The sequence below is a fragment of the Homo sapiens genome, chromosome 2 (genome assembly GCF_000001405.40).
Source record: "Homo sapiens chromosome 2, GRCh38.p14 Primary Assembly".
Classification (NCBI taxonomy): Eukaryota; Metazoa; Chordata; class Mammalia; order Primates; family Hominidae; genus Homo; species Homo sapiens.
The window spans coordinates 154929831-155218188 of NC_000002.12; the positions used below are offsets into that span (position 1 = coordinate 154929831).

Genomic DNA, 288358 nt, shown 5'->3' on the forward strand with positions numbered 1-288358 from the left:
TACAGGCACCCACCACCACGCCCAGTTAATTTTTGTATTTTTAGTAGGGACGGGGTTTCACCACGTTAGCCAGGATGGTCTTGATCTCCTGACCTCGTGATCCGCCCGCCTCGGCCTCCCAAAGTGCTGGGATCACAGGTGTGAGCCACCGCGCCCAGCCTGTTTTCCCTTTATGGTTGATACTACCCGTGTTTTTTTGTTGCTGTTGTTTGTTTTTTGTTTTAAATGTTGCTATCTCAAGGTCATGAGTGTGTTTTGTTGCACTAGGCTTTCTTCTAGCTCCTAATCGTTTTACCTTTACATTTAGTTCAAAATTCATCTCAAATTAATTTTTAGGTATGATTTGAGGTAATGGACACAGGATTTTTTAATGGATATTTAATTGACTGAGCACCACACACCATTCTTTTGTAAAGAACATTCTTTCCTTGTTGATTTGCAGAGATTTTGTTTTTTGTCATAAATCAAGATACTTGATATGTGTGGACTTATTTACAGTCTCTCTTCTGTTCTTACACCAAAATCATCCTACTTTAAATAAATAATATTGAAAAAATTTAGATATCCAGTATGGAAACTCTTTCCCATTGTTATCCCTCTAAAATAATTTAGGTTTCTTGTTTTCTTAATCAGTTTTACCATAAATGTTTCTCTCTCATGAGTGTTTTTAAGGAGGATTGTTCCTGATTTACCCATCATTATCACGATTTTCAAATTTTTCTATTTTTTTCCCCAACTTTTAGGTTCGGGGGTACATGTGCAGGTTTGCTACATGGTAAATTTCATGTCACGGGGGTTTTGTATACAGATTTTTTTTGTCACCTAGGTAATGAGTATAGTACTCAATTTGTAGTTTTTAGATCCTTACCCTCCTACCATCCTCCACCTTCAAGTAGGCCCTGATGTCTATTGTTCCCTTCCTCATGTCCATGTGTACTCAGTGTTTAGCTCCCACTTATAAGTAAGAACATGCAGTATTTGGTTTTTGGTTCTTGCATTAATTTGCTTAGGTTAATGGCCTCCAGTTCCATCCATGATGCTGCAAAGGAGATGATTTTGTTCTTTTTTATTGTTGGTTAGTATTCCATGGTGTATATGTACCACATTTTTTTAATCCACTTCACAATTGATGGGCGTCTAAGTTGATTCTATGTCTTTGCTATTGTGAGTAGTGCTATGATGAACATACACATGCATGTGTCTTAGGAGGCCATTATCCTAAGCAAATTAATGGTAAAATAATTTATGTCTTGGGAGGTATATACCCAATAATAGGATTGCTTAGTTGGATGGTAGTTCTGCTTTAAGTTCTTTGAGAAACTGCCACAATGCTTTCCACAGGGGCTGAACTAATTTACATTTCGACTAGCAGCATAGACATGTCCCCTTTTTTCTGCAACCTTGCCACCTTCTGTTATTTTTATTTTTAGTAATAGCCATTCTGACTGGTGTGGTGTGGTTTTTATTTGCATTCCTTTAATGATGAATGATGTTGAGCATTTTTTCATATGATTGTTGGCCACATGCATGTCTTCCTTTGAAGTAACACTTCATGTCTTCGCCCATTTTTTAAATGGGATTTTTTGGTTTTTGCTTGCTATGTTGTTTAAATTCCTTATAAATTCTGAATATTAGAACTTTGTCTGATGCATAGTTTGCAAATATATTCTCTCATTCTGTAGGTTGGTGGTCCTCAACTTATTTGGCACCAGGGGCTGCTTTCATGGAAGACAATTTTTCCATGGTTTATAGGGGGTAGGGTTGGTTTCAGGATAAAACTGTTCCACCTCAGATCATTAGGAATTAGAGTCTCATAAGGAGCACACAATTTAGATACCATGCATGTACAGTTCACAATAGGGTCCGAGCTCCAATGAGAATCTAATGCTGCCACTGATCTTACATGAGGTGGAGCTCAGGCAGTAATGCTCACTCGCCATTGAAGATCAGATGGATGTAGGTGGGCAGCTTTTTTTCTGGGCTCTCTAACCTGTTACATTGGTCTGTGTGTCTGTTTTGCACCAGTACCATGCTGTCTTTGTTACGGTAGCCTTGTGTAGTTTGAATTTGGGTACTGTGATGCCTCCAGCTTTGTTCTTTTTACTTAGGAATTCTTTGGCTATTTGGGCTTTTTTGGTTTCAAATGAATTTTAAGATAGTTTTTTTCTAGTTTTGTGAAAAATGTATTTGGTAGTTTGATAGGATCTCTTTGGGGATTATTGCCATTTTAACAATATTGATTATTCTCATCCACGAGCATGGAATGTTTTCTATTTGATGGTGTTGTCTCTGCCTGCTTTCAGCACTGTTTTGTAATTATTCTTGTAGAGATTTTTTACCTCTCTGGTTAGCTGTATTTCTAGTTATTTTGTTATTTTTGTGGCTCTTATGAATGGGATTGCATTCTTGATATGGCTCTCAGCTTGGATGTTATTGGTGTGTAGAAATGCTACTGATTTTTGAAAACTGATTTTGTACCTTGAAACTTCACTGCAGTTATTTATCATATCTATGAGGCTTTGGGCCGAGAGTATGGGGTTTTCTAGGTATGAAATCATATCATCTTGAAAGAGAGAGAGTTTGACTTCCTCTCTTCCTATTTGGATGCCTTTTATTTCTTTTATCTTGTCTGATTTCTCTGGTTGGGATTTCCAATACTGTGTTAAATAGGAGTGGGGAAAGTGGGCTACCTTGTGTTGTTCTGTTTCTCAAGGGGAATGCTGCCAGCTTTTGCCTGTTCCATATGATGTTTGCTATGAATTTGTTATAGATGGCTCCTATTATTTTGAGGTATATTCCTTCAATGCCTAGTTTGTTGAGGGCTTTTTTTTTTTTTAACAAGAAGGGGTATGGACTTTTATCAAAGCCTTTTCTGCTTCTATTGAGATATCATGTGGTTTTTGCTTTTAGTTTTATTTATGTAATGAATCACGTTTATTAATTTGCATATGTTGAACACAAAGGATGCTTCCATCCCAGGAGTAAAGCCTATTTGATCATGGTGGATTAGCTTTTTGGTGTGGAACTGGATTCAATTTGCTAGTATTTTGTTGACAACGTTTGCATGCATCAGGAATATTTGCTTGAAATTTTCTTTTTTAGTTGTGTCTCTGCCAGGTTTTGGTATTACGATGATGCTGGCCTCATAAAATGAGGAAGAATCCCTCCTCCTCAATTTTTTGTAATATTTTCAATAGGATTGGTCTCATCTCTCCTCTACATATCTGGTAGAACTTGAACCTGCTATGAATCTATCTGGTCTAGTGTTTTCTTGTTGGTAAGTTTTTTTTTTTTTTTAATTGCTGATGCAATTTGGGAACTCATTATTTGTCTTTTTAGGATTTCAATTGTTTTCCGGGTCAAACTTGGGAGGTTGTATGTTTCTAGGGGTTTGTCCATTTCTTTTAGGATTATTGTTTGTGTGCATGGGAATATTTGTAATAGTGTCTAAGGGATTTTTGTATTTCTGTGGGGGTAGTGATCATGTCTCGTTCGTCACTTCTGATTGTATTCATTTGGATCTTCTCTCTCTTTTTTTTTAATTAATCTAGCTAGTGGTCTGTCGATCTTAAAAAACTAACTTTTGATTTTGTTGATCTTTTGTATGATTTTTTGTATCTGAATTTTGTTCAGTTCAGCTCTGATTTTGGTTATTTCTTTTCTTCTGCCAGCTGTAGGACTGATTTGCTCTTGGTTTTCTGGCTCCTCTAGGTATGGTGCTAGGTTGTTGAGAGCTTTCTAACTTTTTGATACAGGCAATTAGCACCAAAAAACTTCACTTTTAGCACCACTTTAGTTGTGTACGAGAGATTCTGGTAGGTTCTATCTTTCTTCTTATTAGTTTCAAATAATGTTTTGATTTCAGCCTTAATTTTATTGTTTACTCAAAAGTAATGCAGAAACAGGTTGCTTACTTTCCATGTAATTTTATGTTTTTGAGAGATCTTCTAGTACAGATTTTTATTTTTACTGCACTGTGGTCCAAGCATGTATTTGGTATGATTTGTTTTTTTTTTTTAATTTTGTTAACAATTGCTTTATGTCTGAGTATGTGTTTGATTTATAATATTTGCCATCTGCAGGTCAGAAGAATGTATATTTTATCTTTCTTGTAGCTGTCTGTTAGGTTCTATAGCTGTAGCTGTCTGTTAGGTCCATTTGGTCAACTGTTAACTTTACATCCTGAATGTCTTTGTTATTATTCTTCCTTTTTGATTTGTCTAATACTGTCAGTGGGGTGTTGAAGTGTCCAACTATTATTGTGTAATTAGCTAAGCTTCTTCTTAAGTCTCTAAAATGCTTTTAATGAATCTTGGTGCTTCAATGTTGACTGCAAATATATTTAGGATAGTTAAGTCTTCTTGTTGAATTTAACCTTTATCATTATATAATGTTCTTTTTTGTATTTTTGGATCATTGTTGGTTTAAAGTCTGTTTTGTCTTTAATAACAATGGCATTCCCTTCTTTTTTTGTTTGTTTTTGTTTTCTGTGTGTTTGGTAGATTTTTCTCCATCCCTTTACTTTGAGCCTGTAGACATCATTGCATGTGAAATAGGTCTCTTGAAGACAGCACACAGTTGGATTTGCTTCTTTATCCAGCTTGCTACCTTGTGTCTTTTAATTAGGGGCAGTTAGCACCTTTATTTTCAAGGTTAATATTGATATGTGAAAATTTGATCCTGTCATTGTGTTGTTAGCTGATTATTATGTAGACCTGATTGTGTAGTTGCTTTGTAGTGTCAATGGTCTGTGTACTTAAGTGTGTTTTTGTGATGGCCGATAATGGCCTTTCATTTCCATGTTTAGCACTTCCTGAATCACCTTTTGTAAGGTAGGTCTATTGGTAACAAATTCCCCTAGCATTTCCTGCACTGAAAAGAATTTTATTTATATTTTGCTTCTGAAGCTTAGCTTAGCTGGAAATGAAATTCATAGTTGGAATTTATTTTCTTTAAGAATGCTGAATGTAGATCCTCAATCTCTTCTGACTTGCAGGGTTTATGCTAAAAGGTCTTCTGTTAGCCTAATAAGGTTTGTAGATAACCTGCCCCTTCTCTCTAGCATCCTTTAATAGTTTTTCTTTTGTGTTGACCTTGGAGAATCTGATGACTATGTCTTGGGTCAAGTTCATGCTAGGGGGGCATGAACCTTTCCAGCAGTTAGTTGGGGATCAGTCAGTGAATGAGCTATGGTAGTAGCAGCTGGAAAGCACCCTAACTGGGCATCTGAGGCTGAGCTGCAAGTGAGCACACCCAGCTAGGAACTAGGGAGAGGCATACAGACTGGGGTCACTCAGAACAGACTGGCACAATCTCACAGGCAAGAAAGCTCTGCTCTGTCCAAATTCACACAGCCTGAGTTCTGTCTCTGCCACCTCTCTAAGCATCTTTCCCTGCCAGCTCAAATGTCCATGAGGATTGAGGGGTCTCTTGCAGCTAGAATTCTGGAGCTCTGTGGTAACAGTGGGCCATTCCTTGACTATTTAACTCAACCCTTCCCTAGGAGCCACTGGGGGCCGGGAATGAGTCCTGGTGCTTGGCAACCCTATGCAGGGTTCCCAGCTTTTCTCCCCCTTCAGCCTAGGGTCTGCATCCTCCCTCTGTCTGCTCTCAATGCCTTCCCTCCAAAGATCTGCACAGAGTGTGCTGGTTTATTGAAGGTATTTTCTCACAGTGGTAGATGCTCTTCCTGGCTGTGTCTAGTTGGCCATCTTGGTCAATTTTTATATTTTAATTATTTATACAGATATCATTATTTCCCTTCTTTGTGTTTATATGTTACACTAGTTTTCTGTCACTGCTGTAACAAAATACTATAAATGTAGTGGCTTAAAGCCATTCACATTAAGTTCTGTAGGACAGAAATCAGAGTAAATTTCACTGGTTCCTCTTCTGTAGGTTTTACATGGCCAAAATTAATGTATTGGCTCACCTGGGTTATTATCTGGGGAGAAATTTCATCTAAGCTGTTCCATGTTGTTTGCAGAAATCAGTTTCTTGTGGCAGTGGGACTGTGGTCTTTATTTCCTTGCTGTCTGTCAGCAGGGAGCCTCTCTCAGCACTTAATGCCAGAGCTGCATTGCTGTTATATTGCCCTCTTCATCTTCAAACCAGCAATAGCATGTCAAGTCCTTCTGGTGCTCAAATCTCTCTGACTTCTTCTTCTGCCCCATTTCTTCTTCTTCCGGAAAGTTCTTTACATTTTGGGGCTCAGAAGAAAAAGACCACATGTTGTACAATTTCATCTGCATAAAACATTAGAAAAATAAAATGCATAGTTATAGAAAGCAGATAGGGAGTTGCCTGGGCCACAGGTGGGTATTAAGATTGATTGAACAGGGATATAAGAGAACATTCCAAGGTGATAGGAATCTTCTCTATCTTGTTTATGTTAGAGATTAAATTATGTGTGCATTTGACAAAATTATTGAACTGTACACAAAAATGGATTTAATTTATAAAATGCATCTTGTATTTCAATAAAGTTTGTGTCAAAAATATAGTTCTCCATTGTTTAGATAAGCGATGTCAAGTTCAGTCATTTGTTTAAGGAGGTTTGTAAGAATATATTAGAGAAGAAAGGTAGCTGATTACTATGCTTTAACTTTGTCTCATCTCTCTGCTGAGTCCCAGGAGAGAGAAAAGACACAAGAAAATCATTCTGAAAATTTGGAGTTCTGAGAGAAACAAATACCTGTACTAGGTTATGCATTTCCTATGCCTTTCTGTCTGAAATTTGTCTTTTGAATGATGCACTTAGAAGAGCTTTTGCTCAGTTGTAGTGGCTTTTATGGCAAGAAATGCATAGCATTTTAAGATAAGAATAGCCTCTGAGAGGGTGAATTTCAACTCTTCATATGTGTTCTGCAAAACGTTTTACTTTTGTTATAACTATAATATTCATGGGTTTCATGGTCAATGACAAATTTTGCCCCAATAGTTACCATGTTATATTTTCTGAATTAATTCTTTCAGAAGATTTCCTTTGATCTGATGCTTACACTCTGTAGACACTAAATAGTTTTAAAACTTCTAAAATGGTAGTAAAACATATATAACATAAAATTTAACATTTTAACAATTTTCAAGTGTCAGTTTCAGTGACATTAAGTAAATTCACACTGTAGTGCAACCATCACCACTACCCATCTCCAGAACGTTTTTATCTTCCCAAACTGAAGTTTCATACACATTAAACAATAACTTGCCAAGCCAGCTTCCCCCAGCTTCTGGCCATCATCGTTCTACTTTATGTCTTCATGAATCTGTCTATTCTAGGCAGCTCAAATAAATGGAATCCTGCAACATTTTTTTCCTTTGTTACTCGTTTATTTTACTTCATGTGATATCTTCAAACTTCATCCATATTGAGGCATGTGTTAGAACTGTCTTCCTTTTTCAGGCTGAATAATATTTCATTGTCTGTACATACCACATTTCATTTATTTATTCATCCACTGATGGACTCTAGGATTGCTTCTCCGTTTTGGTTACTGTGAATAATGCTTCTATGATCATTGGTATACAAATCTCTGGCCCACCCCTGCTTTCAATTCTTTTGGGTTTATGTTCAGATATGGTATTGCTAGATCACATGGTAATTTTATGTTTAATTTTTTGGTGAACAACCATTCCATTTTCCACAGTGGCTGCCCCATTTTAGATTCCCACCAGCAATGCACAAGGGTTCCAACTTACTTACATCTTTGCCAACACTTGTTATTTTATCTTGTTTTTGTGTGTATGTGTGTGTTTTTAAAAATCTATCTTAGCCATTCTCATGGACTTGATTTGCATATCCCTAAGGCAAATCCCTACTGATGGTAAGCACATTTTCATGTACTGGTTGCTCATTTGTCTATCTTCTTCTTTGGAGAAATGTCTATCCATCCTTTAGGCCAGTTTTAAATCAGTTTTTTTTTTTGTTACTACTGAGTTGTAAGAGTTTTAAAATATATTGTGGATATTAATCCCTTATCACATATATCATTTGCAAATATTTTATTATACTATGTGGGTTGCTTTTTTATTCTGTTGCTTATGAGCTAATGCACAAATGTTTTAAATTTTGAGACATTAGATTTTGATGGTCTAATTTTTTCAATTTTAACATTTTTTACATATGATTTTAGTGTTATATCCAAGAAATTTTAAACAATTTTAATTGAACTGAATATATGTATTCATATGTTCATATAAAAACTAAAATTTTTATATGTATATTCAGTTCAATTAAAAATTATATATTTATTATATATACATATATTGTAAAAATTATAATATATAAATATGTATTCATATTATATATTTATATATAAATAATATACATTCATATTATATATTTATATATAAATAATATATATTCATATTATATATTTATATATAAATATATAATATATTTATGTATAAATAATATATATATTCATATTATATATTTCTATATAAATAATATATATATTCATATTATATATTTATATATAAATATATAATATATTTATATATAAATATATAATATATTTATATATAATATATATATTCATATTATATATTTATATATAAATATATAATATATTTATATATAAATAATATATATATTCATATTATATATTTATATATAAATAATATATATTCATATTATATATTTATATATAAATAATATATATTCATATTATATACTTATATATAAATAATATATATTCATATTATATACTTATATATAAATAATATATATTCATATTATATATTTATATAAAAATAATATATATTCATATTATATATTTATATATAATATATATATTCATATTATATATTTATATATTCTATATATTCATATTATATATTTATATATAAATAATGTATATTCATATTATATATTTATATATAAATAATGTATATTCATATTATATATTTATATATAAATATATATTCATATTATATATTTATATATAAATATATATTCATATTATATATTTATATATAAATATATATTCATATTATATATTTATATAAAATATATATATTCATATTATATTTATATATAAATATATATATTCATATATATATTTATATATAATATATATATTCATATTATATATTTATATATAATATATATATTCATATTATATATTTATATATAAATAATATATATATTCATATTATATATTTATATATAAATAATGTATATTCATATTATATATTTATATATAAATAATGTATATTCATATTATATATTTATATATAAATATATATATTCATATTATATATTTGTATATAAATATATATTCATATTATATATTTGTATATATATTCATATATATTTATATATAAATATATAATATTCATATTATATATAAATATATATATTCATATTATATATTTATATATATAAATAATATATATTCATATTATTTATATATATAAATAATATATATTCATATTATTTATATATATAAATAATATATATTCATATTATTTATATATATGAATAATATATATTCATATTATATATTTATATACATAAAGGAATGTGAAGCTATTTATTGACTACTGTACACCAGTATTTAAAATAAAGAATATACAGCTGGATAACATCCTGATTATTACAAAAGTATTGTTTTCCTTGATTTTCTTGGCTTCTGCTAAACCAGTAACCCAAATACTGAAAAAAATGAGCCTACATGTAAGGAATGAGTTGGGTAAAGGAAAACACATGCAGGTCAATTGTTTACATTATACACGTCTCTTTACCCATTTATGCCAGCAGGTCCTAACTGCCTTTTCTAAACTTATCTGATTAGTTTTCCATGAGCCAAGACTGAGACATTCCACAAATCATGATGTTTTAATCAATACAGCACAAGGATTACAGCTTTTTCTAAAGGAAAGGCTTATTAGAGGAATCTTTAAATATGTCTATTTGACTAACACTTGCTTAGCCAATTAAAACAGCAAGATTTGTCTAGTTTCCTTGTCTAAGTGAGGAGGTTGTTGGTAGTAATAAAAAATCTTCCGTTTAGAAATTTGGAAAACAAAGAATCACATTTATATGAATATAGGTAGAAATGTGTGTTCTGATGTGGATGCTTTTAAATTATCCAGTTAATTATAGAATCATCTATGTAATTTGAAATATTACGACTTCAGGAAAAATTTCAATTTAACTTGAAGTGATTTATTTCTTAGGTTGCACAGAATTATGGCATCCCAGGACCATGGGCATACCCATGGTTTTTGTTTTGATGAAAGTTTAAAAATAAACCAAGAAAGAAAACCATTTACATTTGTATTTTAAGCATAAACACACAAAACATAAAACTCAGAATGGTTCTTAGGCATACGAATTAAACACAAGTACTGATTGTATAATGACTAAGGAAGTTTCCCTCAACATTAACAACGCTGTTCTCTAGTGCAGAGGACAAAATATGCCATGGTATCAAATGTTCTTTTCTGATAAAGAAAGCAACTACAGAAAGTTTCGTTTATTTGTTGAAATTAACCAATGTGATTGATGCAAAAAAAAAAAAATCTCCTGGCAAATCTCCCAATACTACTTTGAAAACAAACATATCAAACTTGGTTTTCATTAGAATGTAGAGATTTCTTCACATTAGTAAATTAAAAAAACCAAGATCCAGATTATATATATATATATATATATATATATATATATATATATCATACATATGTAAAATGCAATGCAAACAATTGTTGAGCTTCATCTTCTCGTCAAGAATGTCAAGGCAATCGCTCTTCATAAGAAGCAATTACAATTTGATGACTCCTCATGTTTGTCTCTTTTGCCTGCAGCAAGTCTGCCTTATCTGAATATTCCCATTCCAGGAGAAATATCCATTCACCACTTCTCTCTGTGGCAATTTTTCTTTCTGGATCATGACCTCTGGCGAAGCCTCTTGGTTTGTCAGCAGCATCTCTTTTCTTTGACTTGCTATCATCAGATTCACTGTCAGATAAACATTTCCTTTTTGTATCATCTTTTTCTTTGCCAGCTTTTTGAGAGTTAAGAAATGTTTCAATTAACTCTTGACATTCTAAGTAGTCTTCTGGTTCCCAAGTACTGTCAGCATTTGTAAATCCCTTCCACTCTGGGAAATACTCCAGCTTCCTATTTGCTACTTCCACCACAAATTCTTCAGTCTCTGCCTCTTTGACTTTTCTACATTTCCCATTCTGTTACTTTCCCATTTTTTTTGCAATGTAGTTTTATTGGAGGTCATTTTTTATTGCAGGCTTGAAGAGCTATTCACTGCCTCTGAGCTGCTCCAGTTTCTGGCCCTGCACGCCTCACATACATATGTTCTTATACAGCACTGTGGAAAACATTTGAATTTCACTTGGCATGAATGTAAAACTTAGGAGTTAAGTCTCTCCGAATTATTTTCTAGACAGTCCAGGCAAAATAAACTGTTTTGTCTGATTTTAAATCAATCCTGAACTGAAACACTGGCATTAAAATTAGTAATGCCTGGCTAGGACATAATTATCAAGATATGTAGTCCAGAATTCATGATTAAGGTGTGTGTGTCTAAGTCATTATGAAAATATTGAGACAAAATTAAGTATATTCATAAATAATTGAAAACCCTTAGGCATATGTTCACTCATGTCATTCATGTTTAAATATCTTATTCCAGTTGACTAATGATAAGTAAAGGAATCCCTTATAGCAAAATATGTTGATATACCTGAACACTGATGGAGTCATCAATGTCTGTTTAATGAAAGGCTTTGAATGTACTCACTATAGTCCCTTCCAGAGGAGACTCTTCTGTGTTTAGAGAATGAAAGCTGTGCCATCAACATGTCCCTTACCTTTCAAACATGCTGGGAAACAGCAATGGTGGCTTAACATATTGAAAAGTATGAATCTATCAATGTATATGTAGAGTCACTTATTCCACTAAATCACTCTTTATCTTTATCCTCATAATGTCTTTAATTTCCTTTAAAACCTATTAAATATTATTGCATCAGAATTTACAACAATTACATATTTTAGGCATATAGTTTATTATGTGATACGCTACATATTTATACAACATTTAAAGAAATGCATGCAACCACTTCAGGTTTTACAGAAACATGATTTTATGGTGCTGAATTTAAATGTAAATACAGAACTTAATGCAGGATGCTTTAAAAATAGAATTGTAGCCTTTACTTTTAGTCCATTTATAAGCAATGTTCTTTTATAGGTATATTATTTTGGCATCACCAAAATTATGTGTTTTGGTATAAGCATAACTCATATTTATGATACACATGTTCTACCCAATATAATAGGTAATATAATTCTAAATATGATAATTTAAAATATTGGATACATAGCCTACAAATGACCAGTGAACAGTGATTGTCATTCTCTTCTAAGTTTGTATTTTTCTCTCAGTTGATGATTCAAGTATCTCATTATCACCCATCTGTTAAATTAACTTTACTTATAATTAATGTCATCTCCAATGAAAACCTCCTACACTTAAATAGAACAATGTATTAAAAACCACAAGTTTTTTTTAATAAATGAAAACTACTTCAAGTTAAAATTTGAAGCAATATGCAGAACATCATTTCCTGTTAGTAGGTTGCATACAAATTAAAAAAAAAATGAATCAGAATGGCTTGAATCCTCACCATGCTAAACAGAAGACATGAATGAGGGTGCGATAACTCTATAACCTCTGTGTTAATGCTGACTTTCAGCTCAAATTTCTGTCTGGAGAAACCCAAAATTCTGTGATGATGTTAATGTTAGGGATAGAAATCCCAAAACAAGCTGCTTAGATTATTTCAAAGTTTTACACAAGACAATGGGAATGTGACTTTCCAGATCTTGGGTTTCTTGTTTGTTGGATTTACTTTCTAGAAATGAGTTCCAGTTTAGCAGTCAAGAAAATGTGGTTATGTAACCACATGCTTTATAACTGAATATTGACTTTCCTTCCCTACCAACTACCCTGCCACCCAAGGAAAGTGATGTTAATAAGCAGAATAACAATAATAATGATTTATTTCATCAAGCACTTGTTGTGTAACAGGCATGATCCTATCTCATTTCAACCTGAGAAAACTGTGTTCGAATAAAGAAAGAACAACTGTTAGAACCACATTTACATTTAGAATTTAAATAAACTTTCTTTTGTTAGCCTGTCATAAAACATAATATCAGCCAATAGTATAGAAGAGTTTATGGTTAAAAATTTGCCTTTACCACCCTTTCCAACTCTAATATTTCTATCCCGAGGGAACATTCTAACATTCTTTCTGTTTCCGTTTTTCCTGGTGATTTCCTCCATCATTATAGATAATATTTTACCACATTTTCTTTATTTATCAACTTCAGGCAGTACTTACTGGCTGTATCTTAAAAAACTAAAAGTTTAGCTCATTTTATATCTCCTACTTTCTTGTCCACTAATTTTCTCAATGCTTGATTATTATGGTTTTATTGATATTGATTCTTAAGTAACTTTAAATATTATAATCCAATTTTTTATTGTTTTAGCCACTTTAAAAAATATTTGTTGACTCTTTGTTTGTAAATATAAGAATAATAGTGCCTCTAAAATTATTTCTCTTTTCTTCCCCCTTTCCATATGCTATTCCTATTTATTTTAATTTTACATTGTCAAGGTAATTAATATTATATTACATCCTCAATCATAACTAAGTCTTTCTTACTTTGTATCTTGACTCTGAAATTTTAGAATAGTTTTATTATCATTTTGTTAGATAAACATTGTTTATCACTGGCATGCTAGGGTTCAATTTCATTCTGTCTAACCTCACTGTCCCTCAGTAGACACAGTTCAATTTACTGTATCCCTCATCCCTCATTTCAAACTCCATACACCTGATGATTACAACCTAGATTCTGTCCTTAGTTCTCATAAACAGTTACACTCCCTTATTTCTTTAGTATCCATGCAGCAGTCTCCTGTGTATGACTTCTATAAGTTAAAAAAATCTTGTCCTGTAATAACCACTCCTTTCAATTTTCTTTCCTGTTACAGTTTTATTCCTTTTGTGTAACTTCACTTTCATTTCAGGAGCATTTCTGATCCAAATGAAAGCAATATTTTTGCACAGGCTGTCATCTTCAAATGGAATTCATGAAAATCGGTAACTCTGCTTAGCTGTCTCCATGGTTCAGGGTTCCTCTCTCTAAATAAATATGGCAGTGATGGATTTGATATCTTAATTCTTTTTCAACCATGTCTACTTGACACGGGATCTTTTCCAAGGTCGCTCTTCCAGGAAAGATCAGTGGGATCAGGCCTCAAGGAATCATGGAAATAGGTCAGGTATTACTATGAAAAGTTCCCCTGTGATGGTGAATCAATAATCCTTCCACCTACTACTTTTTACCTGCTTACCACTGGTGCATTTATCCCAAAGTAAGGGGCTGATTCTCAGTATAATCTTCACACTTAAGAACAGTGTAAACACTGTTGGGTTTTCTATTACGGTCAGTTAGCATAATACTTAACTAGTTTAGGGAGACTAAGATTAAAAAATCCATACTATTTTGATATTCAGGCATAACAGACCCATAAAGAATCTTAACTGTTACATTTTTATTGATAAAAAGACATAAAATAAGATCATTTAGTAAGTTCCCAGAAGAAAAATCCTAACTAGTATCTATGATTGCTGCTTCTCCCATAGGCAGGCATGGTGTCACCCATACAGAGTACTGGAATCTGTGGAACAGTGGTGTGTTGGGGGAAAGGAGGCAAAAGGAAGAGTAGAAACATCAGAGCAGGACAGGTGACCTCTTTTGTTTTGGGAGGTCATAAAAGGAAAAGGAAACTAAAAATAAAACAAAACAAAATTCTAAGCAGGCCGCCTTCAGGAATTTCAAGGATCCACTTTGAAAGGTGAGAATTCTGGGCTGGGCAAAGGGGAAAAGATCATGTGTCAGTATCTGGGTAGCATTACTTTGAACCAAATTCCAGTATTTCTTGATTATGGGGGTGTCCTAATAAAGATTAGAAAAATCAGAAAATGGTCTAGCACTAATAAATAAGTTTAATCACTATAGGAAAATAAATGTGGAAGAGCTCTTGCTCTTTGACCAGCATACAGGTTAAGATATTTGAACCATGAAAGTTGGGAAAGTGAAAAAAAATGTAGTAACCTGAGTCCATGTTTCTTCTGGCATTTAGATTCTGTTAAAGTGTGGGTCCTCAGCTTCAGTGCATAAGACAGCAGACTGCTTTCAAATCCTACTTGTTCATGGCAATGTATTTCCTAATATTCTGTAGTCTCATCTTCTTTCTGTTTATGGGGTGAGGCTGGGAGAGATGTAGATCTGTAATTTGCTTTGCAGCTCTTATAAAGTCTTGAAATTTAAATGAGATGATAAAATTCTTTTAATTTTATCAAAATGCCTCATACTATTATTTTATTCCAATTTTTCATTTTAAATTCACTATTACAAATTCAAAAATCAATCATTGACCATGACATGCTTTTCAGTAGGATTATGCAGATCAAATCAGATCCTCTGTTCTCATGCTCCCTGGACACTGAACAAAGGTAGATATGATTTTGCCACAAATGGTCCTCTGTCTCTGGTTGTCTATTTTCTTATTTTTTTCCCACATGCCACATTAAGTAACATCCAAAAGCATCACCAGTAAATTTACAACACTAAGGAACAGCTTGCTTGCTTAATGCTGTGAGAATCGACAAGATCTAAAAAGCTAAAGCCAGAAATCTGTGATAAACTTCAATCTGATGAACACATGAGTCAACCAAACAGCCTTCAAGAACCAGATCAATCTAAAAGTTAATAGAGAATCACTTGGGTCCAAGCCATGATTTTGTAAGATACATTATCTGGTGCTATAATCCCACTTTTTAAGCATCTCCTAAAAGCAGACTTTATGTCAGAGCAAGGTTATCTAATGTAAGGTAGCAGATGTAAGATACAATTTAAAAAAATTGTTGAATAGGAAACATACTACAGGAGAAGAGTGCAGAATGTAATAACACATTTCTTAAAAATTATAATTTAACTGTTTTCATTTAAGTGTAGCAGCATGGTTATGAAAAAAATGGGAAAATGTAGACAGAAAGAATATGACAATGTTTAAAGCCAATAAGAGGTTTTACTTATTTATTTTTTAACCCATTGACATGCCCAGAGCAAAAAACTTGCATTGTGAAATTTTGCAAAAATTTCCACTTCCAGAGGGCAACCTACATAAGGACTACTGTTTAAGAACAGCTTGAATTTTATAGGCAAGGAGTGGCAAAAACACTTTAATAAAGTTCACCCCTGCTGATCTTGCTGATAGTACCTCCTGCAATGCCTTACAACTTCTCTGTATGCCAAATGGCTGTAGTTTTAATCCACAATCATTACAATACTGAGCTTTTGAAATCCTGGAGACGCAGACTTTATAACTAAGGAATACAACATAAGAATAACAATGTTCCAGTTGGGAATCCATTTATCTCTCAGATCTCCATAGAATTATGTGTAATTGGTCAGCTTGTGAAAAGAGTCCTTGTTTCTATCAGAGTATTTTTAAACAGATTTTTTTTCTGAATTGAGCATTAACTTTTGTTTCTATAAACATTTATGGTATGTATTTAAGTTACCATGAAATTCTCAAATTTCTCCTGTTAGCAAACTGAGAAATTAAACCAGTAGAAATTCTAATTTTCCCAGTTAGGGGAAAAGTCAAAACTAGGAATAATGTGATTTGACCAAAGCAGATAGAGGGTGTACACTTCATAGTCGCGTTAATATTTCAAATTTTATCATTCATACCAGCACAGGATTTTTTCCATATATTTCACCTAATATGAATTTATTATCCATCTCAAGTGACATGTTTCCTATTTGCACAGTCTAATTATGGATCAATTAACACTATGGAGTTTAAACACATATTGTGTATTTTAATGCCCTATTAGAATTAGACAGATGTTACATTTCAATATGAGAAAAATATCATTAATTATCTAACACTTAAAATGGTTTTAAATGATGATGAATGACATGTAATTCTGTGCTCTTTGATGCCTACAAATATACATAGGGAAAGCATCTTTACTTGCTTCAATATTTACAATTATTTAGCATGTAAGACTCTTGAGTACAAAATATAATTGGTAATTTTAACTAACAAATCATAGATTCACAATTTATTGGCATTTTGGAATTGTTTCTAGCTCTTATGTTGTGTTTTCTGAGGCAATAGACAGGTTGCAGTGTTGTGGTATACTGCATGTTTTTATTTACCTAGAATTTCTCTTAGTCTAATGCTAATTTATTTTCATTCCTCATCCTGGGATCTTATACTAATCAGAGAACAAAAAACAGCCTGAACCATTCTTCCACCAGCTGCTTGAGGTGCTCTGAGCTCTCACTATAACTCTGTTTTAAGGGGTTGCAGAAGCAAATATGGACAAATTAAGAAAAAAAATACAAAAAATAATTAGATATAAAATAAACATATAAACTCAGAAATTTGCTATAAATCATGAGTGATTACATTCTGACATATGTGAGAAAGTACTACATTTCCATAGCCAATTTTCACTGTTCAAATTATCTAATCATACACATCATAAGGGGCACGTATTTCAGAAGTAGAAGAGACAATATTTAAATAACTCGTCTTGCTGAAATATCTGTAACCATAATTTTGTGTTCCTTTTTTTGTTTGTTTGTTTGTTTAAACGGAGTCTCACTCTGTCTGCCAGGCTGGAGTGCAGTGGCACGAGCTGGGCTCACTGCAGGCTCCGCCTCCCAGGCTCGCACCATTCTCCTGCCTCAGCCTCCCGCAGCGTAGCTGGCACTGCAGGGGCCCGCCACCACGTCCGGCTAATTTTTTTTTTTGTATTTTTAGTAGAGACGGAGTTTCACCGTGTTAGCCAGGATGGCCTCGATCTCCTGACCTCGTGATCCTCCCACCTTGGCCTCCCAAAGTGCTGGGATTACAGGCGTGAGCTACCGCGCCCAGCCAATCTTGTGGTTTTTTAACTTTCCCTAACGTTGTAATTTAAACTTAAGCTATTATTTGCCTATAATGGCTTTTATAAAATTAAAGGTAATTTGATATTTAACAAGAAGATATATGACAATACAAAAACATATTTTATTAACTGGAAATGGATCTATCTCGTGAACAGACGTAGCCATCTATATTCTAGAGGATTTCATTTGTGATACGAAGTTGTACTATGGAACATGGGTCTCAGCTATAAAATTTTGCTCTGTTACTGAGACTCTGAAAAAAATTCAGCAAGTCTCTGACATAGGTAAAATTATGTTTAAATTAAACAATTTTTAAAAATCAACTGTCATTAATTATTTAAAGGAAAATGTGTTTCAAGTTAGAATTAATAATCATAGGTCAGTGTAAACACTGGGATCCTTAATTAAACTGCAGGGATTCTAATTCTAGCTATAGCACTTAATAGTTACGTAACCTTGGAACAACTATTTATGTTCTGTGTGATTCATCCACAAAATGAGCATAGAAAAGTATCTACCATGTGGGGTTATTATATAATTAAACTAATTGATGTATATAAAATATTTTAAAATAGTGCTTAGTGTGTTAGTATTTACATCCTTCTTGCTGTTATTTACTTAAATTAACTATTTTCTCACATTGCTATATAAGATGAATACCCAATTCATATTCAGTGGGCTGGCTATGAATCTAACTGCAGACAACAAATGGGAAGAGTCATTATTCAGGGTGTTACATTACCTATGATTTAATACTTAGCCAGATTCAAATATTTTTGACATCACTGTGGCCCTTGTACTCATTTAGGTTTATGATGTGATGCTAGAAGAGAACATCTACCAAAATGCTTTACAGAAATAAAAAGTTTCAAATCATATTCCTCTTTTCCTGCATGCCGTCTAATTTACCTATGCCTCTCCTTGTCAGTAAACAATGACACTTTATTATATCTGATGGTAGACTTTATACTATACCTTTCTATTCTTTAATTGAGCCTTACGTGTTTTCTGTACCATAGTAACCTAAAAAATGCATGAGCTAATGAATTGTTAGCTCATTTTTGTGTCCCAGACTCAACTCACACAAGGTCCTTTTTATTTATTTATTTATTTTTGAGACAGAGTCTCACTCTGTTGCCCAGGCTGGAGTGCAGTGGCACGATCTTAGCTCACTGCAAACTCCGCCTCCCGGGTTCAGTCATTCTCCTGCTTCAGCCTCCCAAGTAGCTGGGACTAAGGTGCCCGCCACCACCCCCGGCTAATTTTTTTGTATTTTTAGTAGAGACGGGGTTTTACCGTGTTAGCCAGGATGGTCTCCATCTCCTGACCTCGTGATCCACCTGCCTCGGCCTCCCAAAGTGCTGGGATTACAGGCGTGAGCCACTGCGCCCGGCCCACAAGGTCCCTTCTACTACAGATCCTACATTATAGTATATTTACTATAATCTATTTTATTTATGTATTTTATATTTAAAACATAACATATTTTACTTTATATTTAAACATATACAATTTATTTCAAGAAATATTTCATTGTGTAAGAATTAATATTAATAATATTTATGTTATTTTTGAGGGACTATCAAAACTATTAAAAAGATTACCTTATATAAAACACTCAGGGTTGTCCAAGCACATTATCCCAGAGGAAAGTCTAAAAGAACAATTATTTTTTGATTTTTTGATTTTAGCTATCTTGCAGGAGTAAACTTTATGCCTGCAAGATAGCTATAAAAAAAAGATAAAAAAAAATAGATGTTGGCATGGATGTGGTGAAAAATGAACACTTCTACACTGCTGGTAGGAATGTAAACTAGCAAAACCACTGTGGAAAATAGTGTGGAGATCCCTTAAAGAACTAAAAGTAGAACTACCATTTGATGCAGCAATCCTACTACTGAGTAACTACCCAGAGGAAAAGACGCTATTATACAAAAGAGATACTTGTACACACGTTGATAGGAGCACAATTCGCGATTGCAAAAATACGGAACCAGCCCAAATGCCCATCAATCAATGAGTGCATAAAGAAATTGCGATATATATATAGATATATGTTTAAATATACATATGAAGGAATAGTACTCAGCCATAAAAAGGTAGGAACTAATGGTATTTGCAGCAACCTGGTTGGAACTGGAGACTACTATTCTACGTGAAGTAACTCTGAAACGGCAAAGTAAACATCACATGTTCTCATTCATAAGTAGGAGCTAAGCTATTAGGATGCAAAGGCATAAGAATGATAAAATGAACTTTGGGGTTTAGGGAGAAAGGGTGGGAGTGGGGTAGAGGATGAAAGAATACAAATTAGGTTCAGTGTATACTGTTTGGGCATTAGGTGAACCAAAATCTCACAAATCACAACTAAAGAACTTACTCATGTGACCAGATACCACCTGTTCCCCAAAAACCTATGGAAATAAAAAAGTAAAAATAAATAAATAAATTTTCTTGCAACTTTAGCAATAATCATCATAATTTTAATAAATAATTTAATTGTAGGTATATTATTGATAAAGAAAAGGGTCTGTATTCTAAAAATTATAATTTAGTAAATGGATTGAAATGAGCTTTGTTTGGCTCAAAACAACATTACATATAATCACATGAAAATTACAAGCTTTAAAGAAGTTTAGTATGCTCTCTTTGTGGCCAGCATTTCTTGGTTTGCTTTGCCTTGCTTCTCTGTTTCTGTTTAATGAGGAAGCAAGTGGCCACGTGTACTCTTGAGATCTGTTCTCCATTGGTCTGGGACCCAAAGTTGGAGAACTATTGACTTAGAGATGAGAATTTCATTAGAAGACAAGCACGTAAGGAATAAAGCAAATTAGGCCTCTCTTGAAACACAGCCTTATTTGTTCTATGAACGACAAACTCCAGTGGCATCAGAATCTCTCTCGTCTTCCTCTTTTGTTGCCTGTTTCTGGAATGCCTTTATATAGGGTAAAATGCAAACTTCTCTGAAATTCGAGGTTAATGTAGACATAAAGGTCACAAAATCTCTATGACACTAGACTTATTATTGCTTCAAAAATTAGTCAAAACTATTTTTTATGTAATAATAGAAGAAAAAAATAAGAATTTTAATTGTGGGGACATTAAAGAAAACATCTGAGACCTTGGTTTAGATTAGCAGAAGCCCACATTTCATAAGCAAAAATACTGATAATCAAACTTCATATGGAGTCTCTTGTGTGTTTGGTCCTTAATTCTTGGTATTTATCTAATACCTTCCTATATAATAGAGGGACTAAAAGCCTGAAGACTTTCATAAGTATGCAAGCAAGCCAGTCTACAGCAACAATATAAGTATACCTCAGGTCTTCTAGCATCTCAAAACTCTATAGGCAACAGTGGGAGAGGCATGAAAATTAACGAAATGAATAGAACACATTTTACCTAGGGTTTATTATAACCAGAATGCAGCAGTCCAAACTTTTTATAACCTACAGTGCTCAAGATTGAGAATAAAAATAGATGGAGACAGAAAATATTGAGTTAGCTGGTTATTTTATGAAAACTCAAATCAAGGAGGGTACTCAGTGTGAAAGCAGTCATTAACAAAATCATGTTGAGGCAGTGGGTTGGGAGGAATAACAAAACAATTCATAGATTAGTAACTGAGCATGTCCTGCTGAGTATGTGAGTTTTAATCCTGGTTTTGCCACCTGCTAGTTGGATGCCCCAGGGAAACATATTTCACACCGCTGTGCTTCATTTTTTTCATCTATATAATGGGGATGATAATAATAGTGCCTTCTTTAGGGTCATTTGAAGATCAAATTAAGATCTGTGAAGTACTAGTATATTGGGACCTTGTGGGCACCCGAGAGGTTCACTGTTATTAACAGGCAAGGAAACAAATAAGACTAGCTAATGAAAAAAAGAATTGACATGGAAAACCCAGGCAAAACTTAAGTAACAATCAACATGATCAAAGCATAGCCATTGTTTTTCTTCCATTAATAATCATCTTTAAAATAATAGATTGAGGATAATTTTTAAAAAAGTTACCTGTGGTAGAAAATAGTGAGGTTTTTGTCAATGAAGAAGTTTAGTTCAATTTTATGGTATGTACACATCAGAGTTTCTGGAATCTTTATCACATATTTCAAGGTTTCTCAAAATTTAGAATTTATAAATATACCTTTTATCTCCTGCATCCCTTGTCCTCCTGTATTTCCTTTTCATTTCTAAGTTTACTTTTTGATTTTTAACACATGTTAATCTCCAAATTATCTCAACATCTAACACTAAAAAAATTGTTTTCTGAAAATTGCCTTCCAGTTGTTTTTGGTATTTTTTAATTATTGCCTAGGTGCTAGTTTTATTTTGGACAGACATAGTTAATATACAAGGTTAACTCTAGGTTATGAGATAGCCCACTCAAAAAGTCTCAAGTAGGTGGGACCTGTTGGATTATGATTTTGGATTTTTTTTTTTTTTTTGCAGAAGTTCTATTTGCATCAACATTCATTAGTTTTCACACAGTATTCCAAATTCCCTGGAACAATTTTCGATATAATTTTTTCCTATTTTCTTTTATAATTTCACATTATGATCTGCATCATTAAAACCAAGTATAAATAAAGCAACTGTTCTGAACAAAGCAGACAAAGGAAGTGGTTGCCTAGCAACAGAAATCACAGAACAGATCCTGAACTCCTACTCAGATGGAGCCTTCATACCCCAGCTTGATGGTGAAAGCATTTCTGAGTATCTATTCTCTTACTGTGCATGTCCCTTACACTGGAAAAATAAGCTTTTGATCCTGCTATTAAATGGAATTGGAAATTAATAGGCTTCAGTAGAGTTTGTAGTATTTCTTTAACGTTCATGAATTATTATGTTGAAGATGATGAATGTTACACGCCTGATATGCTCACGCTTTTGTTTCAGAGCTGAGTGACTATGTACCTGAGAATTATTCTGAATGCTCATGGGGTGACCATATGGGCTGAGCTGGAGATTAAAATGCATCTGAATCTGTGTGTGAACAAATCCAAAGCAAGCACTGGGACATCCTAGAAACCAAGTCAGCTTGATTCTCTCATATTGGGAATGCTGTTGTATACAGCTCTGGAATTGCATATCAGGGTTTGTGAACCCATGCAAATTACAACTAATTTATATTTTAATTCATATCATAATTCCCTGTGTTTGAGCATAGGAATCTTCAAAAATTAAAAAAAATACAAATAGATTTCGTTCTCTTGCCTTGTGTGTGTTTTTAAAAATTATCTCTGAAATTAGTAGAAAGACCAGTATATTTCACAATTATTTGTTATTATTTTGAGGCTATAAGTTAAGCTTTTTATTTCTTTGTGGATGTCAGATGCACAGAATTGGGTCATTCTTCATTTATTTTCTTGTTTAATATTATCCTTCATCCTTGCAAGGCCTCCTGGATTTTAGATATTTACTTAGCAGTATATTTTTAGTATCTCCTTTCTATCTGGTTATCTTTCACAGATAAGTTAAGCCTTGTCATTGATGCCAAATCTATGAGCCAACTCATACATAGATTCTGAGAAGTCAGGTTGAAAGCCCTCCTGAGAGGAAAAACTAAACTTGATTCCAACAATAAGTACCAATGTGAGTGGAATATAATGGAAAGATGTTGTAAAAGCAGCATAAAGTGTCATTTGCAAGAGAAGAGCATGTAACACCACAGGCAAAAGAGAGAGACAATAGAACAGGAACCAGCTTTCCTGTGGGATATGAAGAAAGTACAAAGTGAAATGAGGTAAGTGGTTGAGGGTCTAGACCATGAACCCTAAACCAATCATCTCAGGAGACAGTGGATAATTGTTAGTGGGGACTGTCTATGTGGGTATAGGGGGCAAGTTGGTGGCTGAGAATAATATGTTCTGAACCTTCTAAGGCAATGTTTTGAATACATAGTAGAGAAGTAAATAATAAAAGTTCTTGCTCTCCAGAGTTCACACTAAAATAGAGGAAGATGAGCACATAAATAAATGATTCTAAATTATGGCAAGTACAAGAACAGAGATTCACATGGCATGTTTCAAAGTGAAAGGGAGTGGGGACAAACAACTATACAGAGGGGAGGTATGGTCAGACTAGGCTTTCCTTTGCGAGCTAGCATGTCCTATCTGTTCTCAAAGAGTTACACTCATCATGTAGTAAGAGATTTTCAGGCACATCTCCATGGAGATTCAATCTCCACTACACTGTGGAGTCTACAGTCATAACTTGGAGATATTGCAGGTTTGGTTGCAGATCGCTGCAATAAAGAAAATACTGCAATGAAGTGAGTTGCACATATTTTTTGGTTTCCCAGTAGTTACATAAATTATGTTTATACTACACTATAGGTAACTGTGTAATAACAGTATGTCTAAAAAACACAACATCCATACCTTCATTAAAAATACTTTACTGCTAAAGATAATGTTATCATCTGTGCCTTTAGCACATTTTTATCTTTTTCCTTGTGGAGTCTTGCCTTAACTTTGATGGCTTTTGACCAATTAGACTGGGGGTTGCTGAAGGTTGGGGTGGCTGTAGAAATGTGGCTGTGGACATTTTTAAAATAAGACCACAATGAAGCTTGCTGCATAGATGAACTCTTCCTTTCATGAAAGATTTCTCTGTAGTCTGTGATGCTGTTTCATAGCATTTTACCCACAGTAGAATTTCTTTTGAAAGTGGATTAAATCCTCTCAAACCTGGATGCTGCTTTATCAACTAAGTTTATGTAATATTTTAAATAAATATTTTCTTCTCATCTCAACAACGTTCACAGCATCTTCACCAGGACTACTTTCTTTTTTTTTTTCCTTTTATTATTATACTTTAAGTTTTAGGGTACACGTGCACATTGTGCAGGTTAGTTACCTATGTATACATGTGCCATGCTGGTGCGCTGCACCCACTAACTCGTCATCTAGCATTAGGTATATCTCCCAATGCTATCCCTCCCCCCTCCCCACACCCCACAACAGTCCCCAGAGTGTGATGTTCCCCTTCCTGTGTCCATGTGATCTCATTGTTCAATTCCCACCTATGAGTGAGAATATGCAGTATTTGGTTTTTTGTTCTTGCGATAGTTTACTGAGAATGATGATTTCCAATTTCATCCATGTCCCTACAAAGGACATGAACTCATCATTTTTTATGGCTGCATAGTATTCCATGGTGTATATGTGCCACATTTTCTTAATCCAGTCTATCATTGTTGGACATTTGAGTTGGTTCCAAGTCTTTGCTATTGTGAATAATGCCGCAATAAACACACGTGTGCATGTGTCTTTATAGCAGCATGATTTATAGTCCTTTGGGTATATACCCAGTAATGGGATGGCTGGGTCAAATGGTATTTCTAGTTCTAGATCCCTGAGGAATGGCCACACTGACTTCCACAATGGTTGAACTAGTTTACAGTCCCACCAACAGTGTAAAAGTGTTCCTATTTCTCCACATCCTCTCCAGCACCTGTTGTTTCCTGACTTTTTAATGATCGCCATTCTAACTGGTGTGAGATGGTATCTCATAGTGGTTTTGATTTGCATTTCTCTGATGGCCAGTGATGATGAGCATTTTTTCATGTGTTTTTTGGCTGCATAAATGTCTTCTTTTGAGAAGTGTCTGTTCATGTCCTTCGCCCACTTTTTGATGGGGTTGTTTTTTTCTTGTAAATTTGTTTGGGTTCATTGTAGATTCTGGATATTAGCCCTTTGTCAGATGAGTAGGTTGTGAAAATTTTCTCCCATTTTGTAGGTTGCCTGTTCACTCTGATGGTAGTTTCTTTTGCTGTGCAGAAGCTCTTTAGTTTAATTAGATCCCATTTGTCAATTTTGTCTTTTGTTGCCATTGCTTTTGGTGTTTTAGACATGAAGTCCTTGCCCATGCCTATGTCCTGAATGGTAATGCCTAGGTTTTCTTCTAGGGTTTTTATGGTTTTAGGTCTAATGTTTAAGTCTTTAATCCATCTTGAATTGATTTTTGTATAAGGTGTAAGGAAGGGATCCAATTTCAGCTTTCTATATATGGCTAGTCAGTTTTCCCAGCACCATTTATTAAATAGGGAATCCTTTCCCCATTGCTTGTTTTTCTCAGGTTTGTTAAAGATCAGATAGTTGTAGATATGTGGCGTTATTTCTGAGGGCTCTGTTCTATTCCATTGATCTATATCTCTGTTTTGGTACCAGTACCATGCTGTTTTGGTTACTGTAGCCTTGTAGTATAGTTTGAAGTCAGGTACCGTGATGTCTCCAGCTTTGTTCTTTTGGCTTAGGATTGACTTGGTGATGTGGGCTCTTTTTTGGTTCCATATGAACTTTAAAGCAGTTTTTTCCAATTCTGTGCAGAAAGGCATTGGTAGCTTGATGGGGATGGCATTGAATCTGTAAATTACCTTGGGCAGTATGGCCATCTTCACGATATTGATTCTTCCTACCCATGAGCATGGAATGTTCTTCCATTTGTTTGTGTCCTCTTTTGTTTCCTTGAGCAGTGGTTTGTAGTTCTCCTTGAAGAGGTCCTTCACATCCCTTGTAAGTTGGATTCCTAGGTATTTTATTCTCTTTGAAGCAATTGTGAATGGGAGTTCACTCATGATTTGGCTCTCTGTTTGTCTGTTGTTGGTGTATAAGAATGCTTGTGATTTTTGTACATTGATTTTGTATCCTGAGACTTTGCTGAAGTTGCTTATCAGCTTAAGGAGATTTTGGGCTGAGACAATGGGGTTTTCTAGATATACAATCATGTCATCTGCAAACAGGGACAATTTGACTTATTCTTTTCCTAATTGAATACGCTGTGTTTCTTTCTCCTGCCTGATTGCCCTGGCCAGAACTTCCAACACTATGTTGAATAGGAGTGGTGAGAGAGGGCATCCCTGTCTTGTGCCAGTTTTCAAAGGGAATGCTTCCAGTTTTTGCCCATTCAGAATGATATTGGCTGTGGGTTTGTCATAGATAGTTCTTATTATTTTGAAATACGTCCCATCAATACCTAATTTATTGAGAGTTTTTAGCATGAAGGGTTGTTGAATTTTGTCAAAGGCCTTTTCTGCATCTATTGAGATAATCATGTGGTTTTTGTCTTTGGCTCTGTTTATATGCTGGATTACATTTATTGATTTGTGTATATTGAACCAGCCTTGCATCCCAGGGATGAAGCCCACTTGATCATGTTGGATAAGCTTTTGATGTGCTGCTGGATTCGTTTTGCCAGTATTTTATTGAGGATTTTTGCATCAATGTTCATCAAGGATATTGGTCTAAAATTCTCTTTTTTGGTTGTGTCTCTGCCCGGATTTGGTATCAGAATGATGCTGGCCTCATAAAATGAGTTAGGGAGGATTCCCTCTTTTTCTATTGATTGGAATAGTCTCAGAAGGAATGGTACCAGTTCCTCCTTGTACCTCTAGTAGAATTCGGCTGTGAATCCATCTGGTCCTGGACTCTTTTTGGTTGGTAAGCTATTGATTATTGCCACAATTTCAGAGCCTGTTATTGGTCTATTCAGAGATTCAACTTCTTCCTGGTTTAGTCTTGGGAGAGTGTATGTGTCGAGGAATTTATCCATTTCTTCTAGATTTTCTAGTTTATTTGTGTAGAGGTGTTTGTAGTATTCTCTGATGGTAGTTTGTATTTCTGTGGGATCGGTGGTGATATCTGCTTTATCATTTTTTATTGCGTCTATTTGATTCTTCTCTCTTTTTTTCTTCATTAGTCTTGCTAGCGGTCTATCTATTTGTTGATCCTTTCAGAAAACCGGCTCCTGGATTCATTAAGTTTTTGAAGGGTTTTTTGTGTCTCTATTTCCTTCAGTTCTGCTCTGATTTTAGTTATTTCTTGCCTTCTGCTAGCTTTTGAATGTGTTTGCTCTTGCTTTTCTAGTTCTTTTAATTGTGATGTTAGGGTGTCAATTTTGGATCTTTCCTGCTTTCTCTTGTGGGCATTTAGTGCTATAAATTTCCCTCTACACACTGCTTCGAATGCGTCCCAGAGATTCTGGTATGTTGCGTCTTTGTTCTCGTTGGTTTCAAAGAACATCTTTATTTCTGCCTTCATTTCGTTATGTACCCAGTAGTCATTCAGGAGCAGGTTGTTCAGTTTCCATGTAGTTGAGCGGTTTTCAGCGAGTTTCTTAATCCTGAGTTCTAGTTTGATTGCACTGTGGTCTGAGAGATAGTTTGTTATAATTTTTGTTCTTTTGCATTTGCTGAGGAGAGCTTTACTTCCAAGTATGTAGTCAATTTTGGAATAGGCGTGGTGTGGTGCTGAAAAAAATGTATATTCTGTTGATTTGGGGTGGAGAGTTCTGTAGATGTTTATTAGGTCCACTCGGTGCAGAGCTGACTTCAATTCCTGGGTATCCTTGTTGACTTTCTGTCACGTTGATCTGTCTAATGTTGACAGTGGGGTGTTAAAGTCTCCCATTATTAATGTGTGGGAGTCTAATTCTCTTTGTAGGTCACTCAGGACTTGCTTTATGAATCTGGGTGCTCCTGTGTTGGGTACATATATATTTAGGATAGTTAGCTCTTCTTGTTGAATTGATCCCTTTACCATTATGTAAAGGCCTTCTTTGTCTCTTTTGATCTTTGTTGGTTTAAAGTCTGTTTTATCAGAGACTAGGATTGCAACCCCTGCCTTTTTTTGTTTTCCATTTGCTTGGTAGATCTTCCTCCATCCTTTTATTTTGAGCCTATATGTGACAGCAGGACTACTTTCAAGAAACCACTTTATTTGTTCATCCATAAGAAGCAATTCCTCATCTGTACAAATTTTATCATGAGATTGCAGCAATTCAGTCACATCTTCAGGCTCCACTTCTATTTCTCTTGCAGTTTCTATCATATCTGCAGTTACTTCGTCTACTGAAGTCTCAAACCCCTCAAAGTTATTCATGAGTGTTGGAATCAGCTTCTTCCAGTCTCCTGTATATGTTGATATTTGGACCTCCCATGAATTACATTTGTAATGACATCTATAATGGTGAATATTTTCCAGGAAGTTTTCAATTTATTTGCCCAGATCCATTGGAGAAATCACAATATATGGCAGCTATAGCCTTATAAAATGAATTTCTTTCCTTTTTTTTTTTTTCTTTAGATGGAGTTTTGCTCTTGTTGCCCAGGCTGGAGTGCAATGACACCGTCTCAGCTCCCCTCTGCCTCCCAGGTTCAAGTGATTCTCCTGTCTCAGCCTCCCAAGTAGTTGGGATTACAGGTGTCTGCCACCACATCCTGCTGGTTTTTATATTTTTAGTAGAGATAGAGTTTCACCATGTTGGCCAGGCTGGTCTTGAACTCCTGGCCTCAGGTGATCTGCTAGCCTTGGCCTCCCAAAGTGCTGGGATTATAGGCCTGAGCCACCGCACCTGGCTAAAATGTATTTCTTAAATAACAATACTCAAAAGTTGAAATTGTTCATTGATCCATGGGCTGCAGAATGGTTACGTTTGTAGGCATAAAATAAACATTAATTTCTTTGTACATTTCCATCAGAGCTCTTGAGTAATCAGATGCATTGGCAATGAGCTGTAATATTTTGAGAGGAATTTTTTTTCCTTAGCAGTAGGTCTTAATATTGGGCTTAAAATATTTATTAAATAGTGCTGTAAACAGATTTACTGTTATGCTGTAAACAGATGTGCTGTGATCCATGCTTCGTTGTTCCATTTATAGAGCACAAGGAGAGTAGATTCAGCACAATTCTTAAGGACCCTATGATTTTCAGAATGCTGAATGAGCTCCACATGGTAAATGAATTTAAAGTCCAAAAGGTGAATGAGATCCAAATAGTAAAGGAGATTAAAGTCACCAGTGGCCCCTAACAAAAGCCAGTGTCCTTTGAAACTGCAAAGCCAGGCATAGATTTCTCTTTCTAGCTATGAAAGTTTTAGATGGCATCTTTCTCCAATATAACATTGCTTTGCCTATATTGAAAATATGCTGTTTAGTGTAGCAACCTTCAATTATTTTAGCTTGATCTTCTAGATAACTTGTGGCTTCACCTTGAATTTTCATGTTATGGTGAAAGCTTCTTTCCTTAAACCTAATGAAACTAATGAATCAACATCCGTTGGCTTCAATATTTTCTTCTGCAGCCTCCTCACCCCTCTCGGCCTTCACAGAACTGAAGAGAGTTAGGTCCTTGTTTTAAATAGGTTTTGACTTAAGAGAATGTTATAGCCGATTTGATCTATCCAGACTCCTAACACAAGCCTGTTTTGCTTTTTTATAATTTTTTGTGTTCCCTGGAGTAGCAATTTTAATTTCCTTCAATAACGTTTCTTCTGCATTCACAACTTGGCTAACTGTATACTGCAATAGGCCTAACTTTCAGCCTATCTTGGCTTTTGACACGCCTTCCTCACTAAGCCTAATCTTTTCTATCTTTTGGTTTAAAGTGAGAGATGAGAGACTCTTCCTTTCATTTGAACACTTGGAGGCCATTGTAGGTTTATTAATTGGCTTAATTTCAAAATTACTATGTCTCAGAAAATAGGGAAGCTGGAGGACAGGGAGACAGATGAGGGAATAGCCAGACGGTGGAGCAATCAGAACACATACAACATTTATCAATCAAGTTAGCTGTCCTACGTGGGTGGGGTTCTTGATGCCCCAAAACAATTACTACAGGAACATTAAAGATTACTAATCACAGATGACCATAACAGGTATACTAATATCAACAAAGTCCAGGCACGTTGGCTCACACCTGTAATCCCAATACTTTGGGAGGCTGAGGCATATGGATCACTTGAGGTCAACAGTTCAAGATCAGCCTGGCCAACATGGTGAAACCCCATCACTACTAAAAATAAAAAAGTTAACTGGGTGTGGTGGCATGCACCTGTAGCCCCAGCTACTCGGTAGGCTGAAGTGGGAGAATTGCTTGAACCCAGGAAGAGAGGTTGCAGTGAGCCGAGATAGCACCACTGGACTCCAGCCTGGGAGGGAGAGTGAGACTCTGTCCCAATAATAATAATCATAATGAAAAAGTTTGAAATATTGTGAGAGTTACCAAAATGTAACACAGAGACACAAAATGAGCACATGCTATTGGAAAAATGGTGTGAATAGATTTGCTTGAAGCAGGGCTGCCACAAAATGTCAATCTGTAGAAAACACCGTATCAGTGAAAATCAACAAAGCAAAGCTCAATGAAACAAAGTCTACCTGTACTTCCCAAAGATATGACTTCCCAGATTTCCTGGAATTCTGTCAGCAACTATCAGTTTTGTACCTTTTCTCACCTGCTCAAATCAGAACTAGCTTAGAGCTTCCCCTTTCAGAGCCGTTGCTCTGAAACATAAATGTTTCATATCTCTTCTTAACATAAAACATATCTCTCTTTAACATAAATGCATATATTCTTTTCCAAAGCTGTCTTTCATTTTAGTAAAGTTGGTTCCTTGTCTAAAGATCAGGAGTAACTGCATAAAAGTAACACAGCATGTGAACAGTTTAGAGGCACTCAAATAAGTGTTCTCTTTAGTTCTGTGATTGTTTTCAGTTTCAAAATTGCTGTGAAATGAAAACATACATTTAACTAGACAGAAAACCCTACTGGAATTGGCCACAGTGCTAATTATTTATATCCCTCTCAGTTCTTTAATTTGTTGTGGTGAAATGAATGTGATCAGCATAGGGATTCGTGGTAGGTAGGTGGCTCTGCAGATAGACTGAAGCTATGTCTGTATAAGTCAAAGCCTTTACAGATTTCACTCATCCTGCTTCTACTGCCACCTTCTATGTTGCTTAGGAATTCAGAGTTTCTTTGGATTGAACATTAGGACATTTTCATATTCATAATTGTCTCTTCTTTCTGTATGGTATATAACATTAGAAGGGTTATAGGCTACCTGGGTAGGATGGAAGTTAATACTCAGTTCACTCATCCCAGAAATTATTCAGACGGCCGTGAAGCAATATTCTTCCTTGAAGGGTAGCAGAGTGAGAAGAAAGAGCCCAGGAAATTGAAGACTTAGAATTGACATTTTGGCTCCACCATTTACTTACCATATGGCTTTGTTTCATAGTTGAAAGGAAAGGAACTTAATTTTCTTTGGTGCAAAATTAGAATAATGCCTAGCTGTCAGTGTTGGTGTCAGAATTAATTAAGATAAACAGAAGGGCCCAGTATATAGATAGTCCTTAACAAATGCTGGACTCTCCCCTTTGCTTAGCTTTCCTATTTGTTATGCCCTGATATTATCAGCCTTATGTCTAGATGGGACTGGGACTTTGATGGTTTGGGCATATCTATTAATTAACGCTAATTTGTGAATTTAAGCACTGAGTGTTGTCACACCTCTGATCTAGTGAAAAACTACCTGCCGAAAGACTTGAATTCCATCATTTTACATTTTGTGTGGTCCACAGCTCTTTCCTACTGTGGTCTTAAAACTTTAAGGGCATTCTCCTAATTTCTTAGCCTTACTCACCTAGTTAGCAAGTGGAGTTACTTTGGGAATTTATAAAAATCTTCAGTTTGTTCTATGACATTTACATGTAGCTGTACTTATGATATTAAACCTCGTATTCAGAATTGTTATTTTTGTTCCACTTTTTCATATATTTGTTTATATTTATGGGGAACATTGACATTTTGATATGTGCACACAAGGTGTAGTGACCAGAATTCTTCCCCCTGCAATGCAGAGAGAGGCTATTGACACCTGAGAAGGAATATTTCACATATATTGACAAGAGTGCATAGCTAAAGGATGTGTCTACTTCTGAATTTTGACAGAGGCATTTGCTACATTGCATTTGTTCATTTGCTTATTTATTAACTTATTTATTACTGATTCAACAATTGTTTAATATATGCTGATTCTATCCATGGCCTTGTATTTGACAGGCTTTATGCTGCAAGGCATACACCATGATTTTTGCTTTCTCATAATAATGTACTTAGTAAGATGTGTTACACATTATGGTCACTCAATTCTATTGAAATGAATTCTTGGGAAAGAATTGTGTAGTACGTTTACTTTAGTATTCTCTGGTGTTCTATGATAGGATAGATAAAATGGGGAAGGTAGAAAAATTGGTAGATTTTATTAACATACAGGCAATAAATTTTTTTCTATTATATGTGCTGATCTTTTATTATCAAAAATCAGCCACATGCATCATATCATACTTATACCACATCTTTGCCAATGTAGTAATTTTTTTGCATTCCTTAACAAATAACTAAGTTCAATAATTTACCCTAAAATGCAAAAGTTAGTTTCAGAACTCAGGCTGTATTTTATTTTCAAGCTACAGTGAAGGCTAAATACTGCGTCTTACCAGATATTCATCTAGTTGAAGTATTGTTGGTAGATAAAGTTTAAATAATTAATAACAATATTTATAGCACTTTAAAATATATCATGTGACATTGTAGTGAAGATACGATTCTACTTCATTTTATAAATGATGAAATTGAAATTTTAGAAATTGAGAAAGACTTGCCCTTTTTAAACTCAGTGCTTTAAAATATATGTATCTATCTATAATAATTCCATCTCTGATTAGTTTCAATTTTTTGACATAATGTTAATTCATGTTGAGGCTATACAAAATACAGATAATATAAACAAATTCATAAAAATAAGATGGATTCTGATGACTGACATCGACATGATTTGCTCAGACATTTATTTCCTCTGCTTCGAAATGCACACACAGCCCTTCCTCTAAGGAAATATTTCTCAAAGGTTCGTCTATAGGCTACATACCTCAGAATCACTCAGGAAGTCTAACAAAATGAACATTCCTGGCTACTTCCCAAACTTCCTGAATCAAATTCCATGAAAGTGGAATTCTGGAAATTTATAGTTTTAAAAGCTCTCCTCCTCAATCTTAAGTAGATGAAAGTGTGAGAACAGCTGCTAAATGACTGTGCCCTTCCTGCAGTATAAGAATGTAATTCCATAACTGCTGATTATCCTGAGAGCTGGCCAGTCATGCAGAGCATCCAGGTGTTGAGAGTTTTGCAGCACAAATAATCCTCACAAGAACAGATGATACTTGATAGCATAGCACAGTGGAGTCATTTTAGAGAAAAAAGAAATATACAAAGCACAGAATGTGATGTTTCTCCACATTGACACTAGGAAGCTCATGCTTAAGAGAAATAATTCTCCTAGTGTGATCAGCATTATTGACACATGTAAATAAGCTGTGTGTCTGTAAGTTTGAGGTGGAAAATTCATGTTTAAAAAGCATTTTTCCTGCTTCTTCAAAGCCAGGAGGTCATCAACTGAAATTTTCCTGTGAAGATTTAGACAGTATGGTATAATACGATGCTGTCCAATACAAATATAATAAGAGACAAAAATGCAAGCCACATATAAAATTTCAAATTTTCCAGTGGCCACATTATAAAAAATAAAAAGAAGCAGGAGACAAAAATTTTAATAATTATTTTCTTTTACCTAGTACATCCAAAATATTATCATTTCAATATGCAAACAATATACAAATTATTGAGATAGTTTACATCCTTTAATTCATCTCAAGTTTTCAAAATCTCATCTCTATTTTTCACTTAAAACACTTCTTGTTTCAAACTAGTCATATATCAAGTGTGTGCAGCCACTTGTGGTTAGTGGCTGTCATATTGGGCTGTGCAGGTCTAATAGGTTTAATAGAGAAGAGTTGTGTTCACATCTTGTGCTTACCACTTAAATGTCTGGTGATGTCTAACAAGTAACATAACTTTTGAGCCACAGTTTTCTCATCTGAAAAAAATGTAAATTGGGAATAATATATAACATATAACTTACAATACTATTTGATCAGTTATACTGTAATCTGCAAGGTACTGATTATATGTGTATGTATATATGATGGTATGCTATGCTGGCTGTTACAAATGACTAAGAAAGAAAATTTCTAACATATTTAACAAAAGGTTATGTTAAGATAGTCCAAGTAGTTATGGGCACAGAAATACTCTATGCTGGGTGCAGAGCCAATGGTTTTACGGCCAATAATAGAGTTACAGTTTTATTTTTTGGTTGATAAAATCTTTTATTCTCTGAGAATGGAGTGTAAATGGCAGAAAAAAGGTGTCTGGTGCACACATACTTACACGTCCTGTGTAAAGCAACTACCTGTGCTTTTGTTCACGAGGGAAGATAAGGATAGCTAAAACCAATTTAATTTTGAGTGATCTATTGGGAAGCTTAGTTATCCACCAATATCCCAGATCTATAAATTGTAATAGTTATATCCTAACTGATCCCTTCACCAGAGAAAGCTTTATCTAAAGCGTCTTGCATTTTGGGTACATAATGCTGAAGAAACTCACCAATTTACTTACGATTTGGCATTCTGGAAAACATATCTGAGAAAACTTCTCTGCTTTAAAAGATGAGGTTGTTCTGAAAACAAAGGAATTAGCTATGCATTAATATGTTCTGTGATTGTACCATGCACAGCACAGTTGCATTCCAAAATGAAATGACAAAAGGATACTTATCCTTTCTTTAGATATCTCATGTCAGGAGAGAAGAATGGAGTCTAACAGCTTTTTGTTTATTTACAGGAAATATGTGCAGTAAAGCAAAAACTATACAAAATGAAATATTAAAGCAGGTTTAATAACCATTTATTGATTTAATTATTTGTGAACTCTAAAGGGAGGGAGAAATGGGGAGATACTGACAGGCTTGTGTTTTCTTACCTTCAACCAACTCAAATTCATAGTATTCTGGCTGCAAAAATTTTCTCCTATTATTTTATGAATTAATCCAGGTTAAATATTCCTTTTTAGAGCATGTCGCGTTTCTGTTTTTTTCTTTTTTCTTTTTTTTGAGACAGTCCAGGGGTTCTCATTCTCTGAACTTTTCTTTCTAGGATCTAAAAACACATAATGGCTAATTGCAATAATTTTTTTTAATTTTTGCTTATTCAGTGTGCAGTGTTTATTTTGGAGCCGTATCCAAAATAGTAAAACAAATTAATGTATTTTTTTTTGTTTTTCACAGAACCATCTCCGGAGATAATTGCCATTAAATTAATGATGTAGGTTACTCCTCCCATTGATGCCCTGTGCCATGGCTTAGCATGATTTCATTTCCACTTTTCAGATTATGAGACTCAGACAGAATGTACAAAATTCACAGCAAGGTTTAGAGACACCTTGTTGAAAGCAAAACAAAGAGCCGAAAATAGCAAAGCCCACATCCCACTTTTACTTCACTTGTTTTTTTCCTCATTAGCACAGATTATTTTCCAGAAATGGCTTACCAGATGATTCTCTGGAAAACATCTTTTTAAAGTTCACTTTCTCTCTTTTGAGTTGGTTCTAATTTAGGATGATTGGAAATGTTAATTATTACCACTGCTCCATTAGGTACCTCAACAAGCACCTTCCGAGAGCCAAAAGGAATCTGTTTCTAAAGTGGGGTTTGTGTAAAAAACAGTTCACCTTAAGATACTACCATCCCTATTAATCTTGCAACAATAAGTAATTAAAATTTAGAAATTCATATAGGATATCTAAAATGCAATTGAAATAACACGTGTAATTAAGAGAATGTGAACCTAGCTTAAAAAGCCACAGCAGCTAAAAAAACCACTGTATGTTTGTATAGAGCTCATATATTACTTTCAGCAAATAGTTATATCATCCTCACTATGCATGAAGCACTGTATTAAAGCCCAAGAATTTCAAGAAGAGTAATATGTGGTCCTTAAGTTTAGGTAGCCAGAGTCTGATGGAGAGATATTTACAAGTGAATAATTTAAGTAACACATAAGAACTATGTAATAGAATCATGTCCATGATTCTTGGGAGATGAAGAGGTGGACTTCCTTTTCCCTGATTGGGAAAAGGGTTCAGGAGACAACTTGGATGAAGAAGTGATACTTGGAATGAATCTTAAAGATTGATTAAGCGCTTGCTAAATGGGCAAGAGGAAGAAAAGTATTCCAGGCAGAAGGACCAGCAAGAAAGAACATGACTCATTCAGTGGATAGTGGGACATTAAGATGTCAATGGTAGTAGGTAAGGATGTTTACAGGAGACAGGTACAGGTCAGATCCTGAAGGGACTAGGTTGTCTTTTGTTGTTGTTGTTTGGTTTTGTTTTTTCCTATATTGTAGAATTTTGTCTTTGTGGCTCATTTAAAATAGAAGATTATAAAAATTAACTTTTGTCGTGGTCCAAATGTTTATGTTTCCCCCAAGTTCATAAGTTGAAATTCTCACTCCTGGTGTCATTGCATTAGGAGGTGGAGGCTTGAGCAAGTAATTAGGTCATGAGAGCAAAGCCCTCCAGTGGAATTCAAACCCTTATAAAAGAAGACAAAAAGAAACTCTTTACCTCTTCTGCCCTATAAGGACTCAGTGGGAAAACTGTCTGTGAGGAAGCCAGCCCTCACCAGATACCTAATCTATCAGCACCTTGATCTTGAACTTCCCAGCCTCTAGAATTGTGAGAAATAAACTTTGTTGTTTATAGGCTATCTGCTTATGGTATTTTATTATAACAGCCCACATGGACTAAGACAACTTCTTTTTCAGAATGAATACTCTAGTGAGCACTGTGGAGGTTATACAAGGATAGAATGAAACTTTGAGGAGGTCCAATCAGAAAGCTATTATAATAATCCAGGTAAGAGATGAAGTGGGCACGAACTAAAGAAGCAACAATGAAAATACGAAAGCAGCTGAATTCTAGAGATATGCAGCAGTCAGAATTGACAATACTTGATGTCTGAATGGATATGAGAATTAAAGAAAAAGGAATTAAAAAGGCTTTTTATATTTGAAGGTTGGGCAACTGGATGAATGTTGGTTCCCAACACCAAAATAGTGTATAGGAAGAAAATATGATTAAGATGTGAGGTGGTTGCCAGAGTTTATATTTTATTTTGTGTATAATTCTTATTGTAGGAGGAAACTGAGGCTCACACTTGAGAATTCAGAACGGATCCTAGGACTTTAAACTTACGGTTTATTTTCCAGTCTGTTTCCTTTATCCTAGATTCTCCTGTACTATTCACTGGTATTGCTGAACATATTTCTAAATCCGTCTTTGTTCAAGGCTGCAGGTCCTTTCTTCCCTGGTAACCTCCAGTGATTTACTGCATGTTCAAATGTTTTTTGTTGAAATTACAAAAATGTTGGATTATAGTCATGTAACTCATTGAAAAAAAATAGAAAATTGGAATCCAGAAGGTGATTTGACAGAATTATTAGAAAATTGGTGGGACAGTGAATGTAGCAGTAATTCATTATAGAGACCCTCTACAGACTGCTAGTATGTATTATAGCATATTGGACAAAGTACTAACTAGATTTTAAACTGCAGACTAGAAGATTCAGTCAGCAATTGATGAAACTATTGAAACAATAGATAGCCTAATCACTGTGTTCTATTGATTTGGATGATATTTTTCATAGTCCTTCCTTTCCTCTGGAATGGGAAATGAATTAACACAGTTGCCTTATGTCCCCCTGAGTAGGTGCAGTAAATTTTATAAATTTACAATTGTGTTGTCATCTCCAAATCTCACAGCCAGGGTCAGATTATTTTTGTGATGCAGTTGTGATCCTGCAAGCACACCATGCAATACACAATTAATAACAGGGCCTAGATAGAGATGGCTGAATTAAGTATCCCATGGTTTCCTAGGCTAGAGAGACTAAGCAACTGTAGAATGATATAAATGCTTTTCCAACTTTGCTTACTGCATAAATTCCATCTGTATTTCTCAGGCAATTTCTCATCTCAATGTGATCAGATGTTACATGTGCTTGGGGACATAGTTATATTATGTCACTTTAGGCAAAATTAGAAATAAGCCAAGCTTATCTTGGCATCCAATTTGCACCTTTCCCTGCCTTTTTCCCAAGCTACTCTGCCTGGTCTCCTACTCCAACCTCTCCAGACACTCATTATTGTACTTTGCTCTTATTTTCTCCATCCTCAGTCTATTAAAAGCATTTTTTTTTTTTTTTTTTTTTTTTTGGTCAGGCGCAGTGGCTCACATCGGTAATTCCAGCACTTTGGGAGGCCAAAGTGGGCAGATCACAAGGTCAGGAGTTAGAGACCAGCCTGGCCAATATGGTGAAACCCTGTCTCTACTAAAAATACAAAAATTCGCCAGGCGTGGTGGCGGGTGCCTGTAGTCCCAGCTACTTAGGAGGCTGAGGCAAGAGAGTCGCTTGAACTGGGGAGGTGGAGGGTGCAGTTAGCTGAGATAGCGCCACTGTACTCCAGCCTGGGTGACAGAGAGAGACTCTGTCTCAAAAAAAAAAAAAAACTTTTTTTCAAGAAGGCACTAGAAACACTCCTTCACGCTAGGGCTTATATTTCTGATAAGACTTAAAGCATTACTCCTCTTTGTTAGATCAGTTTTTCCTTCAGCCATAGGAACTAGAAGTTCACAAGTGTAGGACTACAAGGTGCCAACAAACAAGTGGGTGATGGGGACACCACTCTAATTCTCTCCCCTGGTCAGACTACCATCACCAGGCTCCTATTAACCATCAACATTGTAAGACTGATAGTCTCCTTGCCTCTCTGCTTTTGCACCTAGGAAAAGTAAAGTATGCTAAAAGTGATTCGGATGTCCAAAGTGGCTCCCTCACTCTCTCCTCCCTACCAGACACCAGCAGCCTGTGGGGATATTCCAGGAGACTTTCTACTGCTCTATCAGCTCTCTCCACTGTATTTTGCTTGCTTGTTTTTTGTTGTTTATTTTTCCAGTAGGCCTCATGATTCAAAATGATGTCCTTCTTTCGTCTTTAAATGTTCTGATACATTCTGTCACTTGGAATGCTTCTTCCATTCAAATGGATTTCTTCTTTCCTCCATGTACTTCAGGCTTTCTGTGTTAGAAACAAATAAACAAACCTGCTAAAAAGTTTTTAATGTGGCTTAATGTTCACTCCTACAGGGCAGCATGCAACTGACAAGAAGAACAACAAAGAAGGGTAAGTTCTAAGGAATAGCCCCTTTGAAGCCTCAGAAAGAGTGGTTTCAATGTTCCACTTATAAAATCACAGAGCTGTCTTTTTTCCTGGTTCAGAAAAAAACAAAACTCAAGTTGAAAGCTGTATGTGGAAAAGGCAAAATTTTTATTGTTATTTCATTAAAACTAAGGTTAGAAAACTGAAAAAAATAGAAACATGGTAAATAGCATTTTTAAAGGAAGTAATAAAAACCTTCATAAATAAAATTATATATTTTCCTTTTTCCTACATTTAAGAAATACATTAATCTAGTTTTACTGATTGATTAAATTTAGGACATATGCCCAAAATAATCTAAAATTTTTATGAAGGCATCATTAGAGGAACTTGAATATTCTTAAATATATAGTACTTAACCAAATATAATATAAGCAATCATTAAACAGATGAACACTTTTATTCATTTCTTTGTTCCTAAAGATGTTTTTCTACAAAATCATGTAACATTGATGTCATAAAATACATAAATATGTATTTACTTAGAATATATTCACTGTTGAGCTGAGATTGCATCACTGTACTCCAGCCTGGGTGACAGAACGAGATTTTGTCTCAGAAAAAAAAAAAAAAAAAAAAAAAAAATATATATATATATATATATATATATGTATATATATGTATGTATCTATATATATATTCACTGTCACAGACAAAGGTTTTATTCTTCTCTAGGTATTCCTCCTTAGAGCCACTTTTTTCCTCAAAAATTCAAATATTCAGGAAAGACAATGCCTATGGTGACTAGGAGGAACAGGACTAGTTTAAACCAACATAAAATGTCCTCATCTGTCCTCTTAGCTGAAGTTAGTTAGGTTTTAGTGGTTATTTTCATCTTAGAAATGTATACCCAGAAGACCTAACATAATTTGTCTAGATAGAAAATTTTCAAACATGTTTATGCCAAATTATTTTTCCCCTATGATTTTCAATCCCAAATTGTCATGTAAATTCTAAAAATATGACTCCTGAGAATTTAGCAAAACCTAATTTCTCTTCAGGAATCTTTAGCAGAACATTGTGTGGACTTGATCAAGGAAAGACTTCATTTGTCAAATGGCTCAAAGCCTTCCCCAACTTCCACCCCTCTTACAATATCTTAGTATAAAAATCTTCAGGAGCTGAAAGAGGAAGAAATCCAAAACTAGTAGATGCCCATAGATGACAAACAGAAACAGAATCACCTTCTTCCATAAAGAGTTATTACCTTTGTGCCATGAAGGCTGATGGTGAATAAAGCATAACTTTTGCATTTGTCACATGCTACAGCCATCTTATGAAACATAATTTTCTGACTGTTGGTCAAGAAATCGACGGAGTATTTAAAAGACTTTGGAAATAACTTACTTAATGAAGGGATTATTTACAGAATTGGTGGCAGATTTACAAACACCAACCAGGGATGATGAGACGCCTAGGGATTAGCAATAGCAGGGAGCCATTTACCTTCCCTGTGCCTAAAGGAGCAAGGGAAGTAAAATTTGGATCTATAGGAGAGTGGCAGTCCTACAGTAGCTGTGGCCATAGAGGGATGTAGCCACTGGCACTGTTGGTACTGGGCACAGAGCTCGGGGAGATAGAGGCCAACTAGTAAAACACCATGCTTTCTGTTCTCCTTTTCTCTGATCCCCTATCAGTGTCTCTTATTGGTTGACTCCAAAGGGAAGCTTGGAAGTGAAAAAGCAAAGGAGATGCAGTCCACAGGGGTCAGCCTCCCTAATTACAAGCAGGGCACAGAAGGACAAACCTTGGATTATGGGGTTTTGGGGTTAAAAGAGAGTAACAGAATAACTGGTATGTTTGCATTGCTGTCTTTCTCATTGGGAGTAACTTGACATGAACTTCAAGGTTGAAGATAATATGTTTGATGCAGAGAGAACTGAGAAGTGGGAAAAATAATTGTAAGCCTTGTGCCTTTTTTCCTATTAGAAAAAAATACAGATTTTTAAATTTCTATTAGTGTTAAAATTTGTTTTCTAAGCATTAAAATGGTTAAAAAGAAAAACATGTTGGTTGTAAAAAAATTAAGCAAGGCAACCTATAAAGTCCCCTTTCACCTATGCTTTTCATTCCTTTATTTCTTCATAAATTCATTCATGGTGCTATTCGTTCAAAACATTTTAGCTAATAATAATAGCTCACATCTATAAATATGTGCCAAACAGACCTCAAAGTGTTTTATTTGTATTTAATCATCAGAACATTAAAAAAGTGCTACTATTATCCCAGTATGGCTAAAATAAAGTTAAGTAAATTGCTGAAGGCATAGAGTTGTTAATAGAAGTGGAATTGAAACACAGGCAGGTTGATTCTAAAGTTTTTGTTCTTAACCACTCTGCTGTGTTGTGATGAACAGATATTTACTGAGCACCCACTATGTGGCAGGGACTTTTCTAGGCATTGAACATACAGGGATAAAAACAATAAACTATGTTCCTGCTTCATGGAATATATCTTTCGGTGGTAGGTATAAGCAATAACCAAAGGCATTAATGTGCTTATAATTTCAGGTTGAAATAAATGCTATAAATAAAAATAAAGTAAGGTAAAGCATTAGAGGGGATAGGGGCTATGTTTTAGGATGAATAGGGCAGTCTCTGTAGCGATGATATTTGAATGATCTCACATCATTCATCAGAAACAAATGGTTTAAGAAAGGTACTTATGAAAAATGTGAATAAAAAATTTTCCAGACAAAAAGAAGAGTAAATGCCACAAGCCATAAGCTGTTGAAAGATAAGTAAAGCCAGTAAAGGTGTGAAGGGACACTAAATTGTTAATAAAAACTGATATGGTATTTATATCAGGTTCTGTTCTGGGGATTTTACTAATATTAACATTCAGCTTATTACAATAATATGAAGAATATCCTGTCGTATTCCCTAATTTATACACAACATAACTGACACTCACTGCCACATAACTAGTAAGGTAAGGATCTAGATTTCAAACCAAGGCAATATGGCTGGTTGATAGTGTCTCAACTATTCTGACACTGTTCTTCCCAGATTGATTCTCTAATTCACTACTGTTTTCCCTTCAATCATCTGTATCTTTATCTAATTTAAAATTTTTATAAATGATTCCTCAGAGTTGTTTTATTATTCTTCATTTTTAAAATTATCTATATTTTACATTTCTTTTTGTTCTTTGTTTTTTTAATAGCATCCTTTGTTTTAGTTTGTGGATAGATATACTGTAGATTTTGAAGATTTGTTTTGTTTTTGCTGTCCACATTGTCTTTGCTTATTTTTATTTTGTTTTTTTAGTAATCCTTGGAATTTCTTACATGGATTATTTTCCCAAAAGTCAAGTGAACCTTGGCTGTTTATTTGAAGAGGAAGACACCAAAAATTTGATTGGAGGCTCTGGATGAGTACCAGATTCACACCAGATTTTGAGGTGGTGAGCCAGTTTCTTCCTTGTGAGACAAGCAAATAACAATATATTTTTACTCTGGGTACATTTAATTTTTGTAGAGATGAATAGTTCAATCTCCTTCATGGTAGTGGTAAGGATAGGTTTTATATTTAGCTATTGGCATTCCTGAAACAGAATAAGATGCCATGGTCTTATAGTTCAGTGTGTAAACTTTCACAGCTTTTGCAAGTTTTCAGCCCAGTGTTAGCCCCCAATCACTGTGAATGTCCCCAAGTACAGAGCTTCTTTGGTTTTACTTTTCTGGTTTTATAGTGAGACAAAGGCATTCTGGGAAGTATAGCCAATTGAAATTGAGGCTTTAACAAATATTTACTGAGCACCTATTCTGTCATACACTTTTCTAGATGCTGGAAATACAGCAAGGAAAAATAAGTACACCATTACCTGAAGTCTTCTATTGCTTGTATAGTTCACTTTTTTAAACAGCTTGATGGACATTCTATTAACCATCCTGGCAATTGTGTGTGGTGTGAGGTAGTGATCTAACATCTTTTATAAAAACTAAATATTTAAATTTTATGTGTTGAAGGTATTTGTTTTGTTTTGCTCTTTTTGATTTTGATGCATGCATTTAATTTCAGAATATGGTTTATTTTTCTTGAATCACCAGAGAAACATCCATTTTACTCATTTTAACACCATCTCTTTCTTAAGTTAATTCTGTTTCTTTGGAGTTTTTCAGTTTGTTGATATTGATTTGTCTCTTTTATTGATGTGGCAACATTTTCTCAAAATATAGAAGATTGCTTTTATTTTTACATCGTGTGAAGAAGGAGGCATATTACTTTTTGAAAGATGGAGTGTATTTCTTAAGCAGTAACAAGTCATGCTCTTTATGTGACATCATTTTTTTATTATAGTAAAGTTTTCAGGTGATATTTGAGAGAGAGAGTCTGGATATGAGGTTGCATATAGTGAATGAATTATCACAAACACTGCTTTGATTATCAGGCCCTAGCAACCATGGTCACTCTAAGAGTGTCCTGTCAGAACTATGACTTTAGAGAGCAGTGTTGAGTGATTTAGCTTTGGTTCCTGTTCTTAAGTTGGCTGCTCTGAGTGTAGGGACCTACATTTAATTAATTTTATTTTGACAACGTCTCATGTTTTTCATCCTTCATTTCTTCTGTTCCTGGTTCTCTTCAGAGTTCTTTTAGGAGATAAATGTGTTTTGTTGTTTTCTTGCCGTTAATGTTTCCTTTCTTTCTTTTGTCTTTTTCTGTATTTAAATGCTCTCTGCCTTCTGGTTTCTATTTGGAGTAGTATGTTCTTCTGTTTTTTTAAGTAGATTTTGCTCCCAGTCTACAGTCATCTGCTTTATGCCATCTAGAATAGCCTCACTCTCTTAGTTTGCTCGTGATTATTGTGTGTTTCTCATGACTTTGCATTAAAAATATATTTATTGTGTAATTTCCTCTGGATTTAAAGAGGGGAAGATAGATTTCTGGAACTTTTCTTTCTTTCTGATATATCCTTTCTCCCTCTTTCTTTACCATCAATGACTTACTCTACCTGCCATTTATCTTCGCCTATGATTTAGAAGGTATGTAAGATGTTTTAATTTTAGTATTGTTTGTCTTTTTACCTGTGTTTGTTAATATACTTTGAGATTTGATACTCAGATTCTTGTCATCAAATCATAACTATAATTTATTTCTCCTCTTAAAATATAATTTTTTAGTTTTGCTTTTCATTTTTAACCATATTTGCAAGTTTACTTTAAAAAGAAATCTGAGAAATCGTGCTCTGATAATGTGAGAGTTGTAATTCATAGCATAAAAGGATAGCTCTCCATCTCTATATAGAGTGATTTGTTTTTCTTAACTGGGTCTATCTTTGCAGTTAGTAGAAATACCTTATGTTAATCAGTTCTAAATTTCAATGGATATCCTTTATTTCTTCTAACTTCTGGGATTTTTAGGGAAAGTTAGGAGAGGTTTCATCATGGATGCTCACCAAACAGTACTTCCTTATTCATCCCAATACCGAGTGCCTTTATAATGTAGACTTTTAATAGCTAAGCATTAGATTAATATTATTCCTCACCTTATACTCTTTTATTGTCTCAATACCTTGTTAAAGTCTCCTCTAGTATAGCTTGAGAAGTAAAGCTGAAAGACTTTATGCTCGTATTATTTCTTCAATGTTATTGATCTCATCTGTTGTTTTAAAAATATGTTTAAGGGAAATATTTATTTCCCTGGAAGGAAAAAGTGGCTCTTACAGTGCAACTAGATGATCTTAAATGCCTCCAATACATGTAGTGGCCAGTTGCTGGCAGAAGCAGAAGCACAATGTTTAAAAAATGGTGCATTGTATTCTTATAGATACATCTTCAAATTCTATTCATACTGAGTCAGCTTGATGAAAACAATAAAATCTTTAAGGAATAGTTTGTTTACCTCTTGCCCAGAACATTATAGCTATAACATTATAGTTCTGCTATTGTATTATGTTAGATACATAGATTAAATGATCTAAATGATAAAACTCAAGCATTTAAAGTGAAAGTACAAGAAGATAAGTTGTAGATGAAATATAATCAAGTTGAAAATAAGTATATTTTATATGAGCTTTTATATTAATTAAAGGTTCTTGTAAGAATTTGTTTAAAAAGAACAAATGTTAATATAGTAATATTAATATATATTTCCTTGCTATTATTACTTATGTAAGTATGGAAATTTAATTTTCTCAAAAACATGTAGTTTGATACACGTTCCTTTCTTCAATTCGTAGTCTTTCTCTGAGCCTTCCCTGGAAAGAAATCATGTCTAATAGTGACCATACAATAACACCATCAAGACACAACTCATTATTTATGAAAACTTCACTTCTCAGTAAATTATCTGAAATGTTTGATAGCTAATTTCTGCCAAACATTGTACATTTTCCCCTCATCAAATAAAACTATTTCCAAAGTACACAATAATCTTTTTATAGGATAGCAATTTGAATGGAAGTTAGTTTTTTTATACTTTTATTTTTACAACATGGTTAAGAGTAATTTTCTCTAAGTGGCATAAAGGCAGATTTCCTCAAGCAAAATCAAGCTAGTTAGCTACTGTTGCATGGCTACTACAAAGGCGGAAGAGTTCTGGGTGGTATAAAGGGAACTTCTGGACAAATACATTCTTTTAAGCCTCTTTAGTATCCAGTAACATTATCTCTAAATACAAAAAAGTCAATCTGATCCACAAAAAGACTGTGGCATGCAGATGTATGCAACTGATTTAAGAAAATTATGAAGTTTCTTAATGCTGTAGAATGAAATATAGAAAAGCTTGAATGGGCTTTACAAATTATACCATTGAAATGAAATGTGATAATAATGTCTGCCAACCAAATTCAGTGTTCTCTTTGTGTCACTAAAATCAAATGTGCAAAATAAAGCCTCAACCAAACAGTAATGTTTGGGATTCCTTAGAATGGTTTGTACAACATTTATAAATGTTCTAAGGAAGTCAGTTTAGTTAGTAGCTGGAATGCAATATTATTTCAAAGCCCACACTGATCTTTATCTTAAAACCAAATGTCACTCAGAATCTAACATAGAGAAGAGTTTTTTTCAAATTAAATCGTGTTTTAAGATGTAGTGTAATGTTTAACAACTCAAGGCAGGACTTGAGTCAATGTTTATATACTCAAATTTATATTCTTCACTGATTCTATTTGGAAATATGTTCTTAAAAATGGACATTGCCACAGTAAATGCATTTCCAATGAACTGGTTTTATTACATTTAACATATAAATTCTTCATCACTAGGCATGCTACTGACTTTTCATGTTGCTTACATACAGAAAGAGGACAAACATATTAGAGTAAAATGACTGTTTGATCTTCATGACAATTATATTTCTCCTTGTAAGTTCATAAATGATTATTTTGACATGTCATTATCAATGTATCTAACAGAGCCTGGCATACATATAGTAGGTGAAATATATATATATATATATTTCATGTTTGTGTGTATATATTATAAAAATATACAACTGTGTATATATGTGTGTATATGCATAGTGTATGAAATATATATTTCACATACATATATGTGAAAAATATACACACACATATATACATGCACACACATATATACATAAATATATGTGAAATATATAAAATATATGTACATACATTTGAAATATATATTTTATATTTACCATAAAATATGCTATATATACTATATATACACACATATATTATACACACATATATATTTCATTTGTTTTTGCTTTCATTTGTTTATTTCTGCATAGAATCCTATAATTCTATATACAGCATCAACTAAAAATCCCAATTACCCTATGTTTAGGCACATTGACATGACTTATTTTCTGAGTTATTAAAGTAAAGAGACTGACTTTAGGCACTACTGAGTTCACCAAGTTAAAGGCCATCTTGGAAAGATCTCTCTTGGTGGCCAGTTATCTTCTCCTAGGTGACACTACTGATTTTTTATGATGATAATTATACCTTGACATAACACATAGAGTGGGTATGGTTTAAAGGTTTTATATGGATATTCCTTAATAAGTAGTTTGTTACTTGGAGATAAATGGTAATTCATAGCAATATATTTAACTGCATAACTGAGACTTTTTTAGAAAGTAGAATATCCTTCCTACTTCCTAAAAATCTTGAGATTGAGAGACCCTTAAGCTAAAAAATCAAATAAAGCTTTTGTCCAACATAGATAAAACATAGACATAATTTACCATCACCCTCACCTGCTTCTATTCTGAAATGACACAAAATGGACAAACACAATGGTTTCCAGAAAGTGACCATCAGACAATGAAGAATGATAATTTCTAAGTGATGGGAAACACATGAGATGAGCCCAGTTATATAGCTTATTCTCTTGAGCTACCAGAGTAGGGCACAGGGAGAGGATGCACAGGCAAATCCCAGTAAACTCTGCCTCGAGCACATGAAGAGTTCATAAAGAGCATACAGGAGAGTAGAGAGCTGTGGTTAGAAAGAATTTCAGGGAACTACAGAAAGTCTCTTCAAGCATTCAGCTAATCATCGAGTGAGTGCATATGAAGAAACTATGCAAGCCTGGGGGATGAACTTCCCAAAAGGATGTGAGGGAACAACGACACAGCAATACACGAGGTTTAGAAGATTGCCTGTACGCACCAGCCAGATTGGAAGATCTCATGATTCACAGTACACAGCATAGAGTACTCATAAAAATTTTGTCTCAATACTTGTAATTTCCTCTAGACTGGGCATGACTCTGTTTATGACTAATAAACCATAAAAACCCAAGTGTTTAAAGCCCTTCCAACAAACAACTTTTTCCTAGAAAAAAAATCTGTAATACAGAAATATAAACATATTCAAAATATAACAAGATTAACAATTTCTGACATCCAACCAAAAATCATTAAACATTTAAAGAAGCCAGAAAATGCAAACCAAAATGAGGAGAAAAACTGACCCACAACTGTCAGAAATGTTAGAATCAGCAAACGATGACATTAAAATATTATAACTTCATTTCATTTTTTCCAAAATTTAAGGAAAGATATGAAGGATATATATTTAAAAATCCCAACTCAAACTTCTAGAAATGAAAACAACAGCATATGGGGTGGAAAATAACTGCACTGATAATGGAGTTGATGTGGCAGAAGAAAAGGGAAGTGAAATTTAAAGCATAGCAATAGAAATGATCCAAACCACGAGCAAAGAGAATAAAAATAAATAAACAAAAATGAGCACAGTGTCAACGAAATGTTGGACAACTTTTAGCAGCCTAAACATATGTATACTTGGAGTCCTCCATGGGGCAGAAGCAAATAAGAGAGAAAGGAGGATTAGGAAACAAAATATTTGAAGAAGCAATATCAAAATTTATCTACATTTGATCATAGCTATAAACCCATAGATCTAAAAATCCCAATGAACCCCAAACACAAGAAATAGGAAGGGAACTGCACAAAGGTAAATTATAATAAAATTGCTCACATCCAGCAATAAAGACAGACTCTTGAAAGTAGTTATAGATACATTATGTGCACAGGAACAAACATAAGGATGACAGATTTCTTGCTGAAAACACTGCAACTACATATGTACAAAAACTCTTGTATATAAATGTTCCTAGAGGCTTTATTTGTAATATTCCAAAACCGGAAACAAACCAAATGTTCATCAGAAGGTGAATATGTACCAAACTGTGGTATATTCATGCGATATCCATGCAATGGAATACTACTTAGCAATGAAAAGGAATGAAATATTGACACATGCTATAAGATGGATGAATCACAAAATAATTATGCTGAGCGAAGAGGCCTGACCGAAAAGAAGTAGAGATGACCCTTGAATAACACAGGGGTTAAGGGAACCAACCCCCTGTGCAGTAAAAAAATCCATGTATAATTTTTGATTTCCCCAAAACTTAACTACTAATAGCCCACTATTTACTGGAAGCCTTACTAATAACATAAACAGTCAATTAACACATATTTTGCCTGTTATATGTAATATATCACCATAAAGGTCTTCATCCTCGTTGTCTTTATGTTGGGTAGACCAAGGAGGAAGAGAAAGAGAAGTTGTTTTTTTTGTCCTGGGGTGGCAGAGGCAGAAAAGGTAAAGGAAGTGGAAGAGGAAGCAGGAGAGGCAGACAGGAATATTCAGTGTAAATTTTGTTTTAAAAAAATCCATGTACAAGTGGACCTGTGAAGTGCAAGCTCATATTATCCAAGGGTCAACTGTACATATTTTGTGTTTTTTATTTACATAATTTCTAGAAAATAAAAATTTACGAATAGTGACAGAATGTTGTTTAGTGGTTGCCTGGGGATGGAGTAAACAGTGACTGGAGGGACATCTTTAAAGGGTCCCAAGGAAACTCTTTAATGTGATGAATGTTTCATTATCTGGAGTGTACTAATGGTTTCACAGGCATATGCATTTGTAAAAATATATCAAACTGTATAGCTAAATATGTGTAGTTCAACACATGTCAATTACAATACAATAAAACTATGGGGGTTAGTGATTAAACTTACTGTTAGGAAAAAATTACCTCAATACATTTGCACATATATATATATATATGCACATATACACAAACACACACACATACATAGATATACATACCACCAAAAAAGTCAATATAATTTAATCCAATTATTGGTAAATCTAATTATTAAGAAAACTGTAAATTAAAAAATTAAAGATGTAAGAATCTAGATGTATAGAATAATGTAATTTTACAGCTGGAAGCAATCTTAGAAACTACCTAATTTGAAGTCCTCATTTCTTGAGTCATAGTCTTATTTATTTATTTATTTATTATTATTATATGTTAACTTTTAGGGTACATGTGCACAATGTGCAGGTTAGTTACATATGTATACATGTGCCATGCTGGTGCGCTGCACCCACTGACTCTTCATCTAGCATTAGGGATATCTCCCAATGCTATCCCTCCCACCTCCACCCACCCCACAACAGTCCCCAGAGTGTGATGTTCCCCTTCTTGTGTCCACGTGTTCTCATTGTTCAATTCCCACCTATGAGTGAGAATATGCGGTGTTTGGTTTTTTGTTCTTGTGATAGTTTACTGAGAATGATGATTTCCAATTTCATCCATGTCCCTACAAAGGACATGAACTCATCATTTTTTATGGCTGCATAGTATTCCATGGTGTATATGTGCCACATTTTCTTAATCCAGTCTATCATTGTTGGACATTTGGGTTGGTTCCAAGTCTTTGCTATTGTGAATAATGCCGCAATAAACATACATGTGCCTGTGTCTTTATAGCAGCATGATTTATAGTCCTTTGGGTATATACCCAGTAATGGGATGGCTGGGTCAAATGGTATTTCTAGTTCTAGATCCCTGAGGAATGGCCACACTGACTTCCACAATGGTTGAACTAGTTTACAGTCCCACCAACAGTGTAAAAGTGTTCCTATTTCTCCACATCCTCTCCAGCACCTGTTGTTTCCTGACTTTTTAATGATCGCCATTCTAACTGGTGTGAGATGGTATCTCATTGTGGTTTTGATTTCCATTTCTCTGATGGCCAGTGATGGTGAGCATTTTTTTCATGTGTTTTTTGGCTGCATAAATGTCTTCTTTTGAGAAGTGTCTGTTCATGTCCGAGTCATAGTCTTAGAATTTAAGAAAGCTGGAAGAAGCTGTGTGAAATAGCCTACCCATATTTATTATGTTGCAAATAGTGAACCCAATTCCATAGAAGCATGCTGCCTTGTGAGAAAATATCTCCTGATTAGTCTAGAGGTGTTTCCATTTTTATCATATTATCTCAATTAATTTATATATGCTATTCTTGTATATTTTCAATTACGTCTTTCTCAGAATGCAAAGTTAAATTGCCATTGACTTTACCTCAGTTAATCGTCATTGTTAAATTGCTATCATTTGTCAGCTGATGAAAAATTTAAATGCCTCATTTAGGAGCACATCATTATTTCAGCAAATTTATGACATTGTGTATCTATTTTCATACAGTCTTTGAGCTTTATATTCCTAACAAAATGTCTTTTTGGACTTCTTCTGTCTTAGATGGTTTGAACAGCCACAATTCTTGTTTTAGGTATTCTTATCTAGTCCTATTGCTTGATCTCTTGACTGTTCAAAAATCTGAATTCTATGATTTTGTTTGTACTTTAATTTATACCTGCAAGGCTGATTTTGCCAAAGTCTTAATCATTCCAATCTGTTGCTCAAAACCTGGTCAGGATCCACTGTTTCTTTTTTTAAATGTTATGTTTTCACATAATGGTAAAGAACTTCCATATCCAAACTCAAATTACCTTTATGGCCTTCTTTATTTCTACGCTTCTGCATGTAATAATTTGGACTGCTTGTATTTACTTAAAAGAAAATGTCAGATATTTATTTCATTTGCCTAAAATATTTCTCATTTTGATATATAGTTGTTGAGATCACACTAGTCTTCACATTCCAGACTAAATACCACCATCCACCATCTCAAACAAGCATCGCCTGTTCATACAAACCACAAGTAATATCTCCGTTCCTTGTATTTAATTCTGCTGCCTTGCCTTAGAATATGCATTTGATTTTGACTAAAATATCTACATCTGCCAGCATATAAATAGAAATAAAAATTTAAATACAACTTCCTGTATGTTCAGCTAGGGATAGCATATGATAAATGTGATTATAACACAGGAAGTAAACCTAAAAGGATGTAGTCCTCATTAATCTTGTAGTCCTGAACAATGTATAAATTGTTTTCCGCCCTCCAAAATGCAGAATATTTTGTGTAATTCCTTGTATTTCTCTCCTTTCTGCTACAGAATATAAAATAGAGAAAAATCCATTTCTGGTGCTACCAGATAGCAACAGTAGTCCTAAATTGGTGTAAAACCATATGATAATTAACAGAAAAAACAACTACACAAACTTCTTTGATGAAGACTCAGTGATAAAGCCAAAGTCTTGAGCAATTGTATACAGATGTTGAAAATGTTCAATTTTTGCTGTCTGTACAAATATGAAACATACAAAGCTATCAGAAGTAGTCCACCAAAGATGATTCAGGTATGAAAAGAATGAAAACCTATAAGGTATTCATATCTGAAGGAGGGTGGGATGAGGGAGAGGGGCAGAAAAAATAATTATTGGGTACTAGGCACCGTATCTAGGTGATGAAATAATGCGTACAACAAACCCCTGTGATCCAAGTTTATCTAAAAAGTAACCTGCACATGCACCTGTGAACATAAAATAAAAGTTAAAAAAAAGCATAATAAGTCATTTTCTAACTGAGGAGACTATAGGGTACCAGGTTGCATTTCATTTTTTCATGAAATAGCTATACTCACATTAACTGTTATTTGTGCTTTGGGGAACACTTTTTTTTTCCACTCTGAGTCATGTAACGTCAAAGGCAAAATGAGCAGTAGTGGCCGGTGGTCTAGCTTTGGTTGTAGGTCTCCTCTGCCTTTCATCTACCTACCTCTAATCTTAAGAAAGGTATTGTCCACATGATCTTGGTATTCTCCCATCATTCCACACTGGTATTTTAAGACAAAAACCAGAATGATAAAACTTACTTATTTGCTGGTCCAGGAATTCTATACTCTTTGTGCCTCACATTGAAGGTTGTTGGTAAACTTTTAATTCCTCAAGATAATCACAGCACCTTAAATTTGCCTGTTTCTATAAGAGTGGGAGGCATTTTTATGTAAATAATCTCTTTTGATCATTATACAATATTTTGACGTAACTAATGAATTATTATTGTCCTCACTTTGCAAATGTTCTGAGCCAGGCCTTGTGATTAGTGTTGTCGATACGTTATTGAATAAAATTGGCATGGTTTCTTTCCTCATGAAAATTAGAGTTCTATAAGCAAAGTAACAAATTACAAAGACACTTTTCATAAAGCTTTCTCCAGGTGAAGGGATCAGTTAGGATTTAAGTATTACAAACTGTGCTAAGTCTTGTGAAGAAAGAAATAGGGCTCCAGAAAGAGAATAATAAGAGGAAAGTATTTTGTTTGGGGAGTCATGGAAACTCTCCCTGAGGTGGTGACCAGGAAGTTAAGATATGAGGTGCAAGAAAGACCCAGCCACATCAAGAGTTAAAGGGAAAAAAGGTCTCCTGATTCTGGGAATCACTGTAGGAATGTCCCAAAGTTATTCATCTAGTTAGGAAGCAGAGCTAAAATTTAGCAGAAATTTCTGAAAATGATAATTCACATTTGCCTAGCTCTTTTCAAAGTGCTTTCATGTGTATAATCTCATTTAATAATTATGCTATGAGGTGGAAAACTTGGAGAATGATTGATAGGTAGAAAATTTTCCATCCTCCTTTTGACTTAGATTCTATTATTAATTGTGAAGGAAAAAAATCTAAGATTAGGTAAAAGACATTCTGAGTGGCATATGAATTGTTTGTAGGTAAAATATTCAATAAGATATTTCCCATTTGTCAGTGTTGAGAGTGAAAGCATCCCCCAAATATTCAGAACATGTGATTAGATGCTAATCATTTGCCTTCAGTGAGCCCACACTGTGTTCAGAGCTTTAGGTGAAGTATTTTAAGGGAAAAATTGACTTCATAGAGCTATAAGTTAAGTTTTAAAACATTCTAAAAATCTTTAAATGAGGAATTAGGATACATACATACACATGTATAAATATTTCTAAGTGACATATGTGTGTGTGCATATATCCATGTGTATACATACATTTTTAAATTCTCTAAGCAATATGTACCGCCTATATACAAATGTGTAGGAATGTATACATGATGCTTACAGTTATTTTAAAGTGTATATATAAAAGACTGACCATAAATATGCTTTAAGTCACACAGTCTGTACCACATTTTTCTCCATCTATTAAAAATGACAATCGTATTAACTTGCCTATAATTAATATATCTTAGTAAAGACTATGACTGAAAAAAACATTAAAAGACAATACATTATTAAATTTCAAAAACATCAGGCCGTGAACTTTTGTAAAATAATTTATTCATGTAGACAATTTATTAAAGTAATCACTCATGTAGAATTTCAAAATATTATTTTTGTAAACTTTTTTGTGTTCTATGTTCAAATGCAGAAGTATGCATTAAATTGTTCATTTTATTATGTGTATTTTTCAGAAGTTATTTTAAATAACCTTCTTTTCAACGTACAGGAGATGTTATAGTCTTTACTCAGCAACTAGAGTGGTTCTTTTAAAACACAATGAACACATGAATAAAATGGGTTTAAAGAATGCCTACACACAGATGTGTAGAAATGCTAAGTATCAGTATACTGTTTAGTTCCAAAGCTCAAAACACTGCACTGGCAGACCCTCTCACCCAGTCAAAGCCTAAGTGTTCCAGAGGCCCACAGTACCACATAATTTGCTCTCCTGACAACTCTTATTTTATCTTCTAACATTTCCTGCTTGTATATTCTACAACAGCCACATTGGCATTCTTGGAACATACAAAAAATGCTCCTGTCTCATGGTCTTTCCACCTGTTCCCTCTGCCTGGAGGATTTTTTCCTCAAATAAACATTTGAGTCACTTCCTCATTTTCTTCAGAACTCCAGTCAAATGTCACCTCATCAGAGATGTCTTTCTGCACTACTGTTTAAAAATTGGACACATATTCTCCTAGTGTTCACTAGTTCTCTTATTCTGTTTTATTATTCTTCATGGTGCCTATCACCATTCAACAAATAATTTTAGTATTTTTTTTTACTTCTTCTATTGTAATATAAACTCATAAAGGGAGGGAGTGTGTCCTTTTGTTTTGTGTTAAGTCTTCATCCTAGGAGAAAGTGGACACTCAATAAATGTTTGTTGGGTGGTGGAAAGAGAGTGTTGTACAGAGAAGTAGTGAAAAGTTTTTGCTATCACACTAAACTCTTCATAGTAATGGGTTGCCTACCTAGTGACTATGTAGCAGTTTTTCTTATATTTCCCCCTTTGAGAAAAACGATGTAATCATTTGGCCAAGATGGAGATCTTTATGTATATAACATTCATCTCCTGTAACAAGGAGAGCAAACACTAATGAATGCAATGAGGAAAGCAGCCTATTTTCAGAGAAGTACACACATTTATTTACTTTTTAACTCTCTAGTAGGGGAAACAATCACAGACTATTTGATAAGCAAAGGACCTTAGATGTTACCTGAAACACCTTCATTAGCAGAAGGGAAAAATGACACATGTAGAGGCAAGAAAGACACAAAGCCAATGAATGGAGGAGCCAGCGTTACCTTCCATTCTTTTCTAATTATCAAACCCAGCCATACCACTGTGTCCTCATTTTCATTACAATGCCGAATAAAGTTACAAATCAATCAAAAATTTTTTACAAGTGATAGATAAATAAGGACAAGGGTAAAACAGTTTGTAGCTAGCAACCAATGGATAAACAATAAATTGCAATAACCAGAATAATTAGAGCCACAAGAAGGAATGTTGACAAATTTGCATATTCAGAAGAGCCAAAAATATTCTTATTAGGGTAGGTATCTGCTGGTCATAATCTTTGATCAAGAGGTACCATGTTTTGTCTTCAGATGGCCCCAAAACTTTTTTCATATATGGAAAGACCTGTTTACTAAAAAGTTTACTGGTGAATTTCATGTGTTTTTTGGGCTTTTATGCTTCGCAAGTCTCCATACACCATCTTGGTTATCACAGTTCAATTTTTATATTTGGTATAAAATTTGTCAACAATAACTGACATAAATATTTTTGCTAGAATTCATACTTATGAAAATGCTTCCAATTTAACTAGAGATGAAACAAAAAATTACAGATATAAAATACACCAATAAGATCAACAGAAGAAAACATAATGTACGCAAAATTCTAATTTCAATGTATATTATAAGGTTATGTGGTATCAAGAATGGCTGTAAGTCCACTTTAACAATGGGGCAGATCATTGTCTTCTTGGAATATTTATGTTGACTGTACTGAATTTTAACAGAAAGTTTGAGGATAGATGATCCTTTAGGGCTAATCATTTATTTTTTATAAATATGGAGCAAAGAACCAAATCCCTGTTCCTGCATGTTCCAGATGTTTGACCTCAGACAAGTTAGTTAACCTCTTTGTAAATGTTTTCTCCTGTATAAAATGGAGATGATGATAAAGTCTACCTGATAGGTTTGTCATGAAGATTAACTGATTTATTATATGCAAAGCACTTAGAACAATGCCTGGCACAGATAGGTACAATTGAAGGGCTTACTACTAACATTATTGCTACTACTTCTCTATTACTCTTACTGTTGTGTAGTTGCTGTTTCAGGGATTCACAGAAATTCAAAATATGAAAGTTTTACTTACTTTGGTTTTTGTTATTCCACTTTGGTTTTCTTCTAAACCTAGATTCTCTATTAGATCAAAAAAGTGGGCCAGAAGAGAGAGAGAGAGAGAGAGAGAAAATAGAGAGAGAGAGAGAATAGAGATAGTCCTGGACACAGGACCTGGCAAAGATTTCATGACAAAGACTTCAAAAACAATTGCAACAAAAATAAAAATTGACAAATGGGTTAAACTGAATAGCTTATGCATAGCAAAGCAAAATATCAACAAAGTAAACAGACAACCTACAGAATGGGAGAAAATATTTTCAAACTATGCATCAACAAAAGTCTAATGTCAACAATCTATAAAGAACTTAAACAAATTAACAAGCAAAAACAAAACAATCCCATTATAAAAGGTCAAAGAACATGAACAGACACTTCTCAAAATATCTACATGTGATCAACAAGCATATGGAAAAATGCTCAATATCAATGATTGTTAGAGAAATGCAAATCAAAGCCACAATGAGATACCATCTCACAACAGTGAGAATAGCTACTATTAAAAAGTCAAAAAATAACAGATGCTAGTGAGGTTGAGAATAAAAGGGAATGCTTATACACTGCTGGTGGGAAGGTAAATTAGCTCAGCCATTGTGGAAAGGAGTGTGGCAATTTCTCAAATAACTTAGGACAGAATTACCATTCAACTTAGCAATCCCATTATTGGATATATTCCCAAAGGAATATAAATCATTCTACCATAAAGACACATGCATATGTATGTTCATCACAGCACTATTCACAAAAGCAAAGACATGGAATCAACCTAAATGCCCATCAACAGTAGACTGGATGAAGAAAATGTGGTACATATACACCATGGAATACTATGTACACCATGAAATACCACACAGCCATGACAATGAATGAGATCATATCCTTTGCAGCAACATGGATGGAGCTGGAGGTTATTATTTGAAGTGAACTAACAACAGACACTAGGGCTTGCTTGAGGGTAGAGGGTAGGAGGAGGGTAAGCATTGAAAAAGTACCTATCAGGTATTGTGCTTATTACCTGGGTGATGCAATAATCTGTACACCAAACCCCCATGACATGCACTTTACCTATATAACAAACCTACACATGTACCCCTGAATCTAAAATAAAAGTTATAAAAAAGAGTATAAAGAGAGGGAAGAGGAAAGTAAGACACACACACACACACACACACACACACACAGAGAGAGAGAGAGAGAGAGAGAGAGAAGAAACTCGAAGAAGAATCCAGTTAAGAATCTGGAGGAAAGGAAATGCAATTATGGCATAATGGAGGCAGAATGGTGAAAAACCCAGGAGAAGGAGGAATTGGTGATAGCCTTTTCAGATTAAAGTAAGAGAAAGGTTTGACTCTTTGGAGTTTCAGTTGATGAAAACTCAAAAGCAGATTATAAGTTTGTGCATGCATATGATCCATATGGGCTCAAACTGGTCTATGTAAACAACTGCCTGCAAAGTTCTCCAAGATTTCATCCCTGGAAAAAGTGACACTAAACGCCCCCTTCCAAGAACTGCAACTGAGGCAGTTTTTCCCCTCTGAGTTCTTTTTTTTTTTTTTAATTATACTTTAAGTTTTAGGGTACATGGGCACATTGTGCAGGTTAGTTACATATGTATACATGTGCCATGCTGGTGCGCTGCACCCACTAACTCGTCATCTAGCATTAGGTATATCTCCCAATGCTATCCCTCCCCCCTCCCCACACCCCACAACAGTCCCCAGAATGTGATGTTCCCCTTCCTGTGTCCATGTGATCTCATTGTTCAATTCCCACCTATGAGTGAGAATATGTGGTGTTTGGCTTTTTGTTCTTGAGATAGTTTACTGAGAATGATGGTTTCCAATTTCATCCATGTCCCTACAAAGGACATGAACTCATCATTTTTTATGGCTGCATAGTATTCCATGGTGTATATGTGCCACATTTTCTTAATCCAGTCTATCATTGTTGGACATTTGGGTTGGTTCCAAGTCTTTGCTATTGTGAATAATGCCGCAATAAACATACGTGTGCATGTGTCTTTATAGCAGCATGATTTATAGTCATTTGGGTATATACCCAGTAATGGGATGGCTGGGTCAAATGGTATTTCTAGTTCTAGATCCCTGAGGAATGGCCACACTGACTTCCACAATGGTTGAACTAGTTTACAGTCCCACCAACAGTGTAAAAGTGTTCCTATTTCTCCACATCCTCTCCAGCACCTGTTGTTTCCTGACTTTTTAATGATCGCCATTCTAACTGGTGTGAGATGATATCTCATAGTGGTTTTGATTTGCATTTCTCTGATGGCCAGTGATGATGAGCATTTTTTCATGTGTTTTTTGGCTGCATAAATGTCTTCTTTTGAGAAGTGTCTGTTCATGTCCTTCGCCCACTTTTTGATGGGGTTGTTTGTTTTTTTCTTGTAAATTTCTTTGAGTTCATTGTAGATTCTGGATATTAGCCCTTTGTCAGATGAGTAGGATGCGAAAATTTTCTCCCATGTTTTAGGTTGCCTGTTCAGTCTGATGGTAATTTCTTTTGCTGTGCAGAAGCTCTTTAGTTTAATTAGATCCCATTTGTCAATTTTGGCTTTTGTTGCCATTGCTTTTGGTGTTTTGGACATGAAGTCCTTGCCCACGCCTATGTCCTGAATGGTAATGCCTAGGTTTTCTTCTAGGGTTTTTATGGTTTTAGGTCTAACGTTTAAATCTTTAATCCATCTTGAATTGATTTTTGTATAAGGACCTCTTCAAGGAGAACTACAAACCACTGCTCAAGGAAATAAAAGAGGATACAAACAAATGGAAGAACATTCCATGCTCATGGGTAGGAAGAATCAATATCGTGAAAATGGCCTTACTGCCCAAGGTAATTTATAGATTCAATGCCATCCCCATCAAGCTACCAATGACTTTCTTCACAGAATTGGAAAAAACTACTTTAAAGTTCATATGGAACCAAAAAAGAGCCCGCATCGCCAAGTCAATCCTAAGCCAAAAGAACAAAGCTGGAGGCATCACACTACCTGACTTCAAACTATACTACAAGGCTACAGTAACCAAAACAGCATGGTACTGGTACCAAAACAGAGATATAGATCAATGGAACAGAACAGAGCCCTCAGAAATAACGCCACATATCTACAACTATCTGATCTTTGACAAACCTGAGAAAAACAAGCAATGGGGAAAGGATTCCCTATTTAATAAATGGTGCTGGGAAAACTGGCTAGCCATATGTAGAAAGCTGAAACTGGATCCCTTCCTTACACCTTATCCCCTCTGAGTTCTTATATGAGTGTCACTCTAGACCATGAGCTATGTATAAGCAGTACTGAAGAATGCTAACTGTGTGGTTACGATACTCACTGTATGGTTAAGTATTCCAAACTGCCTTGCCAAATGAGTGTTGTTTATTTGGAAGTTACATCAAAATTTTTAAAAATCATGCAATATATGTGGGGAAGAGTGCATCACAGACTGAATTAATGATTTAAACATAGAGCCATAATTCTAGGAGCTAATTGCAAAATGAATCAAGGTATTAATTGAAGAAATGTTTGAATCACCGTATAACTCTAAAATAATTACTTTTTCGAAATATAAATGTATAACATTGGTAAATAAAAGAAACATTCAAGCACCTTTGAAAGAGAAAGAAAGCAAGAAATCAAGTGGTTTATTTGCAGGCACATTGATTCATGCAGATACACTACTGAAAATGATTACATAGGAATAGAGAAAAAAACACAGGCATTACTAGAAGCTGGCATTTGAAATAGATATACATTTTTAAAGACTGACATCTACCGAAAATTAGAACTATTGACATGAAATAATTTTATTTCAACCCAACTTTGGGGGCTATTATGCTGAAGCCCTAACGAAATAAATACAATGTTAAATTCTGAGCAAGTTTTATTTTTCTAAAGTTTTTTATTTTTATTTCATTTTTTTTTTTTTTACAGCTGAGACTAGGCAGGAAAATTGTAGTTCACTCTTAATTATAGAGTTGCAAAAGCAATGCTGTAATTAGAGCTGTGAAAATTGTCTGGCGACAAATTTTCTTTGTAGTTTGAAGGAGTGAAAAGTCCTATTGATAGTATTTGATATGAGTTTCACCAAAGTACACCAAAGGGATACACTAACTTCTTAATATTTCTCTAACACTTTGAATGTGACAACTGCTAATTGTTATTATTCTAGTATGTGGTAGCCATTTTTAAATATTCAGGCTTGTATTTATAAAAGTTTTGCCACTTTTATAACTGCAATTTTATATTTAGAAGATTAGAGACATGGGCAGGATATAAATACCAACTGAACACTAGAGTCAAAGCTTTTACTCTCAATTTTTATATCGCATCAAAAGTATTATCTGCATGTAAATAGTAGACATTCAGTGATTTGTAACTAGTCATCATCTGATCAAACCTCCCAATTTCAACAAAGTTTATCTAAACTCTGCAAGACAGTTGGCTACTTTGTGTCTAAAAGTGTTTAGGAACTTTCATGTTGGCTTGTTTCAATATTAATTATTTTTACTGAGAGGACAATTAATTCCCTAATCTGTTATAACACTTTCTGAGTCACTTAAGCAGAACTCTAAAAATAAGAAGATGGATTTAATTTCGATTTTGAAATTAAGTTTCTTAACTTGATATTCCTGGCTTTATTAATTTAAACCTAAATATATAGAAATGAAGTTTTTGCTATATTTGTTGTAAAAACTAGCACAGCTCATAGAAATATTAAAAAGTAAGAAATTGAATAGATTGATAGCATTGTTTTGATTGTTACTGTTATTTTAGTAAATAATCTGAAATAAATTAAACATTTTAAAGCACAATTTAGAAAAAAATATGCAGAATACAGAGAATGGAATCTAGAGACATTTATGGAATTTAAGAAGCTATTTTGTTCAATTCCCAAGTCTAGCTCGAAATTTGTTCCAGGCTCAATATGCTGCAGTTTTTAGGAATAACCTTCTTCTATGCAGAAGAAATATGAGAAACTATTGACCAGAAACTTATAATGAAATTAAGGAGGTGTTAATTCTGCTATGGCCACATATTAAGGTTCCAGAAAATGGGCTTGCTTTTTTTCCTTTTTATTCAATGTTGTTTAAGAAACAACAAAGAAAGGATTAAAACATATTTGCTTTACATTAAATAAAAATTAACTCATGCTTTTTTGGAAAGGATACACACAAACAAATGTCTGGTCTTACTATCCTAGTCAAAGAAATATATGTATTTTTAAATAAAACATTATTGTCTTTATTGTCTTTATATACAAAATACCAAATCAGAGAAAACTTTCAAAGTTTTCCCTTCACATATATCTATTAGAAAATGGTTATTAAAAGAGGGATAATGGTAACTCCACATTTTAACTATTTTACTAAAATGTATATTGAAGACATATTTTATAATGTTATTTATTTCATATATACAAATATGAGTAGGAGGAATTTGTAGCTCAGGTAATATTCTTTTCCGCCCTTTGGTATACAAAGCTGAGGGCCTTTGTTTGACAGCCTTCATGGGCTTTTGTTGCTGAAAGCCGCTTTTCAGGTGTCATTTGACTGTCTCCTAGGAGCCTTTGTTGTTCAAAGTCTTTTTAGTCTCATTTTCTGCTATTTAGGTCTTTTCGGTCTCATTTTCTGCTCTTTGGGCCCATAGGAACAATTGCTTTTCCAGCATTTGAAAAAGTTTAAGCCCTGGATTCTCTATCATCCATCCTCAGTTTGTTGCAGATCAGCTAGCTTATACCACATCGTATTGCTTTCTGAAACATCCTGTTAAAAGCAGCAAGGAGAAGCCAACAGACTCTGACATATTGACTCCTTTCCAACCACTTCTCCTACAGCTACACACTCAGTAGGGACTTTGTAAGCCTGCCAAATTATCATAAGCTGCTGCTTTCCCAAATGTTTACTGTGACGTAAAAAGGATTTCCAGTTTTCCTGTTGGCTGAATCTGTTTCCTTGTTGCACAGTTACTGACAGCTGAGCCAAAGTCATGACTTTTATTTATTAATTTTTAGCCCTGCAACTTTAGCATGGCCTTCACACTTACATTTCTCATGTGAAAGAGCAAGAGTTTTCTTCCTTTATTTTTTTTTAGTATTGGCTAATAAAAGTTAAGTATACATTCTTATATTTTTTTCATGTAATTGTCTGAAGTATGATATACAGTACATTTTCAGAGATTTTTTTAATCTCTCAAATCTTAATGCTAAATATTCTACCTGTTGTAGTTTACAAATGTGCAAGATGCGTAAAGACAAGTCATTCTATTTTTAGACAGTGGTGATTACAGAGCTTTTTGACATTTGTTCTTAAAAACGTTTAATTGTACAAAAACTCTTTTATCTCTTATATTTAATGAAATAAAACTAGCTACACATTCATTTATGTAAAATAAGTTTGTGACTTTTCAGATTTACTCACTTAGAAGATGCATTCATGGTACATTAGCAAGAAAATCTATGTGACATTTTAAGAGAAAATCAAGTGAAATCAATGAAATGAATTTGTAAAACTCATATAGAAGCATATGTGGCACATATACACCATGGAATACTACGCAGCCATAAAAAATGATGAGTTCATGTCCTTTGTAGGGACATGGATGAAACTGGAAACCATCATTCTCAGCAAACTATCGCAAGGACAAAAAACCAAACACCGCATGTTCTCACTCATAGGTTGGAATTGAACAATGAGAACACATGGACACAGGAAGGGGAACATCACACTCTGGGGACTGTTGTGGGGTGGGGGGACGGGGGAGGGATAGCATTAGGAGATATACCTAATGCTAAATGATGAGTTAATGGGTGCAGCACACCAGCATGGCACATGTATTTTACTTATGTAACAAACCTGCACATTGCGCACATGTACCCTAAAACTTAAAGTATAATAATAATAAAATTTAAAAAAAGTAAATGCCAAAATTAGTTGACAGAACAAAATATTCCACAAAGATGATTTTTTTTCTCTTTTGTTATTGAATTCAGCCACTTATAATTACTGAGTAAATTATGTTTGTAAATAAAAGCAATTTTATCATTGAGAAACCAAGATGATTACTATGTAGTGTGACTTCAGAAATGTTTCAAAATAAAATTCAAGTGCTTTTTTTCATAAAAAGAAATTGAATTAAAATTGTAAGAAAGTTTTAGTAAACTATTTATTGATGAGATACTGGAATTCAGTGAATGTGGGGGCTATTTGATACTAGTGACATGCCTATTGCATAGGTCAGAAGCAGAACTGATGCTAAGAAAGAAAACTTAAGAGAAATAAATCTTAAAAAGGAGTAAAAATAACAGAGGATGACTAAAAGATATTTAATGTTACCACAAAAAGTTCAAACCTTCTCAGCAGTATTTTGGTTTAAAGATAATTTTCCAAATGGTTTGCTTCCCCTTTCTGGCTCCTATTGGTCCCTAGGAAGCACTTTCCCTTTCAGTACCCAGAGCATTGCCTTTCACCTATGTACCCATTTCCAAATCTCTGCTCTCCAGAAAGCATTTCATGAAAGTCAAGTATACTTTTTATGAACAAGGGCAAATGTGCACACTCCAAGAGGATCTGATTTCATCTTCTGCCACTAATGTTTTGAATAAAATCTTTCTTTTACTTAAATAACCTGAAGTATAATAAAATAAGAAAAAAGATTTAAAGAGGCAGAAGAGGTTTTCTTGGTAACAAATTACACCATTAAAGACATTCTGGCTAGGTGTGGTGGCTCAACCTGTAATCCCAGCTACTTGGGAGGCTGAGACAGGAGGATTGCTGAGATCAGGAGTTCAAGACCAGCCTGGGCAACATAGGGATACCCTGTCTCTAAAAATAAATAAATAAACAAAAGCCACTCTGACTACAAAGTATATGAGAGTTAACAGGCTAAATATCACATGGGAATCCTATACCTGTTAAGTGTACATAATCTTCAGTTAGAAGTAATTCATGACAAGTTATAAAATAAAGAGCTTTATGAAATATACATATACATTAAGAAGCAAAAGAGAATGGTATATCTAAAAATAAAAAATTAGCAAAATTCAAAAAAGCAAAATTGTCTAACTTTAAAATGGTCAAGATACAAGTATAATATCTCAAACCGAATAACCATGTTTAAAACACAAAATATATTTTTAAATTTATTATTTATTTCTAATTTTTAGTTGTTTTAAAAATATGCAGCATCTAGATTTCAAGAAACTGCCACCCTCCTACAAATGCAAGGCTAAAAGCAAAGATTATCCAGTTGAGAACAATAGTATTTATTTTATTAAGAATCTTAAATATGAATAGGCTTACATTAAATGAGACCCTTGCAAACATCTGTCTTCTCTCCCTGTAATGCTCGAAGAGGAAATCACAGCTAGTGAGCAATCATACTACATGACTCAGAAGGGCACTCTTGGAGTGTGCCTTTGCTATTACCTAACTATAAAACTTTGGCTATTAAATTCCCAATCTTCAGTTTGTCTCATAAAGATTAAAATGACTCCATGGTTGAGTATTTCTGAGATCAAAATAAACAACAGTATCCCTAGCACATACTTAGTATAAACAAAGTTATAAAAATGTAAGACTCATAAGGTGACAGAAAACAACTTTATTCTCTGTCCGTACCAATCCAATCTATCCTGACTTTTGGGTAAAATATGAGGCAGGCCTGTGCCTTTTTTGGTCATTCCCAGGTTAAAAAAAAAAAAAGAAAAGAAAAATCCCCTTCAGAATTTTAAAGAAGGGCACTCTTATTCTATAAACTTATGTTCCACAAAATAGTCAAAATATTGTTTTATTTGAAGTTAGAATCCCCTTCTTCAGCTTTGCTAAAGGCAGGAACTTGAAATAGAAACAAGGAAACAAGGGTAGGGGAAGCTAGAGGGGAGAGTATAATAGATTTCTTTTCTCCTTGATCTGTCAGCTCCTTTCTCACCTTCATGACTATTATTTCTTAGCCCTCCATGGCCAGAGTGAAGAAAAAGATCTATAATTTAAAAGTAATAAAAGGTCAAATTTGCTGTGATTAGCTGAGACATACTCTGGGTTTGGCAGGCATTTATGGGATCTGCGATATCAAAGATGCAATCTATGAAAGAAACAATTGATAAATCAGACTTCATTAAAATTATGCACTTCTGCTCTGTGAAAGACACTGTCAAGAGAATAAGTGGATAAGCCAGAAACAGGGAGAAAATATTTGCAGAAGACACAATTGATAAAGACTGTTATCCAAAATATACAAAGAATTCTTAAAACTCAACACTAAGAAAACAAACAGTCCAATTTGAAATACCTGAATAGATACTTTGTCAAAGACAAAAAGATAGTAAATGAACATATGTAAAGATGTGCCCACCGTATGTCATTAGGGAATTGCAAATTGAAATAATAATGAAATACTACGACCCATCTATTAGAATGGCGAAAATCCGGAACACTGACAACAGTAAATGCTGGAGAGGATGTGTAGCAACAAGAGCTCTCATTCATTACTGGTGGGAATGCAAAAAATGGTACAGGCACTTTGGAAGACAGTGGGAGTATCTTACGAAACTAAAAATACTCGAGCCACACAATCCAGTGATTGGGGACTTTGATATTTACCCAAATGAGTTCAAAACTTATGCCCACACAAAGCCCTACACACACATTTATAGCAGCTTTATTCATACTTGCCAGATTTGGAAGCAACCAAGATGTCCTTCAGTAGGTAAACGGATAAATAAACTGTCACGTATCCAAACTATGAATATTATTTAGTGCTAAAAATAAATGAGCTATCAAGCCATGAAAAGACATAGAATATTAAAATGCTACAAACTGAATGATTCCAACTATATGGCATTCTAGAAAAGGCAAAATGATGGAGACAGTAAAAAGATCACTGGTTGCCAGGAGTTAGAGGAAGGAAGGGATGAAGAGGCAGAGCACAGATAATTTCCAGGACATGAAACTGCTCTGTGTGATACTTTAATAGTATCATGATACACGTCATTATACATTTATTGAAATACAAAGAATACAAATAATGTACAGCACCAAGAGTGAGCCGCAATGTAAACTTTGGGTGATTATGTTTTGTCAGTATAGGTTCATCAACTGTAACAAATGTACCATCCTTGTGGGGGATGTTACATTAGAGAAGGCTGTGTGTGTGTGTGTGTGTGTGTGCCTGTGTGTGTGTGTGTGAGTGTGTGTGTGGTATATGGAAATGCTCTGTACTCTCTGCTCAATTTAGCTGTGAACCTAAAACTGCTCTAAAATATCAAGTCTATATTTTAAAAGGAAATAAAATTGGAAAAAATTTCTTTAAAAGCCAGATGTTTGTTAAGTGTTTATAGCAAGTTTTAAGTACTTTAATAAGGATATTACTATCTGCGGACTAAGTTAGAGCTGAATTTTCACTAGAAATTTTGACAATGTGATGAATGCCTATTAAATGTTAGCAAATACCAGACCAGGAGCTTTGATATCCCAAGCTGCTTATGTTTTTGTTTGTTTGGTTTTACATTGCTCAACAGAAACACAATATAAAATTCGATTATTTCTAAATTGTCCAAGCTTTTCAGGGTGCTTTGAAGTTCATCTTTTAAGTGCATGTGATTTAAACTGAGTTGTTTTTAAGATAACCTTAAATGATTATCATTGTGGTTTGGGAATTCCTCAAATAATTTCTGGATCGAAACGAATAATGTATATGTCAGATGAAAGGCAGATTTTATTTTAAAAAGAGTGTGCTGGGGACCCTGGAAAATAGGATATTATCTAGCTGAGCTGCTACTCAGATCCACAAGATGAGCATAAATTAGAAATTAGGGCTAGATATTTCTGAATCTTCAAAAATCTTGAGAAGCACCAAGTCGAGGTTTTTAAAGTCAAAGTTGTTCTCACTTTTTAAAAGTTGGAAACCAACTTAATTAAAAAATGAGTACTATCATGTCAAAACACCCATATGTGCTCTGTGCTCTTTCTGGATCTTGTGCAGCAAGTTTACAACCTTTGATATAGACTCTCGTTGATTAGTAAGCCCCCAAAAACTCATGTATAAAATAATAACTTATATAATCTACTTCTTTCAGGTTAATTTATTGACATTTGGAAAAATAAAAGTAGGGGATTGGCTACTGAGAATAGCTTGGTAATAATTTTACAAGGGTAAGATTAAGAGATTTTAATTTTTACTTTTGTGCCTTCTAATGAACTTCTTTAAGGAATACTTCTAAAGAAATATGTATCTCAAGTTGTCTTCTCTTGATTAAGAGTCTATAACAAGCTATATCAACAACTAGAGGGAGACCTTTCTAAATTTGAATTACTGGTGACATTTTTACTTTGAATTTCAAACTTGTAATTTAAATTTAAAAAATGATCACTAAATGGCAACTTTGAAGCAAAATCTTTAGTGACAGAATTCTAGATCTTTCTTTATGCTCTTGGATTATTTCCCCTTCCAATTGAAAACATAATCTATTCATGTAAGATTTGTCCCTTTTGGCACGACCGACGATTATATTTTATCTCAATTGTATTTTATGCAAAACAATGCAATTTTTCTAAAATAAAGACAAAGTAGAATTAAAAATTTTCCAAAATGAAGCAGAATTCTTGAAAATTGAAAGCATGGATACTGTTGTTTTAAGAAAAAAGAAAAAAAATCAATAGATAATATGAGTAATTAAAAGGCAGTTTTGAAAAAGAGGATAATAGCTTCAAAAGGCACAGCATATTTATTACAGACATTTTTAACGGACAGACAATTGAGGCCAAGAGGAAGCAATATTAAAACAAAACAAACAATGGACAAAACAAGAAACACTTTCCTGGCTGAAAATGCAGTATCCACAGTGAAAAGTCTGAACAATGCAATGCTAAATTAATGAAACAGACCCACATTTAAACACACTTGTTAAGATTTTCAAAAATTGAGGCTAAGGAGCCACTGGATATCTTTCTAAGCAAAAGAGAGAACTAAACAAAAGTAGGATATATATGAAAGTAAATGTGTTATAGACTTATTTTTATAAGAATGGAAAATAGAAAATAGGGAAATTTTTCTGAAAATTTAATGACGGAGATATTTCCTAAGATGAACCTTTAGTAACAGAATTTACTTGAGTGAACATTCCAGCAAAATAAGGCATAGACCTATGAATGCAAAAGATAAAGAATATAAATAGCTGTTAAAAACTTTTAGCTGGATTTAAATAACTGCTGAATTTGTGGTTTATATTTATACCTACAAAAGCTCACAAGGTCAGCAATGAGGACAAGGGAAAGCATATCTAATACCTAATATCTCATATTATGGAATATCTCATATTATCTTATATAATAGAAATAGAAGCTAATTATAATAATTTTCAATGTTTATTGAAATATGCTATTTTTGGTATTCTCTAGAATTAAGGAATTAGAATGTCTAAGATCTATCCCTATAGAAACAAACAAAAAAATGGAAAAAGTCAAATAATGAAAGGGAGGGGGAAAAACAGAAATAAAAATGCAGCCTGATCAAATGAAAAATATAAAACAGATGGCAAAATATGACTAAACATACAAAATAGCACGTTAAATGTGAATGTGTCCATTAAGAGAAACAAACTTTCTGATTGTAAATATTATTTTATTTAAAATCTAGATATATGCCCTTTAACTTCTCCCAAAATCCTGAAATACATAAATTAATTAATACAAAAATAGAAATGTAATTGAGTAGTGAAAACCCCAATGGCAGAAAACATACTATAAACACATTCTGACCGAAAATGTGATGCATTTAATAATAACCAATGAAACTTGTCATCAAAGTATTATCTTACACTTACATTTTTACTTATTTTAATTAACACTTGGGAAGGATTGTACTTTATGCTACAATCTCTGATGTCAGGTCCTTGTGTTCAAACGTTGTCTACAGCTTAGTAGCTGCTTAATATTTAATATGAATATCCAGATGAATCGAATAATAATACAGAAAAGTCCAAAGTGTTAACACAAGGACACTTGGAAAGGTGTACTAGATCAATGCCATTCTAAAAACTGGAAAAAGAACTTATTCCCATAAAAATCCTTTAATCATATAACTATCTGTATGAGAAAAACTAATTCTTCAAGAAACAGAAATTTTCTCTGTTATTTACATCATTATGTAGGCTGAAATTTTTACAATGCTATATGACCAAGATAAGACAGAAAAATAATAGACTAAGAAACTTTGGGAACATAAATTAAAATATCCAATATTAATATTGGAATTCAAAAGGAACAGTATAATAAAAGAAAAATTATCATTTACCAACAGTGATATAATTCACAAATGCAAAGCTATCCAATAGTTAAATATGATTAACTACATTAACAATTTACTAAACATAATCAATGATCTGTGTTCCTTTCTCATTAGGTACAAAGAATGTATTTAAAACCTTAAAAAAAATCTTAGTAAACTACAGTAAAAAAGTCTCTATTTTGCTAAGGAATATCTTGTAAATTAAGAGCATTATACTTAACTGTCAAACATTAAAACTATTTTCATTAATTTGAAGAGCATGGCAAGGACCACCATTACTAATCAGCTTTGTACTGAAGACCATAACTAGTGAAATAAGACACACACACACAAGAAGTATAAATTTAGAAAAGAAAGTAAAATTTTCTCACTTTATGTAGATCACATGATTGTATTAATAGAAAAATATTATTATGGTAATAAGAAAGTTGGAGAATTTGTTAAAGATCGATAAAAATAAAATGTCACTTTCTTCACTACCAAAACTCAAAATAAAAAATTGTAATAGGAAAAATAATTTTTCCATAAACTTACAAAATCTATAAATACATAAAATACATTTGAAAAGGTATATGCAAATATTTAAACTATTTAAAATATTGAAGGACATAAGATACCTCAACAAGAAACACCATTATGTTAAAGGGTCAATTCTTTTAAGTAACCTAAAAATGTAACCCTAAGCAAAACTTCAGAGTTAATCCTGAGAACTAAAAATGCAAGAATAACACTACAATTTTGAAAAAAAAAAAGGAATAACAATAAGGGTATTTCCCATTTTTATATTAAAACATGTTATCAAACTACAGTGTGTCTACATGCATAGAAAACAATGGACTGTAAGAGAAAATGAGGGGAGAAAAAGGCTTAGATATCACTGGGAGTCTTCTTTGTTATTAAGACAGAATTTCAAGCCAGTGGGGGAATATGCATTTTGATCAGGGATGTGCGTCTGTGTGACTTGTGTATATCCACTTATGTATACATTCGTTATATGTCTATATTTATATCTATCTGCATGTATCTTTATCCTATCTATACCTATATTTATTTAATGTTTATTTTTTCAGCCTTGCTTATGAAAGTGAAAAATTTTAAAAAGAAGTTTATTTAGTAAAGTAATAGTTAAATAAATGATATTTTTCCATAATAAAAATACTATTTAGAAATTTAGAAAATATTAGAAATCTTTATGTGCTTATATTATTGAATAGAAATAACAAGTCAAAAACATATATATAATACATCATTTATATCCATACAGAATTATGTTTGTGTCTATTAATTCAGTAATAAAATGGCTTTCAATTTATGTGGGAAAAACAACTATGTACAAAACCAAAGACATACATTTGTATATGTGTTTGTGTATATATGTAATTATATAGTATGTTTTTCTATGTGTATATAGGTTCCTTAAGGAGAGAGGTAAAACTTGGTTTTATATACATGCGAGAAGACAGGAAAATGAAGTTCCACTTTTTCACCCTGTAAATTTCTGTATTGTTATAACGTTTTACTATTAGCATGCATTCAAAGTACAGAAACTAAATTTTATTTAAATTTAGAATCCCTTCCTTGCTTTAGTGCCCTTCAGCCTGCATGGAGAAAGCAGTGCTAACACTCACAACAATGATTCGTTTCTGATAGACATATGTACTAATACAACCTAGCCATATTTCATCTACTACCAGGTGCCCTTGCCACACAGAAAACTTTCAGTCTATATACTAGTACTATGTATTATGCATATCAAAATTTGCATAGTACAAAAATTTAAGAAAAATTAAAAACAATAGCCTAATTTAAGGAGGTAGCAAACAATTGTTAGTCCTTTCGTTTACTTGGTTTAAACTTAGAATAAATTGACACCTGACATGTATTCTTTTTAGGATTCTCTTTGCAAGGAGGATTATGTGAGCATTGTGTTTACTCATCTAAATTAGCAAAGTAGATTCCTGTGAAATTCTTGTTAGAATTAATCAGCTGTCATTGTGTCATATCCTTACGATCAATGTGAAACTTTGGCCTCTGCAACCACCATACCACTAATAACTGTAACCAGTAGAGTAGAGGCAGGCTTAGCTAACTTCATTTTAATTTTACTTCTGAACTTTTATTATTTTCTTCCATTATGTCAAGTAGGTGGAATGAATAACAGTCCTCTTCTGTGACATTCGGTGGCTTGTGAAATTCTAAGGCTGATTTAGTGTGATGCTATTGGCCTACATCCCATATGTTATTGTGCGGTTCACAAAAATAACACTGGTTTATCATTTTTCATTCTAAGATTTAATCTTCTGAAGTCATATTGCTGCTGTACCATACAAATAATATACACATTTCCACTTTTAATTCCAATTTGCAACTGTGAATGGTCTAAAGTGTCTACCTTTCTAATCTGCATGTATATTTCAAAGATTAGAAAAGCTATGTTTAAAGTAAATTTAATATTGACAGCAGACTGACATATTTAGTGATGTCTCCTGAAGGACTATTTGAATAAAGCTGGCATGTTTTTACTTCAGAGAAACTAACAACAATTAGTAAATTAATTGATCATCTTCTGGTGCCTGACATATTGATCCATGAAGTGAGCACAGGATTTTTATCATGTGACCCTCCTGGGGACTCAGAACAGTACTCATCGATGCATTATTCTTCTCAGAAGAGAAAATGAAGCAGTAGAGGAAATACAAAAAGTCAGTCACTTGTAGGCCCATGGAGAGTATTAAACTCTTACTGCTTGGCAGACAATTAATAAAGAGGAGAACAACTATGTATCTGTGTCCCTGAATAACCATATTCTGTTCATCTTTATTTCAAATAACATTAATTATGACTTCCTTCTCCCCCTCGACTTCCTTACTGACACGTGTGCACACATATTCTAACAGATGCACCTGAAAATTGAATTCATGGAGGCTTTTCATGTACTTGATAATGCCCACTGACGTATTGATCTAAGTAGGTCATATTAGGGTGGATATTACAAGATTCAATGTTTCTTCTATTAGCTTTTTGTTGTTGTTGTTGTTGTTGAGACGGAGTCTCACACTGTCTTCCAGGCTGGAGTGCAGTGGCACAATCTGGGCTCACGGCAACCTCCGCCTTCCAGGTTCAAGTGACCCTCCTGCCTCAGCCTCCGGAGTAGCTGGTATTACAGGCACCCGCCACCATGCCCTGCTGATTTTTTGTATTTTTAGTGGAGACAGGGTTTCACTATGTTGGCCAGGCTGGTCTCGAACACCTGACCTCATGATCCACCCTCCTTGGCCTCCTAAAGTGCTGTGATTACAGGCGTGAGCCACCACACCTGGCCTCTTTTAGCGTTTTTAAAATTAATTATATATTTGATTTTTATAGGTCATAAAGCATGTAAAAAACCCTTTGGGCCTCATAGAGCCATGGGAAACTGATCTCTTGTATTTTTCCACTAGAGTTTTCCTTGATGGTTTTCATGTCTGTGTCCATAAAATATTTCTGTCCAATCTTTTGCTTTAAACAAGCATTTTCAGATTCATCATGTATCTGCATTGGTACTATTTTTCACAGAGATTAAAAAAATAAAAATTGCAGTGAAAAAATTGTAGCTTTAAAGTTATTATTTTTATTCTTGTAAAAATTTGTATAGTTTAAAGCTTCTTGTCATCCCTTTTCTCTTCTAAATTTATCCATATTTGTCTTTTTTTATTTGATTTGATTTCCATGTCACTATCCTGAATAGTACACTAAAATTAATTTCCATATTATCCAATGATTAACTTGGTCATATCTTCTATGTATTTAGGAACACATATCAAATATAATCTTCAGCAAATGCTACAGTTTTATGTATGAAAGGGATACAACTTCTGCTTTTTCTAATTAAAGGTAAATATGCATTAATTTCAATGATTGTTTCTATTATCTTACAGCCTGAGTGACTTCATGTCTGTGTTTGGGTATGTGTGTGGCTGTATGTTGTTTACAAAGTATCCATTTCTAAGGAGACTTTGAGTAATTCACACATTAAAACACATTGTGAGAAAAAGCAAATTGAGGGGTTAACAAAAATGGAATACATTTATTGCAAACAGAAGGAGTAAATGTTTCTAAACACTTGAGATAAATTGATAGCTACAACATGGCACTAAAATGTATTCTTAGTTTTCTTGAAATAAAAGAGAAAACATATTGGATTCTAACCTTTCCTTTGAAACCATATGTGTACATCCAGGAAGACAAAATATATCTGGATCAAAGCACAAAGGAAAACAATATCCATTCAATAAACATGCATTGAAAGTCTGTGCTTAAGAGGTATGTGTGAAAAACGTACAAATCGCAGAAAAGCCCAACATTTAAAACAAAAACCCCACTTATTTAAAGGTCCAAAGTTCCTCTGTAAGAAATGAAGGATTTTAGTAATCTTAATCAGACAAAGTATACCAATATTAGGATAAAAAATAAAGAGAAAAACAAAACAATTAACAAAAAATCATTACAAAATTAGAGATTAAAGCTCTTCCAGTTCCTGAGAACTCATCTCAGGATAGTAGAAAGTGTACACAGCTACTGTAGTCAGAACACAAGTTTTAAGGGTTTGAAAATTACTAAGAGAACTAAACACAATGACAACTCTTAAAACAGACTTTTTGGAATAGCCCCAGTGACATGTTTTAAATTCTTCAAAGAAAAGAGATACATGTTTTCAATAAGTTTGGCTGAAAAAGAATATAAATAAGAAAGTAGCTATTCTACTACTCTCTTGGACCAAGTAGAAATTTCCCAAGGTGAGTAAGGGCAGAGTTAGGGCAGAAACTGGCTGCAAAGGTGGGTGCAGGTTATTGAACAGAAGGCCAAGGTGTCTCCAGAGCAAAGCCTGCTATGGTGATCAAGTTAAAAAAAAATTGAGAAAAGAACACTATACTAGAAAGAAGACGGGGTAATTAACATGATGGATAATACTATATGAAAAACAGAAGGTGGAAAGGAGGAAACAAACAAAAAACAAAAACAAAAATCAGAATGATTGACACATTACTATAAAATGTCTTGATGTCTGATAGTATAATTCCTCCTTCTGTTCCTCAAGACAGCCATGGCTATTTTTCGGTGCTGTTTACTTTCTGGCAAATTTTAGAAACTTGTATTAATTTCTACAAAAACCTAATGCTATATTGACTGGATTTGCATTACATTGATAGATCAGTCTATTGATAAATATGGGAAGAAATGACAGTTTTACACTTTTCACTACAAGAGCATCAATTTACACCTGAATTAGTTTTCTTCAAAAATATTTTATAATTTTCAGGTGGATATAATACACATTTTTCCCATTTACTTAAATTTATAAATATTGATATACATGGTATGAATTTAAAAGTAGCATTTTCTGTTCACTTTCTATATACAGCAGATACACTATAAAGATGATTTCAAAATTGATACTATACAAAGATAGAATTTTCTTTTCACTTTCTATTCTATTTCTACTCATTTTCTATTCATTTTTATTGGAGAGCTCTTTATTTTATGTCTTAAATTTTAATTGGTCTGTTTTTACTATTATTAACTTTCTCTAGTTTTATTTTTCTAGTAAGTATTTCATCTAGTAGTTGAAATTTATTTGCATAGTTTTGTTCAAATAATATTTAAATTTTCTCTTTTGAGGGTTTTTTCTTTTATGCAATTTACTAATTTTCATCAACTAGATCTTTCATGGATAGAAAAAGTGAATAGAAAATGCTATTTTTAAATTCATACCATGTATATTAATATAGCATATAGCTATATGCGATATATAAAGATGACTTCAAAATTGTTACAAATGTATGAGCACATATATTGATCAAGTTAATGAATTCAGATAGGATTATCTCACTGATTAAACAAAATTATTTAGGTTAACCAGTAAATTCCAACACTATGTTATTTATAGTATCAAAACGCAAAAAGCAAAGTTAATGGGTGCAGCACACCAACATGGCACATATATACATATGAAACAAACCTGCACGTTGTACACATGTACCCTAAAACTTAAAGTATAATAATACTAAAATTAAAAAAAGAAGAATGTTCAAGTATATACTACATAAATGCAGAAACAAACAAATAAGAAGGTTCTTTTTTTAATGGAAAAATAATGGACAAGATAGAAATTAAGACTAAAGATTTCAGAATAGAATAACAATGATGTTTCTTAAATGCTAAGGGCTGTCATTTACACTGCAGATAAATTTTGTACCCAATAACTCAACAATTATCAGGAAGCAAAAACTACAAGAAATGAAACGGTAGCACATTAAAAGTAGCAGACATTAATACACTTCTCACAATCCATGAAAGATCTACTTAAGGAAAATTAGTAAAATGCATGGAAGAAATAACCCTCAAAAGAGAAAATGTGAATATTATTTGAATAAAACTATGCAAATAAATGTGAACTACTAGATGAAATACTTTTCTGAAAAATAAAACTAGAGAAAGATGATCATAATAAAATCAAGGTGATTGAAATTGAAGCAATAAAATAAAGAGATCCCCAACAAAAATATCACAAGGGCCAGATGTTTTTTCAGAGAAATTCTACCAGCCTTTTAAAGATCAGATAGTGCCAATACTGCTTAATGTATTCAGAACACACAAAAAGAAGGGAAACTTTTGAATTTACTTAAAGGAGTGAGTATGATGTTAATTGCCCAATATGAAAAAGATATTAGCCACTTAGTAGCATAACTATAGAGTTAAGATCCAGTACGATTAATATGATTGGGTATTTTGAGTGAGAAATATCCTAGGACAAAATAACAAAAATTATAATGATAACTCTCAATGGATAAACAAAATTGGATTTTGCATTTCTACAATCCAAAATTATATATCTGAAGAACAGAGAATAAAACACAATCTTATGAGGAAAAAATAAATCAAATCTGTTCCTGTGATGAACCAGATATTGTGTATAACAGACTAAAAATTAAAGCACTTACTACACACACACACACTTAATGGAATAAAACAAAGCATGTTTTTAATGATTATAATCTCAGTATTGAGATTGAATGAATAAATACAAATTCTCAGTAGAGATATAAATCCCTAGTAAAGAAAGAGTATAAGAGAACCAAGGGAAATTTTAGAACTGAAAATACAATTGACAAAATAAAAATTGTAAAAATATTAAGTGGACTTGATACTCCAGAAAAAAAGAGCAAAGAGTAAAGTTAAAGATAGAGCAATGTTAAGTATCTAAGGCAAAAAACAAAAAAACAAAGGCTTGGAGCAAAACAATGAAGAAATTCTGATGGGACTGATAGATATCAAATTGTTAGATGTATGCATTTGGTATTCCAAAGAGAGAAGAGATGGAAAAATAGGGGAGAAAATATACGTATGAAAAAATAATGGCCCCAAATTCCTGAATTTTATGAAAACACAAATTTACAGATGTGACATGCTAAATGAAATCTAAGTTAAATAAACACAAAGAAGCCCACACCTAGGTATATCATTGTTAAGCTTTTGAAAACCAAGTATAAACATCAACTCTTTAATGCACCATGAGATTACTGAAATTACGTACAAGAAAGCAAAATTCAATTAAGGCTGACTTTTCACTAGAAGTCATGGAGAGTGATAAGGTAGGCTCTGAGAGTGGAAGAATATTTGTAAGTGTTAAAAAGACAATTACCCCAGACTACATATCCAGAGAAGGTATCATTCAAGAATAAAGCTGGTTTCCAATTAAGTTAATTGTATTTCAGAAGTAAGTTAAAGATTATTTATGACTACAAATTTCCTCAGAAATACACGTTAAAATTCACAATAGTTCAATAAAATATTATCAGATTGGCAAGGGAGCAGGAAAATACAATCCATACAGAAGGGAAAAAATAAATAGAAAGGTATTAAGATTGCCACCGATTAAAGTTAGGAGAGAAATAACTTAAAACAGAAATTATCACTATATCCCATATCTTAAAAAATTAGTAAAGTCATGGCCTATATAAGTATAGCCTATTTCAAATGTGTAGATGTAAAAACTACAATGTCTAAGGTGAAAAATACAATAGATGAGATTAAAAGCACATTAAAAATTGCAAAATGTAACTTTAGTGAATTTGAAGACATACTGAAAGAAAATATTCAAAATAAAATATGTAGGGTAAAATGAAAACACACACACACACACACACACACACACACACACACACACACACAACACAAAACACCATGACACCATGGGGTCTGTGGGCCAATTCAAGCAGGCTAATATAGGTGAAATTAGAGTCCCTCCAAAAGAGAAAAAAAGCAATAAATATATACTTAAATAAATAATGCCCAAACATTTTCAGAATTTGGAGAACTCAATGAAACCCAAGCTCAGGACACCTGAAGGAAACTAGCTTAAGACATAATAATTAAAGTGCTTAAAACCATTGATAAAGAGAAAATTTTAATGGTAGCCAGGGGAAAAAAAGAAAGCACATTTCAGATGGAGAAAGATAATGATAGCAGATTTCTTGCTGGAAAAAAAATGCAAGTGAGAAAACAGTGGATGGTATCTTTACAGAAAGAAAGGTATCCCATCCTAGAACTCTATACTCAGCAAAAGTTGGTAACTTTCTATGTCATCTGATATATGGCCTGGAACATGATTCCTAGGTATAGAATATATTGCCTTTAGAACCCAAGGATGCCTTTCAGGTAGTTGCTTTATTTTTTGTATGAGGATATGGAAGATCTAGAACATTCATAACTTAATTGGAGGTAAATTAACTTGCACATGCTCATTGCCCTTTCACTCCTAAAAATATTACTGAAGTGGCAGTTCCCTGAATGTTAGAGACGTTATCTTGTACCCCTGGAGCTCCTGTGTCTTACCCAGGGCTTCAGTGTACCACCCCTTGTTGTCTAATCAATATATTCTTGATGCAATGGGTTAGTTTGATGTTTAATGCGATCACTAGTCTGTCCAGATTCTTTAGTCTATATTATGACAAGAGTAGGAGAATTATAACTCTAAGGCAAAAGTCTAAATGAATATTTTTATTTGTCTCACTAGAATGGGAGGAGTTTCTTCTCTTAATTGGAACGTAAGAGAATACACTATGTAAATCAACGGCATGTCCCTGTACTTGAGTCCTTATTAATCTGCTCTAGCAGTAATATCACAGCAGCTGCTAACAAGGGTACTGCTTGATGAAGCCTGTGTAGTCTACTATCTGCAGAATTCTCTCAGTTCCTTAGAGGCCAGATTGGTTAGTTAAATGGAGATATGACAGGGACAACTGACCCTACATTCTTTAGGTCCTTAATAGTGACACCAATATTTACCATCCCACAACCCTAATGTATAATATTGTTTTTTATATACTTTCTAGTCAGGGGCAGGGCTGTTAACAGTTTCAGAGATTTCCACGCATGCCATGGAACTACTGTGGTGGTTTCTCCAACTGCCAAGCACATAGATTCCAACTATGCACTGAGGAATTGAAGAAATGATCCCTGGGAGGGTCCATAGACTTAGTGGGCCCCCTGTAAAACAGAGTTTAGCCAGGACATTTTTCATTAGCTGGTCCCATACACACCCACTTTAACTAAGCCACGATGGTGATTTGGGTTTCCAATATGAATATCAACTCAGACACGGTGTTCAGTCATCTTGGAAATATATTATTCTCCTTTCTCTAACGTTCAGTCACCACAGCGAATGACCACAGGTCCCACTGAGGAAGGCATGTGGAAATCATTGTGGTAAGTACTTGCCATAGTGGTACAGTGTTTTTCCTCTTAGGATCATGGCCACCTCTTCGGACAATTGGTCCTAATTCTAAACATTGACTCATGTTTAGGAACTGAGCAAAGGTGCAAGACTTTTAAATAGAGTGGCCACACTCAGTGGGCAGATTCTTTATTTCTTTCCATTTGATTTTAGATGCTAAGCAGTAACCCATCGAACTTGCTCCTAGAGACAGGATGCTTTATTCATCGTCTCCCATAACTCTCTGAGGATCAAATCTCCTTGGCGGCCCCTCTGATTTTTCTGGTCATGAAGATAATTGCAGTTCAAGTTTTCTGGCTAAGTGGAGCCACTTGCCCTCTATTACTTTGGGGCTCTACCTTTCCCTTGAGTTTTGGCAAACACGGATGTGTGATTGCCTTTCCTGTCATCAATCATGGCTGACAGAAGAGAGCAAGCCCCAAATTCCCAGTGATGCTGGCACTTTTCACATCATCACATTCTTGATTGTATCAGTAAATGGAGGGTTATTTCTTTCCTCCCAAGGAACATTGTCCTTTGGTGGACCTTCTGGCCTTTACGTAATATATCCATTCCAGCATGTCCATTTTCCTTAGCCTCTATTTTTTCCTCTCCTATCTGACAAGGTAACTACGGTCTTTCCATTTTGCTGAGCGCTGGCCATCACATTCTCCAAAATTATAGACGCCATCCCAACAGCAAGTTTTTCTAGCCCCGCACCCCACCCCCCGCACCACCCCCCCACCCCCCGCCCCCGCCAAACCCAGGGTGCTTGTTATGGTGGTAAAACCCATTTCCTGTTAGGAATAAAAAAACCACTAAAAACCTTCTATTTTATCCAGCAATATATCCAGCTTCCTTAATGAAGCAACCTTCAAAATCAAATTCCAGGAGTGCTCTACTGGCTCATGTTGGTGCCTGCTCACTAATTCTTGCAACACTTTTGGTGTATAGGCTTTTTACTCTCTCATCAGGCCTGGCAAATGACCAGAGATCAATGCCAAGCACTACTGATAAAACATTTTAACAGATGCCTACATTGGGATCAGACAATTCTCCCAACACATCCAACATTACTCTAGCTCCAAGATAAACATTTTTTTTCTGATTTCCTGCTACTTTTAAATTAGATTTAAATAAAGAACTAGATATGACATATCTGATTTCTTGGACAACCTTGAATTTTACTTGTGCTGGTTGAAATATGAAGATACAGCACCACCACACTTCAAATCATTTGACCTTGTTTTGATGTCTATGTCTGCCACTTACAGGTTTTGAACTTTGGCAATACATTTAAACCCCATAAGCCTTAGTTTCTTATTTTACCCAATGTTATCTTTTCTGCTTTAGATAATATTAAGGTTTATCTAAGGGGAAAGGAGTGAAAATAAAGAGAACTTAACCAAGTTCAGTTAACAAACTTAACAAACTTAACTGAACTTAACAAAATTCAGTTAGAAGGAATAAGTTATGCTATTTGATACTACAGTAGGGAAATTATAGTTAACAATAGTTTATTGTGTATCTGAAAAGAGCTGGAGGAGAAAAATTGTAGTATTCGAATACAAAGAAAAATGTTTGAGGTCATGGATAAATATCCCAATTATCTGGACTTAATCATTATATATTGTACACACGTATCAAAATATCTCATATATCACGAAAGTATGTACAGCTATGATATATCAATAAAAATACAAAAAATAAAAATACTAATGTTTAAGCTTTTAAACTATATAATGTATTAATTAAAAAGTATTGCATTGGGTGCCATGTAAAAAAGAATCATATTGAAAGAAGAAATCTCATACGGAACAGACCCATATTAGATTAAACCTTCTAAATATGAAGTGAGATTAAATTTAAGATATACACAAGCAGTGCCATATTTTTAGGTGTTTGGGGTGTCTAATAGTTAGTGGTCACTGATTTACATATAATGAATGACTGTCAATTTACTAGTTAAAATAGATGTTTCTTAAAATCTGTGTTGAAGAATGTAACAGAATTCAGAGTATTTCCCCAATATTCAATTTTATTCATCATGTCTACTTATTTAGATTGCTGTCTAAAAATACAAACAAATTACAGATTAGCCATTAGCACCTGTTAAGAAGCCTTATTAATTATGTTAACTAGCTATTGCCAACAATGATAATTCTTTGGAGATAAGAAACTTACTAAACTAATTTTTACTTGATGTAATACTGATTAATGACTCAGAAAACTATCTTATTTTGTGTCCTGTTACTTTATATATTAGGTTTCAATGATTTATTTTAGCTTTCCAATGCTTACGCCTACTTTTACCCCACTACCCCATTGCTTTAATCATACTTCCTAAAATGTTGTTTTCTCCACTTATATAAAAGATGTAGCTCAATTTCCATGTTTTTTATTATGCCTTCACTGACTGTTTTCTTGAATAACCATTGTTTTCCCAGCTAGACTGCAAATTTTTAGGAAATATTGATCACATATGATATAATTTTTATGTATACTCTGTGTGCTTAACTTGGTTATATATCGAATATTTTTGGAAAAATTGAAGGAGAATAATGACATTGGGAAATGTCTGAGACAAAGAGTGCTATATTGTCCTGTGCCAAGACAATGGCAGCTCAATACACAAGGTATTTTGAGAGAGAGATTAAATGAGGTTAAAAACCACCAAAAAATTCTTTTCTTGGTTCCAATTTTTTAAAGTAACAGAAAAGAAACAAATCCATTAATGCTAAAAATACTGATAAACATATGCTAAAATTAATGTAATGGTTTTATTCACTTGTACTTTATTAGAAACTAAATAGAATACTGATTTGTTCTCACATCTCTCTTTCCATCAATTTCCCCACTGTAATAGAGAATAAAGGCAACAGGGCTTTTAAGAACTCTTTAATCTATTTTCTTGCATTTTTTACAGCTCAGCTCCTAAAAGTACTCAGGAGACATGTATCCAGGATTACAGTGTAATTTATAAATAACTGATGGTTATACCAAAACATAGAATATTACCAATATTAACATTATTGGTTCAAGAATGAAAGTTCATTTTACTTGTTACACAGTTCATGTTGTTAATCAGGAAGTAATCACCTACTATGATTAAAAGTATTATTTACACTAATCACAATGGAGAAATGTGGCAAATATCTCACTAACGAAGTGATTAAGGTTAACATCACCAATAATAAGTCATGTTAATAGCATGTATCAGTTGATGTGATGTGATGAAAAGGGCACTTCATCTCTATGGTATTCTCCCTCTAAATGTATAGCCCCAGCCCAGTTACAAGAAACCATCACACAAATCAGAATTGAGAGGTTACTTACAAAATGCATATCTGACCAACACTTTTCAAAAATGGTAAGGTCACGAAAGACAAGGAATGACTGAGAAACCATCACAGATTAGAGGAGACTAGGAGACATGATGACAAATAACAATGTGGTATCTTGCATTTGATCTTGGACAGGAAAAAGACACAAGTGTAAAAACTCATTAGTGATATCTGCATAAAGGCTGATTGTTTAGTTAATCTCACTTCATATTTACAAGGTTTAATCTAATATGGGTCTATTCTGTATGAGATTTCTTCTTTCAATATGCACCAATGTTAAATTCTTAGTTTTAATAAATGTAGCATGGTTATGTAAGATGCTTATATCAGAGGAAGCTGTAAAAACGGTATGCAGGAACTCTCTGTACTGCCTTTGCAACTCTTCCGTGAATTTAAAATAATTTAAATATAAAAACTTTAAAAAATAAGAAAGGCTTTAAATAGGCAAGAAAAAGTATTATTTATAACCTTTGTCTAGCCAACAACAAAGGTCCCACAGTTTATCATAAATGCCATTTATATTGAACTAGGAAATATTTGCACAGAATGAAAGCTATTTGAAAACCCAAGAACTCTTTCATTAGAGAAAATTCATACAACCTAACAAAGACACCCAGATTATTATAGAGCTGATTTGTCCAAATTTCTTCCATATTAAGTGTATTTTGATTTTTACTAAAAGTCTCTAAATTTTTAAATTCTTTTGAATGTCACATGTAAACAAACAATAATTGCCCCAATGAGGAATTATCCAAGAAATTTAAATAAAATATGAATAATTTAAAAATCAGACACTGAAGCAGATTGCTACAAAGGGTATAATAATTTAGCAAAATATTTATTCACATACTCATTCGTCATCCATTCTATATTGCTGAAGAGCTACTTTGTGTCAGTCACTGTTCTAACTTCCAGAGATCCAGAGCTAGAAGTGAAGATGAGAGATACGATTCTATTGTCATTAAAATTATATTCTAGTAAAGAGTAGTTGCATAACAAATAAACAAGAAAATAAGATAATTTCTGATCAAGATAAGGGTTAAGAAGAAAGTAACAAGTATGATTCTATAGAAACTAATAATGGGAGGTATTTTGTAATAGACATAAAAGAGTTTTTTTTGAGAAGATGATTTTGAGATAATGACTTAAATAAAAAAAAGTTCAATCAATTGAGGATCCAGAGATAAATTATCTAAGGGGAAGAACAAAACAGATTTCTTGAGGCATAGAAAAATTTGACATCATATCAGTGAAGATCCTGGCAGAAAAGAAAATTCCACTAAGATGGCTTCAACGAAGAGAGTAGTTACAGAGGAGTCACCCAAAAGCAAGCGAGAGTGGAAAAGTTGATACCTCCCTTAGGCAAGAAGAATAAACAAAAGAAATACAGTTCCTGGAGTCCAGTGAGACCTGGAATCTTAAATCTTAAAGTAGGGGAGCCACATGGCAAGAGCTACAACTTGGAAAGGCCCAGTAAACAACCAGAAGCTCTATGTCAAAGCAGGGAGGGGTAAAATAAGAAATCACCTACCTTATCTCTCATTGCCTTCAGATCTTCTGTTCTTGTGTCCTTTTGAACTCACCTATTGTTCTCTATAAGGTCACACTGCTTAGTAGATGACACAGAAGGAAAAGAAATGGATCAGCAAGTTCAAATTGAAAATGAACACCACAAAATATTTGAAGAAAAAATTCTAGAGTAACAGAAGCATAATGATGTAAGAAAATGTTATAAAACACATCAAAGTTTTAGACAGAGTTCAGCTTAAGCTACAGGGAGGAGTTTGGACTTTACTCTGAGCATTGGGAAGCTACTGAGAAGTATGTATTTAGAAATTCAAGGAGTGTTCTGGCATAATCAAGAGGCATAAAATATGCTTCAAAGTAAATTGGAAATAAGAGTAGAGAGGGAAGATGTTGATCACCTACATGATGAAAAAGGAAAAAGAATTTTGGTATAACACTAATGGCTGCATGTCTTGGATTGTAAATTCCCTAATAGTATATGTCTATATGATGTAGTATCGTCTACATATACATGGGTTATAGAATCAGAGAAATAAAAACCAAAATAAAGTTACAGGTTACCTATTAGATAACTCATTTTCAGCTAAGATGACTCAGTCAGCATATAATTTAGTAATGACCAACTTTACAAACATAGTTTGTGATAAAGCTATTATTGAAAGATATTTCTTTATTTCAAGAACAGTGACACAAATATCTATAAATGTTACTGTGCTCTTCTGAATCTATTTGAATAATGATCTGGTCACAAATACTTATTGATGAAAATCTAGGTACATAAAATATATTACTCAATCATTATATCTAACCAGTGTTATAAAATTTAACTTACATCATTAGCAGTTTTATCTTAGAGTTAATTTATTCACTCCTGCAGTGTTTTACTATTTCAGCTAAAACTTCCTAACTTTGAAATTTTCTAAAAAGACAGAAATAGTATTTTAAAACTTATCAAAAACATGTAGTAGGGGGCAGGGTTATCTCTAAATTATTTCTTCTAATCTAATACAAATAACAAATTCTACCTTTCTATGGTGTTACAATTCACATCATTGAAATCAGACTTTCCATGATAAAAAGCAGATTTTTATGCACGAGCACAAAGCCACAGTGGTTATAAAAAACCTTTTTGGCAAAAAAAGGTAGAGGTATCTTGAGTATGAATAAAAATGTATTATAAAGCAAAGTGTATTTAACCATTGGACAATGGACAATGTGGAGCTATAATCCTGAACTTTATAGTAAGTCTTGAATTCATGTAGGGTGAATTCTCCCACTTTGTACTTCTGCGAAACTGTTTATCTATTGAAGCTCCTTTATAATTATTAAAATGTCAATACTCTCCTAAATGATCTGTACATTTAAATGCAACTCCAATCTAAATCCCATCAAGATTTTTAGACATACAAAAAAGCTGATTCTCAAATTTATGTGGAAAGATCAAAGAGCTTCAATAGAAAAACAATTTTGCAGAAGTACAAAGTGGGAGTATTCACCCTACATTTTTACTGATACTCAAGACAACTCAATTCTCTGTAAAAGATTTTGTAGAGCTCACATTATTTTTTCCTTGAAAAGTTTGGTAGAATTTGCCAATAATACCACTTAGGCCATCAGTTTATTCTATTTGTATTTTCCTGAAAGCATTCAAACTGTGAATTCAATGTATTCATGCAATTTTTTTGGGTATTCTATTTTTTCTTCAGTGAGTTTTATTAATTTATATTATTCAAGAAATTTATTTTATCTTAATTTTGAAATTATGGAGCTAGATTTGTTCATAGTATTTTGGAACTATTTTAATGTGTATAGGGCCAGTAGTAATGACTTGGGTTTTTTCCTGAGATTTATGATTTATAATTATTAATTTCTTTTACTAGATTCCTACTCATCTCTCTTTTTCCTTGGTTGGGATGGATGGAGATTTATTCATTTTACTGATTCTTTTTCCCAAAAATCCAGCTGTAGATTTTATTATTTTTTCTAAATTTTTGTTGATTTTACATTTCATTAAATTTTACTGTTTGTTTCTTATCTTCTGTTGGCTTTTATTTTCTCATTTTTAATTATTTTATTTTTAATTGACAGTAATAATTATGCATATTCATGGAGTACATAGTGATGCTTCAATACATATAGCATACAGTGGTCAGATCAGGGTAATAGCATCCATCATCTGAAACGTTAATCATTTCTTTGTGTTGGGAATGTTCAATATCCTCCTTTCAGATATTTGAAACTATATAATACATTAGTGTTATTTTTGCATTTTTTCTCTTTTTATTTTGAGGGGAACTTAGATTACTGATTTGAAGTTCTATTTTTCAAAATAAAACTTGAATGCTGTACATAAACTATCTTCTAAGACTTCTTAAAGACTGCATCTTAAACCCATAGATTATTTAGAAGTGTGTTGTTTGATTTTCAATTTCTTAGGGATTTTCTTGCTTTTGTTTTGTTTCATTATGAACAAAGACCATACCATTGTATGATATCAATTCTTCTAGATGTGTTAAGACTTATTTTACGGTTTAGAATATGTTCTCTTTTTTATTTGAAAAAAAAAATGGGGGTTCTAATGATTTGAAATGCAGTGTTCTATAACTGTTAATTAGGCCAAGTTCGCTGATAGGTTGTTCAGGTAAAATATGACTTATTTTTTGTCTGCTTGCTGTATCATCTACTGAGAGAAGTGTTGGACTCTCCCTGCTTACTTGCAGGGATTTTTTTTCCTGATAATTCTATTATTTCTACCAGGTGTTATTTCACAGATATGTATTCTCTTTTGTAACACTTACTACATTCTGGGTTGTTTTGTCTTCTTAGTTAGTATTTCTAGTTTTGAAGTTCGCTTTTTTAAATTAATATAGCTATTCCAGCTTTCTTTTGATTAGAGTTTGCATGGTATATCTTTATCGTACATGCCTTTATATTTAAAGTGGTTTTCTTTACAAATAATTTAGTTGGGTCACACTTTCTTTTCAGTCTTTATCTTATAAATGGTATCTATAGACCACTTACTTTTAATGTGATTATTGATATAGTTTGGCTAAAATCTACCATTTTACTTGCTATCATCTATTTTTAAATTCTATAATTTCTTCTTTTTTTTATCTCTGAATACTTCTACTAGTTCATTGAGTTTTTGCTGTGTTTTATTTTGTTATTTTGAGACAAGGTCTCTGTTACTCAGGCTGGAGTACACTCATGTGATCATGACTCATTGCAGCCTTGACCTCGTGGGCTCAAGCAATCCTCCTTCCTCAGCCTCCCTGGTAGCTGGGACTACAGGTGCATGCCACCGTGCGTGACTAATTTTTTTTATTTTTTTATTTTTATTTTTTGTAGAGACAGGGTCTCACTATGTTGCCTAGGCTGGTCTCAAACTCCTAAGCGCAAGTGATCCTCTTTCCTTGTCCTCCCAAAATGCTAGGATTACAGGCATGAGCCACCATACCCTGCCCCATCAAGATTTTTAAAATAACTTTTGCTATATCTCTTCTACTGATGTTTTTTATATCCCTTTTAAAAATTACTTATAGTTGTTCTGTGGTTTGCAGTATACATCTTTCACTATTCATAATATACCTTCAAGTAATATTATACTGTTTCATACATAAGAATATAGAGAAATCTCTTCCTTAATCCACCTTCTCATCCTTTTTTTCTATTTTGTCACATATTTTACTTTTAGGTATTCTATAATCTCACAATACATTGTTCCTCTAATTTTCTCTCTTACTCTAAGCAGTCAGTCATCCTTTATAGTTACTGAAAATAAGAAAAAATAAATTTTATTTTTATCTTCATGTATCCCATTTTAAGCATACTTTACTTCTTTGTGTAGATACAAGATTTTGTCTGGTAGAATACCTCTGCTTAAAAAACTTCTTTAACACTGATTTTAGTTCAGGTATGGTGGCAATTAACTATTCTGGTAAATGTTTTGCCGAGTAACTTTATACTGTAGCCTTCAATTTTGAAAAAGAAAATGATGTGTGTAGAATTTTGGGTTGATAGGACTTTTTTCTTCCAGTACTTTAAATATTCTATTTCATAGTCTTTAGAATTGTATAGCTTTGGAGAAGAAGTCATGAAGTCATATGTAATTCTTATCACTGGTCCTATGGGGTTGGTGGGCGTGTGTGTGTGTGTGTGTGTGTGTGTGTGTGTGTGTGTGTGTGTGATTGCTGTCAAGATATTCTTTTTGTCTGTAGTTTTCAGTAGTTTGATATTTATTTTGTCTGTGAACTTGACATTTATACTGCTTAATTTCTCTGAGCTTCTTGGATTCATGGTTTTGCGTTTGTCATTAATTGTTGAGTATTGTTTGCCAGTGTTTCTTAAAACATTTTATTTTTGTATGCTCCATTGTATCTCACTTTCTTCTTGGTTTCCAATTTAATTTATGTTAGACCCTTTTAAATTGCTCCTGAGATCATGGGTGAGGCTTGGTTCAGTGCTTTATTTTTTGTGTGTGTTAGTTTGGAAAATTCATATTTTCTATTTCAAGTTCACTGATTCTTCCTTTGGCTATTTTGAATATACTGATAAGCCCATTGAATGTATTTTTTGTCTCTATTTGTTTTATGTGTAGCATTTCCCTTTGATTCTTCTTTCTATTTTTCATCTCTGTCCTAATGTTATCCATCTGGATTTGCATGTCATTAACTTGTAACATTATAATCTTTAACAATTCAATTATAGTTATTTGAAAATTTCCATTCTGATAGTTCCAACATTTATGTTATATCTGAGTTTAGTTATGTTGGTTGCTTTGTCTCTTAAAACTGTGTTTTTCTTTTGTTTCAAGATTTTTTCTATTATTCATAATTTTGTTGAGAACTGGATATCTTATGTATGACATACTTTGTTAAAAAAGATGTTGAATTTTTTTTTGTAGAACTTAGGAAATTATATTTTATACCATAAAATTGGCACACTTTTTTTTTTTTTTTCTGCTAGGCTTCTTGTGTCAGAGTTTGGCTCAATCAAGTCAGGGATTGGGCTATGTTTAGGATTTGTTGCTGGTTTGGCTTTCTGCGCTGCATGCAAAACCTCAAAGTACTTTTGTGATATATTTCATTTGTAGCGAATTTTAGTTTGGCAGAGGATTTTTCTCAATGTTCACTCTACACTAAGCTCTAGGTTTTGTTTTGTGGTGCACATTAGAAAACAATCTCTATGTGCCACAGTAAATATCCCTTCAGTATTCCCTTGTTACCTTATTATTTAATGTTTTTAGCCTAGTGGTGGGATGAGTAATCTTTGTTGTTGTAGATAAGTTTCAGTCTTAGGCAGACATGATATTTCTAGGCTTCAGAGATGTGTTTATTTCAGTGTTTTTTCCCATTGCCCAGCTATAGTTCTGGGCTCAGCATACAATCCTGCCCTTTTCCCAAATACACAGAGGTTGTTTTTCTGTTTCTTTTTCTCAAGTGCAATAGAATTTTGCAGTGCCCTGTGGAAAAATATATTTGTTTCTCTTGCTGGCCCACACTCTACATTTATCAATTCATTAAATTTTTCCTTGAATTACATTTACTATTGCCTGGGTGCATCTGCCTACGTATGTAACTGCTTATGTTCCATCTCTCATTGCACACAGTTGCCTTCCTTAGACTTCAGATTAGTTGTTTGTCCTATGACCTCAAATCTGTGATTGATTGTAGAAAAAATTGTGAGAGTGCAGATTGTCTCAGTTTGTTGGCCAGTTTTGTTTTGTTTAGGAATGCAAGATACCAGCTGTCTGTATTCTAAGAAACCAAAAGTCACAGTTTTCTTTAAATGAAGAGAGTAAATATCAGTGTATTAATGAACAAGATAATATTCTTAATGTTTTACTAAGATTTCAAATAGCATAATGACATGCCCCATATGCAGGTATAATAAGAGTCAATAAAAGTAGATTCAGAATAAGTGTAAATTAGCATAAAAATGTTTAAAAAGCTACTAATAACATATCCACTGATTTGAAGAAAATTATGTACATACTGAGTGAGTCCATGGAGAATACAAGCCCCAAAATATAAACTTTAATAAATGGAATTCTTAAATTCAAAATATAATGTGTGCAATAAAAGTTCCCTGAATTGACTTCAAAGCATATTGGAGTTTCAAAAGAAAAGAATGAGTGAAGTTGAATATTTTCTGGTTGTTACTAATAGAATGTAATCTTCAGTTTTATAAACTGAATTTTATATATTAATAAAAATGAGAGTTCAATATTTTCCTAGAAATTGACTAATTTTAGTATGCATAGAGAGAAAATAAATTTTATATACTTTAAGTGCTAATAATTTCCTTGCATAAATATTGATAAAATGTATGAAGCAATTAGAAAATCACTGAATACAAGTATGTGATATTGCCAAATTACTTTAGAAATATGGAAGAAGTCAAAATCTGAAAGGACTACAATAATAATTCAAGATTATACAGCCAAATTGGCACTTGAAAGATGTAAAAGAATTTGAATAGATAATGGAATAAACAGCTATATAGCACTTACTCTGTTCCAGGTCTTATTCTAAAATTTTTATACATATTATTTAATTTTCACATCAATTTTTTGAAAAGGTAATACTATTATCTCCACTTTACAGATGTGGAAACAGAGACTCAAAGTGAATAACTGCCAAAGATTAGTAAGTGGCAGCCCTAGGATTTTAATCAGGCTGTCTGGTTCCAGGCTGAAGCTCTTAAGGACTACATCAGGTTGCCTCAACAGGCTGAATGTCAGCCAAGAGTAATGAGATAGTACAAGCAAAAATACAGGATGGGAAGCTACCTCCCTTATATGGAAGACAACAAAGAGATCACTCTGTAATTAATGATTTGAGTTGGGGCTTGTGGGAGATATTGGCAAGGTAGGCTAAGCTCAGCATAGTGAAGCCTGTCTCTATTGTTGACGAAACTGATGAGAGGCTTTTTTAAGGCACAAATAGAATTTCCTGTTCCTTCCATCACTTTCAATTGATTTCTAGGCTAAGACAGAAAATGGAAATTGCATCTGTTTAAGTAATAGATGATCCTCTTTAAGTGATGGACTCAGAGCTCAAAAGTATCAAAAGAAAAATTCAATTCACAAAGCACTGCTTCACATGACACAGAACAAGCTGTTAGCCCAATTGGCATTTTTTTAAATAGAGCTGCCTTTTGTGACTCCATTAATGCTTCTCAGGGGCCATAGCCTGAAAAATCTAGAGTTATTTGTTTGGGAAGACTGAAAAAATATGCCTTTGTGAAACCAAGCTTTTCATAAGTAAGAAATGGCTTTATTGTCCTTGTTCTCTAATTATTCTAATTTAGGAGCCCTGATCTTGCTTTAGTGCCCGACAGTCAGCAAGGGGAAAGCACTGCTAATACCCACAATATTGATTTATTTCTAATAGGCATATGTTTTTCTACAGCCTGGACTTATTTTATCTGCTAGCAGGTGCCCTTGACACATTGAAAACCTTCAACTTATGTACAAGTATTAGGTATTATATACATATGTGTATAGCCATTAGAGTATACTTAAGTGACATTTTTACTACTAAAAAGAAGCTTAATAACCATATAAACAATATTGATTTCCTACAGAAATAACTATTTGAATTCAATTTTGAGAAGTTGTAATATGTAGCCATGACTCAGTAATTTGCCCAGCAGCACAATGTACTCAGCACTAAGCATTTGTATTAATGCCAATTACTTGAAATGGTACAAGGAAAAATGAAAAACCATCCAAGATCCTAGGGTTTTTCAACTATTTCTGAGTGCTATTTTGGTTAATTAAAAGGTAAACATTTTTTTCCATACATTGAGTTTAAAAACTGGTGAAAAGAGCTAAAAACCAGTGTCAGGTAAAAATCTATAGTGAGAATTTATCTCTCCTTGCTAAGATCAGGAAAGCTTTTTACTCTAAACTATAAAACTAAGGTGATTTTAGTGCTTAGCATGTCAGTCTTAGAATAGTAACTCAACAAATAATTATTGAACAAATATATTGATGAAAAGGATATGTAAAAATACATGAGGCCTCAGTTATAAATACTCACATCACTAATAATGCAATTTCTTACCTAGGCTTCAGGGCTAATAAAATTGACTCTCCCACAGTGATAAGGACCATATTTCTCTAGTAGCATCAAATTATTGCTGAGAGCAATATTCATGATTTTGCTGAAGGCCTTTGTGTAACCTTTGTGTAATCTAACTTCCTTAAACACTTAATTTCAGGAAAACGCCTTTTATCAAAACTGAGGCACTGCTTTTTCTTATAGAATGGAAATTGTATATCGTGCTTTGTTTTCTCCCTTTTTGCCTTGACTCATAGCAATCATATTAGTTTAAATAGTTCATATATTTGTTTTCCGTCTAACTTTATTTTTAATTTTGTTTTGTAATTAAATCGTTATTTATCTTTATTATAAGCTAATTTTAGCCAGTACTCACTGTGTTATACTATTTTTTATCTAAATTATTCTGTTTCACTCTATCCTGTGAGGCCATAAATGGGAACTTGATTTACAGGAGATTCTGTATTATGTAAGCAATTAATTTCAGTCATTTCAGGAATTATTTTTCCTACCTTATTTTAATCGTACTTAAAATCTACAGAAAAACAAGTTCATAATTATAACAATTCTAGGGAGTATTATGATCATATTTATAAATCAGGCTTGTTTGTGGTCATAAAATGGTTTCAATTATAACTGATTTAAATTTAATAGCTTCTTCATGAGAACCTGAATTATGCTGAATACTGTCAGTAAGCCCTTCTGATTCAAAGATGAATATGACATGGTTGCTACAATAATAAGTAAACAATTGCACCCAGTCCAATCCTGCACGACTAGATGCAATCTTTTTGAGTCACTTTACAAGTGTTAAATATTCACCTTTTAATATGCATGCTGACAATACTTCCCCTTGTGCTACAAAAACTAAGCACAATAAAATAAAGGTTTATGCCATAAAAATATGTCTTTGCTTCCTTTTTTCAGTCTTTCTAAATTCCATGTGAAAGTTTCTGTGTCTTGGCGTTCGATTCTCTAAGAAATTTCATTTAGAGAGATGAAATGATTACTAAGTTTCATTAGAGGGTTTCCCTTACATGTAAATAAATGTTTCAAAGGTCTTAAAATTTGACAATTCATAATAAATAGTACAACAGTAGAATTAATTAATTAAACAGAGACCTGTATGGCATGTTGCTTTGCTTTTCAACATTTTGCATTTAGTGTATGGAATGATATACCATGCAAACGATTCAACTGGATAATTTCCAGTTTTCCTTCTAGAGTAACTCTGCTGTATATGACTACAATTTTAATGGGGTTTGAAAAGAATAACGAGAAGAGAACCAGAAATGCTGCATTGTTAAATCCATAGAAGATGCTGAAAAAATAATAAAATCAACAATTATATTTATCCCGTTGTTATAAGGGAAAAAAATACCAGAAATTCAACAGAGTTTCTTTCACAAATACTATTATGTTTATGTGCTTACTCTGTTAATGGTAATAATAAATTAGCATTTTGTTTTTCTGACATGCTTCTGCATTTCACACATAACAAGTATGCAATCTCATAAAATTATTTGCAAGAATGCTTTTTTTTTAATTAAAATGAATGTTTTAGTGACTGGTATGCTAGAATTCAAGTTTAATTCTTAAAGGCACATACAACAAATTATGTTTGGGAAAATTTGACTTTCATTTATCAAAGTTAAAATTCTACTTCTCAATTTACATATATTTTGATTATGACATAATTTAATTCTTTTTTTTTTTTTCAAACTTCTTTTTTTAGGTCCAAGGGATCCATGTGCAGGTTTGTTACACGGGTAAATTGTGTGTTGCTGAGGTTTGGTGTAAGAATGATCTCATCGGCCGGGGGTAGTGGCTCATGCCTGCAATCCCAGCACTTTGGGAAGCCGAGGTGGGCGGATCATGAGGTCAGGAGTTTGAGACAAGCCTGGCCAACATAGTGAAACCCCATCTCTACTAAAATTACAAAAAAGTAGCTAGCGTGGTGGTGGGCGCCTGTAATCCCAGCTACTTGGGAGGCTGAGGCACGAGAATCACTGGAACCCGGGAGGGGGAAGTTACTGCAGTGAGCCGAGATTGTGCCACTGCATTCGAGCCTGGGTGACAGTGCGAGACTCAGTCAAAAAACAAACAAAAAAAATCCCATCACCCCCTCACCCAGGTAATGAGCATTGTACCTGATAGTTACTTTTTCAAACCTAGCTCCCCTCCTTCCTTTTCCCACTGAGTAAGTCCCCATTGTCTATTGTTCCCATCCTTATGTTCATGTGTTTTCAATGTTTAGCTCCGACTTTCAAACGAGATCATGCAGCTAGGTTTCTAAGGGAACATCTAATATCAACGGCAATACTGCTTAAAAACTGTTCAAGATTCATCAGTGACACAAGGATTTATTTATTATTATTTTCTATAACACTGATGGTCTTCTATTTCTCTCTACATAGTACATTGAAATGCATTTCACATTATATTACTTAGTCTAAACTACTATTTTCCCCATTATTTTATATTACTACCAGTTTACTTTATATTGCCAAGGTTCTCATAAAGAAAGTGGAATTGCATAAGGTTCACTGATTTTTTGGGGAGAACACAGCAACCACAAGCTTCGAAGACAGAAAGGGCTCAACATTTCTGAAGAGTTTATCTCAAGGATTCCCTCAGAACTTACCTCTCTTAAGAAGTGATCTGCTTTAGATGTTTGAATTTAATCATCCAAGGAGACCCTATGTATTATTTGGAGGTTAAACTAGTCCTGAATTTGGACTCCTGAGTATTGAATTAATCCTTGAGAAAGATTTTCAGTCCTATTAATAGCATAAACGGTTTTCTAAATCTTTTTTTTCCTAGACACATCTAGGTCATATTGGAACTGCAATAAAATCCCTTGTTTTCCAGGAAAACAATTCTGCACTTTCGGAGAGAGATTAAGTAGTGTAGGAAGGCAAAAATAAAGGAGTCCACTTTCTTAAACTGTTAAATCTATACATTTGTATATATGGATCACAACATGCAAGGCCCTGATTGAAACTGTTTTTTTTTTTTTTTTTTTTTTGCTGTTGTTTCTTTATACACAAGTTATCTAAAAGGGACCAATTTTGCTCATTGCATTTACTCTTTACAACTGACTCCACTCCCAGCATCATCAGGGACAACTAGAAAACAAGGAGATCACATTTAAGTTACTGACAACCATTAAAATATTTTACTATTACATTTATATTCCCCACAATTCAGGAAATAACAATCCACAATGACTTTGTGGAAAGTGGCATGTAGTGTTGAGAGGACGAGGGGTTGAAGGTGTAATGGTGGAGGGTGACAAGAAATAAATATTTCATAAGTACATTTAAAAGACTTGAAATCTCTACTCTTGTAATTTCTGACCTTTCCAGAATCCTAAGCCAAATAAAGGGGAGCCATGGCCTCATTCTAACTTCTAACTTTCAATAATCTGTTTTTGTTAGACTTATTGCCCTACAGATAGGTAAAAATGAAGAAAGAGAGTAAGTTCCCTTTAATACAGTGAAAAAAATTCCTTAAGTGTCTTCCTTAAATACTTCACCAAATTAAAATTTTCTTCATCTGATTCCACTATATGAAGCTGATATATAATTTTTTAAGGACTCACACAAATATTTTCAGTTCCCATAGAATTATTTTACCTCATGTCTCCTGACAGCATCATGCACACAAACACACACAGAGAGTTGTTTAGTATTTGGGAGAAAATTGATGCCTAAGAGCCTCTTGTTGCTATTTTGGGTATTGCCTGCTGTCCCAGTACTAGTGCCAGCTTGTATCCACTAGCAAATAATGCAATGTTTTGAGGCAAAAATCTCTATTTGCATTTTGAGTTTTCTCATTTCACAATTTCACTAATAATTGTGAAATATTTACAGCACTGTTTGGATCAAGTTACCTGAGGGAAAAACATTTCTGCCAGGCACATTTCCATATAGGCAGCATCACTTTTCACCAAAAAATAAAAAATAAAACCTTCCTGGAAAATAGGTCATTATGTGAATTGCCATGAAAAGCACAGTGTTTTCCTCGAAGATTAATGTGGTTGTATTTCTGACCAAATGGTTTATGTTCAATAAACTTTTATATTGATTTTAAAAGAATAAATTTATACCAATTCTTTTAAATGAACCATAAAGCTTAACATAAGCTTCAATGTGCTATGGACTATGTATTGTTCACAAAAATAAACTTCTATTGTATCGTGTATATAACTAGCCTAATGTTATTCTATTACTCTGGGTATAATAAGCACTTGATACATTTTTATTATCATATTAAGAGCTTTAAAGAATATGTTTGCCATCTCATGACTTATATAGAATCCTTGAGATCATTTTGATAATAAATTCTCATTAAAATACTGTTCAATCAAGTCACAACTGACAATTTAATTTTCTATAAGTACATTTCATTATGCACACTTTGAATTTACATCTTACAAAAGGCTTATCTAGTTATAGTTTACACAGCCTAGCACTCAAAAAAAATGTGAGTGCTTGGGCACAATGTCATTTTATTATCCATTCTAATAGTGTTTTAATTTGTAGGTTTAAAAGATACATATTTATTATAATCATTCATATGATTTGTTTGGTTAATAATTTTATTATTTGTTTCTGTTTGTTTTCTTTTATTCCTATTCCTTTCTCCCTCTTTCTTTCCTTTTTTTTTTTTTTTTTTTTAATTTGAGGCAGGGTCTCACTCTGTTGCCCAGGCTAGAGTGCAGTGGTGCAATCATGGTTCACTCACCGCAGTGTTGACCTCCCCGGCTCCAGCAATCCTCTTACCTCAGCCCCCTGGGTAGCTGGGACCACAGGTGCACATCACCTTGCCCAGATAAATTTTTAATTTTTTTGTTGAGATAAGGTCTCACCATGTCTCTCAGGCTGGCCCCAAACTCCTGGGCTCAAGCAATCCTCCCGCCTCTGCTTCCCAAAGTGCTGGGATTGAGCTACCATGTCTGGACTTCCTTCTTTTTATGTTATTTGAACAATGTTTAGAATTACAGTTTAATTTTCTATTTTGTTTTTTACTGTATCTCTTTATATAGGTTTTAAAATTTGTATCATTATGGATTAAACTGCAAATAATTAGTTTTTCATATTCCAATTAGAGTCAGTATTTTCCCCTTCAAATATAGTTTATGTAGAATTCTGAATCACCATCTAGTTCCCCTTACCTTGTACCCTTTATATTATATTATTTTCTGTATTATTTCTATAAACAATAAAAACCCATTAAAGTATAATTTTTTTTGCTTTTAACACTCAAACATATTTTAAATATCTTAAGAGAAGAAAAATCCATTATATTGACTCAGATATATATCATTTTGGTTGTTCTTTCTTGGTTCCTAATTTCCAAGTTTCCTTCTGGAGTCATTTCTATTGTATATACAAAGCTTTCTGTAGCAATTAAAGCACATCTGCTGACAAAAAAAAACAAAACAAAACAAACAAAAAACCCCTTCATTTTCTTTGTCTTCATCTCATTCATGAAATTTGTTTTCATTAGATATAAAAATCTGGATTGGTTTTTTTTTTTTAAAACACTTTACTAATATCATACCACTTCCTCCTGGCCCCCAGTTTCTGATGGAAAATCCAGTAACTCAAATTGTTGTTCTTGTATTTCCTAGTTTTACACTTTTTACATTTTGGACAAGATAATTCTTTGTTGTATATATGTGGTTGGGGGGGGATTTGGGGGTGTTCTGTGCATTGTAGGATGTTAAATGATGTCTCTGCCCTCTGTCCATTCTCCTCCTAAGTCATAACAAACACGTGCCCAAACATTACCTTTGAGGGAACAATTGCCCCCTGTTGAAAACCATTGCTCTACAGATAACGTATTAAGTCCTCTAGATGTTTTAAAGACTCTTCCTTGTCATAGTATTTAGCAGTTACATAATAATTTATTTCAGTTAGGATTTCTGTTGGTTCCACATTTGGGTATATCTGAGTGGTTATAGGTTTATGTCTTTCACCATGTTTTCAGCCATTACATCTTCAAATACTTCTCAGCACTGACATTTTTCTCCTCTTCTAGATTGTGATGACACAAATGTTAGATTTTATGTTGTTTTCCCATATGTCCCTGAGACCCTAATCATTTTTTTCTCAATAGTGCTTTGCTTTGCAGTTTGTTCACTTTGTTTGATTTTCAAGTTCAATTGCCAAGTTTGCTGATCCTTTGATATCTCAATTGTGCTACTGTGCCCGTCTTGTGAGGTTGTTTTATCTTATTATTGCATTTTTCAGTTCTCAAATTTTTATTTGGTTTTCCTTTGTTTTATTTTACTGCTAAGTGTTTTTAATCTTCCATTCAAGAGTCCATCTTCTTTTTACAATTGCTACTTTTAAGTCTTTTTCAGATAATTCTTACATCTGTGTCATCTCCCACTTCGTTATCTTTTCCCATGAGAATTTCCTGACTCTTTCTATCCAGAGGAGTTTTTTATTCTATCCTGGAAATTTTGAATACTATTTTAGGGGAATACAAGTCTTAATTAAATCTTATAGAGGATATTTATATTTTTTGTTAGGTGAAGCCCACAAGTTCCAACTCACTTCCTGTGGGCTGTGGTGCTAACGCTTGTTCCATTTTCAAAGTATTTTCTCTGCTCCTAGGATCTGTCTCTCTCAAATGTGTAACTCAGCGATTTTGCCAGGGTGAATAATGTCCCTCATATATATCCATGTCCTAATTCCTAGAACCTGTGATGTTACTCCATATGGCAGAGGGGATCTGGCAGATGTGGTAAAGTTAAAGACTTCAAGAAAGGGAGATCTTGATTATTCAGATGGGCACTAAATGCAACCACAACTCTCCTTATAAGTGGGAGGCAGAGGGAATTTGGACTACAGCAATAAGAGATGCAATGAGAAAAGCAAGTGACTGGAGTGATATGTTATGGCCAAGGAATGCCAAGAAAGGGTGGCAAGAAGTTGGAATAGGCAAAAGATGAATCTCCCCTGGTCCTCTAGAGGGAACCAACTATGCCAACCCATTTATTTTAGCTTCTTACGACTTCTCACTTCCAGAAATATAAGACAATAACTTTATGTCTTTTTAAACTACTTTGTTATACTTCGTTAAAGCACATAGGAAATTAATAAAATGACCATACTGGCATCTGAAGTTTATCCCTTTTAATACAGATTTCAAATCCTTTGGTATGTTGATCAGCATCAGATCTACACATGCTCCATTTAGAATGAGCCAGGGAGCTCACAGACAAATTTTGGGGTTAGTTTTTTCCCATCTTCTTTATCTCTGTATAATCTCCCTGATATTTGCTGGTTTCTTTTGGCCCTCTGGGTAGAAAAATGTGTGCTTTAGTTATCTTGCTCTGCTGCTATGACTCAGAAAATGCATACATATCTTAGGCCAAGCAGCAGGAGAACAGAGTGAGAAAAAAAGCAAATGGATGAGGGGAGTTGCCCCACACTCTTGGAATGACAGCTCCACCAATTTAAGAGGAAGACTAGCTTTCCTCTGAATTGGGGTTCCTGTGGCTCCTTTGCTGTTGAGGTCATGGACTCCCTAGAATTTCTTGGCAGCAAGACTGGAGAGAGTGGAGAAAAATAATGATAAATTTCACATTGCCTAAAAATGTTGAGTTCCATTGCCATCTTCTTGAACTGGGTTTTGGGGTCACATATACCCTTCAATGTTTCAGTCTACAAAATCAAATCCAAGGTTAAACAATAAAAGCATTGGAAAAATCTTCCATTTCCAAAATTGTCTATAAACAAAAACATAATCTCTTGATTTGTACTATGTTCATTCAATTAAATTAGAAAAACACACCCGTATGACTAGATTGCAGTTTATTCAAACGAACACAACTTTAAACATGCTAGATGTTTTCTAAGTATATACAACATCATGGGAGATAGACTTTGGATGAGAATTATTTTCTGTGGATTTCCTAATTATTAAACATTTTTTTCTTTTGCTTTTTTTTTTTTTTTTTTTTTGAAACAGAGTCTTGTTCTGTCGCTCAGGCTGGAGTGCAGTGGGGCAATCTTGGCTCATTGCAACCTCTGCCTCCTGAGTTCAAGCAATTCTCCTCAGCCTCCCAAGTTGCTGGGATTACAGGTGTGCACCACAATGCCCAGCAAATTTTTGTATTTTTAGTAGAGAGGAGGTTTTGCCATGTTGGCCAGGCTGGTCTCGAACTCCTGGCCTGAAATAATCCGCCCGCCTCAGCCTCCCAGGGTGCTTGGATTACAGGCATGAGCCACGATGCCCGACCTAAAACATTTGATTCTAATTGATCATGTTTAAGAGAAAATAAGAGTTTTATTCAAAGACAATGGGCACTTTTTTGGTATATTTATTTCTGTTTAACATACTCTAAGTGGAAAAACTAGACAGTGGCCTAATATCAATGTAAGTATATTTTACAATCTGAACGGAAATTTCATAATAAATAAAGATATTAAGGCTGATATAATCCATCAAGCTTACTGATATTTATGTTTTCAGCTGTAAGATGATATTGGTTGTAAAATTATTTTAAAATATTTTGTTTGTTGTTGTTAATACATAATGAGATTTTAATTCTTCATATGTCCTCTAGAAATCACCAGATAGGGATCAGAAGCACATAGCACAGTGCCTGGCATACAATAGGCACTAAGTAAATGTCAAAAACAAAAAATAAAAAAAAACCCAACAACTCAGCTGGGTGCGGTGGCTCACGCCTGTAATCCCAGCACTTTGGGAGGCCGAGGAGGGCGGATCACGAGGTCAGGAGATACAGACCATCCTGCTAACACGGTGAAACCCCGTCTCTACTAAAACAACAAAAAAAATTAGTCGGGCATGGTGGCGGGCGCCTGTAGTCCCAGCTACTCGGGAGGCTGAGGCAGGAGAATGGCGTGAACCCAGGAGGTGGAGCTTGCAGTGAGCTGAGATCGCGCCACTGCACTCCAGCCTGGGTGACAGAGCGAGACTTCATCTCAAAACAAACAACAACAACAACAACAAAAAACCAACAACTCCATGAATCTGTAGCAATTAAATTCAAGCATACATGAATATCATCAAAAACAACTTTAGAAGTAACAGCTCATATACATCTATGACAACATTATCTCTTGGCCATTGCTATGTCAAATGTTAGTCTTGATGGACACTTAGAGAAAAATTTGAAGATATGTTAGCTACAGCTGAGTTATTATATGAATTAGTCTGAAATTTTTCTACCCCTGATGTAAACACTAACTTTGATAAAATCAAATCTGTTTTCAAATAAGAATCGTTGGAATAACTGGTACCCTGTTTAGTTGATAAATTTTGTGAATTATTGCAAAAGGAAATATGCTCTAGTGGGTAAGTCAAAAACCTATTAAATTGATGACTTATTCATTTATTCAGCAAATATTTTTAAAATATGTTTATGTTCTGGATAAATAAGGTATAACTTGTCTTAAAAGAGCGTAACAGCAGCTGAGTATTAAATAAATAACTGCAATGACTGTGATAAATACCTAAGCGTAGGAACAAAGAATACAGTGAATCATTCTTACTTCAGGGCCATAGGAAATCTTACACATATAAACTTCCTAGCAGGATCTTAAATGAGGAGAAACTTTCTAGGGATTACGGAGGCAAAGAGAAGATGGGGGACATTCCAGAAAGTATCTTGAAGAAATATGGCATACTTGGGGTATACAAGCTGTTCACTGTTCAAATGATCAAATGGAGGGGAGGAGCAGAGAGAGAAATAGGCATGGGTCAAATCACAGAGATCCTTGATTACATGCCGTGTGTGTGTCTGTGTGTGTGTGTGTGTGTGTGTGTGTGTGTACTTAAACTTTCCTATAGCTTCATGAAGCTACCTCTCAAATATTTATTCCTAGGTCTGGCCACTTTCTTGATGTTCAGACACACATTTCCAACTACTTTCAGAGCATTTCATATTGGTACTCCATCAGTGTTTTAAAAACAATGTGTTCAAACTGGAACTTATTCTCTGTCCCTCTCTCTTCCTGTATCAGACTCTTCCAAACCAAAAGCCATTCCACACAACTATAGTAACAAACTTGAATAGATAAGGCCCTTATCCCAAACATTTTCATGAATGTGTGTGTATTAGAAACATATTTTTAAAATAAGTTGAAACTTCTGAAACTGCACTTTCCAACATTGTTTTGACACAAGACTGGTTTGAAAATTTGTGGGAAAGAAATAGTAGGGAGACTGTGCTGATCACAGACTGGATGAGGTAGGCATTTTCTGCAAAAAAAACCCGATATATTCTAGGTAAAAAGATTTAATTTCAGGGAAGAGCAACTTGTTATAAAATTAATAAAGAACCCTGAATAGACTGTCACCAATCTACATTTCCATATATCTGAATATTTCTCCTGCCTCGACCACATGAACAAGCTATTCAAGCAAAAACAAACAAAAACAGGCAAGAGACAGAGGACAGAGAAAGTCAGAAATGCTTGGGAAAGAAATACAAAATCAGTTTGATTTACAATATACTATGGGCAATTTCAGTTATCTTTGGAATATAAATCATGAACAAGAGAAGGTTGGAGTTCTGTTTGTATTGCATGTTGCCACTGTGATACTCACATTGATTCTCCACCATAAAAATTTATTTCTGAACTAAATAAATATTCATCAATAGATATATTACAGAGAAAAAACCTGACTCATTTCTGAAAATTCATGCTGAGAGGAAAATAAACTAATTCACTATGTCTTGTGTGATAGTCATGCATTTTCATTTTCACTTTCAGGGTGTAACACAGTAAATGTTTGTCAGAAATAACACTATCAGGAAATTTGATTATTCAGGAATATATTTGAAGACAGTTGAGCCTAAATATATACAAAACAGTTTAAAGTGAAAAAATTGCAGCAATATATCTCAAGAAGTGATTTTTAGTTGATATGCTCCATTTTCTTACAGTTAAATGTGTCTATAGAAAAGAAATAATTAACCTAAATGTTTTCAAATTTTTGAATGTTTGCTTCACTCATAAAACGCTTAATACTAGTTGGTATACTTGTTTATATAATAACCATTCATTAATATGTTCTGCCTGTAACAAATAAACAATGTCACAGAACAATAATTTTATAAAGCAAGTAAGAAAGTTTTCAATTTTCAGTTTACCTAAAAATTGTTTCAGATAGGTTTTATCATGAAGTCAAAATATTATTTCTTTTGTGTAAATTATAAGTATAGATTTTCCTAATGATTAGTGTACTCTCTAGCACGAGATAAACTAGCATCAGTATTACTATTCTGATAAATATTCCTTATTCATATCAAATTTAATTTGGCTTGAGTAATAAGCCTTTATTTTGATTGTGCTTAGTCTTGATTCTCAGACTTTATTAAATAGACCATGCATATAATTTACTTTCTTTCCATTAAATCACTACTCTCTAGGTCATGAAGGATATAGTCACGAAATTTCACAACAATATTATCTTTATGAGATTTGTTTTCATCATTTCACATAAATTATATCTGTTTAGACTGTCTATTACTAGGTGAAGAATTTCTTTTGTTCAGTTCTGCTGTTACTTTTTTTTTTTTTTTTTTTGAGACGGAGTCTCGCTCTGTCGCCCAGGTCGGACTGCGGACTGCAGTGGCGCAATCTCGGCTCACTGCAAGCTCCGCTTCCCGGGTTCACGCCATTCTCCTGCCTCAGCCTCCCGAGTAGCTGGGACTACAGGCGCCCGCCACCGCGCCCGGCTAATTTTTTGTATTTTTAGTAGAGACGGGGTTTCACCTTGTTAGCCAGGATGGTCTCGATCTCCTGACCTCATGATCCACCCGCCTCGGCCTCCCAAAGTGCTGGGATTACAGGCGTGAGCCACCGCGCCCGGCCTGCTGTTACTTTTTGTATGTACTGATTGATGTGTCTTAAATGATATATATAATATTTATTTGGTGATTTATGATTTTTATTATTTTTTAGTTATTATGTCCTTTCAAGATAATTAGATTTTACAATTTTTACTTTGATAATTGATCTTGGATTCGATCTGAATAAATATATGGCCACATTTAAATATTTTGCTAAAAAGCAGCAGTTTTAGTCTTAATGTATTCGAAGGTCATAATTATATCTTAAATATACATATTAAAATTAATATATGTATATTTTACACATATTAACATGTTTAATCTTTAAAAATAAGCTTATGAAATATAGAATGATACTTCCATTAGCCAGATTTTTACCTGGAAGTAAAGAATATCTATAGACTGAAAGGAGTGCTTCAAATAGAGTAAGAGTGATATGCTATGAGAATACACAGGCCAGGTTTTCTACCCAGGCAGCAGGCAGATGGTAGGGGTGGTTTCCCAGAAGAGACAGAACAGAGCTGAATTTCAGGAATTAACAGCAGCCAACTAGGAGCAAATAAAATGAAAAGTCATTCCCTATTGAATGAACTGTGTATGTAAAACCACAAAAAAAAATAAGAGAAATTACAATATTCAAGAATTGCTAAGGCAGTTCTTGTAGACATAAACCATAGAGAGTGTAGCTGGCAAGAGCAAGAGGTTAGAATGAACAAGACATTTAGGTGCTTATATCACAAAAGCTATATCTCAGCATATTCCTGTGTTGAGGGAGTTACTCCAAAATTTCCCTGTTTCCTAGGTAGCCATATTCTATGTCCCACATCCCTGAATCCTCTCCAAAGTTGAATGGAGTAGGCAGAGCATCTGAACAAAGCCAGCCAGGCAATTTGTAGAACTGATAACCTTTTGGGTTTTATAATCTAGCCATTCTAGATATCTAGGAAATTAATATGCCTATCTCCCTTTATCAAAATTTTTAGTCAGCACTTACGACTGTTCAGATTTGCAGAAGAATCTTGAATGCATTGGACATGGACAGAAACTCCGGGTCTGAAAATAAAAAGCACAGAAAAAAATAAGGTGAATATGCATATATTGGAGATACTATTTTGTGGTCAAGGTCAAAAAAATTGAATTGCATTTAATAAGGAAAAAGAAATATTGCTCATCATCAAATAGTACTGAACAACGGGAAATACAATTTATCTGGCATTACTGATATATTTATGAATATCTGACAGCTAATTAAAATATTTTTAATGTTATTAGGGATAGACTTGGGCTGATATGTAGTATTTATGAGTTGGTCCATTTATAAAACTCTTTTGAAATATCAATCCATATTTTATTGGTTTAATTAGTTTGGATTAATTAGTTAATTAGTGTAGAATTCCTAGGTAGATTTCAAAAAAGATTGATACATATTTTATTCAAGAATCAATCTGTCTGACTTTCAGTTGTATAATTACTTTTCTAAAGCACACACAAATAATGAAAATACTCTAGGGGAGACTGGCATTTGTTATGTAACTACTAAATGATTTATTTATTACCATAAATTAATTAATTTTTAAAATGACTATAAGAGATTTTTATAATCTATAAAGAAAGAAATCAAGATTCAGAAAAATTAAGTAATTAATCCAATATCAAACAATAGAGCCTGTTTCTATACTGGTCTTATTTAAAGATAATATTTTTTCATATATCACTCTACAGAGAATTTCATTGATAAAATGGACATTTGTGCCCTTAAAAAGAATTATACTTTTTAAACATCATAAATTCTCAACTTTCTTTGAAATTCACACTGACTTTGTTACACGAAGTTGAACCCTCTTGCCTTCTACCAAAACCATAGTGCTACACTGATTTCATAACAGGTCATAGTTAGTAATATGTGGTGGGTTCTAGGAATAATAATTTATAATTATACTCATTTCAACTAAAATATGTTTAAAGTAATTACATAGCTGATTTTAAGTCAACTGTGCTCAACTCTGGCTATGCGTTATACTAGAGTGGTAACTTTAAAAATATATATCCTTGCCTAGGGCCCATCATACAGTATTTTTATCAGAAACAATGAAGAAGAAGAAAGCGCATCAGAATTTCATGAAGTTTTCTATGTGATTTGATTGGTCAACTAGAATTGAGAGTAGTACTTTTAAATTTGAGGCTTTTATTCAATATAATACTGGAAGTCTTGGCCAAAGCTGTTAGGTAAGAGGAAGAAAAGTAGGGCGTTCGATTGGAAAGGAAGAAGTCAAATTAGCCTTGTATACAGATGATATGATCTTATATGTGGAAAAAGCTAAAGACTCCACCAAAAAAACCTGTTAGAACTGATAAATGAATTCAGTAAAGCTTCAGGATACAAAAATCAACATACAAAACCAGTTACATTTTTGTATGCCAACAGTAAACATCCTGAAAACAAAATCAAGAAAGTAATCTTATTTACTACAGCTACATAGAATATAAAATACCCAGGAATTGATTTAGTCAAAGATGTGGAATATCTATCTACACAAGGAAAACTATAAAACTGATGAAAGGAATTGAGAAGATACAATGAATGGAAAATTATTCCATGATCGTGCATTAGAAGAATTAATATTGCTAACATGACAATACTACCCAAAGCACTTTATGGATTCAATGCATTCCCTATCAAAATACCAATAACATTCTTCACAGAAATAAAGAAAAATATCCCTCACGTTGGGAGGCTGAGGGAGACGAATCATGAGGTCAGGAGTTCGAGACCAGCCTGGCCGACATAGGGAAACCCCCGTCTCTACTAAAAATGCAAAAATTAACCCGGTGTGGTGGCACGCACCTGTAGTCCCAGCTACTGGGGAGACTGAGGCAGGAGAATCGCTTGAACCCGGGAGGCAGAGGTTGCAGTGAGCTGATATCGTGCCACTGCACCCCAGCCTGGGTGACAGAGCAAGACTTCATCTCAAAAAAAAAAAAAAATCCTAAAATTTATATGGAACTGCAAAATACCCCAGATAGGCAAAGCTGTCCTGAGCAAAAAGAACAAAGCAAGAGTCAGCACACTTCAAATATGAAACTACAGTAACCAAATTAGCATGGAAATGACATAAAAGTGGACACATAGACCAATGGAATGAAGTAGAGAACCCAAATATAAATCTGTACATTTACAGCCAACTCATTTTAAACAAAGGCACCAAAAACTTACATTAGGAAAGAGCAGTTTCTTCCATAATTGGTGCTGGGAAGACTGTATAACTATGTGCAGAAGGATGAAATTAGATCTGTATCTCTCACCATTTACAAAAGTCAAATTGAAATAGATTGAAGATTCTAATCCAAGACCGAAGCTATGAAACTACTAGAAGGACATATTGAAAGAACATCCCAGGACATTGGGTCTGGGCAAAGAATATCTGTGTAAGATCTGAAAAGGACAGACAACAAAACCAAAAATGGAAAAATAGAATTACACCAAGCAAAAAGCTTCTGCACAGCAAAGGGAACAATCAACAGAGTGAAGAAACAACCCACAGAATTAAAAAAAAAAATGTGCAAACTATCCATCTGACAAAGGATTATAACAATATATAAGGTTCTCAAACAACTAAATAACAAAAAACCCAAATAACTCATTAAAAAAATGACAAAAGATCTGAATAGACATTTCTCAAAAGAAGACCATGCAAATGGCAAATAGGTATATGAAAAATGCTCAACATCAATAATCATTAGAGAAATGCAAATCAAAACCACAATGAGCTACCATATCAACCCAGTTACAATGACTATCATCAAAAAGATGAAAAATAGCAAATGCTGATGAGGATGTGGAGAAAGGGGAACTCTTTTATATACTTTAGGTGGGAATGTAAATTAGTACAACCATTATGGGAAACAGTATGAAGATTCCTCAGAAAACTAAACATAGAATTACCACATTTTTCAGCAATTCCTCTATTAGGTATAAATCCAAAAGGAAGGAAGTCAATATTATCAAAGAGATATCTGCACTCCCATGTTTATTGGAGCACTATTCACAATAGCCAAAACATGGAATCAACGTAAGTGCCCATCCATGCATAAATGGATGAAGACAATGTGGTATATATACACAATGAAGTGCTATTCTGCCATAAAGAAAAATAATGAAATTCTGTCATTAACAGCAAAATGGATGGAACTGGAGGTCATTATGTTAACTGAAGTAAGCTAAGCACAGGACAAATATCACTTCATCACTCATATGTGGGAGCTAAAAAGGTAGATCTCATGAACATAGAGAGTAGATTGGTTGAAAGTAGATTGGTTCCCAGAGGCCAGGAAGGGTAGGGAGGAGTGTGGAATAAAAAAAAGTTGATTAATGTGTACAAATATACACTTAGAGCACTTTGGGAGGCTGAGGCAGGAGGATCACCTGAGGTCAGGAGTTTGAGACCAGTCTGGCCAACATGGAGAAACTCCATCTCTACTAAAAATACAAAATTAGCCAGGTGTGATGGCGCATTCATGTAATTCCAGCTACTCGGGAGACAGGCAGGAGAATCACTTGAACCCAGGAGGTGGAGGATGCGGTGAGCCAAGATCGCGCCATTGCACTCCAGCCTGGGCGATAAGAGCAAAACTCTGTCTCAAACAAACAAAAAACAAATACACACTTACACAGAATAAAAAAGACCTGGTGTTCAATAATACCAGTCGGGTGACTATGTTAACATTAATCTATTGTACATTTCAAAACAGCTAGAAGAGAAAAATTTGAATATTCCTAGCATAAAGAAAAATATTTAGTTACGGGCGCTCAATTACCCTAATTTAATTATATAAATGTAACAAACTATATGTACCCCCAACGAATGTACATCTATTATTATATGTCAACAAAAATAAATAAAAATTTTAAAGTCTCAATGTAAAAAAATTCAGTCTGAGTGATAATGTCCAAAATCTAACATGAGAGGATAATGTAACAAACTGATAGGTTTTTGGGTTTTTCTTAGCTTACTGTGCTGTGCAATGGCAACTTGATGCAGTTGTCACTTGTTATAATCTACTGAGTGAATAGATTCCCCTGTACGGGATAATGTTTCAAACTGTGTTGCTAATCTATCCAGTGTATGACTTTCAAAATGACATATGGCATTTTGCCATTTTAAAGCTATTTAAGTAACAACAATTCTTTCCATTAGTATATGAACAAAAATTTCAATTATTTAAATTATAGGTGCACACAGTTAAATTGCCTCTTTCTCGCTTTTGTTTTAATAAATGTACAATATGTACTTTATATAATACAAAATATTATGTTGTTATTTCAAAACCATTGATTTTAATGGATAAGTGATTGATTTTACAAAGTGCCTATGTACTTATAAACACAGATTTAAAGTAATGATATATGAGGAGCAATCTAATTTTCTCCCTGAAGAAAAATAACATTATTTAAGTGCAAATATATAAATAATTTAGTAGAAACAAACAAAAGGCAAGTAGAAAACACATGATAAGATCAGACATAGTGAATATAGCTATGTGATGTTTGAAATAGGATTGTTAGAGAGGGAGACAGAAATCTTTAAGTCTTATTAGCTTACACACTTTCCACTAATGTAGATGAAATCTATATGAAATTCACATGATAAACCGTTTTTATCCTCATTTATGCACTTTTTGAAACGTTTAAATATAATTCAACCAAAACGTTATGATATATTGCATAATTTCTATGTAGTATACTGTTATAATATCTCAAGATTCATTAGGAAATGGAACTTATAACTCATATGTTTCATAACTTCTCCTCTAGTAACAGAACAGATTACATATACAATATCTGTTATTACTTCAATTGTATAAAATCCAATATTCATATTAGTACTTCTAATGAGTTAGTTTTGTAAAAATAATATAAGGATTAAATACTATATATTACTTTAGTATTATACATATTATTAATATATATAAACATATTACTTCTTGAGTGTATTTCCTACAGATTAATTGTTGTTTATTGTGATTGCTCTGTGCTTTTCATATTCATGAATCTTAGAAATTAGAACTTGGGAAAAAGTAATATTTGCCACAAAAAAACATCTTTTTTATTATTTTATTATTTTATTTTTTTATTTTTGAGATGGAGTCTCGCTTTGTCACCCAGGCTGGAGTGCAGTGGCACAATCTCGGCTCACTGCAAGCTCTGCCTCCCAGGTTCACACCATTCTCCTGCCACAGCCTCCCGAGTAGCTGGGACTACAGGCGCCCACCACCGCGCCCTGCTAATTTCTTGTATATTTAGGAGAGACGGGGTTTCACCATGTTAGCCAGGATGGTCTCGATCTCCTGACCTTGTGATCCACCCGCCTTGGCCTCCCAAAGTGCTGGGATTATAGGCATGAGCCACTGCGCCAGACCAAATAACATATTATTTTCTTTATAAAAATGGTGATACCTTAGAGGCATCAACTACATATTCTATAAGAAATTGACATTAAATAATTGACTAAGGAAACATAAGAAATTTATAGGAATAATTACCAGTTACAAATTAATAACATAAAAAGCTCACCAAACACCAACTTTACATATTCATTTGTCCATCTACATATAGGATAAAGGCATTTATGTCCTGTAAACATAAAGCAACATTATGAAATAATGCATTATTTAGGGCATACTTTGTAAAAAGAACGACTGGTCTCAGGAAAAAGAAGTTTTAACATTTGAAGTTGCCTAAACAGTGTTATTACATGTTCTTTTTCTTTTCATATTTACCTGGCAATTGCTTTAAAATATTTTGATATGTTCACTTTATTAACATATTTCAACTGGAAGAGTTTTTAATTATTAAAATTTATTTCCCTGACTATATTTTTTCTTATTTCACACTGTTCTTTTAAATCTTACAAAATACTCCAAATATCTTTTTAAAAAATATATAAATATCAGAATCTACATTTAGAGTCTCTTTTTTCTTTGTAAGCATACATATATATTCACACAAACACATAAAATTAAATACATATGACAAAATTAAAGACATTCTTTCAGTGTATACTCTTTGCATTTGACAACAAATTATTTTTTTGTGTCTGACTAAAGTTTATATTGAAGAAAAATGAGAATTTGAAAGAAGGCACCAAGACAAATTGAATGTGTATTTAATGTTCTTTTGTATTTTATATTTAAATTTAATGTAATTAAAAAATTAAACCAATCACATTTAACATCATTTTTGGATAAAGCATTTTTGGTGAATGGAACTCTAGGGAGCGACATTCACCTTAAATGTACTTCTAAGTTTGACACCAAGCACACTATTTTGTCCTTCCCAAACAGATTCATGCATTTATAACTTCATTTATCATTGTTTTCATTGACTCTTATTAAAGTGTATTTTGCTAAGCCTTCATATTTTGAAGTTTCATTCTACCAAGTGAAATTGAATTGCAAATATGAAATTTTGTTGTGTATGTTATTTTTAAGAAAAATTATCCCTTAAACTGACCTTCTACTTGAGTTCATTTTGTTCAATCTAATTAGTCTCAATGAGATTTTGCCATTTATTATAAGCTAGAATGAGTCTTTTCCAGAGGGTGATATTATATAGTTTATGACAATGGAACTAACTATGGAACTAATTAACCATACCCACTGTCCTTTCTTAGAATTCCTATGATAGAGTGCTTATCTGTTTTTGCAGTACCACTTTATCTCACTATCTAAAAACTAAGTTGTCTCTTAGTTGTCCAGCTATCTTTCACAGCATCTCTGCAAAGATTATTCATCAAATACTTTAAAATAGAAGTTTCTATTTTAATTTGATTAGGTTTTTCCTGAATGACTAAGGATGATTTCAATATCCATGAATGTAAAACTGGTTGTAATGCCCCTTGATTCTGTCTATCTTGGAAGACAAAATGTCCAGCCTGTGACTTGTATAGAATAACTTTTCTGTTGTTATACTCTGAGGTTACCAAGTCACCTGAATATGAGTTTTTTAGTCACTGGATGAAAATTAACATGAGAACCACCAGAACTTTTGAAACACAACTACAAGTGAATTTTATAATGTTTTAGGTTTAAATATCATTAACTCAAGGACAATTTTAAGAAATTTTTCCATGTATGCAGCTGAGTCATGTAAACAAGTAGAGCTTACGAACACGAAAAATTCTCCTCCTACTGTTCACACTTTATAGGCAACATTAATTTTATAGGTCATTTCTCCTGCCCAGGATGCCAGACATAGAAAGGAAATTGACTGAAAATCTCACCAAAACTGAATATAATAAAATAGTCAATAAACTATCAAGAAAATAGCACCTTCAGCAAAAATACATCAGGAACACACCTTGAAGTTAACAAGTATTACCTGTTGCAGCGAGGGACAATATATAACATGGGGAAGATGCGTTTCTCAGTAAAAGTTATTAGAGTAAAACTTCCATAGTATTTGCACTTTGGTTAGGTAATTTATGAGAGTGCCTAAGGAAGCAGGGATTTGCTCTAAATTCAATGCTGGCATTAATTAGGGGCAATTCTATCATTCAGTATCTCAATGAATCTTACCTATAAGGAAGAAAGCCTGGAATGAAGATTAAACTGTATTTGTTGCAGAATTCACAATCACTCATTTTAGCCAAGAGAGGAGACTTTTTGAAATAGCTTTGTTTTTTTCTCTATTTATAAAAGTTTCAGAATATCCTTATCCAATCTTAGTATTCTGCAAGATGGTTTATGTCCAACTGGGGAACAAAATGGTCAGCTTGTAATGAGTAATACTGACATTTAGGTGGAAGCATCAGATCAGTTTCAGATAACAGAGGCTACTGTTATCTTTCTTATTAAGAGTAAGTCTTCAATTTCTTAAGACTATGCTGTGAGAACAACTAAGAAGGGTCGTGTCACCTGCCTCCACAAGTTGTCACTGTGGTTGCTGTCAGCCAGACTCAAGTCACAGCAACAGGCGATGTTATCACTTGGATTTCCATCACTTTATTTATTGCAGTGGGTTATTGTTTGTTTTCTCTTCATTGGCAATTATTTTTCCTTTAGAAGAGTAATTTTGCACCTTCCCACTTTACATGGAATACACTTTGAATGTTAAATACTTAGAAAATATAAGGAATGAGTAATAAAAACCACTTCTAATTCCACCATGTAGATTTGTTAATATTTTGACTTGCATGTTCCCAGTGCCCATGCATACATACACACACACCCCTCCATGCATTTATATACCTCTATAGGTAAAAAATTTGACCAAATAAATGCTCTTATATACCTCAAAAAGGTCTAACAACTGAAATTGTGAAATATTTGACTAGTGACTAAAAAATTAGTGGTGCCCCAACTGCAGAAATTTTAAGCTTGGTTTGAAAAGGGATGCTGTAGAAAAATAATTCCTGCTCATGATGGGCTTGTAGACTGGTTTCATTCTTCCATGTATGTGAGAGTATGACTGTATACAAATTTTCATCAATGTATAACCTATAAAGGTGAAAGCACGTTAACCAAGTAAACACACCCATATAATTACCATTTAAATAAAGACATAATGCAGTATGAGCCCCAGGAGTACTCTTTTCTTAAATTTTTAAATTTTAAATTTTACATTTTTGTGGGTACACAGTAGGTGTATATATTAATGGGGTACATGAGATACTTTGATACAGGCATGCAATGCATAATAATCACATCATGGTAAATGGAGTATCCATCCTCTCAAGCATTTATTATTTTTGTTAGAAATAATCCAATTATGCTCTGATTTTTGGTTCTTATGATGATGCTTTTTTGTATGTTGTATTAGTCCATTTTCACACTGCTGATGAAGACATACCCAAGACTGGGTAATTTACGAAAGAAAGAGGTTTAATCGGACTTACAGTTCCACATGGCTGGGGAGGCCTCACAATCATGGCGGAAGGCAAGTAAGTCACATTATACATGGATGGTGGCAGGCAAATAAAAGAGAGCTTGTGTAGAGAAACTCCCATTCTTAATACCATCAGATCTCATGAGACCTGTTCACTATCATGAGAACAGCACGAGAAGAACCTGACCTCATGATTCGATCATCTCCCATGGGGTCCCTCCCATAACACATGAGAATTAGGGGAGCTATAAGATGAGATTTGGGTGTGGACACAGCACCAAACTGTAAGATTCTTCCCCTGTCAAATCTCATATCTTCACATTTCAAATCCAGTCATGTCTTCCCAGCAGTCCCCCAAAGTCTAAACTCATTTCAGCATTAACTCAAAAGTCCACAGTCCAAAGTCTCATCCAAGACAAGGCAAGTCCCTTCTGCCTATGAGCCTGTAAACAAATCAAAAGCAAGTTAGTTACTTCCTAGATACATTGGGGGTACAGGCATTGGGTAAATACAGACATTCCAAATGGGAGAAATTTGCCCAAACAAAGGGGCTACAGGCCCCATGCAAGTCCGAAATCCAGCAGGGCAGTCAAGACTTAAAGATCCAAAATGATGTTCTTTGACTCCATGTCTCATATCAAGGTCACGCTGATATAAGAGGTGGGTTCCCATTATCTTGGGCAACTCTGATGCTGTGGCTTTGCAGGGTACAGCCACTGTCCCAGCTGCCTTCATCAGCTGGCATTGAGTGTCTGCAGCTTTTCCAGGGGGACAATGCAAGCTGTCAGTGGATCTACCATTCTGGGGTCTGAAGGACTGTGGTCCTCTTCTCATAGCTCCAGTAGGCAATGGCCCAGTAGGGGCTCTGTGTGGGGGCTCCCACCTCATATTTCCGTTCTGCACTGCCCTGGCAGAAGTTCTCCATGAGAATCCCACCCTTACAGCAAAATTCTGCCTAGGCATCCAGGTGTTTCCATACATCTTCTGAAATCTAGGTGGAGGTTCCCAAACTTCAGTTCTTGACTTCTGCATACTCTCAGGCTCAACACCATGTGGAAGCTGCCAAGGCTTGGGTCTTGCACCTTCTGAAGCCATGGCCTGAGCTCTATGTTAGCGCCTTTCATCCATGGCTGGAGTGACTGGGACACAGGACACCAAGTCCCTAGGCGGCACACAGCTTGGGCACCCTGGGCCTGGCCAACAAAACCACTTTTTCCTCCTAGGCCTCCAGGCCTGTGATGGGAGGGACTGCCAGGAAGATCTCTGACATGCTCTGGAGACATTTTCCCCATTGTCTTGGGGATTAACATTCAGCTCCTCATTACTTATGAAAATTTCTGCAGCTGGCTTGAATTTCTCCTCAGAAAATGGAATTGTTTTCTTCCATTGCATTGTCAGGCTGCAAATTTTCCAAAGTTTTATGCACTGTTTCCCTTTTAAAAATGAATGCCTTTAACAGCACCCAAGTTACCTCTTGCATACTTTGCTGCTTAGAGATTTCTTATGCCAGATACCCTAAATTATCTCTCTGAAGTTCAAAGTTTCACAAATCTCTAGGGCAGGGGCAAAATGCTGCCAGTCTCTTTGCTAAAACATAACAAGAGTCACCTTTGTTCCAGTTCCCAAAAAGTTCCTCATTTCCATCTGGGAACACCTCAGCCTGGACTGTATTGTCCATATCACTGTAAGTATTTTGGGCAAAGTCATTCAACAAGTCTCTAGGAAGTTCCAAACTTTACCACAATTTCTTGTCTTCTGAGCCCTCCAAACTGTTCCAACAGTTTGGGTAACAGCCTGTTACCCAGTTCCAAAGTTGCTTCCACATTTTCGGGTATCTTTTCAGCAGCGCCCCACTCTGCTGGTACCAATTTACTGTATTAGTCCGTTTTCACACTGCTGATAAAGACATACCCGAGACTTGGCAATTTACAAAAGGAAGAGGTTTAATTGGGCTTACAGTTCCATGTGGCTGCAGAGGGCTCACAATCACGGTGGGAGGCAAGGAGGACCAAGTCACATCTTATGTGGATGGTGGCAGGCAATCAAAAGAGAGCTTATGCAGAGAAACTCCCATTTTTAAAACCATCAGATCTTGTGAAACCCATTCACTATCACAAGAACAGCACGGGAAAGACCCACCCCCATGATTCAGTCATCTCCCACCAGGTCCCTCCCACAACACATGGGAATTATGGGAGCTACAAGATGAGATTTGGATGAAGATACAGAGCCCAACGTGTCATATGATAATATAAAAAAAAATTATATATATTAACATAATATATAATATAATATATTTGGATATATATATTTGGTTATCCAAATATATATAATATACATATCCAAATATATATAATATATTATATATTAATATATAACATAATATAATATATATCCAAATATATATATCCAAATATATATAATATATTTGGATGAAGATACAGAGCCCAACATGTCATATAATATAAAAAATATATATAATATATAATATATATTATATATTATATAAATATATATTAATATAATATACTACATATAATATACAATATATAATATATATTTTATATAATATATAATATGTATATATAATATAAAATATCATATGTACTTAGTTGTTTAAATTTGGTTTTTGTTTTTTATTTGTTGGAAAGTGTCTTTTGATCTGTTAAAGAAATATTTGCCTAATCTGAGGATAGGAAGTTAATGGGTGACACTATTTTTAGAAGGTATATTGCCTATCATCTATTAATGTAAAAGCCACTGGAATTTATTTGGGATTATTTCCATTTTGGATATTTTCATTTTAGATAGATGTCAAGACTCATAATTTTACCTAGTTATCCAGTTAAGATAGAAATATTTATTGATCATTACTCATTGTATGCATGCATTAAAATATCACATGTACCTTATAAATATTTACAAACACTATGAATCAATAAATAAACTGGTTCCTAGTCCCCATTTGGGACAACAGAATTTCAGAATTTTTGAGACATGTGACCTATGCAATGGGATTTTTCAACTCTCCCATGATATTCTAATATCCAGCCAGGGCTGAAAACTAGCCTGCATGTAAGCTTCATGAAAGAAGATACTTTTGTCTATTTCTGTGTTGTTCACAGATGTATATCCAAATGCCTAAAACAGTCCCTAACACCCCGTCAATGCTTAATAAACATTCGTGGAATGAAATTGAAAAGTATTTATTGAAGATTATCCATTGGTAATCTTTGCAATGCTATGTGCAATATATATCAACTGTTCATAGATGTGTAGGTAAATTCTATAACTCTATTCTGTTATATAAAAATTTTTTATGATACTTCAATATGTTAATTAAAACAGCTTATAGTAATTCTGTTAGTATTGGTTCTCCTTTTTTTCTTCTTTAAGATCGTCTTCATTATTTTTCCTCTTCTGATATGTAGGAATGCAATTAATTTTGTATTTTGACCTTGTATCTAGAAACCTTGTTAAAATACTTTTTAATTGTAAAAGATGATTTGTAGATTAATTTGGACATTTTATTGTTAATATATTAACTTTGAATAATGGCTTTTATTTTTGTATTGGTCAATCATTAAACTTTCATTTTCTTCTTCTCTTTTGTGCCAAACCAGACATTTAGTACGTTGATAAAACTGATGATTTCAGGAAGCTTTGTCTTGTTCTTAATTTCAGAAAAGGGGAGGATGTTTTTAATTCTTCACCTTTAACCATGATGTTAATTGCTTCCATCTGTGATTGTTTCCTTTCTGACTTAATAACTTCCTTCAATATTTGCATTTATGTCAATCATCTGGTAAAAATTTCACCCAACCTTTATAGTTTTCCTTCACTTTTGAAAGACACTTTTCATGATACAGAAATCTAGTTTGTCAGTTATTTTCTTTCATCACTTTGAAGATGTACTTATTCTGGGTTTTTTTTTCTTTATTTTTCTTCTGGCTACTTTCTTTTATTTTTTGGTTGCAAGCTTGATTTTATTTGCGTTTTTCTTGCTTAAACGTGTCTTGAAACTATGGCTTTATGTCTCTTATTAGTTTTAGAAAACACTCAGCTATTATCCCATATATTTTTTTCTGACTCATTCCACTCTGCTCACTTCTTTAGAGTCTAAGTACATATATTTTAGATGTTTTTATGCCTTGTCCTATACATCTTTTATTTTTTCCTACATTTAGCTTAATTTCTGTCAATTTCTTCCTTAGTGTATACAGTTTTCTATGACCTAACTTTTATTTTGTTAATAAACTCTTTCATATTGCTAAATTTCCAATTAAATGTATTGTGGTCCTAATCTTAATTTCTATATTTCTAAGTTCCAGATTTTCTATTTCATTCTATTTTATGATTTTTAATGTTCTTTATGTGTTCTTTGTCTTCATATTCAACTTTTTGTATATTAATCACAATTATTTTAATCCTCATGTATATTAACTTTAATAACAGTCTCCTTTAATTCTCTTTCCATTATCTGCTTATTCTTCAATATTTTGGTAAATTCTTGCATTTCTGCATTCTTCATTCATGGAAAATATGTATATAAAACCATAAAAATTGAAGTTCTGATGAATTTTATTTTTTTTTAAGACAGAGTCTCACTCTGTCACCCAGGCTGGAGTGCAGTGGTGCGATCTCAGCTCACTGCAACCTCCGCCTCCCAGCATCAAGTGATTCTCGTGCCTCAGTCTCCTGAGTAGCAGAGATTACAGGCACATGCCACCACACCAGGCTAATTTTTGTATTTTCAGTAGAGATGGAGTTTCACCATGTGGGCTTGGCTGGTCTTGAACTCCTGGCCTCAAGTGATCCACCAACCCCAGCTGCCCAAGGTGCTGGAATTAGAGGCATGAGCCACCACTCCCAGCCAATTTTTATGTTCTTCCAGAGTCTACTTATCTTTATTTTGTCAGACCTTAGCATAGGGGCTGATTACCCTAATCCAATCAGGAAATGATATGCCTGTTAAGCCCAAGACACTCTTCGTTAGTGGGTTTTAACTTCAAATTTTGCCCCTCAGACCCAGTGACTGCCACCTCAGCTTCTCAGCTGTTGCTTTTCCTTTGGCTTCATAGACACATTTTGAATCAGCACATGTCTAGAGACATCAGAACCAAATGTAGGGGTCAATTCTCTGCATTTCCTTTATCTTTTTAAATATGCCATCTTTGATATCTCTTTCATGCTTTTGAAACTCTCCAGTGTCTTGAATTCTTTTTTTTTCAAATTTTCCACCTTCCATAGTCATTTTCAGTGAGAATTTAGCCTGAAACAAACCGAAACAACCTATTCTACATTGCTTCGAGCAGAAATCTTTTTAATTTCTTTTTATTTTTGTCCTTCATAATTTTCAGTTTCAACAGATTGTATAATTGGTAAAATTTTATATGTTCCTCCACTATACTAACAAGAGCAGAAACCAATCACTTCTCAGAAATTCCCACAAAAATTTCAATACCTGAAACTGACTTTGCATGCAGTGCTCACTGGGGTCCAGAGTTGTAGAGGTAATGAGGTGATGGGTGCAAAAGCACCACTTGCTTCCACTTAAATTATTTCCTGTACCCAAGTGCCTGTACTATAAGTCCAAAGATCTATATAAAACAGTGATATCAAAAACAAATATTTTCCAGAAAGAATATTTATGAAAATTCTACTAAAAATAGCTCACAACATCAAGAACCAGAAAAAGCACAAACTGAATGAGCAAAGGCAATCAACTAATGCCAATACAAAGATATTTTATATGTCAGGATATACGGGGAAGTATTTTAAAACAGTCATCATAAAAATGTTCCAAGAAACAATTTTACATTCGTTTGAAACAAAAAAGTAGAAATCTTGGCAAATAAATGTTTTAAGAATAAACCAAATGGAAATTATAACGCTGAAAAATATAATGACCAAAATAAAACTTGATGGGTGGACCCAATAGTAGACTGGAGATGACAGGGGATAGACTCAGTGGTATTGAGGACAGATTAATAAAATTGACTCAATCAGGAATCTGTGCTACTTTTAAGTTTGGTAAAAACTTTACAGTAGCAAGAGATAAGTGACACATTGCCAACACGGGAATGCCAATTTGGATTATTACTGATTTCTAATCTGAAATCACAGGAAACAGAAGAAAGTGGAACATCTTTCAAGTGCTGAAAGAAAACATCTATTTATTTATCTATAAAATACACATGCACGCTTATATGTGTATTGGAGAGAGATATATATCCAGTATTCATTCTATCAGAGTCCTGGAATAAGAAGAGAAAAACAGTAGGGTAAATAGAATATCCAAATAAATAATAGATGAATCCTTCCCAAAACTGGTGAGACAAATGAAAACTATTCAAGCAGCTAAATAATCCCAAATAAGGTAAACCCAAAGAAATCTATATCAATACACAAAATAATGAATCTTCTCAAAACTAAAGACAAAGCAAAACAACTTAAAAGTAGCAAGAGATAAATGACACATTGCCAACAGGGGAATGCCAATTTGAATTACAGCAGATTCCGATCTGAAATCACAGGAAGCAGAAAAAAGTGGCACATCACTTTTCAAGTGCTGAAAGAAAATAACTATGTATCTATGTATGTATCTGTCAAGATAAAGATACTGTATTAGTCCATTTTCATACTGCTATGAAGAACTGCCTGAGACTGTGCGATTTATAAAGGAAAGAAGTTTAATTGACTCACAGTTCAGCATGGCTGAGGAGGCCTCAGGAAACTTACAATAATGGTGGAAGGTGAAGGGGAAGCAAGGCACCTTCTTCACAAGGTGGCAGGAAGGAGAAGTGCCGAGCGAAAGGGAAAGAGTCCCTTTTAAAACCATCAGATCTCGTGAGAACTCACTATCATGAGAATAGCAGCGGGGGAGACCACCCCCATGGTTCAATTACTTCCACCTGCTCTCTCCCTTGACACATGGAGATTATGGGGATTATGGTGATTACAATTCAAAATGAGATTTGGGTTGGGACACAAAACCTAACCATATCAGATATGTCTGGCAAGATAAATATACCTATGAATAAATATATTTGATCTTAAATATAAAATGTTTTATCTGGTAAAAATATCTTTTACGAATGAAGGGGAAATAAAAATATTTTCAGATTGAGGAAACTAAGATAATTTGCCTGTAGCATATCTACCATTAAAGAGTGGTTAAACAAATTTCATCAAACACAAATAAAACGATTTAAAAAAAGAATAGTGGAGCATCAAAATGAAGAAAAATGATAAGAGCAAAAAGATGGGCACACACAATAGACTATCCTTATCCTCATGAATTTTATACATTATATTTGATGATTGAAACAAAAATGATAATACTATCTGATACTCAAGGCAATAATATTTAAAGTAGGGTAGGGTAGAGTGAGCTTAAATGAAATCAAATTTCCAAACTTCACTTGATACTACTAGATTATGGTAAGTCACAAGGTATTCTGTGACTAGTGACTACTAATTAAAGTATATTGAAAAACACTATAAATCACTGAAGATAAAATTCTAAAAAATGTTCACACAATCCACAGAAAAGAAATGAGGAATAGCGGAATAAAAATTAGAAGAAACAAATAAAATACAAATAATAAAATAACAGAATTTGTAATAACAAAAACCTGAAAATAACCTAGTTGCCCTTAAATGAATGATATAACCTATGACACATTTATACCATTATGTACTTTTCAGCAACCAAAAATAACCAGTGATTAGTACATAGAAGAACTTTGGATGATCTCAAGAGAAAAGTACTGAGTAAAAATGCATCAATCCCAAAAGATTTAACATTGTATATAAATTCATTTACATAGAATTATTGAAATGACAAAATTATAGAATAGAAAATGGATTAGTTTTGCCATGGATTAGGACTTGGGAGGGTGGGCAGGGAGATAGGTATGGTAATAAAAGTGCAACACAATAGATCCTGCGGTTATGGAACTATTCTGTGTGTTGACTGGGTGATGAATACATAAATCTACACGTGATACAATTTCACAGATGTAAATACACACACATACAAATGAATAAAAGTGACCTTAGAAAATCTGAATAAGAGTGGCAGATTGTATCAATATCAATACCTGGTTGTAACATAGTTCTATAGTTCTGTAAAATGTTACCATTAGAGAAAACTGAGTAAATGGTACACAGCATTTCTCTGTGTTACTTCTTACAACTCCATATGAATGTACAATTATCTCAAAATGTACAATTATCTCAAATTAAAAGTTTCTTTAAATAATGAAAAAAATCAGCAATTCATTTCTATTTTAAAATAATGTTACCTACCTAAGTGATTACTTTGTTTTTTACCTAGATGGGTATTTTTGCCTTAAATTATTTTTGCCTTTTGTCCAGCAAAGAATTGTGCTATTTTTGTAAGCTCTAAATCAATCATTTAAAACGGTTATCAAATCAAGCAAAAATATAAACAACAGATTTTCTACACAATAGATCAATGTCACCTTGATCCTCTTATTTGTTTTCATCAAAATAGAGAAAAGTTGAGTGAAGTGTAAACTTAATGATTACAATGTCCTACATTTGAAGATTCTTGGGCAATAGCTCTAGAAAAGAGGGAAAATTAAGATCTATACTTCTTTTTGGTAGATCATATTATTATTCAAAATGTCCAGTCTCCCTTTATACATCTTGCTACAGAATAAGCATATATTTTAGATCACAGAATTGAGACTTGGTTATCTGAATTGCTTTGTGAAATAAAATGTGAGTAATAAAGAACCTGTAACATGCGCCACTTAGAAACATTAAGAGCCATCTCATCATCTGGCACATCTCCCTGTTCCCCCTGCCATCACCCTTAGTTTCAGAGTGAAGAAAATATACAGTTGATCCAAGACAGATCTGCCATAGCAAAGAGAAATAAACATTTTATTGTTAGCTATTGGAATTTGAGGACGTTACTTTGTTTTGGACTAATGTAGCCCAAGCGAACTGATATTCTTTAATTTGAGTGCTATGTCCAAGCACTTATATGGAAACTAAGGATTGATTCAGGCTCATGAATTCATGCATATACCTGGGGGCCACCTGCTCCACATAAATACCTTTTCCAGGGAACTTGACTCCAGTTTCTATAAACAAAATAATTTAAACTACATTTATTATGGAAATAATTATAATGTGTATATTAATGACCACCTTTTTTAATATTGAATATTTCTCACAGTTTTTGATAAGGCACTGCCAAAAGAAACTTTATTCATTAATATTAACTGAATAAAAATAGTTGTGAGTCTACCTTGGAGTTTTTTTTCTTTCCTGTCTACTGGTTGTCCTTTCTTTTACTGCCACTATGTTCCATCTCTGACAGCATCTTTATTTCTTCTCTTTGGGCTCTCTGTTTTTTTTGTTGTTGTTGTTTTTGTTTGTTGTTGTTGTTGTTGTTGTTTGTTTCTAACCAACTATGAACTGGGGGACCAAGAAAACATAAAGGCAATGATTGAAGTCAATAATTATTTCATTTGTGAAAACTCTAATTGTTCATTTCTCTTATGCTTGGATTCTTGGTTATGGTACAGATTTTGAAATTATTCCAGTTACTTACAACATTATCATATCTGATAGGTATTTGCATGTAAAACATTAACATCTTATAAAAACATAAATAAAATAATTTTTGATTTGTATGACTTATTTGAATATTTGCTAAAAGGAAAAAGAAACCCTCTGAATCTGCATGTGCAATCAAGGGACATATTAAGAAATCTTAGAATTTGAGATCAATTTCTTGAGGAGTAGGACCATTTTTTTCTATTTCCATAGAAAAATTATCATATTTCAGTATAAATTATCAGTATTCACCTTACAAATATAATTCAGTAAAGGACGCAGGCATACAAGGCGTGAAGTTAAAAGCAGAGGTTTAATAGGCAAAAGAAAGAGAAAAGCTTTCTCTCCTGCAGAGAAAGCGGGGCTCCCAAGTGGGTCTTCTGGCTACATGGTGAAATGCACGGGGTTTTATACATGAGCATGAGGAGGTGGTGTCTGATTTACATGGGGGACTAGAGGCTGGTCAGACCAGGTGGGCCATTTGCATAGTATGCAAAGGAGATGGCCACCCCACTCTAATCTTTTATTATGCAACTGGGTTCTCTACCTGGCTGGAATCATGTTGTCTATTTTACTGTACCCATGGTTGACAAAGAAAAAGGAAGATGGAACCTCCATGTTGAGTTTGCCTGCCCCCCCAGGTAGCCTTTTCCTATTGGTACCGCTGCTGGCTTTTCTATGTCTGCAGCTTGATTTTTCAGGCTGCTGTTTGTTAGAAAAGAAATGATTTGGGGGCTGCTTTTTATTAAAACGGAAACCTTGCCAAGGACTCTTTTATCCTCACTAACTGCCTAAATAATTTCTTTCTAGCTCCAGAATATATTTGTGAGGTGAATAATTTCTTTCTAGCTACAGATATTTGAGATCTGTATTCATATTTTCTCTATTTTTCAGTTATTTTGGTTCTAATTCATATTTTTTTCTCTCACTCTAACACACTTTCTACAATCCCCTGTGTTTACTGTAGCATGTCTTCAATTTATTAATAATACCTTTCTTCAAACTCTGGGGTCCAGTCATTTCTTAGTAACAATATTTACTTTGATACATATTTATGTAATGTTAATCTAACAAAGCTAAACAATAAATTTGATAATTAACACTTTCATGAGGACATCAATAAGAGAAGATGGAATACTGAAAATTAGTTTCCCTCTTGCAAGCTTTGAAAGAATGATGACACTTTCAACTATTTGACAAGGTTTAATTCAATAGCACGTTAATACTTTTTGAATCTAAGGTGAAAGGAAAGACCAAAGCATTTGGGTGAGTTTTTAGGAGAAAAAAAGACAAGCACATTGAGTCATGTGTGCAGCAGCATTCTGTAAAGTATAAATGTTACACAAAGCTATTATTAGAATCCATAAATATCTTTTGACAAAAACCATAATTTAGTGATGGAAAGGTGAAGGGAATAAAATAGCTAATGTTGCAAATATTGCTGTATTTTTAAAATGTCTTTATGTATTATCATAAACTCTGATTCGCACATGACGTTTCTCATCCTTCCTCCGTGATTCTCCTGTTCAGAAGTCACTTTGCAATAATCAAATTACCTAGGATTTTTCCCAAGATCTCATCAACATTTACTCATTTCTAAGTCTATTCCCAGGAAAAGACTAATTAAGAAGCTCTCAATTTTAGAGATGGACTCAATGTTTTGGGTTGTAAATAATAGAAAAAGATACCTACACTGGGGTAGTTTAATGGAAGAGAGATTTTTGAGATCTGCCAAAGTGTATCTTTCCTTTCAACTCATTGATTTTTTTTTGATATAGAAAAACAATATTTATTTAGAATTTTAAAAATCACAACAAATAACACATTAAAAAACTTAAAAGTACTAGACTGGGCGCAGTGGTTCACACCTGTAATCCCAGACCTTTGGGAGGCCAAGGCAGGCAGGCAGATCACGAGGTCGGGAGATTGAGACCATCCTGGCTAACATGGTGAAACCCCATCTCTACTAAAAATACAAAAAATTAGCCAGGCGCGGTGGCGGGCGCCTGTAGTCCCAGCTACTCGGGAGGCTGAGGCAGGAGAATGGCGTGAACCTGGGAGGCAGAGCTTGCAGTGAGCCGAGATCACAGCACTGCACTCCAGCCTGGGTGACAGAGCGAGACTCCGTCTTAAGAAAAAGAAAAAAAGAAAGAAAAAAGAAAAAGAAAAAAAAGAAACTTACAAGTACTAGACATCACCAAATCTAGAAAAAAACCATTATTTTTAAAATGAATTAACTGCCTGATATACCTCTGTGATATGGTTTTCGGATATATTGTAGCTTTATACCCTGACTTCCTCTTCATACGAAAAAGATTTTGTCCCATTATGCCTTCTACAGTTAATAGCTATTTCAGTCTTTTCACTAGGAAAGTTGATCAAAATTTGTTTTTATTATTGATAGTTTATAAGAATTGCTCTCTAGTCCACAGCGCATTATTCAGAAAGTCACTTTTTCTGAAATTGTTGTCAAATTTGAAGACATCTGTATCAAATCTTCCTCACATATAAAAGCTAAGATGTGGGAGGATTTCCCACATTCTGCTTTTATATCCATCCATCTCAAACCCCATTACCATTGAGTGATATAATTTCTTTCGTCTATCTTTGTGTCACAGTACTGAGTGGACCAGCTGACTGCAAGTCTTTAAGCAACCAAAATAGCTGTCACTATTACAATGGGCTTTAATGCTCAGAAACCACATAACTGTATTCTACTTAACTAACTCAATTTCTTTTTGTCTAGATCCCTAAAATACCCTCGAATCCTCCAATTCTTCCAGACACGAGGTGAATTACGACAAAGGGGAGGAAGTTGGAATATAAAGCGGCAGCAGTCTTGCCTTAGTTTGGACTGTAGTAACAAAGGATCATAGAATGGGTGCCTTATTAAAAAAAAAAAAAAAGAGAGAGATTTATTTTTCACAGTACTGGAGGTCAGCAGTCCAGGATCAGGGTGCCAATGTTGTCTGGTGTTGGTGAGAACTCTCATCCAGTTTCAGACTACCGTTCTTTCTTTGTATCCTTATCTGGCAGAAAAATGGTGAGAGAGCTCCTTGGGTTCCCTTATATAAGACTACTCATCTCATTCATAACTTAAGTACCTCCCAAAGGCCTCACGTCCAAATACTATCAAATTGGGGGTTACGATTTTAACATAAGAATTATGCAAAACCCAAACATTCAGTCCTTGGCAACTTTTGAGATTAAAATATATTATTTTTGAAATTTCTATGAAACCGTAAGAGCACGTGAACATGTTCTAGGGCCTCTGCTATCATGTTGGAAAGGGCTAAAGTTTTTTGGAATCTGCCTTTGAATTTATCTTTGGACACTGCTTCAGGAGGAATATTCACAAATCAGAGCACATCTCTAGAAAACATGTAACCTAGGATGATGAAGGGTCAGGACACTTTGTTATATAATAAACAGTAAAGGGACATGCAAAAACATTGGAAAAGAGATAATTCAAGTGAGTCACAAGTTTGTCTTTACTGCTTTGAGTTCTGTCAGGTAGAAGTATTTTGTCTCAGTATAAGGAATCACTTTCTAATGTTAGAACAGTTTTGACATGATAATAGAATCGACTAGCTTGTGAAGTACTCAGCTCACGGAAATTTTATAAGACAAGCTAACTAGCTTTATTTTTTTCTCTGACAATTTTAAAGTAAATAATTTCTACTTTTTTCAAGTTTTAACTTGATCTTTAAAAATATATGCCTTACCATTGTGAAAACTATAATTAACATCTATGATACTAGAGCCAAAAGGTATATTCTTCCACAATAGGAATAATGAAATCTCATTTTATTTTCTTTACGAATTATTTTGCTCTCTTTCCCTTTTCTACTCTTACCTAATTTGCTTGGAATTAGGAATGGACATTCTATGCCTTGAGTTTCTATGATCATCAAAGACTTGGCTTTTCATACTTACTACATTAATCCATCACATCAATGCCAAGGGAACAAAAAAATAGCCTGTCATGGTTAGATCATGGAGAATATTAATACTTAGTGAAATGTGCTTTTATATAGTACAGTTTTTCCCAGGCATAAAGTAAGGAAAATGACCACCTAAGCACAGTCTAAAAGCCTTATTAATGGTTTAGATATTTCTAAATATATCACATCTAGGTAGAAAAGATGAGTTCCTATTGAACTCTACAAGGAGTTTGAAATTGAATAATCCATCTTCTTGAGCAAAGGTGCAAATTCTTTATCCACTTCAGTATAAATTCTGAATTATATTATTTGTGTAACAAATTTCTAGAGTATGCAAAACTGATAAATGTTAATAAAATTTAGAGAAGCAAAACACTAAGTTAATCACTAAAATTTTTGTTGAAGGCAAAATTACTTATAAATTGAACAGAGGTGGGATAGACTTTTGGAATTTGTTTTAAGGAATTACAACATTCAGAAAAAGTGCACAAATCATAAATGTACATATCAGAAAATTCTCATGGGTGATCAGATACATAGAGAGATAGATAGATAGACAGACAGATAGTTTAGATGGATAAAATCAGCAAATAAATAAAAAAGCAGAGTATTATCCACTTTAATTTCCTGGTGTCCATGGGTTAGTTCTGACTTTTTCTATTTGTCTCAAAAGAGTCACACTTTATGAATTCTTTTATGTCTAATTTATTTTATTGAATCTTGCTTATCAGAATCATCCATGTCATGTGTGGTAATAGTTTTTCAAATTGTTATATAGAGACCATCATGTGACTCATAAGTGATCAAATTTTATCTTGAAAAATAATGCTCTTTTTATATACTTAAATAAAAAATAATGTTCTTTTTATATATTTAACTAATAAAAAGTTATATTTTTCATATCAGAGAGCTGATTTGTACAATTTTGATAATTCTGTAGTGGCTCTGGCAGAAACATGATTTTGTAGGTAGAAACATGAGTTTGAGGTAAATCCGTTTATGTTGGATTTGGGGGGACAGAGAAGTTGGCACACAGCAATCCTTTACCCATTTATCTCCCCTACTCAAGGCATTAAAAGGGATAATGTATCCTGACTGATAAACAAAATTATATATTTTACAATATGTCAGCAAGACAGCTTTAACTACACCCATTTCTTTTTACTAAACAAAGCTTAATGAAATGCAAGTGGGAGAGTGAAACAATTATTGATTTAAACTAGCATCAACACAACTCACTCCTTTATATTTAGTAGCAAATTATTTATGGAACACTTCAAAGTTCATCGTTATTAAATTATATATTAAGACAGCTCTATTTTATTTTAGCATATCCAAAATAAGTTAAAAGCTAGCAAAATAAAATGCCTCAAGTGTCGTGAATAACTAGAACAAGTATCTATACATTAATGAAAAGATGTTTCATATTATTTTTGGATAACGTGAGACAATGTCCTGGATAAAGTTATATGACAAATGAGACAAGGATAATTTATTGTATGTGTAGTTATATGCTTGGTTTGATGTAGTCCCACTTGCTTATTTTTGCTTTTGTTGTCTGTGCTTTTGGTGTTGTATCAAAAAAATCATCACCATGGCAAATTGTCAAAGGGTATTTTCCCCCTTTTCTTCAAGGACTTTTACAGTTTCAGTTCTAACTTTTAATCCTCTTTGTGTTAATAATGTGAGTGGTGCAAGATAGAGATTCAATTTCATATTTTTGCATGTGGATATCCAGTATTTCCAACACCATTTACTAGAGACACCATCCTTTTCCTATTGGAGATTCTCAGCAGCATTGTCAAATATTAGATGCCTATGTATGGATTAATTTCTGGGCTCTCTATTCTGTTCCATTGTTCTATGTATCTGTTTTATGCCAATACCATACCATTTTGATTACTGTACTTTTGTTACGTAGTTTGAGATCAAGAGTTTTGATACATTTAGCTTTGTTCTTCTTTCTTACAACTGCCTTGGCTACATGAGTTTTAGGGGGTTCTATATGAATTTTAGAAATGAATTTTTTTATTTCTTTGAGAAATGCCATTGGAATTTTGACAGGGATTCCACTGGATCTATAGATTGTTTTGTATAGTATGGACATTTTAACAGTATTAATCCTTCTAAGCCATAAATATAGGATGTCTTTCCATTTACTGGTATCTACTTTAGTTTCTTTAAACTATGTTTTATAGTTTTCAGCGTAAAGATCTTTTGCTTCTTTGGTTAAATTTTTGATGCTATTGTAAATAAGATTTATTTTTAATTTCATTTTTGGAGAGTTAGTTGTTAGTTTACAGAATTGCAACTGATTTTTGAATGTTGATTTTTTATTCTGCACCTTTACTGAATTTATTAGTTCTAACAGTTTTACTTTTTGTGAAGTCTCTCAAGTTTTTGATACCTAAGATTATGTCACCTGCAAACATAGACAATTTTATTTCTTCCTTTCTGATTTGGTTGGTTTTTATTTCTTTTTCTTGTCTATTTTTTTAGCCATGACTTCCTGTATTATCTTCAATAGAAGAAGAAAGAAAATCTTGAAGGCAGTCAGAAAAAATGGCACATTTCATATGTGGTTATAAATATGTGAATTGCAGTAAACTAGTTGTGTTAGTAAGGGTTCTCCAGAGAAACAGGGCCAATAGGATACATAGGGGATTTATTATGAAGAATTGGCTCACGATGAAAGCTGGGATGTCTTGCCATCTGCTGTCTGCAAGCTGATAACCCAGGAAAGCCAATGGTGTAATTCCAGTCTGAGTCTAGAGGTCTGAGAACTAAGGGAGTTGATGGTATGAATTCCAGTCAAAAGGCCAGCTCAAACAGGCAGGCACCAAGGAAAGGGATAAATTCCTCTTTCCACTGCATCTTCATTCTATTAGAACTCTTAATAGATTGGATGATGTCCACAAACATTGGGGGGGCTACCTAATTTATTTACTGCACTGATTTTAAATGGTACTCTTATCCAAAAACATCCTCACAGACACACCAAAAATAATGTTTAATATAGGCACCCCACAGTGCATTCAAGTTGATATATAAAATTTAGCAATCACAAATCTACCCCTTGTCAACGTGGTACCTATACATTCCTTAAATTATGCTTAACCTACAAATAAAAACAATACTGAGGTCATTCCAACTAATGTAATACAGCTATCCTGCAAATGATGTTTACTGTTCAAATTTATATCCTTAAATATTAGGATATGAAATTAACAATACTTAAATATTATGATGTAAAGTCAATATATCTTATGCTACACATGACAATTATAGTACTTATTTCCATAACTGGTCAAATGGCTGGCATTTATAACTGACTTCTTCTATTTCCCACTCTGTACTTCCTTTTTCCTCAGTATGCAACTCAGCTGGTCACTGATCTTTACCTGGAGTGGTAACACAAAACTTCATTCCTAAAGGATCTGAGCTTTTATTAGCCCTTCCTGGATTAGTTGTTGTAGTTTTTCATGGATGTTAATCACAGCACATGATAATAGTAAGAGACAACATAAGGGATCTCCTGTACTCCAGACATACATACTCTTCCCTATCTCCAATGTGGAGTAGTAGTCCAATTTCCTCCTGGGAGTCAGAATCAATCACCACAGCCAGCACCCTAACTCCCTAATTTGCCTGTTGCTTCAGAGGCATGAGGAGCCCAAAGTGGCTGGGTGGAAGTCTTAACATCCAGTTCAATGGGAACAATGTTGTATCTTCTGGTGGAAGCATTTCTCCCTCTATAACCAAGACATCTGAGCCAGTAGGGCATAAACTTATGGAAACAGGAGGCAAAAATTGTGCTAGTGTGTCACTAGTGGGATAATAGTGAGGGTTACTAATACCATTTCCACCTCTTGATTCTTGGACCTGTGAATCCTGGCTATGGTAAAAACAGGAGCATATACAGCCCTTAGGAGAATCATTCCCCAGCCTGGCAAGGTATTGAAAACTGGCTGTCATTAACTAATGCTTCACAAGACCATTCCACTATCTATCAAACCAGCTGCTTCAGGGTGGTGTGATTCCAATCTGAGTCCAAAGGTCTGAGAACAGAGAGCAGATTGTGTGAATTCCAGTCCAAGGACAGGAGAAGACTGATATCCCAGCTAAAGCACACATAAAGCAGACATAAAACAGACATAAAGGAGCCTGTTCTATTCAGGATCTCAAAGGATTGGATGATGCCCACTCACATTGGGGAACATGATAAAACCAGTGAATGCAATATGTATGGGTCCACTGCTGTACTACAAACAACGCTGCATGGAATACTAAGACAGTGGATAAGGCAGGCATTCTGTGAGTCCACAGATGGTAGTTTTGGCAGAAGTGTTGCATGTAGAGAAGACAAATACATATCCAGAGTAACTGTCTATTCCAATAAAAACAAAATGCTTCTCCTTCCATGATGGAAGTGGTTCAATGTAATCAACCTGCCACCAGGTAGTTGGCTGATGATCCCAAAGAATCGTGCCATTCTGGGGACTCAGTGTTGCTTTCTGCTGCTGGCAGATTGTGCACTCCATGATGGCCATAGCCAGATCTGCCTTGATGAGTGGAAGTTCATGTTGCTATGCCTATGCATAGCCTCTATCTCTGTCACTACGACACTGTTCATGAGCCCATTGAATGGTAACAGGAGTGGCTAGGGAAAGAGGCAAACTGTTATCCATAGGATGAGTCATTTTGTCTATTTAATTATTAAAATTTTCCTCTTTTGAGTCCACTCTTTGGTAAGCATTCACATGTACACAAATATCTTTGCATTTTGCATATTCAGAGAAGTCTATCATATAACTCTTTTCCAAATTTTTTTGTCACCACTTTTCCAATCCTGTTCTTTGTAAGTCCTTGTCATCCAGCCAACCATTGGCCATGGCCCATGAATCAAAATATATTTGTGCATCTGGCCATTTATCTTTCTAAGCAAAGTGAACAACCAAGTGTACTGCCCAAAGTTCTGCTCACTGAGAGGATTTTCCTTCACCATCATCCTTCATCCACTCACATAAGTCTATGTGACAAAATTTCTTTGTCATTAATTTGTTTAAGTTTTTAATTTCACTAGCTTTAAAGACATAAGAGGTTATTGGTTACATGGATGAATTTTATAGGGGTGAAGTCTGGGATTTTAGTGCACCCAAGTAGCATACGTTGTACCTAATAGGTAGTTTTTCATTCCTACTACCCTCCCCACTTCCCCCATTCTGAGTCTCCAATGTCCATTATACCATTATGTATGCTGTTGCAAATCCATAGCTTAGCTCCCACTTATAACTAAGAACATGCAGTACTTGGTTTTCAATTCCTTAGTTACTTTACTTAGGGTAATGTCCCCCAGTCCCATCCAAATTCCTGCAAAAGACATTATTCATTCTTTTTTTATAGCTGAGTAGTATTTCATGTGTATGTGTATATATATATATACACACACACATATATATACACACACACACATATGTGTATATATATATATATAAAGTGTATATATATATATATATACATATACATATATATATATATATATATATATATATATATACACACACTTTCTTTATCCAGTCATGGGTTGATGGGCACTTAGGTTACTTCTGCATCTTCGCAATTGTGAATTGTGCTGCAATAAACATATGCATGCAGGTGTCTTTTTGACATGGTGACTTCTTTTCCTTTGATATAGTGAATTCTTTGCTTAGTAGTAGGATTGCTGGATCGAATGGTACATCTGCTTTTAGTTCTTGGAGAAATCTCCATACTATTTTCCATGGAGGCTGTACTAATTTACACTCCTACCAGCAATGTATAAATTGCTGAAATTCCTTTTTCACCATATCCACACCAAAATCTACTGTTCATTGACTTTTTAATTATGGCCTATGGCCATTCTGGCTGGGGTAAGGTAGTATCTCACTGTGGTTTTAATTTGTATTTCTCTGATGATTACTGACGTTGAACATTTTTTCATATGTTTGTTGGTCATGTATATATGAAAAATATCTATTTCGAGAAATGTCTATTCGTTTCATTTGCACACTATTTAATGGGTTTATTAGGGATTTTTTCTTGCTGGTTTACTTGTGTTCCTTGTAGATTTTTGGATATAAGACCTTTGTTGGATACATAACTTGCAAGTATCTTCTCCCATGCTGCAGGTTGTGTATTTACTCTGACAAGTATTTCTTTTGCTGTGCAGAAGCTTTTTAGTTTCACTAGGTCCAATTTATTTATTTTTATTTTTGTTTTTGTTACATTCACTTTTGGGGTCTTATTCATAAATTATTTGCCTCAGCCAAGGCCCAGAAAGTATTTTCTAGGTTTTCTTCTAGAATTTTTATGGTTTCAGGTCTTTATTTTTTAAGTCTTTAATCTATCTTCAGTTAATTTTTATATATAGTGAGAGACAGGGATCCAGTTTCATCCTTTTACATCTGGCTAACCATTTTTCCCAGGACCATTTATCAAATAAGTTGTTTTTTTCCCCAATTTATATTTTTGTATGCTTTGTGGAAGATCAGTTGGTCATATTTTGCTTTATTTTGGGGTTCTTTATTCTGTTCCATTGTTCTATGTATCTGTTTTTATATTGGTACCATTATGTTTTGGTTACTACAGCCCTGTAGAATAATTTGAAGTCAGGTAATATGATGCCTCCAGATTTGTTACTTTTTTTTAGGATTGCTTTAGCTATCTGGGCTTCTTTTTGGTTCCATATAAATTTTAGAGTTGTTTTTCTCTAATTTTGTGAAAAATGATGTTGGTATTTTCATAAGAATTGCATTGAATCTGTAGATTGCCTTGGGCACTATGGTTATTTTCATGATATTGATTCCTCCAATCCATGAGCATAGCATGTATTTCCAATTGTTTGTATCATCCATGATTTCTTTCAGCAGTGTTTTGTAGTTCTTGTAAAGATCTTTCACCTCCTTGGTTAAGTATATTCTAGCTATTATTTTATTATTTTTTGGCAGCTACTATAAAGGGAAATGAGTTCTTGATCTGATTCATAACTTGGTCATTGTTGGTGTATAGCAGTGCTATTGATTTGTGTGCATTAATTTTGTAACCTGAGACTTTATTGAATCTATTTGTCATATCTAGGAGTCTTTTGGAAGAGTTGTTAGGGTTTTCTAAGTATAAGAGCATATCATTGGCAAACTGAAATAGTTTGACTTTCTATTTTCCAATTTAGATATCTTCATTTCTTTCTCTAGCTTGCTTGCTCTGGCTAGGACTTCCAGTAACATGGTGAATAGAAGTGGTGAAAGTGGGCATCTTTGTCTTATTCCAGTTCTTACGGGGAATGTTTTTAATTTTTTCCCCTTTCCACATTATGTTGCTTGTGCATTTTTCATATATGGCTTTTATCATTTTGAGGTATGTTTCTTCTATGCCTAGTTTGTTGAGAATTTTTATCATAAAGGGATGTTTGATCTTGTCAAATGCTTTTGCATTTAATCTGACAGTCACGTGTTTTTTCTTTTCTTTTTTTTTTGTTGAGAGGGAGTCTCGCTCTGTCGCCCAGACTGGAGTGCAGTGGCGCCATCTTGGCTCACTGCAAGCTCTGCCTTCCCGGTTCACGCCATTGTCCTGCCTCAGCCTCTTATGTAGCTGGGACTACAGGCGCCCACCACCACGCCCAGCTAATTTTTTGTATTTTTAGTGGAGAAGGGGTTTCACTGTGTTAACCAGGATGGTCTCTATCTCCTGACCTCGTGATCCGCCCGCCTCTGCCTCCCAAAGTGTTGGGATTACATGCGTGAGCCACTGCACCCAGCCTTGTTTTTGTTTTTAATTCTGCTTATGTGATGTATCACATTTATTGACTTGTATATGTTGAACTATCCCTTCATCCCTGGGATGAAATTCAATTAGGTATGGTTAATTTTTTTTTCTGAGTTGTTAGATTTGGTTTCCTTGCATTTTGTGGTGATTTTTGCATCTATGTTCATGAGCTTTTTTCTCTCTTTTTTTTTTTTCCTGTTGCGTCTTTTCCTGGATTTGGTATCAGGGTGATACTGCCTTTGTTGAAATAGTTTCAGTAGATTGGTACCAATTCCTCTTGAATCTCTGGAAGAATTTGACTGTGACTCCAGCTAACCCAGGGCTTTTTGTGTTGGCCATTTTTTAAATTCATGATTCAATTTCACCAGTTGTTATTGGTCTGTTTCAGATGTATATTGCTTCCTGATTCAAGCTAGGGTTGTGTGTTTCCAGTAATTTTATCCATTTCTTCTAAATTTTCTAGTTTGTGTGCACAGAAGTGTTTATAGTACTCTTGAATAATCTGTATTTTTGTGGTGTCAGTTGTAATGCCTCCATTTTTATTTCTAATTAAGGTTATTTAATCTTTTTTCTTTTCTTGGTTAATCTAGCTAGTGATTTATCAATTTTATCTTTTCAAAGACCCAACTTGTTCCACTGATCTTTTGCAGTTTTTGTTGTTTCAATTTTATTCAGTTCTGCTCTGATCTTTGTTATTTCTTTCCTTCTTCTAGCTTTGTGTTTGATTTGCTCTTGTTTCTCTAGTTCCTCAATTTGTGGTCTCAGTTTGTTAATTTGTGATCTTTCAGACTTTTTGGTGTTTAGTGCCTATAAACTTTTCTCTTAGCACTGCTTTTGCTGTATCCCAAAGGTTTCGATAACTTGTGTCATTGTTACCCCTTTCAAAAGAATTTTAAATGTTCATTTCGATTTCATTGTTGACCCAAAAATCATTCAGGAGCAGATTGCTTCATTTCCATGTATTTGTATAGTTTTGAGGGTTCCTTTTTGTAGCTGATTTCTGTTTTAATTCCACAGTAGTCCAAGGAGATATTTGATATGATTCTGATTTTTAAAAATCTATTGAGACTTGTTTTCTGGACTATTATATAGTCTATCTTGGAGAATGTTCCAGGTGCTGATGATAAGAATGTATATTCTGCTTTTCTTGGTTAAAATGTTCTATAAATATCTGTTAGGTCAATTTGTTTCAGAGTGCAGTTTAAATCTAATGTTTCTTTGTTGATTTTCTGCCTCAATAACCTGTTTAGCGCCATCAGTGGAGTGCTCAGGTTCCTCATTGTTATTGTGTCATTGTCTATCTCTGTTCTAAGTCTAGTAGTAATTGCTTTATACATCTGGGAGCTTCAGGATTAGGTGCATATCTATTTAGGATTGTTATATCTTCTTGTTGAATTGATCCTTTTATCAGTATATAATAACCTTCTGTGATTTTTTTAAGGTCGTTGCTTTAAAGTATGTTTATCTAATGTAAGAATAGTTACTCATGCTCACATTTGCTTTCCATTTGAATGAAATATCTTTTTTTACCACTTTACCTTGAATCTATAAGACTATGTTAGGCATATCTACTGAAGATAACAAATATTTGGTTTGTAATTTTTTATCCATTCTGCCAACCTGTATATTTTAAGAGAAGCATTTCTATCAGTTACATTCAATGTTAATATTGAGATGTGAGATACTGTTCCAGTCATTATGCTGTTATCTAGTGACTTTGTTTTCTTCATTGTGTTACTGTTTTATAAGCCCTGTGAATTTTATGCTTTCAGGTGTATCTATTCTGTGCCTATCAACCTTTTGTTTCAGTTTTAAGCTTTTGTTTGTTTGTTCGTTTTAGCATTTCTTGTAGGGCTGGCCTAATATTGACAAATACCAGTATTTGCTTGCTTGAGAAAGACTTTACTTCTCCTTCATTTATGAAACTTAGTTTTGCTAGATACCAAATTCTTGGTTTACAGTTACTCTTTTTAAAGAGACTAAAAATAGGATCCCAATCTCTTCTCACTTGTAAGATTTCTGTTGAGAAGTATGGTGTTAGTCTGACAGGTTTTTCTTTATAGGTTACCTGATGTTTTTGTCTCACTGCTAGAATTCTTTCCTTCACATTGACTTTAGATAGCCTGATGACTGTGTGTCTCGGTGATGCCCTTTTTGCAATGAATCTCCCAGGAGGCATTTAGCTTCTTGAATTTGGATATCTAAATCTCTAGCAAGACCAGGGAAGTTTTCCTCAATTATTCCCTCATAGGTTTTGCAAACTTTTTGCTATTTCTTCTCCCAGAGAAACACCTATGATTCTTAGATTTGGCCATTTTACATGATCCCATATTTCTTGAACACTATGTTTATTTCCTTTATTTTTTATTTTTGTCTGATTGATTGGGTTAATTTGAAAGCCTTGTCTTAGAGCTCTGAAATTCTTTCTTCTCCTTTGCCTAGTCTATTGCTAAAACTTTCCACTGCAATTTGTACTTCCTTAAATGTGTCTTTAATTTCCAGAAGTTCTGATAGGTTTTTCTTTAAAATATCCATCTCTTTAGAAAAATTTTCATATGTATACTTATTTTTTAAAATTTCTTTATGCTTTTTATCTTTCTCTTGGATCTCCTTGAGTAACTTAATAATCAATCTTTTGAATTCTTTGTCTGGCATTTTAAATATTTCATCTTGGTTTGGATCCACTGCTGGAGAGTTAGTGTGATCTTTCAGGGGTCTTGTAGGATCCTACTTCATTCATATTGCCAGAATTACTTTCCTGGTTCCTTTTCATTTGGGTGGACTATTTCTTCTAATTATTTTTGAAGTTATTTTTTTATTTGACTGGATTTTACTTTTTAATTATTTTTCCCTTTGAGAATGTGGCCTTAATGTTTATAGTTTATTGTCACCTACATTTGGCTTTGAGTGCTTTCAGTGGTGAAGGCTGTGTATGAGTTCCTTGGTTATAAAGAATCTTTGTGTGATGGCTTTCTCAGATGCTTATTGTTGTAGTAGTATTCTGGGTGTGTGAATAAGTTCACTCTCTCTTGTGGAAAGTTTTCCACCTGGTTCATGATGTAGGCTGCTGCCTGCTGCTTCTTTCAAAGGACTTTGTGAATACTTTTTAAATCATGTTCCTCTTAAGTCCCTGACCATCTTGCCAAACCATTGACTACATCACATAATTTGATATATAATCACACATCTGACCATTTCTTCTTCCAAGGAAGTGCAAAACCAGCTCTGCACTGCTGAAAGTTCTGCCTATTGAGCAAATTTATCTTTACATCTGTACTTCAGGAATGTCCCATAAAGGTGCTGCAGTACTCCAGGTGTCCACTTTTGAGTGGTGCCTGTGTATTATGCAGAACTAATTATAAACCAGGCCTGATATTCTCTTCCTATGTTAATTGATTGCTGGGGACTCTTCATGAAGCTAAAGTTGTAGGCTGGGAGAGAAAAGGCAGTGTAGCGGGAGTAAGAATTATGGACATTTGGGCCACGAATTCATTTAACTTACATGTACCACTTTAGGGCCTGTTCAAGCTGTGCATGTCCCATTCTATGGCTTGGTGGGTCAGGTAACACCCAGTTCATGATAAGTAATTCAGGTCACACAGTAACTTGGTGGCCCATAAGTATGAGTCTCTACTAAGGTTCATTAGAAAGCCAAGAGATGTTCCTCAAAGGGAGAATAGTTACCTGTGGAGGATAACAGGGCTTTGCTCCGAAATCATAAGAACCCGTACTTTTATTCACCTATCCAATCCCTGTCTGTAACTGACACTTCATGCACCATTGCATCTACTGAATCATATGGCTAAAGTGGCAGAGCAGGTTGCATAGAAACGCAAACCTATTGAAGACATCTTTCTTGTTCTAGACCCCACTCAAATTTAGCAGCTTCTTGGGTGACTTGGTAAATGGGCTGGAGTAACACTCCCAAATGAGAATTATGTTCCTCTTCAAATCCAAAGAGGCTCACTATGCCTTACTTCTCTTTCTTGGTTGTAGATGAAGCTAGGTGCAACAACTTATCCTCCACCATAGATGCAATACCTCAATATGCCACACACAACTGCAGTCCTGAAAATTTCACTGAGTCAGAAGTCCTCTGAATTTTAGTTAGATTTATTTCCTACACTGTTACATGCCAGTGTCTTACTAATAAGTCTAGAGTAGTTGTTACTTCTTGTTCATTAGGTCCAGTCAGCACAATATAATCAATGCAATGAACCAGGGAGACATGTTATGAAAGGGGAAGGTGATCAAGAATCCTGTAAGCAAAATGAATGCAAAGGGCTGAAGAGTTGATAAAATTATGAGCTAGGACACTGAAGGTGTACTGTGGCCTTGCCAGCTAAAGCAAACTGTTTCTGGTGGCCTTATGAATAGGTATGGAGAAAAAGTCATTTGCTACACCAATGACTGCACACCAAGCAGCAAGGGATGTGTTTATTTGCTCAAGCAATGAAACCCCATCTGGTACGGCAACTGCAATTGGAGTCACTATGCAATTAAGCTTATGTTAATTCACCATCATTCTCCAAGAGCCATCTGTCTTCTGCATAGGCCAAATAGAAGAGTTGAATGGGGAATGGGCTAGGAGTCATCAACCTTGCATTTTTCAAGTCTTTGATAGTGGCACTAATTTCTGAAATTCTTCTAGAAATGAAATATTGCATTTTGATTTACTATTTTTCTAAGTAGAAGTGGTTCTAATGGCTTTAACTTGGCCTTTCCTAGCATAATAATCTTCACTCCACAGGCCAGGAATGTGACACAGATTTATTGCACACTGGTTATAAACTTTTCTGAGTCTGGTGAGACAGAACACTTCATATACAACAAGTTACATAATGTGGATTTTTTACTTACAGATAGGCAGCAAGGAACAAAAGAAACCTAGGATTTATTGTGAGCTATTTCCCCAAGGCTCAAGAAACTGGTGAGGGGGAGTCTCACCTGCATGTACCACACTTGCTCCCAAAAAGGCAGTCCATCCTGGGTTATATACCTAAGGAGCCACATGACACACTGGGTTAAAAATTTGAAGGATATCCTGCTTCCAAGATAGAAAGGAACAAATTCTGGGCTTTTCTAAGCAGTTCCTCCCTAGCTTAGTATACTATATTCCCTAGAAGAGACAGAAACAAGGCCTGGGCTGTTTCAAGCATTGCCTTTCTATCTCAGGATATTGCACTCCCAGAACATTCTACAGTCATTCTTGATAACTGTAAACAAGAAAGGCAGGGAGGATTGGGTAGGTCCAATGCCATCCAGAGAACTGTTCTGCAAGGTAACCAGTATGGGGATTATGCCAGCTGTATGTATGCTTATTCCAGTTATGCATTCCTGAATTGGAGAAATAACCACAGATGAGTTTGGGGACCTACTGGACCTGCTGTGAAAAGTACCCAAGCTAAAACTCCATTAATCACTTGACCTCCACAAGACCTGTTCTGATTGGTGGGCCAAAGTATTGTTTTGGTTGTCCTGGAATTACTGACCATTAAGAGCCAATGTCCAGATATCCCCAAAAGTTCCAATTATTTCTTTTTTTTCCCCCAATATACAGTTACCTGGGAAAAGGCAATATGTTCCTTTAAGGAAGGTTGAGAGAAATAGTAGTATACATTTTTTGGTAATGTACTGGGGACCCTCCCAAGTGGTGCTGAACTCCCCTTTATACCAGGGATTTGGGGGTAAACTGGCTCAAGTCTTGGAATACATTGAGGAGCCATGACCCTATGTTGTGATCGGAATGGGCTTCCTAAAATGAATGTGTTCAAACTTAATCCCCATTGTGGTGGTATTAAGAGATAGGGCCTTTGGGAAGTGATTAAGTCATGAGGGCTCCTCCCTCACTGAATGAATTAGTGCTTTATAAAAAGGCTCAAGATTGCAGGGAGCACTCTCTTGCTCTTCCACTCTCCATCTCGTAAGGACACAGCATTTGTTCCCTCCAGAGGACACAACAACAAGGTGTAATCTTGGAAGTCGAGATCAGGCCCTCAACAGACACCAATTTCTTTGGTGCCTTTATCTTAGATTTGTCCGCCTCCAGAACTGTGAGAAATCAATTTCTGTTTTTTATAAATTACCCAGTTTGTGGTATTCTGTCATAGCAGCATAAAGGGACTAAGACACTCTGTTTCAATGATTTAGGTCAGATTTTTGTGCACTTGACCTAGAGCTTTTCTGCTCATACAGATAAAGTAAGAATTTAGCACACTTCTTATCTATTTCACTTCTAGGAACAACCATGACCAAACAGCCAACACCATAAGCCTGTGTAAGTCAGACTATTCAGATTGCTGCTTTGACTCTACAAATCCAGCGTTTCCAATTTACTCACTGTAGGCCACATTTTAGTCCATGTTTCACCTAATCAACTAAACAAATGGTTAGAACTCTTTCTGACTCCCTGAACTGCAACACTGAACACAGATTCTCCACTTAGTGAGCCCATGCCAATAAATTCATCCTGATCCAACTTCGCATTTCTTCCACCACTATTCCTTACCTTCAGCATCCATTTCTACATATGTCCTCTGGTTTTTGTGTGCATAAATTAAAAACATCAAGTGGTTATTTTTAGTGTAATTCACTTCCCAATGGGTCACATATTGTACCTTGTCTTTATAGGTCTGCTGGGAGTTGAGTAAAGTTATAGGTCTAGAAGCAAAGAGGGGTGGTGGGTGGGTGTGAGTCCTGAAGAGAATCACCTGTCTTGCATGGTAAGTGCCTCCAGGAGGCCATGATAGTTTCCTCTGTCAATGTAGGGTTAATCTCTTCACGCTGAGATGGAAAGGCTGATACTGCAGTGGGTGGGAAGGAGCTATCACTCACTGGGGATATGGAAGCCACTTCTGTTGGGATTGGAGAGGCCAATAGCTCCGGTAAATGAGGAGGTCGCTTTCAGTTGGGGTAGGGATACCTCTTCTACTGGCAAAGAAGACTCATTATACTTAGGTGTTCAATGTCCACAGCTTCACTGGGGTCTTCTCTTGTGTCTTTACCCCAATTTATAGGATCCCATTCACTCCCAATCAATGACCTCACTTTAACAAGAAACACTTTATGAGACTGGAAGTTCCTCTTGTGTTGTAATTCAGATCGTCTTAGTCATTTGATTTTTAACAATTTCAGCCCTGTGATTGAAAAGCTGTCTTTCATAATTCAAGATAAGATAAAGAAGTTTTCATATTAAAAAAAAACAAAATTTATCAGTAGCAGACCTGTGTTGGCCAAAGGCCAAAGGGATTTGCTTAATCTGAGGGGAACTGAAACCATATTTTAATGCATATCCACAAGAAGCAATGAATGAACAAAACTGGTAAGTATATGTGTAAATACAAAAGACTATATAATCTTTCCTTTCTGCTCTTAATTTCTCTAAAAACACATGTATACATGAACTAATTTTTCATAAAAACATGGTAGTGGTTTTTAATGTATGTAGAAGGAATATATACAAAAAGAATAGTGCAAAGGATGAGGAAATAAATGAAACTATAGTGTTTCAAGATTCCTATATTTCATTTAAAAATACAATGTTTAATTAGATTGTTGTACGTTAAATTAATTCACAGTAATCCCTTGAAGCAATCACTGGAATTACAATGCAAAGAAGTATAGCTAAATGACAATCAGGAAATCTAACTCAGCGTTGCCAAAATGTCTCTCTTCATCATGTATAAGGAGAAAAAAGAATCCAGACAAACTGGGGGGGTTTTCAAGCCCTGGAGGTAACTTCATACTTCCAAGTATGGATAAATGGTTTTCAAAGTGTTATAAATTCAGGCACAGTGATAACTAGAAATTTTTCTAGTTTCCAGGATTTAGAATGTACAGCCTCTAAATTAGAGTCAGAATATGTATATTCCTTCAAACAACTTTATGCTACAAAATAATGAAAAGGTAAAACTGACTGGCCTAGCTTAATAATGTTGGTAACTTATTATAAAAAACAAATTTGATTCTATTTTCATGTGTTTCACAGATAATCAAAAGTAGTGGAAAGAACTACATGAGAATCAGGGCAAAATAATTAGATTCTACAATGATTATATGTGAATATGTGCCTCTTCGATGTGTATAGAGCCTGGAGGGAGACAACTGAACCAGGGTAATGCTGATCTCCAATAACAGAAATCTAATGAAAGTAAATACGATACTATAACATTTCAGTGGCAGTCCACTTTTTTTGATATATGAGGTACTATTTTACCATTGGTTTAATTTTGAAATCATGGTTGAAAAATTTTAATGAGATAGTGACTAATTAGTGTTTAATTTTATGATATACAATTATAAAAAGAAAAATGGGATATTGATCTGTTGACAATTAATTAGCTTTAAGTGGACATTTTATCTGCATATTTCAAAATATGTTTAATACTATTTACTATACAAATATTCTTATTTTATCCCTTTGATATAAACTTTATAATAACACATAAAATAACTGAGGGATATAGAGTCATTATTTCTATTTTATTTTAGTCATGCACACTTATTCATCCCTTTTAAGAAATAAATTTGCGCACAAACAGAAAAGGCAATTACTATGTAATTCTCTAAGAAGGATAAAATTATATATCTAATTATCATCTATATTCCTTGCATAATGATATAATAATAAATAAAGCAATTATTATTCTTCAAAATTCTCTGTAAAAGTGTAATCTATTAAGTCTCTTTAAAAACCAATAGAATATTTCAAAAATTTTCTTGAATTTCTTCTCATAAATTGGTAGCAATGTATAGCTCCAGGGAGGAAAATTGGATATGTGGGAGACAGTAGTGATAGGAAAATGTTCTTTCAGTTGTGTAGCTTTTGGTGCCTTTCTAATTTTATACCATGAGCATGTATACTAAAATTTAAAAAATTAAAAATTAACTGACCAATTCTGAAAAAATTGTAGTTTATCTGCATAATAAACGAAGCCCAATGTGTAGTTGTACTAGTCAATTACAGAATGAAGACAGAGAGGGATTCCTGGAGAGAGGGTAGAACATGATGAAATGTGATAGAATAAAGAGCCAGAAATATGGTGAGAAGCCAGAAAGAAGGTAGAAGGTAAGTTCTGAGATTTTCACAGTGGTGATGATGTTTTATAAGTAGGGCTATCTATTCCATGTTAATCAGTTCCCTGTATTCCTTTCCCCTTTGCCTACATTGTATCTGATAGTAATTTTCTAATTGCAAATGTTACAACTTCCATCCAAAGTGGCTTCAGCCAAAAAAAATTTATTAGGTCATATAAACTGAAAAATCAAGATCTTGAGCTTTCTTCCCAGATATAGCTTAATTTAGGCCTCAAGTAGTCCCTCCAAGATCTGCCTTTCAGCTCTGTTACCTCTGATTTGATTAGTCTGACATGGATCAGGCAATCAGAGATGGAATGTTAAGCTTGGCATAGATGAGCCCACGTGACTGTCCTTGGGATCTTGTGCTGGAGTGAGCTTCACTGAAGGATACTGCCTGAAAACTGAAGGGGTAACATCTGAATATTATTTCTCCCAAAAGAGAAGGGGGTGTGTGAAAGGCTGGGAGAGCAAAAATAATCAAAAATCTACTTTCTTTAACCAATTTCTACTACGGATAGCTGACTTGTATAAGATGTGTTTGGGTTACTCATAGGGAGCATGGGTTTGCTCCACATTGGTTAAGGTACAAAAAAGGGAAGGGATGTATATAAACATCAAAAAGAGAGATGACTAATTTAACAATAGCAGAAAACTATACCGAGAAAAATGCAGAGGAAAAAAGCCCTAAGGATTTGGGACACAACATTATACTGTGTACATAACATTTTCTTATATTGCATTACTAAACATCACAGGACTGCATATTCTTAGCAATCCAGAAGACATAATTAAAAGGTTCATGAGATCCACAGCTATAATAAAAATAAACTCAGGGATTCTACATTGGTTTAACATTCTTTGGAGGAATATTTGCGTTTAACTTTTTAAGATGTTGTTTGGCTTTACTGGGATAAAAGTGGATATGTGTAATTTGCCTCAGGCAAATACATTACAGAACCTGAAAAAAAAAAGAGAGATAAAAGTTTACACAGTCTTCTCCCAAGAGTCAGTCTATACAGGCGAGCATCCCAATGAGTAAAACTCATTTTATAGACAGAAAACACATATATTAAGTTTAGAGTCTAAGAAACTGACTTTAGAGTAATCTTCATCTTTCCTATTGTTCTGTAAATGCTCTTGAATAGTTTCATTCCTCTTGCTTTTTTAGAAAATGAATTAATAGTAATTGGACTACTTCCAATAGAAAAGGTTTCTTTCTTGATCAAGAAAGCAAATGTTTGAAGAAAGTCATAGCAATTTTATTAAACACTGAAAACTAGGAGTAAGGAAGGATTATTAAATCCTGTTCATAAGTGGAATACCAGCATTTTATACTTGCTGCCTGCGGCAGTTCATCTTTGATTGTCATTTCCTGGACTTAGTTTCTACAAATTTGCAGAATCAGGCTGCAGAGTGAAAAGCACTCAGGTCCCACATTGTCGGCCTACCATCGGCTCCAATACTTACTTATTTATTAGCTCTGTGTCCTTTGAAAGGTCCCCCAATGTATTTTGAGCCTCAATCTCCTGTCCTGCCAAATGGCATTTGCAGTGATTTTAACCATTATATAGGTTGTGCATTATATAGGTGGTATTACATAGTGCTTAAAAATTTAGAATAATTTCAGATTTACAGAGAACTTGTGAAAATAGTGAAGAGTGCCTGTGTATTGCACAACCAGTTCCTTCTATTGTTGTCAACTTACATTCATTATTAGGGCACAGTTGTCACAATTAATGAGCCAATATTGATACATTATTTTTAATTTAAAAGTCCACAGTTTATTCAGATTTTCTTTGTTTGTTTCTAACCTTTTTCCACTCCAGGATCCCACCTATGATACAGCATTCTTATAGTGGTCATGTCTTTCTTGGCTGCTTCTTGAAACACAACTTCAGGGCTATACTCTCATGCAGAACTTGTCAGAGTTTGGTTGTAGGCTTTGTTTCAACAGGTCTTGAATAAACCTTAGTCTAGGTAGGTCTTTACTTCTATGGCTTTTGTGGTACCTTAGCTGGATGTTCAAGCGTTAATAAGGCATTAATAACATTTCTCGACTTAATTGAGGCCAAATCTCCAAATTGCATCAGTGCTGTTTAATTTCAAGTCTCTGTGTTCTGTTCTGAACCTTGTCGAAACAGCTCTCTGGTAAGTCTCAGGTAATCACAACCTGATGACAAGCAGCTCAGCTCTTAGACATGGACTCCCAGCTAGTCCCATATGGACTCCAATATGAAACTCCATCCCAGGCCTTTCTTTGTTATCTCTTCAGGTTTCTGTTCTCTGGTTTTTTTTTTGTTGTTGTTGTTGTTGTTGTTCTTTTGTTCTTTGGCATCTTAGAGGGGATGCCATGATCTGTTGGATTTCAACTCAATGAGTCATAATTGGGAAATTATCCCCAAGTAGAGAACTACTGAAATCAGTAGGAAAATCATAAGCTTTTCTTCTTTTAGGACTTGCAGTGTTGAATATACTTTTTTGAAGGCCTAAAAATATATGTCATATATTTTATTAAATTTTATAGGGTTTTTTGATGGAAGGCTTATATCAGCACAATACAAATATTATTGCTGAAGTTATAGTTCCTCAGTATTTCTTTTTGATATTTTTACTTTCACCTGAAATATATATTAATATGTAATTAACACTAGAAAATTATATATGTATATGCATATATATACACACATACATATATACAAACATACCCTCACATATATATGCATATACAAAATTTGGGTTTGTTTATGATGAACAGAAAAAAATACCATTGGTTACAGTTATATAGGTAACAATTACTTATACTACTTTATAGAGAAGGTTATATCCTTTATTCAGGCAAAAATAGTTTTAATATGAATTTATATAATGTAGTCACATATGTGCTTTTTACGGCAGTTAGCATGGGCTGACTGCAGAGTATCTTGGACTCTCAACACTCTATGTAATTTGCGGGAGGGACTAGGGTGACTTCAAATCTAGACTTATGGTTGTGGTTTGCTTTCCCTGTGATCCCAAGATGAACATGGCACAAGTGCCTTAGTGTGTAAATGAGCTTTCCACTATACCAAGTGTGTAAGAAAACCTGAAAAAGTCATTAGGACTATCTGGGGATCCTTAGTAAATAATTCAGCCAAAATGCCATGCACAGGTGCAAATGAAATAAATCATATTACTCTTTAAAACAGTGTGTCACCGCTGTTCTCACTTGTAAGTGGGAGCTGAATGATGAGAACACATGGACACATGGTGGGGAACAACACACACTGGGGCCTGTCTGAGGAGGGGTAGCAGAAGGGAGAGCATCAGAAAGAATAGCTAATGGATGCTGCGCTTAATACCAAGGTGATGGGATGATCTGTGCGATGAACCACCATGGCACACATTTACCTGTGTAACAAACCTTCACATCCTGCACGTGTACCCCACAACTTAAAATAAAAGTTGAAGAAAAAATAAAACAAAATTGTGTGTCAGATGTACACGGTCTTAAGTGGCAAACCAAGGCATGTGATATACAAAGATACTTTCAGTGAAAGGATTTTATTTATTTATTTATTTATTTGAGACGGAGTCTCACTCTGTCGCCAGGCTGGAGTGTAGTGGCACGATCTCGGCTCACTGCAACCTCCCTGTCACGGGTTCAAGCGATTCTCCTGCTTCAGCTTCCCGAGTAGCTGGGACTACAGGTGCGCCCCACCATGCCCAGCTAATTTTTGTATTTTTAGTAGAGACAGGGTTTCACCATGTTGGCCAGGATGGTCTCAATCCCTTGACCTCCTGATCTGCCCTCCTCGGCCTCCCAAAGTGCTGGGATTACAGGCATAAGCCACCATGCCCAGCCTTATTAAAGGAAGAATAGTTATCAAAGCAATCCAAGCATGAAACTTTGTGTTAATATAGACTAAAAATTGGCTTTAAATTTCTAATAATAGGCAGATTATGTTAAAGACCAATAACATTTTCAAATAAAGAAACTAAGAAGAAATGAGGTGAAACTAAGTCTCACAAAAATTAAATAATTTGAACAAGGTCACTTAGCTAACAAGTGGCAGAGATGAATCAAAAGTTTAGTTTTGTGTATCTTTGTATAATCCCAAGTCATTCTTTGCTAGGCCCAGTTTTCCCAATTGGTAATTATCCTGGAAGGGAATAACCTGTTTTCTTGACTTATTTACTCTCCAGTTGTAAAAATATGGTTTTCCTTATTTTCTCTGCAACTTGCTAAGTACAATTTTTCCCCTTTTGTAGCCATTAACATTTCTCTCAGTTCCCCAATTCCTTATTCATTTATATTTTTCCTTAATAAATATAAAGCTAGGTATATTTTTGTTGTTAGTCCAAAGACTTATATATAGCATGAAGAACACATTTTCCTTTAATATTAAAGCCTCTGGGATTGAGCAAATTTAACAAGTCTCTTTAGCTGAGTCCACATTTCCATGGTAGATCACTTTAAAAATAAATGTTTTTATGGATTCAATTTACTGTGACTTACGCACGTTATGCCCTCAATAGCTGGACTGTGACTTCCAGCTTCTTTGTCACTTAAAGAATCTTGCAGACTCTTTGTAGCAAATTGGCCCCATTGAAAGTTATAGATCATTTTGATTCAGCTGCAAACATACAGGGTCAGCCTCAATCTGAAATGCTTTGTTTTTTTCTTATTGGCCATAAATCCCTTTCTTGTCACTTTTGAAGCAGGAGAAATGCAGTGAAAAATTTAAGAGTTCAGCGAGAATATGACTCTCTAATTAAAACTTATTTGAGAACAAAGCAAATTTATTTATTAAATTGCCAATAATCAAGCGCAATTGAATATCTGAAAAGGATTTTTTATATTTTTCATCTTGTTATTTGAACTTTAAGATGAACTGTATTCCTAAAAGATTTTAATGAGAGAATGTTTTCTTAACACCTTAATATTATTCTATTTTTGGAGGTAAGTATATGAATAATATTTATAGCATAGAATAGATTTATGTTATTTATTTCTAGTGACTAAAATTTCTGAACACACCAATTATAACTAACAATTCATCTATATCAAATCCACATAATGTAAAAATAAAAGCAGAGATACACATACCAGAAGTAAAGTGTAGAACAGTATAAATGCTACATACAAGAAAAAGTATGGGTTCAAACATTTAAGAGTTCTTCATGAATGGAAGCATTAAGATAATGTATCTTGACAGAGACAAATTCTGAGTTGGGTTTGGAGCAAGATGATGCAGGATATTGGAATTTGCAGTTTATCTTATGTATATTAAGCAGAGTGGTGATACGATCAATATGGTGCTTCAGGCAGCACACAGGATCGATTAAGAGGCCAAAGGTTCAAGGTCCTGACTCTCACTGGGGCAGTGCAATTCCTAAGGGACATTATGTAAATTTGGGAGCCTTTTTTGTTTCAATGATAAGATGGTGATAATGGCATTTAATTGGTTAGTGCTACAGAAACAAGGCATTCTGCTATGTGTAGCACAACTTTTAACAGGAAGCAATGGTTTTACATACCACTTATCTTCCAAATGCCTTGAGAGAGAGATATATATATACATTAAAAAAATTCATTTAAAAGTTATCTTTTAAGATGTAAATTCACACAAAAATACTTTTTTCCCCTGGCTTTAATGACATTGAATGTTCTAGAAATAAACCTAACAAGCAAAATGAGAAGTTATTGTACTCTAGTTGGTTCCAAATTTACTAAGAGTAGTTGAACATATTAGAAATCATACCACTCATGGCAAAACTATTTGACAGCTTTTAGATGCCGATATAGTATACTTGTGTCAATCTGTGTTTATAAAAGACTATTAATATTCTAAAATAATTATCTCTTATTTGCTACATATTTCTTATTTTAACTACAAATAATATACATCAACATTATTCAGTTATATATTTCAAACTGGATTTTAAGTATTTTCCACAAATAACAGTCATCAATGTGTCTAATCTGCCAACATTATTTTTGTTCTAATGAAGAAAGGAAATGTTACATTTAATTAACTATTTTACAATGAAGCATGCTGATAAAATTGGCAAAATATAATATACTTCCGAGATAGTAGGAAAAATTCTAAAAACTCTATACTGTGTTGTCATTTTAATGCTAAAAAATTTTATTAAAGAAGGAAAAGAGACCATCGTTTTCTAACAGTAGCACAAATGATCATAAAATATACGAAGCCACATACTATTAGAAAAAGCAATATTCAGCTTGTCAGCTTTGGGTGGTTACTAGAATTAAGGAAGAAAATCCAAATAATATATTTTTTTCTTATTTCATTAATAAATGATCTGTTTCAAGATAAATTAATTCAATGGCAAAAGATGTCAATAATCGATTATTTGGTACCTGTCATCAAGTACATCTTCATTACAATTCTAGGACAGTATAATGTGTCAATATGATGAGTTAGTGCTTGCAGATGTTGTGTCCCATGGAATAAAAGTTGTATTAAAATGTTATTTTTAAAAATTTTCAGAGAATGATCACCAAACGTCTGTGAATATTAACAAGTTATTTTATGGGCCAAATATTCTACTTTCCAATGTCACTGCTTATACAAACTGGTGGAGCACCAGCTATGTCTGGTAGGCAGAATGTTGCTAGGCATAAAAAAGTCACAAGCTGTATTTGAACCATTCATTTACATATCTTAGAAACCAGGATTCTTAGATCAAGGCCACAAGTTATGAATGTTGTTATTATTGCTATTATTGTTATTATTGCTAATAAACAGTAATATATTAACAACAGATTATTAGTTCATAAATGGTAAAATCACATGAAGAATGTGTATGAACATGTTTCTTATATGAAAGAACAGAATATATTTCTAGGAAGGAGCATTGTAGACCATAATCCTAAACTTGGCGCTACATCCCTACCCCTTTCATGCTGTAAATCCAGTAACTTATCTATTATATCTGGATTTCCTTTTCAGACATTTCTCACTCAACTTATCCATTTGTAATTGCTATCAATGATACAGTTCATGTTTCTAACTAATAATGCCTATATTAATTAGTAATGACTACACAATTAAGAAAGAAATGTACTCTACACATAGATCCTTTTCTGTTCTTATATTAATTGAATTGACGTTTATTTGGACCCAGATTTGCTAGTGCTATTTTCTTAACTAAATTATATTGATGATTAGCCATTGATAAGAATTACAGTTCTTTACTATGGAAATGCTGAAATGTTTCTGCCAAATTATTAGATCATTTATTATATATTGATGTATAGGAGGAGTTGATTGGCCTTGTCCTATTGGTATGATTAAGATGATATTCCTTTCTACTAATGGACCTTATGTTAAGAATTTTGAGTGATTCAAAGACAGAAAACCAAACACTGCATGTTCTCACTCATAGTTGGAATTGAACAATGAGAACACCTGGACACAGGGTGGGGAACATCACACACCAGGGCCTGTCGGTGGGTGGGGGTGCTGGGGAGGGATAGCATTAGGAGAAATACCTAATGTAAATGATGAGTTGATGGGTGCAGCAAACCAACATGGCATGTGTATACCTATGTATCAAACCTGCACGTTGTGCACATGTACCCTAGAACTTAACGTATAATAAAAAAAAGACAATAATAAACTATCAAACCATAAAAAAAGAATTTTGAGTGATTATAATATCATTTTTTATAATTTTAAACTGTTGATTACATTTCTTTAAGAGATTACAAGCTTCACTTGATGCTCTGAAAACTAATAGTGGAAATTTGGTTTCTCCTTAAACATTGGTCTTGAAAAATGCAGGTTTTCATTATCTTATTTTTTTTAAATTTTCAGAACAGGAAAGGATTGTTTAGCTGACATGGAAGATTCAATATCTGAACAAGGAGTTCTAAATAATTCTCTGCACCTTAGTCTGCCAATACTCATTCTAAAACTACACAAAGGAGATTCAAAATAAAAAGAGGATGATAAACGGCAAAACCATCTGAGGTACTTTTTGTTTTTTCATGTATATATGTTTTGAATTAAACAATGAGTTAATTCAGTAAGAATTGTTTAAGATCTAATAGCTCTTAATTCATTTTCTTTATATTATCATCCCTACTCCTGGAATGTATCTTCCTTAGCATTTATTTGCTTAGAAAGCATATTTCCAGCAGAATTTATATACATATGCCAATTAAGAAATTTAAAATACTGCTGTGATGCTCTTAAAAATCTTGAAATTTAATTTGATTTAAAATAAAGATATATTGTATATCACAATCCTGTTCTGATTACTTTTCTAAAAACACCCAGGTATTGAATAATTGAAACCACAGATTGCTGCAAAATAGCTTGGTAGATATGAGTAGTTGCCCAAGTTGCAGAAGAGGATGCTGTTGTACACATCATCCTTGAGATAGGATGTAGAAACCCAGACACAGATGGATTGATGATACTCTAGATACCGAGGTATGAAATACTAAGAAAAAAACTTTAAAAAATTCAAAGCTCTACTTCTTGAAAATCTAATTCAATAAGGTTAGAGTGAAGAGTTTGTTTCTTCTAAAAGGCATCCATGTTAATTCTGAGGGAGAGCCAAATTTGGAAATTATTTAAAGACTTAATGTTTTTCTTTTCTTCTTTCTATAAAATGTTAATAACTATTATACAATGGCCTACTTTTACTTTTCTTCCAAATCTATTCCAAAGGTATATTTATTTGCTTATTTTCATAATAAATATAATACAAGATTGCCCCTTTAAATTTAAATATATTCAGAAACATTTCCTATGAAAAATTTATTATGAGGAAAACAGACAACATATATGCGTAATGAATTTATGCAATAATAATATTTACGTAAATGCATACAGTACATGTATTTTCAGCATTTAATATGATAATGATACTTCAAGAAATATGATATAATAAATATGATACTTCAAGACATTTTTTACATGAGCAATGCCAGTATCTAATTTTTATCTTTATGATCACATATGTATTTTCAAGATTATTGGTGGTTTTCTTCCTTTACAACTTTTATTTTAGGTTTAGGAAGTACATGTGCAGATTACTTACGTGAGTAAACTGTACATTGTGGGTGTTTACTGTACAGATTATATTGTTACCCAGCTATTGAGCATAGTATCTGATAGATCATTTTTTGATCTTTACCCTCCTCTCACCTCCATTCTCAAGTAGGCCCTGGTGTTTATTGTTCCCTTCTTTCTGTCCACTTGTTTTTCTGTTTCTGTCTTAATTTGTTTAGGATAATGGCCTCCAATCCATCTATATTGTTGCAAAGGACATGATTTTGATCTTTCTGTGCTAGCATATTATTCCATGTTGTCTATAGACCACATTTTCTTTATCCAGTCCACCATCAATGGGCACTTAGGAGGATAGCACATCTTTGTTATTGTGAATAGGGCTGTGACAAATACATGTATGCATGTATCTTTATGACAGAATGATTTGTATTCCTTTAGGTATATGCTCAGTAATGGAATTGGGTTGAATGGTAGTTATGTTTTAAGTTATTTCAGAAATCTCCAAACTGCTTTCCACAGTGGCTGAAATAATTTACATTCCCACCAGCAGTGCATAACTGTTCCTTTTTCTCTGTAACCTCACCAACATCTGTTATTTTTTATCTTTTTAATACTAGTCATTCTGACTGGTGTGAGAGGGTGTCTTATTGTGGTTTTGATTTGCATTTCTCTAATGTTTAATGATGGTAAGCATTTTCCATATGCTTATTGATCACATGTATGTCTTTTATTGAGAATTGTCTGTTCGTGTCCTTTGCTCATTTTTTAATGGGGTTATATGTTTTTTGCTTGTTGGTATATTTAAGTTCCTTATATATTCTGGATATTAGACCATTGTCAGATACATAGTTCGCAAATGTTTTCTCCCATTTGTAGGTATTCTGTTTAGTTTCTTGATAGTTTCTCTTGTCTTGCCAAAGCTCTTTAGTTTTATTTGGTCCTTGGTATCAATTTTTGTTTTTGTTGTAGTTGCTTCAGGAGTCCTTGTCATGAAATCTTTGCCAGGTCCAATATCCAGAATCCTATTTCCTAGATTTTCTTCTAGGGTTTTTATAGTTTTAGGTTTTACATTTAAATCTTCAATCCATCTTTAGTTGTTTTTTGTATATGGTGAAAGAATGTTGTCCAGTTTTATTCTTCTGTATGTAGCTAGCCTGTTATTACAGCATCATTTATTGAAAAGGAAGTCCTTTCACCATTCCTTATTATCAGCTTCATCAATAATCATATGGCTGTAAGTGCTTGGCTTTATTTCAGGGTTCTCTAATCTGTTCAATTGGTCTATGTGGCTATTTTTGTACCAGCACTATGCTGTTCTAATTACTGCAGCCTTATATTATAGTTTGATGTCAAATAGTGTGATGCCGCCAGCTTTGTTCTTTTTGCTTAAGATTGCTTTGGTTATTTGGAGTCTTTTTGGTCCCATATGAATTTTAGAATACTTTTTCCTAATTGTCTGAAGAAAAGCCATTGGCCAATGAATGGATAAAGAAAATATGGTATATATACACCATATAATACTACTCAGCCGTAAGAAAGAATGAAATTTTTTTGCAGCAACTTGGATGCAGACTCAGAAGGAGGAGGGTGGGGGAGGGGTGAAGGATAAAAAACTACATATTAGGTACAATGTATACTACTTGGGTGATGGGTACACTAAAATCTCAGACTTCACCACTATACAATTCACTCAAGTAATCAAATTCCACCTGTACCCCAACAGCTATTGAAATTTTTAAAAAATTAATGTCGTTGGTAGTTCGATAAAAATAGTATTAAATCTGTACATTGTTTGGGTAGTATGGTCATTTTAACAATATTGATTCTTTCTATCCAGAAGGATGGAATACTTTTCCATTTGTTTGTGTCATCTCTGATTTCATTTAGCAGTGCATTGTAATTCTTGTAGAGATCTTTCACCTTCATGGTTAGCTCTATTCCCAATTATTTTATTCTTTTCATGGCTATTGAAATGCTACTCATTCTTGTGCATTGCTTTTGTATCCTGAAACTTTACTAAAGATTTTTTATCAGATCTAGGAGCCTTTGGGCACAGATGATGGAATTTTCTAGGTACAGATTCAAACTGTCTGCAAAGAGAAATAGTTTGACTTTCTATCTTCCTATTTGGATGCCTTTTATTTCCTTCTCTTGCCTGATTGCTCTGACTAGGACTCACAGTACTATGTTGAATACGAGTGGTGAGAGTGGGCATCCTTGTCTTTTTCCAGTTCCCAAGGGAAATGCTTCCAGCTTTTACTCATTCAGTATTATGTTGGCTATAGTTTTGTCATAGATGGTTTTTATAATTTTGAGGTATATCCCTTGGGTACCAAGGTTGTTGAGAGTTTTTAAAATGAGGGGATGTTGAATTTTATCAAAACCTTTTTCTGTGTATGTTGAGATGATCGTATGGTTTTGTTTATGTAACAAATTACATTCATTAATTTGTGTATGTTGAAAAATCCTTGCATCACAGGAATAAAGTCTACTTGATTGTGGTAGATTAGCTTTTTGATGTGTTGCTGGATTTGGTTTGCTAGTATTTTGTTGAAGATTTTTACATCTATGTTCATCAGGAATACTAGTCTGAAGTTTACTTTTCTTGTTGTGTGTCTGCCTGGATTTTGTGTCAGATTGACGCTGGCCTTAGATTTAGTTTAGGGAGGAGTCTCTCCTAGATTTTTTGGAAAAGTTTCAGTAGGATTGGTACCATCTCTCCTTTATATGTGTGGCAGAATTCAGCTGTGACTTTTTCTGGTTCAGGGGTTTTTCTGGTTGACAGTTTTTTGTTATGAGTTCAATTTCAAAACAAGTTATTGGTCTATTCAGGGATTCAGTTACTTCCTGGTTCAATTTTGGGAAGTTGTGTGTTTCCAGCAAATTATCCATTTGTTATTCTGTGTTTTTCTCATTGGTGTGCGTAAAGGTGTTCATACTAGTCCTGGAATGTTTTCGTATTTCTGTGGGTTCAGTGGTAATGCCTACTTTGTCATTTTAGATTGTGTTTATTTGGTTCTTCTCTCTTTTCATTTGTTAGTCTAGTTAATGATCTATCAATCTTATTTATGCTTTCAAAAAACAAATTTATGGTTTTGTTGATCTTTTATTTTTTTTCATCTCAATTTCATTCAGTTCAGCTCTAATTTTGGTCATTTTTTCTCTTCTGCTATCTTTGGGGTGGGTTTGCTCTTGTCTTTCTAGTTCCTCTAGGTGTGATGTTAGCTTGTTAATTTGAAATTAACAAATCTAACTTTGTGATGTGCACTTTGAGTGCTATAAATTTCCTCTTCACATGGCTTTAGCTGTGTCCCAGAGATTCTGTTATGTTGTATCTACGTTTATATTAATTTCAAAGAATTTCTTGATTTCTGCTTCAATTTCACTGTTTTCCCAAAAGTCATTTCAGAAGAGCTTGTTTCATTTTTATGTAATTGTGTGATTTTGAGAGATCATCTTGATATTGCTTTTTATTTTTCATTATACTGTGGTCAAGAGTCTGGATGGTATAACTTTGAGTTTCTTTTGTAATTTCTTGAAAAATTTTTATAGCTGAGCATGTGGTCAATTTTAGAGTATGTGGCATGTGCAGATAAGAGGAATGTATTTTCTGTGGTTGATGGGTGAAGCGTTCTATAGATAGATAGATAGATAGATAGATAGATAGATAGATAGCTAGATAGATATAGATAGATAGATAGATATAGATATATCTGTTAGGTCTATTTCATCAAGTGTTTAGTTTAGGTCCCCAAATATCTTTGTCAGTTTTGTGCCTTGATGATATTTCTAATACTGTCAGTGAGATGTTGAAGTCTCCCACTATTATTGTGTGGTTATCTAAGTTTTTTTTGTAGTTGTCTATGAATTTGTTTGATAAATCTGGATGCACCAGTGTTGGGTGCTTATATATTTAGGACAGTTAAGTCTTCTTGTTGAATTGAAATGTTTATCATTATGTAATTATCATTATGTAATTGAAATGTTTATCTTTTTTGTTCTTTTTGATTATTGTTTATTTAAAATCTGTTCAGTCTGAAATAAGAATAGCAACCCTTGCTCCTTTTTGGTTTTAATTTGCTTGATAGATCTTTCTCCATCTCTTTACTTTGAGCCTACAGGTGACATTGTGTGTGAGGTGGGTCACTTGAAGATAGCATATACTTGGTCTTGCTTCTTTATGCAACTTGCCACTCTGAGCATTTCAAGTGAGCATATAGCTCATTAATGTTCAAGCATATAGCATATAGCTCATTAATATTAATGTGTATGGATTTGACCTCATCATTGTGTTGTTAGCTGGTTGTTATGTAGGCTTAATTGTGGAGTTTCTTAACGGTGTCAATGTTCTATGAACTTAAATGTGTTTTTATGGTGGCTAGTAGTGACTTTTCATTTCCATGTTTAGCACTCCCTTAGGAACTTCTTGCAAGGCAGGTTTGGTGGTAACAAATTCCTTTATCATTTGCTTGTCTGACAAAGATTTTATTTCTCCTTCACTTATGAAGCTTAGTTTGGCTGGATATAAAATTCTTGGTTGGAATTTCTTTTCTTAAGGATACTGAATGTAGGTCCCCAGTCTCTTCTGGATTGTAGGGTTTCTGCTGAAAGTTCTGCTGTTAGCTTGATGAAGTTATCTGTGTAGATGACCTGCCCCTTTTCTCTAGTGGTCTTTAATTTTTTTCTTTTTAATGACTTTAGAGAATCTGATGTTTCTGTGTCTTGAGGACGGTCCTCTTGTATAGTATCTTGCACAGGTTCTCTGAATTTCCTAAATTCAAATGTCAATCTCTCTACAAGGTTGGGGAAATTTTCATGGACAATATCCTCAAATATGTTTTTCAAGTTGCTTACTCTCTTTCCTTCTCCATCAGGGATGCCAACGAATCATAGGTTTACCCTCATTACATAGTATCATATTTCTCAGAGGTTTGTTTATTCTTTTTAATTTTTTTCATTATTTTTGCCTGACTGAATTAATTTGAAAAACTGGCCTTTGAGCTATAAGATTCTTTTCTCAGCTTGGTCTATTATGCTATTAATACTTCTGATTGTGTTTTGAAATTCTTGTAGTGGATTTTTCAGCTCTATCATATCAGTTTGATTCTTAATATGGCCATTTTATCTTGAATCATGTTAGTGGATTAAAAATATGGAATGCTTCACAAATTTGTGTGTTATCCATGCACAGGAGCCATGCTAATCTCTGTATTACACCAATTTCAGTACATGCATTGCTAAAGTGAGGATAATGTTAGAGTTTTGAAATGGCAACAAATTATTTAAAATATCACTTTCTGCAACATTAATGGAAATATTTTTTTAAACAATTTGAGCTATAGAAGGCAATCAGTTTAATTTTGACTACTCAAGGGGAGGAAAGAATAATGAGGATGTTCAGTTCATAATGCTTCATTTTATAATGTGAAGAAGTTTGGGACCTTAAATCTATCAAGTGATGTTAATTAACCCCTTAAATCAGCAACCTCTGGAGCTAGTCTACTTCATATAAATTTTTCAGAACACTGGGAAATAAATTTGAAAAATTCTCAGTTGGTATGTAAAACCCTTTGAGTTTCTTGTTTGGGACTATTGCTTTGGGATCACCTGATTTTTCAAGCAATTTCTTGTGTTAATGTTTCATAGAAAAAGAAAGACTTATCTACCCTCAAAATCCTTTCATCAGTAACAGCTCTCAATTTTCTATTATAAATAAGATACTTGGTATATGAGTATTAAAGGTTATGATTGCAAAATCACAGCATGAGTTAGGATAAGCTTTTAGAGTCTGTTTAAAAAGTAAAGTATTCATTATTGTTATAATGATCAAATAATGAGTGCCCATTCATAAAAAGTATGCTAAGAATTGAGAACAGGCTATAAGCCCTTTGGGGCTTATAAAGGTGGATTTTTCAGTATCTTGTTACTTATGTATGTTTTCTCATAATTTTCTAATTTAGACATGTGAGCTTGGTAGCAAGATAAATTGAAACTAGCAGGAGGCTCATCTTGTAGTATTTGTTCTGCTACTAACTCCCTGTGGGATTTATGTGTATGACTTCTTTCAGCTACAAATTTCTCATTGTAAAGAATGGGCTGTTGGAGCAGGTTATATCTACTGTTTTTCTATCTGTAGCACTCCATGATTCTGTAGCTGTATACTGGTTTGCTAAGCAATTTTGCGAATCATATAATATTCAGTAAGTGGAATATGGTAGCATACTAATAGTTTTTTAATATTATAAATATTGCACTATTATTGTTAGCTTGAACTAACAGAACTTCTAGATGATATGAACTTCTAGATCATAACATTCATTTCAGGACCATTTTTAAAATCAGAAACCTTAATAAAATACAATTTTCAGGACAGTGATCTGGAAATCTCATTTTTAATAAACACTAGCTGATTTTAATCATCATGCAAGTTTGAAAAACACTAAATTGGGCACCATAGGAACTGTGCACCAAGAGGAATTTGGTCATGTATGTGGAAATTTTGGGCTGCAAGTGACAGAAAATCCATCTCAAAAGCCCAAGAGTAAACTATCCTTCAATCTCTAGAAAATTCAGGGCTCAAGTTATGTCATCAGGGTCTAATTTCTCTTTCTTCCACTCTATGTGTGTTGTTTTATTTAAAGTCAGGCATACACTTACCATAGGAATTAACAGTCCTGCTCTAAGTATTTCATCAGAGAAAAAAAATTATCTCAAAAACTTACAAATATACATATCAACATTACTCATTAATAACTGAAATTTGAAAACATCCCAATATGTTTTAATGGGTGAGTGAATAAACATTCTCGCACACCTAAACAATATAATACCTGTCAGAATTAAAATCAAATGAACAACGGATGAGTGTCAAATATATGGCTGCATCTAGAAAGGTGTTTGCTAAGTGAAAGAAGCTGGAAAAAAAAGTTACATCTTATAGGAGTCCATATACATGACTTCTGGAAAAATGCAAATGTATAGCGACTAAGAATAGATCATTATTTCCCAAGGATTAGGGAAAGCAGGGGATCTGACTACAAAGGGACAGGATAAGAAAATTTAGTTGTGGTGAGGGGATTATTCTGTGTCCTGATTGTAATGTTAGTTACATGACACTATGTATTTTTCAATATTTATGGAACTGTACATATTGAACTGTGTACTAGAAACGTTTAAGTTGCTGTGTATAAATGAAAAATAAAATCAACTTATTTATTGACACATTTTCTCTTTGCTGTTACATCATAAACTCAGTAGACATATAGCACAGAAAAAAATATTAATATGATGGAGATTGTTCGTTTCTTTGGGTAATATTACAAGACTTCAATTATGGCCAAATTCTTATTCAAGAAATGAATCATCCATTCCATTCCACATTCAGAAAGGTTCATTTTATTGCCCTTTTACCACGCATCTATCAGTAAACCCATAATTTCAATGTTTAGTACTACTCAGTGACAGTGTAGCAATTAAAAAAGTTAAATTTTGTTCTATAGAAATTTATTACACTTTTTAAATCTTATTAATAAGCAAAAATATTTCAGCTAGTTGCTCTTAAAATTTGGTATGTTACTTTGTTTTTTACTCATACTAGAAACAGGTTAATTTTTTTTCACAATTAGTCCCATTAGCAAGGATTCTGAGTCAGCAAGGAAAGGGCATACATTTTTTATAAATTTCCATAATGATTTCCATAAATGATGTACCTGCACATCACAGTTTGGAAATGTTGTTTTAGTTAAAGCCTTACACTTAATTTTGCAGCCTATGTTGCCTAATATCAATTCATTACAATATAATTTATATACAATATTTTTGTGATGAGATTAAGGCAATGCACTAAGCTTTAATTATCAAGCAGACAACTTCCATGAGGAAAGATGAGAATTTATTAAAACCACTCCACCATACTCCTGTTTCAATTACCTTTTCCCAAGATCTCATTTATCTTTACTCAAGAACATGATGCTACAATGAGCAGAGAACTTGCCTCTGAAATATAATCACTCATAGTTTATACACTTGCTTTTAGAAAAATCTCCAATGTAAGTTTGAATCATAATTTTTTACATGTTTGTGAGCGAATAATTCAATTCTTTCTTTTACTGTATTTTTTAAAAAACTTTTATTTATCAGCTGACCTAAGTAGCCATAATATAAATGCTAAGGGAAACACAGATTTCATCACGGGAAACTTAGCAATGAAGCAGCAGAAATCAGTGGTATACTTACACAGTCTCAAAAGAGAAATGCCTGAGAACATTGAACTATGCGCTTTAAAATTACATTTTATATTATAAATAAAATATTATATATAATAAACACAGATTATTTAAGAGAAATTGTGTAAGAAATAGATTAAGAAACAAGGAAAAATGAAGTTGCTTTTCAAAAGTAATCGGAGACTTCAAAAGTAACTTCAACACTATCATCCATATCAACAAGTAGAAAGCATGTTGCGTCTAGTGGACTGAGCACCAACTCAAATTTTAAAGAAACATTGAAATAGTTAAACAGGTGGTAAGATTCTGATTACTTTCTAACTATATGCACTGTTTTCATGTATGCTACTTTACTCGAATGTGTTTCTATTTAGCCAACATGGACAGGATGCAATTTCTCAAACTTGAGAAACATCAGCCAGGCAGCAGGTTCAACATTCCTCTATACAATTAGAATTAATTTACTTGAAGGGTAAAACATGTGTCAGAAAATCTTCAGTTTGGAGTATTTTGGTTCATCCTCTCTCTCTCTCTCTCTCTCTCCTTCTCTCTCTCTCTCTCTCTCTCTCTCACACACACACACACACACACACACACACACACACAAATATAAAAGCATACACATAATTTTAACTGCTAAATGTTAGGTAAATATTTGTGGTACTATATTTAACCATAATAAGACTATATTTTCTTCTTAGAATAAAAATTATTTCACTTAAAACCTCCAAGTCTAGGAAATCCAGATTACAAGACACACTCATTTTCATGATCATTTTTTAATGTACTCCAAAATTGGCCTAGAACTTTCCTAGATTTGCATTAATCTTTCAAGAACATATGCTCTGAAATAATTTTTCCTTTTGTTTTTCAATTTCATTTATACTTTAGAAAAGTAAAAAGTGGATATATGTTTTGCCAAAGGGAGAATTTTCCACCTCTATCATCTTACTCTTTCCTCAGCCCTTCACATTCTTCAATTAGATATTTATTGCTGTCTGCCAGACATACCCAACAATGTTTTTCATGTGCCTCTACATTTGGAATTGACAGAGGACTTCTAATGGATTATACTACTTAGTTAAATTAGTTAAATTCTAGATTATTTTCATTTCTTTCAATATTCCTTTTATCACTAATGTCAGTCATTGATTATGTATCACTTTTTTGAAAAAGAAAGATAAATATTTAAGTTCATCACAGGAGTTATCTATCATTAGAATATTATAAACAACATTTTAGTATGAAAAGTATGACATAATTAATATCATGTTGAAATACTTAATATTTTAATAGCCATTGGGTATTTGGGGAATGTCTTTTTGAAAAATATTGTGAGAATCTACAACTAAATTAATTAATTGATATTAAGAAAAGTAAAATGTTTAAAGGTAATTAATGCTCTGCTAAAGACTATAACTGCTGATATTTATCTTCAAGGTGTTGATATTTCTAATATCCAAATAGTAAATATATATTTATTATTAGTAATTATTACTATTATTATTACTACTTATTACTATTACTATTAGTAATTATTATTATATCTAATAATAAATACATATTTACTATTTAGTATAAATATACATTTACCATACTAATAGTATTTACTATTTATATAAATAGTAAATACATATATATAAATATATATTTACTAATAGTATTTACTATTAGTTGAGAATGTCGACAGGGCAAGATTGGATAAGAGATCTAGTTAAGTGGCTATGGCAGCTATCTAGGCAAACTTTTAGTGGTGGTTTGGGGCAAGAGGTACCAGTACACATGATGACAAATGACTAAAATTGAGATATCTTGAAGGCAAACCAATAAAATTTTTTGAAAGAATGTATGCGGCATGTGAGAACAACAAAGACAACAAAATAGAAATAGGGTGACTTAAAGGATTATATATATTATTAGTAAATACATATTTACATATTTACTAGTTATAGTAAATATGTAAATATGTATTTATCATTATATATAAGATAGTAGATATATATTTACTAATGTATATTAATAGTAAATATATATGGTAAAGGTATTTTTAAATATATATTTATTAATTTTTACTGTTTACTAATTTCTCCAGAATTTCTTTTTCTGCTTCTATAATTTATGGTAAACAATCCTGATAAATTCTTAACCTCCAGAGAGTATAAATATTCTTAACAGCATGTAACAAAATAACGGGAGATATCTCTGTTAGACAACAGAAACAATTTTATTTGAGTGAGGCTAAAAACATAGATCTTTTAAAATTAGTGTTACTAAGTTAATATTACTTTGGCAAATATTAAGTGGGGGATTTTGATCTTTTTATTGTATCAAGGAACATGAGCTTCAAAATTATTAACATGGTTTACACATCACATGGCTGGACACAGTCATTTTATTAGCATCGTTTCATGTTCTTAATATGCATACTCTGGTTAGAGCTATATGATGCCAGACATCTGAATGTGTAATGGACAAACTGTACTCAACGCTTTTATGTCACTGACAAAACAAATCATTCAAACACATCTGGCCACCTAGCAAAATAATAGTCCACAAATTCTTTCTTTCTGAATATTATTATAAGTGATCTGTCCATAATCCTATCTCAAGTCAACACTTCTATATGTGTACCAGATTTCAATCCCTCTCGCCTACTTCAGGACATCACTCTAGCAATTCTGCCTCGTCTGTCCTTCATCATTAATTGTATGTATCAATAAGACTGTTTCCATTTAATTACAAAAATTTTGTTATTTTTTCTAGCCAAAAAAAGTGAATACTCTATTGATCCAGTTTCTCAGCAATCTCTTTGTTCCCCTTTGCCCCCTTGGAGCAAAACTCCTGGGAAATTGTCTATGGTTACTGTCTCCAATTTATTTCCTGCCATTCACTCATAACTGACTCCATTCAGAATTTGTCCTTTCTACTCCACCAAGTGGTAGAAAGATGTCTCCAGTAAATATGCTTAAACTCAACTCTTCCGCTTTCCCCACAAACCTGGTTTTCAATTAGCCTTCTGAATTCTGTGACTGGCAATTGTACTTGCTCAAGCCAAATGGCCGGAGTCACTCTATTTCTATTTTGTTGCCTTTGTTGTTCTCGCATGCCACATTCATTCTTTCAAAAAATTTTATTGGTTTGCCTTCAAAATTTCTCAATTTTAGTCACTTGCCATCATGTATACTGCTACCTCTTGCCCTAAACACCACTAAAAGTTTGCTTAGATAACTGCCATAGCCACTTAACTAGATCTCTTATTCAATCTTGCCCCCTCTACAGTCATTGCCAACATGTGTGAAAGTGATATTTCAAAACATGAATCAAATCATTTTGCTTATTTCTGAAAACCCTATGAAACTTTCTGTTTCATGCATAGGCAAGTCAAAGTCCTTGTGAATGCTAACAAGGTCCTATATTTTTGTTTTTCCCCTTTCTATTACTTCTCTGACCTCATCTGCTATTGCTCTCCTGCTGTCCCAAGCCATGCTTCTCTCACTGCAGTTTGACCACACCAGTCCCTTTGTTCTTTCTCATCACAGAAGGCCTGCCACTGCTCTATCTCAGGACAATCAAACCAGATATTCTCTATACCTGAGATGGTTTTTATTTTCCAGATGTCTGTATAAAATTGGCCACATTACCTTTTCAGCATGCTTTACCTTGACCACCACATATAAATCGCCAGTTCTGTCTAACCCAATCATGTTTCACTTTACTCTGTTCTTTTTTGCAGTAGCACTCATCTCCTTTTAAAACAATATAAAATATTTATTACATTTACTGCTTATCATCTGTCTCCTTTTGCTAGACTGTAAGCTCTACAAAGGCAGAAGTGTATATCTTGTTCACAGATGTGTCACTGATGATCACTTCGCAGGAGGGAAGATGCCTGGACAGTACCTGACATCAGTAAATACTAAATTACTATTAGTTAATGTGGTAGTCAGAAAATCACCCTACCAAAGATATTCAGTCCTAATGCTTAGGGAACTGGGAATATGTTACCTTACCTGGCAAAGGAGAATTCGCTGATGTAAATAAATTAAGGATGTTGAGATGAAGAGATTATTTTGGATTATGTAGATGACGAATATAATCAAAAAGATCTTTATTAATTTTTTCTTTCCAATGTTTATTTTAGGTTTAAGGGGTACATTTGCAGATTTGTTACACGGGTAAATTGCATGCTGTGAGGATTTGGTGTGCAGATAATTTTGTCACCGAGGTAATAAGCCTAATACCCGACAGATAGGTAGTTTTTAATCCTCACCTTCCTCCTACCCTCCACCCTCAAATAGGCCCCAGTGTTATTGTTCAAAAGGCTCCTTCTAAAAGAAAAAGAGAAATGCAGGAGTATCATAGAGAGAAAAAATTTATGGTTTTACACAGCTGGCTTTGAACATGCTGTTAAGGTGGAAAAAACAAGAAAATGAATTCTTCCCTAGAACTCACAGAAAGGAATGCAGCCCTACCAACATTAGGATTTTAGCCCCATAAGAACTAGCTCAGATATCCAGAAAGATACTAAAGTTGTATTGTTTTAAACCAGTAAGTTTTGGGTAATTTGCTACAGTAACAATAGAAAACAGATACTATTAAACTAATATATTACCTTATAATTCTCCCCATATATGTAATTTTTCAGAGATGTAACATCGGTGTTTGATAAAAAAGTATGCATTCCTGTGTGTTATTTGATATAGTTCATATATATAAAGACAATAAATAAATTGGTTAAGGCCCCTAGAATTATAATAATTATAAATTTGCAAACCATTATGCCATTTGGGATATAATAGTATATTGAGCTTCTTGAAGTATTAAATTTGAAACTTGAAATGTAAGTAGAAATATTTCCTTAAAGAAATAAAAACTGATAATAAATGTTTACCTGGAAATAATATATTACTACCCAATTTTTTTTGTTAAATATGTGCTAGCAAATATCTTTATTTTAGTTCTCAGAGGCTGTGATGCATTCATATTTATAATCAGCATTGTAAGCATTATTTCATTATGAAATCCTGTTTTTATTAATCATATCATGGAACTAGTCTTTCCTAGGATATTGTTTTGGAAAAATTTGTTTAGGCTCAACTTACTGAACATGAATATTTCGCTTAGATACATAGTAATTTAGCCAAGGTTGCTAGTGAATGTAGTGAGCAAGAAGCCACATCTTCGGACATGCAATTTTATTTCACTAAACAAGCCTACTTTACTATGATTAATAAGCCCCCTAGAGTATGGTCCAATGTGTTTAACTTCATTAAAGTATTCTGACATAAACACCATCATGCCCAGAAACACCAGTTAATTGCTTCTTTGTTGTAATTTTGCATTTATTTTTGAAATATATTTTTGCTGAATATAGATTCTGGATTAAAAGTTGTTTTCTTTTCACCATTTTCAAGATGTCATTCCATGTTATATTGGCTTCTGTTGTTTCTGATGAGAATCTCATGGGCATTCTTATCATTGTTTTCTGTGCATATTTTTTCCTCTGGCTGTTTCGAAGGTTTTCTCTTTATCATTGTTTTCATAAATTTGATTTTGTTATGTTGATATTGATTTCTTTGTGCTGATAGATCACATGGAGTCTGAGCTTAAACTTCTGTTCAAATTTTGGAAATTTGGAGTCATTATTTCTTGTACTTCTGTTGCTTCTCCTCTTTCTGAGATTACAATTACATACATATCAGACTCCTTGATATCAATAGCTAGGTCATTACAACTCTGTTTTTGTCGTTATTGTTGTTGTTTGTTTTTCTCTTGTTTTCACTGTACGTCAATTTTGATAAATTCTATTTTCCTGTCTTCAAGTTTACTGACCTATTCTTCTGTATGGAATCTTTAAATATATTCAGTGAAATTTCATTTCACGTATGTATTCTCAAATCCTGAAATTCTATTCATTTTTTAATAGTTTCTTTCACTTATCTTTATATTCATGTTCTCATTAATTATTTGACATATCTATAATAGCTATTGCCACACCCTTGCCTTGTAATTTAATAATCTCTATCATTACAGGGTATTTGTTTATTTGATTATGAGTTCTGAGTCACACTTTCCTGATTTTTTCACATGGGTGGTAATGATGAAAATCATTGAAATGTACACTTTAAATGGGCTTGTTTTATTGTATTCAGTTTATGCTTTTTAAAAGTTGATTAAAAATCACTGCAATAAATTGCCTGGTTTAATTCACTTGTGCTCACACAAACAACTATACATTTTGTGTTTCAGACTTTAGGAATTATTGACAAAAGGAGTAAGAATGTGGAGAGAATTACATAGCTGCAAAGAATGTTTGTCATAGCTGCAATGGGAGTAAGAAGACATTGAAGGACATTGAATAGAAAGTAGAAACACTTTACATCAAAAGGAAAGAAATTCATACTATACTTTTAACAATTTTATCAACCCGCTTATTGATTGTATTAGTTTGCTAGGACTGCCATGATAAAATACAATAGTCTAGGTGGCTTAAATAACAGAAATAAATTTTCTTACAGTTGTGGAGGCTATACATCCAAAATCAAGGTGTCATCAATGTTGGTTTTTGGTGAGACCTTTCTTCTTGGCTTATGTCCAGATGCCTCATTGTGTCCTTACATGACCTTTCCTTTGTGTACTAGTGGAGATAAACAGGACTCCTGTGTATCTTCTTCTTATAAGAATACCAATATTGCTTTAGGACCACACTGTTATAACCTCATTTTACCTTAATTACCTCCTTAAAAAACTTATCTCAAAGGGGTCACTTTGAAACTTAAGGCTTTAACATACTATTTTGAGGGAGGGGGACACAATTCAGTCCATATCATTCTGCCTTCCAGCTCCCCAAAATTAATGTCATTTTTGCACAAAACATACATTCATGACAACTCAACAGCCTCCACAATCTTAACTCATTTTTAGCATCATCTCTAAAGTCTAAAGTTCAAAGTCTCATCTAAATGTCATCTAGAGGATAGAGCAAGGTTGTGAAATAGAGGCCTACACTATTCATCTGCCCTGCAGGGACACCAAATTTTAACAACTACCTGCACACAAATAAGCACCATCACAAAAACCAAAATCACAGTATCTGGTTTTAACTTCATATCACTGAAAGAAGCATTAAGGAGGACAGGATAGACAGTATAAAATCACCAATTCCACCCCTTCATTGTCCTTTGGCAGTGGCTGTGAGCCATCAAGAGAGAGCCTATGCACTTGGAGGACAAAGTGCATAGCAACTGTGGGACGTCGCATTGAATTCATCCTGTCCCAGTGGAGGGCAAAGTTATACTAGGGTCAGCCAGGATGCATGCATGGAGGGAGCACTTGGACCAGACCTAGTCAGAAGGGAATATACCATCCCAGTGGTCAGAACTTCAGTTACTCAGCAAGATTTAATCACCATGGGCCAAAGTGCTCTGGGGCCCCAGGTAAACTTGAAAGGCAGTCTAAGACATTAGGACTGAAATTCCTATGCAATTGCTCATGCTGGGCTTGGCTCAGAGCCAGAGAACTGGGCAGCATGTGACCTTGGGAGACACAAGCCGGAACAGCTAAGGGAGTGCTTAGACCACCCCTAATGCAATCCCAGGCAGCACAGCTCACAACAACAAAAGGGACTCCATCCTTCTGCTTAGGGAGAAGAGAGTGAAGAGTAAAGAGGACTTTGTCTTGCATCTTGGATACCAGCTTAGCCACAGGAGGATAGGGCACTGGGCAAAGTTGTGAGGTCCATTTCAGGTCCAACCTCACAGACTACATTTCCAGACATAATTGGGCCAAAAGGGAACCTGCTTCCTTGAAGGGAAGTACTCAGTCCTGGCAGGATTTATTAACTGCTGACAAAAGAGCCCGTGGGCACCAAATGACCAGTGGCAATACCCAGGTAGTGTGCTGGGGGCCTTAGGCTCTGAGACATACTGGCTTCAGGTGTGACTCAGCACATTCCCAGCTACGGTGGCTATAGGAAGAGACTCCTTCTGTGTGAGAAAAACTGAAGAGCCTTTGGGCTTTAAGTGAACATTGGCAATGGCCTGCCAGAACCCCCTGTTGGTTGTTGTTGGTGGTGGTTATAAGGAAAGGCTGCTCTGCTTGGAAAAAGAGGAGGAAAGAGTGAGAAGGATTTTGCATTGTAGTTTGAGTGTCAGCTTAGCCATGGTAGAATAGAACTTCAATAAATTTCTAAGGTTTTTTACTCTGATCCCTGGCTCCCAGACAGCATCTCTATATGTACATAGGGCCTGGGTAACTTCTTGTCTTGAAGAGAACACAAACCTAGATGGCTTCACAACCTGCTGATTATATAGTCCTTGGGCCTTAAGGGAAAATAGATGTTAGCCAGGGGCAAGATCCAGTGCTGTGCTGGCTTTAAGTATGACCCAGTGGTGGTGATCAAAGGTGTGTTTGCATCTCCACAACCCCAGTTCCAGGTGGCTCAGCACAGAGAGAGAGATACTCCATTTGTTTGGGAAAAAGCAAGAAAAATAAAAAGTCTCTGTCTGGTAATTTAGAATATTCTTCCAGATCTTATCCAAGACCACCAAAGTGGTACCTCTACAAATCTGCAGAAAACACAGAGTTATTGGGTTTGGGGCCCAAGTCCTTTTCAGAAACTGGAAAGCCTTCCACAAACAAGTCCACACTGTGAAGACAGTAAGTACATAACTCTTCAATGCCTAGTCACTAACAAACAACTACAAGCATCAAGACTATTCAAGAAAACATTACCTCACCAAATGAACTAAATAAGGCACCAGGAACCAAACCTGGAGAAAGAGATCTGTAACTTTTCAGACAGATAATTCAAAATTAGCTGTTTCGAGGAATCTCAAAGAAATTCAAGATAACTGGATTAGTCTGTTCTCATGCTACTAATAAAGACACACCCAAGATTGGGTGATTTATTAAGGATAGAGGTTTAATTGATTCACAGATCCACATGGCTGGGGAGGCCTCACAATTATGGTGGAAGGTGAAAGAGGAGGAAAGTCATGCCTTATGTGGTGGCAGGCAAGAGAGCTTGTGCAGGGAAATTCACATTTATAAAACCATCAGATCTTTTGAGACTTATTAACTACCACAACAACAGTAGAGAGGAAAACCACCCCCACGATTCAGTTATCTCCACCTGACCCTGCCCTTGACACATGGGTATTATTATAGTTCAAGGTGAGATTTGAGTGGGGACACAGCCAAACAATACCATTCTACCTTAGCCCCTTCCAAATCTCATGTCCTCACATTTCAAAACAAATCATGCTTTCCCAAAAGTCCCCCAAAGTCTTAACTCATTTTAGCATTAAGTCAAAAGTTCATAGTCCAAGGTATCATCTGAGAAAAGGCAAGTCCCATCTGCCTATAAGCCTGTAAAGTCAAAAGCAAGTTAGTTATTTCCTAGATACAATGGGGGTACAAGCACTGGGTAAATACACACATTCCAAGTGGGAGACATTGGCCAAAGGAAAGGGCTACAGGCCCCATGCAAGTCCAAAATCCAATGGGGCAGTCAAATCTTAAAGATCCAAAATCTTTTTTGACTTCATGTCTCACACCCACGTCACACTGATGGCAAGAGATGGGCTCCCACAGCCTTGCACAGTTCTGCCTCTGTGGCTTTCCAGGGTACAGACCTCCTCCCAGCTGCTTTTATGGGCTGGCATTAAGTGTCTGTGGCTTTTCCAAGCACATGGTACAAGCTGTCAGTGGATCTACCATTCTGGGGTCGGGAGGATAGTGGCCCTCTTCTCACAGCTCCACTAGGCAGTGCCCAGTGGGGACTCTGTGTGGGGGCTCCAAACCCACATTTCCCTTCTGCACTGCCCTAGCAGAGGTTCTCCATGAGGGCTCCAACCTTGAAGCAGACTTCTGCTTGGACATCTACATGTTTCCATACATTCTTTGAAATCTACGCAGGGGTTCCCAAACCCAAGTTCTTGACTTCTGTGCACCCACAGGCCCAACACCACATGAAACTGCCAAGGCTGGGGGCTTCCACCCTCTGAAGGCACAGACCAAGCTGTACCTTGGCCCCTTTTAGCCATGGCTAGAGCAGCTGGGATGCAGGGCACCAAGTCCCTAGGCTTCACACAACAGGGGGACCCTGGGCCTGGCCCACAATACCATTTTTTCCTCCTAGGCCTCTGATCTGTGAAGGGAGGGGCTGCTGCAAAGGTCTCTGAAAAGCCCTGGCGATATTTTCCCATTTTCTTCACAATTAACATTTGGCTCCTTGTTACTCATGCAAATTTCTGCAGCCGGCTTGTATTTCTCCTGAGAAAATGGGTTTTTCTTTTCTATTATGTCATCAGGCTGCAAATTTTTTAAACTTTCATGCTCTGCTTTCCTTTTAAACATAAGTTCAAATTCCAAACCATATCTTTGTGAATACATAAAACTGAATACTTTTAACAGAACTCAAGTAACCTCTTGAATGTTTTGATGCTTAAAATTTCTTCTGCCAGGTGCCCTAAATCATATCTCTCAAGTTCAAAGTTCCACAAATCTCTAGCACATGGGCAGAATGCCACCAGCCTTTTTACTGTATCACAGCAAAAGTCACCTTTGCTTCAGTTACCAACAAGTTCCTCATCTCCATCTGAGACCACCTCAGCCTGGACCTTATTGTTGATATCACAATCAGCATTTGGGTGAAAGCCATTCAACAAGTCTCTAGGAAGTTCCAAACTTTCCCACATCTTTCTGTCCTCTTCCAGACTCTCCAAAGTGTTCCAGCCTCTGCCTGTTTCCCAGTTCCAAAGTTGCTTTCACATTTTGGTCTATCTTTAGAGCAGCACCCCACTACCCAATACCAATTTACTGTATTAGTCTGTTCTCACACTGCTAATAAAGACATACATAAGACTGGGTAATTTATAAAAGAAAGAGGTCTAATTTGACTCACAGTTCCACGTGGTTAGGGAGGCCTCACAATCATGGTGGAAGGCAAATGAGGAGCAAAGTCATATCCTACATGGCAGTGGCAAGAGAGCTTGTTCACGGAAACTCCCATTTGTAAAATCATCAGATCTTGTGAGACTTATTCACTATCACAAGAACAGTATAGGAGAAACCACTCTCAGGATTCAATTATCTCCAACTGGCCTTGCCCTTGACACATGTGGATTATTACAATTCAAGGTGAGATTTGGGTGGGGACACAGCCAAACCGTATCAATAACACAGAGAAGAAATTCAGATCTGATAAATTTAACAACCTGATTAAAACACTTAAGAAGAATCAAGCATAAATTCTAGAGTTGAAAAATGAAATTGACATACTGAAGAATGTGTCAGAATTTCTTAATAGCAGAATTGATCAAACAGAAGAAATAATTAGTGAGCTTGAGTTGAACACAGGCTATTTGAAAATACACAGCCACAGGAGACCAAAGAAAAAAGAACAAAAAAGAATTAAGCATGCTACAAGATCTAGAAAATAGCAAAAAAAAAAAAAAAATAGGCAAATCTAAGAGTTATTGCCATAGAGAGAAGGCAGATAAAGAGATGGTGTAGAAAGTTTATTCACAGTTCATTCAAAGGAAAATATCTATGTGTGTGTGCATATATATATATATATATATATATATATATATATACATATAACATGTATAAAATATATTATATATAATATATATAATATATATTTTTTCAAATACAAGAAGGCTATAGAACACCAAGCAGATTTAACCCTAAGAAAGCTACACACTACACCAAGATATTTAACAAATAAATTGCCAAAAATCAAGGATAAATAAAGGACCCAAAAATAGCAGGAGAAAAGAAATTAATAACATAACACTGACCTCCAACAGGCCTGGCAGCAGATGTTTCAGTGGAAATCTCACAGGCTAGAAGACAGTGGCATGACATATTTAAAGCATGGAAGGAAAAGACTTTTACCCTAGAATAGTATATTTGGTGAAAATATACTTTAAACATGAAGGAGAAATAAAGAACTTCCCAGAGAAACAAAAGCCAAGGTATTTCATCAATACCAGACTTGTTCTACAAAATATGCTAAAGGGAGTTCTTCAATCTGAAAGAAAAGATGTTAATGAACACAAAGAAATCATCTGGAGGTACAAAACTTATTGGTAATAGTAAACACACAGAAAAATACAGAATATTATAACACTGTAATTATGATGTATAAACTACTGTTGTCTTAAATAGAAACACTAAATGAGGAACCAATCAAAAACAAATGACTATAACAACTTTTCAAGACATAGGCAGTACAATAAAACACAAAGAGAAACAAGAAAAAGTTAAAAAATGGGAAATGAAGTTAAAATGTATAGTTTTTACTAGTTTTCTTTGTGTAAGTTTGTTTCTTTATGCAATTAGTGTTGTCATTAGTTTAAAATAGTGGGTTATAAGACAGTATTTGCAAGCCTCATGGTAGCCTCAAATTGAAAAACATACAACTAATAAACACAAAATAAAAGTGAGAAATTAAACTCTACCATCAGAGAAAATCATACAAGAATGATAGAAAGAAGGAAGAGAATACTGCAAAGCAATCAGAAAACAAATAACAAAATGGTAGGAGTAAGTCCCTACTTACCAATAGTGACATTTAATGCAAATGAGTTAAACTTCCCAATCAAAGGATATACAGTGGCTGAATGAAGAAACAAGACTCAATGATCTGTTGCCTACAAAAAATACGCTTCATCTATAAAGAAACACATAGAATTAGAATAAAGGGATGAAAACAAGATATTCCATACTGACGAAAACCAAAAATGAGCAGGAGTAGCTATATTTAGACAAAACAGATTTCAAGACAAAAACTGTAAGAAGAGACAAAGATTATTATATAATGATAAAGTGGTCAATTCAGCAAAAGGTTATAACAATTGTAAATATACATGCACCCAACACTTGAGCACCCAAATATATAAAGTATATATCACTAGAGCTAAAAAGATAGACAGACCTCATTAAAATAATAGCTAGAGACTTCAACACCTCACTTTCAGCATTGGGCAGATCATTCAGACAGAAAATCCACAAACAAATGTCAGACTTAATCTGCACTATAGAATAAATGGACCTATTAGATGTTTACAGAACATTTCATCCAAAGGCTACAGAATAAATATTCTTCTCTTTTTCACATTGATGTATTCTCAAGGATAGACCATATGTTAGGTCATAAAACAAGTGTTAAAACATTGAAATAAATTGAAATAATATCAAGCATCTTCTCTAACCACAGTAAAATAAAATGAGAAATCAATAAGAAGAATAATTTTGGAAACTATACACATACATGGAAATTAAACAGTATGCTCCTGAATGACCAGTGGGTAAATGAATAAATTAAGAAGGAAATTGAAAAATTTCTGGAAATAAATGATAATGGAAACATAACATATCAAAACCTGTACTGAGAAAAAGCAGTACTGAGTGAAATTAACAGCTAGAAGTGACTACATCAAAAAGAAGAAAAACTTCAAATGAATAGCCTAAGAACGGATCTTAAAGAATTAGAAAAGCAAGAGGACACCAAACCCAAAATTAGTAGAAGGAAATAAATAATAAATATTGGAGCAGAAATAAATGAATTTGAAATGAAGAAAACAATAGACATAGCAATGAAACAAAAAAATTGGTTTTTTGAAAAGACAAAATGGAAAACCTTTAGTCAGATTAATAAAGAAAAATAAATAAATAAAATTACAGATGAAAGAGACATTAAAACTGACATCACAGAAATTCAAAGGATTATTAGTAGCTACAATGAGCAAATATATGCCAATAAATTGGAAAATCTAGAGGAAATGGATAAATTCCTAGATACATACAACCTACCAAGATTGAAATATGAAGACATGGAAAACCTAAGCAGGTCAATAACTAGTAACAAGATTGAAACTATAATATAAAGTCTCCCAGTAATGAAAAGCCCAGGACCTAATTGCTTCACTGCTGAATTCTATCAAACTTTTAAAGAAGAACTAAGGAATAACTGGCTAGCCACATGAAGAAGATTGAAACTGGACTCCTTTTTTACACCATATACAAATATCAACTCAAGATGCATTAAATACTTCAATGTAAAACCTAAAACTATAAAAACCCTGGAAGATAACCTAGGAAATACCATTCTGGATATAGGACCTGGCAAAGATTTCATGACAAAGACACCAAAAGCGATTGCAGTAAAAATAAAAATTGAAAAATGGGGCCTACTGCAAAGCAAGCAAACTATCAACAGACTAAACAGAAATTCTAGAGAATGGGAGAAAGTATTTGCAAACTATGTAACTGACAAAGCCCTCACATATAGAATCTATAAGGAACTTAAATATGAAAGCAAAAACAAAAAAAAAACAATAAAAAGTGAGCAAAGGATATGATCAGATAATATTCAAAAGAAGACATACATGCAACCAATAAGCATATGAAAAAATACTTATTATCATTAGAGAAACACAAATCAAAACCACAATGAGATATCATCTCTCAATGGTCAGAATGGCTATTAATAGAAAGTCAAAAAATAACAGATGCTGGTGTGTTGTGGAGAAAAGGGAATGCTTATAAAATGTTGGTGGGAATATAAATTAGTTCACTCATTGTAAAAAGCAGTTCAGCAGTTTCTGAAAGATTTCAAAGTAGAATTGTCATTCTGCACAGCAATTCCATTATTGGGTATATAGCCAAAGAATATAAATCATTTTACCATAAAGACACATACACATGAATGTTCATTGCAGCACTATTCACAATAGCGAACATATGTAACCAACCTAAATGCCCATCAATGGTAGACTGGATATAAAAAATGTGGAACATATAAACCATGGAATACCATGCAGCCATAAAAATAATAAGGTCATGTTCTTTGAAGCAACATAGATGGAGCTAGAGGACATTATCCTAAATGAACTAACACAGGAACAGAAAACCAAATACCACATATTCCCACTTATAAGCGGAAGTTAAAAATTGAGTACCTATGGACACAAAGAAGAGAAAAACAGATACCAGGACCTACTTTAGGGTGGAGGGAGGGAGGAGAGTGAGGATCAAAAAACTGCCTATCAGATACTATGCTTATTACTTATATGGTGAAATAATCTGTACTCCAACCCCTGCCTGACACCTAATTTACTTATATAACAAACCCATACCTGTACCCCTGAATTTAAAAGTTAAAAAAAAAGAAACTAAAAGAAAACAAAAAAGTGCCTTTTAAAACAACAACAAAAGAAAAAAAGAAAGAACTTATACCAATTCTACTCATACTACTTTGAAAAATAAGAGGAGGAAAAAATACTTTTAAATTAATTCTACAAGACCAGTATTAACCTGACACCAAAACCAGACAAAGACACATAAAAAAAGTATAGGTCAATATATCAATTAAATATTGATGCAAAAATCCACAATAAGATACCAGCAAACTAAATAGAACAATAAACTAGAAAGCTAATTCATCAAGGCCAATTGAGATTTATCTCAGGGATGCAAGGATGGGTCAACATATGCAAATCAGTGGATGCGATACATCATATCAACAGAATGAAGGAAAAAATCTATATGATAAGTTCAACTAATGTTGAAAATGCATTTGATAAAATTCAATATTGCTTCATGAGAAAAATCTTCTGAAACAACTAGGTATAGAAGGAACAAACCTCAAAATAATAAAAGCCCTAAATGTTAGACGCACATTTAGTATCATACTAAATGGAGAAAATCTGAAAGCCCTTCCTCTAAGATCTGAAACACAACAATGATGCCCACTTTCACCACTGATATTCAACATAGTAATGGAAGTCCTAGCTAGAGCAATCAGACAAGAGGAAAAAATAAAGGGCATCCAAAATTAAAGAAAGAGGTCAAATTATGCTTGTTTATATAGATGGTATAATTTTATATTTGGAAAAACCTAAAGACTCCACAAAAATCTGTTAGAACTGATGATTCAGTAAAGTTGCAGGAAACAAAATCAACATACAAAAATCAGTAGCATTTCTGTTTGCTAGCAGTGAACATTCTGAAAAATAAATAAAAAGTAATCCCACCTACAATAGCCACAAATAATATTAAATACCTAGGAATAAACTTAACTGAAGAAGTGAAAGATCTCTATAATAAAAACTATAAAACACTGATGAAATAAACGGAAGAGGACACCAAAAAATCAAAAGATATTTCATGTTCATGGATGAAAAGAATCAATATTGTTAAATAGTCATACAGATTAAATGCAAAATAATAAACTGATTCAGTGCAATTCCTGTCAAAATACTAATGACATTCTTTACAGAAATAGAAGAAACAATCCAAAAATTTGTGGAACTACAAAATTCCCAGAATAGCCAAAGCTATCCTAAATAACCACCACAAGAACAAGAACAACAATAACAACAACAAAAACTGAAAGAATCACACTACCTAATTTCAGATTGTACTACAGAACTAAAACAACCAAAACATCATGGTAGTGGCATAAAACCAGACACATAGACCAATGGAACAGAATAGAGAACACAGAAATGCTGCTACATTGGCAGTTAAATCTCCACAAACCTACAGTGAGTTCATTTTTAACAAAAATGTCAAGAACACACATTGGTGAAAACATCGTCTCCTCAACAAATGGTGTCGGGGAAACTGGATATCCATATGCAGAAGAATAAAACTTGTCTCCTCTCTCTTGCCTAACACAAAAATCAAATCACAATGAATTACAGACTTAAATCTAAGACCTCAAACTATGAAATTACTATAAACTATGAAACTACTACATTGCAAAATCTTCAGGACACTGGTGGCCCTGCCTGTCAGCTCAGGATGGTGACTCCACCCCCTGGCTCTTTGGTGTGGCCTCATCCCCACAGCTTTATGCAGAGACCCCCATCTCTGAGGCTCTGAGCAAAGACAGCCTGACCCATTGAAACAAAAGAGATGGCCCTATCCTCTGAAAACAAGAATGAAACAACCTTGCCTTCTAGCCCCGTTGAGGGGAGTGTCTGCCCTAATTATTTCTGAGCCATCTTGAGAGTTACTCCTCCCATTTCTTGAAGGCAGAAGCAAATTCACAGCTAAAAAGCTGTATCATCCTGTCCTGTAGAATCCCAGAAGTTAGAAAACTTATATTTATTTTATCCAATCTCTGTTCACTTTAGTCCAGACTGGCAATGTTCCTATTTGCATACTCCTCTCTGTATTCTTGTTTTCTGCTGAGGTGGCTGATTAACTAGATGTATAATCTCTTTGTGAAGTAATTGTCCGGTGTTCTCTCTAGAACAGGCTTTCTTTTTTCTTTTTCTTTTTTCTTTTTTTTTTGCAATTAGGACAGGCAGTACTTTTTAAATCCTAATATTCTTTTTGGTCAATTCATTCAATTTATCTCCCTGCTCTCACATTTTATCACAAGCAATAAGAAGAAGCGAGGTTCATTCTTCACCCTTAGAAGCTTAGAAATCTACTTTGCTAAATACTCAATGTCTTTATTTGCAAATATACTTTCCAAAAAGCACTAGAACATACTTCAGCTAAGTTTGTTACCACTTTATATTAAGAATCACCTTTGATTATGATTTGAATGTATCCCCCTAAAGTTCACGTGTTGGAAATTTAACTGCCAATGTAGCAGTATTAATAGTTGGGGCCTTTAAAAGGTGACTGGGTCATTGAAGGTAGAGCACTGATTAATTTATTAATGTCATTATTGTAGGAGTGAGTTAGTTTTTGCAGGGGTGAACTAGTTCTCACAAGAGTGAGTTGGTTCTCAAGATAGCAGGTTATTATGAAAGCAAACTTAACTTGCTCTTGAGGTCTTTTTCACATGCTTCACTTACTTTTGTGTTCTTCCACCATGAAATAACACAGCAAGAAAGCCCTCATGAAATGGTACTGCCATGCGCTTGGGCTTTCCAGCATTCAGAACTGCAAGAAATATATTTCTTTTCTTTATAAATTACTCAGTTTATGGTATTCTATTATTGCACAGAAAATAAACTAAGACACCTTTCCTCCGCTTTTCAATAATAAGTACCTCATTTTTGTCTGAGACCTCACCAATATCACCTTTAGTATTCATATTTCTACCAAGAGTCCCTTCAAGGCAGTCTAAGCTTTTTCAGCAGGCACTTCAAAACTCTTGCACCTCCAACCATCACCTAGTTCCAAAGCTACTTTCACATTTTTCACTATTTGTTACAGCATCACCCTACCTTTTGGTACCAAAATCTTGTCTGTTAGGGCAATCATAACAAAATACCAGAGTCTGGGTGTCTCAAACAACAGAAATTTATTTTCTCATGATTTTTGACGCTGTGAGTACAAGATCAGGGTGCTGTTAGTGTTGGTTTCCCGTAAAGCCTCTCTTCTTGGCTTTTAGATGGCCACCTTCTGGTTGTGTCCTCATATGCCCTTTTCTCTGTGCATGTGCAGAATGACAGAGATCTCTAGTGTCTCTTTTTCTCATAAAGGATCTCATATCTGATTCTAGCTATATCAGATTAGAGCCCTTATGACCTCATTTAGCACTATGAGGTCACCCTTATGATCTATTTAACCATAATTACCTCTTTAAAAACCCTATCTCCAAATACAGTCACATAGGGAATTATAGCTTCCACATTTAAATTTGGAAAAGGAATGCAATTCAGTTCATATCATTGTTATTGAGCCAATCTTCATATCTCAGTACTTGTATTAATGTCAATTTGCTCTAGCATTGAAATGGAAATACTTTACAAATTTACTATGAAAAAACGGAAGTTGGCTACTTCTGCTTATTGTAACATTAATTGCTTTGATATGCTTTAATTCTATTTATTAAATGTTTTGCTTTTACAGAGCCTGTTTCTGACTCTTATTTTCTGATCACTCTACACATTTTGTCAGGTTCATTCTGTCTACTACCTAGGATAATTAAAATACATCATATGTTGATGACTTTCAAATAAAACCTGTACATCTAAATTTATCCTGAATATCTGTCCTATTTCAGCTGTAGAAACTTCATAGTTAAATTTTCAAAGATGACCTTACTTCCAACTTTGACCACTGTTTTCTATCTTAGCAAATTTTATCATTTTCTCTTTGTTCCTAATTATGAAACTACAGCAATATATTTTCTTTTTTCTTTACACTCTGAAACTGCATAATCATAATTTTCTATCTACAATTTCTTCTAAATAACTCCTAAAACCATCTATGGTACATCTATCCCTCTCTACTAATAATTTTCAAAATCAGGTCACTATCATTTCTTACTTGGATTCTTGTTACATTCTCGTATAAGAGTTTCTGTGTCTCTATTTAATACATTCTCCAAACTGCCAAATTGTAGTTACGGTCATTATGTAAAGTTTAAATCATTGCATGCCACACTTTCTAACTTGAAGTTGCTAGAGAGAGAGAAAGAGAGAGAGAGATTGGGTAGGGAGACATAGAGAAGATGCTATTTATGGTTAAATGAAGATAATTTTGGTAAATACATATATATTTTTTGAAGCTAAATTATTTTCTTTGTACCTTTATTAATCATTATATGGTTTTATATTGTCTAATAATAATTGTTCTTCTCACAATATGAGATCAATATAAGTAAGACATTGGGTATTTGGAAAATACATAATAGCTTAATATAAAAAGCAATACTAATGCTACCAGTAATTCAGACATTTCAACTGAAACTATTTGTATAAATTTCCTTTGAACATATGAGTAAAACATTATCCAAGATATAGAATATATAGCCTGTGTTTATCTCTCTCTCTTTCTCCCATTCTATTGATTATCCTATACTTAAAAATAAACAGATATATTTAAACAAATTTAGGGTCGTACCATGTATTAGAGAACCTTATATCTGGTTATGAATACCTTGGTCATTAAGATTAGTATGCAATTTGCCTATAGCAATGGGAAAACAAATTTTATTCAATTAGGATTTAGTCATCTTAGATCAATTAATTTTTAGGAATAAAATACAAAATTCTTTAACCATATTGTTAGGCCATAGTAATTTATTTAACAAATAAACATGGACTAGATTGTGACAAATTTTCTTTTGTTATTTTGTCTTTAATGTAACAACTCTTTGACTAGATTGTATATTTGAAGAGTTTGGGAGGTATAGTCCAAAAATATAGTTATATTTTTCATAATGACAAATCCATAATTATTTGCACTCATTAATCATTTGATAAACATTTGCCAGTTAGTAGAAAATCATTTATTTTCACTTGATGTGATTCTTCAAATGCAATTTACAAAATATTTCATCTCTTAAAACATTGATATGATCACAGAAATAAATTAGGCATAATTATTGAATGTATTTTCATTTCTTAAGACAGGCATTATTTTAATATTCTATAAAGATGATTCTGGCATGAATAAAACATAAAAGTCTTTTTAGTTATAAATATATTTTTAAATAAAGTTACCTATTTTTAATATTTTAATATAGGATAGACACTGACATTAATTCTTCTCTCTTTGTTTCTCATATACACACACGTTCACACACTTACTATGGCTCTAAAAACTCACTGCCCACGCAACACCTGCCATTTCAATATGTGTTCATGCGGTGCACAGAATTACTTATAGTTTCTTGAAAATGCTAAACTTTTCAACCATTTATTAGAAATTGTAATTTGTCTTTGCTACTCCATAGGCATGCAACAAAATTGAGTAAATTAAACCTAAATATAGCTTCCTTCATTTTTCATCTTGTCAATTCATTTTTCTAAAGTGTGTCTCATCTTTAATCTGATTATTAAATGGCTTCTTCCAGTTACTAGACTAGACATGCTGACTTATTTAAAAAGATTTTGAGAAATTAAAAATGTTAAATACTGTGATAGTCCTTTTATCTTCCCTCATTTTGTAGTTCCATGAACAGTTACAGTGATTTTCGAAGACAAAAAAAAAAAAAAAGAGGAAGGTGAAAATAGAACCAAAAGAAGAATGTTAACATAAACTTTGGCAGCAATATATTCCTAGTATATTTATTAAATATTTGGAATGTTTTCATTCAGGACATACAATTGGGTTATGAAATATGATATATCATCATAACACATTTATGTAACAATAAAACTTTCATTTAAAATCTAAACTACAATAAATACTTTATGCATTTCAAAATCTAGAATTATTTTCTATAGAAAGATCCATTGAAATAAAACATAGATAAACTGCAGAAAAATCTCATGTTTTAATTACGTGATTATATTTTTCTCTGTATTTTGCCACACTGTGTGATATTTTGTTCTTTTGGTGGGAAGCAGGGAAGTTTTTTCTTTATTGTAATTCCTATACCCTTGTTCCCCAATCTTCTTTTCTATGAGTTGTCTACTTAATTCTCTATTTAAAACTGGCACTGGTCGGGCACAGTGGCTCACACTTGTGATCTCAGAACTTTGGGAGGCCAAGGCAGGTGGATTGCTTTCGGCCATGAGTTTGAGACCAGCCCGGGCAACATAGCAAGCCCTCATCTCTTAAAAAATAAATAAATAAATAAAATAAAAAATAAATTAATTAAAAACAAAGACAAAAACAGGCACTGGAGCTGACTCTCCAGGTGTTTCTTTTCCTATTTGTCTGTGACTTAAAATCTTCTCTGTTCTCTGTTGCTTAGTTATTTTTAGGTGATGGCTAGAAGTGGTTTTGTTTGTTCACATCATTGATTTATTTGTGTTTGTTTTGTTTGGGGGTTTTCTTGTTTGTTTGATTCATTAATATGGTCAGCCATTCAAATTTAGGAGGTCACCATATGCTACGGGAACTTGAAACTTTCCACATTTCCTCTAGAGGCTTTAGTGAATCTTTCAGTGACTGTAACTTAAGGGCAGATCAACTTTTCATTGGTCTTCTAAGACAGAAATTACCAAATCTAGTTCTTTGTCAAAATATAGAGGTAAGCATTAAAAAAAAAAAAAAACCTACATATTTTGGTATCATCCAGACCTACCAGACCTACACTGAAATAAAAGTTACCTTAAGAAGGATCTTAGTTGGCCAGGCGCGGTGGCTCACGCTTGTAATCCCAGCACTTTGGGAGGCCGAGGCGGGCGGATCACGAGGTCAGGAGATCGACACCATCCTGGCTAACACAGTGAAACCCCGTCTCTACTAAAAATACAAAAAAAATTAGCCGGGCGTGATGGTGGGCGCCTGTAGTCCCAGCTACTCTACTCGGGAGGCTGAGGCAGGAGAATGGCGTGAACCCGGGAGGCGGAGCTTGCAGTGAGCCGAGATTGCGCCACTGCACTCCCGCCTGGGCCACAGAGCGAGGCTCCGTCTCAAAAAAAAAAAAAGAAGGATCTTAGTTATATACATTTTTTCCTGATCTCTTAAATTACTTTGACTAGACATACCAAGTGACTTTACTGGTTTTACATCCAGAATTAGCTCAATACTGACGTTCCATTTCTGAGCTCTCTTCTGACCCCAAAACTTTATCACCTACTCTCAATTTTCTCAGAGAGACTATTAATCTACAATTTGAAGGGAAAATCTGATTTAAAATAATTAATCATTCAATTTTATTTCTGTAGTGGTGATGATAAACTCCATAGATTCATTCACCAGTGAAACACCAGAATGGGTGAAAATTATTTTTTAAAAGATACAGTCATTTAAAGTATCTGGAAATTGTCCTAAGGACATATAGCAAAGGGGGAAACACTGATTTTTAAAAAAATCTACTCAATCTCAGTAAAGGCAGTGAGTGGTTGTAGCACTTGAGCCACCATCTACTCCTTTTGTGCTCCCCAATCTCCGTCTCAGGGTGATAGAAGGTCCATTTTGGCAGATGTGGCCGAGATGGGTCTCTCTTCTCCCAGCTTCAAGTCAAAATGGGCTCATTCTCTCTTTAGCATCTCCCTAGGAGTGTCATGCCACTGGAATTTCTCATCCTTCACAACTCAGTGCGGCAGAAACTAAATTCTAAACAAGGAAGGCTCTGAGGTTGAAAACTCCTTTCCTTCACCTGGCATGGACCCTGCACAGGCTCTGTCTCAAGCATAGTGGGCTGTTTGTTATCCTAACCCCAGCTTCCTCATAGGGCAGGTCTTCCGTACTGGGAGTGGCAAGCAAATAAGACCAGAAACTCCTACCCCGAGTTCACATCCTGCTCAAAAATGAGAGGTCCCACACTGAGAAAAGCAGGACCTTGTTCTTTCTTCTTCCTCCAGATCTGGGGCCAGAGATTTTGCTCAAATTGGGAGGCAGACCATAAAAATAGACAGTTTTGAAGATCTCCCAAGTGAATCAATTTTATTTGGAACAGAGTGTGGGTAATTTCAAGTCTAAAAGTATGCTCAAAACAATGGACATTTGGTAGAGTAAGCAATTTAGAGGAAGCTGGTAGCTCCAGGAGAGCAAAAAGCTAAACCAAAAGCCAGCTAGTTTAGCAGAGAGAATCAAGGAGAGAAAGAGATGGAAAGAGCCCTCCTGGGGTTAGAACACATCACAAAGACTCATCTCAAAACTCACCCCTCAAAGTGGCCCAACTTTAATTGAATCAGACTTTGGAGTAATTTGTGCCTGAGGGCATTAACAAAAATAATAGAGCAATTATCCAACAATTAGTGGAGGCAAACAACTGAGTCATGATTCTAATGGAGGGAGACAGTTAAACAGATTATGGAAAGAGACAGCCAAAAAAAGTCCGGATAAATTCACTGTTGTTTCAGGTTTGGGCTGAAGGCTGCAGCATCAAAGAAGCAGCATCAGAGGCTTCATGCTGTAATAAAAAGAACTCACTAAAATATTACAGCCATGCCAGTAAATAAATAAATAAGCAAGCAACAACAAGCTCAAGAAAATTAGAGAGGATAAGTATCCATAATTGCTTCAATATATTATCCAAAATACCCAGAATTCAACAAAAATAAATAAAGGGTCACCCATGCACAGGAAAGAAAGAAAAACAAAACAAACAAACAAACAAAAACACTTAACGAACAGACAGTGCCTGTGAGAAGCCCAAATGCCAGACTTTGCAGACAAAGGCTTCAAAGCAGCCATTGTCATCAAAGTATTTGAGCCAAGATGGTCAAAGAATGAAAGGAAACTACACTTAAATAATTAAAGTATGGTTATAATGTCTCATCAAATAGAGAATATCAATAAGGAGATAGAAATTATTAAAAAGGAACAGATGGTGGGCACAATGGCATTTACCTGGCCTGTAGTCTTAACTACTCAGAAGGCTGACGTGGGAGGATTGCTTGAGCCCAGATCTGAGTCCAACATGAGCAACATAGCTCAGACCACATCTCTTTTAAAAAAGGAAAGAAAAGCTACTGCCAAAAAAAAAAAAAGCCAAATAGATATTCAAGAGTCAAAAAGTCTAAAAACTGAAATGGAACATTAACTAGACATGCTAAACAGCAGATTTGGACTGACAGGCATAAAATCAGCTAACTTAAGATAGATCCTATGAAGGACAGAAAGAATTAAGAATGAAGAAAAATGAACAGAGCTTTGGAGAAATGTGGGATACCATTAAGTGCACCAACTATGGAAAATGGGAACACAGAAGAGGATAGAGAAAGGAACAAACGATTAAAAGAAATAATGTTTGAAATAAAAATTTTAAATTTCTCAAGCTGGATGAAAAATGTTAATCTACATATCCAATAACCTCAACAAACTACAGGATCACACTCAGATACAGTATAATAAAAATGCTGAAAACAGAGTCCCAGAAAGAACCCTGAAAGCAGCAACAGAAAAATGACTTGTCATGGACAATGGACCCTGTATCAGTTTTTCTACTGCTGCCATAAGAAATTACCACAAACTTACTGACTTAAAACAACAAAAATTTGCTGATATGGTTTGTCTCTGTCCCCACCCAAATCTCACCTTGAATTGTAATAATCCCCACATCAAGGGTGGAACCAAGTGAAGATAATTGAATCATGGGGGCAGTTTCACTCATGCTGTTCTGATGGTTAGTGAGTTCTCATGAGGTCTGGCAGTTTTATAAGGGGTTTCCCCCTTCACTCATCACTCATTCTCTCTCCTGACACCATGTGAAGAGGTGCCTTTTGCCAAGTTTCCTAAGGCTTCTCAGCCATGCAAAACTGTGAGTCAATTAAACCTCTTTTCTCTCTGTTTTTAAAACAATTAATCGACATTTAATAATTGTACATACTTATGGTATTTGCTGCAATAAACATACATGTGCATATGTCTTTATAGCAGCATGATTTATAATCCTTTGGGTATATATCCAGTAATGGGATTGCTGGGTCAAATGGTATTTCTAGTTCTAGATCCCTGAGGAATCACCACACTGACTTCCACAATGGTTGAACTAGTTTACAATCCCACCAACAGTGTAAAAGTGTTCCTATTTCTCCACATCCTCTCCAGCACCTGTTGTTTCCTGACTTTTTAATGATTGCCATTCTAACTGGTGTGAGATGGTATCTCATTGTGGTTTTGATTTGCATTTCTCTGATGGCCAGTGATGTTGAGCATTTTTTCATGTGTTTTTTGGCTGCATAAATGTCTTCTTTTGAGAAGTGTCTGTTCATATCCTTTGCCCACTTTTTGATGGGGTTGTTTGTTTTTTTCTTGTAATTTGTTTGAGTTCATTGTAGATTCTGGATATTAGCCCTTGGTCAGATGAGTAGATTGCAAAAATTTTCTCCCATTCTGTAGGTTGCCTGTTCAGTCTGATGGTAGTTTCTTTTGCTGTGCAGAAGCTCTTTAGTTTAATTAGATCCCATATGTCAATTTTGGCTTTTGTTGCCATTGCTTTTGGTGTTTTAGACATGAAGTCCTTGCCCATGCCTATGTCCTGAATGGTATTACCTAGGTTTTCTTCTAGGGTTTTTACGGTTTCAGGTCTAACATTTAAGTCTTTAATCCATCTCAAATTAATTTTTGTATAAGGTGTAAGGAAGGGATCCAGTTTCAGCTTTCTATATATGGCTAGTCAGTTTTCCCAGCACCATTTATTAAATAGGGAATCGTTTCCCCATTTCTTGTTTTTGTCAGGTTTGTCAAAGATCAGATGGTTGTAGATATGCGGCATTATTTCTGAGGGCTCTGTTCTGTTCCACTGGCCTATATCTCTGATTGGTACCAGTACCATGCTGTTTTGGTTACTGTAGCCTTGTAGTATAGTTTGAAGTCAGGTAGCGTGATGCCTCCAGCTTTGTTCTTTTGACTTAGGATTAACTTGGCAATGCAGGCTCTTTTTTGGTTCCATATGAACTTTAAAGCAGTTTTTTCCAATTCTGTGAAGAAAGTCATTGGTAGCTTGATGGGGATGGCATTGAATCTATAAATTACCTTGGGCAGCAACATAGTGTTGGAAGTTCTGGCCAGGGCAATCAGGCAGGATAAGGAAATAAAGGGTATTCATTTAGGAAAAGAGGAAGTCAAATTGTCCCTGTTTGCAGATGACATGACTCTGTATCTAGAAAACCCCACTGTCTCAGCTCAAGATCTCCTTAAGCTGATAGGCAACTTCAGCAAAGTCTCGGGATACAAAATCAATGTGCAAAAATCACAAGCATTCTTATACACCAATAACAGACAAACAGAGAGCCAAATCATGAGTGAACTCCCATTCACAATTGCTTCAAAGAGAATAAAATACCTAGGAATCCAACTTAAAGGGATGTGAAGGACCTCTTCAAGGAGAACTACAAACCACTGCTCAATGAAATAAAAGAGGATACAAACAAATGGAAGAACATTCCATGCTCATGGGTTGGAAGAATCAATATAGTGAAAATGGCCATACTGCCCAAGAAGTTTGGAATTTTTAATCTATTACAGTTTATTGGCTGACAGCACTGTAGTATTTCCACAAAAAAATGGCAATAGTATATCTTTTTAAACAACAACAAAAAAAGACTTTCAATATGTCATATGCACCAATGCACAAAATAATGCATATAATCTATTAGGTTCATGAAACTTCTAAAGGAAATTGATTAATGCTCTAGAGGACTAGAAAACTCTTAAGAACCCTTGAGTTACGGGAAGCATTACAACATCATGCTATATATAAGGCTGGAAGAGAACCAGAAATACATTTATATAGGGAGCTACTTGGAAGTTAGGGCAATGACTCGGGCAATGACTCGAGTCATTAAATGCCCATGTGGACAAGGGTAACAGATTCTTTCCAGTTCTAGGCAAGACACAGAGATCTAAAAACAGGAATGAAATTCATAGTAAGAGTTAGAAGTCTTACTTACATGAATGAAGAAAAGAACTAAGTCAGGCAGAACCAAAACCAATCTAGTTATGCTGTTTAACAAAAGATAACAGACAATGAATAGGATCCTGTTGTCAAGAAAAAAGACTAGCAAGAGCAAGCTAAGTTAATTCACAGTCTCATAACCCCATCAAAAATTAAACAGTGCACTACGTCACTAAAGCAGTGCTACTCAAAGCGATATCTGCAAACCATTGCCGTAGCCATAGTATTATGTGTATCGAGTGTGATAATGGCCTGTGTTTGTGTGACTTTGAAAAAGCTTCTCGCCGGGTGTGATGGCTCACGCCTGTAATCCCAGCACTTTGGGAGGCCAAGGTGGGTGGATCATGAGGTCAGGAGATCGAGACCATCCTGGCTAACATGGTGAAACCCCATCTCTACTAAAAATACCAAAGATTAGCCGGGCGTGGTGGCATGCAACTGTAGTCCCAGCTACTCGGGAGGCTGAGGCAGGAGAATCGCTTGAACCCAGGAGGTAGAGGTTGCAGTGAGCCGAGATCACACCAGTGCTGCAGTTCAGCTGGGTGACAGAGCGAGACTCCATCTCAAAAAAAAAAAAAAAAGTAAAAGCTTCTTTATTTTATTTTACAAAAGTATCGATGCATAAAACTCATACATTAGAAATAAATAATAAAAAGAAAAACATATATTTTTACCACAAATAGATTGAGTGGCACTCATCTCAAAGAAATTGAGCAATCCTTGGTATAAATGCTCAAGGGAGAAGGTCATTGTTAAAATTCAACTAGGTGATTATTGGAAAGGTGAAAAGTGCCTAGTAACTTCTACTTGAAGTGTAGAATAATAGAGTAAATATATGTTAAATCCTCTGCCACTTAGAGTGGTGATTTGTTTACCCCCAAGTTGATTCAGGCATAGGAGCAGGTTGCCTACCTATATTACATGGTTATTAAAAACAACTTAGAGAAAAACTATGTGAAACAGAAATTGACAGAGAAAATAATCTTCTTATCTTTTTTGCTTGACATTTTACCCTAAGTAAAAGATGCTTCAATTTCTTCTGTTATGGTTTGTAAACATTTCCCAAACAAGATAATTTCCCCTGATAAAATACAGATATGCATTTTCCAGACTTTAGTCCTGCAAATTCACAAAACAAATGGAAACAGTGGCCAATTCATAGAAAATTGGATATCATTTCAATATGTTCAGCTTTGCTTCAACCATTTTTAAATATTAATAAATTTGAATTTTTAAGAATTTTTTATTAATAAGTGAAATAATCAGACTGTTTTATTTTTTGTTTTATAGAGATTTCTGGCAAATAAACACATGCTTTTATTCAGGAGCTTGATCATCAGAATTATTTTAGGTGGCACATATTTTGTAAGAATATAATAAAATTTACTTAGAAGTCCTTGAAAAGCTGAGATCATTTACAATAGAGTAATTGGGTTAAATTATAATCATCTCTCAGTTTTGAGTTTCAGATGGCATTGTTAACTTACTCTTAATTATAGTCTTTCAAGCACATCATTATGGCATTATAATAATTTTGACAAGAAATGATGATTAAGTAACTTTTTCAGCTAAAAATATATGGATGAATCTAATGTGCTTATGAATAATAAACTCACAAATTTGGCTGAGGCACATATATTGAAGACAGTTCCTATAAATGATCACTGCTAATGCAATGCTTAAAAATCACACACACACACTTTTAAAATAACAATGTAGGATATTCAAACTTCAAAACATTTTAATTGGTATTAAAATTATTCCAGGCTCTTAACACCCACCAATAATCATCAATGAATGGAATAGAGAATAATGAGTAAGACTGAATAGAAGCCAAAATATAACCGAGAGACTGAATGTCTAATCAAAAGAGAAAGTTTCTCGCTTCCAATTTCTTGTCCCTAACTCTACATAATCTTGACAACTCTCATTCTTTATCCTTTCATCCTTTCATTGACGGTTAATGAGTCTCATAAATGTTAGTTTCTATTTCAGCCTAAAGTAAAACTTAGGCAATGGAAATACAGTATTTGTGATTTAAAGGTTTATAAATGGTGTCACAATTTCAGTACTTTATTAATACCTGATTAAGTTTAGGGTATTTTTTCTTTTTAATATGCCAGGCACTGTTTTTGTAAAAAGTGTGTGGATTTCACAATTTGTCTAGTAATGATCATTAGCAAAATAGAAAGACAAACATAAAGGCAAAATATTCCACTCTGAAATCTCATTTCTGTTTGGTATTCAAAATAAATTGACTAACCAGTCATTATATTTAACACATTGTATTATTATTTCATCCACTGTTCTTCACTATTTTAATTGTGAATTATCTTAGTTATATGTCGTCATGCAATTGTAAAAATTTAATATTGGGAAAGATATGCAAATTTCACTTATCTATAATTTTAAATTTCTCCTTTATTTGAAATTTAGAACAGCACTATGAGAATATTTTTACTGTGTGATTGAAGAATATCTTTTCAAAATGTAGCTAATTTTCTCCACTTATTTCTGCATATTATTCTTTATGTGAAGTATTCTTGAGTCTTTCAATTGCATTAATCCTAAAATTATCTAAAAATTATTCTGTTTAATTTTTGAGGAGATTTTCTACTGAAAGCAATTGTATAGAAATCCATGTAGGGGCCGGGCGCGGTGGCTCACGCCTGTAATGCCAGCACTTTGGGAGGCCAAGACGGGCGGATCACAAGGTAGGAGATCGAGACCATCCTGGCTAACACGGTGAAACCCCGTCTCTACTAAAAATACAAAACATTAACTGGGTGTGTTGGCGGGCACCTGTAGTCCCAGCTACTCAGGAGACTGAAGCAGGAGAATGGCAGGAACCCGGGAGGCGGAGCTTGCAGTGAGCCGATATTGCGCCACTACACTCCAGTCTGGGCGACAGAGTGAGACTTGTCTCAAAAAAAAAAAAAAAAAAAAAAAAAGAACTACATGTAGGCTTCAGGATCATTCAACGACCTTTTTATACGGTATTCTTGAATTATTCATTTTCTCAGTTGACCTTCATAATCTCACCATTTGGGCTACCCTGCTACAGTATCAAGAAGCCTGTATTATCTCTTTTTGAGATTTGAGAATATATAAAATGATATATTATAAAAGACTAAAAATAAAACTAATTTGTTAATTTATTATATATTTATGCATATATAATTAACATATTCGTATATATTATACATAACATATATTTACTAGTTTTGTTTATATATATGCACGCTATGTATACACACATATATTTATAGGCATTATCGTATCAGAATTTGAACTTTTCTTAACTCATTGGAGATCAGCTATTTGCCTTTATATTTAAAGATTCTATAAAGTGGGGAGAACTTTTTTGTTGTTCCGCTAAAAGTGGGGAACCATTTTTATGACTAGTATCTTGTGTTCCCTCAGGAAATTCAAGCTAGAACAATAAATTATAATAAAATATATAGGTTTAAAAATATTTAAATAAATTATTATCTCATAGCTTCTAAAATGAAACTTTAAATTTTAAAGAGTACATAATGCTTAATTTTTAAGAAACTAGCTAGTAACTACACATAACACCTAATATGACTCTCATTTTTTTCTGTTCTCTACAAATGTGTATAGAAACTTATGTTCCACAGAAGGCCAGATTCAATCAATCTGGTATATAGTTTTGCCACTCTTTGAGAAGAAACTCAATATGCTATTCCATATGGAAGTTTTTAGCCAAAGAAACAATTTTATTCAATATTCACCACAATTTTATTTTTTCTTCAACTCCTACTTGATTTTAGTATTTTTAAGATTTTCTCAACCTTTTACACCCCTGCATTTCCAAAAATTTATATCCAGTATAATGTAACATGTGAATTTAAAAATGGGAAAGTTGATAGTTATACCTCAGTGATGGCTAATTTTATATGTCAGCTTGACAGAGTGACATTTTACAGAGTGCCCAGGTATTTAGTTAAGCATTATTTCTGGGTGTGTCTGAGAGGGCATTTCTGTATGAAATTAGCATTAGAATCAATAGACTCTAGATTTATATTGGGAGAAGACTGTCTTCCTCAGTGTGGGCAGGCATCATTCAATTTATTGAGGTCCTAAACAGAACGAAAAGTTAGAGGAAGGAAGAATTTGCTCTCTCTGGCTGACTGCATTAGCTGAGACACTGGTCTTCTCCTGTCCTCAGCCTGGGACTTACAAGATTGGTTTTCTGATTCTCAGGACTTTTGTTTCAAAGTAAAAGCATACTACTAGTTTTCCTATGTCTCTAGTTTGCATAATCATGTGAGTTATTTCCTTACACCATATATTATAGGTAATATAGTATGAGAAATGTACGCACATGCGCACACACACATACCCCACATACGTATTACCGAATTGGTTCTGTTTCTCTGGAGAAACCTGGCTAATATATCACCTGAGCATGATTCTGATTTAATCAAATCTCTGTCTTTCAGAAACTATTAACTTTTTCTAAAATAGTTCCCCTTAAGCAATATTTACAATTGCATTTAAATATACCATGTCAAGCAATGTAAGCAGAAGTTTTCTTGTTGAATGTACTATCTCCTCTTTGCCATTACTCTTATGTTCTCTCTATTTTTTGATTGTCACTATTTGGAATAGCTCGGGAATAATCAGTAACCATGGGAGTTTCATTGTCATAACAGGAGACAGAAACAAACATAATATATTCTTCAGTATGAAGACTTTAAATCCAACTCAATCCGTTACCTAAGCCACTGTCCTTCAGCAGTTATTTTCAGAGATCTCCAGAGACTTGTGGGGCAGAAAGGGGTATGTAAAAGCTGGAGACCTGAACTATAAATAATTAGAATACAAAAGAATTGTGAGCAAAAATCCTCAATGTAATTATTAACTGTTAACACAGCAAACAGCACCTGATGCCTGCCTTTCTCACAGCCCAATCCTCCTGGATCTCTGAATTATTCCCCCATCCCTGAAAAATGCCAGATGTTGTTTTTGCTCAAGCACCCTCATGATCTCTCTCATCCAATTGACCTAAAGAAAGTGCAATGAAAAAGTCTCTAAATTAATATCTCAAATTAGCTTAGACTGGACTTAGATAAAGATGTTCCAAAAAGCTTTTTCAGAAATTAAAAAAGTGATAGTCTTTCTTTGTTTTTATAATATTTACCAAATTTTTCTTGAATGATACTAAAAGTTACAGTCTCCAGCAGAATGTATACTATGTAATAGTACGGGGTAGCACCATAAATGAGAAAAGTGCCAGAAGTATGATTGTTGAATCTATAAATGAATCTTTATATGTGTAACTTAAACATTCCTATAGCTTCATTTAAAAAAATTTTGGTAAAATCAGGTAAAATAATGGTAAATATTATGGCCATAAAAGTTTACAAAGTGCTTTCCAATATTCTGCATATTTAATTTATTCTTTATAACATTTCTGTGGGATGTTTTACCCACTATAATTCATTCAAAAATAAACTAATACTCAGGGAACTTGGGTAAATTGTTCATGGCAACAAAGTATAATATGATGGTTTACTTTGTGTGTCAACTGGATGGGGCCACGGGTGTCCATATCTTTGGTCAGACACATCAGCCTCTCCAATACCTTCCACCTAGGCCAGGCAGAGAAAGGCAACTCCTGTCATTCACTGTAATGTGTAACCATTAGAGCAGCATCTACCTTGGTATCTCACGATCTTCATCTGTAAAAGGGATAACCATAGTCATTGGTGGGATGCCAAGGGAAAGAGGCAGAACACAAGTCACACTGGAAACTATATTTTATAGCTTTGTTCAAAACTATTTTGGAAGCAAGAATATTTCTTCACATCAATTTTAATGACTAATAGTACTATAGCACATGCAACACCAGTTCAGGGTAATAAATTTCTAATAAATCTTTCTGCTACTAAAAAATAAAATGAACGTGTGTGTGTGTGTGTGTGCGTGCGCGTACTTATATGTACATTCTTTTAGTTCTGTTTTGCTAGAGAACCCTGACTAATACACAGAGCTATTAAAAGTTAGTACTAAACACAAGCCTAGTCTCAGGTCTTTTGGTACCAAAACCTGTCATTTCCCACCACACCACAGTTCCTTTTGAACAAACCATTGCTTCCCCTCCCATTAGGATGTACAAACAATGGATAGCCCTACCTGTCTCAGGTTCTTCTCATGCAAGGGGAGAAAGTAATGGAGGGAGAAAGGAAGGTAGCAAGGAAGGCAACAAAACTTACCTTTGTTAGTTCCTATTATGAGTCATATACTTTTCTCTGCTTTTTACACAGACAACATAATTTCAGGAGTTCTCACATAGTGAGTCTACATTTACGTTGTAGGATTAACAATACTGAAACTGCTCTAGACTGGAGTAATGCCAAGATAATTAAACAATCAGGCTGGATGTAGTTATAGGACATTTACAGAAGCAGATCAGATAAACTGAAAATTCAACAAGCAGAATTAAATGAATTGCTATATCATACATTACATCCTAAGCATTTTATAGCAATATCAGGTCCAAACAGGTAACAAGAGAATCAAATCTAAATTGAGAATGGTTTTATTCACAAAATACCTAAGTATTTTTAATGATGATCAGATATGACAGGAATGAAAGGTCCATTTTAGTAATAATATTAAATAATGATTTATAGAATTTGCAAAATTTTGGGTGCAGAATGGGAATCAGATTTTTACACAATGCTTAGGGATATATACCAGCTGATTAGATGATTTGATTGGGAGATACCATGACCCAAGAACTAAATATTATTGCCATTTTCCTTATCTATCATGGCATAGTCACACTGACTCTTTCTGTTCCCTTAATAACCAATCTCTTTCTTTATATCATTTTCAATAGCCATATCTGCTACCTGGATTTCCCTATCCTTTGAAATTCTGTTTGAACCTTTCCTGTCATTTAGATTTCCTTTGAAATGTCACCTGGCAAGGGAGTTCTTCCCAGATCTTTAAGTAACCACCAGTAATTCTCTATGCATCAACCTATTATAATCTATTGCTTAGTTCTTACTATCTTTCTTGCTTGTGGATTTTTTTTACACACCTTACCTACAAATATCCCAACCTTTTTCTTTTTGTGTATAGCTTCATTTCCTGCATTTAGAAGCTTTCTACTCTGTAGTTGTGTAGTCAGCAAACACATTTCCAATAGTATTTCTCAGCTCTGTAAGTTGAACTGTCTCTCCTGTTATTATAAAACATGTGTGTTATAAAAAATTAAACAATCACATAAAACCTATTAGGATTTCTGCTTTTATGAAACAATATTTTTTGGATGTTTAATACTAAGGATATATTTAAGTTTTGTGTTTCTTAATTTTAAAAATAACAGATTTTAGGAATTTATTCTAAGAACTACCTCCCTATTTTTTATTGCTATTCTTTCATATTACCATGGAAACAGTACCTATTTTTATACAGTCAACAAATATTTGTTTCATGAATAAGTGTTCTGAAATGGCAACATGAGGAGCTCCACGGAAATCCTCCATGAAACTGGTGAAATTTATATACGTTAAGAAAAGGTCAATGTTAAATCTATGGGTATGTTTCTAAGAGTGTACAGGAAATGAAGAAACATTTATTCAAGAAAATCGACTAAAACTCAGTAAAAACAGTGAGAGTCTGTGATATTAGAACTATGATCTACAATGTCCTTTCTCACTCCCAGCAGATTATGACTTCCATTCCAGGTGAGTATAACTAACAATACAGGTTCAGGTTATTCTACCCCAACTGCCAGCTGTGAGCTATGGCATCTTTGTGTGAGAGGTAGGAAATCAATCTTTTTTATTTCATCCTTCATCCTTCACATTCCTGTTTTGGAGACTAAATTTTGGTTGACTTTGCCTTAGATGTTGGTATCTATCTTCTTCCACCCCTCCCAAACCTGTGGGACAGAATGTCTACCTTGAGAACACTTGTTAAGGATATTAGGATCCTGAATGGCTTCACATTGGCTCATTCACAGGATGAAGGTTCAATGATGGAAGAAGCAAGAAAAGAGCAGAAATGTCAATCAAAGAGAAGCAGGACAGTGTTCCCGCTCCTAGATCCAAAGATGTGACCTGAGTTTTTTTTCCCCAGAGGGGACAGTCAGGCCATAAAAAGTGAGCTCAGAAGCTTTTCCTAAAATAATTGTCATTATGTGAAACAGAGTGTAGGGAACTTCAAACCTAAAAGCATGCTAAAAAATTATGAAGTTTTCAGTGGAAAGCAATTAAGAGGATACTAATAATTTCATTAGAGGTATAAGTTAAATCACAGAGCAACAGGCTTATCAGAGTAACCAAATGAATAAACAGTTAAGAAGTGCTCTCCAAAGATCAGGGCAAACCAAAATGTTGAACCTAAAAACTATTCATGCAAAAGATCCCAGATTAACTGGATTAACCTGTGGAGGAATTTATGCTCCAGAACACATTAAGAACAACAGAATAATGAGCTGGCAATTAGAGGATATTAACATTTGGTTGTGGTCAGAAAAAGAGACAATCAAAGAAAGCCCTACTAAAACAACTGTCATTTTAGGCTAGTTGTGTACATATCCAAGGCAGTGAGATTTGAGGAGCAATATCAGAGGCTTTTAGTGGGTGGAGGGAGAAAAGGAATAGACTGTACTGAAGTTATCCATCTAGTCATGAAACAAATAATTAAATGAATAACTAAAACAGGCTTCAGAGGGAGGAGAAAAAAACAATGAATAGGGTTATTGGAATATATTATCTAAAATTTTTAGTTTTCTGGAAAAAAATTATGAGACATTTAAAGATAAACACAAAAAATTTGGCCCATATAATGAAATAAATTTGAGCAAAAGCAACTGCATGTGAGAATTATTAGAGGTTGTACTTAACAAACAAAAGGTTCAAAATAGCCATTATACATATATTCAAAGAAGCAAAATAAATGATGCTTTAAAAAGTAAAGGAAGGCATGATGATATGATCTCATCAAATAGACAATATCAATAAAGGAACAGCAGTTATAAAAGGAACCAAATTGTAATTCTGGGGTTTAAAAACCCAGCAACTGAAATGAAAAAAATCACTAGAGTTGATCAACAGTGGACTTAAACCTGAAGAAGAAAGAATAAATAAGCTTGAAAAATAGATTGATAGAGATTATACAATCAAACTAATAGAAAGAAAAGAGAATGAATAAAAGTAAACAAATTCAGATAAATGTGGGGCACTATTAGGCACACTAATATACTTTTAATGGAATTACTATGGATGAGAAGGAAGAAAATAATTAGAAAACAAGTTGTAAAAGTTGGAAAGCTTTCCAAATTTGATGAAAGACATGAATATACAAATTTAAGGAGCTCATTGAACACCAAGTAACATGAAAACAAACAGAGACACACACAGACATATCATGGAAAAGTACAGAAAGTCAAAGCAGAAAATTTTGACAAGATCAAGAGAAAAATGGTTTCTCATCTACCAAGAAACTCCAATAAGATTAAACAACTGACTCCTCATCATAAAAATGGAGGCCAAAGGAAGTAGAGTAATATATTTAAAGTGCTGAAAGAAAATACTGTAAACCAAAAATTTTACCTAGCAAAACTATCTTTCAAAAATGAAAAAAAAATCAAAACATTCACAGGTAAACAAAACCTGAGGGAATTTATCACTAGTAGATACAATTTACAAGAAATAACAAAGGATATTCTTTAGGCCAAAAGCAAATGACTCCAGACAATAGTTCCAATCTACATAAAAAGAAAAACAAAACCAAAGGCCTCCAGTAAAATTAACTGTGTAATTATTAAATATAGCAAATATGCATATGTCTTCTACTTTTTTCTTCTAATGACTTAAAAAGGAAGTATATAAAACTATACACACACACACAGACAGATATATAAAAATAAAATTGTATTGATATGGTTCAGATCTGCGTCCTTCCTCAAATTTTACATTGAATCGTAATCCTCAGTCTTGGAGGTGGGGCACAGTGGGAGGTGATTGAATCATGGGGGTGGTTTTTAATGATTTAGTATCCATCCCCCTAGTGCTGTCTTGTGATAGAATTCTCATTAGATCTGGTTGTTTAGAAATGTGCGGCACTTCTCCCCATTTTTCTCCCTCCTGCTCCAGCCATGTCAGACATGCCAGCTTTCCCTTTGCCTTCTGCCATGATTGAAAGTTTCCCAAGGCTTCCCCAGAAGCAGATGCCAGCATTATGCTTCCTGTACAGCCCATGGAACCTTAGCCAATTAAGCCGTTTTTCTTTATAAATTACCCAGTCTCAGGTTTTATAGCAGTGTAAGAACTGATTAATACAACTACAAAGAAATTGTGTGGGAGGTAAACTATATTGGAGTAGGAAATGACACCAGGTGGTAACAGGTATCCACAGGAATAAAGAAAACCACAAATAAAATATAAGAAAGTTAATATTACCATCTATATAAATACATATTTGCTCGCCTCTCTTCTCCCACTTGTTTAAGAGACATATAATTATATAAGGTAATCATAGTACAAATGTGGGGAAAAGGGAATAGAGCTATATTAGTATATTGTTACTAGAGCTCAGTGGAATTAGGTTAGTCTAAATGTGAAGTATCAATGTTAAGATATATATGGTAAGCCCTAGAACAACTAATAAGAAAACAGCTAAAAAAATAGATATAGCAAACAAATTGAGGTGATTAATATGTTACATTAGAAAATATTAATTTAATGTATTAAAAGGAGTAAATAAAAGAATATAAAACACATATAGAAAACCAAAAGAAATTCACAGACATAAATCCAACTATATCATAATAACATTAATTGTGAGTAGATTAAAATCTCCAAATGACATACATGGTCAGAGGGATTTAAAAGATATAAGATCCAGCCATATACTTACTACAGAAGACAAACTTTGGATTCAAAAAGAGATCATGAAAACATAAATTATAAGAAATATGGAATGGCCGTAAAAAATTTGGTCTCTAAACCAAGTAAATATTACTAAGAAAAAGATACTTATTTCATAGGGATAAAAGTTTAATCTATAAGTTGGATGTAACAATCGGACACTTACAAAACAGGGCCCCCTCCCCCAAAAAATGAAAAATAAAACTGACGAGAAGAAAGAAAAAGAGAAAGAAATGATAATTTAAAAAATAGAGAATTAAACACTTTCAATAATGGCTAGAACAACCAAGCAGAAGATTATCAAAGAAGTAGAAGACATCAACAATACTCTAAACCAACTAAATCTAACAGACATTTCTATAATACTGCAGCCAACAATAGTAGAATACACACTTTCCTCAAGTGTACCTGAAACTTTCTCCAAGAGAGACAGTTTATGACCATTAAACAAGTCAAAATAAATTTTAAAGGATTCAAATTACACAAAGTATGTTCTCTGGTCACAATGCATTGAACATAGAAATCAATAACAGAAATCTGGTAATCCCATAAATATATGAGTACTAGATAACGTACTCCTAGATACCTAAGAGGTCAAATAAGAAATCACGAGAGCAATTGGAAAGTGCTTTGAGATAAATAAATGTGAAGGCACACCACACCAAAAGTTATTGGAATCATGTAAAGCACTGCTTGAAGGAAAATTTATAGTTGGAAATATCTACATAAAAAGCAAGAATGATTCCTAATTAGCCTAAACTTCCACTTTGAGAGACCGAAAAAATAAGAGCAAATTAAACCTGAAGCAAAAAGAAGAAAAAAATACATATTAGGTTGGAAATTAATATAATAGAGAACAGAAAAGCAACAGGGAAAATAAAGCCAAAAGTTGGTTCTTTGAAAAAAAATTAACAAAATAAGCAAATATTTAGCTATATTGACACACACACAGACAAAGCAAGAAAGAATATTAAAGTTACTAGAATTAGAAAGGAAATAGCACTACCTTACAGAAATGTATATATTTTTATATTTATAGTTATACATCTTAAATATACATTAATAAATGTATGTATATTATGAGCAATTGCATGGCAATGAATTAGATAGCTTAGATGAAATGGATACATTCCTAGAAAGACACAAACTACCAACACTGACACAAGGAGAAAGGCAATTGAATAGACCTGGGCAAGTAAGAAAATTAAATTATTAATAAACAATAACTACCTCAATAAATAAAACAGGTTAGATGGCTTCACTGGTTTATTCTACCAACCATTTAAAGAATTAATACACCCGGCATGGTGGCTCACTTTGGAAGGATCTCAGCACTTCGGAAGGATGAGGCTGGAGGATGTCTTGAGCCTAGGAGTTTGAGACCATCCTGGGCAACATAGGGAGACTCTTTCTCTACAAAAAATTAGCCAGGTATGGTGGTGCACACGCGTAGTACCAGCTACTTGGGAGGGAGGAACGGCTGAGACTGGGAAGTCGAGGATGCAGTGAGCCATGATTGTGCCACTGCACTACAGCCTAGGTATGAGACAGAATGAAACCCTGTCTCATATATATACATATATTCCTCACAAACCTCCAAAAAAATAGAAAATGCTTCCTAACCTACTTAACCCTAATACCAAAGCCAAACAAAAACATGAAAAGAAAAGGAAACAACAGACCAACATCTCTTATGAATATAAATGAAAAAAAATCCTTAAAAATATATTAGCAAACTGAATTCAGTACCATAGAAAAAGAATTACTCACCATGATCAAGTGACATTTATTCCAGGAAAGCAAAAATGTTTCAGCATATGAAAATCAATCAATACTATATTAATAGTATGAAGATAAAAAAACAGATGATTGCCTTAATTTGTGCAGAGAAAGCAATTGGCAAAATCCAATATTGCTTCATAATAAAAACACTCAACAAACTAGGAACACAAGAGAAAGTTCTCACCCTAAAAAAGGGCATCTACAAAAAACCTCCACTTAGCAACATATTTACTAGTGAAAACCAGATGCTTTGTCTCTAAGATCAGGAATAAAAATAACATGTCCACTCTCACCATTTCTATTTGACTTAGAATTGGAAGGTTTAAGAAGGGCAATTAGACAAGAAAAAAAAGAAGCATCTATATTAAAAATGAAGAATAAAACTATCTCTATTCACAAATGGCATGATCTTGTGTAGAGAAAATCTTTAAGAATCTACTTTGTGGGCTTTTAACTTTTAAATGTTATAAGTGAGTTCAGAGAGTTGCAGAAAACAAAATGTAAAAATCAACTGTACTATATAAATTAGAGAGAAAAATCCAAAATAAAATTAAGAAAACAGTTATACATGCAATAGCACCAAAAAGTAAAATTCTTAGGAATAAATTTAGCAAAATAATTGAAAATGTCATAATGTACATGAAAAACTACAAACATTGCTGAAAGGTGTTCTAGATAAATAGATGTTCTAGATAAATAGAAAGATATCCATGATCAAGAATCAGAAGACCTAATATTGTTAAGATAGGATACTCCCCAAATGATCAATAAGTTTTACATAATCCCTTTCAGAATCCTAGCTGACTTTTTGTAAAAACTGACAAGTGGATCCTAAATTTATATGGAAATTTAAGGTACCCAGTATAGTTAAAACAATCTAGAAAAGAACAAAGTTGGAGTACTCACACTTCCTAACACACTTCCAAAATAGTGAGGTCCTGGCATTAGGATAGACACATAGATCAATAGAATAAAATGAATAGTCCAGAAATATACAAATACATCTATGGTCAATTGATTTTTACAAGGATGAACAGACCATTCAGTGGGGAAAGGATGGTCTCCTCAAACGGCTTTGGGACTACTGGGCATATAGATGCAAAATAATGGACTTGGATCCTTATCTCACACTGTGCACAAAATCAACTTAAAATGAATCACAGACCAATATGTAAGAGCAAGAAGTATGAAACTCTTATAAGAAAACCTGGAAGTAAATTTTTATGATCTTGGATTTTGCAATGATTTTTTACATTTGACACCAAAAGCACGAGCGACAACAAAATATCAAATAAATTGGGGGTCATCAAAATGTACACTATGACCACTATTAGCAAACTTTCCGAAAGATAATACACCACTGGCCAATGAGCACATGAAAATATGCTCAATCTCGTTACTCATCAGATGAATGCAAATTGAAACCATAAGAAATAACCCTTCACACCCCTGAGGTTGTCTATAATCAAAATGACAGATAATAAAAAGTGTAAACAAAGACATAGAGAAACTGAAACTCTCGTAAACTACTGGTGGAAAGATAAAAATGGTGCAGCTACTTTGGAAAACATTTTGACAGTTCTTCAAAAAATTAAATATAGAATTATCATTGGACCCAACAATTCCACTTCTAGCTATATATATCCCCCCCCCCCACCAAGTGAAAACATATAGGCTTGGAAAAACTTGCACACGAATGTTTAAAGAATGGATTATTCAGAATAATCAAAAAGTGGAAACAAGTATCAAGCAACTAATTAGTAGATAAATAAAATATCATATATTCATACAATGGAATACTGTTAAGCTATAAAAAAGTGAAATATTCATGCATGTTTCAATATGATGAACCCTGAAAACATTATACCAAAATGCCAGACACAAAAGATCACCCATAATATGATTACATCTACATGAAAATCCTGAATAGGCAAGTTATAGAAAGAGCAGCTTAGTGGTTGTCTGACTTGGAAATACTGGAGTGATAGATAAAGGGTATGGGCTTTCATTTTGAGGTGATCAAAATGCTCTAAAATTGTGATAATGGTTATATAACTCCGAGAATTTTGCACTGCACACTTTAAATGGTTAAATTGTATGTTTTGTGAATTACCACAACAAAACTTTCAGTATATAAAAAAGTACGTGTGTGTATACTCCCTCCATATATACATATAAGACTTTCTATACAATCATATAGACTTTCAGGATGAATGTGATGGTCTAATTGGTCCATGCATTTGATACCCACATCTTCAGTTTTCTAACTGAAATAGGCAAAATTCTTTATCACTAATGAGAATTGGAAAGATATACGACCCACTAGGTACCTGAAATTGTGAGTGTGAGAATGATATGGCCTTTGAGAAGCCAGTAATATAAGTATTGATAAATCAGGATTCTTTCACTAGTTCGAGAATAATAAGAACCCACATTTGTCCACATTCCAGTTCTATGGTGACTATTTTATTGAAGTATTAAGAGAGCAACACACAAAAGACTGATAGAATTCATGGAAGTAGCAAAGCACGAAAAAGAGAATGGGACACTAAATATGTATGTATACGTAATATGTAATATAATGGACAGCAAGGTTTATTCAGAATTGCTTCTCCTGTCTGTAATTTATGTTATTGGTATAGGGTCAAGTCTGTAAGGTTCAGCTCTTTATCACCTTAGGATAAATGTTCCTACAAAAAAGACATCCATACCTCTTCCTATTTGTAAACAGACTCTTGTCTGCCTAAATAAGCCCATAGATAGTCCTTTAATGTATGCTTGTTATGTCTAAAACTCCTAAATCTCATTCCTTTTCCATGAAGAATTTTGGCCACCTCTAAGTAAGTTTCTAGTGATCCCTAGGTTACAAGATTTCCCCAAGCAAATCTGAATCTTACTTATGCTAGAGAACACACACGTGTGTTTTTGTCCCCATATGTGGACAATGTGTTTGTGTATAGACAAATACACACACACACACACACACCTATCAGGGATGAGGGAAGGAGAGAGAAAGTAGCTGACAAGTCTTTCCTTTGAGTAATATGTTATGTTGTTTTATTTTAGGCTTCACACTTGAATACAATAATGTAATTCTAAAAGTAAAAATATGACTTCTGAATTTGGTTTCCTATTCATGAGCCATTTTTGTATCATCCATCAAAATACCATATTATCATCATGTACAACAAAATTAAGTTTCAGAGGTAAAACTTTTGGTTGTTAAAGAATAATGATGAAGGCAGAAAAAAGTTAAACAGGTTGTTATTGGCCTGAATTGTAAACAATTTCAGATAATAAACACTCAGCTTATCAATGGTACGGAGTATTAATATGCATTCTTTATTATCTTCAAAAAGCCACTGAAATAGTTTATAAACTTTAAGAAATTTATAACAAACAGTATACTTAGAGATTACACTTGAAATTATTTTGCATTAGTTAATCATTTTTCAGTTTGAAAGCATGATTTTTTTGTTTTGTTTTGTTTTTTAGAAATAGCATTGTGAAATATTTTCTGCCTAATTGCATGAATCTTTGTGGTATCTAATTGCATTTTCAGGCAGGACTTTTAAAAATGACATTTTCTACTACTACCTAAAAATTATTTTTTCTGGCATTTTTTCAAGCATTTTAATGTCATACTTCTAATAATGATTAATTGCGATTTGTATAAGGAAGGAAAAGAAAGAAAATATAAAATTAAAACCATGAATTTGGTTCACAAGTGGTTTGTCACAAAAGTTTCTAAATGGTCATTTATTTAGAAAGGGCCACACACCACCCCTCTATTTCTATTTTTTCATTTCTTGTTCTGATCACACATTATGCTCTTTTTTTCCCTGAGAAAGTAGTTGCCTTATTTCAAAGAAACTCCTCCCCAACCCCAGATCTCACCTCCTCCACAGAGCATTTCTGAAGCAATGGGGTGTCCAAATACATACATGATTATACTTGTAAAACACTGTCATCTAACATGAAACTTTTGCATGGTCCTACATGTGCGATATGCTCAGGAAGCAATATGGTGCAATTGCTTGGTAATTTCAGTATCATTGTTAACGTTGTCATGTGGTAGCATATTCCATTCCCAAGCTTGTTTTGAAAATTTTTGTTATTTATTTCTTCAACTTTGAAAGAGGATTTTAAAAGACTATAAAAGCCCTAGAACTCTAGATATGTTTTATTTACCACTGAAAAACTAATTAACAAAATCCTAAAGATTTTAAATATTTCATAAGATTTATAATCTTAAATCAGAACTGCATGTTGAAAACTTGTTTTAGCCCTTGAATATGACAATATTCTCTTAATGAGAAGAAAATAGGGCAGGTAAGTTTCATTCAGTTATGAGAAAGTATATATTTGTGTCTATCGAAAGCCTGATTTAAGACAAGACCACAAATGGATACTCATTTTAAATAAAGGCAATCAGCTATTGCATCCTTGATTTTTATTCTTTAAGACAAACTTTTAAAATCTAATTTTATGAGAATATGAAGTATTTGTAGTATAAATTAGCAATGAAACATTTTTTCTATCGTTTCCCACGTTAAGAGCTTCTTATATGGGAAGAGTCTTCCTATAATCATAGATCAACTTCCCTGAAAGAGAAAATAAATACCTCTTTATTCTGATTCTGCCTCTGGCTAAATTTGCATTCTACTCATAGGCAGGACTACTCACATGTGGCCGTGAATGTACAAGAGATTTCAGAAACAAATACGACTACCTCAGTATTCCTGAAGCCTCTGCTTACTGGCATTGTATAATGACACAGAAAGCCTTATGAATTAATGACAGCAGCTTACCTGTTTTAATCTTATATCAGCTGACTCTGGATCCCTCAAGGTAGCTTTTGACAACTGATACCTATTTCTATGTCTGTCTGTCTGTCTATCTATCTATCTATCTATCTATCTATCTATCTATCTATCTATCTACCTATCTACCTATCTATCTATCATCTGTCTATCCATCCATCTATCACCTATCTCTATCTAGGCATTTTCTCTAAATCTTGGTTTTCAGTCTCTGTATCTCCTTAGAGCAGCTTGAGATCAAATCTGTCAGTCTCAAAATAAGACACTCTCTGGCTCATGCATGCATTTGACCAGTGACTTAGTAGTCACTCAGCATATCAGAATTTTCACAAAGCCACTGGTTGACTTCTAAGCATTTCCCATGTAATTTAATATAACTGCTACCAAGTATATCATGGTTCCTTATTGATGGTGTTATAATCTATATAGCTTAAATTCTAAATTATTCACCCACTTTTAGCCATTGTGCTAGCATAAAAATACTCATAGGTGAATAGATACATTTAAGCCTTAGGGAGCTAACAGTCAAGAGTAGAGATAGATATATGCAATTGCATTAGAACATGAAATGTTTCACAGTAGTATCTATGGCCTATCTAGCAGAAAAATCCTGTACTGTGCCTACTAGCTGAGAGACTTTAAACAAAGTATATGCAAATTTACTGACACAGAATAGAAATTCAATTAATATCTATGGTTACCACAGTTGTAGAAAGTCTTAGTGGACAACAGAATCCCAAAATATGGAGAAATAAGGGTAGAATAACATAATTTGTTAATAGGCACATCATTTTATCTTTGTCACTAAAAGTTGTATTCTCAGTGTGATCTATGTAGAATCTGATTGGTCGAGAATCCAGTGATTCTGCAGATATTTCTCACTGTCATAATTTTTGGAAAAGGTATTTTTAGTTTCATTTCTAAAAATAATTAAAATTACTAAGGTATAAAATGTCTTATAGTACTTATCATATTTCATAATTAGCAATTCACAACTACTCTCTAGAAATGCCACTGACACAATTTTCAATAAAAATAGCACATGTTCATAATGAGTAGATTGGAGCTGACAATTTTTTTTTCTTTTTTTTTTTCTGAGACGGAGTCTCGCTCTGTCGCCCAGGCTGGAGTGCAGTGGCTCCATCTCAGCTCACTGCAAGCTCCATCTCCAGGGTTCACACCATTCTCCTGCATCAGCCTCCCAAGTAGCTGGGACTACAGGCGCCCGCTGCCACGCCTGGCTAATTTTTTTTTTTTTTTTTTTAGTAGAGACAGGGTTTCACCGTGTTAGCCAGGATGGTCTCGATCTCCCGACCTTGTGATCTACCTGCCTCAGCCTCCCAAAGTGCTGGGATTACAAGTGTAAGCCACCACACCCGGCCTGGAACTGACAATTTTATTGAAGCCTTATGACAAAAAAGCACAAAATGAAAGAGTGAAAAATATTCTGTTGACTATTACAGAGGAGGGAAAAGTGGCATCCTTCACCCTTCTTAGTTCTTAGGCTTGGCTATACATTAAATTGACATGAACAGATTAACAGTAGAAAAACTGTATTTAATTATATACATATGCATGGGGGTCCCACAAAAATATGTAACTTAAAGAAGGGTCACAGATGTTTAAAGTTTACATAACATCCTGAGCTACAAAAAGCAATAAAGGCTTGGGCCTTCTGTGGGGTGGTGAAGACAAGTTATGAGAGAGTTAGAAGAGAAAATATATGGTGAATAAAGATTGCCTTATTATTCTGATAAAAAGTCTTTCAGGTAATAAAAGTTGTGTGGAAGCAGCCCACTATCTTCCTGATAGAGATACTTTTACAAATGCAGGTTTCCTTTATATATATTTACAAAAGGACAGCTTTTCAGAGATACTTCTGTGTCTGCAGGTTCTAAAACTAATGTGAATAATGTGCTTAAAATATTCCAAAAACATATATATTAGGCTGAAATATTCTCGTCTTCTCCAGTCATATTTTGGGGTGGTGTGTTCTGGGCCGCAACAATATAATAGACTAAAAATACTGAATTTGTACTGAGTTCCTGATAAACACATATTTAAGAATTACTGATAATATCAGGTTAGAACAATTCATGTGCTGTTTATAGAACAATTGTTTAATCTTTTTATTTCCTCTGAGGAGAAAGGCAGGGTTTGAAAGGCAGTAAAGATGGAATCCATCAATAAAATCTTCTCCTCTACCAGCAAAAAGGTAAAGGAAAAAATGAGAAACATGCCTGTTATATTACTATATATACATATTGGTTTTCGTCCACAGTTCCTGGCTTATAACCCCCATAACCTTTGTTATTTCCTAAGTGACTAAAACAATAAGCATATCTTTTGTTAAAGTATTTGGCCTTTTGTCCTTGTTTCCTGAAGCAACTTTGGAGCAACTTCAGAGAGATAAAAGTGAAAGATCATCTTTTGTTATAATATTGGGATGCCTTAGACCTCAGAATCAGGCCTCAGACACAGAATTTCTTTCTCTTTGACCTTTTTCTGCCCTCCTTTCACCTGCTCCTTTTTCGCCTCAAGGCAGGCCACTGAAATTAAAAATATACCCTAATTTCCTCCGGCCTTTCTGTCTTGGAGCTGGTCACAAAGAAATTCTCTGACCTACCTTGTCTGATTATAAGTCATGAAACCACCATTTCAGAAGGGGTTCTGCCCCATACCCTGGAGGAGAAAATGTTGCACAGGGAGGCCAAAAAAGAATCTGAACAGATAGATAGAACTTGCTGGGTTTCCCCACTCTGTTTGTCTTAGATCATACCCTTTTTGTCCAATCACATTTCTACCCCCTTATTGATGCTTCAATTATGTCTATGCAATGAAGTTTCCATAAAAGGACCAAGAGGATGGTATAAGGAGCTTCCAGATAGCTGCACTCATTAAGGTTCCTGGAGGATGATGTACCCAAAGAGGGTGTGGAAGCCCTGTGACCCTTCTCCCGTATTTTGCTCTCTGCATCTTATCAGGTGTAGCCCTTGTAATATACTTTATAATAAACTGGTGGACATAAGTGTTTCTCTCAACTCTGTGAGCCACTCTAGCAAATTAATCAAACCCAAGGAAGAGGTTGTGGGAACTATGACTTATAGCTGGTTGGCCAGAAACACAAATAAAATAACCCAAGGCTCGTGATTGGCATCAGAAGTGGATTGAGTCCTAAACCTGTGGGGTCTGATGCTATCTCCCAGTAGATAGTGTGGAATTGGAGAACACCCAGCTGGTGTCCACTGCAGAATCAATTGCTTGCTTGCTGGTGGGGAAAAATCCCCAGATACTTGGTCCCAGAAGTGTTCTGTGTTGATTGTTGTGTGAGAGCAGAGGAAAAACAGTTCATTTTTTAACTCAACATTATACTTCAATTCAAGGTAATTCTTCCTTTTCATCATTTATCTTTTTGAGTTTTTTATGTAATAAGTAGTTAGATTTCTTCAGGTTTGAATAAAATCTAAACCTTTTATAATTTTCCACCTGCAAGTCTTGTGAAGATCAATAATACTCTTTTCACAATCAAAAACTCAAAGGTCAATTTTCAGTCTTACTTTTTTGAGTGTTCCACAGTTAGGACACTATTGGGTAATTACTGTAATCATTCCTTTCTTGGTCTCCACGGTGATTTTCTGTTATCTATCTATCTATCCACTTATCTATTTAGCTAGCTAGCTTGCTATTATTTTACCAACATCTTTCCTCTCTATCTTTTTCACAGATTTTATAGTCCAGATACACGAAACCACTCACATCCATCAAGCCTTGCTTCCACTTCTTTTTTGGCAATGTGCTTATTTATAAGCCTTAAAGCAAATGACAATAAAAATTTTACTGCTTCTGTACCTTTGTTTCCTAAAATTCCACAATACTTGGAAATGTTTCTGTAGTAGCAATTCAATGCAATCATTATTTTAATGCTGTATTGATTTCTTTTTTAATCTCCAGGACCTAATATATTGCCAATCACATTAAAAAAAAACGTCCTTTGAAGGGATGAGTGGGTAGATTGATGAATGACTCAACTAGCTTACAAACTGGGATATAAATATTTATGTGTGTGTGTATATGAATATACATATACATATATTCATATACATATATACATATACATAAACATAGATACATATATAAAAAATCTTTTATTAGGTTCTTTATGTCTACTATCTATCCTTCTCCACCTAGCTCTGTGGGTATGTGACCTGCATCAGGCTCTCTGAACCTCTGACTTTCAGATATGTATTGACAGGACATTAGAGAAAGAGAGGTGAGTATGATCAGGATGGTAAAACCCATCTTAGTCTCCTTCTAACAGAGCTGCTGTGGTCTGAAGGTTTCCCTTTCTGAAGACGAAGCCTCTTTCAGGGGCCATTTCCTATAGGAGGATCACAGGCCACCTGTATTTGCTAATTGGCCTTACCCAAAGGAAAGGTAAGCTCTTTCGCATCTTTATGACAGCAGGGAGTTTTACAACTTCGAGAAAGGCTCCTACCAACAGTAGCCCCATCCTTCCACAGAGACTGAGAGATAAGGGGTATTATTTTTTATTTTTGATAATTACATTTCAAGGGGATTGCCTTCAGGTAGTTGAGATAGATAGTCCTGGGTTGTACAACTGGCAAGGAGGCTTTTTAAAGGATTTGCATCTCAAATGGGCAGAGGAAAAAAGTTGCAGCTACAAATGTTCTAAAGTAAATGTGCTAAGAAAAGGGAGGTAAGGTCTCTGTGGTTAGGCCACCTGAATTCTACAGGTGACTATGTGGGAGGGGTGGATGCCCGTCTAAAGTTTAGTCAAGATGAGAGAAATGTTAATTCTGTCTTGGCCAGTAGTATTTAACCAGATAAAAAGTACAAAAGACACCTTAGACAGAGAGGATGGCCCATAACAAGGTCATGTACAAGCAAATAGAAGAAGCACTGTAAATCCGAAGCATATGGTGTGAGAACAAGTGTTTTAAGAGGTGAGGTGGTAACAGTTTTTACAAGCACATTGAAATATAGTCTGATTCAGCTAATGAAAAAGTAATTTAAAAACTAATGGAGGCACAAGTTTGTAACATAGAATCAAAACCAGAAAAAAAATGATTCCACTGAGGCTAAGAGTTCACTGCTAAGCATTTTATTAATAAAAGGGTGAGTAAGCAGTGCCAAAGTTGAAGGCATAGAAACAATTAGCTCTCAATTAAAAGTCTATTCTTGGCCCTAAAGGAAGAAATCTCTATAGGGCAGTGGAGACAGAAATTTGATTGTAAAGAGATGATGAAGTGAGTAAATAAGAGTTGAAAATATAAAGGTAGACTATTTTATAGAACTTTGAAGAAGTCTGGCAATGAAGAGAAGGAAAGGCTACTATGTGATTCTTTATATTAAATGAAATTTTAGAAATATTTGCTTAGTATGTATTAAGATAGCTTCAATGGCTTGACTTTTGGGGATTTTTTTTCCTCTTTGTTTATTCAGTCTACCTGATTGATCTGCACTTCATATGGATTTATGCCATTTTGATCCTCAACTGTCTGAACTAAACTCTCGCTAGACCCATCTGTTCTGTCTTGATCTTTGGCCTACCTCATACTGCTGGCTTAACTGTTTGTATTTTCAATATCAGTTAGGATGTCTCTGAACCAACTGGGAACTTCCTATCCATACTACAGCTTGAATTTACACAAAAGCAAAGCTTATTAAGATCCTTTATATATTTCTCAAAGCTGCAGCATTGAAAAGGATCACATGCCAAGCTTTGAGTTTGCCACAGGCAATTTGGAAATATCATTTCTAAAAAACTGTACTCATTGTGGGACTAAGATGTTAGACCTTCAGTGGGGAAGTGATTCACAGGTAAAAAGACCAAGTTGGAGGCAAAAAGAATGTATTGAGCTGTGAGATGTTAGAAAGTTAGATCGACAGAGATTAGCAGAAGACAAAAAGAAAACAAAGTAATTAGATGGGAGGGAGATGAAATCTGTGGCCATGCAGATGTACGCCTTGGAAATCTCAGGGCCTTGTAGCGGCTGCTGCTGTTTTGAGAGCTTCAAGGAAAATGTGTAAATGAGAAATGTGTTAGTCAGACAGAGAGTCACTAAAATAAATCATTATCTTTTTATCTTCTAAATATATTGTCTAGTCAACATAGAGCTATGTTAGAAAAAAATGTTACATCATACTTAAGAAGTATTATTTTAAAAGTTTTATCCAAGAAAGCTGTTTCCACTTTCGCATATTGCTTTGTAGTTCATTTTCCAAGAAAATATTTTAAATATGTATGTATTACTTTATCTGAAACCTTTTTATAAAATAATTATGCTTAGCTATATTAATCCAATATATCATATTACAACTAGATTAGAATATCATAATAAAACTACGAGCAAAGAGATTGAGTTTTAGTCTGAAAGATACCATATACTCAAGAATTATAGAGTTAACACACTATTTATTGATAATTAAATACCTATCAGTAGTACACTTACTTATAAGCCATTTTTGTTTTTATTTTTACAGAGGAAAGATTTACATCTTTCTCTGTACCTAACAATAACAGCTGTAAGGGGAAAGGGGAAAGTTCTGCTTGGCCCTCTGCAGGTTTGCTGACAAATCAACTCACAGAAAACAGATAAATTGGAGAAAAGGCATACTAATTTATTTAACATGTATACATGAGAGCTTTCAAAATGAAGACACAGAGATATAGGGGGAAATAGTCTATTTATTTGCTTAGGTTCAACAAAGTATGGACAGCTGTGTAGATATATAATTGTATACAAAGCATATGATCTAATGTTAATAGACAGAGGAGAAGCCCAGCAAGGCCTGTCTGTTTACATTCTTCTTGGCCTCTCTATGCATGTTTTCTCCTTTCTGAGTGGGGGCAGGACTTTTTCTGGAAATGGGGTGTTATGACTTACAGCCAAAGAAGGTAGGTCGGATAATTTCTTTATGGCCACTTTTTACACAGAAAGATGGAGGGAAAGTTGGAGTAATGTTTTTAGGTTTTATGGTTGTCTTTGGGGAAAAGCAGTTCTGGTTTCAATGGCCTGCCCTAGGGAAGAGGGAGTCTAGTTTCTACAGCTAGCCTCTGGAGAGAATGGGACTGAGAAGCAGCAGAACAGGAGAAGGTCAGAGAAAAACGTTTACTTGTGAGGTTGCTTCTGAGTCCTTCATTTTAGGGTCTTGTTTTCTGACCCCAACACAGCATAGCATGGATTCTCAACAAACATGCAAATAGAATAAAACTATCTCCTTAAAATCATCTGCTTATTTAATATTATGTAACAGATAGTTAGGATAAGATTTTAGAGACTTAAAATAATTATGCATTTCTTCGGTTGTTAAAGTACTATTTTTTAGTACTTGTTTTTGAAGTTTCTCATCTAGAATATTTATTACATGAGCGTTTAAATTCTCTGGCTTTTCTACAAAACAATAACAACAACAAAAAACATCCTGATGGGTTAAGGAAGTTAATATAGAGTGAATATTTTCTTAGAAATAGATGCATATTCTGCTTAAATATCTACATAATAACGTCAGTTAGCAAAGGGTAACTTAAAAAAAGTTATCCTCAAAATCTCCTGGGCAATTTTATTTCTCATTTATGTGAAGTCCAATACATTTGATCCTTGTTGTGTGGCCTTTGTACCCAACTATTTTCCAAGCTCTGATTAGGGAGACCCCACCTTGTATTGTGTCTGCTATTTCTAGGGCCTTGGAGAGAAGAGAGTGTTTTTAAGACTGCTTTTTTGGTCAGCTCTGGGAGTGGCACACCATTCTGCAACACACATTCCATTAGCCAGAATTGTGTCTTGTGGTCCCATTCAGAAGCAAAATGTCTGTAGAATGTGTTTAAGTATGTCCAGCAAGCAGAGAAAAACCAAATATTGATAAATACAATCAACTTCTATCACAGTAATAAAGCATTACTTTCTTATTAACATTTTATAAATGTAAATTATTTTATTTTGAGATCTGTGTTCAATGTAAAATTTTTTGAAGGTATTATATTACTTAATGAGGAACTTAAAGTAAAATAATTTAAGTACGGTAATGCAGACAGTAAATTTAGACTTAGTATTTAAATTCAGCAAGGCCCATGCTCAATTCTAGATCACTATGTTTAAGGTCTAATCGTAAAACAGAGCAGCAATTGCAATACAGAGTTAAGTATTTTGGTTGGCAGCAATACATATACTCTATATTTACATGTAAGTTATTACAGTTTAAAAGTATGTGGGAAAATAGGTTCAAAATAGATAAAGATTTTATAACGTAAGAGAATGGAGAACTGAAATAATTATTAAGTTTTCTTAAAGGAAAAATTGCTCTACATTACTACCTAAGTTTATCTTCTGTTTCATTTTGATAAAATTTATGTTAAACAGTCTAATAAAATATTAAATCACACGTCTTTTTCTTAAAGTTCCTTAAAATAATACTCTCGTCTATGTTATCAGTAAACAGTCTTAATATTGCTGTTCTCCTGAGATAATTTTTCTCTAATTGCTGCTCATTATTTAAGGAAACTTTCAATATTAGTAAAACATTGCTCCAAATCTTTCATTTAGAGCTATTATTATACCTGTGCTGTTTTTTCTTCTGCCCACGAAGCCTGTCAAAATGCAAATTGCTTTCTCTGACCAAAAGTACAGCAGGAGCACAGCCTGGCTGCTTTTTACACAAAACCACCAACAGATTTGTTAACAGCTGTTCTTGGGGTCTGTGCACGTAATGGAAACTTCAGAACCTTGCAGGGTTCATGGTTTCTTCTGTCTGCAGCACAGGAATCGTTTAACAGTAGGTGACACTTTTGGCAATGTATAATTAAAGGGCTTGTTTTAGCAAAATTACACCCTGTGTAACACATAATAAAAGATAAGGGGGAAGGAGAGGTAACAGGCCTGGGTATACAATTTAGTTTGTAGCAGAGAATGAGCACAGTTGGGAGCTTGACTATTTTTGCTGTGATTCCTGAGGTCATATTAAGCAAAACAAATCACTATGTTTCTACTTTATTCAGGTGACAAGTGGATCGATAAGATAATTAATAATATCTCTTCTTCCCTATTTGGCTAATTGAGACGAGGGAAGATTATAAACGGGTCTACAACATGAAAAACCAGAAGTCATTTAATTTGAATGCCAGCATCACCTCCCCAAGGTTATTGATATTTGATTTAAAGGGGAATAAAAGATGGACAATTTAAGTGAATCTGACTTGTATTGTTCTGAATCCATATGCATTGATTCAGATTTGTGAGATGTCTTTTCAACAAGGTAGCTTTGGATCAGTGGGGCTTGCATATTTGATCATATTTCTTTCAGAACCTTTCTTAAATACTCTTCATTTGTTACCACCAGGCAAAGGCAAATCTCTAGTTTAGAAAACTTGATTTTAAAATAAATTAGAAAGTAAAGAGAGAAAAGGCATGTTCCATTCCTGACATTTGTATATACTATTACTCATTGAAAACATAACATGGTAAGTTTGTTTCATAGTCATTACCTCTACCATCATCTGTTACCCCCTTTGAACTACACCGTTAATTATCTTTGCCTACTTCTGAAATGCATATACATAAAATCTTATTGTATGTAACATTTGAATATAGCGTTTTTGCTTATCATTATGTTACTGAGATTTATCAGTGTTGTCACACATAATTTCAGTTTATTTTTATTGACATGAAGCATCCTATAATATGAATATGCCACACTATATTTAATATTGATGGACATTTTAGTTATTATAAATCATGATGATATAGTTTTGCATGTACTTTGATGGACACATGCAAGCATCTTATTAGGTAATACAATATATTATAGAATTGCTACTTTATAAAATATATGTATGTTTAGCTTCAGTAAATACTGCCAAATAATTGTCTAAAGGGATTGTTCCAAGTCACATTCCTGCCATCAATATATGAGAGTTCCATATCCTCACCAACACTTGGAAATATTAGTATTTTATTATATTTTAGTTATTCCAGTAAGTATACAGTGGGATTTCATTGTTGTAACATTTGTTTGCCCAATGATGAATGAGGTTAAACATCTTTTCACATGTTTATGCATTATTTGGATGGCTTTTATTTGAAGCACCTGCCCAAGTCTGTAGCCTATCTTCTTATCAGGTTATTTATCTTGATATTGTTGACCTGAGACATCTTTTATAAATTTTTAATATTTGTTATATATACATATATGTGTGTGTGTATACACAAACATTTAACTATAATCTTTTCTTGATTTTTTGCCTTTTCTAACCCTTAATGATGTCTTTTAAGATATAAAATTTTAATTAACTTTAAGTTCAATTTGTCAAATTATCCTTTTCTTTTGTTAATTTTTTGTATTATGTTACAATCAACTGACTATATATGTGTGGGTGTCCCTCTTTATATTCTATTCTATTGATGAGTTTATCTCTATCTGTACCCATACCTCACTGTTCATTCACACTGTAATTACATGAAGATGAAATACTTAGTGTTCTAAGTTCTCCTGCATCATAATTGTCTTTGTTATTCTTTTTTTTGCATTTTCATGTAAGTTAGACAATCCATGTATTCATTTTCATAAAATAAACTACTGGAAATTTGTTTTGAATTGCACTAAATCTATGTATCAGTTTTAAAACAACATTTTTAATATTAACTCTTAAAATCATATAGCTTATTCCTAATTAGTTTTTAATTTCTCCCAAAAGTGATTTATATGTTTTTTGTTTTGTTTTTAGAGCTCTTATACCACTTTATTTTTATTTCTAGGTATTTATGTCTTTATCTTTTTATAAATAGTATCATTCAATATTTTTTTCAATTGGTTGCTAGAATTTCTGATATTTTCAATTTGTGTGTATTAGTCAGGGCTCTCCAGATGGATGGAAATAATAGGATATATATATATATATATATATATATATATATATATATATATATATCTTCTATTATAAATATTACATAGTTTGTAAAAATAAACTCATATATATATATATATATATATATATATATATATATATATGTATATTTGGGAATTTATTAAGTAGTATTAAGTCACATGATCACAAGGTCCCACAATAGGCCATCTGCAAGCTGAGGAGCAAGGAAGCCAGTCTGAGTCCCAAAGCTGAAGAGCCTGGAGTCTGATGTTCAAGGGCAGGAAGCATCCTGCATGGGAGAAAGATGCAGGCTGGGAGGCTAAGCCAGTCTAGCCATTTCATGTTTTTCTGCTTGCTTTCTATTCACTGGCAGCTGACTAGATGGTGCCCACCCAAATTAAGGGTGGGTCTGCCTTCCCCAGCCCACTGACTCAAATGTTAATCTCCTTTGGCAACAGCCTCACAGACACACCCAGAATCAATACTTTGCATCCTTCGATCAAGTTGACACTCAGTATTAACCATCACACTGTGTTTTGCCTTCTTTCTCCTTGATACATTTTTTGTAAGGTATTACTTGATTTTATTAAGATTTTCAAAGTCTGAGCTTTAAAATTTATGGGGAGTTCTTCATTTTATGTTTTCTATTTCTTTGATTTTTATTCTTCTTTAATAGTTTCTAACTTCCACATTAATTATGTTTTGTTGATTTTGTTGATTTTTTTAGCTTCCTTTCTTTTACATTTATTCAATTCTATAAATTTTCCTAAAAGTAGTGCTTTAGTTTTATATCATATTTTTACGTATAATATTTTCATAACTATTTAGAATATTTTCTAATTTCCATTATGATTTCTTCTATAACTAAAGTATTATTAAGAATTTAATTTCTAAGCATTTGGGATGTTTTATTTGTTATTTTTGTTTTGTTTTATTGTCTTTTGTATTTTCTTTTAGTTTGTGTTTATATAGTTTTCTTGAGGTATCACTGACATACAGTAAATTGTACAAATTTAAATTATACCATCTGAAAGTTTTGACATATTTATACAAAACTGTGAACCACTGGCACAATTAAGAAAATAAACGTATCAATAATCCAAAAGTACATTGTATTAATTCATTATCCTAAATATTTGACTGTTTTTTTTTCTGGTCTAATTTTTTAAATAGTCATCTCCATCTGGATTCTTTTCCTTCTTCTTGACTTCATTTTATGCTCAGTGTTTTCACATACATTTTTAGCTGAGCAAAGTTCCTCCATGAGGCATTCCACTCAAACTCATTTTTCCTTGACAGTGGGTGGGTCAGTCTCATAAATTACTTCTTTTACGCCAGAGCATCTGAACATCTGAACATTGATCTGAGATAACTGGTAGATTTTAGCATTTTGATTTATTTTCTAAAGAGAGAGTGCACAGTTAATCATCTATGCAATATTTATATTGTAAAGGAACACTTGTTTAAAAATATATACTTTTAACATGATGGGAGAGAAATTTTCAGCTCTAAAACTACATAGGGTTTTATTAAATTTTCCAGAGATTAATGGAATGGTTTACAGGCACATTGTAAAAAATGCATTGTATGTTAATATATTTTAAAACTCCTTTTAACTTCTGCCAGTGTTTAATATGGGGCTGGATAATAGATGGGTACGTACAAGAGACTAATAAAGTGAAGGCTGCAGGAGGTGAGATGTGCAGTGTAGCAGGCCTTGTGGCTACACAGACGTGGCTCACAACTCACCCAATTTGTTTCTCAGCATGTGTCTTGATGTGTTTTATAAATTGGAATTGTTTTAAAAATCAGTCCAAGTAAAAAATATACAAACAAAAAGCAGACTTTAAAATGACTTTTAAAAAGACCCTCTCTAAGATGATTTTAAGCAAGATCCTCATTTCTAGATCACACAAATCCCCAGGAGGCTTACAAGGACTTATTGATCTCCATTTCTTATTTATCATGCTTTGAAATGAAAAGCACAATATATATGGTATATGTGTGTGTGTGTGTGTGTTGATGAGAGTTTGTACAACTGTGATTCAATCACGGTATATTTTAATTTAATTTAAAATGCTCCAAACAGATTTTAAGAAGCCAAAATACAAATGTGGTCTTTTAAAATGAGTTCTAGAGAATATCAGAATAGTTCAATTCTACCTACTGTTATAGAAGGTTCAAATTAGGATTATTGGAAAAGTGTTTAGCTTAAGTGTTAGGATAAAATTACTAATAAATTATTATAATTATTGGACTACTTAGTACATCATTTTATATGTCAAAATCTGTGCTAATTATATTGCATATGAAATCTTAATTATTCCAAGTGTTCTATGACATAGTATTTTATCACTCCTATTTTTTGTATGGGAATGTTGTGTTTCTGATCTGCTAATGGACTCTTTCACGATCACAAAGCATATAGATAGAGCAGTTGGAAATTTAATTCAGTTCTACATGTCCTACAGGACTTCTTGTTTCTTTTTTCTTTTTCTTTTCTTTTCTTTTCTTTTTTTTTTTTTTTTTTTTTGAGTGGAGTCTCACTCGGTCGCCTGGGCTGGAGTGCAGTGGTACGATCTTGGCTCACTGTAACTTCTGCCTCCTGGGTTCAAGCAATTCTCCTGCCTCAGCCTCCCAAGTAGCTGGGATTACAGGCACCCACCACTGCATCCAGCTAATTTTTTGTGTTTTTAGTAGAGACCATGTTGGCCAGGCTGGTATCGAACTCCTGACCTCGTGATTTGCCCACCTCAGCCTCCCAAAGTGCTAGGATTACAGGCATGATCCACCACGCCCGGCCCCCACAGGATCTTTTAACTCTGCTAAGCTTTTTATTTTTTATTTTTTTTAACAAGGACAGTATATTTTTCTCACAGTTTAAATGGTTATTTTATAATTATATAGTTTATAACTATAATTTCCATCTTGTTCTTTTTAGAATCCTTGGTTTATAGACCATAGTAATATAGGTTTCCAAATATAGAACCTAAAGTTGTGTTCAAATCATAGGAACGTCTGTGCCTAAAAGGCTGCAAATTATTAGATCAAACCCTCTGGAACACATTTTTTGTTAGATTTTATGGGGTTAGCCATGAAGATTTGATCCTCTATCTGGATTTCATGTTAAAGGCTTAGCACTAAGTTTTTCTTGCCAAAGAGCTGCTTTTCTTTCTGTTTAAATTGTAGGCTTTTGTTTTTTTCTTCAGATGAATATGCAGGTTGACATCTCTTTAGAAATACAACATATCTAAGTGATATGTCATGGAACTTCTCTTTATTTATTATTCTTGTCGTTCTTTTTCTTTTCCTCTTCCATTTGGCTGCCCATGATCCAAATGCAATTCTTTTTCCACTACTAAAGCATATCCATACTTTAAATCACCTAATGTATTGCTTTCATTCTAATCAATATTTGCAAGTCCTCAGTATTAGTACTTGGATTGTTAATTCAGATCACCCCCTGCCAATAAACTAATGAAAGCATTTTGGCCACTCTTTCTGCTCTGTCAGAGAGCATATTACAAAGACTGACCTTGTGTGGTGATTTCTAGAAACTGTAACAGGGTAACAGGGAAATGGAGGCCTTCAGATAATATGTTTTACTCAAATAAATATGAAAGAGTTTAATTGATTTAATAGACTGTACTTACTAGCATTTAAAATTATTTGATATAGTAGAGCTTTAAGATACAGTTTTTCCACAGGAACTTAATTGCTTTACATGGTTACTCTCAATTATTTCTATGATGCAACCTGTATCTTCCATAGGTATAATTTTTCCTAGCTCACAATTCCATGTCTCTCCCTTTAAATAAAAGTTTTGGAATACAATGGGTTGGAGAAAGATATAAGTGCTTGTGAGTTATAACTGAATCACTGGTCATAACTTCTTTCTGGATTTTCGTTGATTGTTCCCTTTAGGGAAGCAGATTCTGAAACTGGAATTGGAAACCAGAAAGTTGATTAGAGTGTGTTCTGGGGTGAGGGTGGCAAGGCGGAAATGCCCATGTGAGAAAGGGGAGAGGGAGGGACTAGGTAGTAGCAACAGAGGTTTCCCTCACTTACTTGGAGTTCCTGAGCTGCAGCACCCATCAGATTTGTCATTTTTGAACCAAGGGAGCCTAGGCCTTTTGAAACCTTCATATAAGCAGTCTTAGGATTCAGGCTGTCCTGGGGATGGGGAAGGCATGTCACCTTGGATAAGACAGCTTTCTTTGGCTGCAGAAATTTTCTGAATAAAGGAGAATCTGAACAGCCCAGTATCTACCACAATTTTAAAGGGCATATTTGAAAGCAATAAACCTAAATATATTTATACATTTTGTATTCTGAATGGGATTTTTCTTACTTTTGGAAGTCAAACTTCTCTCACAGCTTTCTCTAAATTTTAGTATTCATTACTTACTCTCAAAACACATGAAAGGGGTCTTGTATTAGTCCGTTTTCACGCTACTGATAAAGGTATACCAGAGATGGGGCAATTTACAAAAGGAAGAGGTTTATTGGACTTACAGTTTCACGTGGCTGGGGAGGCCTCACAATCACAGCAGAAGGTGAAAGTCAAGGAAGAGCAAGTCACAACTTATGTGGATACCAGCAGGCAAAAGGGAGAGCTCGTGCAGAAAAACTCCTGTTTTTAACACCATCAGATCTCATGAGACTCATTCACTATCATGAGAACAGCCTAGGAAAGACCTGCTCCCATAGTTCAGTCACCTCCCCCTGGGTTCCTCCCTTGACACATGGGAATTGTGGGAGTTATAATTCAAGATGAGATTTGGGTAGGGACACAGCCAAACCATATGAGGTTTTTTATTTCTAATACACATTTATATGTTTTTAATCAAATGAGTGACTAGACAAATGCAAAGGAAATGGAGTGCTGTATAAATATAAAATCTATTTATTTAAAACTAAGCTAAAAAGAAGTCCAATATTAGACTTAACAAACTTAAATAGTGCTAACTTAATAAACTTTTTAATATAACCAGAAATAATAAAATGATAAACATAAATATTCTGAACATTTTGGTGAGCTGTCTCCCAAGGCCTTCTTGATCTTTTTACTCATATCTAAATGAAAAGGAATATATTGGTGTACTTTTAGCAACAGGAATTATGTTCAATTATATTATCTAAAATAGGCATTTACTTTTTTAACTGTTAAACTCACCTGAAATTTTGACTAAGAATTTAGGCAAAAATATATTACCATACCACAAATGAATTTTTTAAAAGCATGTGTTCATTTTCCCCCATCTGGAATAAGTCTAGATCCATGATTTTGAATTCCCTGATGTATTCAGAAAGAACTTGAAATGAATACTATTCAGAGCAGTGATTACTTTCAGAAAATATTCAGAGGTAGCTTTCAGTAACTGCTAGCATTTTTTTTTTGAATGCTATGTTTCAGCAAATTGTGCTGTGTACTTAGTGTATCTTATCTCATTTAGTTTTCACTATAGGACACAAAGGAATGCTATTAAACCTGTTTTCCAGATGAGAAATCTGAGACTCAGAGATTTTAATGAAGCTGCCCAAAGCTAGAAGGATACTAAGTAGAAAAATCAAGGAATAAATCATTATTTGGACCCAACATGCAGGTTCTTTCTACTAACACCATGCTACAGGGCTCACCAAAATTGGTACTCATTTGGAATTTGAGTATTAAGCAATATAACAAAGATACATAATCAAAGTTCTTGAAACAAAGCACTCAGAGACTGTTTATACCTGTTTCTAGAGAGAGTGATAGAAATAAACATAGATCTAGAAATAATTGCTTCAAAATACATTATGTAGTCTGGTATAACAACTATTATACACTTCCACAAATAAAGGACAGTAATGTGGTTTCTTTCCAAAATATCCTAAATAAGTGTGATTAATAAGGATTGAAACAAATATATATCTTTAAAGAGTAAGACTTAAATAACTTACATGATAAATACATTAGATAATTTAGTGTGAAGAGTAACTTCTAATGGTTTCAGCAATATATATATTTTATTGGCTGTCTCTCAGGACCCATTTCTTCAGATGGTTCTGTGATATTATATCAGACATAAATATCCACTTCAGAGAACAAGTACACTAAAGCTATATCTCTAAGATGACATATCATCATTATTTAGCATTGCATAACTAAGTGCACACAGACAAACAAAAGCTAAACAACAAAGTTCGGAAGTTTGACTGCATGTAACTTAGGAAACTCAATATATAGGTAATCCAGTATAAATCGAATTATTCTTCTTGGGTAGATGTAAACATCCCCAATTATTCTTCATTGCAACTGTATCAGTCTGCCAGGGCTGCCATATAAAAATCACAGATGGAGTGGCTTGAACAACAGAAATTTATTTCTTCACAGCTCTGGAGGCTGGAGTTTCCAGATCAAGGTGCTGACAGGTTTGTTTTCTCTGAGGCTTCTCTCTTTGGCTTGCAGATGGCTGCCTTCTCACTGTGTCCTCACATGGCCTTTTCTTTGTGCTTGTGCATCCGTGATGTCTCTTCCTTTTCTTGCAAGCACATCCCTCAGTGCTATTGAATTACGGTTCCATCCTTATGACCTCACTTAACCTGGCCCTTTCTTCAAGGACAGTCACATTGGGGGTTAGGGCTTCCGCATATGAATTTGGAGAGAGATACAATTCAGTTCCTATCACCAACTCACCCAGCAACCTAAGCACTATACACTAAAACAACCTACAGATTATGTCAAGCTGAGACTTGAGAAGCATGAGGACAGGGCTGATAGGTATTTTCAGGGCAGAAGAGGAAACCAAATCACAAGTTCAGCAACATAGAACTGGTCAGTAGCTTCTTAAGATAAAAGAGGCAGGAAAGTGGGCAACATAAAGAGGCAAAAGGTGGATACACAGGCTAACTTTATACAACTGGCCAAGCAAAGAGCAGGTCTGAGATGTAGCCAAAATAGTGGTCAGTGGTACAGATCATAATATGGATACCATGATACTGGTACACAGAGAAAAATTCTGGTTAAAAAAAAAAAGTCAGTAAAGAACCTAGGTGAAGGTGTAGGTTAAGTAAAGTCAGGATGCAGGCATATGGCATTAGAATCAACTCGCTACTGATTCCGTGACTCAGAGAAGTAGTTCTCCTGAGTTTTTTCCTGTCCAAAATCAGCTTTTCTGAAGTGCTACCCAAATGGAGAAGATTAAGCTCATTTAGCTGAGGGAGTGAGATGGGAGAATAAAAAGCAAATGGTTACAGTAACTGTCTCTGTACCTTGAGGGTTATCTTATGCGATGGCGTGAGGGTGGAAAGAAGGATATCTAAAATGAGGTACAAAAAGAAACAAATGAACTTGTATAATATTATTCAAAACAATAAACAGGGTTAAATGTTAATGCCTGCACACAGTCAGATTCCTTTATGCTTTTCTGGTAATTTCTTTAAACTATTTCTGAATTATTTCCTATTTTTCCAAGTTCTGAAAAGAATATTTGTCAAATTCACATTTTAAAAAATGCACTGAAAGCATGTACTAGCACTTCTCAATGATACATGGTCATAAACTGGGAAAGTGTATATGTTTGATATTTCCCCCACTATTCTAATTGCTTTTCACATAAGATCATTGCAAAAGATATGTTAGCTAATAGAAATAAACACACTGAAAAAAAAATGAGAAGTTCTTATGAGCAAATACCTCATTATTTCGGAAGCATAGATGTTATCAGTTTAGGTAACTTCATTAAGAGTCTTTTTGTTGGCACAAATATGTTTTGGTTTCAGGATGTGGCTGATGTTATGTTACATATTTCTCAAAACCAAAATATATGCAAGTCTTATTTTACAAGAAAATATTTGGGTTAAATCTCTGTAAACCCTATGCCTACTGGGCATGCACAGAGATTAAGGAAAATATCATTCATTAAGTATCCTCAGGGAACAAAGCTATCCCAGTTAATTTTGCATCTGTTTGCTATTTTTAGCCTGCATTTTGTTTATTGAATTATTTTTCAGCATTTGAAAAGTAAAAAAGTTTAATTTTTATATTAAAATTGACTGATCACAATTGATAAATCACAATACCTCTTCAAATAATCACCAATAATACAATATAGTGTGAGACAAAAAAGATAATATTGAAAAAGATAATATTAAAAGATAATATTAAAAAAGATAATATTGAAATACATTATGGTGATACTTTATTATTTTTATAGTCTTATTAAAATTTCTTTTTTTTTTAGGTTTCTTAGGCTTCTATATATTACCTTATTTTCAGAAAATATGCAACCCTGATTATTTCAATTGCTTAATGTACACCCAATTTGGGGGTTTAAAAAACTATAAACAGATCATAATATCTTACTTTAATTATATTCTTATTTCATTCCAGTTTGTTGACTCCCAGACATCTTTGGTTTATTTCTTAGTCATCTGAGGACTTTCCTGCCTTAAGTGGTCATACATAATTTTTTGATTTCATATTGAAAAGATTTATAACATTGCTTCACAAATCTATTCAACATTTAAAATTATTTTCAAGTGCTTTGATCCTTTTTGTATTTTTTCTGATGTGGGTTAATTTATAAATTTGACTTAAACAAAAATAAATTGTTAGAATTTAATTATAAGCCACAATCTTCTTCTGCTACTCCAGCCCCAAACTTAAATTTTGCCACATTTTTCTGGTTCTTAAATGATAGCCATCAGCCATCTTTATGAAATCTGATTTTACTAGATGTTTTCTTTATTGCTTTCTTTTCTTTTACTCTTATTACATTGGAAATATTCACTTTTAGAACAACTTATAATAATGGAATTCCATATATTCCTTCCATTTTTAATAAGAGAAAGAATTCAGAGTAGAAATGTTTTTTATAGTATTAAAAGGAAAACTTAAGTTAAATTTATGATCTGAGAGAGACCAAGGTAAATACCCCTTTCATTAATTAAGACGGCTCCTAAGGTTAAGGAAACAAAGTTTCCTACAGGTTGATGATTCAGGACCTGGCTAACATGAAAAATATTTAAATTCCAGAAAAACCACACTTTCGTTAAACTCCATAACAGAAGAAATTATCAGATAAATTACCAGAACTCTGATTTACAACCCAAGTATTACAACCCTGATTGGACAGAGGACTGGCTTTACATTCTTTTCTAATGAGCTACTATAGACTTTAAGCCAGTTACAGCCAGCTTACAGAGGCTGTGCACAAACTTTGTGTCCTATAGTTAACCTTTTGACTAAAAATGCTAAATTCCACCACATTTTAATGCTAAAACCCGTTCTCAAAGTGAACATGGGATGTATGTTACATATATTACCCACTGTGCACATGCCCAGCTCCCTTTGTGAATACATATGGTTTTCCCCCCAAACCTGCTGAATATGTACAATTTATTGTATAATATGGACCCTGTGAGGCATAAAACACAACCCATCTTCCCCTCTTTGAAGAGAACCTCTTTGGCACAACTTTGACTGGAGACTAGGCTTCCCAGCTTGCAAACTGATACCACTAATAAAGTTCTCCTTTCTACTATCTAGCCATTCTGGTTGTCTTTTGGGAGACAAATTTAATGGAGTTTAATTGAGCAAAGAACAATTCGTGAATGGTACAGCCCCCTCCTCAACCAGAATAGGTTCAGAGCAACTCTGTCACTGCTGCATGGTCAGAGAGGGTTTATGGACAGAAAAAGGAAAGTGAGGTTCAGAAAACTGAAGTGACATACAGAAACAGCTGGATTGGTTATAGCTCAGTGTTTAACTTCTTTGATCACAGTTTGAACAGTTGGCCGCTTGTGACTGCCTAAGGCTTGGTGATTGGTGCAAGAGTAGTTTACAGTCTGTTTACACATCAAGTTAGATTACAGATCACTATGCACAGAGAAACCTTTAGGCTGAACTTAAAATATGTAAGGAAGCAAAGTTAGGCTAAAATTAATTTAATAATAGAAACAGGACATAGGCATGGGCAAACACTTCATGACTAAAACACCAAAAGCTATGGCAACAAAAGACAAAATAGACAAGTGGGATCTAATTAAACTAAAGAGCTTCTGCACAGCAAAAGAAACTACCATCAGAGTGAACAGGCAACCTACAGAATGGGAGAAAATCTTTGCAATCTATCCATCTGACAAAGGGCTAATATCCAGAGTCTACAAAGAACTTAAACAAATTTACAAGAAAAAAAATCAACCCCATCAAAAAGAGGGCAAAGGATATGAACAGACACTTCTCAAAAGAAGACATTTATGCAGCCAACAGACATATGAAAAAATGCTCATCATCACTGGTCATCAGAGAAATGCAAATCAAACCCACAATGAGATACCATCTCACGCCAGTTAGAATGGCAATCATTAAAAAGTCAGGAAACAACAGATGCTGGAGAGGATGTGGAGAAATAGGAACACTTTTACACTGTTGGTGGGAGTGTAAATTAGTTCAACTATTGTGGAAGACAGCGTGGCGATTCCTCAAGGATCTAGAACTAGAAATACCATTTGACCTAGCCATCCTATTACTGGGTATATACCCAAAGGATTATAAATCATGGTACTATAGAGTCACATGCACACGTATGTTTATTGCAGCACTATTCACAATAGCAAGGACTTGGAACCAACCCAAATGTCCAACAATAATAGGCTGGATAAAGAAAATGTGGCACATTATACACCATGGAATACTATGCAGCCATAAAAAAGGATGAGTTAATGTCCTTTGCAGGGACATGGATGAAGCCTGAAACCATCATTCTCAGCAAAATATCACGAGGACACAAAACTAAGCACCATGTGTTCTCACTCATAAGTGGGAGTTGAACAATGAGAACACATGGACACAGGGAGGGGAACATCACACACTGGGGCCTACTGGGGGTGGGGGTCTGGGGGAGGTATAGTGTTATAAGAAATACTAATGTAAATGATGAGTTAATGGGTGCACCAAACCAACATGGCACATGTATACCTATGTAACAAACCTACACATTGTGTACATGTACCCTAGAACTTAAAGTATTCAAAAAAAAAAGAAATAGGAATTCTACTTACTGAACATTGAGAGTCACAATTCAGTTAAATATTGCCAGTGAAGTTACTCGAAGACCTTTGCATTTTACTACCTCAGACATATTGTTTTACTAAACGGTCTTCAGAAATTACTTCCAAAAGAGTTTTTGTTTTTAAACACCCAAAAGAAAAATGTTGAATTAAAAAACCTTAAAGAAGATAAATTAATCTTGTTTTATAAAAGTTCTTTACCCTCTTTATATTCATGCTCAGAAACCTATATCATTCAAATTCTTTCTTATACACTTCTAATCTATTATAGCCCTGGCTAGGTACACACATACACACACACACACACACACACACACACACACACACACACACATGCCTGTATGCATATGCATATCTTTCAAAGCACTTTATGTTGGCTATAAATTCTATAATAATTTCTACTGACTGCTATGTATGAGTGACAAACTAATGTTCAGTTTTAATGTATCCCTCAATTCCTTCCATAAAAATATATATCTTTTACAGCAAATGCATAAAAACCAAAACATGTACATCTTTTCACTAAAAACAAAATACTATTAATAGAAAGTTCAAAATACATGAAAGAATACATCATAATTATGAATTACAAGAGTAAGTTTACAAGAATGTCAATTCTCCAAAAATTTATAAATGTATATATGTGTGTATATTAATAATTGTATATAGGCCAGGAGCAGTGGCTCACACCTGTAATCCCAGCACTTTGGGAGGCTGAGACCAGTGGATCACTTGAGGTCAGGAGTTTGAGACCACCCTGGCCAACATGGCGAAAACCCATATCTAATAAAAATACAAAAATTATCCAGGTATGGTGGCACACCCCTGTAATCCAAGCTACTTGGAAGGCTTCAGAATTGCTTGAGAAGGCAGTGGTTGCAGTGTGCTGAGATGGCACCACTGCACTCCAGCCTGTGTGACAGAATGAGACTCCAGCTCAAAATAATAATAATAATAATAGTAATATTAATAATAATAAATTGTATACAGTTATTCAAATAATAGTTTTTTCCTGAAATTGACAAGGTGATTCTAAAATTTGTACAGAAATGCACAAAACCAAGAATAGCCAAAGCAATCTTGAAAAAGAAAAACATAAAAGCTACTGGATAATTAAAATGGTATAGTATCAGTCCTATTATAGACAGAATACCTCAAAGAACAGAATAGGGAATCCAGAAAAAGACCCACACATGTAGTTACCTGATTTAAGATAAAGTGACAGTATATATTTGACACAGTAAAGAGACTCCTTTCAGTAAAATGTGCTGGATTATTTGGATTAACTGCATCTGTGAATCTGCGGAGGCATGAGAGGAACAGGGCACCTACATGCTGTGCACTGTTTTCTGTGACAGCAAAAGAGCTCATTTCAGTGATGCTGGAGATGAAGGGGAAGAGGTCTTTGGGGTGGAACGACAATGAGTCTTGCACATTGCTTTAAGGTTAACAAAGCTTTTTGTGTTCCTTAATATATTAGAGTTCATAACAATTTTATTTCTGATGTGAAAGAATTTATTGTCAGTAAGATGCCTGGCCTTATTAATTCTTGTCAAGGTAATCATAAGACTGATGGTAAATCTCAAGTGGTCCCTTTTATTTAATTTCCTCTATTTTGGAAAGAAAGATATGCAAAAATCATAGCTGCTTTCTATGGGAAAATCATGGGACTGTCATAAGGCCTCATGTTCTCTTCTTCTCCAAGGATCTGACCACATCTCTGACATCAATACTGAGTGTTGTTCTCAGTTTCCATATATTCAGGAAACATTTTATATGATCCACGTGTAACATCTGGAACTCTTGAGACTTTTTCCTCTTCAATTTCAACATATTATTATAAAATTTAAATCTCCTCCTAACACTGAAATTAGGACATTAAGGAACAAATGTCATCTGAAAAACATTAATGGATCAGATTCATAGGTTTGAAATGGATCTACTTTCAATACAAATGGGGATACAAAACTATATAAAGTAATACAATTCTTTACTTAGAATGCCAAGTAGTCGATAATTTGTACTAAATATAGATTTCATGATGACTAGTAAGGAACATAATCGCTGGAAATGCTAGAATTTAAAAAGCCTCATAATACCAAGTATTAACAAGGATGTGAAGTAACTGGAATTCTCTGATGGAGAATGTTCTTGGTGGGAGCAAAATATGGTAGGGTTATTTAGAAAAAAAATCACATGAACTGTGTCTATGAAAACTGAGTATACACATCCCCTATGTCCCAACACTTCTAGGTATGTACACAATAGAATGTATACTTTTATTGCCCAAAAGACATTACCAAAATGACCACTTCAGCATTATTTGTAATGGCCAAAAACTATAACCACCTAAACATTTATCAGTAGGTGAATGAATAAAGAAAATTTTACAGATTTATACAATGAAATAATTGTAGAATTTAATTTAAGTAGGGTAGAAAATATGCAAAACTAATATATGATTTTAGAAGATAGTGGTTCCACTTGTATTGTAAGCAGTGGCCAAAAACAAGAGTGCATGAAGGAGCCCTCTGGATTTCTAGTAATAGTGTCTCTTGAGCAGGGTGTTAATTATACAGGTATATTCTGTTTATGAAAATTCACCAGACTGCACAGTTAAGCTAGACACATCTTTGTGCATATGTATATATGTATATATGCAAATCTCAATTAAAATAAAAATCAAAAATATTATTTTATACACATTAGTTTATTTCCTATAAAATGTCTGAGACCAAAGTTTGGTTTTAGAAGAGTACGAGTTACACCTATATTTTTTAAAATCTCATTTTCTCTTATTTATTTCAAATGACAAAAATTATATACATTTATGATATACAACATGTTTGGATATATGTATACTTTGTAGAATGGTTAAATCAAGCAAATTAACATATGCATGACTTTCCATACTTATTTTATTTGTAGTGAAAACATTCAAAATCTACTTTCTTAGCAATTTTCAAGTATACAATAAATTGTTATTAACTATAGCCTCCATGTTGCAAATGGATCACACCCAATTTTTTTTTTCAAAGTAAATGCAGCACAGAATTAATTGAGAAGTTTCAGTTTAGTCTGGGTTTTTATTCCTACTTCATTAATCTCATAAAAATTAAATTGCAGTTGGGTGCGGTGGCTCATGCCTGTAATCCCAGCACTTTGGGAGGCCAAGGCAGGCGGATCACAAGGTCAGGAGATGGAGACCATCCTGGCTAACACGGTGAAACCCTGTCTCTACTAAAAATACAAAAAATTAGCCAGGTGTGGTGGTGGGCGCCTGTAGTCCCAGCTACTAGGGAGGCTGAGGCAGGAGAATGGCATGAACCCAGGAGGAGGAGCTTGCAGTGAGCTGAGATTCCAGCCTGGGTGACAGTGTGAGACTCCGTCTCAAAAAAAAAAAAATTTAAATTGCATATATTTTCTATATATATAAAATGTAGCAAGGGACCAGACTTCTCACAAATTTTTATGTTGAAAGTCAAAACTGCTGTATCAGCCATTTCAAAATTCACTAACATTTTTACACTAATAAAGAATGAAATTTCAAGTGTATCAAGCTATCAAGATAAACCTAGAGGGAGGAAGAGGAATGCTTACATGTTTCTACCATCTTGCTTTTTAACTTTAGGTTTCTGTTCTTCTTCCTGCTTTTTAAGATGAGGAAACTAAAGCAGGTTGACTTACTAAGTTCAATTTGTTAGTAAATGGTTAAACTAGGACTTGAACATAGTTTCCTCGTATATCACATGGACAGCATAGCTCTTCTCCCTCATAATCACAAGTTCTTAACATAACACCTAGATACCTTTTTCTTTAAATAAATAATTTGAGTACATCAAAATGAAGCACAATTAATATTTGATAATATCATGTATTACATACTCCAAGCTCAGGCTGTTTGTAATATCAGCAACAGCAACGAATCTAAGCTCTCTAAATTACTCAAGTCCATACAAATGTTATTATGCATTAATTCAACTAAGAAGTAAAGATGGTACAAAATATCTAGAACATAAAATAAATCAACATGTGCCTTAGAATACATCTGCCTGTAGGTGCATTGACTAGAAAAAATATAGAATGAAAACTGAATATAAACTATTGCAATAATTCTTTCAACTTTAAGGGCAGAGATAGGAAAAGACACATTACATGTTTACAGATACTAATTTCTTACAAATAAATTTTATTTGGTATATTTGTGGTTTACAACACAACCAGACTGCACAGTTAAGCTACGCACATCTTTGTGTATATGTATATATGCAAACACCAATAAAAATAAAAATAAAAAATATTATTTTATACACATTAGTTTATTTTCTATAAAATATCTGCAACCAAAGTTCGGTTTTAGAAGAGTACGAATTACACGCATATTATAGAATACAGGAAGATGTACATCAAAGGATACACATGGTACTTTAAGTGTTAACATGGTGAAATATTTTAGATATGTAAGCCAAAAAAGATTGACTGTATTAAAATGGAGGAGACTATGTGTGAATGTACACATATGTTTATATTTGCTAGCAGATTACCTGAAATATCAATGTTATTTTTTCCTTGACGTTTATAATTTCTGAGTATTTGTTAAAGAGACTAAACCTAGAGACAATAATTTTGATGACATTTAGAAATTTGTTTATGATAGATTTTATGAGGGTAAATACAAATTTTATGGAGTACAGACTTTTGACAACACTTTTCAGGATTTTTTTTGCCTGTGGTACACAATTAACTTAGAATTCGAGCCAATGCACTGCCCTTGACTATATAGCATATGTTGTTAATGGTTGTTGGCTGGTTTTGCTGAATAAGTTTATAAAGTTGTTGCAGCATATTTTCTTCACCAAAAAAAGAAAATAAATAATGCTTCTGTCATGTTATTTTAAGGACATCATTTTAAAGTTAGTTTCATTCCTAGTGGAAAACTCTGCAATGCGATAGTAGTAGCATTGAACTAAGGTTAAAAATAAGGTGAAAAATATCAAGATGATTCTGTGAAGCTTTTAAAAATGTGAAAAGTGTATTTTTGGAAATAGCTTTATAAAAGTTTACTCTGTGGGGAAATGGCCATATGGGACAATGATGAAGGGATATAGTTAATGAATATCATAACTTATGTTATATAGAGGTTAGATGCTATTTGTATAAATTAGGGATATATCACCTTTTAACTGAAGCCGAACATCACCATTTGAAGTCAACACAAGTTAAAACTACATTATCATTACAAATGCACTGAAAAGGGTAAAGATACAAAGTACTTTTTTTCCTATTGACTATCATAAAAAGAAGTTTTTGAATTCTGTTCTCCATCAGTATATTTAGATGAGTTATATATTGCATTAGTTGGTAAAATGGTTTTAGCCTAAGAAGAGAAGACAAGTCTTGGCAAAATAATCAGCATTTGAAAATATGCCAAGACCATGCACAATGGGGTACTAATATTTGTCCTGTTTAACTTATAAGAGTTGGATGTAAAGGAATAGTCATAAAATCTACTGAGAATTAGCATAAGAAAATGCTTGCAGTAATGTGCTATAAAAGATAGAAGTAGTAGGATAAGAACTGAGTGACTCAGGCCTTGAAAAGGTATATTATCCTAGGTCTTTAGAAAATCAACTTTATTCAGGAATAATTTACCTACAATAAAATTCACAAGTTTGTGACCCTACTCAAATCAAAATATAGAATATTTCTATCTTTGTACTTGCCATCCTCACCCTCACCTTCACCCAAGACTATCAGTGATCTGATTATATTACCCTAAGTTTGTTTTGCCTGTTCAAAAATTTTATATAAATGAAACCATACAGTGCAGATTCATTTATAGCTAGCTTATTTCACTCAATGTAACAATGGTGAGATTCACCCACGTTGTTGCAATATTAGAAGTTTGTTTTTATCTCTGAGTTGATTTCCAGTGTATGAATGTATCCTTTTTTAAAAAAATTCATTTCCTTGTTGAGGAATATTTGTGTTATTTCTAGGTTTTTTGATTATTATAAATAAAACTTCCATAAACATTCATATAGAACTCTGTCTGCAGACATATGTTTTCATTTCTCTTGGGTAAATACCTAGGAATAAAATTACTGTGTCACCTACCTAGTATTTACTCATGAGAAATGAAAACATATGCACACACAAAACATTTCCTTGCTAATGTTCAGAGCAGCTGCATTATTTATTTTGTTTCACCTTATTTTTAAAAAATCTCCTTTGAACCAGAGGATGAGATTGAATATGAATGGATGGGGCAGGTATTCTCTTTACTTGTTAAGGAATCAATGATTTCATGGTCAAACATCCCGTGAACTAGCTAAAATGAGAGTGGTATGACAGAGAGGAGGATACATATTGATCTCTGGGGTTTTCAAGGCTCTGAGATAGGAAAAGCTGGGTTGTGCCTAGAGTGGATGTAGTGGAAGAAACGGTGCGTTGCTGTGATTGTATTGATGTGGAGGTAGACTAGGTAGAGTCAGCAGCATGATCGGTCTCTACTTTTCCTAGAGTGGCAGCAGCAATGACAGCAGCAGCTCAGTTATCAACTTTGACTCCTAAGGCACAAGTGGCAGCACAGTGTTGATGAGCAGACAGATCTGCCCAGTAGTCATGCCACAAGGAGGTGGCAAACAGCAAATAGCGCTGGCATAAAGGAATCTATTCAGATCACTGTACCTCAAGAAGGTCCCAGAAATAACTGGAGAAATGACTCTTTGTGTAGGGAGTTAATATCTGGTGAGTAGGCCTTGGAGGCAATAATCTAATAATGTGGATATAAAAACTACATTTGTTTTCATGTTGTTGTCACTGATGGAAGACGACAGTGGAAATGGGATTTATTTTTATTGATTCAGGTAATTCATATGTTTAGGGTTTATAATACAGGGCCTTACAAACATTAGCATAAAACATAGCAGCTCAGGATATATTCTTACTGAATAATTCTACTAGGTTCATTCAGTTTTGGAAACTCTCAGAAATTAATGGTAAAATCTGTTTAAATATTTCTACAATGCAGGCTTATATAATTATATGAGGCTGTGCCCACTGGTTTCGAACATTATTTTGTTTTCTCTATGTACTCCATTATACTAATAAAAAATATTGAGATTCCCCACCAGTTTCTGGGACTAATGTTTCTTCTGAAACAGTCCACAATTTTTCTCCTATTTTTCTGGGTCCCAAGGCATTTTTCAGCATTTCTCAGTTCAGAATTCCAGTTATAATGAGTACTTATTATTTTAGTAGAATTGAAGTCAAAGTATTGTAAGACAGGCATTACAGTTACACATTTTGAGTAGGTCTTAACTCTGCTATTACACTCACAAGGTAACTGAGAATAAGAAATCCATTGCTGGGTGTATTGCAACTGGCATGCTAAATTACAGTTGTAGAATGTAAAAAGAACATGGTTCCATCCTTTTTTCTTTAAGCAGGTAGAATTTAATTTTAATTTTGGCTTTTCCTCTGTCATGTAAAGATCACTATGCCTTAGAATGTTAGTGTCTTCTCTGTAATTATAACTAGTACATTTGAAATCACAAAACCATAACAAAGAGCATCTTTCTAAATGCCTCTGTAGAGTATAGGTTATCACTGGCCATGCAGGCTTACCTCCCACTCTTAACATTGTGCCATTAGTAGCTAAAAATATTCCTCTAATATATGGCTGCTGTAATAACAGGTACACACAGATATTTTTGGTGCTTAGGTTTGAGAACTGACCAGAAATCTTTACTAAAAGCAAAATGTCTTCTTCCTAATTGCTGTTTGCCAGGTGCAATGGTCGGCAGCTCTTATTAAGGTCTACCTCTGGGCTACATTTGAAATAAGCTTAAAATTTCCTTTTCAGTCTAGACATGTTCCTCTTCCACTCATGCTATATGAAGTCTGTGAATATCAGTCCTTCATATGATAATAAGAAAATCAGTTTGTATTCGATGATCTTCTTTAACTCCTTACTAGGCATCATAAAATCATTATTTTATAGAAATTATTAACTATATGGCATTCTAAGTAAGAAAAGTTTGATTTTATATCCCTGTTCCTATTGAAAGTAGATCCATGTCAAACATATAAATCTAATCCATTAATAATATTTCTTAAATAATATTTGTTCTTATTGTCCTAATTTCAGTTTTATGAGATTTAAATTGTACAATATGTTGACATAGAAGGAAAAAGATTCTCGGAGTTCCAGATGTTACACACGGATCATATAAAGTGTTTCTGGGGTATACAGAAACTGAGAATAACACTCAGTATTGATATCAGAGATGTGGTCAGTTCCTTGGAGAAGAAGAGAACATGAAGCCTTATGACACTCCCATGACTTTCCCACAGAGAGCAGCTATGATTTTTGTATATCTTTCTTTCCAAAATAAAGAAAATTAAATAAAAGACAGAGACCACTTGAGATTTCCCATCAGTCTTATGATCATCTTGACAAGAATTAATAAGACCAGGCATCTTACTTACATTTTTTACATCAGAAATAAAATTGTTACGAACTCTAACATACTTTTGAAAAATTGAGGAAAACAAAAAGCCTTGTTAACCTGAAAGTGATGTACATGACTCATTATTGTTCCAACCCAACCTACCTCTTCCCCTTCACCTCCAGCATTTTTGAAATGAGCTCTTTTCCCACAACAGCCAACAGTGCACAGCATGTGGGTGCCCTGTCCCTCTCATGCCTCCACAGATTCATAGATGTAGTTACATTGCCCTAGAAGGTTCTTTCTTTTATTTTCCCTCTTATAACCGTCTAAGTAAAGGTCCACCATAGCACTTCTCACCTTGTATGGTAAGTATTCATTGGGCTGTCCCTAGGAGAAAGCTGAAAGAAACTTTGATGCAAAAGTGAATCTTACTTGGATATGAATATGTGATACATCTCACATTTCTGACACATAGTACATAATCAGTAAGCACCTACTGAATAAATGGAATTTCACCGCCAAAGCTCCATAAGCTATGGATATAGACATAGAAACACATTTTTAAAAATTGAGACTCTGTCTTCAGGCCTAGCAGTTCAAATTTATGCTATTATATCAACATTGGATCAATCTAAAGAACTCCGACGTGTGATTCAAAATGTTACTAAGCTATGCATTATTAATGTAATACTAGATAGGAAGGGAGTGATATGATTTCTGAATATGAAACATTACTTACTAATATTGTGAAGGAAAGAGAAATGAAGAGATTATACACTTTACAATGGCATTACACTATCTCAAATAAACATATCCTAGAATTTGTCTCATTTGATTCTTTTCCTTTTCCTGATAACACACGAGAGGAGCTTAGTAATACTTTGAGGATATTTGTTCCTCTAGGGACCAAATGAAATGCTCTCGCTTTTAACTTATTTTAATGGACCTTTAAATGTGAATCATAATATCTGAAAACTTATATTTTAAGGCAATGAATTCCAAACATAAGTTTTTAAATAAGACTAGAATATTTTACAAGTACTAGAGAAGAAATAATATCACATGAAACCAACAACTTTAAACTTACTATATTTTTCCCAGAAAGCAGTAGATCTTTATATATGCTGAGATTTCCTTTGAAAGAATTTTCGTACGATTTGATTGCTATGAAACAAAAAAGTATGATTTTCAAAATTAAGTGTAAGAACATTGTTGTGATGTTTTATTCATTCATAAAATATTTACAGACAAATAAAGATATACCTTTAAGTGTGGCTGAGAAATCAATACTCAACTCAGAATATAGATGGGAAAGTGTAAACCAAAAATATCATTAAGGATACAATTTAAAATATTTGAAAATAAATATATCTTCCTCTATATATATTTAAAACAAAGATCTATAGAAGAGAATCTTCAATAGAAAATTTGAAAATTCCTCAATTTTCTTCAAAATCAATGGATTTACATTTGCTTTTCAATAAATTCAAATTTCTTTTGCTTCTGTGAGAGGCACCAGCACAAGGCACAGGGATTTCCTAGCAGAGCGGTGGCCATCCCCATGCCTCTGACCTCTGCCCACCATGGGCTGGAACTAAATTGCTACCTTCTCCTTGCTCCACAGAAGGAGATAGAGAGCTGCAGGGGTCCCCATGCTGGGCAAACCAGTGAGCCAGCAGGGAGGCTGGTCCAAGGAGGAAGTGGGCCAGATCCCATGACCTCGCCCCACTCCCTCTACACAGGACGCTTCATATAGATGTGTACAATATATGTACTTTTTAAAGTGACCTCCCTCTCCTTCTGCAGACCCTACATGCCCAAAGCCCAAAGCCCTTGGGACTTCCCACCACTTTGCTCCACAAATCCAGCTAAGCCTGACCTGTGACTCATCCGTTGCCACTTGGTATCTGTCTGATCTCCAGGCTTTGTCTTCCTCTCGTCAGTTATTTTGATTATGATTTGTTGTTTTTTTTTTAAACTCAAAAAATAGAAGACTCGGAGGAAAAAAGAAATATATATATATAGTGATAAGAAAATAGTGATAGTATAGTGATAGTATATAGTGATAGAAAAATTAGAACAAATACGATATTTAACTAAACCAATGTTTTGTTGTTGTCAAAAAACTTGGAAAAACAGTTGGAATTCTTATATACAAATAACTAAAACCAATCACTGAATAATTAAGTGAGATTAACCCAAGATCGTTATGCCCTCTTTCAAATAGAAGGATGAGCTGCCTTAAAAATAAAGGAGACAGTGATAATAAAGGAATGGCTTTGTGTCAAACTTAGAAGAGCCAACTGAATGAGATGATACAGGGAGTTGTGTGTTGCCTGAGTTATGTCCAACCTGAAATCAGAAATAAAGTGAAATCCCAATGGTAATAAAAAGCATTCAGAATATAGGCATGATATATTATAGGGAAAATCTTAGACCTAAGATCAAAGATGAAATACTTTTTAAAATGCAAAGCACAAGGGAAATGTGCACTACCAAAATAGGCATATCACTGTGTTTCATGACTAAGCCCTGGGACATGAAGGAGAGGAGATCAAAGCAGTCACAGAAGTCCTGGTGACCAGAAAAGTTACATCCCACTGGGACTTTCCTTTTCAACTCTGCACACAACATAAGAAGAAATCTTGTCTGCAACAGACTCCGCAGAGACTAAGAATGCTGAAAAAGTTTGGACATTTACTTAGTTGTTACAACGGCAAGAAGAAGGCATGAAACACACACACACATATACACACACACGTATATGTGTAGATATATACATACGTATATGTATATATATACACACGTATATGTATACATGTGTGTATATATACATGTATATGTGTATACATGTGTGTATATATACATATACGTGTGTATGTGTATATACATGTATATATCATGTGTATATATGTGTATATATCATGTGTATATATGTGTATATATCGTGTATATATGTGTATATATACATATGTGTATACATGTATATGTGTATATACACTTATATGTGTGTATACATGTATATACATGTGTATATACACATATATGTGTGTATATATACATATATGTGTGTGTGTATGTATATATGATAGGAACAAATCACACACACTCCTGGAAATTGGGAACTAAATAGATCCTACTATTCAAACAAACTTTAAAGATGGAAATTTGCCCCCAAAATAAAAAATAAAATCATTTTACCCATGGAGAAACAACTAAAGTGTTAGCATTTGAAATAAGTATGCTACAAATATTTTTCACATGAATAGCCACAGTAATAGGAATTGTGTCTAACATGAAATATGCAGAATTTTCCCTTGTCCACCACAAAAACCTCTCTAAAGTATAATAGAAACAAACAGTTGTTTCCTTGATTTTTGTGGCTTTACATTCTTTTTTGTTTATTTGTGGACAATTAACTTCAGTGTCAGTCCAGCCCTTAATTTGTTTATAAATCTTGTGGAAAAAATATCAGATTCCCAGTTTCTAGATGCCAGTGTTCTGCAATATTACAAAAGCAGCATTTTGAGTCTTGGGTTTTTGGTCCATAACTCCTCTGAAACTACTCTAGCCAAGGTTACTTACAACATCGTTTGTCACTAAAGAAAAGGACACAATTTTTACCAAACTTGGACTTTTTAAAGCATATTGCCTCGTGTCTATTTGCTGTCCAGAATGCACACTATTATTGGACTATGGGGAGCTGCTACTCGACATTTTTTTTCTTTGTTTCACCTGCTCTCAAATCTCTTAAATATCCTCACTCATTGGTATTCCATGGTTGCACTTCTCTCTTTATATATTCCCCCTGGTTGGCTTCATCTGGACAAGATTTTCTGATTAGCTAAATGCTTACGACTCCATCTGGCATTTAATGCAGAACGGAAATTGGCAATCAATATCAACATCTAAGCTTCTGAAACGCATTCTTTTCAATACTTGGTTGCATTTTTAAGTCATTAGAGTCCATATATGATAAAACGGTAATTTGAATGTGTAAAAAATGGATTTTTAATATATAGGACAATTAGCAATCCATTAAAAATAATAAATATAGATTTCTATCTAAGGCCATACACCCAAATAATTCCATATGGATTAAACATTAAAAATATTATAAGTTGTGTGTGAGTCATATCAAAAAGATAACGATAAGATCAGGCTTCTTTTTTTAAATTTATTATTATTATATTTTAAGTTTTAGTGTACATGTGCACAATGTGCAGGTTTGTTACATATGTATACATGTGCCATGTTGGTGTGCTGCACCCATTAACTCGTCATTTAGCATTAGGTATATCTCCTAATGCTATCCCTCCCCCCTCCCCCCACCCCACAACAGCCCCCGGAGTGTGATGTTCCCCTTCCTGTGTCCATGTGTTCTCATTGTTCAATTCCCACCTATGAGTGAGAACATGAGGTGTTTGGTTTTTTGTCCTTGAGACAGTTTGCTGAGAATGATGTTTTCCAGCTTCATCCATGTCCCTACAAAGGACATGAACTCATCATTTTTTATGTCTGCATAGTATTCCATGGTGTATAGGCAATACCATTCAGGACATAGGCATGGGCAAGGACTTGATGTCTAAAACACCAAAAGCAATGGCAACAAAAGCCAAAACTGACAAATGGATCTAATTAAACTAAAGAGCTTCTGCACAGCAAAAGAAACTACCATCAGAGTGAACAGGCAACCTACAAAATGGGAGAAAATTTTTGCAACCTACTCATGTGACAAAGGGCTAATATCCAGAATCTACAATGAACTCAAACAAATTTACAAGAAAAAAACAGCCCCATCAAAAAGTGGGCAAAGGATTGAACGGACACTTCTCAAAAGAAGACATTTATGCAGCCAAAAAACACATGAAAAAATGCTCATCATCACTGGCCATCAGAGAAATGCAAATCAAAACCACAATGAGATACCATCTCACACCAGTTAGAATGGCGATCATTAAAAAGTCAGGAAACAACAGGTGCTGGAGAGGATGTGGAGAAATAGGAACACTTTTACACTGCTGGCGGGCTTCTTTTATGGATAATAAAAAAGGAAGTTTAGTCTTTGAGATCCCAGTAACAACACTATTTTAGATTAATTGGTTTAATGTAGTAATTTTAAAGCTCTGACACAAACATAAAAGCATTCTTTATACTAGTGAAGTATATTTGCAATTTTGAAAACACTAACAGGATTAATTTATTTAACACTGTCTAACAGTATCATAGATATGTTTTATTTTGACAAAACAGGCTTGAATGGCTACTTATATGTTACTTTGAGTTTGAAGAAATAGGAGATCACAACACTTATATGAAATACATGTAGCAAATGCTTTAATGTGACATATCAACCACAATACAACCTTTTTGAAATATAGATCTCCTATAAATGAGATTATTTAATAAACAGTCATAATCAATAAAAATTAGGCTCAATGCATATCTTCCTATTAAACACATTAGTTGAAAGTTAATGTATTATGTAGCAGCAGATTTTTAATATTATGTAGCAGTAAATTGTTTCAAGCATTTTTGACTTTGAAATTCTTCCTACCAAGAAAATCTTAAACTAGAGGTTGAATAAAGAGAACAGATTTTCTCTACAATTTGTAATTGTAGGACTTCTTTGGCTAAAATGGGTTTAAAGTTTAGAGAGCCCTAGACACAAAGGATATCCAAAGCACGTCTGAGGAACGTCCAAGCTCTGTGGAATGCAGTTCTGCTTTGCAGATGATCATTTAATACAATCATTGCCAACATTATTCTAACAGACCATTAGTTATTTTTACACATTCCATTAATAGCTGTAGGGCACAACTTCTTCTCTGTATTTATATTTTTACGCATAAATACGAATTAGTTTTTACTTTTCAGTGAATAGAATACACCATTTTAAGTGAACATTTATTACTTTAATATTGTGTAATATTTTATGATGTAAAGTTGTATCCAGGAATAAAATATTGAAAATGTACCATAAGGACATATTTTAATGGTATTATTAGGATAAAAGTAGCATTCTTCAAGAGTAAATATTCAATTTATATATATTACTGTGAATGAACCGAATGACCATTCTTGGTGCCCACCAAAAAACAAATTATCTTTCCACAGCTTTTTATGCTGCTGGCACCAAGATTTTTGAAAAACAAATGTCATTACCTTTCTGTCTAAGTTCTATATGCCTTTTTGTCTCACCATATACTTTGCCTTGAAATTGCTTTCCTCTGAGTATACTGTTCTTTCAAAATTGCAATACATGAATAGGCCTTCAATGTCAGAGAAAATTAGGTGAAGCTGGACACTCACAGGTAAAAGAGAACATTTTTGTTTTAAGAATGATGTTAGGCTTTTATTTCCCCATAGGTTTTTGGGGAACAAGTGGTATTGGGTTACGTGAGTAAGTTCTTTAGTGGTAATTTGTGAGATTTTGGTGCACCCATCACCCGAACAGAATACACTGAACCTGATTTGTAGTATTTTATCCCTCACCCCTTTCCCACCTTTTCCCACTGAGTCCCCAAAGTCCACTGTGTCATTTGCAGGCCTTTGCATCCTCATAGCTTAGCTCCCAATTATGAGTGAGAACAAACGATGTTTGCTTTTCTATTCCTGAGTTACTTCACTTAGAATAATAGTATCCAATCCCATCCAGGTTGCTGCAAATCCCATTAACTCATTCCTTTTTTATGGCTGAGTAGTATTCCATCATTCATATATATATATATATATATATATATATATATATATATATATATATATATATCACAGTTTCTTTATCTACTCGTTGATTGATGGGCATTTGGGTTGGTTCCACATTTTTGCAGTTGTGAATTGTGCTGCTATAAACATGCATGTACAAGTATCTTTTGAGTGTAATGACTTCTTTTCCTCTGGGTAGATACCTAGTAGTAAGATTCCTGGATCAAATGGTAGCTCTACTTTTAGTTCTTTAAGGAATCTCCAAACTGTTTTCCATAGTGGTTGTACTAGTTTACATTCTCACCAGCAGTGTAAAAGTGTTACCTTTTCACTGTCTCCATGTCATCATCTATTTTTTTTAAATTTTTTTTATTATGGCCATTCTTGCTGGAGTAAGGTGGTATTGCATTGCGGTTTTGATTTGTATTTCCCTATCGTTAGTGCACTAGTCTGTTTTCATGCTGCTGATAAACACATACCCAAGACTGGGCATTTTACAAAATCAAGAGCTTTATTGAAGTTACAGTTCCACATGGCTGGGGAGGCCTCACAATCATCGCAGAAGGCCAAGAGGTGCAAGTCACATCTTATGTGGATGGCAGCAGGCAAAGAGAAAGCTTGTGCAGAGAAACTCCGACTTTTAAAACCATCAGATCTTGTAAAACCCATTCACTATCACGAGAACTATCAGGAAAAACCTGCCCCCATGATTCAATCATCTCCCACTGGGTCCCTCCCACAACATGTGGGATTTATGGGAGCTACAAGATGAGATTTGGGTGGGGACACAAAGCCAAACGACATCAATTAGTGATGTTGGGCATTTTTTTCACGTTTGTTGGCCATTTGTTGACATTTATGTCAAGAATCTATTCACAGATCTCAACAGTGTTAAATATTAGCCTGTTGGAGATGTTGAGCATTCTCAACATTGCCATTGTTTCAAGACCCTTATGAGAAGTATTCCTAAATAAAACACTAGCAAGTTGTTTCTATTTCAGATTTATAATGGTGTCTAAGTTGTTATGAATCTCATCTTCATCAGCAATGTAAGAAATTTCGAGTGATATAAGGAAAGGTTATTAATTATAAGTACATTGCAAATATCAATCATAATAAAAATGACAAATAGCATAAGCTAACAAACCCTGTAGTTTGTTTGTATTTTTCTAGAGTGTTTTTCTGAATTGGCATAAGTTCATTTTATTCTCACAAAGAAATAACATATTCTCAAGCATTGTATTATAGCTTGGTTTTTCCATTAAATTTTTATTATAAATAGTTTTCCATATCATCAAGTATTTTCTACAATATTTTTTAAATGTCAAAATATTTTAGAGCATAGGTGCAATATCTAGCTCACCAACCCTTAATGAATATATATTTTTTCCATTACATAATGCTACAATTAACATCTTCACCAATACTGTGCAGAAATCCTTATTGTCTGAGGATTATTTTCTGCATATGGCACTTCAGAATTGAAGAGAATGCATATTTTACAACTTTTGGTGCATTCTTCCCTGTTGAAAGCTTGTGAACTTTTTCACAGCCACCAATCATGGACAAGAATATACCAACACTAATATCCCCAAAACTATTATCGTCCAATTTTAAATGGCATTTAACTGACCTATTTGGTTTTTTTTCGTAATATGTAAGAAGTCACCGAAAATATTTTTTTCATGTCTTTATTGGTATTTGTATTGTTTCTTTCTGAATCAACCACTTTTCCTTATATTAACTGGTTTTACAACAGAATTATCTAATATTCCAGAACTATGTCTTACTTTTTATTGTATATTATTATTTTCATAAAGTCTGCATTTTATTTGCTGTTAGTTTATTTAGAAAAATTTGTATCTATCATCATTCTTGAGATTCATCTATAGATTTTATAAGTTGGTATGTTTCTTGACCATAATTTTGGGCTATGTTTTTATTATCATATTAAATCATACTAGCTGCTTTAAAAAAACAGTTCAAGAATATTGAGGACTTAGTCTTGCTAAACAAAGTCAATATGCAGGTGGTCCTGTTTCAAAAACTCTACTGAGCAGCTCCTCCAAACTCATGGGCTCAAACTGCTTCTACTTTGCAATGTTTTTCTCTTTAAAATTTGGCCTTCATGTTTGACCCACAAGAGAATAGCACAGCATGGGTCATTGTGCAAGGAAGCTTTGGCAAGCATGAACCGATGGACAGCAATTCTGTTCAAATATCCTTGGCCAAATCAGGAACATGACCCCAGTGTTGCAGGAGTGGCAGAATGTAGGTTTTCTCTGAATAAGGAAGCATCTAAGTAATTTTGAGATTTTTGATTTACTTTGTTTAATATATTAATAGAGTTGAGAAATTACTTATAGTGGAAGAGTTTAAATATGATAATTATCTGTTTCTTGAGGGTGCCAAATATTTCAGTTTTGTTTAAATATTAACCTATATCAGATCTCTGACATTACTGACACTTTTTTTCTATCTATTCAGTTTTTCTCCTGCACCATGAGGCAATTATGAAAGTTCCTGTCTTTCTTTAAATTCTTACTTCTAGCACAACTAAACATTTTTCACATAGAGATATATTTATTAAATTTTAAAGATTAACTTTTATATTGTCACTTCTCCTTTTTATTCTAACATTTTGGTTTAGATTGTTGATTGTTCCACTTATTTCTTAATATTTTATATTTTCACTAAAATAAGATTTAAATATAATTATTCTATCTTTCAATTTTAAAATTATTTGATTTTTCTATTTTCTATTAGTTTTAATTATTTATGTAATTAATTTGAATAAATGAATTCATTAATATTAAAAATAGACTAATTATAGAAGCTTAGAAGTCATGAAGATTAGCATTACAACTTTGTAGATGAATACACTGAGACTCAAATAACTTCAATACCTTTTCAAATTGTAGTGTAATAACTGAGGGAGGCTATTAATAACCAGCTTCCTTCTTTAGTTCTTAGGACACTTAAAATGTCCACATTTGGCTAAATGTATAAAATATTGCTTAATCAGGCATGGTAAAGTTTGCCTGTGGTCTCAGCTACTAGGGGAGGCTGAGGCAAGAGGATCACTTAGGCCCAGAAGTTCAAAGCTGCAGTGAGCTATGATCATGACACTGCATTTCAGCCTGGTGTCAGAGCAAGATCCTGTCTGTGAAACAAAAATAAACCAAAAGGCATAAAATAAAATATGGCTTCCACTGTTTTTAAATATATTAACTTTAGATTTAAAAAAATCACTATAATACTTTGTAGAACTTGTAACATCCTATCACCAAATATCCACTATAACAATTTAAATTTAAATATAATAATGTAAACTGGTGTTTGAATCATAAGTTTAGACTATGAAGTCAAAACAGCAACTTGTTTTTATTTTATTAATTTTATTTTCTACTTTAAAAATGACTCTCCTTTTGTTAGGAGTGAGAGTAGAAACTCACCATCTTCTTTGCCACTGTGGTCAAAGTTAAAACAGTTTCTGGCTAGTGGCTTAAATCTGCCATGGATATGAAATGAATGTCTAAGTGATTGTATGATGTATTTCTTTCCATGTAGTCCATCTATCATATGATGACACTGATGCTTATAGAAAAGCTATGAAAGAGCCTTATTCTATTTTATTACTTGTTGGTAATTAGGCAGTTTGATCAGTGACATCTTCCAGTATATTAATAAGCTGGTTGCCAGGAATTTGATAAATATGTGACCAGGAGTCTGTTAAGTAGGATATCATCCGTGGTACACTATGGCTGCAGTTTTTACAGAGGCTAGAAATAGCCTTACATAATTTATACATGTTCTAAGAAATTTTTCCAGGTATAATATATTCATTTGGCATTTCAAAAATGATTATTTTTTTTACTTTGTAAATCATTAAGATCAAGTACTTTATTTTTAAATTCTATTTTCAAATTTTTTAATAGAAATATCTCTATCACTTCAATAGAAATTCCTTAATGCATTGCTACCTGAGTAATGATGATGCTTATTTATAAATTATATAGAACTAATTAAAAACTTATTAAATAGCAAAAACCAGTGTGTCCTAACATAATTAAGTAGTATTAGAGAATGAAATAGTCATATGTTCTTAGATAGAAGAAAGATGTTATTGGATTGCTACATAAATTATTTGACCTCTGTGAATCAAATTAGTGCTTCTAATGAGTATCTATAAACACAACCAAGTATAAACTCTTCCTGCAAATAGTTTTCATGAAATAACAAAAGTACATCAAATTTTATATAATAGCAAAAAATTAAGAAGAATAAAATTCGAATTTACATATTAAGGCATATGGCAAGTGTTGCTTTGATAAAACTAAGCTGCTACGCCTGACAACTATGATACTGACTCCTCTGACAGAGTGCTTTGAAATCTACCCTCACATCACTATGCTTTGGAAAAATTCAATTTTCCTACTTTTCATTCATTTGAATTACATAGGGGTTATGGACCCCAATTGGAGAAATAAGGCAGAAAGAGTCACAATTTCAACATATATAAGGAGAGACTTTTTATATTATAAGGTGATACTGTTTGGCTGTGTCTCCATCCAAATCTCATCTTGAATTGTAGTCCCCATAATCCCCACGTGTCATGAGTGGGGCCCAATGGGAGGTAACTGAATCCCAGGGGCAGTTACTTCCATACTGTCCTCATGATACTGAGTTCTCACGAGATTTTATGGTATTTTAAGGGGTTCTTCCCCTTTTGCTCAGAACTTCTCCTTTCTGCCACCATGTGAAGAAGGATGCGTTTGTTTCCCCTTCTGCCATGATTGTAAGTTTCCTGATGCTTCCTCAGCCCTGCAGAACTGTGAGTCAATCAAACCCCTTTCTGTTAGAAGTTACCCAGTCCCAGGCAGTTCTTCATAGCAGCTTAAGAACAGACTAATACATAAGGAAAGTAGAAAGAGGGTCAGTAATACCACAATAATATTTAGTTTTATTTTATTTCTCCATAATTGAATAGATTTTCCTATGCTAACATGTCTTAAGTTTAATTAGTAATTTAATAAATATTTATCACTCATATTGAGGAGAAACAGAAAATATTAAGGCAATTAGCAAACTGAAAAATTATAACTGTGTACTGTTTAATTCTTAAGGCTAATCTTCGAATAAACTTTTGTGATAAAGGGTTCAAATCTGTGCACTGAAATAATTAAAAATATAAATTAAAAATGAAAATACTTGCTGGCAAAATTAATTAATAGGCAAATTGATATTTATTAGATCATATGGACATAAGTAAATGAATTTAGAAGTTTATTTCAACCCTTAATCTGAACAACATGCAAATATCCTAGCTGAGTTTTAATTATGTAAGTAGTGATTTGTAAAGGAAATATTGTAAAAGCTCAAAATAAAACAGAAATCAGCCATAATTCCATCATTTTTTATATAGAGAAGCTCCCCAGTTTAAAAATGATTAGGTTCTAAAAGGCTGTTTATAAGATTTCTTCATAAACCCAAGGTGAAACTATATAGCAACAGCTGACATAGTCTTGATATTCAAATTGACTACATTTTGTCTCTTAGTTTTTCTAATTAATTGAAAGTTGGCGAATAGAGAAACTGGAACATGTAAAGAAAGAAATTGGTTCTTTGCATGTGCAATCTCATTATTTTAAGATAGCCTAAGATAATTGCAAGGTAGTCACTAGAAGTTTGATATACATATTTGTGTTCATATATTTAAATATTATATGCATATGTAAATATATACCTATATTTACATACAAATATATTTACACTTGTTATTCTAAATTTTACAATAGAAACATTTCAAAAACTAATCTAATAAAAGGAGCTCTTCAAGTAACACAAATTAGCTTTGCTACTCTTCAACAATAATTAATCTGAACCCAACTCTAATATCTGTAACTTTTATCTGAAATGAGAAAGCACTCTTGTTTTGCTTCTACAGCAGCATTGTTTTAGTGGTATAAATAGCTACCATCATATTTAAAAGCTTAGATATGAAGGGGAGTCATAAAAATTAATGTCAGCTAAACATACAAATTAATTAAAGAAAATCTAATGAGATCTTCAGAGATTCTAGAACCTTCATTTCAATTGTCCCATGCTACTGCAGATTCTCTAAGATCCATTTCTCTGACCAAATCCTCTATTTTGCAGACCACATTCTTTTCGTATCTTTAAAAACTGTGCCTCAGACAGTATTTCTCCTTTTCCTTGATTCCTTGTATTTAAAAGACATTAGAATGCACTCATTTTTGGTGCTTTTTTTTTTTACATTCTGAGAGGATTTTCAGTGAGCACTAATTGCTGCTAGATGATTATCTGGCCAAGATATTATCAAATTAAGAACTAAATAGGGCCAGGTATGGTGGCTCATGCCTGTAACCCCAGCAATTTGGGAGGCCGAGGCAGGAGGATTTGCTTGAGGCCAGGACTTCAAGACCAGCCTGAGTAAAATAGCAAGTCCCCTGTCTCTCCAAAAAATTAAACAAAAAAATTAGCCAGGTGTGGTGACGTGTGCCTGTAGTCCCCGCTACTGGGAATGTGAGCTGGGAGAATCTTTTGAGCCAAAAGACAGGCTGCAGTGAGCTAGAATGGCGCCACTGTCATTGATCCTGAGGGATAGAGTGACACTGTATCTAAAAGGATAAAAAAAATCAAACACTATTAGATACCTATATTTTCTAATTTGTTCATAAGCAAAATATAAATCACATTTTACTTCATATATATTAAATGTACACGTAGATCAATCTTAGGGCAAGACTGGTCCTTACGTTTGGAGATGTGAACCATAGGCCCATGATTTACATATTTAAAACATAAGGAGTCAGAGCTAGTAATACCTACCTCCCAAAATTATTGCAAAGTTTAAAGATATATATGTGACATGTCTTTGTCAATGTCTATGTGCTGTAACAAGATAAATATTCCTAAAATTTAAATAAGATTAAATCAAATCTCTGTGTCCTAATTTAAGGAAATTTAATGCATGAAAATCCAAACATATATGACATATGCCAGCAACCAAAATTTTATATGTGTAGCAGTTCTATTTTAAAAATATAGTTCATATTGGGACTAAGAAAAGACAAGTATTTTTCTTTTTTTAAAAAAAATCTACATTTTACTGCTACAGAGGAGACAAATAAATGGTTATAAGTTACTTATCAAAGATCACGAGGATAATAAGTATAGGGGCTGGAACTATGACCTAGGTGTTAGAATTTCCTTCTACTTCACAAGGAGAATTTATATAAATGTTTGTATATAGTGACACACTGAAGTGAATTGAAATAAGATTGAAGTCTGTAATAAAAAGTATTGTTACACTAATTTCTCTTTTTAAACACTGCCTGAAAAAGGAATAACACAAAGTTCATGTCCAAAGAAATAAGAAAATAAACCATAACTTCAAGCCACAAGCAATGAAGAGTATCTGCAAGACACTGTAAAATCTATACACACAAGAAAAAAAAAAATAGAGGCAATTCATGGTTCCCTCAACTCTGAAAGTGGCTCAGAATTCAGTCACTTTTCTGATACCATTCTTAAAATAATACGATTTAGGGACATGGGGTAAAACCATGGGAAGAGAATAACGTCCCCAAAGTCCCGAGTTTCATAATGCCAAATAGAAGACAGAATTGAAAAAGGAAATATGTTCTATTACCCAAAGCATAGAAAGGTTAAAATAACTTTCCAAGACCGCAAAGCTAGTAATTGGAGGTGGCAGGATTTGAACTCAGACACTCGGGTTCTCAAATCAGGGCACTTCAGCATTACACCTTTCTCATGTCTCAGGAAAATACTTCTATGTCTTAAGTGGCCTAGCACAGTGTTTAGCACATTTGCATGCTACCTTCTGTGCACAATATTACACATTTTCCATCTTGTCTAGGCCTAACCACCCGCTTATGAAAGCAAGCCAATTTACCTGCCCTCACATTGCTACTTCAGTTACCCTAGCACTGTGCTGACTTCTCGATCCTCACAGACACCATACTCAAGCTTCCCCTAGTAAAAGCAACAGCAAATTACAGAAACAAAAACAACCAAACAAAATCCTCTTTATCCTTTCACTTTTTTAATCCACGCACACCACAAACAATTATAATGTGGCTTCTTCCCTCACTCTCTAAGTTACCAGTTCCTGCCAACTCTACTCTGAAGAATTCCTATGTCCAGTCCTTAGTGACTTGTCATGCTGTTACTGCCCACACCATTCTTTGCTTTAATTAGTGCAATGTATAGTGAGATACCATCTTAAAACATATTCACATGCTTTCTTTTTGACACTTCTTTTTTCTGTTCTTTCACCTATTCAGCTAAAAGAATCCATTAACTTCAGAAAAATTAGGATTTTATAGCAGAGATGCAAAGATAATGAAAGTAAAACTTCAGCATTTGAATTCCAAATTAAGCTCCTGAAAGCATAGTTATGAATTCAAATATTGGGGAAGAAATTTTTAAAAGGCTTTAATATACCCCAAAACAATGCCTTGAAAAACCAGTCAAAAGATTATTCAATAAACTGAATTGAGTTGGTTTTATTAAAAAGGGATAGAGAAAGTTCTAGGTGATATTTCCTTGAGAAAAAAATTGAGTTTCCACTGGCTAGGAGTGCGTTTCAGAGGGAAGGAGGGAGGAGGGTTTTGATCGTCTAGTGTAAGGCCACAGAGATGATGGAGTCAACATTGAAAGCCTTCCCAGTCTCTGGTCAACGAGCACCCAGGAGGCTCCATGAAAAGTGACGCTTGTGTACAGGTGTCTGAGGGAGGCCCGCATGTCGAAAGAATCGAAGAGCTGAGGTTACAGTCTTTCTCATCACTATCTTTGTGGGCTTCCCCTTTGCAATGGTCCGAAAGTTTCCCATTGGTTCTCTAGAAAGAGTGGACCTACATGGCTTCAAGGCTTTGCTCTCCTACCTAATATACTCTGTGTACACAATTTCCTTATCAATGGGAGCCCTCCTCATTAACTGTAGCCCTAAAATAGAGGGTATAGTCCAGAGCACCAGGAAGGTTAGTATCAAAGTTTGGAAATAAAATTATTCTAGCTCCCAGGAGCTACACTTGGGTCAATTTTCTCCTCCAAGAGTACAAGGATGGAATTTGTCTCCAGCTTGTGGAGATTTAAATTCTACTTCCTATTACAGTTTTTTAAACTGTTTTACATATCCATGATTTTTTCTTGTTTTATTTCAAACTTCCATAAATCACAGGGTTCTTTTTAGTTTTTCATTTTTAAAGTATAGATTTATCACCAATGTATTCCAATAAATGTGTACACACTTCTTACAATATACAAATTAATTACAATTTTTTTTTACCAAAATTTCAGCCTTTGTTGCCTGGATATTTCGAATTTCTTAGTTTCCAGATACAATCCTAGCTACTTTTCAATGTTGTCTGTACAATTCCCCATTCTTTACCCAATGCACATTCCTCACTGATCTATTCAACATTCTTCAGACACTAAAGTTTGTTTATAACACTCTGCATATGCCAGAAACAACTGAAATAAAAACCCACAATACCTTTTTCTGTTGTTTGCTTGCGCAAAATTCTGCTCCACTTACAGGAGGAAACATTGGAGGAAGGTAATTTCAGCTCTTTTCCTGTTCTCCTTCATTTGTTCTTCCACCAGGAGAAGGACCTACTTATCTGAGTGGGGATTTGAGTAAAATGACCTAAATATGTGTGACTTGAAGTCTTATCTTCTCTAAGGCTTATCGCCCTTAATTAGGCACAAGTGTACCTAATTACTCTTCAAGCTGCAGTAAACCAGTGGGCAAATTCCACTCCTCATGAGAAAAGACCTGATGTTTTAGGTAGGTGATTTTAATTAAGAGTGTGAATCAGTAGGAAACCTACTCTGGCAATATCAGAAATAAAGCTGACATATGATCACCATCTGTCTGACTATTGCACCTATTTTTTGTGGTTTCAGAGGGAAAATACAAGAAGAAACTATTATCCTCAAACACTATCACTTAATTTGGAAAACTTTGAGAAGGCATTGAGGATCAAAGAAAGATTTGGAAAGCTCAAGCCTTTTTTCTGGTGTGGCAAAACTGTAAGCTTTAGTGACTTAGTGTTTAATAAATTTAGGCCATGAAAAGCCTTAAACATGATTGCTTATAGAAGCTCATGTGGATGGCACCACAGGCAAGTGTTACTTTTATTGGGCATTGAGTTGTTTTCTAAAAGGCAAGGAAGACAGGAAGGACGTCAGCAGAATCTGAACTAAGCAGGCAAGACTGAGATGGTGAAGAGATTACCAGAAGAAGCTAGCGTTACCTCTCTATTTAAGAATCATATTAGAATTTCTGGGGTCCCTATATACAACACTTTTTTTTTTTTTGCTACGCTACTGTTGAGATAAATTATTTGTATTTATTCTATTTCTCAGTCATGTCTATAAATCACTTGACAAAAGAAAATAAGTTTGATTTGGTTTACAAAATAGTAATATGTACTTAGGGAGCATTTAAATTAAAAACATGAGCTCATAATTGGTGACAAGAGTATTTGCTCCTTTCAATTCTGTTGTGTTGGAAATACAACTTGCACAAAATGAAGAGTATATTTAAGGAGATTACTGCAATATGGCCACTTCTTTGCCTTCCGTAACACACACAAAATTTGCTATATCAAACTTATACGCACAATATTTTGGTTTTAGGAATTAGGTTGGCCCAGGGAGTGAAAGGATAAATGACAACAGGCAATAGAAAAAAATCTAGGGTGTTTTAGATAAGGAAGAAATAACTTCTACCTTCAAACTTAGAGAAAATTAAGGAATTTAAAGATAAAATCAATTTCTGGGAGAAATTTACGATGTTGGGTGATAGGCTAGAAAAATATAAATGTTACAGCTGACTCAACAAGCTAGAGCTAATACTCATGGAGAATATACTGGTATTGTTGTACCATTTTTGAAAATAATTGTTTGTACCAATCAATAGATGCCTGCTTCCTTGACTATCCTGAGGGCCTCTTCCTCTGGTTTCTAGGATAGCTCAGACCCTTCTTTAGCAGGGTATTTTTCATAAAACCTAGCAATTAAAAAGAACACCAGCCATAGCAAGAGACTTTCAGGACTTGCTTTAACTTCTAGCTTACATTTCTGATTGGTCTGTGCCAAACTAGTTGATACATATTTTGGTTTTGGTTTATTATTATTATTTTATAATTTTTTTAACTTTAAGCTCTGTTGGACCTGCTTGACAAATATGTTGAATATTATCCTTGCCCCAAGACATAATTCATCTTTAAGATGAGCCATAAAAATGGTGAATGGCCTCATCATCCGGAGTAACACTCTTGTCTCCTGGCCACAGATAATGAGGACACAGATTCACAAAGAGTAAGGTTGAGAGCAGAAGTTTAATAGGTGAAAGAAAGAGAATAGCTCTCTGCTGCCGAGAGGAGTCCCAGAAAAATGGGCTGCTGGATCCATGATGAAATGCAAGGGGTATTACAGATGAGCTGGTGAGGAGGTGGTGTCTGATTTACATAGGGAACAAAAGACTGGTTGGAGTAGGTGTGCCATTTGCATAGGGTGCAAATCTCTAGTAGCCCCCACCCTAATCTTTTATTATGCGGGTGGCTTCTCTGCCTAAGCTGCACCATGTGCCCCTTTCTTTATTACTGTACACGTGCTAAGAAAAAAAGAAGATGGAGCCCCCATGTTGGACATGCCTGGCACCCAGCTAGCCCTTTTCTGTTGGCAAAATGAATCTATGGATCCTAAGTCTAGTATCATTATATTAATTTTAAAATAATAATTATTATAAATAAGAATACAGATATGTGATTTTCCTCAAGGAATGCATTTAGGACTGTAAGGACCAGTTTGAGAAAGTGAATTACAATAAAAGGGATAAAAGGAGGAGGACTCTAATACCCTCATTTCCAGCCTGGGTAAGATGTTATTCTGCTGACAGAATCCTTCTATGTAGAATTATACAACTGAATGAGGTGTATAATGTGAGAGAACATGATATCTCAACATTTGACTCATTTAATGTATTATTCTGGGAAAACCCAGAATTACTTGATTTATTGTCTCCAAATATGGGGGAACATATAAGACACTGAGGAAAAATACTTTAGAAAGGTAAGTATGGAACAGAAGAAAGATCAAGCAAAGAGTAGATATTTAGCATACAGCAGCAGAGAAGAGAGACAAACTGAAAAATCAAGTTACAAATGTTAAACAAACAAGCCAAAAAAAACAGCCTGATTGGAACTAGAGAAACAACAAAAGAAATAAAAAAAACCAGAGGACCATTACATTGCTACCAAAAATGATGAGGCAGAAAAATATATTTCTGCTGCTACTGAAGAAGCACAACTTATTCAAGGCTTAGAAAATTCAAAAGTTTAGGCCAGGGAGAGGGTTTTGGTTTTCTGAATAAAGTACTACAGAGGTGTTATTTCTGACTAGTATCCCAAGCACACAGTCTGCTGAAGCACGAAGAGCAGCTTCACTCAGGAATCTACTCAGAATTGTTGTCCTGTCTCAGAACAGACAGGAGAGACATAGTTCACACTTCATGCAACCCGGGAAGTTCAGAGCAGCACAAGCCTTAAAAGGAAAACACAGATATTTAATGTGTCATGTGAGGATGAAAGTCTGCCTCAAGCAATGCTAGGCCCTCATCTCACACCAAGTTAAAAATAAAAAAAACTCAAAATATATTAAAGATTTCAATGTAAAACCTGAAACTGTAAAATTACTAAAAGAAAACATAGGGAAAAATCCTCATATTTTTCTGAGTAATGGTTTTTGGCATATAAACGCGAAAGTACAGTCAGCAAGAGAAAAAACAGACACACGGGATGGTATCAAACTAAAAAGGCTCCTGCACAGCAAAGGAAACAATTAGAGTGAAGAAATAACCTATAGAATGGGAGAAAATATTTGTAAACCATACATTTGATAAGTGATTAATATCCAAAATATATAAGGAACTCAACTCAATACTAAGAAAACAAATAGCTCAATTAAAAAATGGGCAAAAGGCTGGGCATGATGGCTCATTCCTGTCATCCCAGCACTTTGGGAGGCTGAGGCAGGTGGATCACTTGAGGCCAGGAGTTTGAGACCAGCCTGGCCAACATCGCAAAATCTCATCTTTACTAAAAATATAAAAATTAGCTGGGCATGTCAATGCATGTCTGTAGTCCCAGCTACTCGAGAGGCTGAGGCAGGAGAATCACTTGAACCTGGGATTGGAGGTTGCAGTGAACCAAGACCACACCACTGCACTCCAGTCTGGGTGACGGTGTGAGACTCTGTCAAAAAAGAAAAAAAAAAGGCAGAGAACCTGAATAGACATTTTTCAAAAGGAGACATACAAAAGTCCAAGAAGTACGTGAAAAAAAGTGCAATATCACTAATCATTAGGGAAATCCAAAGTAATACCACAATGAGATATCCTCTGACACCTGTTTGAGTGGCTACTATTAAAAAGACAATAATTAAGTGTTGGTGAGGATGCGACGATAAGGGAACCCTTGTACATTGCTGGTGGGGAAATGTAAATTAGTACAGCCACTGTGGAAAACAGTACAGAGGGTTCTCAAAAAAAAATTATAAAATAGAACTATTACATGATTCAACAATCCCACTACTGGCTATATATCCAAAGGAAAGGATATTAAGTTAAACAGATGGCTGCACTCCCATGTTCATTGCAGTATGATTTATGATAGTCAAGGTATGAAAACAAACTAAGTGTCCATCAATGGATGAACAGATTAAAAAAAATGTGGTATATATACAGAATGGAGTACTATTTAGCCTAAGAAAAAGAAATCCTGTCATTTAACATACAACATGGACGAACCTGGAAGACAGTACGGTAAGCGAAATAAACCAGGCACAGAAAGACAAATACAGCATGATCTCACTTGCATGTGGCATCTAACTCATAGATAGTAAAATGGTGGTTACCAAAGGCTGGAGGGTAGGAGACTGGGGAGATATTTGTCAATCAAAACAAAATTTCAATTAGAGAGGAGGAATAAGCTTAAGATATCTGTTACACATCATGGTGACTACAGTTAATAACAATATGTCACATATTTAAAAATTGCTAATAAAGTAGATTCTTTATGTAAATATGTATTTTTCTCATTTATTCCTAATAAATGGACAATTTAGCTAAACCATCCCACTTGAAGAATACCTTCTCACTTCTTTCCATCCAAGTGATTTCAAGAATTAGAATGTAATGCTTAGAGGTTGTAAGCTCTACTCAGAGTAAAAATGCATTCTTATTTGGTTATGCAAAATTCACAGAAAGCTTCAAAGAACTATGGATTCGAATAACAACAGAACCTAGAAAAGGGAAACATAATAGAAATTGCCTGTTATGTAATGATAAGGTGATTCATTGAATTTAGATTTTTCTTGTGGCAAACACAGTCCTCCATCACTTCCTTTCCCTCGCTGTAAGCTGAAAACTGTGTTCTAACTTTTTAAGGAGTGAAAATATATTAAACATTCTATACTGCTGATTTCTATTTATGAAATCACACCCAAAATTAGCAATCAAGAAAGAACAGTAGACTATAAAGTTCATCTTTTTAAAAATACAAAAATATTATAATTTTAAACATCAAGCATATAGATTGTAAATTAATTAATAACTTTGTGTATATGAGGACAAATATATTTAAATCGTACACTAGAGAATGCTTTTTCCTGCGTAAAATACAAACTTTATTTGATATCAAATTAAGCTTCTCTGAATTTTCAAAATAAAATAACAAGGCTATTTCACATCAAATAAAAAGCAAGAATGATCACCCTCACATAAAAAAATACAGAAAAAATATAAGTTGAAGTAGAGGTTCAACAAAAATGACATAAAATCTGACATGAGTGGCCAACATTTTAAATTATCAATAGGAAACTCAATATGATAGATCTCTTAGTAAACTTCAGTTTGAAACAACAATAAGTACTGTTTACCAAAACATAAAACCAATTTTCAGAAAACTATCACTCAATTTGAAAAATGGAATATGGTACCCACGGCAAATAAGAAAAATACACACCATACACTGAATAGAGGGAACAAAAAAGGCAATCAACTTTCATATGAATCAAGAGAACACCAACTTATTAAAACTTCCCATAACAACTTTTGTAAAAACTAGAAACTATGATACATAAATTATAAAAAAAAGCATATCCTATATGATCATGTGTAGAAAACTGTAATTAAAGAGGTTGTTTTTATTAATTGCATAATCTAAAAATATGAGGAAATTTTGGACTATATCTCTAGAAAAGACCACAGAGGTATCATTGAGATACACATTTCTTGAGTTAATGGGCAAAGTTCCTGCTTTCATGAAATATCTGCCTCTTTTCACACAGTGAAACCAAGAAAAATTATATCAAATGAGAAATCTTTTTTCTCTAAATTACTCTTAAGTACTCCAATAATGCAATACTTGGAAAATATAATTTTTAAACACAGACTTGAAATAGATTATTTTTAAAAATACACAAATCTTGTGTCTTGGCACCAGATTTTTCAAAAACTAAATAGTTGTTTAAACCGCAAATAAAAGAAATACTACTATTCTACCTGAAGCTATACATTTAGAACTACGTGGCAATTTCTTGAAAAATAAAATGGAAAGGGTATTTTTACAGTCTCTGGCGTGCTTTCATGAATGTGTCTGGTGCAGAAAAGCATATCCAATGCTTTAGAAAAATAATATAAAAATAAGATTTATGCTCCAGGCAATTTAAGTAAAATCCAAATATTTATTTTTAGATGTGTCATGATATTTTTGATTATTAAGTAGTTGGATACTTGATACAGGTATTTCTGTCTATATCATTCTGTCTGTGAATGATTCTTTCTTTTTAGTGAAGAGTTAAACCCAAATTAAGCAACCATGATTTCTCTTGTATATTAGTAAACTTGTTATATACCTCTTTATTCTTTCAGGCTTTTAAACTGCATAACCTTTTTCAATTTAAAACTTTGTGGTATATTTACCACATATGTATTGTGAATTTTGAATTTTGAATTCAACTTTAGCACCATTTTTGTTGAACCTCTATTTGAACTTATATTTTGTTTGACCCATGTCAAAGAACAGGCTGTTCTTAATACAAATGGCAATCTCAGGCAAATATTTACATACAGGTCTTCACACTATACAAACTGTGTGAACTGAAACCTGAGCTCTCATATGAAAACTGGAGAATAGGAAGGATACTGAAAACAACCAACAGCCTCCAACCTCATTTTCAATGTGCAGATAGTGGATTTAACATCCCACTTTATTAGAGGGTAGGCATGTTGTCTTCTTTCATTTATTAATTTATTATTTTATTTATTTATTTGAGACAGGGTCTCATTCTGTTACCCACGCTGGAGTGCAGTGGTGTGATCATGGCTCAGTGCAGCCTCGACCTCCTGGGCTCAGGTGATCCTCTCACCTCAGCCTCCAGCATAGCTGAGACTACAGGCACAAGTCACCATGCCCAGCTAATTATTTTTTGTATTTTTCTTTAGAGATGGGGTTTTGCTATGTTGCCCAGGCTGGTTTCAAACTCCTCAGCTCAAGCCATTTCCCTGCCTTGGCCTCCCAAAGTGCTGGAACTATAGGTGTAAGCCACCCCACTGCACCTATTCATTTATTATTATCAATTCAACAAATATTTCCTTAGTGTCTATTACATGAAAGTACTGTGCTAGAAACCGGAAATGCACTATTCAGTAAAAATAGATTTTTCTGGATGTCCTGGGATTTAAAGTCTCAGGGAAACTGGGTAAATATGACAGATTTGTATTTTATGATCAAGGACTGTACAGTCTTTTTTTTAATTTTATGTATTTATTTATTTATTTATTTATTTATTTATTTATTTATTTATATTATACTTTAAGTTATAGGGTACATGTGCACATTGTGCAGGTTAGTTACATATGTATACATGTGCCATGCTGGTGCGCTGCACCCACTAACTCATCATCTAGCATTAGGTATATCTCCCAATGCTATCCCTCCCCTCTCCCCCCACCCCACCACAGTCCCCAGAGTGTGATATTCCCCTTCCTGTGTCCATGTGATCTCATTGTTCAATTCCCACCTATGAGTGAGAATATGCGGTGTTTGGCTTTTTGTTCTTGCGATAGTTTACTGAGAATGATGGTTTCCAGTTTCATCCATGTCCCTACAAAGGACATGAACTCATCATTTTTTATGGCTGCATAGTATTCCATGGTGTATATGTGCCACATTTTCTTAATCCAGTCTATCATTGTTGGACATTTGGGTTGGTTCCAAGTCTTTGCTATTGTGAATAATGCCGCAATAAATATACGTGTGCATGTGTCTTTATAGCAGCATGATTTATAGTCATTTGGGTATATACCCAGCAATGGGATGGCTGGGTCAAATGGTATTTCTAGTTCTAGATCCCTGAGGAATCGCCACACTGACTTCCACAATGGTTGAACTAGTTTACAATCCCACCAACAGTGTAAAAGTGTTCCTATTTCTCCACCTCCTCTCCAGCACCTGTTGTTTCCTGACTTTTTAATGATCGCCATTCTAACTGGTGTGAGATGATATCTCATAGTGGTTTTGATTTGCATTTCTCTGATGGCCAGTGATGATGAGCATTTTTTCATGTGTTTTTTGGCTGCATAAATGTCTTCTTTTGAGAAGTGTCTGTTCATGTCCTTCGCCCACTTTTTGATGGGGTTGTTTGTTTTTTTCTTGTAAATTTCTTTGAGTTCATTGTAGATTCTGGATATTAGCCCTTTGTCAGATGAGTAGGTTGCGAAAATTTTCTCCCATGTTGTAGGTTGCCTGTTCACTCTGATGGTAGTTTCTTTTGCTGTGCAGAAGCTCTTTAGTTTAATTAGATCCCATTTGTCAATTTTGGCTTTTGTTGCCATTGCTTTTGGTGTTTTGGACATGAAGTCCTTGCCCACGCCTGTGTCCTGAATGGTAATGCCTAGGTTTTCTTCTAGGGTTTTTATGGTTTTAGGTCTAACGTTTAAATCTTTAATCCATCTTGAATTAATTTTTGTATAAGTTTGCAGACGACATGATTGTTTTTCTAGACTGTACAGTCTTATGTTTGACAGAGAAACAGACAAGCCGTTAAGAATCTTGTAAGTAGCAGTTGTGAAATTGTCAATGAAGAAGATATATAGAGACATATAAACACATTACAGTGGGTCATCTTCTAGAAATGGTTCCTTTGAGAAAGTGGTGTGCATTGAGATCAATCATTAATGACTAGCAATTGTTAATTGGAATCAGAAGATAATCAGCCTTGAAAAAGAAGAAACAGCTGGGGTAACAGCATCAGACAGAAAGAAAAGCATGTTTATTTGAAACTGTAATAAGAGGGTATTAATGAAAATAAGTTTCTGTAATGCCTTATGGGACATGTAAAAATTATGATTTTTATTGCAATCTTATTAAGAAGGAGCTAAGTGATTTAATGGGAAAAAGTATATGATGTATTTTTAAAATTATGTTTTTGTTTATAAAAGATTATGTATGCTGTGGGAAATAAGTTGGGCTGTCAAAAGTATGGTTGTGTAGTCACTGAGAAAACCTGAGTGAGGGACTTAAGTAATTGATGGATGAAAGATGATGGTGTCTTAGAATCAAATGTTTGTAATGGGGAAATATTTTCTATTTCAAGATATTTAGAAAAAAATGACTAGATTGTGTTGTTGATTAATATAGCATGATGACGCCTGAAGTCTAAAATCATTTGTACCTTTTGTCTATTTTGAAATAGGATATTAACCAATTCTCAACTTTCTCTAAGCTTTTAGCTCTCACCTGCTGCACAGTTTGGCACTGTCTAGGAAACTAAAACAGTTTCATAAAATATAGAATATGTTAGACTTGTTCAAGTCATAAATTTGAGTCACTACTGAATTCAGTTTTCCGAAAATTAACTTACCTCAAATTTCTATTTTCTGGCTAAGAATAATCTCATGCTACATAATTTTAGTCTTTCTCCATTTCTAGCCACATAAATAGACTATGACTTTCTCTGCAGGCTAATTTAACAAAAGCATAGGAATTATCACTTCAGGAGAGTCTTTTGCTATACGAAAGTAGAGAACATTAGATATCATGCTGCGTTGTTAGTCTCCCTCACAAGCCCAGTGGTTCATTTCTGCAGATAAAGGTTATAGCAGCAAGCAGAGTTCAGAATTGCACCCCAGAAAAATGATAGATTACACATGTCATGAGCATGGAGAGTTACTAATGAATGATTGTCTTTACCATGGCCTACAAAGCTCTTTTTTTTTTCCTGTTTTTTTACCAACCTGAGTGACCTGTTCTCCTTCCACTGACCTTGCTCAATCTGCTCTTCCTGCTGATTCTTGAACATGCCAAACTTATTTCTGAATTAGAACCCCTGCACCAGCTGTGTCCTTTGCTGAAATTCACTTCTGCCAAATCCTCTACTGTTTTTTTTTCCCTTGCTTTATGCAAGGTTTTATTCAATATTCCTTCTTCATGTCTCCGATCATACTATATTTTTTGGCCACTATTCTCAAGTTCTTCATCTTGTTTATTTTTTATCAATAACACTTGATATTATTGTTTACCTGATAGTATTTTGTATCTTAAAATTTTTTTTGCTTACTTTAGCAGGCTAAATAACCCTCTCTCCCAATACATCATGTCCTAATTGCCGAACCTATTACCTCACACTGTGAAAGGGACTTTGCAAATGTGATTAAGGATTTTGAGATAAGCAGAGTATCCTGGATTATACAGGTGTGTACCATGTCTAACAAGGCAGGAGGATTACAGTGAGTAATAGTAGGTGCAATGATGGAAGGAAAAAATTGAAGTAATTTGAGAATAAAGTCATAAGTTTCCTTTTTCAGCTTCTAAAAGGAATTTCCACCTTGACTTCAGGCTGCTGACCTCCACAACTACAAGAGAATATTTGTATTGGTTTAAGCGAATAACTTTATAGTAGCTTTTTATAGTAGCGGTAAGAAATATAGGAAAGTTTAAACTTTCCCTTTGAATTTTTGATAATTGAGTCACCCTGCAAAAGTAAACTGACAATATACAAATTAGCAGAAGAAAAGGCATACACATTTGTTAACATGCACATGTACATGAGGATCCCACAAATCTGAGACTCAAAGAAGGACTGGATGACTGAGGCTTAAATCCCCTTTTCAGAGGGAAAAGGGAACTCAGAGATTGGGCAATTGTGAGGAGTAGTAAATTATTTTCAGAGAGAATAAATGGGGCCAAAGAGCAGACAGTAGTTAGTAAAGGATTCTCTTTGGAAACTGAGTGGGACTGACAGGAAGGTGAGGGGCAGAACTGCACTGTGAACAAAGGTTATCTTATAATGCAGACAAATTCTCTTAACTAATCTCTCAGAGCCACTGTTAGAAGGACGAATAGATGAAAAGTCTGTCTGGGTGTGGTGATAACTTGTAGTCTCTTCTTTTCTCTGGTGATTAATCTTTTCTGATTATTTAATGAAATTCCTGGCGGCGGGGAGGGGAGGTTAAGACAATTATTTCTTTTGGAAGCATATTTCCTCAGTCAGATCAAGAAAGTTTCAGAGACAGCTTTCCCCTGCACTTGGGAAAGTGGGATGGGGTGGGGTGTTGGGAAGGATACAAGGGAAGGTTAGAAAGTCCTTGGTTTTAAGACAACTTCTAAGGTCTTTAAATTTCCTTGAATTAAAAAGTGCTCAGCAAGTCAAAGCACCATACACTTGACGATGTCTTTCTCTATGCCCCACCAAAAATTAATACTGATAATTTCTACCTACTCCACCAAAATATAAACTTGAGGAGTGTAGGGACTTTATCTTACTTACCACTACATGTTGCTCAAATTAGGTAATTAATAACCATTTCCAAAAGAAATGATTTATATCAAGAATTAAAATAATAAATACAGAGTCTAGGATATACCAAACACACAAGAGAGAAATGCACAGACATACATATACATCACAAACATGCACACACATACACAATTGATACATAGAGTATATTTTTCATATGTGTGAAAACTACTACTCATAGTTAAATATACATATATATTTCAAAAGGAGTTTATCATACCTCTTTTTGTTCTCACAAATATAAAAAGAATGCAGGCAAGATAAGAAAGGTTAATTTAGTATAATAACCATTCTTAGTGAATTGGATGAACCATGTTAATCAAGTAGATATACAGAAAGAAGCTCTTTTGTAACTCAGCTTTTCAGCACTAAGTGGTTCAGCAATAAACAGTGTTTGACTTTTAAGAAGAAACAGTGAATAATCATAATTCAGAGCCGAGTAGAAAAACATATTGTCTCAATATTACTGAATTTAAAGGCTGAATTTTCAGCCTTAGAGGAGACCATGATTACCACTGAGGCCAGTCAGAGCTCAACTAACAATAGTCTACTGCCCTGGCCAGCCACCTACAACGGTATCCTGGCAACCCTGGATGTTTCATTCAAGCCAGAAGCATTATAATAGTCCTACTTTGGATTTAAGAGTGAGATTGTGATGCACAATTTATTTGAAATTAAAATAAAAAGGCCATTATCAAATGTAATTCAGATGCTCATATTAATAATTGGTTTCATCTTGCTAGTTACACACTGCAGTTAACTTTGTGCACTTGTTATATAGACAGGATAATCCTCAGCTTTCCCTTTGCCAAATAAATTCCTTACCTACACTGATGATGCGATTTCCTAGTCTTCCAATGTATTCAGCTATTAAAATAGAATAGCAAATGTTAGAAATTTACATAGAAGCCTATCAGCAGTGTTCATTTTTAGAATTGCTAAGATTCCAAATAGAGATGCTGGGGAGTTGCAATCTGCCATTTTTGTGTTTGAAAGAAAGGCCTACTCATTCAACCAATAGAAATGAGAAACCATGGAGCAATCATTTTCTTTAAATTTCCTGGTCAATATAAAAATGTTATGCATAATTTATGGTAAAAACACTTAAGAACAGTTAAAATCCCTTTGTTTATTTAGTTATAATACTGTATAGCAGGTGGAGATATAACTCAGCACATTTAGCTTAAAGACCTAAGAGATATCAAACTAGAATTTATCTAGACAACATCGCCAAGAAACCTGAATCATAGTATAGTTAATAAGCACTTTAGGAAACATAACATAACAATTAGATCTTGAGCCTGATTTAGCACTTGGCTTGATTTAGGATGTTTCCAACTTTATTCAAGGTTACTTCTAAAAATGAAACCTGTCTCAACTCAGAAACTATCACATAACAACCAAATTACTTATAATTGTAGTAACCAGTTTTATATTTAGTTCTATTTCTTTCTTTAGGTTTAAATATTGGATTTAAATTCCCATGTAGTAAATGCTTTTCCAAATTCAATTCAAACATACATTTAACATTAGAACTCTTTCCGATTTTGTTTTTTTACTTGATTTTTCAGAAAGCACTAATCATTTATAAATTAATTGTTGAACATGTAAGTTTGAATAAACATATTTAAAGACATTTAGCATAATTTCCATTTTATAGTTTAAAAAAAGTGTGAATGATATCGATAGAAATGGTTAAGTATGGACCTTTGAAAATCTTGTTTTATAAAAGCAATAAAGACACTGCCAAACATTCTCAAAATCAACTTATTTTTAGAACTGTACAAATGAACCAGAGACTTGCAACAATCTGGGGAACATTTAATCAAGAAAACCAGAATTGGTAACTCTTGGTAAGAGCAGTAAGGTCTGTCATGTCTTAATGTGTCCTATTTATGTCCTCCTCTCCCCAGTGCCATAGTAGCCTTGAAAACTAGCAGCTCCATAATTATAGTGAAAAACAGAAGTCTATCGACCACTTGAAGTGGCAGAATAGAGCAGTGCTCCCACAAAGTCCCATTCCCAGAAAACAGTCCTCAGGTTACCTATATAATAGTTCCCTGAAAAATTCCACTTGTCAGCCTTATCTTAATTTAAACTGATTCAAAGTTTGTCCAGTACAAACAGTCTTTTTCTGGGAGATGTTTGTTGAAAACTGTATCAATAGCTTAACATAACAACCTTAGGAAGCAGCAAAATGAATTGGGGCAAATCACAAGCTGGTGAAAACAGTTAAAAGGAAAATCTGGAAAATGAGATGACCATATGGGGCTTTGAAAAACTTTGTCACATTCTTGGGAATCTAGGGGGCCACTTACACACATGGGGCTGTATATACACATGGCTGTGCAGATGCTCCCAAAGATTGGAGAAGTCTTTAAGATCTCACTTCTGGCTGACCTTAAGAGTCTACATAAATGATAAAGGGAGATTCAGACATAGAAGTAAACGTGCCTGCTTGAGTACTGCAAGCATGCCCCAAAATGCAAATAGAGCCCCTGAGCAAGGATTATCTGACAAATTGCAATAAGTCAGCAAAGACTTACTGATTCCAAGAATTTAAGATAATTTTGTCCAATTATTAACTGACCACCAAGCAAACAGACCAGAGATTTTAGTAGCCATGCATGACCAAGAATATAGAATTTACAGAACTTGTTCATGAAAGGAATTACATAAATAAACATCAGCAACACCAACAGAAACAACAACATAAAAGCCTGGTAAAGGGGGTAATTTTGTTTCCAAAGTTGCCACTATATTATAATATTAAAGATGTCAAATTTTTAGCCAAAAAATTATAATACAGGCAAAGAGAAATAAGAACGTAAGGCCCATAAAAAGGAAAAGAATGTTGTCAACTAAAATTGTCTCTGAGGAAACTGAGATTACTAGACAAATATTTTAAATACACTATTTTAAATATGTTCAAAGAACTAAAGGAAGCTATGGTAAAGAAAACCAAACATCACATGTTCTCACTCATAGGTGGGAATTGAACAACGAGAACACATGGACACAGGAAGGGGAACATCACACTCCAGGGACTGTTGTGGGGTGGGGGGAGGGGGGAGGGATAACATTAGGAGATATACCTAACGCTAAATGACGAGTTAATGGGTGCAGTACACCAACATGGCACATGTATACATATGTAACAAACCTGCACATTGTGCACATGTACCCTAAAACTTAAAGTATAATAATAACAAAATAAAATTTAAAAAAAAGAAAATCTGAAGTATGAGAACAATGTCTTAATAGAGAATACGAATCAAAAGAAAATGCTAGTAAAAATAATATAGATAATTCTGGAGGTAATAAGAACAACTGAAATAAAAAATTCACCAGAGAGGTTGAAAAGCAGGTTTGACTTGTGTATTAGGGTTCTATAGAGGGACAGAACTAATAGATAGATAGATAGATAGATAGATAGATAGATAGATAGATACATAGATACATAGATAGATAGAGATATAGATACAGATATATATAGATACATAGATATATATAGATATCCTATTTTTTGAGTTTTTTGAGTTTTGAGTTTTTGACTTATAATGTTTTCAACTTAGGATGGTTTTATACATATGTAACCCCATCGTAAATCAAGAAACATAATGAAAATGTATTGCTTTTGCACCATCCTAAAATTGAAAAAATTATAAATTGAACCATTGGAAGCCAGGAACTATCTATATATCATCATATACATGATATGAATTCCACAAGAAGACAGAGTAAGAAAGGGGCAGACAGAATAGTTACAGAAATAATGGCTAAAAAAATCCCCAAAATTGTTTAAAAAATTTATCTGCACATCTAAAAATATCAGCCAACTTCAAATAGAAAAACTCAAAGAGAGCCACAACTAGACATAGCAGAATCAAACAGTTGAAAGTTAAAAGCAAAGAGAAAATTTTGGAAGCAACAAGAGAGCAATGATTCATTATTACACAGAATTCTCTGTAACATCATTAGCTAATTTACTGTCAAAAACTATAAAAATCAGAAGACGTGAGGATGACACTCTGAGGTGCGCATGGAACATTGTTCAGAATAGACCATATATTAGGGCATTAATAAAAGTCTTAATACAATTTTAAAAGAAGGAAATCATGCAAAGTATCTTCTCAACAACAATGGAATAAAATTAGAAATCAGTTACAGAAGGGAATCTGGAAAGTGTATAAATATGTAACAATTAAGCAACATACTTCTAAATAAGCAATAGTTCAAAGATGAAATCACAAGAGAAATTAGAACATATTTTGATATGAATAAAATACAGGCAGGGTATACCTAAACTTATGGATATTGGCTAAAATTGTGTTGAGTGGGAAATGGAATACTGTAATTGTCTATACTAAAATAGAAGAAAGGTTGGAAATCAATAATGTAGGCTTCTATCTTAAGACACTAGAGTAAGAGGAAAAGCTAACCTAAACCACTTAAATAATGGAATGATAAAGATTAGAGTGAAAATTAATGAGAGAGAATAAAAAAATAGGGAAAATTAACAAAAATTAATGGAATAAAATTGAGAGTCCAGAAATAAACTGACACATCTATGGTCAATTGATTTTTTTTTCCTTTTCTTTCAGAGAGTCTCACTCTCTCAGCCAGACTGCAGTGCAGTGGCCTCATCTCAGCTCACTGCAACGCCCGTCTCCTGGGTTCAAGAGATTCTCGTGCCTCAGCCTCCTGAGTAGCAGGGATTACAGGAATATGCCAACACACCCGGCTAATTTTTGTATTTTTAGTAGAGATGGGGTTTCGCCAGGTTGGCCAGGCTGGTCTTCAATTCCTGGCCTCGAGCAATCCACCTGCCTCAGCCTCCCAAAGTGCTCGGATTCCAGGCATGAGCCATCGCACCCAGTGTATGGCCAATTGATATTTGAAAAGGATGTTAATTCCATTCATTGAGAATACATAGTCTCTTTAGTAAATGGCAGTGGGACAACAAAATAGCCACATGCAAAGAATTGAAGATGAACCCCTACCTCATATCATATACTAAAATTAACATAAAATGAATTTAAAACCTACATGCAAGATCTAAAACTTTAAAACTCTTCAAAGGAAACACAGGTTTAAATTTTCATAACCTTGGCTTTGAGGCAACAGTTTCTTAAATATAATATCCGAAGCATAAGCTAAATAAATAAATACATAAAATCATTAGTTAATAAACTGTACTTCAAAATTAAATACTTGTATATCAACAGACACTATTAAGAGAGTGTACATGCAACCTACAGAATGAAAGAAAATATTTATGATTTGTATCTAATAAGATTTTTTATATGTCAGATATATCTGTTACATATAAAAAAACTTACGACTCAGTAATGAATGAAAACTAGCCTACTCAAAATTAGGCAAAAAAATGAGGTATATGTTTTATTTTAAAAGATTAATAAATAGCCAATAAGCAGATGTAACATTTCTCAACATTAGTAGTCATCAAGAAAATGCAAATCAAAACCATAATGAGATACCATTTCACATACCCTAAGATGGCTATTAAAAAAAGGATAGATAATACTCATAACAAGTGTTAGAAAGAATGCAAAGAAAATGAAACCCTTGTAGACTCTGTGTGGGTATTTAAAATGCTGCAATGCTGTGGAAAACAGTGATCATTCCTCAATAAATTAAACAGAATTTTCATATGACTCAGCCAATTCCATTCCTAGGTACACACCCAAAGTACTCAGAACATAGGTACACACACAAAAAAAATGCATATTCTAATGTTCACAGCATCATTATTTAAAATAGCCAAAAACTAGGGACAGCCCAAATATCCAAAACCTGGTGAATGGAAAAACAGGATGTGGTGTATCCATACAATGGATTATTATTCAGCCTTAAAAAGGGATGAGTTATTAATACCTGCTACATGAATAAACCTTGGTAAGTTTATACTTGTTGAAAGAAGCCAGATACAACAAAATATATTTTATATGATTCTATTTATGAAATGCCTAGAACAGGCAAATGCATGGAGACATAAATAAGATGAATGGTTGCCAGAGGATGAGGAGTGGGAAAATTGCTACTGAGTGTTAATAGGTTCCTAATTTCTTTTTAAATGATGAGAATATTCTGTAATTATATACAGTGTGGGTTGCACAAATTTGAGACTATACCCAAACCACTGAATTTTACACTTTGAAGGGTGGAATTTATGGTATGCACATTTTATGTAATTTTTTACAAAGAGACAACTGCTGACTGTGATTATAATCTTTAAAAGCTCACTTACTATTTTATAATAGTAAAATTTATTTTCAAAATTTTATAGATAGAAAAAAAAGAATTTAAGCTCAAAATTACATTCATTAACACAAAGAAGCTAGACACAATACAATTCCTAATCAAGTATTTATTCGCTTTTACAGAGTTCACATTACATAAGAGGAAGACAAAATTTTTGGAGCCAGATAAAATTCGTTTGTGATTATGGTTTGACACCAGAGCAATTAGTCTGACATTTCTATTTCTCAATTTCTTCACCTGTAAAATGGAATCCATTTTATTTGAAAAGTTATTTTTAGATATGGGGCAATACGCTTAATATAATAGCAATATGCAATATAGAGTAGGCTCAAAAATTAGTTGTTTTAATATATTTTTATTATTTTGGGTGTGTTATCAAAATATTTTAATAAATGTGCTTTACTAAATCTTTCCTTGATGGATTAGAAATTTTATATTAATTGATTCTAGCCACTTATATTGAATTAGTTCTATAACACAGCCTGCTACATCTGCTTGTTTGATACTTACAGCCAAAGGGAAATAGGCCATGTTTTCAACTTTATTCTCACAAAATGAAAAGTAATAATACAAGAGGCAATAAAATGTGGTCTATTTCATATTTTAATAGGGATACTTCATAGTAATAAACATAAGTGGTTTGGGGCTTAGGGTGCACTTCTGAAGCACCCAATTAAAATCTAAAATCACTGTACTGCTTTTCTATCCATGAGTTTACAGAGTGCAAATTATATGAGATATGTGCTTTTCTACATTAAAAGTAAGCATTTGATAATCTAAAATATCTGATGTAATACTTATTCTAAGTGACCAAATCTGCATTGTACCTTTTTTTTTTAATAACTAGGGATATGTTTTTCTCAAATACCAGTGACGATTTCTCCAAAATAAATTAGTCAATAAGTAGAGAGCTCAAAGATGACAATAATCCCTTTCTTCTGATTAAATAGCATTATGAATATGCAATATCTTCACTTGGAGATCATGGGAACCCAAAAGGTCATCAAGAGGTAAAGACAGTTGACAACGGATGGATCTATAAAATTTTATGTGAATGTGGGATTGGGCATTTATTATGGAGGTGGTTCATACATTCAATAAGACTACGAAAAAACTTGACATACCACTCTATTTCTCACATTAATGGCATGTACTTCCTGAGTCTACAATATATTTTCATTACCATGTTTACCCATATAGGAGAAACTGACAACAAACATTTTTCAAAAATTTAAGAATAAGTAGAAATATTTTTCTTTCTACATATGCAATATGCATTTCAAGATCCAGTAGTTGTTTAGATTTAATCAAAATTTATAAAGGGTATTAATATTAATCCTTAAATTGCCCACTTGGTAATTCACATTTTTATTCATAAATAACATTATTTTATTTGTGATATGTTTTAAGCTATTATATTCATAATAAATAGACTCATAATGCATAACAAAATATTTATAACTTTTTATAGAGTTATGGGTTTCCAAATTTGCAGTCTGTCAAAGGCAGTCTAATGTACATTCCCAGAGGGACTGCTTTAAAGAAAGCTGGATTGCTGGAAAGTTAAGCTTATTAATGGCAATCATTTTTATTCCAAATTAAGCTACACTGACTGTCTTTATTGAAGGATCAACTCATTGCAACTCAGGCATTACCCTCTGTTGGATGGGAAAACACCGTGTAAAGACATAAATGATCAAAAGGCCTGAGGACCTTAAGCATCCCATTCTAATTGAGGCACCTCAGCCAAACTTCCCTCAAAGATGCTGCATGTTAATGAGGATGTGGAAAAAAATGGAACTTAGACTGCTACAGAAAGCCACAGACACCCCCACTTGGGTGCTAAATGCAAATGCAGGCTGATCTGCATTGCAGAAAATATGTCTCCAATAGACATCAAAGGAAAGTCATATAAAAGATAAAAATCTCACTCTAAAGCACTTTGACACAAGAAGCTGTATGTATGTTTCCAATTTTTAAAACAGAAAAATTGCTAGTAGCTAAAATTCTAAGAAATTAATATCAGATGAGGTTGTTTAGAAGAAGTTAACCTATCATACTTCTTTGAGGTTTTCTCATGCTACTTTTTATTTTTATGTTTCTGTATGTTTACAAAAATAAATCGTGCAAAATAGACATAGAAAAAATGTTCTTTGCTTTATTTTGCTCCTCCAGAAATACTGAAAACCTGCTTTAAATAAGTGGCCCACAAAGAACTGCTAAAATGACTGGGTTTGGCGACATGAAAATTCAGCATTAGGACTCAGGAAATAGGATCTAGGCCTAAAGAAGACTCTATCCACAGGCTGTTCTGAATGTACTTTCGGCAGTAGCTTTCAAAAAAGTCCCAGATATCTGAATGAAAAATAAACTATTCAATCAATCCTATTATATTTTAAAATATTTTGCCTCTGCTTTCTTTTGATAATTAATGCTTCCATTTTATCGAAAGTGTCTTATGTCAGGATGGTCTTATTTTTTAACTTTAGCAAGGAAATTCATATTACTGGAATAAAGAGAAAGACAATAGAGGACACATTTTATGTCCATTAAATCATAGTCAAACACAGTAGAAGTAAATCATTAGTCTTATTTGAGAAATGTTGATTCTTCACAGCAGGGAGGGGTGAACAAACTTATTCACTAGCGAATAAAAAATAGCAAATATTACTTATTTGAAATTTAGGCCCAATTAATTACAAAGCAGATGATCAAATGTTCTCTCTTTCTCTCTCTCCCACCCACATTTACTGTCTTCATGGATAGCTGACATTTAAAATAACACCCTAAGTGGCAATCTCTGGTCATAGTGAAGTAGCAGACAATTCAGAACATTTTAATAGTGTATCAGTAAGCCCCTAGGGAGATGAAAGTTTATTTAAGCCCAGCTAACTGAGAGAAGCATAGAGCTTACAATATCAGCAATTTCAAAATTTGTGTTGTAAAATTTAACCTAGTAGTTTTAATCCAAATGTTATAAAATATAAATTTGGATATTATGGAGAATATATGTGGAGAAAGATATAAGGTATTAACATTGAAATAGTTTTCAATCACTACTATTAAATTTGACTAATTTTAATTTTTAAGTACAGTCTGCATCATCTTAATACTGAAAATTCCATAGCTTTCCACATAGTTCCTTTGAAATTAAAGTCTTTAACATTTGAAAAAAAAAAGAAAAAAATCATTGTAACATGGTTTCATCATTTAACTCTGATCAGTTTTAGTTTTCGCTAGGTTAGGTTTAATATTTTGGTAAGCCTTTGGTATTTTTATTTTGGAGACCTGCAGACCATAGCAAAATACTAAAAATTAAATATCTTTTAACTATATATTTTCTACACACATTTCAAAGGTCTTGGTGATTTGGTTTTTGAAATTCATTAGATACAAGAAATTCATTCAGTTTTTAGTTGACTGTGATTTCTTGGCAATTGTGCATATCTGGAAAAATCCAATCCTAGGACTGAAGAAGAGTACCCAAGAAAGACCAAACCAGAAAGGGGAGACCCTTTTTCAAAGTTGGAATTCAGGCGTCTTCATTGGGAAGGAGCGGTTGCCCACTGTATAGCTGCCAGGGTTAGAGCCGCTGCACCGTCACTGGGAAGGCAGAAAACAAACCTGCCAGAGGACAGGGTACTACACAAAGGGAAGACCACAGGAAGGTGATCAACAGGCCCACTGGAGATGCAAGTTTGTTGCTGGGGGGACTTGTCTTCCAGATGTGTTACTGGAACAAAGTACAACCCAATGTCCTCACACCCGCATTGCTGACCAGCAATGCTGCAATCTGAATCCAAAAGAGAAGTCCCCTCTCCCTGCAGTGTTGAAAGGTTAACAACACACATGTTCACTGTAAATGGGAAATACTTGACAGAATCCCATACATCATTGCAGAGAAAGTACTGAAGTGTGAATGTGGTGCTGAGAGGCAATACACTGATTACTGGAGCAGCTTTTCTCTTCAATTATTTTGGAATCAATCCTACTGATCAGTTGGTCAAGTTTCAAATATATTTGTAGAAAATTTAAAGGCCTTGGATTCAGGATTAATAATAACTATTGTTCAAAGTGGCCTTGGCTCTGTACCTGTGACAAAAGAAAGTCTGAATCTCTAGTAGAGACTTCACAACTGCCATTCCCTCCTGCTACAGTGCCCATTAAATTTTTGTTCTTAGATGTTCTGGTGCAAAAGAAAAATAAGCAGCAAAAGCAAAAGGTGAGGTTCTTCCTATAAAGCTGGTCTCTTGAATTTCAATTGACTTCCTTTTTTCCTTATTCATGAATAGTAAGTTGACATTTATAGCTCTGTTGGGCCTGCCACCATGCTGGGTAATGGGGACAAAATGATGGGGAATATTACCCTAACCTGACAGCTGTACATTTGTGTATTATTCTGTTTTCATGCTGCTAATAAAGACAAATGCAAGACTGGGCAATTTATTAAAAAAAAGTTTTAATTGGACTTATAATTCCTCACGGTTAGGGACTCCTCACAATCATGGCAGAAGGCAAGGAGGAACAAGACACATCTTACGTGGATGGCAACAGGCAAAGAGAGCTTGACCAGAGGAACTCCCATTTTTAAAACCATCAGGTCTTGTGAGACCCATTCATTATCATGAGAACAGCATGGGAAAGATCCACCCCCCTGATTAAATCATCTCCCACCAGGTCCCTCCCACAACAGGGGGGAATTATGGGAGATACAAGATGAGATTTGGGTGGGGACACAGAGTCAAACCATATCAGTTTGCTGCCAGGTTAGGGTAATATTTGGAGTTGACTATTTCAAAAGGCTAAATTTTTCTATTTGTGAAGACAGGAGGGAGATAAACACATAGAGAAAAGTAGAAGAGGAATAGTGATTATGAAAAAGAAAAGCAATCTAACCAAGAATCTGTTTCAAAAATGAAAAAAAGACCTAAATAAACATTTTTTTTCAAAGAAGATATACAAATGCCAATAAGCACATGAAAAGATGCTCACACAACTAATCATTAGGGAAATGTAAATCGGAACTATAACGAGATACCATCTCACACACATTAGGATGGCTATGATTGATAAAACAGAAAGTAACAAGTGTTGATGAGGATATAAAGAAATTAGAACACTTGTGCACTGCTGGTGGAAATGTAAAATCATGCATCTGCTGTAGAAAACAGTACGATGGTTCCTCAAAAAATTAAAAATAGGATTATCATATGATCCAGCAATTCCAATTATGGGTATATACCCAAAAGAATTGAAATCAAGATCTCAAAATGATATTTATACCCATGTTCATAGCAGCATTATCTGCAATTGCTAAAACATGGGAGCCAGCCAAGAGTTCATCAGTAGATGAATGAATAAGCAAAATATGGTATACACATGAATTGAAGCATTATTGAGCCTTAATGAAAGAAGGAAATTTTGACATATGCTGCATGAATGAACCTTGAAGACACTATGCTAAGTGAAATGAGCCAGTCACAAAAGACTATGATTCCACTTATATGAGGTACTTATAGTAGTCATACTCACAGAGACAGACAGTAGAACGGTCGTTACCAGTGGCAGGTGGAAGGGGAAATTTGGAAGTTTTTGTTAATAGGAATACAGTTTCAGTTTTACAAGATTAAAAGAGTTATAGAAATGGATGTTGGTAACGTGACTGTACAACATTTTAATTATACTTAATACAACTAAATTGTATACTTAAACATGGCTAAGATGGCATAAGATGGTAAAGGTTATGCTATGTGTGTTTTCCCTCAATTAAAAAAATACACTGGGAAAAATAAGTAACTTCCTCTAAGTCACACTATAAGAAGTGATGGAGCCGGGATTTAATCAAGGGTACTGTCTTCCACTATCTGTGTAACCTGCACTTGAATTAGAGACTTAGATTTTCAGGTTCCAAACTGAATTATTGTGAGGCATATTCATTTCTACTGGCAAAAAAAGGAGAAAGAATATGTTGAAGACCAGTTGTGTTAAGGAGGTTTAGTTTCAAAGGAAGAGCCCTTTTTTTGGGAGAAACACTCAGTCTTCAAAAGATTTAGATATGTGCCACAGCTCCAAATAATGGACAAGAGTCAGTATGCATTTTCAAACTCTCCTGCTTCTGAAATCACCCCCCATATCTCTTAGCACCAAAATGGGACATTTAAGCATTTGTAGAGAAAAACTGCCATTAATTCAAAAAAGGTTAGACTACCTACTGTTAGTTACAGGGCCACTTAGGGGCTCAGATAGAGAGGTGAGCCAGATTCCTGCCCTTAGAAGGCTTATAGTTTAGGCACTGTTATATTAGAGACAAAGTTGGCACTGTTTATATAGAGACCTTGGTCACAGAGGGAGGAGTTTGTCGATGTGGAACGTTCTTTGCAGCTTCTGATAATTTGAACAACATCCACAATATTGCAAAGCCATTGCACACTTCTTTTCAAATAAATCATGATTTTTTGAAGTATCCATATAACTTCGAATAAGGTGAATTCATCCCCAACTCAAGTATAAATCCTAATTATTCTAAACTGTCATTTCTCAAACTTTATCTTACATAGGAATCATCTGGAAGATGTGTTAAAACAAAAAACTAGACTGCACAGTCCCACCACCAGATTGAGTCAGACCTGAGAATCTGCACTTTTAACAAGTTCCAGATCATGCTGTCGCTGACAAGGGATCACTCTTTGTGAACCACTGACCTCAACTAGTTATGGTAATCTCATTGCTCTTGCGAGTGACTGGTTAGATCACCAGAGTTTGTGTGATTCTGGGCAACGTGAGGGGTCATATGTGAGAGGACTCCTAGGAAAGGTTTCATTGCTGTTAAATGGGACACCTAAGAGGAGAAAAGCATTGTCTTGCTTGTCTGTGTAGCCAGTTTCTTGTAACTATAGGCATCAAAGCCCAAGGGAAATGCCAATAAGGTGAGGACAGTGGAAAATAAAGACAGCACCAACTTGGAAGATACTCTACATTTGGACTTCTTGTTAATTAATATCCTTATTGTTTTAACACAAAGAGTAGGGGGGATGGTGAAATCTCAATGGGATATTTTAAGACCAACTGAGACCAAGAGACAGATTTAGCAATTGCCAGGAAGGAGAAGCTGAGTTGATTAGAGAGGATTTTTCAGAGGAACTGAATAATTCTAGGACACTTTACTGTATGAGAATGTTATTAGGAAAGTTTTAAAATTTTTTATGTTTTTTAATTGTTGAAATTAGTTTAAGGAGAAATACCGCTAGCTCAAGGTCACTCGGGTATACTTCAACTGCTCAGTATTGAGCAGGGAGTAGATAGAGTCATGCAAATAAAGATACAAACAGAAGCATGAAACACTATGAGAGGAGAATGGAAGCCCTGACCTATTAGTAGTCTGGATAATCAGAAAACATTTTCCTGGCAGTTTTATTTAAGCCATGATGAGTTTGGGAGTAAATTGGGAAAAGACATAGGTGAGTCAGGTGGTGATGGGATAGGGGAGATAATTCTAGGATAGGAAATAGCTAGATGCAAGTAAAACATATTTTGAGGATGGAAATTTTATCTTGCAGAATTTTTCCTCAATTCATTTTTACTCTCGCCTCATAAAAGCACAATCTCTACAAGGATGATTATACAATCAATATACAGTTAGTACAATATGGCAGCATCTCTCAGCCCTATAGCTTTACTGATTTTCATCTTAATCTGCCTTTACATATACAATTTATTTTTCTTAGTCATGTGCTTTAAATCTGAAATATTTAAAACTGCATTTTTCACATAGCAAACTAGATTTAAAATGGACTGACAGTCTATGTTCCTCATACTATGTGTCTAATACTTCTAATTTCTTAACTATGCTTTGTTTATCTGTATCTTTAATTCATTTACTTTTTTATGTTAGAGAAGTTTTGTTACTTTTTTATTTTTGAAAATAAGATACTTTATTCCTGCACATTCACTCTCCAGTCCATTTACCTCTTTTATTTTCTACAGGCAGTTATAATTAAAATAATTTATTTAGCATACTAACTTTTGTCAGCTGCCTCTTTACACTAAAATATTAGCTCCATTAAAACAAGGATTCTCTGGTCTTATTCACCACTGTGCCCCCACACTGAAGTAGAGTCCCAGGTCAATAAACATTTGAAGAAAGAAAGATAAAAAGAAAGAGAGAGAAAGAGAAAGAAAGAGAGAAAGGGATAAAGAGAAAGAAAGAAAGAAAAAAGAAAGAAGGAAAGAAAGAAAGAAGAAAAGGAAGAAAAGAAAAAAGAAAGAAAGAAAAGAAAAAGTAAAAGAAAAGAGAAAGAAAGGAAAAGAAAAGAAAAAAGAAAGAAAGAAAATGGAAGAGAAAGAAGGAAACAGAAAGGAAGGAAGGAAGCAGGAAGGCGGGCAGGCTAGCAAATATGAATATTGCATAAAAGATCTAGATGTTATTATCAGCTTGGCTATAAGGAGAGGTAACAATTATGCATGTACACAAATAGGATATTTTTCTTTTAGCTCTTCTGCAAATATACAAACATAAAATTATACATTAAGATTTTTCCTTTGCATTTAAATAAGTGCTCAGTTCTTTAAAGTATTATTTGCACACATTTAAAAGGACAGAATGAAACGGCTAAAAGTTATAAATCAGCCATTATAGGATAAAGTTTACATGAGAAAGGAAATATCTCTTTCCAGTTAAAGGTAGACAATAAAACTTGTTGTGAAATGAGGTTGCTGGTAGACAGATTTATTCATTCCAGTCCATTATTTCAGAGAAGCAGAGCATACTTTAGTGTTTAATCAGATGTCAGAGAAAAGTCATTATACTAAAAGTTTCATACAAAATAAAAATGAATAATTTCAGCTTTTGTTAGGAAATGATTTTTATTGCATTGGCATGTTCCATTTATTTTTATGGTCTGAAAATGGCTTGAACTCAAATTTAAAGCAAATTCCATGAAATAATTATGAAACAATATTGCTAGGAGTAATGGGAAACATAAAATTCTGTGAGGCTCTTAAAACTAACACCAATTATACCACATTCTTGAGTGTGTTACATTTGAATTGAATTGAAAACTTATACAGACATTTGAATCAAAAACTTTTACATGCATTCTTTTGTATGTGTCTGTATAAATTTAAGGTCAGATATTATGACACATAAATATTTGAGCAATATCCTATTTTTTTCTAAGCTAATTATGAATGTAAATATATGTAGGTATTTGCCTTAGTAAAGATGAATGAAAAATGTGCTAAATTTAGAGGGTTTGTAGACCCTTTTTATCTTTCTAAAATTATTTTTATCTTGTGCATTTATTTTCTCATAATTTTTCTTTTGAGAATTTTCTACTAAATAAATTGTTAATAACAACTTGTGTTTTAGAAAAGGCAATCTAAATACAGTTTTATTCTTTCAAAACTATTTTTATAAGTGGATAAATTCTTAAGATTCTACAAAAATGTCCAAACTCCTGACAAAAATCATGCATCAAGAAGTCTTCCCACTTAAGTCCATAATTAAACCTAAACAGAAATTGCCATTATATTTACCAAAATGGCATATCATCTTATTACGTTTAATAAACAATCATTTCAACTTTCAAATTTTTATAATTTTTAAGAAAAAACAATGCAATTTTTCTAAATATAATTTATATGATAATTACTTATAGAAAATAAGTTCCATAATTTCTAATTTTTTTCAATTCTCAGAACTAATAAGTTAAGAGTATTTACTTTGCATTTTACCATTGATAAGTTAGGCTAAATTTTATAATAAAATATAACCAAAACAAATAAAAAACTATTACATTTCATACTATTTTGAAATATGCCTGGAATATATAGAATTTGGAATCCCGTCTCTATTTCCAGGGCACTCAATTCCAGTTTAATAAGTGAACAGATGAACATTTTAAGCATATACATGTCTTCTCCTATAAATGCATCTCTGATCCTTATTTCATAGTGTAGTTCATTTCTCTTTGTATCATCTTTTAAAGGACATTGAATTTATAAAAAACAATGTTACCTAAGCGGATTTTTGTTCGTGAAAATGGATATCTGTACTTGAACTCATTGACCAGGTACATGATAAATAAAAATATGATTGCCTTTGTACAGCACAACTGGCAGTCATGTATTCCACCCAAAAATAAAGTTAGCATGCATATACCATGCATTTTTGTTAAGTAGTGAGGCTTCCTTTAAACACTCATTTACTTTCTCAAATCAGGAACAGGATTAACATTCATGAAGCAAAGGGAAGAGGAATCAAGTGCATCCAAGCATATGTAAGTATTTTTTACTCTATCCACTCCTTTGGGTTATAATATCTTCCCAAATAGAAAGTTGAGCCACAGTTTTTATAATTTTTTTTTTGACATAGTCTTACTCTGTTACCCAGGCTGGAGCCTGGAGGCTGGAGTGCAGTGGTGCAATCTCAGCTCATTGCCACTTCCATCTCCCAGGTTCAAGTGGTTATCATGCCTCAGCCTCCCAAGTAGCTAGCATTACAGACGTGCGCCATCAGGCCTGGCTAATTTTTGTAATTTTAGTGAAGACGGAATTTTGCCATGTTGGCCAGGCCAGTCTCAAACTTCTGACCTAAGTGATCCACATGCTTCAGCTTCCCAAAGTGTGATTACAGGTGTGAGCCACCAGGCTCAGCCATGATTGTTTTTGTTTGAATATTGTATTAATTCTGTAAAACTCCAGAAATTACCACTTTGCAAATGTGCTACTTAGTTGCCTAATGGTAACACTAAAAGTAACATCTAAGGTGGTAATTCTCATCAAAGGCAATTATGGCTCCCAGGGAACATTTGGATATGTCTGGAGACATTTTGGTTCCAATTGGGGGTGCTACTTGTATGTACTGGGTAAAAGCAACGGATGCTGCTAAACATCCTGCATTGCACAAGGTACTACTCCTCACAGCAAAGAAATTTCCAGTTTGAGATGTCAATGATGCTGAGGCTGAGAAATCTTGATCTAAAAGTCTCAATTTAAAAGCCATTTAGTCCACTTAAATATGGACTTATTGTTGGTTCTGATCTACACATTTCTCTACAAGTCCCTAATTTAGAAGCTGAACATTTGTTTTTATAGTTGGCAAAACTCACATTCAAACACAGAAAAAAAATTAGCGTCACCAAATTGTTAAATTAAATTGGTGATTTCTGGTAAAAAGTATCTGAGTAACCACTTTCCTAAAATAGATTGTAAAGGAATAGCACGGAAGTTATCTGAAAATAACAGGCTTTCTGTGTCCTGAAGAAATAAATGTAGCAGGTGAAGAGAAATAAATTTCCATTATTTCATGATTGTATGAGGAAACACCCTCAATGGCATCCTCAAAACCTGGAGTGACTGACACATACCATACAGTTTCAACCAAATTAAAGGAAACTATCAGATGCTAACAGGAATTGCCTTTCAAGAGACCAGAGAGAATTATTGGAAGTATGTTGCGGAAATTTTCATAAACCACAGCAAAACTTTTACTGTAGACTTAAGGCTGGAAAGTCAGAGCTAGAAGGTGTGGAATATTCACCATTATAGATTATCCATCATCCATCCCAACCTCCTTTTTATTGGACCTTCCTTTACTGCAGAGATAGAAAGCAAAGAAACATGCTATTTGAGTTCATTGAAGCTAGGGACCTATGTGTGATTTAGATTTCTTTCATCCGATTTCTTCATGTAGATCTGAATTGGAAAGTGAATTGAAATAAGATAGAGAGAAGAAAGATGAAAGGCATGGAAGGGGAATGAGGAAGAAACAAGGAAGAGGAAGAGAAATAAGGTGAAGAGAGGAGTAAAAGAAGAAGGGAAGGAAAGAGGAGAGGAGAAGAGAAGAAAGAAGAGAAGAAAAGAGATACAAGAGGCAAGGTAGCCCCTTGTCAAGCAAATGTGTGGTGACTCCAGAGCCAACAGTTCTGGTGTTTAGTGCTTGATCTTTAGATTTAAGATTGCAGTTAAAGTGATGGAACACTGTGGCTGCCAGTTGGTGCACCAGCTTTCTGAATCTCAATTTCTGGTATTGGCCAAGTGAAGTGTAAGTAAATTAATGTACTGCATTGTCATGTTACTCAAAGTAGAAAAAATGTCGAAACAATGTAAATGTTCCTCAAGAGTAGATCAGTTAATCAATGTGTATCCATATAATTTATTTATTTTTTTCATTAAAATACTGTAGATCTATGTTCACTGCCAAGGAAGAGTGTGATGGCTCAAACATTCAGGCATTCATTCACTTAATGCATATTTATTGAACACTTTCTGTGAACTTGGTAATATACTTGATCTTGATGGTGACAAAATTGAAATATTTACATCATTATATAAATTATTATTTAGAAATTCATGACATATTAAAATAAAATGTATAAAACTATGAATAAAAATAATCTTGCATTAAAGACATGTACTTGCATATTCATAGAAAAACATCTAGCCTACAGTGGTCATTCAATAAATGGAGACAGTGGAAATATCTGAACTGTATGAATAAAAGTTACTACTTTATATCTTTATATACTGCCTAATTAATATTTTACATCATAATTTTATTGCTTTTATAATCAGAGGAAATAAACTGTTTCCATTTTTAAAATAAAATAATTTAGGCATACGTGGCATACTTATAAATCTTCTTTATTCAGAATATGCTTTTTTGTTCTCAAGTGCAATTCGTCCAATATTGTAATGAATAGTCTTATTTTATATATGATATATGTATCTCATTTTACATATGTGTCATATTTTATAGATATGTTTCTGATGGAATTAATCTGGTATGTCTTCTTAAGTTTCAGTGGAAACACAAGAAATCATCAATTGCAATGCTAAGCATGTTGTAAAATGCCATTTCTTCCAAATAGTAATGATTTATTGAGTATTTACAATGTGCAGGACATGATGCTAATTAATTAACCCTCACTACAACCAAACATATTAGATCCAAAAACTTAGCATCTCTTTACACAATAGGAAACTATCACCCTAGGAGAATAAATACCTTGTCCAGTCTATATGGTTAGTACATGATAGAACATAGATTTGAAAAGAGTCTTATAGAGGCAGTAAGTCCATTTCCAAGATACTGTATCTTTTTATTTATCTATTATTTTTTATTTAACTTGGTACTTTTGTCTTCATAATGATTGTACTGTCTTTCATGTTATAAAAAAAGGTGATAATTTCCTTAGAACATTGTAAATGTTAATTGTCTTAACATTTCAATTTAGAATTTTGTCTTCTCACAGAGTGAAGAGGCATAAATTCACAGTTTATATCTTTTAATGTGTTGGGTTTATAGCCTAAGCTTAGTGGGTTCGGTTTATGATAACATAGTAATTGATAGTGAAATTCATAGCTGGGCATGATGGCACACATGTACAGAGCTGGGCTCTGAAGTCTCACCTACTGAGGAGGCTGAGGCCAGAGGATTGCTCGAGCCCAGGAGTTTGATGCTGCAGTGAGTTATGATCACAGCACTGCACTATATCCTGGTGACAAGAAAGACAGGAAGGGAAAGGGAGAAAAGACATTCTGCTGTCTGCGTTTCAAAAAGCCAGGCAAATATATCTGTTTTGCTTCATTTAGTTTTTCATCATTTCCTTCTTCCATAGAAAAACATGTTTTGAAACCTCTGTTTAGCCACTTAGGTGCAAAACACACTCACACACACACACAAACTATTACACAAATAAAGAGGTGCATTGCAATAACCTCCAAAAGTTATTGTATAACTTTACCAATATGCTGATGTCCTTAAAAAGAATTATTGTTAAGAACAATGAATAGGCTGTGTGAATCTAAAGGAGAATTTAACAAACATTCTGAAATTCTTCAAATTTGTCCTTTCTCTAATATCTAAGTAGACTTCTTGCTTCTAATTATCTCTGCAGTTCTTATGAAGTCATTTCCTTTCAAGGAAAGTTAATGATTGAAAGTTACCATCCTATTAGCCAAGTGATTGATGTTAGATAATTGCATTGTGAAAGATAGCAGCTACAAACAAAAGCCTTCCTATTCTCACCAGTTTAGCACTCTTTCCTAATAAAGAACCAGAATGTGACTTCCCAAATGTTATTATTCACACTTTGTTTTAGAACCGATATACCATATAAGAAAGAATAAAGGTGTCACTGAGATATGAAGAATGCTAGTGTTAAATATGAACGTGGGCATATTTTCCACTAAATTTGGAATAACATTAATATATATTGTTCATCTCTAAGGCAAATGCAACCAGATAAACTTCAACCACAATATACAGAGAAGGGGAATTATTATGAATTTCACAATTAACAAGAAAATGCTTTTCAATACAATTCAAAAAGAGTTCTCTGATTTCTAGAACTATTCAATTCAAGTCATTCAAAACCCCATATGTTAAACTAAGTTTTGTACTAAGCATGTGAAATGCAAAACTCAAGTGATAAAATGTCTGCCCTGAAAGTGTAAATATGCAGTGCAACAAACAAGAGAGAACCAGTGGAATAGGCTGTAGCCCTGTGTGCAAATACCTTCCACAAACTGAGAGTAAAGGAATATCAGAACATCCATAAGGATAAATAGACTTCTGTCAAACTAAGAAGGAAAAATAGCTAATTCCAAGAGAATATATTGCATAAAAAACACGGACATGGTGAAACTACCTGGAGCATTCACATAAATGCTTTAAAATCCAGTGCAGCTCACATGGAGAATGCATGGTGGTGGGAGATAAAACTAAAAGGAGGATTTGGGATACACGTTACTATTTAAATTACCAGCTCCATTTCAGAAAGATAATTCTGGCAGCAATTTGAGGAAGAAATAAGAATAAAGATCGAGGATCATCATCAGGTCTGCCCAGTTGTCTCAGCGGGAGGTGAGAGAGCCTGAGAAAATACAGTGGAGGCTGAATGGGGAGCAGAGGAAGAACCAGAACGGTAACTTCAGCATCAAAGGTGCCCAACTTCATGGAGACTTTTAAGAACATAGGCAAACTTCAGCTTTAAAAAGTGTGTGATGCTTTGAGAACTTGTATTTAATTCACTTAACAACATCTCTATGAGATAGCACCATTCCCGACTTGTAGAAAATATGGTTGAAACCCAGACATCAAAGAGTTTAGTACACAAAGAAGATTCAAATCTAAAACCAATAGCTATATTACTCTGATGCTGTTTTCTAAAAACAGAGTAGTTTTTGTTATATAGCCATACAAAATTCTAGGAGATGCTAGTTTTGCATTTGGATATCTATCTATCTATCCATCCATCTATCTATATCTATATAACTATCTTCCTGTATCAATCCTGTAGAATTTGAGAAATTATTATCTCTTCTTCACAAAATTTCTTTAAAGTAACAGAAATATAGAAAAGAATAATAATACTGACAGTAGGACTTCTGATCTCGTCTCTTTTCTAATTCAGTCCTATTGGCTCTATATGACTCCTTGTCCAATCTAGACACCCATGTTCAGAAACTTCTGGAATGTCCTGACAAACGTATTCTGGTTCCAGCATAAACTACTGCCACTCTAAACTAACATTACCAAAACTATACCCCTTCTTCCACTTCTCATGCTGCAGAGAGTTATTCTGAAGCAACAAAATACAATTTAGACCAGGCCCACTAAAAACATATGATATCTCATCTCAATTATATCTTTGTTATGACTTGGAAATGCTTATACTCATCAATGTATCTAAAACATTTTTGAAGTTAGAATACAAAAAGCATTATTTTAAAGTATTTTCAATTTAATAAGTATTTATTACATCATTACTAAGGTTAATAATGATAAGCTTGCATTTTTCGACTATTTGCCAGTTGTCAAACAGTGTTTGACATGCTTCACATGCATTATCCTATTTAATCCTCAGAGCTAATGCCATACTGCTGTAAGGACTAAAGCAGAAACACAAAGAAAAGAAACACCTCTGACTCAGCCTCCCATACTGAAGCCGTGACTCTAAGTAAGACTTCAGACAACACAACCCAATAACTCAATAGATTCCTTATTATTATTCTTAGTCTGCATCTGGAGCCACAGAGGTTTAGGGGCATTAAACAAATACTTCAAGGTCACAGAGCTAATAGCTGTCAAAACCAGAACTTAAAATAGTTCTACTTGAATCTAAGGTTAATTGTTATTTATATTATACTATTATTATCTTACATTCAAGGTCCCCCAAATCCTTACCATAGTATATAATAAAAAATATGAAATAAAATTGGTTTCAATTTACTGTTATAGTTGTTTAAATAAGAGATAAATATATCAAGATAAACATAAAAATATAGAAGATAACAATACAAGAGGTTTAAGAAAAGCATATTATTAATTAGAGAATGCATATATAATAATATTTATTTTTTAAGTTAAGAGCCAATGGTCAGAATTGTCTACCTCTTCTTTGCATTATCCAAGAAGTCCTTGAAATGATACAGTGGGTTTTACATGTTTTTAAAGTGTAAACTCATAATCTTAGGGAAAACAAGAGTTTCCCAGCAGCAGATTTTATATTTTAAGAAATTATTGGAAAATTAGGAGGTAGGCATGGTATGTTTACTTGACAATAAAGACCAGAGGAAACTACAAATAAAGCCTTATCAGGGAAGCCTGTAGAAATACTCTCAAATGA

General features: G+C 34.0%; 2 long non-coding RNA genes and 2 pseudogenes across 5 annotated transcripts, besides 4 other annotated features; 1 reads left to right on the forward strand and 3 right to left on the reverse strand.

Moving 5' to 3' along the window:
- Positions 1-10510: 10510 nt before the first annotated feature.
- CBX3P6 (CBX3 pseudogene 6) lies at positions 10511-11284 on the reverse strand (annotated as a pseudogene).
- Positions 15957-16675: an enhancer, noted in NCBI's record as "OCT4-NANOG hESC enhancer chr2:155802299-155803017 (GRCh37/hg19 assembly coordinates)". NCBI's record gives its function as "activates a minimal SCP1, AML or CMV promoter by ChIP-STARR-seq in primed H9 embryonic stem cells {active_cell/tissue: H9 hESC(primed)}" and the evidence as "EXISTENCE:reporter gene assay evidence [ECO:0000049][PMID:30033119]".
- Positions 20394-124444, reverse strand: LOC105373696 (uncharacterized). Of its 4 annotated transcripts, none has more exons than XR_001739742.1 (7): positions 124301-124444; positions 106126-106184; positions 39614-39839; positions 35683-35858; positions 35308-35380; positions 34676-34735; positions 20394-20427 (listed from the first exon to the last, which is right to left on the reverse strand). It is a non-coding gene; the product is annotated as an uncharacterized LOC105373696 (long non-coding RNA). The 4 variants fall into 4 exon arrangements; XR_007088683.1 differs by lacking the exon at positions 20394-20427 and adding an exon at positions 37957-38089 and having other exon boundaries at positions 34481-34735; XR_001739743.1 differs by lacking the exon at positions 39614-39839.
- RNU6-1001P (RNA, U6 small nuclear 1001, pseudogene) lies at positions 159609-159708 on the reverse strand (annotated as a pseudogene).
- Positions 169852-171051: an enhancer, noted in NCBI's record as "CDK7 strongly-dependent group 2 enhancer chr2:155956194-155957393 (GRCh37/hg19 assembly coordinates)". NCBI's record gives its function as "activates an origin of replication core promoter dependent on BRD2, BRD4, P300/CBP, MED14 and CDK7 cofactors, with strong dependence on CDK7, by STARR-seq in HCT116 cells {active_cell/tissue: HCT116}" and the evidence as "EXISTENCE:reporter gene assay evidence [ECO:0000049][PMID:35650434]".
- Positions 170375-170875: an enhancer, noted in NCBI's record as "H3K27ac hESC enhancer chr2:155956717-155957217 (GRCh37/hg19 assembly coordinates)". NCBI's record gives its function as "activates a minimal SCP1, AML or CMV promoter by ChIP-STARR-seq in primed H9 embryonic stem cells {active_cell/tissue: H9 hESC(primed)}" and the evidence as "EXISTENCE:reporter gene assay evidence [ECO:0000049][PMID:30033119]".
- Positions 216261-216320: an enhancer, noted in NCBI's record as "active region_16657". NCBI's record gives its function as "activates an Ori minimal core promoter by ATAC-STARR-seq in GM12878 lymphoblastoid cells {active_cell/tissue: GM12878}" and the evidence as "EXISTENCE:reporter gene assay evidence [ECO:0000049][PMID:35858748]".
- Positions 278332-283500, forward strand: LOC107985952 (uncharacterized). The gene is made up of 3 exons (XR_001739745.1): positions 278332-278442; positions 281947-282004; positions 283420-283500. It is a non-coding gene; the product is annotated as an uncharacterized LOC107985952 (long non-coding RNA).
- Positions 283501-288358: the final 4858 nt, after the last annotated feature.